Source organism: Rattus rattus, chromosome 3, assembly GCF_011064425.1.
Source record: "Rattus rattus isolate New Zealand chromosome 3, Rrattus_CSIRO_v1, whole genome shotgun sequence".
NCBI classification, from domain to species: domain Eukaryota; kingdom Metazoa; phylum Chordata; class Mammalia; order Rodentia; family Muridae; genus Rattus; species Rattus rattus.
In genome coordinates, this window is record NC_046156.1 from 78,382,542 (window position 1) to 78,665,810 (window position 283,269).

Genomic DNA, 283,269 nt, shown 5'->3' on the forward strand with positions numbered 1-283,269 from the left:
CTGCATGTATACAGCTCAACCTTGCTGATCTTCTTCTGCAAGCCTAACACTATCCAGAGGCTTCCCTGCCAAATTTCATGGCTGGATTAAGTTTCTACCCATTTAACAGCTTACAGTGACAGTCCCAGAAGGAATTTTGAGGACAAACATTTTTAAACCGTGATAGTCACCTTGCATGCATGTAGTTAAGTCTCTTCGGCTTTTGTTTTTGTCTTAACTGCACAGACCAAACTCGCCTTGACTACCTTTCTCATTCAGCTCCCAATCCTGGAAGAAGTGCTGTGCACCAGCGCACCTAGGGCTTCATGTATGTTCTCTAAAGTAGGTGTAATGGCAAAGCTTAGCTGACCCGGGAATTAACGGATCTACCTACCCTAGAAACAGTAGAGATCAAATTGTGTCAAAAAGCTCATCTTAGTTGTTCCACTCAGTGATTTTAAAACAATAATATGGAGTGGTGCGACCTAAGCTCAGGTATAGAACAGGCATCACTGTGACATCTCACACTCAACTACTCTAGTTCCTAATTCCCAGCTCCAGGCAAAAATGAGCTATCTTTGTCCCTATAGGTTTTCCGTTCTAGGACGTTTTCTACAACTATGCCTGTCTTAGTTACTATTCTATTACTTACTATGAAATGACAACATAACCAAGGTAAGTTACAAAACAAATAATTTAGTTGGGAGCTTGCTTACAGTTTTCAGAGAGTGAGTCCATGGCTCTCATGGCCAGAAGCATGTTGGCTGTCAGGCTGCTTGAACAGTAACTGAGAACTCACATCTATCCACAAGCAAGAGAGCAAGAGGCAGAGAAAGACAGGTAGAGGCACACACACGCACACAGAGCCTGACATGGGCTTTTAAAACTTAAAGCCCACTCCCAGTGATATACCTCCTCCAAGGCCATATCTAATTCATCAAACTTCCCCAACAAATATTGAAATACAGGAGCCTGCGGGAGCCATTTTCATTCAAACTACCACAATATGCTGTGCCTCTCAGCCTTCCCACTTAACCATGTCGGCGTGTCGGCCTGTGTGGTATACTTTATCCTTTCTTGCTGAGTAGCAATCCATCATGTTTCATACTTTCCTTTATCCATGTGAAAATTTGTTAGCCTTTCAGTTACATCTAATTTTTTCGGTGGAAATCTTGCTGTAAGACTTGAATTTTTGTTAGAGGGTACTTAGCATCAGGATTGCTGTTCAGTAACTTTATGTATAATTTCCACGTAGCTATGCTGTTTTATATCCTTGGGAGTAAAATATGAGGGTGCCATATTTTCTCACATCTTTATCATTTTAACAACTTTTTAAAATCTTTGAGCACATGTGTGTATGTGTGTATGGGGCTGTGTGTGCACACAAAAACAGCTGAGAATACGTGTTCCCATGGTGTATGTTCATGTATATGAGTGCATACTCACACTGCACATGCTGTGCCATACGTGCCATATGATATACATAGATGTCCTAAGACAACCTTAGATGTTCAACTCTACCTTTTTCTATTCCCACCTAACATCTTGGTGTAGATACATTGAGATGCCAGCCCTGTGCCTTTCTGTGGGTTCTGAACATCTAAATGCAGAACCTTATTCTTGCCCTGTACCTTAGCTCTCCTCAGCTCACAGCATCTTTTTATTTCAGGTAAGTGAAATGTTTTTATTTATTTACTAATTTTGAAAGGGGAGGATATTTTGTAGTATAGGCTAGCCTTGAATTCCTGATCTTCCTGTTGCAGTCCCCCCATGCAGGTGTATACTGCCAGCTAAAAGTGGCTTTAAGTGTGTGTGTGTGTGTGTGTGTGTGTGTGTGTGTGTGTGTTTGACAGTGACATTCCAAACAGTATTAGTATTTTAAACTATATAAAATGATGAAAAGAACATACATGATGCAGCACACCTGTGAAGGTAGAAGGAAAACGTACAAGAGTTGATTTTCTCCTTCCATCACATGGGTCCTGAGGCTTGAAGAGCTCGTCACCCTCTACAGCAAGCACCCTTACCAGCCAAGCCATCTCACCACCAACCTCCCTTTCAGTTTTAAAAATAGTTTTTGCAGAGTTGTGAAATCCAAAGTTCCTAAGAACTGTATTTTGGAAACTGAGATTAAGAGATAAACTTTCTGTTATTGGTGCTCCTTGGAGAACATACTGAGCAGCGCACTCTCCTCTGCTCATTCTCCTGTCCCATAGGCTGAACTGTAGGAAATCAACTAGCTGTGTCCCGTTCGTTCCTGCTGTGCTTACTGTTAGCTTTCAGCTTATGTTCAAGTACAATGACTTCTTTTGCAAAAGGTTCTGATGTTAGCTACAGTATGATCATCAAATGTTCTGAATGAACAAAAATGTCTGGCATTTGGCATGGTGAATCATGCCTTTTAATCTCAGTATTCTCGAGAGACTGAGGAAGAAAGATCATGAGTTCAAATCCAGCCTGGGCCACAACTTAAGGGTGAAGGCTTCATTCAGGCACCAGCGTTCTCCATCCTCAGTGAGTTGTCCTCAGGAGTGGCACCCAGCAGTCAGAGCAAACTTTGGTCTTCACAACATGCTAGGTGGTGTGGGATTTTCATGGGACCTGCTTGGCTAACAACTCAATTACATGCAACCTATTCCAGCCACTAGAAGCCTTGCCTGGTTATAAGACGTGGCTAGTTTTCTGGATAGGTATCACTTGCAAAAATTAAATCAAAATTAAATATATAATTTAAATGGACCTATAACTCTTTGTGAAATAGATGCAGTCTATTAAGTTTCCCAACACTCAAAAAGCAGAGGGGCAGATAATTTTAGTACAGAAGCCTATCAAAGAATAGTTTATGACAATATTGATCAAATTATTCCACAAAATAAAAACAAAGAACAGTGACCTGTTCATTTTATGAGTCCACAGTTACTTTGACACCCAAACCAAATAAAGGTTCAATAGAGACAAAGAATTAAGACCAATTTCCCTTATGAGTGTAGAGGTAAAAATACCCAATAAAAAACTTGCAAACCAGTTCCAAGAATATATCAAAAAGAAAGAAAAGAAAAAAAAGAAAAAGAAGAAAAGAAAAAAAAATATAGCAAAAAATCATCCACCATGAGCAAGTAGTCTTAATCACAAACATTCAGGGATAGTTCACTATATGAAAATCAGTAAATGTAGCCCACCATAAAAACAAACTAAAACAAAACCACACACACACACACACACACACACACACACACACACACTGTTATCTCATTAGTTGCAGAAAAGACCAGTGACAAAACCCAACACCCCATCGATATAAAAGTCATGGAGATATTAAGGGAACAATTGACAAACCTAAGCATAATAAAGGTCACTTACAGCAAGCCTGTATAACCAACATCGGAATAATGAAGAAAAGCTCAAAGCCATTCCACTAAAATCAGGAACAAGACTAGACTGTCCATTCTCTCCATATCAGTATAATATACTTGAAGTTTTAGCTAGAGGAATAAGACAATAAAAGAAGATCGAGATGATACAGATTGAAAAGGAAGAAGCCAAAGTATAGCTATTTGCAGATGATATGATAGTATAATTAAGTGACCCTAGAAGTTCCAAAAGAGAACTTCTACAGGTGATAAACACTTGCAGGAAAGTGGCTGGGTACAAGATTCACCAAAGAAAAAAATTAGTAGTCCTACTATATAGAAAGGGCAAATATCCTCAGAATGAAATCAGAGAAACAATACATTTCACATAATATAAAATGTTATGGCATATGTCTAACCAAGCAAGAAAAAGACATGTATGATTAAACAAAAGTCAAATCTTTGATGAAAGAAATTGAAAAATATCAGAAGATATAAAGTTCTTCCGTGCACATGGATTAGTAGAATCAACATAGTAAAAAAGGCTATCTTACCAAAAGCAGTCTACAGACTCAATGCAATTCCCATCAAAATTCCAACCAGTCTTTACAGAGCTTGAAAAGACAATTCTCAAATTCCGGAGGAAGACAAAAATCAGAGCATAGCTAAAACAATCCTGAAGAATAAAATTAATTGCTGGAGGTCCTATCATTCTCAAATTCAAGTTGTAGTACAGAGTTACAGTAATAAAACCTGCATGGTGCTGGCATGAAAATGGACACATTGTTCAATGGAATCAAAGTTTAGACCAGGGCATAAATTACCCAGCAATGGATGCCTGTTTTTTGGTAAGTCTTAAATGCACAATGGAAAAAAAGACAGCATCTTCAATAAATGGTGCCAGTCTAATTGGATGTCTCTGTGCAGAAGAAGATAAACAGGTGCATATTTACTGCCATGCACAAAATTTTAATCCAATGGATCAAACATCTCAAATTTGGATACACCGAACCTGGTAGAGGAGGGAGTAAAGAATAGCTTTGTACACATTGACACAGGAGCCAACTTTCTGAACACAGCACTGTTAGTTCAGGGACTAAGATCAACAATTAATAAATGGCACCTCATAAAACAAAACAGCATCTGTAAAGCAAAGGACACTGTTGATCTGACACAGGAGCAGCTCACAGAATGGGAGATGTTTACCAATTCCATTTCAGATTGAGCACTAATATCCAAAATATATAAAGAACTCGTAGGAAAACTTACATCCAAGCCTTGCTATCCCTTCTCTGGTGTACTAATGCAATTATGGGATCTGAGCCCTTTTATCTGAATTTGCCTCCCTAAAACCTCGCCAACATAGGTCCCATTCAGGGGTATGGGTTCAAAGCCTGGGCTACAGGTGAGCTCAATTTGACTCACAGCACTGAAGACATCGTCTCCTGCCTGGACTGTGAAGTTCAGGATTCTTGCCAGGTCAGTGTGGCACTAACAAAGTCTAGTGCCCCTGAAAACACAAGGTAAGTGATGTTGGCTGTATTGGGGAATCACCATGTGATCTGCCCCCCTCAAAAACAAAATAAAACAAAAAAACCAAAAAACAAACAAACAAAAAACCAGTGAGGGAGAGAGAATGTAGAGAGCAGTAGCCAGAAAAAGCACTGCGTGCGTGTACTCTAGAACAGGATATGACAAAGAAAAAACAAAAACCAAACTGAACAACAACTAAACAGATTAAACAGGGAAAAATGAAGGTCACATATTGATAATTAATCCCTGCAACACCTCTCCCTCTCACTCCAAGAAATCACTCACCTAGATAGAACAATTTTCTGATTGATGTTTTTCAAGGGGATATTTGTAGACAGAAGTTACATTGTAAACTGGGTTTTCCCAAAGTCTCTCTGTGGACTGGAACACTACTTTGTTTCTTAGCAAACAGTTGTTCTCATATAAATCATAGCTTCCCAGGCTTCTGATACCTCCCTGCAATATGTAGAAACAAATCTTTACTCCGTGTTAACCATTTCTATGCCATATATTCTCTTCTAAAAATTCTTTTGGTAAGCATACAGAATAGTGTATTTCTTTTTTTAAATTAATTCTTTTATTTATTTACATCACAAATGTTGCCTTCCCCAGGATAGCATATTTCTTGACAATGTGTTCTGACATGTACACCACTGTCTATTGTCCCTACTTCTCCATTGCTTTCAGATGCTCCTCATGCTGCCTCCCACTGGTCCCCTTTCTGCCCTCACCTAGATTCTTCTATTCCATTTTAGAGAAATTATCCTCACTAGTTTTTTTGTCCTTCCTTCTATCCATTCTGTCTTCCAGAGGATGGGGGGAAGACCATCAGGAGCAGTGGGACTATTGTCACAGGATCCTCCATAGATAACAATCATATTGTCACATATGTTCACGCATGAGATTGAGGAATGTGTCTTAATATTGGAAACTGACAAATCTGCAAGGCAGGCTGACAAGCAGGAGACCTAGAGTAGGCTCCATCTAAATGTCTCAGAACTAGGAGATATTGTGCTTTAATTTGTATCCAAAGACTAAGACAAGTCCAATACCCAGAAGGAACCAGTCTCAGCCTAAGTCAGCATCTTGCTCGAAGCTATAGGACAGAGGACACTCTATTACTCAGTGAAGGGTCAGCTGTTTCCTTTCATTCACAGCTTCACTGTAGGGGTGGGCACACTCATTATGGAGGCCACATGCTGTCTTCAATCTACTAAATTAAAGTTAGAGTCCCTTTGACAGCAAAGAAACACCTGATTGGGGCCACTTAGTGAAACTGTCAACACATATACTGGTTAGATTTTATCAGTGTGACATAAGCTTGTGTTTTCTACAAAGAGAGAGATAGAAATTGAAAAATTACTCCCAACAGATTGGACTGTTGGCAAGTCTGTGGAGGCATTTTCTTGATAAATAATTGATGTTAGGGGGTCACAGTGGGTGATGCCACCTTTGGGCTCGTATAACAATGCAAACTGAGTAAGCCATTAAGCAACATTCCTCCTTCGTAGTCTCTGCTTTAATTCCCTCTCTAGGTTCTTCAACCTCTTTACCCAACACAAGAAAGTCAAATCCAATAATTTTGCAATAGAAAGAGTAAATAGTCTGTAGAACTGGCTCAGTTTATCATGTGCCTGCTGCACAAGCATGTAAAAGTGTGTTGATATCCCCAGCATTCACATAAAATGCCAAGCATGGTGGTGCATCCCTGTAGCTTCAGAGCTAGGGTTTCAGAGACAGAAGACTCCCCAGGATACGGACAACCAGTCTATCTGGATCATTGAGCTCCAGATAATCCTGCCTCAAAAAGTAAGGTAGAGAGAGATTGAAGACATCAGACATTAACCTCTGATGCTCTGCACACATGTACACAATATGATTGTGCACCCTAAAACACATATGTACACATATACATATTCGACAATGGATAAAAAGAAGGAAAGAGGGCTGGAGAGGTGGCTGAAACAGCGGAAGTGTCTGCCTCCAAAGGCTAATAACTGAGGTTCAATTCCCCATTTCCATAGGAGATGGAGAGAACTGATTCCTGAATTGTCCTTTGACTACTCTACCTGACTCAGGGCATCTGTGCACCTCCAGGTAAGTAGACAAACAGCAGACAGAAAGAAAGAATAAAAATGTTGAAGTACTAGTAATAGCAGATACTCTTCTAACTGAAACTTTAAAATAAATTTACATACTTAAAATGCCAGCTGAAATGGAGGTTGCTATGGCGAAGAGCATAGTTGAATCCTGCTCTCTGCTCTCTATATTCATTGTCATGTGTATTGGATCTCTTCATCATGTGAATGGATTTCTCTTTCCTATATACCTATTTCTGAAAGTTGTTTTAGAGGACATTTTACGATTTTGACAACTTGACATTTATGTTCCAAGCAAATGTGCTAAGATTTCCAAACACTCATTCTTAAATTCTTAGGGAAAATAAGCCTAGTTACTTGAGAGCACAGAAAAGAGAGAGAGGTCACCTTGCTGAATCAATGCACACATCCTCACACAGACTTGCTTTATTCTGTCTGGCTTTGCAAGTTTTGGTAGAAAGTGATTCTCTACATAGACTGTATCAGTTTTTTTCTCATTGTTGAGCCTAAATGCATAGGTCTTCTGTGTATATTCTATAGCTTTCAGTTGAGTACTTGTATGGGACTCCTGAATGTGCAAAAGAATAGGTCTCTGATTTTTGTGTCTTCTCTTGGGGCTCTTATTTTTCTATTGACTTGTCTTGTTCAACTTTGCTATGGAGGCTTTTTATTGGTTATTTTATTTGTTAATTTTGTTATTTCTTAGAAGCCTGTTCTGTTTTTAATAAGAGATAGTAATGGAGATCTTGAGGTGGGAGGTGGAGAAGAACTGGGAAGAGTAGAGGAGGGAAAACTATATTCAGATTATACGCTGGAAGAAAAGAATCTATGTATAATTAAAAGAGGAATGTTTTTGCAATAGATTTGAGATATTCATGTCTAAAATTGAACAAATAACAGAAAAAAAGCATCAATGATATTTTAGTCACTAACACCAATAATGATAACTAACATAGGTCATGCATTTAAGGGTTTAAATGGCATGCTCCCTGTTTATGTTCACTAGGAATTAATTTTCTTTTCTCAGAAAATATAGCTCTTCTCTATTAAGAAACAAGATGAAATTAAAATATCTTTAAAAATGATAAAGTCTTAACTATAATTCTTAAAAAAGAATGGGAGAATTTTTGGCTCAGATTTTGAGGGTACAACTCACCATGGTGTAAAAGTCATGCTGCAAGCGTACGAGGTGGCTACTTAGATTGCATCCATTGTCAGTATTCTCTAGAGAAACAGAACTGATGGAATGAATAGAGTGGCTTACAGGCTGTGGTCCACCTATTCCAACAGAAAGTCTAAGAATCTTTTAGTTGTTTGATCCATGAAGCTGGATGCCTCAGCCGGTCTTCAGGATTTGGGAGAATCCTGAAGAAGTAGGCTCCTGCAACAGTGAAGGAATGAATTTACCAGTGAGTGAGAGCAAACAAGCAAAGGGCAAGAGCTTCTTTCTTCTATGTCCTTTCTATGGGCTGCAACCAGAAGGTACTGCCCAGATTTGGGCTGCATCTTCCAACCACTTATGATCTAATGAAGAAAAATCCCTCACAGTTGTAGCCAGCTTGGGTTTTAGTTAATTATGTTTGTTGACCACAAAAAGTAGCCATGACAGTTGGGAAGGAGTTGCAAGAGGGGAGGGAAGGAGTAGGAGGAGGGGAGGGAAAGTCACTTTTTATGCAATCTTACATCCTAGTCTATGATATGATGCTGTCCGCATTCAGGGTGAATTTTCCCCTCCTCAGTTAAACATTTCTGGAAACACCTATAGATATATCCTGGATTGTATTTCCTTGCTCTTTCTAAATCCTATCATGTTGACTGTTAAGATTAACCATCACATCAGTAAACTCATTCACAACAAATTCTTTTGTAATAGTGTTCACAAGCCCTGCACATCATAATTTGAAGGAACCTGACTCACCCAAGCCCTCTGGCCCAATCATGACTGGAAAAAAAAAAGATATTGTTGACCATTCCCATGTGTCTCTTCCTAGTAAAAATGTATTGAGGGGCAAAATTGCTGACTCGTTGCTTAACTGAAGTGAGTGAAACAAATCTGTTAATGTCACTATAACGATGAAGGATAAGCTCAAGTTCTTATTCTAAGTATTCCAGGCCATATTCCTTTTCTTGTAAATAAATAGAGATTGGGTTCAGTTGTTGGACTCTCCCATGGTGCTCTGACTGTCTTGAACGAAAGGACTGTCAGTCAATGGGTGGGTGGGGCAGTACCCTCATAAAAGCAGGGGGACCAAGGAGGGAACGGGAGGTTTGTGGAGGGGAAACTGGAAAGGGGAATAACATTTGAAATGCAAATAAATTAAATAACCAATAAAATAAAAAAATAAAAATTGTCAATGACTTAATGTCAACGTTGATTGTCTGGAATACTCCAAGGAAGCTTTGAGACAACTAAACAATTATTGCAGCAGCTGATTGTGTCAGCTCTAAAGGGTCATTCATTGTAGCACCTTGTGGAAGATTGTTTTTACTGCCATAATTTCCAATGAACTCAAGGTGATCTTGTAACAATTTTCATCTAGGCCAAATAGGGGAAAGTTTCCCCTTGTGGCCTAACTGGGGAGACTGCTATAATTGGTGCAAAATACATACCTCCATCTACATGTATTACGGTATGCTATGATTGGTCCAAATACCCTTTCTCTGGCTAGAGAAGCAAATTATACATGCTCACATAATGAGTTAGCTGAAAGACGTGTGTGTGTGTGTGTGTGTGTGTGTGTGTGTGTGTGTGTGTGTATTAAGTAGTCATAAGCCAAGCTGATAAACAGCAAGGTGGTTAGGTATTTAATGACTTAAAGAGTTGTGGTTTCATAGTTTGAGAAAGTTGCTGGAGCAGAAAGAAGGGTTGTAAGAGTAGAAAGATGTCAAGAGAAGGCAGAGAGCTGTGACTGAAGAATAAAAGGCTGGACAGACTTAAATAGTTAAAATCTTAATCACTGGGCAAGCTCCAGGAAGATGTCCAGGCCTTAAGGCTTGAGTTCAGACAACTTAAGCTTGGAAATCTAACACTGTCTGAGTTTAGCACCGGAAGAATCCCAACTGCTAGTCTTATAAAAAGCTACCACACTGGCTGGTGTTACAGACTGAGGAATTCTGCTACCTACATCTGCCCGGGAGCTATAGTACCTGCAAAACCCAAGTACTAGGGATTCATGACTTGCTAGGTCTTCACAAGAACTGTAGCACTAGAAGGTGCTAACTTCTGATGTTACACCCACATGTTTGCTGCCAATGTTCCTTGCTGTGATGTGCCAACGGATACCCAAACTGCCAGCAACAAACCAAGAGTATCATGCCTACCCACAGTTTTTATTCAGGGAGAACATATCTGCTAACTTACTGGTGGCAGTACGACTTCAGATTCTCACTGAAAATTCTACACTGGGTAATTCTAAGGATTGGTCTGTAGTGGGGGCACAGCTGAAGAAACACAAGACTGAAAGCAACAAAGCACCCAGAGGAGCCAGTGATAAGAGGAAGTCGAAACCACAAGTAGGGGTGAGGTAAACAGCGTCAGTCAGAGGGCAAGCTGTCGGTTAAAAATGGAAAAGTGAAACGGCATATGAACACCACACACACACACACACACACACACACACACACACACACACGTGCACACACACACATGCACGCATGCACAAACACACTCTCATAACTCATGTCAAATGTTGCTCAAGTTACGTTTAGAAAAATACTCAGTTGACTTAAAATGCTCCAATTCCCAAGCTTCCCCAAGGGTCTAAGGGTGATATTCAAGTTCAAATGTGTATCAGCTTTGTTATGTGGTAAACTTTTATGTTCCTGGATTTATTTATTTATTCATTTATTTATTTATTTATTTATTTATTTATTTATTTATTTATTTATTTATTTATTGTCCTCTCCTCTCCTTGGTATTTGTTCATACTCATTCTTTTTAAAAACAGACAATGATAAGAAATCTTCATTAGGATGATAATACCATCCTGAGTGAAGTAACCCAATCACAAAAAAACACACATGGTAAACACTCACTGATAAGCGAATATTAGCTCAAAAGCTCTAATTACTCAAGATACAATCTACAGACCACATGAAGTTCAAGAGGAAGGAAGGCCAAAGTGCAGATGCTTCAGTCCCTCTTAAAAGGGGGAACAAAAATATTCATAGGAGGAGATATGGAGACAAAGTTTGGAGCAGAAACTGAAGGAATAGCCATTCAGAGCCTGCCCCACCTAGGGATCCAGTCCACATACTACAACCACCCAAACCCAGATAATATTGCTGATGCCAAGGAATGTAGGCTGATAGGAGCCTGATATAGCTGTCTCCTGAGAGGCTCTGCCAGAGCATGATAAATACAGAAGCAGATGCTCGCAGGAAACCATTGAACTGAGAACAGGGTCCCTATTGGAGAAGTTAGAGAAATGATTGAAGGAGCTGAAGGAGCTTGCAACCCCATGAGAACAACAATGCCAACCAACCAGGGCTTCCAGGGACTAAACCACACCTAGAGAATATACATGGACAGACCCATGGCTCCAGCTGCATATGTAGCAGAGAATGCCTTGTTGGGCACCAATAGGAGGAGAAGCCAGGGTAGGGAATGTCAGGATGGGGAGGTGGGAAGGGGTGGGTGGTTGCAGAGGGGGAACACTCTCGTAAAAAAAGGGGGAGAAGGGATGGGATAGGGAATTTGTGGATGGGAAATCTGGAAATAAAAAAAGAACAATAAAAAAAAAAGAAAAATCCTTGTTAGTTACTTATGAGAGAAACCTGTATTTTCTAAGTAAAACAGCGTGACCAGCAAGGGGCAGTGCTTTGGAGGTCTCTCAGAGCATTGACATTTAGGTGCTGAGATTATTTCTCCTGATGCTGAAACACTATATTCAAGTAACCCTTTCAGTTCCTCAGAAGTACATTTTCTCATCTGTCTTGTCTTCTACTGTTTAGTTTTACTTTTAGATTTCACACTAAAATGCAAAAAGGAGTCCATGAATGTACTTGTGCACCTGTGTTTTCTGTGCTACTACACATGCTTATGAGCTGCAGAACTCCTCTTGACAATCAGTATGCCCAGAAGAAGCAGAGGAGACTGCTTCCTTAGAATTCAGAAAAGAATGTCCCTAACATCTGGCCTTTTACTTAGGAAAATGAAGAGCTCATGAGTTAGCTTTAACTTTTTTTCTTTACCTAGTAGAAAAACAAAGCATTAAAAAAAAAGATTTTGTCCAAATAACATGTTAAAAAGTAAAGAAAGAAAGAATGAAAGAAAAGAAAGATTTCCATACATGATGCTTCTCATGGGGTTGAACTACAAAACACACTGAAACATAGGGAAAGCATTACAGCCATAACCGTACTATCAGTGATAGTCTGTATGTATACAGTTGGTAATTGGTTACTAAGTATTCTATTACAGGTAGCAATATTTTGTAATGTTTGAATAAAGAGAATGATTTTTTGACTGAAAACTTGATTTTATTAGTATTACTTTGGATATTATTTTTTTTTGTCTTTATTAAATTGGGTATTTCTTATTTCCCTTTCGATTGTTATTCCCTTTCCCAGTTTCCGAGCCAACATCCCCCTAACCTCTCCCTCTCCCCTTCTCTGTGGGTGTTCCCGTCCCCATCCTCCCCCCAACACTGGAGGTTCAGTCTTGGCAGGACTAAGGGCTTCCCCTTCCACTGCTGCTCTTACTAGGCTATTCATTGCTACCTATGAGGTTGGAACCAAGGGTCAGTCCATGTACAGTCTTTGGGTAGTGGCTTAGTCCCTGTAAGCTCTGGTTGCTTGTCATTGTTGTTCATATGGGGTCTCAAGCCCCTTCAAGCACTTTCAGTCCTTTCTACGATTCCTTCAACGGGGGTCCCATTCTTAGTTCAGTGGTTTAATGATGGCATTCACCTATGTATTTGCTGTATTCTGGCTGTGTCTCTCAGGAGAGATCTACATCCGGTTCCTGTCAGCCTGCACTTCTTTCTTTCATCTATCTTATCTAGTTTGGTGGCTGTATATGTATGGGCCACATGTGTGGCAGGCTCCGAATGGGTGTTCCTTCTGCCTCTGTTCTAAACTTTGCCTCCCTATTCCCTGCCAAGGGTATTCTTGTTCTCCTTTTAAAGAAGGAGTGAAGCATTCACATTTTGGTCATCCTTCTTGAGTTTCATGTGTTCTGTGCATCTAGGGTAAGCATTTGGGCTAATAGGCACTTATCAATGAGTGCATACCATGTGTGTTTTGTTGAATATAGGCTTTTGTAGTAGAATCTGATGATTTTTTCAATTTCCTCTGATTCTGTAGTTATGTCTCCCTTTTCATTTCTGATTTTGTTAATTTGGACACACTCTCTGTGTCCTCAGGTTAGTCTAGCTAAGGCCAAAACGGCAACCAACAGATTAGGAAAAGATCTTTACCAAACTTACAACAGATAGAGGCTTATATCCAAAATATACAAAGAACTCACGAAGTTAGACAGCAGGGAGACAAATAACACTATTTGGTTGAAAATCGATTTTATTCGATATTAGAATGGCTACTTCAGCTTGCTTCTTCAGACCATTTGCTTGGAAAGTTGTTTTCCAGCCTTCCACTCTGAGGTAGTATCTGTCTTTGTCTTTGAGGTGTGTTTCCTGTAGGCAGCAGAATGCAGGGTCCTCATTGTGGATCCAGTTCGTTAATCTATGTCTTTTTATTGGGGAATTGAGACCATTGATGTTGAGAGATATTAAGGAATAGTGATTATTGCTTCCTGTTACATTCATATTTGGATGTGAGGTTATGTTTGTGTACTTTTCTTCTCTTTGTTTTGTTGCCAAGCCGATTAGTTTCTTGCTTTTTCTAGGGTGTAGCTTGCCTCCTTATGGTGGGCTTTACCATTTATTATCCTTTGTAGTGCTGGATTTGTAGAAAGATATTGTGTAAATTTGGTTTTGTCATGGAATATCTTGGTTTCTCCATCTATGTTAATTGAGAGTTTTGCTGGATACAGTAACCTGGGCTGGCATTTGTGTTCTCTTAGGGTCTGTATGACATCTGTCCAGGATCTTCTGGCTTTCATAGTCTCTGGTGAGAAGTCTGGTGTGATTCTGATAGGTCTGCCTTTATATGTTACCTGACCTTTTCCCCTTACTGCTTTTAATATTCTTTCTTTGTTTTGTGCATTTTGTGTTTTGACTATTATATAATGGGAAGAATTTCTTTTCTGGTCCAGTCTATTTGGAGTGCTGTACACTTCTTGTATGTTTATGGGCATCTCTTTCTTTAGGTTAGGGAAGTTTTCTTCTATGATTTTGTCAAAGATATTTACTGGTCCTTTGAGCAGGGAGTATTCACTCTCTTCTATACCTATTATCCTTAGGTTTGATCTTCTCATTGAGTCCTGGATTTCCTGTATGTTTTGGACCAGTAGCTTTTTCCGTTATACATTATCTTTAACAGTTGTGTCGATAATTTTTATGGAATCTTCTGCTCCTGAGATTCTCTCTTCTATCTCTTGTATTCTGTTGGTGATGCTTGTATCTATGGCTCTTGGTTTTCTATATCCAGGGTTGTTTCCATGTGTTCTTTCTTGATTGCTTCTATTTCCATTTTTAATTCTTTCAACTGTTTGATTGTGTTTTCCTGGAATTCTTTCAGGGATTTTTGTGATTCCTCTCTGTAGGCTTCTATTTGTTTATTTATGTTTTCCTGCATTTCTCTAAGGGAGTTCCTTATGTCTTTCTTAAAGTCCTCCATCATCATGATGAAATGTGATTTAAAATCTAGATCTTGCTTTTCTGGTGTGTTTGTATATTCAGTGTTTGCTTTGGTGGGAGAATTGGGCTCCAATGATGCCATGTAGTCTTGGTTTCTGTTGTTTGGGCTCCTGCACTTGCCTCTCACCATCAGGTTGTCTCTGGTGTTACCTTGTTCTGCTACTTCTGACAGTGGCTAGATCGTCCTATAGGCCTGTGTGTCAGGAGTGCTGTAGACCTGTTTTCCTGTTTTCTTTCAGCCAGTTATGGGAACAGAGTGTTCTGCTTTCAGGCGTGTAGTCTTCCCTGTCTTCAGATGTTCCTGTGCGTGTGTGTCCTGAGTCCACCAGCCAGGTTGCTTGGAGCAGAAAAGTTGGTATTACCTGTGTCTTGAGGCTGAATTTGCCCCTGGGCTGCTGTTTTTGAGCTTTCCATGAGGGCGGCAACCAGGAGAGCCTGCACTGCCTTTTCCCTGAGCCCCTGTGCACCGTGGTCCCAGATGGCGTTAGGTGTTTTCCTCTGGAGTCAGAAATGTGGGCAGAGTGGAGTCTCTCCTGGCTTCCCAGGTGTGTCTGCCCCTCTGAAGGTGTAGCTCTCCCTCCCTCGGGATTTGGGTGCAGGGAGCTGTTGATCAGCTCCCTTCAGGTCCAGGTGGTGTCTGGACTGCAAGGGGACCTGCCGCTTGAGTGCCCCTATCTTCCTGTTCCCATAGGCCCTATATAGTTTCCTCTTGGGCCAGGGATGTGGGCAGGGGTGGGCAGTATTGGTGGTCTCTCCAGCTCTGCAGTCTCAGGAGTGCCCACCTGTCGGGGCGGTGAGTTCTCTCTCCCATGGTGTTTGGGAGCAGGGAGCTGTGGCTGGATATTATTTTTAACTTTCACATTTTTAATTAAAATATAACCTCACTGCCTCTCCACTTCCCTTTCTTTCCTTTCACCACTTCTCTGACCCTCCGTTGAACTCCTTCCTTACTCTCAAACTGGTAGCTGTTATTCACACAGTAAGAATAAGAGAACAACACTTGTTACTGGTTATTAAATGGTTAAATAATGACTTTCTTTTTTCTTTTATTACATATATTTCTTTATTTACATTTCAAATGTTATCCCCTTTCCTCCTTTCCTATCAATAAGCCTCTATCCCCTCCCCCTCCCCCATACAAGTGTTCCCCCATCCACCCCCCTCACCACCCTCTGACATTCCCCTGCACTGTGGGGGTCCAACCTTGTCAGGACCAAGGGTTTCCCCTTCCATTGGTGCCCCAACAAGGCTAGTCTCTGCTACATATGCAGTTGGAGCCCTGAGTCAGTCCATGAATAGTCTTTGGATAATGGTTTAGCCCCTGGAAGCTCTGGTTGGTTGTTATTGTTGTTCTTATGGGGTTTCAAGCCCCTTCAGCTCTTTCAATCCTTCCTCTATTTCCCCCCAAAGTGGGTCATGTTTTCAGTTCAATGGTTTGCTGCTAGCACTTACCTCTATTTGACATGCTCTGGATGTGTCTCTCAGGAGAGATCTATATCTGGTCCCTTTCAGCATGCACTTTTTAGCTTCATCAATCTTGCCTAGTTTTAGTGGCTGGTAGATGTGGGACAGGCTCTGAAGGGCTGGAGAGATGACTCAGCCATTAAAGGCAGAGCTCACAAACAAAAATTATAACTTTCTATGAGTTTTAAGATTTTGATTTCAGCAGTGACAAGCATCACATTCACATATAAGCAAAGGGAAAAACAACTGCCTTCCTTTCAGGGTAAATAAAACAACAGCCCTTTTGGGTTCCCAACATCTTCCAGGTATGTTTATTTCCATAAGCCAGAGTTGTGCCATGTGGTCCTTTGTACCTGTAAGTAAATTAACCTGGGAAGCAGTTTGTCTTTACTTATTGTGGGCACAATGAACTGCACTTTTTTAGCAGGATAAAGAAAAAAGAGTAATGTCAGGGAGTGAATTCAAACTGTTCTCAGAGCACCAAAAGGAGAGGGCTCACCTCTTGCTCAAAAACCATTCATCAAGCTTCAGAAATGCTTAGACACTTGGACTTTTTTTTTTTACTGGATACTTTATGTATTTACATTTCAAATGCTATCCCCTTTTCCTTTCTCCCCTCCCCCACCCCTGCTTCTTTGAGGGTACTCTCTCTCCCATCCATCCACTCCCAACTCATTACTCTCACATTCCCCTGGGGGAATCGAACTTTCCCAGGACCAAGGACCTCTCCTCCTATTGATGCCAGACAATGCCATCCTCTGCTACTTATGCAGCTGGTGCCATGGTTCCCTCCATGTACACTTTTAAGTTGGTGGTTTAGTCCCTGGGATCTCTGCGGGTGGGGTTGGGGGTGGGTCTGGTTGATTGATATTGTTGTTCTTCCTATAGGATTGCAAACCCCTTCAACTTCTTCAGTCCTTTTTCTAACTCCTCCATTGTGGTCCCTGTTCTCAGCCCAATGGTTGGCTGTGAGCATTCGGCTCTGTATTTGACAGGCTCTGGAAGAGCCTCTCAGGAGACAACGATAACAGGCTCCTGTCAATAAGCACTTCTTGGCATCCACAAAAATGTCTGGGTTTGGTGTCTGTATATGGGATGGATCCCCAGGTGGGGCATTCTCTGAAGGGCCTTTCTTTCAGTCTCTGCTCCACACTTTGTCCCTGTATTTCCTTTAGAGAGGAGCCATTCTGGGTTAAAAATTTGGAGATGAGTGGGTGGCCCCATTCCCCAACCAGGAGCCTTGCCTAACCTCTGCATATGATCTCTGCAGGTTCTCCCTCCCCTTTGTTGGGCATTTCAGCTAATCTCATCCCCATTGGTTCCTGGGACCTCTTGCTTTTCTGGCATCTGGGACTTGCTGGTGGCTACCCCAGTTCCCCATCCCCCATTACTACAAACCTCTGTGTAAACTCCTGTATATCATCCCAGTCTCCTCCCACACCTGATCCTGTCTCCTCTTTCCCCTCCCACTCCTCTCTTTCTCCCAAGTCCCTCTGACCTTCTATCCCTGGAAGTATTTTGTTCCACCTTCTAAGAAGGACTGAAACATCCACATTTTGACTTCATTCTTTTTAAGTTTCATATGATCTGTGATTGCATCTTGAGCATTCTGAGCTTTTGGACATTTGGAATTTTATGAAAATCCCTTTTAGTACATTAACTGCAAGGAATCTGAAGGAGCTTAAGTGTTCTGGGCATGGGAAAATGAAAATTAATTGGTTACAGGACTGAAGTGGGTCAAGCATCTGCCCTCCACTGCTGCCATACTCATGAGGGAATGAATAACCAGTGTTAATAAAATGCAGATTGTGCTATAGAAAAGGCTAGACACAGACAGCAACCACAAAGCGAAAGACGCTTCTGCAGGGGTAGAAGGCATTCTGAGACTCCCAGGTATGAAAGCCAAACTGAGAGCAGACCACAGCTTCTTCAGTGAGTCTACCCTCAGTGCCTCAGCTAGGTGTCCACAGATGCTACAACAGCTGCAGGTCAAATGATGAAATTTGATTCTTTCTTCTACTTTCAAGTTTAAAAAATTTGAAGCTATAGAACAAATTGTGAGAAGAAATAGAATAGCATAATATCATATGTGTGAATTTATTAATATTTTCCCATTTATCATTATCAGATCTGTTGAAAATATTCTAAGTATCATGACCCTTATCCTACAATAATAACTCTATGTGGGTGTTTGTGTATGTCTGTGTTGGTCTCCCATTCCTACCTCAGTTGCTCCCATTACCTCTCAGTAATCGTCCCAGATTCACAAATCCAGCTTACCTTTAACGTATCTTCAATCTAGAATTTTCTTCAACTTTTTGGTATCACTGACTTTTTCAAAGAGAGTGGGTGTTTTATAGAATCCTACCTGCATGTTCTCAGTTCTTGGTTTGATTTAGTTATATATGTTATTTTGTTGATTATTTGATATTCTCACACAGGTAAACACTGTATTTTGTATCTTGTTCCTTTCAATCATTCATATCTCCTCCAACTCCTGCCAGGCCTCCTTCCCACCAGACCCTGTTCAAACTTCACTTCTGTTTTTCATTAACCATTGAATCTGATTAGTGTGTCTTTATGTTGATACATGTAGTGTCATCCCTTGGGGGTTGAACAACTCACAAGGGGCCACTTTCCTGAAGAAAACTGACTCTTCCCTACCTTGGAAGCCTCCAGCTGCAAAGGCTCCTCAGAAGAGGCAGGCCTTTGTGAGTTTCTCCTCATTTGTGCTGAACTTTGACTGGCTGGAATTTGTTTGGCGCTAATACATTATATCCTGGGAGACCATGAGTGCGGTGGTCCTCTCGTGTCCCAAAGCTACTATTTTGCAGCACTCCTACCCAGCCCTAGCCCTTTCGATTTTTTTTTCTTCTCAGGTATTTTTTCAGGGTTACTGAAAATGTGATGTTAGGTATCTTCATATGTTTCACGTCTGAATATGCATAATGCCAGTTTACGCCATCACTCATGGTATTAACTTTGATAACGTCTACAATATAAGTCTCTTCTTCTCCTGTAATTGTAAGCAATCTGTTGGTGAGCTACTCTGAGGTGGTGCAAATATTTTATTTCCTGAGAAACCTTCACCCATTGCTAACCATTTTCCTGGATCAGTTATTATTAAAGATGGTTGTAAATAATGATTTCTAACCCAATACTTTCCTCTAATGAAATGCCCCCCAGAAACCTAAACAAGAGGCATAGCTCTGAGATATAAGGGAGAATAGGAACATATTGTTCCTCAGGCATGCACAGTAAAGTAGTTAGGATAAGGCCATTGTGTCTGTTTCATCGTTCTTTCCTTCATCTTTGTTATTCCTTCTATCAATGCAGGTTCCCTCCAACCTAGTAGTCTGAGTTGTGGCTGCACACAAGAAACATTTAAGGTGCTTTAAGAACTGCTCATGTCTGGGTTCTACCTGTAGAGATAGATTTTATGTAATTTCTCTAAAATGAGGTTAAACATTGGGCCTTTCCAAACTGCCTGGATCATTCACAAATCTTCCTAAGATTGAACTGCTGGGAAACCAATGACCAGTTCAGTCTTTCCAATGTTTAGCATCACGTTACATTCTAAACTTGAATCTGGCATGATCTATCATGAAAATTGTCATTTTTATATCATAGATCATTTCCTCTGCTTGATCATCCTTCCTTCTGTTTTTGATCTTCCTTCTACCTAATCATCATTAGAGTTCTGTTATACATAAAACTTCACATCACTCAATGTATCTTCTACCCCTAACCTTGCAACTGTAGTTTAGGGGCCCCTGTGCACTCTTCCATGGATAGCACCTCACTGAATTCTTGTAGCAGTGACAACAATCGTCAGCTCATCCTACCTGGTGGACTTATCTTAATGAAGGCTTACACAACATTTGGCAAAATGAATGACTAATGAGTAGACAATTGTACACAAATTGCATTCCTTTGAGAAATACAGTTAATACCTTCAAGTGCTAAAATTCCACCACTCTTCGAACACCAGAAGCAGGTACTGCATGGCTGACCTTGGCTGATATAACAGGTGTGTGAGTGACAGATGCATGCTTGGCGTATATTAGGATATCATCAACTCTCTTTAAAAATTCCTGGCAGTGTTTAGTTATTCTGTCTTTATCCTTCAATGATTCACACAATGCCATTGCACGGAGTATAGCAGCTCTCTTTATCGGGCAGAACTCATTGCATTCTTGTGCTTCTTCTTCCCTGATTTATAATGTAAGTACTTGTAGGAACCTTGGTGCTACTGTTATTTAACTTTTAAATTTTACTCAAGAAGATTCTGAAGATAGAAATTTATGTGATTTCCTTATGTTTCTGCCTTTTGTTACTGTCAAATCTATGTATCATTTCCCCCATTCCATTAAAGAATTACCTTACTTTCCAAAATTTTATTACCCATGTGGTAAGGCTGTATGGCAGAGCGTCTCCATGCTAAGTTTTCTCAATAGATGGACGATCTTTCTGCAGAGCTCACTGCTCCCTTCTTTGGCAGTGGAGACAAAAGTGCCATTAGAATTCCTGTCTTTGGCTCTGAACATATATGTCTCCCTATGTAACTCCAGAGTGAATTTTTATGGCTTCCTCAAAAGAATCTCATATTTCTTCAGACCGTGGGAGGAGATTATCTTGAGAAGTAGAAAACCAAAATGCATTGCGTAATTGAAACACATTTTCTGTGGCAGCATTTGGCAGAGACGATGCTTTCTAAAGCACTATCTACATTTTCGAAGATGACTTCTCTAACTATGCCCGAAACACCTTGATTTTGGGTGGGCTTACAATATTAATTTTACAGGTGCTATTCCAGCTGAGAAGAAATAGAATCCCCATCTTCTGGGCATTAATTAGAAGCACTGTGTTCAGGAGCACCATGTTCTGGGAGAAGTTGTTTATTGTGGTGCGATTCTTTCCTGGGACTATTGCTTTCAATCATCTAAAGTGCAGCTTGCTTCAGAACTTTGATTCTTATAAGTTTTGAATTCCCCTTTATTGCGCCCTTTTTCTTTTCTTTCTTACACAGAATTTTCTTGCCATCAACAAAGGCGAAATGGCAGCATTTTTCATAGGAGAGTGAGCTGTCGTGATTTTCCTTTTCTTTATTCGTTTGTAATAGTAAGTGGAGAAGAAAAGAAACACAGAAAAAGAGACATGAAAACAAAGGCTGTAAAATTGATTTAAAGAATATATTTAATGGCAATCTGCTGCTCTTCCTGTGACCCATTTTGTATTAAAAATCTCCTTCAGTAAATAATCTTTCTGTTTGTGTGGCATACATGCTTGTGTACAGTATATGTTTATGCTTCCCACCTCAGTCTCTTCCATGCATCATTTCTATTTTGGTGTATGTTCACTTAAGTCTACTACATTTAGTGAGCCCATGTAGAATTAAAACCCACCTCCACTGTAGAATAAAGTTTGTGATTATAAATGTGAAAACAAAACAAAACAACAACAACAACAATAGCAAAAAACTCCAACAGACCTGTGGTTTGTGTGTTACACCAGTCTAACAGGGTCATACACTAACTGGCTATAGTTATAATGCATTAAGTATATTTTTATTAAAATAGTTTAGACAGGCAAAAAAAGTAAGAGCCAAATGGCAGTGTCTATGAAGCCCTGTCTTTTGGGCATGGTCAGGGTGCTCGTTAACTCCCATCTGTGGTGGCCTGCATAGACATTGCATAAGACTGAGCCATTAAACAGTTATAGACAGGGGAGGAGCTCACGGGGCTACACCCAGGGAATCTAATGGCAATCCAGGCCTCCTGCAGGAATGGAAATCATTATCTTCAGTGCTGGGGCTACTGGTGAGGAAGTTACTCATGCTTCGGTGGATAGTTTCACACAAATGCCATGGGAGAGACCCTAGTGAAACCCAATAGCTTATAAAACAAAGCCAGAAACAAAACAACAAGACATGAAAGGGCAGAAGTTTTGGCTGAAGGAAGGTAGGAGGTTGGTGGTGTGAGAGAAAGATAAGTCCCATTAGAAAGATGAATGTGACGAGACTGTATTATATACATGTATAAAGGTGTCCTCGAGTATATCAGAGTTTAAAACATATTCAGATTGTCAAGCAGTCTAGATCTCAGCACAGACTGCTGCAATGGCCATTACCTCTGCCTACTGCTAAAGATGAAGATGATTTTACAAAGTGATATCTCTTTTCTCCCCTCACACCTCTCTTCATTGCATTTTATGACTAATCTTGAAGTACTGATTGCTGTCTGGGCTATCTTTAGACATTAGACCTTCCTAGGAACAATGAAATGGTTACAGAATCTCAGTGTAGACAGGACATGCTCTAATGTGGATAAATAGACTGCATGCGGGCTTGCAACCACAATGCTCCAACCCCTCTACAAATATCCTACCTTATCTCCCAGGGTTAGAATGATGACTGTTTCTCTGCTGTCGTTGCCTCATGTAAACAGTATGTTTACAATATATACTTCAGTGTTCACTGTAGCTTTCAATGTAAGCCTAGAAAATGATTCCAGACGTTAACCAGTATCATCTTTACTTTGATTCAATCTGCCTGTGATTATAGACCGAAAATAAGAACCGAGACTTGAACGTGACCTGACTTTGAATTCTAACTAAGCACCTTTACTTTATTGCCTAGTATCTACTTTCAGGTTCCCTTACATTTTGAACCTCTTACCTCCTAAATTGGATTGGAATTTATTGTGGCTTTTAGCAGGTTATTCTCTCTAGAGATTTGTAGGAGGAAGTACACTAAAAGGTCTAACTTTGGCTTCCCTCCAGCCCTGGGGCTCCTTTGTTACATGACTCATAACTGTGTATGACTCAGTTTCTTCACTAAAAGCTGGTGGCAGTTGGAGGGCTCATAGAATTGGGCTTGCAGGAGAAGTGAATGAATAATCTATGTACTGTTCTTAGAATCACTGCACTGGTCCACGCATGGTATGCAGTTTGAGGTGAGACTTGTGATGAAAAAAAGATAAAATATTAAATATCTTGCAGGGATAGCATCAAGCTTAGCCTTCAACTAATCCTTTCTGGGAGTGTTCCACAATTTTTTTCCAGAAGTTATTTTTTATTGGATATTTTATGTATTTACATTTCAAATATTATGCCATTTCTCCTCTCTCCTCCCCCCCCCTGCTTCTATGAAGATGCCCCCACTCCCACCCACTCCTACCTCAATGCCCTGGCATTCCCCTACACAAGGGAAACAGGACCAAGGGCTTCTCCTCTTATTAATGCCAGACAATTGCATCCTCTGCTACATATGCAGCTGGAGCCATGGGTCCCTCCATAGGTACTCATTGCTTGGTGGTTTACTCCCTGGGAGCTCTGGTAGGGTCTGGTTGGTTGATATTGTTGTTCTTCCTATGGGGTTGCAAACCCCTTCAGTTCCTTCAGTTCCTTCAGTCCTTTCTCTAACTCTTCCACTGAGGTCCTTGTTATCAGACTTATGGTTAGCTGCAAGCATCCTCATCTGTATTGGTAAGGCTCTGGCAGAGCCTCTCAGGAGACATCTGTATCAGGCTCCTGTCAGCAAGTACTTCTTGGCATCAGCAATTGTGACTGGATTTGGTGGCTGCATATGGGATGGGTGCCCAGGTAGATCCGTCTCTGGATGACCTTTCCTTCAGTCTCTGCTCCACTTGTCTCTGCATTTCCTCTTGTGAGTATTTTGTTCTCTCTTCTAAGAAGGACTGAAACATCCACATTTTGGTCTTCCTTCTTCTTGAGCTTTGTATACTCTGCGAATTGTTTCTTGGATATTTTGAGGTTTTTAAAGGATGTCTAAATTCTGCCAAGCTGATAGTCTAGACAAACCATCAAAAGCACACAATCTCAAGTATTGTTTCTCTTTTGATCAAATTATGTCTCTTTTCCTGACTCAGTGCCATATCTGCACAGAACCCCTTGCTGATTATTAACTCATAGGTAATGTTGCTCTTGTTCCTGCTGATCTAAGAATGCGCACACATCACTGTGCTGTTGTGAGGTTGATGAGCAACTTTTTGAAGGGCAATGTAAGATCACCAGCACTCCTGAGGTAAAGTCTTGTTTTCCAGGTGTTATGCTAGTAGGAAAGAGAGACACAGATAGCTATGTAATGATATAGTCAAAGAAACCACTATTATGGTTAATGAATAAAAATGAACAGAGCAATCAATAGTACTTGGAAGACCCAAAGTGAAGAAACTAATATTTACCCAAGGATTAAAAAGTTGCTGAAGTTGACCATATGTGTTACCATGGACTCTTGGAGGAAGCTTCTGTTAAACTATTTGGACAGTGGGGTCAGGTTGGGAAAGCATAAGTTGTTGGACAAGAAGATAATGTGGAGTTAACTTCCTCTGCTTCAGGCCCAGTGAAGCAACAGCTTCAACTTGAGATAATTTCCAATGAGGATGTGGGAAGAGAAGCCTAGGTGAGGGTAAAGAAAGTTAGAGGTGACTCCAGGTCAAAGAGAAAGGCGACAAAGGGTGAGGAAACTAGAGGAATGAAGAAGCTCTGTATTAGCCACACTGCAGAGTAATTACAGGAAGGAAAAAGTGAAGGGGTTTGAATGTGGACTGGAGTATAGGAATAAGGTTACACAGAGGGTGTGTACTTAGTGGGAAAAGTCGTTAAGTCCCAAGATTTCAAAGGAGGCAAAGACAAGTAGACGTGCTAGCCCATTTGGTCCTTAGGTACCAGATGCTCTATTAAACAGATGAAGATTCACAGGAGAAGTAAGTCAGTATTAATTTTTTAAACCCCTTGCCTTAGCTAAATGTCAACACTGAGCACATAGATATCATCCTGGTGTTCCTTAAAGAATTGTACTTTTAACAGCAAATGGTGAAGGAGGTCAAATTTAGCAGAACAATGTTTGGTTATGGATTTTATAGCATTATAGAAATGTAACCTAAAAATTACCCATAGGACACATAGAGCCATTTAAGACTGTGCCATCAAGAATGATTTCTGCTCTCATCATTTTCCAAAAAGACAACTGTGTGTATTGACTGGTTTCTAAGAGAATTGGTTGCTCATTACACATTCTTGTCTTACTAATGAACACGTTTAGAGGTGCATCTTTATGGAAGCTAAGTAGGCCAGGCAGCTTAATGGCCTTAGAATAATTAGAGAATTTGGCATTATCAGGCCAGTGGGGTACCTGCCTTTCTGGTGAAGCTTCACAGATTTTTTTCTTTCTATTACCTCTCCTCTCTCTCTCATTAGTACCTGTTACCGAACAAAGCCAAGCTCTGCAGAATATCATTATAAAATATTTTTCAGAACACTCATGGTCTAGCTGATATAAACTATTATTAACTCAACCTCTAAAATTGTAGAAAGACAAATTATGGTAGGTGTTCACATTTGAGATAACTTAGTGCCATTCATGACAAGAATCTTAAAACTGTTTTTTTTTCCTAATTTGTAAGAAAACCTAATCCAGACAAGGTAAATGTTTTGAACTAGGGGAAAATTCTATTGGGAAAGTGCTTGCTTTACCAGCCCAAGGACTTGAGTTTGATTCTCTGAACTACATGCAAAGCTGGGCATGGTGGCACAGGCTTATAACTCCAGTCGTGGATAAATGGATACAGGAAGTAGAAATATCACTAGGTCTTGCTACTCAGCTCACCTAGCCCATCTGAGAGGAGCAACTCAGTGAAAACTTATCTGAATAAAAAGACAAAGAATAAGTGGATGGTGTTTGATGATGGACACTGGAATTGTTTCTACTTCCACATGTACACACATACATGTGCCCACACACAAACAAAAGCATGCACAAACACACAAGGACAAAATAAACTTCTAAATACATCCATCTGCTTTTCTGCATCGTTAACACACACTGTCTATAATCTGTAATGCCATCCTTTCCTCTGTGTCTATGACTTCAGAGTCTTTCTGTGCACCACACCGTAAGCAGCAAGGAATTATATTGGCTTGGAGAGAGAGAGAGAGAGAGAGAGAGAGAGAGAGAGAGAGAGAGAGAACCACCCCATTAAACTGGAAGCATCACAAAGTCAACCACTAAATCCAAACAATTCTTATGGATTTTGAATATATATGAAATAATGGTTGAAAATATGAGTGAAATTGTAATTTTTTTCTCAGTTGCCACAGAAATACTTGCAGAAACTTCCTCTGTGCTGTAGAAATGGTTGACTGTATCTCGCCCTGCACTATGGAACTGATAGACTGAGGGAGCTGAGTCAGACCCCAGAGAAGGCCTCCTGCCAGGTCTTCATTTCAAGAAGGTGAACGTAAAACGCAAAATAAACCTCTGAAACACAAGGGTTTATGCTTGGGAGCCATTGTTCTGTGTTCTGCATCTTCCTATCTTTTCATAAGTTGTTACATCACACATAGAATGGACATAATGCTGTTGTATGCTTGTTCAAGTTGTATGGAGTCTGGTTAAAAGAAGGAATGGAAATTTCCAGGTATAGTTCCTTGAAAACAGAACATGACAGCAAAATAAAAAAAATACCAAAACAACAAACAAACAATAACAAAAATAGGATAACATAGCCACCAGTTACTTCTCCCCAACTCCTCCTTTTCATGTTTATTAATGGAACTCGGGACGGCACAGGAAAGTATATAAATGCCATAAAGTGTTTATCAGGTAATGATATTTGTTTTGCTTTCCCTTAGAGTTTTAATGAATTGAAACCTTTGCACAGTTATCCTTACAATATGCACATGTAACTGATGACAAAGAAAATATAGAGAAAAGTTTTATTAAATAAATTAAATAAAAGTAATATGTGAGTGAAAAGTATAAAATTCTTGAATATCAGTCTCTTTCCTTTGACCAATCATATAGTCATGCCTCATAGAAAATATATTTGTCAAGGTTGTCTTTAAATAATGGGGGACCTGTCTTAATAAAAAATCAGCAGGATGCACTATTTTTCTAAAACCTAACAGAAATTACATTAAACATTCAAACCTTCAGTTCAGTCACTGGCTAGGCACGGGGTGGGAAAGGGAAAGTCAGTTGGCTTGATATTGGTTGCCAGGAAACACACAAAAGCACCAGGACAGAGAAAACAAACCACTCCATATTGCTGGGTAAGTGGCCTTTGGTTGCAAGAACTTCACTGAGTGAGAGGGACTTTGAAGCTGTGCACCTGTGTCATGAACACCCACAGATGAAAAACTGCAGCTGAAAAGGATGAAAGCAGTAAAGGTCAGTCAAAGAGATTAGAAAAGGATGCTTTGTAACTCAATTAAATGTGGACCGCAAGGGGTTTCCTTGTCTGTATGGAGTGGGGAAAGCCTGATACGCAGGGTTCTAATCAGTCCAAGTAAAACAGTATGAGCAGCCGAGCTGGCGGTCTTGAAAACGAACTATGGTTTAAAGTAAGTAAAGGTACTATCGTTTTCCTACCTTGGCTCAATGGTTTTGCCTCCTAATTATAGGGTTGGAAATTTCATTTTAAATTGTATTCTAAGTTGGACTCCATTTCAAAGGCACATGTTGAAGCAACAACAAGAAAAACAAACACAGAGTGTTGAAGGATGCTGAAGAGGGGTGAAGTTATTAGGAGCACCCTGGTGTTGCACTTTTATTGAACATGGCATGCCAGTCAGAGCCAGCACACGCTGAGAGCACAGAAGTGAAGACTGCAAGTGAAGACTATGGTACAGACCTCCTTGAGAACAAGCTCAGTGTGGAGGATTTTGTGAAGATACAGCAGGTCTTTGAGGTAAGTGTTAGGCTTACTGACCAGAGGATTTGGGCTGTTCTCAAAGGACATGAATACATACTTTTGATGAAATATACCATAATATAATGTCTGAGAGGTGGTTCAGTTAACAAAGTGTCAGACATATCAGTAGGAAGACCTGAGTTTGATCCCTGGCACCCAAGTGAAAATCTCAGTGCAGTGCTGAGGAAGTAGAGATAAGGAGATCTCTGGGGCTCACTGAGCGGCCCGGCAGCATAGTCAGTGAGTCAGCCAGTACCAGTGACAACCCCTGTCTCAAAATACATGGTGGAAGCCCCCTGAAGAATAATGTATGGCTGCATATGTAGCAGAAGGTGGCCTTGTTGGGCATCAATGGGAGGAGCATCCCTTGGTCCTGCCATGGCTCGATACCCCATTGTAGGGGAATGTCAGGGCAGGGAGAGGCGGGACGGGGTGAGTGGGTGGGCAGGGAAAACCCTCATAGAAGGAGGGAGGGTGGGATAAGGAGTTTATGGACGGGAAACCGGGAAAGGGGATAACAAAACTTACAAGCTGAGCAAGCTATGGAGGTCCAGCTATAAAATAGTTTTTGTCTCATTGTAACCTATCAGCTGAAATAAACCTTATCACAAAAAAAAAAAAGAAAGAAAGAAATGATCTATGGCCTTCACAGACTTGTGAATACATGTTTATCTACACACACACACACACACACACACACACACACACACACACACACACACACACACACAGCCACATACTTCAATACAGTTAATAGTCAAATCAAGGACTTGAAACATTATGGCTCAAGGTTAACATCAAGTACTTAGTACCATTCTCTTCAATTCATTTCTCTGAAACAAACATTATAAATTAATTTGAAGCTATTACATAAAATTATCACCACTACAATTATACAAAAGGTACAATTTATTATTGCACTTTTTAGAAATTAGTATTTTTTTTACCAGAAAGTTAAACTTATGAATGAGAAAAGCCAGATGACCAAAATAATCCCCTGGTAAATCACTGTTCTTGCACTTGAGAAAAAAGTAGAACTAGGAAAACACAATTATATGAGCCCAGTTTGTGAAAATTCATTTCTGCCTCCATCTGAACGACATATCCCCTTTAAAAGATGACATGGGCACCGTGGGGTCCTACAGTCCTACAAGTGGCCCACCTCTCCTGCCTCTTCTTTTCCCCTGGACGAAGGCAAGTCAAAGGGAAACTTGAGGGCTTTGTTTACATTCCACAGGAAAATCACAACTGGTCAATTTCCCTCTCCTTACCTTATATAATTAACTTGCAATTGTGCTACTATATAAAATGAGTAACATACTTCAAAGTGAAATTTAAGCTTCAAATGCATGCAGGAAGAGCACCGTTCAGTGCCATGGACTTTAGACAGACATAAACCTCTATCCCTTCTGCTTTATTATCCTTGCTAAGATGGGATCTCAGGGCTCCACAAGCTCTTCCATGGGATGCTTGGAGTGTCTGTATTAATTAAAGCAGACATATAATGCTTTGGAATTTAATCTTAAAATTAATAAAACATGAAATCTAGCAATTATACTGAACTATAATTGGCACACATTTTAACCTTTAGCTACCACAAAATAAAAAATAGATGTGGTAGCTAGAGAGTTGATTCTTCAGTAAAGAGTGCTTTGTAAAGCTTTACCCCAGCACCTGAGTTCAGGTACCTATTAGGCACTTCAAATCCTACCTGAAACTCTAGTTCTAAAAAGATTGATGCCTCTAACCTCTATGAGAACATAAACAGAGAGAAAGAGAGAGAGAGAGAGAGAGAGAGAGAGAGAGAGAGAGGAGAAAATTTTAAAAAATTTGCTTAACAAAACCATTTACTGTTAAAAACATACTTGACACTTCTTTGTATAACAATTCAGAATCTACAAATGAGTATCAATCATTTCTGTGTTAACAAAATCTTTCATATTTATTAACACCAGTCACACTGCATTTCATTCTTTTAAGCTTTCTATATTTGCTATTCATCTAACCCGATTTCTCTGAAAGATTCCAGTGTGTCTCATACCCACTGCCCTGGATGAATTCAGCATGTTTTGATAGTCGCTGCACACATTTTGACAATTTGACGACAATCAAGAAAATATAACAGCAGATTATGACAGCTTTGGCGCCAGAATAAACTGAAATGTGGCAGTTTTGTTCTGGTGCTGAGAACACAAACAATTTGAATAATGGCGCCTGTACAGGAGTTAAGGTGTTATAAAGTAGATGTGTTAATGAAATTGCTACTGAATGCTAGGGAACCATTTGAAACACAGGATAGTCGTGAGTGAACCAAAACTAAACTGCAACATCTAAGGGAAGTTTGAGTGCTTTTTTTGTGTAATGTTAAATTTTCAAAAGGCTGACAACTTGTTTTGGAATTGCACGATGAATAAATACAAAAACAAAAACAAAAACAAAAACAAAAACAAAAACAAAAACAAAAACTAAAGCTCAGAGACTGGAAAACAGGAGAGAACGAAATTCCAAAATTTCACAAACATCAGGAATCTATGACAGTTTTCCTTTAAAATTGAGAGATGCAGGTGTGGTTTCAGGAAAAGACCGGAAGTGCATGCATCTTTCACATGCTGAGCAGACAGTATGGAACCATATGATAGCTGATGCACAGGAAGGGCTTATCAGGAGCAGATAAGGGGAAATGTAGAGAAGGCGACATATAAGATGGCTTTGATGGAGTCCATCCCGTCTGTCACAGCGGTAGGTCCATGTAGCACAGAGAGATATGCTCCTTCAGCACAGCACTCTAAAGGCTGCCATGTGAAGTGCACTCATGGGAGAAACATCAGGCTCTGGAAACAGATTCATTTATTCTATACTATGTTTTGCTTGTGTAAAGACTGCGTATCTGAAACTGAAGAGCTGCCAGGCATTAACCAAGATCCAGCTCCTTAAAAACAGGCAATGGATCAATAAAAAATGAGATTGGAGATAATACTTAGAGGAGACCATTTGTCTGCAATCTTCAAGAACTTTGGCTAGGTCACCTGTACTACAGGGAAAATTAAAAAAGAAGCACATTAAAAATTAGCTTCCGGTTGTCCTGGGGGTTTACTTACACAAGAGCTTTTGAAGTGGGCCATAGAGTAAGGTCCCTGTGTCAAGCAAGACAAAACAAAACAAAACAAAGCAAAAAGCAAACCCATACAGAGGAAAAACGAACAAACAAACAAACACAAAGAGAAAGCCAGCAAGACAGTTTAACAAGGTAAGGCACTTGCCTGGAGAGTCATAGAGACCTGAATCATGGAAAGTTGTATACATACAATTCCAGTTGTCCACAATGTTGTCCTCTGACCTCCCCAGGTGTACTGTGGTACATGCCACCCACATGCACACACATAGATAGAAAAATGAATGGATGTATGTATGAATGAATGAATGAATGGACGGATGGATGGATGGATGAAAATGACACAGAAAAAAAGAAATATATAACAATTTGGTTTTTTATTAGTACTGAGAGTCTAGGGAGACTCATATGCATGAGGACATGAGTTTGATCCCCAGAACCTACAGAAAAATGGGGCACGGTGGCCATCACCTGTAATTCCAGTACTGGGGAGCAGGAGGCAGGGCTCCATGACCAGTCCAGCTGAATATGTTCAGAAAGAGACCTTGTATTAAAAAGTAAAGTGAGAGCAATTGAGGGAGACATTGAATATTAATCTCTGGTCTCCACATGCAGGTGCACATGGGGTGTAAGCACCTGAAAATTTAACACACACACACACACACACACACACACACACACACACACACACACACTGAGAGAGAGAGAGAGATTGTCTATGAATGACCATTAAATATTTAATTAATCTATAAGTAAAATATCCTATACATATTATTTAGTTGTAGTAATATCATTTATGAAGTGAAACATGATGCCTATTATCCAATAGTATAGACAAGATATAATTATCACTGTGTTTGAGATCTGCAAGTCAGACCAGCTGAGCAGCTTTGACACATACAGTGTATGCAAACTATTAATCCTCTGCCTCAGTTTTCTTTACTGCTAACATGGAGAAATAGGGGATTTGTTTTAATGAGTTAGGGTATAGGTACTTAGAGCAATGCTTGCCTCACAGGAAAAGTTCTCAATGAACATTATGCTTTATACATTTGATCAGCAGAGAGGGAACTACATAGCATTTCACATTGTCTTGATTCTAACTCATCTTATTTAAAGGAAATTCAGCTTTCCAATGACATTTGCCATTATTTTCCTCTATTCTTTTCATTTGCGGTAGGAAATGAGAGTTGTAAGAGCAAGTCTTCACAGAGAGTATAAAGGCATCATTTTCTCTTATCTCACATTCTATTTGCAGACAAATGGTTTTAATTGATGCCTTGATCTTTGTTGGAACAAAGAAGTGGACAGGGTTGAAGGATTAAAGGGGAATATATAGTTTCATTTTCTTTCCACTGATGGTGTCAAATGGCCACACATGAGCCAGAAGGGAGTAGAACTAGGATACTCATAGAACTGTAAAGTGCCTTCGCTCCAACTTTTCTGCAGAGCTTGAAATTTTTAGAGAAATGAAACACTCTCTGGATGCTTATATTATTTTGATGTCAACCATATTTTACATTTTCTTTGGAACTTCAAAAGCTAGACATTGTATAACAGAGAGTGGCTATGGCTGCTGATTCTATAGGAATGATGGGAGGTGGAGATTATGGCCGAGGGGAAATGAGATTTCTTTGAAAAGCCCAACAGAGGCTCTATGTATGTTGAGATTCTTTTGAGACATGGCTGCAAGGTATCCAGGCACTTCTTTTCCTTTCAGACTCTATAGTTCATAGTGTGACAGAAAGTTCCATCTCACCTTATGGCGGTTCCCTTTTCTGTTTGATTTGGAGCTACATTTTATTCAGCATACCTGGCTCTCTGGGTTCAGTTCTGAATTGCTTCTGTGAGTAGCCATGTTTCCTTCAGTCCCTGGCTCAGGATTGGCTCTGCACAACCTATTGTTGTCTAACATTTGCCCATGCCCTGCTGTATCTTTAGTTTTACTTCCTTTTCTTTTTTTAAAAATTTTTATTAGATATATTTCTTTACATACATTTCAAATGTTATTCCCCTTCCTAGTTTCCTGTCCATAAGCCCCCATCCCCCACCACCATACGGACGGGTATTCCCTCCATACATGTCCCTTAACGCCCCCCATATTTCCCTGCACTGGGGGTCCAACCTTGGCTGGACCAAGGGTTTGCACGTCCACTGGTGCCCCAACAAGGCTATTCTCTGCTACATATGCAGTTGGAGCCCTGGGTCGGTCCATGTATAGTCTTCCGGTAGTGGTTTAGTCCCTGGAAGTTCGGGTTGGTTGGCATTGTTGTTCTTATGGGGTTGCAACCTCCTTCCACTCTTTCAATACTTCCTCTAATTACCCCCAAGGAGGTCCTGTTCTCAGTTCAGTGGTTTGCTGCTAGCATTCACCTCTGTATTGGACACGCTCTGGATGTGTCTCTCAGGAGAGATCTATATCCGGTCCCTTTCAGCATGCATTTTTTTTTTTCTCAGAGCTGGGGACCGAACCCAGGGCCTTGCGCTTACTAGGCAAGTGCTCTTCCACTGAGCCAAATCCCCAACCCTCAGCATGCATTTTTTAACTTCATCAATCTTATTTAGTTTTGGTGGCTTTATATATATGGGCCACATGTGGGGCAGACTCAGAATGGCCGTTCCTTGAGTCACTGCTCTAAACTTTGCTTCCATATCGCCTACTATGGATATTTTTTCCCCTTTTAAGAAGGAGTGGGAGCATCCACATTTTGTCATCCTTCTTCTTGAGCTTCCTGTGGTCTGTGGATTGCATCTTGGGTAGTTTGAGCTTTTTGGTTAATATCCACTTATCAATGCGTGCATACCAAGTGTGTTTTTCTCTGATTGAGATAGCTCACTCAGGATATTTTCTAGTTCATTCCATTTGCCTATGAATTTCATGAAGCCATTGTTTTTGATAGCTGAGTAGTACTCCATTGTGTAGATGTACCACATTTTCTGTATCCATTCCTCTGTTGAAGGGCATCTGGGTGCATTCCAGCTTCTGACTATTATAAATAAAGCTGCTATGAACATAGTGGAGCATGGGTTCTTGTTGTATGTTGGAGAATCTTTTGGGTATATGCCCAGGAGAGGTATAGCTGGACCCTCAGGTAGTGGAATGTCCAATTTTCAGAGGAACCTCCAGAAAGATTTCCAGAGTGGTTGTACCAGTTTGCAATCCCACCAAGAATGGGGGAGTGTTCCTCTTTCTACACATCCTCGCCAGCATCTCCTGTCACATGAGTTTTTTACCTTTGCCATTCTGACTGGTGTGAGGTGGAATCTCAGGTTGTTTTGATTTGCATTTCCCTTATGACTAAAGATGTTGAACATTTCTTTAGGTGCATTTTGGCCATTCAATAATCCTCAGCTGAGAATGTTTTGTTTAGCTCTGTACTCCATTTTTAAATAGGGTTATTTGGCTCTCTGGAGTCTAACTTCTTGAGTTCTTTGTACATTTTGGATATTAGCCCTCTATCAGATGTAGGGTTGGTAAAGATCTTTTCCCAATCTGTTGGTTGCCATTTTGTCCTAATGACAGTGTCTTTTGCCTTACAGAAGCTTTGCAGTTTTATGAGGTCCCATTTATTGATTCTTGATCTTAGAGCATAAGTCATTGGTGTTTTGTTCAGGAAATTTTCCCCAGTGCCCATGTGTTTGAGACTGTTCCCCACTTTTTCTTCTATTAGTTTGAGCATATCTGGTTTGATGTGGAGGTACTTGATCCACTTGGACTTAATCTTTGTACAGAGTGATAAGAATGGATTGATTGCATTCTTCTACAGGCTGACCTCCAGTTGAACCAGCACCATTCATTGAAAATGCTATATTTCTTCCCTTGGTTGGTTTTAATTCCTTTGTCAAAGATCAAGTGACCATAGGTGTGTGGGTTCATTTCTGGGTCTTCAATTCTGTTCCACTGATCTATCTGCCTGTTTCTGTACCAATACCATGCAGTTTTTATGACTATTGCTCTGTAATACTGCTTGAAGTCAGGGATGGTGATTTCCCCCAGGATTTCTTTTATTTTTGAGTAAAGTTTTTGCTATCCTGGGTTTTTTGTTATTCCAAATGAATTTGCAAATTGCTTTTTCTATCTGTATAAAGAATTGAGTAGGAATTTTAATGGGGATTGAGTTCAATCTGTAGATTGCTTTTGTCAAAATGGCCATCTTTCCTACCAATCCATGAACATGGAAGATATTTCCATCTTCTGAGATCTTCCTCAATTTCTTTCTTCAAAGACTTGAAGTTCTTGTCATACAGATCGTTCACTCATTTGGTTAAAGTCACACCAAATTATTTTATATTATTTGAGACTGTTATGAAGGGTGTCATTTCTCTAATTTCTTTCTCAGCCTGTTTATCCTTTGAGTAGAGGAAAGCTACTGATTTGTTTGAGTTAATTTTATACCCCGACACTTTGCTGAAGTTGTTTATCAGGTTAAGTAGTTCTCTGGTGGAACTTTTGGGGTCACTTAAGTACAATATCATATCATCTGCAAATAGTGATATTTTGATTTCTTCCCTTCCAAATTGTATCCATTTGATTTCCTTTTGTTGTCTGATTGCTCTGGCTATATTGAATAAGTAGGGAGAGTGCGCAGCCTTATCTAGTCCCTGACTTTAGTGGGATTGCTTCAGGTTTCTCTCCATTTAGTTTGGTGTTAGCTACTGGTTTGCTATATATTGCTTTTACTATGTTTAGGTATGGGCCTTGAATTCCTGATCTTTCCAGAACTTTTATTATGAAGGGGTGTTGAATTTTGTCAAATGCTTTCTCAGCATCTAATGAAATGATCATGTGGTTCTTATCTTTGAGTTTGTTTATATAGAGGATTACACTGATTACTTTTCGTATATTAAGCCATTATTGCATCCCTGGGATGAAGCCTACTTGATCATGATGGATGATCATTTTGATGTGTTCTTGGACTCAGTTTGTGAGAATTTTATTGAGTATTTTTGCGTCAATATTCATAAGGGAATTTGGTCTGAAGTTCTCTTTCTTTGTTGGGTCTTTGTGTGGTTTTGGTATTAGAGTAATTGTGGCTTCATAGAAGGAATTCAGTAGTGCTCCATCTGTTTCTAGTTTGTGGAATAGTTTGGATAGTATTGGTATGAAGTCTTCTATGAAGGTCTGATAGAATTCTGCACTAAACCTGTCTGGTCCTGGGCTCATTTTGGTTGGCAGACTTTTAATAACTGCTACTATTTCTTTAGGAGTTGCAGGGTCGTTTAGATGGTTTATTTGTTCCTGATTTAACTTCGGTACCTGGTATCTGTCTAGAAAATTGTTCATTTCCTCCAGATTTTCCAGTTTTGTTCAATATAGGCTTTTGTAGTAGGATCTGATGATTTTATAATTTCTTCAGATTCTGTTGTTATGTCTCCCTTTTCATTTCTGATTTTCTTAATTTGGATACACTCTCTGTGACCTCTGGCTAATCTAGCTAAGGGTTTATCTATCTTGTTGATTTTCTCAAAGAACCAGCTCCTGGTTTTGTTAATTCTTTGTATAGTCCTTTTTATTTCTACTTGTTTGATTTCAGCCCTGAGTTTGATTATTTCCTGTTTTCTACTCCTCTCGGGTTTATTTATTTCTTTTTGTTCTAGAGCTTTTATGTGTGCTGTCAAGCTGCTGATATATGCTCTCTCCTGTTTCTTTTTGCAGGCACTCAGGGCTATGAGATTTCCTCTTAGTACCACTTTCATTGTGTCCCATACATTGGGAATGTTGTATCTTCATTTTCGTTAAGTTCTAAGAAGTCTTTAATTTCTTCCTTGACCAAGTTGTCATTGAGTAGAGCATTGTTCAACTTCCAGGTATATGTGGGCTTTCTGTCATTATTGTTGTTATTGAAAACCAGTCTTAGTGTGTGATGATATGATAAGATGCATCAGATTATTTCTATCTTACTGTATCAGTTGAGGCCTGTTTTGTGACCAATTATATGTTCAGTTTTCGAGAAGGTTCCGTGAGGTGCTGAGAAGAAGGTATATCCTTTTGATTTAGGATGGAATGTTCTATAAATATCTGTTAAATCCATTTGGTTCATTACTTCTGTTAGTTTCTCCATGTCTCTGTTTAATTTCTGTTTCCATGATCTGTCCATTGATAAGAGTGGGGTGTTGAAATCTCCTACTATTATTGTGTGAGGTGCAATGTGTGCTTTGAGCTTTAATGAGGTTTCTTTTATGTATGTAGGTGCCCTTGCATTTGGAGCATAGATATTTAGGATTGAGAGTTCATCTTGGTGGATTTTTCTTTTGATGAATACGAAGTGTCCTTCCTTATCATTTTTAATGAATTTTGGTTGAAAGTTAACTTTATTGGATACTAGGATGGCAACTTCAGCTTGTTTCTTCGGGCCATTTGCTTGGAAAGTTGTTTTCCAGTCATTTACTCTGAGGTAGTATCTGTTTTTATCTCTGAGGTGTGTTTTCTGCATGCAGAAAAATGCTGGGTCCTCTTTACATATCCAGTCTCTTATTCTATGTCTTTTCATTGGGGAATTGAGTCCATTGAGAGATATTAAGGAATAGTGATTGTTGCTTCCTGTTATTTTCATTGTTAGAGGTGGAATTATGTTTGTCTCTCTTTTGGTTTCATTGCAAGAAAATTATATTTTTGCTTTCTGTATGGTGTAGTTTCTCTCCTTGTTTTGGAGTTTTCCATCTATTATCCTTTGTAGGACTGGATTTGTAGCAAGGTATTGTGTAAATTTGATTTTGTCATAGAATATCTTGTTTTCTCCATCTATGTTAATTGAAAGTTTTACTGGATATAGTAACTTGGGCTGGCATTTGTGTTCTCTTAGGGTCTGTATGACATCTGCCCAGGATCTTCTCATTTTCACAGTCTCTGGTGAGAATTCTGGTGTAATTCTTATAGGTCTTCCTTTATTTGTCACTTGACCTTTTTCCTTTACTGCTTTTAATATTCTTTCTTTGTTTTGTGCATTTGGTGTTTTAACTATTATGTGACTGGAGGAATTTCTCTTCTGGTCCAATTTATTTGGAGTTCTGTAGGCTTCTTGTATGTTAATGGGCATCTCTTTCTTTAGGTTACGGAAGTTTTCTTCTGTAATTTTGTTGAATATATTTACTGGCCCTTTAAGTTGGGAGTCTTCACTTTCTTCTATACCTATTATCCTTAGGCTTGATCTTCTCGTTGTTTCCTGAATTTCCTGTATGTTTTGTGCTATGAGCTTTTTGCGTTTTACATTATCTTTGACAGTTGTGTTGATGTTTTCTCTGGTATTTTCTGCCCTTGAGATTCTCTCTTCTATCTCTGGTATTCTGTTGGTGATGCTTATATCTACAGCTCCTTGTCTCTTCCTTAGGTTTTCTATATCCTGAGTTGTCTCCCTTTGTGCTTTCTTTATTGTTTCTACTTCCATTTTCAATTTGTTCACCTGTTTGGTTGTGTTTTCCTATAATTCTTTCAGGAATTTTTGCGTTTCCTCTCTAAGAGCGCCTACCTGTTCACTTGTGTTTTCCTGCATTTCTTTAATGGAGTTCTTTATGTCTTTCTTAAATTCCTCCATCATTATCAAAAAATGTGATTTTAAATGTAAATCTTGCTTTTCTGGTGTGTTTGGATATATCTTATTTTCTTTGGTGGGAGAAATGGGCTCTGATGATGCCAAGTAGTCTTGGTTTCTGTTGCTTAGGTTCCTGTGCTTGCCTCTAGCCACTGGGTTTCCTCTGGTGATTTCTTGTCTTGCTGTTTCTGAGAGTGGCTTGACCCTGCTGTAGGCCTCTGTGTCAGCACTCCTGTTGAACTGTTTTCCTGTTTTCTTTCAGCCCTTTCTGAGAACAGGTGTGTTGGAGACTGTCTTTCAGTTCTAGACATGGGCAGGAATCAATGGGTCCTACCCGTGATTGCTCCTACGTCCTTGCACCCAGCAGGCACATTTGGCACTCTGTGATTCCCTCTTGTGTCTGGACTGTGGGCAAAGTGTAGTCTCCTCTGACTTCTCAGGAGTATCCACACTTCTGAGGGTCCAGTTCTCTCCCGCATGGGATTTGGATGCAGGGAGCTCTTTGGCCATTTCAGTTCAGTCCTGGGTGCAGATCAGAAATGCAGATACCAGTGGCTGTCTGTTCCTATATCCCTGTGTCCAGAGGCTATGTGCAGTTTCCCCTTGTACAAGGGAAGTGGGCACAGGTGTGCAGATGTGGCAGTCTGTCCTGTGGTCTCAGGACGTCTGCCTTTTTCTTCCTTTTCTTTGCATGTATTTGTGTATGTATTTTCGTGTTCAAGTGTGTGCAGGTGCACATTTGTGGACAGGTATGCATGTATTGTATATGTATGCATGTGGAGGTCAAGGCATAACCTTGGCTGTTATTCTTTAGTCAATATCATTTTTTAAAAAAAACCTCTTAAGATTGATTCTTTATGAATATCTTATCAGGTGCCTCAATCCCACTCATTTCCCCATCTTTCCATATCTGCCCTTCAACATTGCTATCTTTCCCCAGAGATAACAAAACCACAAAACAACATAACACAAAACCAAACCAATCCAAAAACTCTTGAAGTAGAGGCTGTGTTTTTTTCATGCAATAGACCCTTCTGTCCAAAGAGCTTTGCTTTCAAATGCTGATTGTAATGAGCCATTGATCTGGTTTGATGACCCAGGCTTCTGCCCTATGTTCAATAGTGGGTCTTTGCTGGGACTCCTCTTGGATATTCAGTTGTTGCCATGTGTCAGAACGATTCTGCAGCTTTGGATCCTTCACCATCTACAACAGTTCATAGTGGGTAGAGGTTTCATGGTCTAACTTGTTTCTTGATGGTCTCCCTGGTGCCATGCTGGCTTGCCTCTGAGTCTCAGGGATCTACCAGCCCGAGGCAACTTTCTTTTGAGATGGTGCTGTATAGAACTAGGTTCAAATAGGATGAAGTCTTAAGTCAGAAAACAAGCACATTAAGTTGAGGTTATTCAGGCCCTGTGCTCTTCTAACATAGATTCAATGCATAATCAGCAAATAAACTCCTGCGATGAAATCACAGGAGAGAAAGGCTGGAAGAATAAAAAGATAAGAAAAACCCATTACACTTTTTATTAGCTTTTCTTTTCTAAAGGCATCTCAATGGAGACTTGTGAGAAAGTAAACAGGAAAAGCTTAATCTGTAACTCTATTATGTAGTACAAAGTTCATTCAGTAGCCACAATCAATTGTTACCTGCTGAACAAAATCATCAGGCCAGAGTTTTCTTCCCGCAGCTCCCTCAGTGGAATCAAATGCTTATTTTTCATGGAAGCAAAAAAAAAAAAAATCAGCACATCTCTGCAGGTTCCCCTCCTCAGCACCAAGGTCATAAAGAGAAGAGATCCAATACTTTACAGCTGGCGCAATTGAAATTGGCAGAGGGAAGTCTTTGGGGGATTCATCTGACTTGTTAAGATGTATGGATAATGGTTGTAAATAATGTCATCATACAAAAAGTCATGGAAGTCAAGATAGGCATAGATCTGAATGAAAAAGTTGTTTTCCTGCAGGCACTGCCTTTGTGTCTGGGGAACAAATGTTTTAACCTGGTGCTGTGGTCAGGATGGAGCAGAGGAGGCAGCCATGGAGAATACTGTTATTTAGGAGGGAGTAAGGTGATGCTGGCCCTTGGTTTCCTTTGTTGTGTAACTTGGTACTAAGTGGACAGCCGAACGGGTACACTCTATTATAACTGTACAACAACAAGGAAGAAAATAGATAAAAAGAATGCTAACTCCTATGATTTTGATGTTCCACTTGTCATGTGTTCCCAAAGTTAGCATGTCCATAGTGACATATGAAACTATCAGCTCCAAAATAGCTAGAAAGAGAAGCCTGAGAACAGTCCCTGTTCAGTTCCCAAAACTCTACCTCACATTTGCTTAGGAACAAATACTGAAGGTTTCCCATGCTCATTCATTCATTCTATTAGAAAGGATTTAATCTATAACTCCATTAACAGAGCAAAGGGCAAAGGACCTTCAGAGGCCTTAGAGATGTGGCTCTAATAAGGCTGATATTTGAGGGAGTGATGTTCTCTGCTGAAAACTTCCTGGGCTGCTATTTTTCTTGATTTGTCCATTTTCCACATGTGCATAGGTCCCTAATTTGCTTGACACATATCCTAGATTGATACCCTTGCTTTTTAACACAGTGTATACTAGTTGGTAATTGTTAGGTGTGGCTGTATACACTAAATAAATGAAAACCTCATGGAATTAAAACATCAGTTCCATACAAATATTGACTATATTTTAAGTGCTCAGTATCCGTGTGGCTGACATATTGGATTGCAGTGAATATTGTTACCACCATGAAAAGTCCTGTGGGATAATGTTAATGGGGTCCCTTCTTCCTCATGTTTTCCAGTTTCCTTGATTCAACTTACCGTTTCCCCATTTCTGTATCTAAAGAGATACTTGTGATTCTCCAAAATCCCCAAGAATACAATAAATCACCCATGCTTTAGACTTTGTAAGTTATATTATTTCAGGGCTCTAGTGATAGAAAATATTTTTCTACACTCTGGTGTAATGACTGTTTTTCCATATTCCTTACCTGAGATAGGAAAAGAATAGCCATTCCCTTCAGGGGACTCATTTTCCTACCAGTACACAACCCTCTCTAACATGTAATACACAAACTACAAAAAGAATGTTTTTATTTTATTTACTTGAATATAATAGGGCTGTTATAGGACTCTCTGAATGCTGGTCATTTCATTTGCAATATTATTACTATTATCCTGTACAGAAGGATAATTGCATAGATAACTCTTGTTCATAATTCATATTTACATAACATAACTTTGGAAAGACTTTCTCTTTACACACTGGGTGAATTAGAACTTGACCTCTGATAGTTACTAGTACATTCTTTTCATCATTCCCCCCATGCCCTCCACTCTTCCCAGTTCCTTCCTACTTCCTCTCTGTTCCAGACACACCTCATTTCTGTCTCTCATTAGAAAAGAACATGGTTCTAAGACATAATGACCAAACATGACAAAATAAAATGTAACAAAATGAAGCAAAAATGATTAATTTGAAGCTGGACATAGAAAACTAACTGGAATAAAAGAATTCCAAGAGCAGACACAAGAGTCAGAGACCAACTTGTTCTCACTGTCAAGAGTGCCATAAAAATACTAAGTTAATAGCTGTACTGTAGCTCAGAGAATCTAGTGCAGACTCGTGTAGGTCTTTGCTTTACTGCTTAGTCTCTGTGAGGTCATCTGTACCTTTCTTAGATGATTCTAAGGTCTTTGTTCTCTTGGTGTCCTCCAGTCCCTCTCGCTCTTCAAATCTTTATTTCCACCTTCTCTTCTGCAGGATTCCCTGAGTTCTGAAGGGTAGGGTTATATGGAGACTTACATTTTAGACTCTAACTCTCTCTGCATAATGTCTGGCTGCAGCTCTCTGTATCTGTTCATATTTGCCATCAAAGGAAGTCTCTCTAATGATGAATGGGTAGGGCACTAATCACTGAATATAGCAGAATATCATTAGAAATAATTTTATTGATTTTTAAAAAGACAAGTAGTGTTTGCTTTTACCCAAGGTCTCTGAGAGGTCTAGTCTCTGGTTCTTGGTTATCAAAGAAGGGTCACTTGTCAGTTTTTTATTGTAGAGTGGGCCTTAGGTCAAACCAGACATTACATGGCTAGTCCTATAAGTTCTATGTCATCATTACCCCAGCATATTTTGTAGGAAGAACAGATTGTGAGTCAAAGGCTATGTAGCTGGGTTTATGTTTGAATGTTTCATTTTTGTTGCTTACAGAGTATCTTCCCACACCAAAGAGACTAGAACACAGGGGTGAGGGCTCTATGTAGGTACCTGCTCTACTTCTCCATGTTCAATGAATTGTGTGGGTATTTTTCTTGGCAGTAGGTCCTGATATCACTTTTCAGATAGGAACCCTTTTCCTTAGCAACAGGCTAAGTTGTTTGATTTCTATAGAACCACCTTGGCCAACAACTAAACTGAATGCAACTTGGCCTGACCATTAGAAGCCTAACCTGGCAACAAGGATGGCCTGTTAAAACTCCATATCCCCATTACTAGCAGCCCTCAGTATCACCTTCACAGATTCCAGGAGGCTTCCACTGCATTAAGCTTTCATACCACCTACCACAGGTTCCTCAATTCTCCTCATCTCTCCCTGCAGTCTCTTTATCACATCTCCTCTGCATCCTGATACCCTTTTCTGTCCCAAACCCTTTCAGTCGGACTGCAAAATCTATTCTACTTACCCCTCCAAGGGATACCTCTACACCCTCCTAAACCATTCCACTTTACCTAACCTCTCTGGATTTAAGATTGTACCTTTGTTATCATGTACTTATCAGGTAATATATACTTGTAAGTGAATAATAACATATTTATCTTTGGAATTTGGGTTACCTTACTTAGGATGATTATACTCTAGTTCTATCCATTTGCCTGCAAACTTCATGATGTCATTTTTAAGAGCTGAGTAATATGCCATTGTACAAATATATCGTGTTTTCGTTGTCCATTCAGTCTGTTGAAGGAAATCTAGGTTGGGACTTGAGGTAGAGAGATTACTAACTTTCTGTGACGCCACCTTATTGATTTTCATAGTGGTCCAAGTCTGTTTTTCCACCAACATGAGCTGTGACTTGTGTTATTCATCCTTTTTTTGGCCATTTTGACAGATGAAAGATGGAATCTCAAAGTAGTTTTGATTTACATTTCTTTGATTGCTAAAGATGTTGAACATTTTGTTATTTTTCTCAGCCTTTTTACATTCCTTTATTGAGATTTCTCTGTATACATCTGTGCTCCATTTTTTAATAAGATTATTTTTGTTCCCTGATATCTAGTTTTTTAAGTTCTTTATATATTCTGGATATTAGTTCTCTATTGGAAATGTAGAGTTGGTAAATCTTTTTCCATTCTAGATGTTGCTGCTTGTCCTATTGATGCTGTCTTTTGCCTTGCAGCAGCTTTTCAATTTCATCAAATCCCATATCTTTAGTGACTACACTAACAGTCTTCAATTCAGCAACTTTTCTCCTCTGACAATGTGTTCAAGGCTAGTCCCTGCTTTCTCTTCTAACAGTTTCACTGTATCTGGTTTTATGTTAAGGTCTTTGATCCACTTAGACTTGAGTTTTGTACAGGGTGCATTGTGTGTGTGTGTGTGTGTGTGTGTGTGTGTGTGTGTGTGTGTGTGTGTGTGTGTGTTGTGGTGCCAGGAAGTGTTTGTGAATCCCAAAAGACCACAAAGGAGCTTTTCTCCAGCATTAGAGCCTCTTTATTTTAAGCTCGGGCTGGGTTTCTTCTCCAAGCCAAACCTGACACAGCAGGACTGGAAGGCAGAGCAGCCTCAAACCCCCAGCAGGACAGAGATTTTATAGGGAATTTTATAAGGTTAATAAGGGGTGCATACTAGGGTTGGGGTCTGGGGCAAAACAACAATTTAGGAGAAGAAAGGACAATAGCCTAGCTGGTTTTCTGGCAGCTAAGGTTTGTAGGTTAGCAGAGGATACTTGCTGGAATTGGCGGCTGCTTTGTGTATTGGTGTATTCCCAGAGAGAATGCCTGCTAGTCTTGGAGACTTGGCTATTGAGATAGTTTGGGGGAAGAAAAGTTGGGAACAAGAATTTTATGCTTCATTGAGGATGGGGGTCAGAGAGGAAAGGGAGCAGCAGCAGGTTTTCTGCTACTGAATTGGAAATGAAACTTGGGGAATTGTAACTAGAGGTGCAGATGGAGAGGTCCAGATCCGCTATCAGCCTACTTGTTGCACAAAGAGGAGGAAAGGCCCTTGAATTTTAGCAGAAAGAGTCTACTGGGATTGTCATTTGAGACAAGGCAATTGGTGAGGGGAGGGTGATTAGAAGGGGGAAGATCTGTGACATCAGATAGGAAAGGGGCCAGCACAGGGCAGGAAAGGCTCTCATAGGTGGTCTGCTCCAGAGTTTGAGATGAGACTGGAGGCTTGGGTCTGGGGGAAAAAGATAGCTCTGTTTTCATTCATTTCACAGATACTCTGATTAGGGAAAATTCTATTACTTGTATAAAAATGACAAGCAAACTTTGGGAGAGATTAATATGAAGGAATCTCAACAAGGGTTGAAACACTATGTGTGAAGATTAGATTAAATATCTGGAGAATTGGGCAGAGCATCCCAGAATGGACTGCAGGGAAACTGGTAAAGGTGCTCAAAGCAAAAAACTGGCATTGCTAAAGGAAACTAAGAAGTAGGAGAATACTATAGAAATAAAGCAAGGAGAAGGACAAACGGGAAAAGAGTGTAAAGCTAGATGTGGTAGCATGTACAGGTTGTGGCAGTCTTGCTATGGTGAGATAGGAGGCAGAGTAAAGAGTCCCTGGAATCTCATAAACCAGCCGCCCTGGAGTGAACAGCAGTGAGCAGGAGACCCTACTTCAAACAAGGCAAAAAATGAAGACTGCCTATCTTTGATCTTCACACACATGCTGTATTACATACATGCTTGCACTCACATATACAATCTTTCAAACATATATCCTACATATAAAATCAAAAACAAAATATGCAAAAAAGTATCAACCCTGAAAAAACACATGCAATAAGCATTACATAGATGGTTATATTTAGGGTTAGTGTGTGTGTGTGTGTGTGTGTGTGTGTGTGTGTGTATTAATTTAAGAGATCATAAAGTTAAAAGAAACTAAGAAGGGCTATTTGTGAGGGACTAAATGGAGGAAAGGAAGGTGAGAAATTATGTAATTATATTATAATCTCAAAAATAAAAGAAAAAATTTTAAAAAAGAACTCTCAATACCATTTCCCTTACCTTGGCCACCGTCATTCACTGCATTACTCTCACTAACTATGCTTAATTCTGCTAATTATTCTTAATTCTTAGCATTTCACATGAATTTCTATCCACACGTGACTATTTACATATCACATGTAGCTTTATTTTATGTCTAATAAATGTATTTTTAAGGTAGAGCATCACATAAATAGTTTCAAATCAGGTAAAAAAACATCCAAAATCATTAGGAAGATGCTTTAAAGTTTTAGTTAGGAAGAAGTCCTGTTTTCAGTAACCAAGTACCCAAAGATGAAAGCGATGAGCTATATTCACTTTTAATAAAACTCAAAAAATAGGTGCAATCGCTTAGATTGAAAGTTGGCAAAAATTTTGGAAGAAAATACATATCTCTCTACCTACTTATGTATCATCTCTCGATTTCAAAAGCACAATTTTAGAACCAATGAGTATCTACTTATATAAGATATCATAAATAAATAGGTTATAAACAGAGAAAAAGCACACACCTCAGAATATTAATATATGACTTCTTATAAACTAGAATATTTATAATAACCTTAATCAATGAATACATAAATAAGTAAATTACACTATGCTCATATAACTTAGCTATAAAAAGATTGAGACAGATTTATATATTTGTTAATACTTACTAATCACTGAAAACCTGGAAATTGATGATTCACACAGAATCATAATATAAATTTTAAAAATGTATATACTAATGTATGTAGAGGTCTCATCTATGGAACTATTTGTAATGAAACAAGTGGAACAAATGGAGTAAATATAGAGAACAGTTTGTGATGCAGGCAAATGTGGACAACTTTTCATATATCATAATTCAATGAAAAGACGAATGCTAATAAAAAGTCAATGTATCATAGTTACTCAAGATTCTTTGATTCCACTACAAAATGCATTTGTATCTGCTGAATTGAAACTGTTGTGGTAATAGAAGCAGTGCCTTCTGTAGGTGCTTCATTCTTCTACTAGTCTTCATCAGCTTCATTCCCCTGAGTTTTAGCATTAAACAAAATACCCCAAGGACCAACATTACTGTCTTTATTTAACAGGTGAGGAAATAGAAATTCCAAGAAAAGGATTTATTATTGTTCATCTGAATTTTTGGTAGAGCCACACTATTGCTGCATGTGATCTGATAACCAGATATTAAATCTTTCTTTATAGTGAATACCTCTCATTATATCATTCTTCAAACTTATTTCTAATTTCATATATATATATATATATATATATAACATATAGGAACTGAAGAATGCTTAGATTGAGGATTTCACTCAGTGAAGATTATTGTGAAAGTAAATGCATGGGTGCGTTGTGATTTCTTATTGGATTAAAAGAAAACAAGGGTGGGATTTACCAGTAATCTTTTGTCACTGTGATAGAATATCACAGAATAGGAAGTGCAGAAAGGAGAGTTTATGTTGGCTCTCAGTTTCAGATATATCAACCAATGTGCACATAGCTTTGTGTTTCTGGACCTGTTGTGAGGTAGCGCATCATGGTAGAAGTTCATATATAGGAAAGTCAATACTTTACTGATTTCTAGAAAGCAATGCCTGTAATAGATGGGGCTAGAGGCAATACATTTCTTCCCAGGCATGATACAGTAATCTACTTTTTTCAACTAGGTCTCACCTCCTAATTTTCACTAACTCCCAATAATGCTTAAAAGTACATGACCATCAGTTGATAAATCTACAAATTAAGATGGAGCTCCCATGACCCAACCACTTTCTCAAAGCTCAATAGATAGCAGAGAAGCTCTATAACACATGAGCCTTCAGGGAACACTTCAAACTTAAACAAGAAAGTGCTTTTTACACTAGTCCTAGGTCTTCCAGAAGCCTTCTTCTCATAAGGTACATCCAAGGTGCCATCTGAAGCTAGGACATCATTCAGTTAGGTAGAATGGGAATTAAGTAATTTCTAAAAATAACACAAAGCTTTATTATATCTGGCTTGTATGGTGCATTGTATTACCTACTTTCAGGAGTGTGAGAATTCACCTACAAAAGCAAAAGGTAATAGATGATGAGGCTGGACCACAAGCCCCAGCCATATCAGAAATTACATATCCAAGTCAGAGTAACCGAGGTTTATTGTGAGGACCATGAGAATGTGTTAATTACGGAAAGCTCACAGCAAGATTGGTAATTCAAAACAGTTTTTAAGCCTATGTATATTTAGAATGTTGTGTTGATAAGAGTGTTATTGAAAGAAGGCAGAAAGACAATTAGAATTGGTCCAGTGGATTTACCATAGCAGAAAGGATCGGAGAGTTTAAAAATGACACTCATTAGTGTGATGCACAGAACTTGTAGACTGATTGGGCATGCTGAGTAAACTAGAGTTAGGGGTCATAGAAGAAGGACAGGTCAATCGTCCCCTCTGAATTTCTTTAAAATTTATCAAACACAAAGAAAACATTAGGAGGGCAAACTTAGTGAAATTGTCTTTCACTTAAACCCAATAATTAATATTTTGATATTGTATTTTCTTACTTTATATGTATTTTAATACATCATTTACTTAAAAGTAACTTTCTGGCACCATAAGTTAGCCTTAATTAGCTTAACATACATCTGCTAGAAACATACAAATTCTTCTACAGAACCATAATACCACTGTGCATTGAGAAAGTTTAACCTCATAAATTACAAACAAGACTGACATTAAAATATTCCTACTTCTCGATATTGTTTAATTTATACATTATGTTTTCAAAAGTCACAGATGCACTTCTAGGATCACACGTTTTGTTTATTTGCTCTATCTTGGTTTCCTTTAATCTTCAGGATTTCTTTCTTTTACCTCTGATGAAAAGGATATTTCAAAGAACTTTTGTCAGCAGGGTGTTTTAAACTAAAATCACGATTTGACATTTGCTTCTTCACTGTTAGATCTAGGCTCTCTAATGTTTGTCAATGATACAGCAGAGGATATATTGTCTCCCTCTTGTATGGCATAGTGAGTAATACCATTAAAAATGGCTAGTCTTAGTTGTTAACTGGATAAACACCCGGAGGATTAGTAAGCATCCTTTAGGGGTATGTGGGATAGCATTTCTAGAAACATGCTGATCAGAAAGACGCTGATCTAATGAATGAATCAATATCCTGATGGAGTTATAATGTAGTGGCATATACTATGATGATAATAGATACATGGTGGGCCTTAATTGGAAAAGCAAATCACTGGGTGTGTGTCCTTAGGGTTATACTTTGCTGTGATCCCTTTTCCCATATTTTTTTTTCTGCCTTCTTCATAGCCTGAGGTGATAAACCTCTGCCACACGGTCCCACCATCAAGTGTTTCTACAGATTGAACCTTCAGACACCAGGAGCCCAAACAAATCACGGCTCTTTGAAAATAGTTCTGTCATATTTTATGGTATAGCTAAACTAAATGTACATGTCAACCCGGTCTACTGTTGAGTATGCTGTAAACTGGATCCATGATTAAAGGGGTCCCATTTGAGTTATCCAGTACACAGGTCCTTGTTAGGTGATCCTTTCATAACATATTAGGAACATTTTTCAACAAAACTTCTTTCACTGCTCTGATTACTTCTTACTCTTATCTTTGGAAGAATGAGTGATCAGAAAATGATGTTTTACATGTTTCCAATTAATCCTTACTTATTCTTGGCATGGTATTTCTCTATAAGGCTACATTATCTCAGTCTTGTTCATTCCCACTCTTCTTTTCTTTTGAGTAGCACTCCAGGCTCATGGATTGATATTCCAAATTAATACCTTACTAGCGATAATTATTATTACTCTTTAATTTTTTTGAGACAAGGTAGCTTTTTGTAGCCTTGAATATCTTGGAATTTGCTCTGAAGACCAGGCTGGCCTTGAACTCAGAGATCCTGTGCCTCTGCCTCTCAAGTACTGGGATTAAAGGAGTGCACTACCACCACCCAGTATTACTCTTTTTAATGTTTAACTTGCCTCACACTTAACAGTGGGTCTCCTATGTGTCTGGGTCTATGACCTTTTAATATTTCCCATCAACCTTTTAGCACTCTTTTGTTTTTATTTTTCCAGAACCTGATACCATTACTGCCCATGACTTGGAGTTCACCAGTTTTTTCAAGATTCCATTCCCTTTATAGGAGAATAGTATTTAGACACTTAAATCTGAGAAACAGTGTCCTTACTACTAGTTCTGAAAACATTGTTTTTGTGCCTTTTTATGTGACAGAACTAGAATTTATCTATACTTATCCACATCAATATCTATACATCATTGACCAAAAGATTTTTTTTAAAAAAAGAGAATGATTTATAGTAACATCTCTAGTTCAATTCCAACCCCACAGAGTTAATTATGAACTTATAAATTAAGTGTGCAGATTTCTAGGACCATGCCTTTGTTTTTTACCATAGGCTAATTCCATCTGAATTGGTGAGCCCTTGAATCACTGCCTTCATATAGTAAGTGAAACTTGAAGCCAACTAAAGCCACTGAAGCAAGCGGAAGCTATGAATTTGAGTCAGCAGACTGGTCTCTCCTGTCCTGTTGCTCAGTCTCTGTGACTGTTCTCGGACAGATGGAAATTGCAAGTGATGTTACAAATGAATGCATCTGTTCTAAAATAATGCTTCTTATCTTCTGCTTCAAAGATGTTCACGGGTTTGACAGTGAACCCTGATACATATTCATAACCGGCATGGTTTGTAACCAAGGGAAATTGAGGCATGCACAACAGAAAGATGCATGAGAAAACAGCATGTTGATTTTAAATTTAATTATAGAGATAGAGAGAGAATACATTTTGATAGTGTATACTCATCCAACTGTGATGAAACATCAAAAACATCACACTGAGTATCTGACAAAAAGTATTAATCTGGTGAAATGCTTAATAATAAAACTAGTGGGTCTGAAGAAAACAAGATTTAGAGATCACTATTGAACTTCTCTTGCCCAAAAAGAACAGCATTGTTGAATTTCAATGATCTGTAGTAAAAGCAAAAACAAAATGTACAAACTAAGGAAAGTGCTTTGATCTCTATGACTGATGTTTACATAATGTCATCAACCTTCAATGCTACATGGGATTTTATGTGAAGGAAAACAATAGTGTAATGTTCTAGCCTTTGCTATATTTAGGAATTGAGGGAGAATGTGTTACTCATTATGACTGCCATACCTTGGCTTTCACTGAGATCAAAATATTTGAAGATCGTTTTAGCTTGTTTGCCTTATTCAAACTTAATGCTAAGGGTTTACAGTATTTGACAGAAAACGGATGCTCATAGTTAGTTGAATGAGTAAACGCACCTTTCCTTGATGTCCTGTATGGTATTCTTTCATCTAATCCTTTGAACTTTATTTCCAACTTTATTGATGGCAAATAGTCAACAAGGAATAAGAATAATGAATTTATTATCACATTATTCATTGCCATGCTTTGGCAGTGCAGAAAATATCTAGATTTTTGACCAAACTGGATTGTGCTTTCCTCATAGATTTAAGCTTACGTATGTGTACTCTTGTAATCAGAAATTTTTCCACCTGAAATAATGACTCTTAGACTTTTTTTAAATAAATAAATGCCTAAGACATAAGTTTGGACTTGTTCTCACTAGATCATAACTCGATTATCCCACTTAATCTAGTCTAAGTCTGCCATAAGTCTAGTTACCTCTTCCTCAGAGTTCGGAGTGGATCTGTTCCTGCAGCTGACTCTATTCCAGAGATCATCTCTCCTTACAAGAACCCCCAACCTCTATTTCCTGACTCAGCTAATAAGCCATCAGCTCTCTATTAACAGGTGATGGTTCCATACAGTATACAAGAGATTCTCATGACACATTTTTGTCTGTGTAGGTGCAAATTTATAAATAGGAGAAAAAAAGATGAAATGTTATGCAGTTACTTATTAAGCATTGCTATTATACTTAGGAATTATGTTTGTCAGAATTTGAAAAATGAGCTTAAATGCTTGCCTTGGGAATATATTGGCCTTGTCGAGAAAGTATTAAAATGCTTTTAGTTTTAAAATTATGCTTTAGCATTACCTGATGAGTATTAATAAGAACAAATCCCTACTTTGGTGATGGATTTCAGTATAGAAGACCTTATGTTTTTCTGATAAGAATATAAATTTATCTATTCATTTGAAGAGGAATTTTCCAAGGTATTTCAAAGGCTAAGAATGTACCAGTTCTGTCCCTGGAAGCTTGTCAAATCTACAACCTCCTCTCTGGGCCTCCCCCCTGCCCAGTTTAGAATTTGCTGACTTCTCCACTCTAGTGACTCTCTCCACCACCACCTCTGCCCCACATGGTCCGGAAACCCAAATAGGATACTTGTGGGTCCTCTTTTAGGCATCTCTTTAGCCATGTCACATCACACACACAAAGTTGTTTAATAAGGAACCATTACTTTCTCCTGAACACTTTCCTCCTACTTCAGAGTTTGCCAAATCCAAGACAGAGACTGTCCAGTTATCCCATACTCTCCTCTGGTGTTCAACAGAGCACTGCCAGCTTCTGCCTGATACTCACCAGTTATCTCAGTCCATCTCGAGACCCACTACCATTTCACACGGCTATGGGCAATTTTTCCAAGGTCTTTGACCAAATCTTTTTAGGCACCAAACAGTCACTGACAAAAAGACGTTTTGGAATAGAGACTATCACCCTAAATATTAGACAGAGAAAATCAATATTCCAACCATACGACAAATTTGCTCTTTCCTGAAAATTGTAAATACATGTGATGAAAAAAGAGTTGTATGAACAAAAAATTGCTTGAATAAAAAGAAAAACTCAGCCAACAAATTTGAAAAACAAAACATAAAAACAGGAAAACCAAAAAAAAATGTTTCTTCCAAAAAACCATAAACTCTACAGTATTGGTCCTTAACGAAAATGACATTCTAGAAAGAGGATTTAGAAAAAGTTATAACTATGTTAAAGCAACTCAAAATCTAATTTCCATATTATGAGCATAGGAAGAGAATATCATAGTGAAAATCTATAGAATAGACATATTGGTAGTCTCTAAGTCTAAGAAAGTGATACCCATACAAGTTTACCGAATACACCCAAGAACAGCACTTCAAATAGACAGAACCAGAGAAAGGTCAACTAACTTTTAATAACAGACTCATTAGTATAACACCTGATCATACAACAGAAACTTAAAAGTCAGAATGGCTAGAAGAATGTATTTCAAGTTATAAAAGACAATTACCATCAACTCAGACTACTCTAGTCAACGAAACTACCCAGTAAAGCCAAACAAGAAATAAAAACTCACTATGATAAACATAGATAAGAGAAATTTGTGACTTTCAAACCAGTTGTACAGAGGATACCAGAAGAGATACTTCAATGTGAAGAGAAGGATAAACACTCCCTAAAAGAATATGAATAAACAATGCCGGGCAGTTAATCAACAGCATTCTGAGAAAACACTGCATAATCAAGAAAGTGGGGGAATCAATACACATCTTTAAATAACAACTCTCTTATTGGTCTCATTTCCCTAACAAAGAGACATAAGCTAGAATATTGGACTAAAAAGCAAAACTCATTTGCTGCCTTTGAGAAACATATTACAACATTATCAAAAGATATCACTTTAGAGTAAAAGGATGGAAAAAGTTGCTTCAAGCAGATGGAACTAAGAAACAAGCAATTGTTGCTATTGTAACATCTTCACACATAGGTGGCTGCTGGCTACAAATCTTTGACATGTTTACTTAAACTGAAATACTCATAAAGTCACAAAAACTAGTGGGGAGCCATTGTCACTGTAACTCAAATGAAGGGGCATGAAACCCAGGTGATATGAAGGATAAAACAGATAAAAAAGAATTAAATGGAGAAGGTGATTGGAAAACTAGATAGTGGAGGTAATACATGGGAAGATTACTATTACTAAAATGATTTAAAGACACGACAAGGAAACCTACCACTATAGAATTATCCTAATATATGTTCATACATATATAAAAAGAGTTAAAATGGTGGTACCCTATAGCAGAGGACAATGCCTCTCCCAGATTCCTTAGATTATCAAATAAAATATCCCAGTGCTAGGTGTTGGATATCTTTTTATCAAGTTGCTGGTCAGCAGGGTCCTAAGACTCTCACATCGCTACAAGTTACTGATATTGTTTATTCTCCAGAACTTGATGATAAGACCGTATTACTGAGAACAACACATTCTTGCATAATAGAGCATGCAGAAATCAAATTGTTATCAACCTGGAAGCTTCAGAACCACTGGATAGCATTCAGTGCTGGGAGGTTCTCTGCATGCTACTGGGGGATAAAAAATTCAACTCTTTTACTGAGCTATGAACACTGTGAGCTACAATAATGAATGGTCTGGAAACATATCTTTACTGGTGCAATAAAGGACTGATGTTATGGAGGTAACCAAACAGTTTTGGATTAGATTTAAGGTCTGCCTCATAAGATGGAATTCTTGCTTGTATAGAGATCCTATGACTGTCTAGGTCATAGGCAAGAATCCAATACTATAATTATGATTGGTTGTAGAAATGAACTGACCCCTTCCCCAAATCCATGTTTCCCCCCTTTATCCAGAAATTGGGACATCTCATCTGTCCTTACCAAGGGAACTTTATTTTGTAGTAGATGGCAATTCATACAGAGACCAATGACTTACCAATGTCCCAGGAAGAAGAGACTTAGGCTCAGCTTTAAGTGGTACATCTATATCACCAGCATTTCAGAGGTCAGGGTTCATTGCATAATAAATCACAGAAGAATTTTCAGGGCCAGAGTAGACATCTGCAACAAAACTGTTTTTCCCGCATGGTAGGGCTCTTGTACGCATGAAGACACCGTGACTTCATACTCAACATGAAATTAACCAAAATTCTCAACATGGAAGGGGAAAGAGCTAATGAGGATCCAACCATAGCTGAGGTACTATTCCCAATGATGGATTCTTGTAGAAGAAAATTCAAGATTTAAAAAAGAATAACCTGTGTCCTCTGAGAGGAACATGTTCTAGCAAACTGTCCTAGATAGTACAGAGAGAACTCAGTGAGATTAAATACAAAAGCAAAGGAAGTAAGAAGGGAAAAGATGAGGGGAGAGGGAAGGGATAGCGGATTTTATCAAAACTCAGTATACACAAGTATGAAATTCCCAAATAATAAAAGATTATGCGTCTGTGTTAACATAATATGTAAGTTATTTGCCTCAGAAATTATGCTTCTTAGAAGATTGTCTTGAGAATTAAGCACTTAATTGATCATAGACATATTTGTAGGCTTGTTTATATAAACCAGTACATTGAACATGGTAGAAATGTTTATTAATAAAGACTCCTTGAGTTATCTGTGTCTCTATGCATTGTGGTGGAAGAGGTAAGTGTCCATTTTGCAGGTGTAGTTTCCAGATGTGAGTTAAGTGGGCACATGGAATTGAGAGACAATTATCTCTCTCTATTTGTACACTGTAGGGTGGCGTTTGGTAGATAATACATAGTAATTTTGATTCCTTCCTTGAAAAAAAGTTCAGAAAAATAATCATTACAGGAGAGTTTTGTTTTTAGACATTACTAGTTAAAAATACACAATCTTTCCCTAGGGCCAAAAAGGGATGTCAGGTTTCTTTAAAAGGGAATATTTTTTAACACTGAGGTTCAGAGCTCAGTTTTCATAAATATTAAAATAAAATGAACTTTATAATTTTCTATATTTGAAGGGTATTCAGAAGCGAGATTTTTCTAAAGTCTATAATGGACCAAGTGAGATAAGCAAATCCATGTGTTCTGGGTATTCTCAGAAAAGGAACTAGAGTCAGTACCTTGATGTTTTCTTAGGAAATTGACATGATAAATCATTTGCAATGTTATATTAAGCATAATAATGATATGTTTCTCAACTACATATATGTTTTATCTGAATAAATGAGATGTTCTGAGAGATGAGAACACTAAGATTTTAGTTCATGAAGGTGCTAAGAGGGGTAGAAAGACATGTTTTTAAGTACATCATGAAACAGTTTTATCCGAATGTCTCACTTTCAAACTAACACTTTCTCTTGTGAAGACAGCTTTATTAGAGTGACTCAATGCCAACTTAAAAATGTGAACTAAGTAATTAATACCATTTTATAATTAAATAAAATGCACCAAGTTCTTAACATTTTCACACACACACACACACACACACACACACACACACACACACACGTATAATATATGTTTGTGAATTTAGCTGGATGTGGCTGCATCTGCAACAATAGCAATTGATGTTTAGTATAACTGACAGGTTTTTGTTAGTAATTGACAGTTTTTAATACAGTTTATCTTACTAGAGTCTCAAACAAACTAAAGATAATATAACTTAACAAAATTACATAAAACATACCAAATTCAGTCAGACTCAAGATTCTAGTTAAACAGGTATATTGTGTATGTATTTGTGTTTGTGTGTGTGTGTGTGTGTATGTGAGAGAGAGAGAGAGAGAGAGAGAGAGAGAGAGAGAGAGAGAGAGAGAGAGAGAGAGAGAGAGAGAGAGAAATGGTGCTGTGTATGCTGAGTAAAATTTAGTAATTACAACAATTAAAGGATGGTAAATCTAAGCATTTACAGATTGAAGGGTTATTTAGGTTCTCTTTCATGGAGTTATTTCCTGCTAAAGATTCCATGCATCCAGAATGGGGACCTCCTCTCACTGTGTAGAGCATCAAAAGTAACTCAAAAGGCAGAAGACTTAGCTGCTCACAGTGAGATGTTGATCTTGTACAGTGATAGCCACAGCTTCTAGGAAAAGGTAAACTCTACATTTAACAAGCTAAGTGAGGGTAGTTTGCTATTTGTACTTCTGATGAGAAGCATCTGGAAGACTATGAATGATGTTTTAGCTAAGCTAGCCTCTGCAATAACAATGAAAAATAACCATGAAAGAGAGCTTCAGGCTATTTTGCGTTTCTTTTTTTTTTTTTTTTTTGAAGGGGGGAGCTTCTACATTTATTTTGATCTTCTGATAAATCTCTTAGTTACTCAATATGTAACTAGCTCCTCCTTACAGAGAAGATAACTTACTGTTAAATTAACAGTAATCTACACCTAAAATTCTCTCTCTCTCCCTCTCCCTCTCTTTCGGAAATTCTCGAATACAAGTCATGGATGTCAGAGACAAAAATCCTGTATGTTTAGACAACTAAATAGCTATCAATAATATTAAATAATATAATTATAGGCTCCTTAATCTTTTGAACATGGAATTATTGAAACACTTTATCAGATAATTTACATTTATTGAGTTTATATGTGTGCTACATTATCTCAGATGCTATGTATACACAATATTATATATGGAGCGTACACTAATTGCCAACTTATTCAAGCTGGCATGGATTTTATAAACACATATTCTTTTTTATTTTTATTTATTTATTTATCTATTTATTTTTCTTCCATTTTTATTAAATTGGGTATTTCTTATTTACATTTCAAATGTTATTCCCTTTCCCAGTTTCCTGTCCATCAGCCCCCTAAACCCTCTCCCTCCCCTTCTATATGGGTGTTCCCCTCCCCATCCACCCACCATTACTGCCCCCCCCAACAATCCCCTATACTGGGGGTCCAACCTTGGCAGTACCAAGGGCTTCCCCCTTCACGGATGCCCCAACAAGCTATTCACTGAATATGAAGTTGGAGCCCAGGGGCCGTCCATGTATAGTCTTTGGGTAGTGGTTTAGTCCCTGGAAGCTCTGGTTCGTTGGCATTGTTGTTCTTATGTGGTAACAAGCCTCTTCTGCTCCTTCATACCTTTCTCTAATTCCTCCAGCAGGGGTCCTGTTCTCAGTTAAGTGGTTTGCTGCTGGCATTCGCTTCTGTATTTGACATGTTCTGGCTGTGTCTCTCAGGAGAAATCTATATCCGGTTCCTGTCAGCATGCACTTCTTAGCTTCATCATCTTATCTAGTTTTGGTGGCTGTATATGTATGGGCCAAATGTGAGATAGGCTCTGAGTGGCCGTCCTTCAGTCTCTGCTCCAAACTTTGCCTTCCTATCTCCTCCTATGGATATTTTTTAAACATATATTCTTAAAATATAAGTTTTATGGAGCCATTATTAGGATTGGCAAGCAGAGATATTTTAAACAAAGTCATCCAAAAAGTGCTTTTATTGTAAACTTAAACCAAACAGGTAATTAGTGAACTGTTACTAATAGAACCACCAAGGACACCATACATACCTCTATCATTTTTTGTCAGGCTCATAAAGTTGAGTATTTCTCATCTCTTCTCTGAATGCATTTTGTCATTATCAATGTGCAGAAAATTTTTATACAGCTGTTTGTATTATTTCAGCAAACATAACTTCTTATTTATGCTAGATTTGTAATTCTGTATCTCTGGAGGTGCAAAATGAAATTGTTTTATTATTGTCAGAGTAGTTTCCTGTTCTTAACAATATAATACAGTCATTAATTGTAGAATACACTCTGAAAGGCTGTCCTTACTTACACTAGGAGTCCTGCCCAGCTACCAGAAAGTGGCTACTTCAGCATCCATATGCCCCCATTGCTAAGAATCTCAGCTAGAGATGCCCCCTTAGAACCTCTGAGGCCTTTCTTCATCCCAGGTCTCTGGTAGGTCTTAGATATTGCCACAGTTCACAAGCCAATCTCCCTTCTCTTTTCCCTGCTCTCCCTTAAATGTGATCCTCCCTGCTCTGCTCCCCTCCCTTTCCCTTCTTTTGACTCATTTCCCTCCATCCATTGACCTCCCAAATCTATTTTGTTTCCCATTCTAAGAAAGATTAAACCATCCTGCCTTGTGCTCTTTTTTTATTTAGCTTCTTTGAGTCTGTTGACTAGAGCATGGTTCTAATAAACCTGTACTTTATGGCCAATGTCAACTTATAAGTGAGTATATATCAAACATATTCATTTGGGTCTGGGTTACCTCACTCAGGGTGACATTTTCTAGCAACATTCATTTGCCTGAGAAATGCATGATGTCCTTGTTTTTAATGGCCAAATAGTATTCCATTGTGTAGATGTACCACATTTTCTGTATCTATTATTCAGTTGAGAGACATCTAGTTTGTTTCCAGTTTCTGGCTATTATGAATAAAGCTGCTATGAACATAGTTGAGCAAGTGTCCTTACGGGATAGTTGGCAATATGCCCAGGAGTGGTATAGCTGTGTCTTGAGGCAGAACTAGTCCCAATCTTCTGAGAAATGGCTAAATTAATTTCCAGAGCAATCGTACAAGTTTGCATTCCCATCAGCAGTGTAGGAATGTTCCCCTTGCTCCCCAACCTATCCAGCATGTGTTGCAGTTTTATTTTTAGCCATTCTGATGGGCATAGCATGCAATCTCCATATTGTTTTGATTTTCATTTCTATGATGATTAAGAATGTTGATCATTTGTTTAGGGGCTTCTTGGCCATTTGAGATTTCTCTGTTGAGAATTCTATTTAGCTCTGTATTCCATTTTTAATTTTTTGATTGTTAGTGTTTAACTTCTTGAATTTTTGTAAATTTTTGATGTTATCCCTCTGTCTGATATATGGTTAGTGAAGTTTTTTCCAATCTGTAGGCTGTTGTTGTGTCCAATGATGGTGTTCTTTGATTTACAGTAGCTGTTGAGTTTCATGAGGTCATATTTATTAATTCTAGTCCTTAATGCCTAAGCCATTGGTGTTCTGTTCAGGAAGTTGTCTCCTAAACAAACGAGTTTAAGGTTATTCCCCATTTTCTGTTCTATAGATTAAGTGTGTCTGGATTTATCTGAGGTCTTTGACCAACAAGGACTTGAGTTCAGTCTAGGATGATGAATATGGATCGATTTGCATTATTCTGCATGTGCATATCCAGTAAGAACAGAACCATTTGTTGATGATGCTCTCCCTTTTCCGTTTTATGCTTTTGGCTTCTTGTCAGAAACCAAGTGTCCATAGGTGTGTGGGTTTATTTCTGGGTCTTCAAATCAGTTCCATTGATCCACCTGTCTGTTGCTGTACCAATACCATGAAGCTTTTATTGCCATTGCTCTGTAGTATATCTTGAAGCCAGGGACAGTGATGCCTCTTTTATTTTTCAGGATTGTTTTAGCTATCTAAGTTTTTTGGTTTTCCATATGAGGTTGAGAATTTTTCTTTCCATGTCTGTGAAGAATTGTGTTGGAATTTTGTTGGGAAGTCCATTGAGTCTAGATTGCTTTTGGTAAGATGGCCATTTTCACTATGTTAATCCATGAGCATAGGGGACTTTTCCATCTTCTGATATCTTCCTCAATTTCTCTCTTCAGAGACTTGAAATTCTTGTGATATAGGCCTTTCACTTTCCTGGTTAAAGTTATACCAAGATATTTTATGTTATTTATGACTATTGTGGAGAGGATTGACTTCCTAACTTGTTTCTTAGCCCACTTGTTGTTTGTATAAAGGCTTCTGATTTCTTTGATTTAATTTTGTATCCAGCTACTTTCCTAAAGTTGTTTATCAGAGGTAATATTTCTCTCAGAAATTTTGGGGTTGCTTACATATACTAGCATATCATCAACAAATAGCAATAATTTGACTTCTTTCTTTCCATTTTTGTATCTCCTTGTTCTCCTTTGGTTGTCTTATTGCTTGGGCTAGAACTTCAAGTTCTAAATTGAAGATACATGGAGAGAGTGGCTGGCATTGTCTTGTTCCAGATTTTAAAGGACATGCTTTAAGTTTCTCTCCATTTCGTTTGATGTTGGGTGTTGGCTTTAATGAGTGTAAATATTCCTCTTGTGTCCGAGACCCTCCAAAACGTTTTCGATGGAGGGGTGTTGGATTTTGTCAAATGCTTTTTCAGCATCTATTGAGATGACCATCTATTTTTATTCTTTTAGTTTGTTTATGTGGTAGACTACATTTATGTTCTTTTTGTATACTGAACCATTCCTGTATCCATCGATGAAGCATATTTAATCATGGTAAATGATGTCTTTGATGTGCTTTTGGATTTGGTTTTTGAGCATTTTATTGACTATTTTTGCATCAATGTTCATAAGGGAAATTGGTCTGACATTTTCTTTCTTTGAGTCTTTGTGTGCTTTAGGTAAAAGGGTAACTATTGCCCTCATAGAATGAGTTTGGCAGTGTTCTTTCTGTTTCTATTTTGGAGAATATAGTTTGAGGAATATTGATATTAGCTCTTTTTTAAAAGTCTTGAAGAATTCTACACTTAAACCATCTGTACCATGGTTTTATTTTGTTTGGGAGAATTTTAGTGACTGCTTCTATTTCCTTAGGGCTTATGAGATTATTCAAATTTTTACCTCATCTTAAGTGAGCTTTGGTAATTGATATCTGTCTAGAAAATCATTCATTGTATTTAGATTTTTCAATTTTGTGGAGTATAGCCTTTTGAAGTAAAAGCTAATGGTTCTTTGAATTTCCTCAGTGTCTTTTATGTTTCCCTTTTCATTTCTGATTTTGTTAATTTGGGTATTGTCTCTCTGACTTTAAGTTAGTTTGGCTAAGAGATTGTCTATCCTGTTAATTTTTTTTTCAAATAACCAGCTCTTGTGGTTTTGTTTATTCTTTGTATTGTTCTCGTCATTTCTAATTGATTGATTTCAGCCCTGAGTTTGATTATTTCCTGTTGTCTATACCTCCTTGATATGTTTGCTTCTTTTTTTCTAGAGCTTTCATAAGTACTTTTAATTCATTAGTATGAGAACTCCAACTTCTTAATGAGATCATTTAGTGCAGTGGACTTTCCTTTTACCACTGCTTTCATAGGATCCCATCAATTGGGTATGCTGTGCTATCATTTTCATCTAGAATTCTAGAAATTCTTTAATTTTGTTTCTAGAAATTCTAGAATTCTAGAAAGTCTTTAATTTTATTTTTTATTTCTTCCTTGACCCAGTAGTCATTAAGTAGAGAGTTGTTAAGTTTCCATGAGTATGTAGACTTTCTGTTGTTTCTGTTTTTGTTGAAGGTCAGCTTTAATTCATGGTGATCTAATAAAATTGGGATTATTTCAATCTTCTTGTTTCTGTTTAGGTTTGCTTTGTGACAGATGATGAGGTATAGAAAAGAAGGTATTCTTTCATGTTTGGGTAAAATATTCTATAGATATCTCTTAGGGACACTTGAGTAATAACCTGTGTTAGTTTCATTATTTCTCTGTTTAGCTTTTGTCTCAGTGACATGTCCATTGGTGAGTGAGGTGTTGAGGTCTTCCACTATTACTATGTGGGATTCAATGTGTGATTTAAGCTTTAGTGATGTTTCTTTTACAAATGTGAATTCCCCTGTATTTTGGGCATAGATTTTTCAGAATTGAGACACCCTCTTTGTGGATTGTTCCTTGATGAGTATGAAATGTCCTTTTCTGTCTCTTTTGAGTACTTAAGGTTGAAGTCTTTCTATTAATCATTAGAATGTCTACTCTAACTTATTTCTTGGATCATTTGTTTGGTTAACCTTTTTCTAACCCTTAATACTGAGATAATGACTATCTTTGTTCCTGAGGTGTTTCCTGTATACAGAAGAATGATGGAGTCCATTTATACTGTTAGTCTGTATCTTTTTACTGGGGAATTGAGTCCATTGATATTGAGAGATATTAATGAGCAATGATTGTTACTTCCTGTTATTTTTATGTTGGTTGTGGCTGAGAGAGAAAGAGACAGGAGGGGGAGGGAGCGAGTGAGTCTTCTGTTAGTTTTAAGGGTGTGAAATTATTTTTTAAGTTTTCTTGAGTGTAGTTAAATTCATTGGGATGGAGTTTTCCTTCTAGTATCCTCTGTAGGACTTTGTTAGTGTAAAGGAATTGTTTGAATATAGTTTTGCTATGGAATATCTTGCTTTCTCCATGTATAGTGATTGAAAGTTTTACTGGGTATAGTAGTTGGGCTGAAATCTCTGATCTCATAGGGTCTGTGAGACCCCTGCCTAGGCCCTTCTAGCTTTTGTAACCTGATGAGAAATTGGGTATTATTCTTCTGGGCCTGCCTTTATATATTACTTGGCTCTTTCTCCTTACTTTATTTGTTCTGTATATTTAGTGTTTTGATTATTATGTGGTGGGAGGGTTTTCTTTTCTAATCCAATCTATTTGGTATTCTGTAAGTTTCTTTTACCTTTATAGGCATTTCTTTCTTTAGGTTAAGGAAATTTTCTTCTATTATTTTGTTGAAGATGTTTTCTGGGACTTTGAATTGGGAATCTTCTATTTCTAATATTTTTAGGATTGGTCTTTTCATAGTGTCCCAAATTTCCTGGATGTTTTTTGTTATGGTCTTTTTAGATTTTGCATTTTTCTTTGATTAATATATTGATTTCCTCTATCATATCTTCTAATCTTGAGATTCTTTCTTACATCTCCAGTATACTGTTGGTGATATTTATGTCTCTAGTTCTTGTTATCTTTCCTAGGTTTTCTATCTTCGGGATTGCCTCAGTTTTTGTTTTCTTTATTGTTTCCATTTTCCTTTTTAGGTCTTGGACAGTTTTATTCATATCCTTCACCTGCTTGTATTTTCTTGTCTTTTTTTTATATTTATTTGCTTTGTCTTTTAATGCTTCTACCTGTTTGAATGTATTTTCCTCAAGGGATTTATTCATGTCCTCTTTAAAAGGCCTTTTCATCTTTATAAGCTTGGGTTTAATATTCTTCTCTTATACTTCCATTTCTTTAGGATATGCAGGGTTAGTTGTAACAGGATAGCTGGGCTCTGTTGTTGCCATATTGCCCAAGGTCTGGTTGATTTTGTTCTTATTCTGTCCTTTAAGTCATCTGGTTTTCTCTGGTGTTGGCCTGATGATCCTAATGGTAGCAGGACTTCTTGGGCAGGTGGGGAGCTCTGGGCCAGACAATAGAGTCATGGAATCCAACTCTGTTGTATGTTCCTCAGGTAGATACTACTTGAAAGCTATGTTGCAGGTGGATCCTATTTTGCAGGCTGTGCCCCAGTTAGACGCAGGTGCGGTGGTGGGCAAATCTGACTCCAGGATTCCAAGCTGGCTATTTTTGTGGCCCCAGAAGCTTTCTCAGGGAGACAGGATGCTCTCAGGGTCCAGTAATGCTTTCCCAAGCAGAAGACCAAGACCAGACCTAGAGAGTGGGCTTCTGATTATTCTTATATATAGATGGGCCCAGAATCAAATGTCCATGAGGGAGGGGTACAGTGTGACAAACGACACAGACACATGGCAACAAAACACACGTTTGTTAAAGCATCTTTATTACACAGTACCTCATATACTAGGTGTTTCCTCACTCTTCAGCTCCATTTGTAGAAAGCCGATTCTTTCTTTACAAATCCCACTATTTATATTAAGTTGTATTATTCCTTGAAATGTGTGCATACTATGGATTTGCCTTCAACTCCAATTTGTTTGCATTGTCTGATTCATTTGATTGTATGATTCATTTTTTCTCGGCACTATAGTGGTTCTTCCAGGAATGGAAAAAATAGTAAAAATTGTGGGTCTCCAGATTCACAAACAAGATCACATGAGGTGACATTCCTGGAGGTTGACATTCAGCCTCCTTCTTGCTCTGACATTGTGACACAAGGAAGTGCTATCTTCTCCATCTCCTTAGAGCCACATTCTCTCTCTTTCTCTCTTACTCTCTCTCTCCCTTTTCCCATCTCCCTTTCTACTTCCCCTCTTTCCCAGTTCCCCTCCTGTGTAATTTACCCCCATCCTTTCTTTCAACTTTCTGTTCTTTCTTAACTCCCAACCTGCCTTCCTCATGATTTGCTGTTCAAAATGGTCTTGGAGTACAGTTGTGAAGTGTTACTAATGTTCTCATTCTCAAAATGATTAGAAAATTCCAAAACATGCTAATGACTTCATTCAGACATGAATCACAATGCTATTGGTTGTAAATTCAATTAGGAAGAGGTAACAATAATGTTAATTAAGGTGTTTTTCAATAGAAGTATACATCAAATAAAATTATGCATTGGCCCCTTTTGAAAATGGGGTGCCAAGTAGAAATCTGACCCCGTGTTTCCTCTGGGAGGCACGCTTTAGAATCTGCTAACTTTCCAGTTATAGACATTTTATGGATTATAACTACAGTTTCAGTGTCTCTTATAATATGGTGTTTACTGAAGTAGATTTCCTACCCTTGAATTAAAATTTCATTATGTTGTAGCTTTACTGGTTCTATCAAGCTTTTTCCAGGATTTACACATCCTTTACAAACCACTGTATTAGCTTTCTGTTTCTGCTTTAAAGAATTACTACAAAATTAGTTGCTTAAATATGAAATTTTATGATTTACAGCTTAAAATTCGAAGTCCAAAATGGGATTTCATTAGCTAATAAAATTGTTATCAGGAATGCTTTCCTTCTAAATCCTTACCTTGCCTTTTCTAGGTCCATGACTAATGCCCTACATCTCTGCAATCCTCTTTCTACCAACAAATATTCTCTAATTCTCTTTCCTTAACATTTGTAATTGAACATGTAGCTTCTAGCCCTATAAATTATTTATCTCTCCTGCTCATGTAAGTATAGTACCTCTCTAAAATAGAAGATTCTTTTCTTCCTTCACTGCAAGAATTGCTAAATAAAGCAAATTGGAGACAGCACAATGCTCGTCTCTTTGTGATGAGTTTTCTTTTGTCTTATTTTTCTATTCTCATTTATAGTCCCAAGATCCAAGCCAAACCATTTGTGTGCCCAGAGAAGTATTTGTACAGAAGATGACAGAGACTGTGGGTTGGGGCACAAAAGAAGAATATGGAGAACTCTTTGACAAAGTGGATGTGTCCCAGGATGGCTTCATTGACTGGGACAAGCTGACTTCATTTATACTGTTATCACTTTCTGAGAGAGATGAACGAGCAAAGGCAACAGTCATTCCCCAATGGAAGGACCTTGAATTCCTCCCAGGAAAACACAAGGACACCATTCAGAAAATAGTTTTCTTAAAAAGTTCAAGTCGTTACTTAACTATTAGCAAAGAAGGCTTACTAGGAATCTGGGGGGAGAACTTGAAGTTGCAAGAAACACTTCCTATCACATCAGATGCTATCAAACTCAAACACCTGTGGGTGACAGGTTTGGTTTCTCTGGAAAATGTTAACAAGGTACAAAATGTTTATAAATACACTTGATAGTTGTGAAACAGACTAGAAAATGATGGGGCAGAACCTCTGGCTAGTATCAAATACAACATCAGCAGTGACAGAGAGCCACATTCACCTTCGGTGCCTGAGAAATATTTGCTTTCCAAAGCTTTCTCTTGGGTGTCTTAACATGATATCGCAAACAGTGACTCATATATTTTTCACTTTGTATAATTAATTGACAGTGTTCTTAGAGGTGAAGGATGGTGGTGGATGTAGGATTAAAATATGAAAGAAAGGGTGCTCAAATGACTTTGGTAATTAAAATGCTTTGTTTTGGATTTATTTATTTATTTATTTATTTATTTATTTATTTTTGGCTAGAGTCCAGTGCTAGAATTTGTTCTGCTATGCATACATTTTTAACACTGATAAGGGCTCTCAGAGAACTATGTCTCATTGAGAAATTTGATGTGTATGCTTGCTTTGTATATCAACTTCACTATATCCACCACTAATATCCTTTGATTTTCTATTTGGCTACTCTAGATAGCAGTAGCTTTTACAAGCAAAGAGATTTGTTTCTATGATCTACTATCCAAAGAAGAGTTTCCTTGTCAATACAAACTCCAAGGCCTTCGAGGAGCTCCCATGTGCATGGATTATTGGTACGATCCTATTGATCCAAAAGACTCCATCCTTTCATTTGGGGATATAACCGGAAGGGTAAGTAAAAGGAAGATATGAGTGCGCAATAAGGATATCATCTTCAAACTGTAGCTCAAAGTAAAAATTCAAATGCCTTGAGTATAACTGTCTATGTTGTAAATTTTCAGGCTATTCTAATTGAACATGGAAGACATGGGTTCTAACACAATTCCACCATTTGCTTTGAAGTTTATACCTTCATTATGGTCTCCTGTTCTGTGTGTAGTTATATTTTTAATTTAAAAACTGAAAAAATGTAACATTATAAAATGTTTAATACATTTGATCCCAATCTTAGTAAATATTTACCATGAATGTATGAACTTACTTCTCACTGGCCTTTCAAATTAATTGTTTTGATTTGTGGGATTTCCACTATCAGAGAGATAAGAGAGTATTCATATTTTGTATCACTTAACAAAGGAATAGGGATATGAAAGACAGTAAAATTGAACCTGTGACACTGGATACAGTCATTTCTCCTCCTATCAAAGTGATCTTTAATGAAAGAAGTCATTACTTACTCAATGACACTGGAGTGTGCCAGACAGTGAAAAGGCTTGAGGAATCAATTCTCTTTCATGGCTGTGAAAGCTTCTATTCTTCCCGTTTTTAATGACAAGTCCTTATTAAAATAAAAGGTAATGCTTGGAAACCACTCTGTGAACTGTATGGTGGTTCTCCTACTGTCACTGATTATATACTTTAAGTAATACTGAAGAAAATCTTCCTCACTCATGAACCATTCCTTGTTAATCTTGGGGTACATAGAACTGTTGAACAACACTTACTCTGCCTGTGTTTGTTTCTCGTTTTATGACCCAAGGTTCAAGCAATTGCTTTCACAGCAGCAGTAATTTCCCTCTTTGAACGGCCTGCTAATGCATGTGATGATGAAGAAGCCACCATGACCATCGACTGGGCAGAGCTGGTCTCTGGATGTCACAAGTGTTGTCACGTGTTACAGCACACAACTCATCATGGAGACTGGGTCAGGCAAGGTACAGAGTTTGAATGGTAGCAGGAGGAAAGAGCCATTTTCACCTTCTACATTTATTTTTTTAATTAAAGTTTTACCCACAGAATGTTTAAATCTGGAAACCAATAATTGGTTCTCTGGAGGTTTTGGAATAGATTCACTTTATCCCCTGAGTGTTGGCTGGAATTACTTCGTTTTCTTCTAAAATGTATGTTTCATTCAATTAATTCAGGTGAACTATGCACTCAGAAGTCTTAGAAGACAAAAGATAATTGTCATAATATCTATTGAGCTTCAAGTTCACTCTGATACTAGCCTGTGTCAGTCATTCACACAGTGTCTAGTGAAAGAATTAAGGAATTCCTCAAAAGTGCTTCTTTGTGTGTGTGTGTATGCTGTGTGTGTGTGTGTGTGTGTGTGTTTATGAGAAATATTAGTGCTGCATTCACAATGTAATTTTCTTTCTACTTTGTTTTTAATTAATTTTACTGACACTCTGTTTCGTATATTTATTAATTGATTATTTTATTTATTTACATTTCAAATGTTGTCCCCCTTCCCAGTCTCCTCTCTGCAGCAACTGCCCCCCCAAGCCAATCCTCCTACACATTTGCCTCTAAGAGGATGCTCCCCACCCACCCACTCACTCCCACCTCACCCATCTTGCATTCCCCTATTCTGGGGCAATATGCCTCCACAGGACTAAGGGCATTGATGACAGGTAAGGCCATCCTCAGCTACATTGCAGCTGGAGGCATGGACCCATTCATGTGTACTCTGGTTGGCGGTATAGTCCTTGGGAGCTCTGAGTGGTCCAGTTAGTTGATACTGTTTTTCCTATGGGATTGCAATTCATTTCACTTCCTTTAGTCCTTCTTCTAACTCTTCCATTGCGGTCCCAGAACTCACTCAGATAGTTGGTTGTATCTGTATCTGTCTTAGTCAGATGCAGGAGGAGACTCTCCTATGACAACTACACTAGGATCTTGTCTGGGAGCACTTCTTGGCATCAGAAATAGTGTCAAGGTTTGGTGTCTGCAGATGGGACAGATCACAAGGTGGGGTAGTCTTTGGATGGCCTTTCCTTCAGTTTATGCTCTATTTTTGTCCTTATGTTTCCTTTAGACAAGAATAATTTTGGGTTAAAAATTTTGAGATGGGTGGGTAGCCCCATCTCTCTAATGGGGGTTATGCCTTTCTACTAGAAGTGGTCTCTTCAGGTTCTCTCTCCCCTCTGTTGAGAATTTTGTCTAATGTCATCCCCACTGAGTCCTGGGAACCTCTTGCTTCCCTGGTATCTAGGACTTTCTAGTGGTTTTACAGTTTCCCACGCCCAGTGCTACGTATTTCTATTCATTCCCCCTGACCCTTCACACATTTCTCCTGTCTCTTCCCATACCTCCTGTCTATTCCCTTCCCCCCCCTCTCTGTGTGTGTCTCTGTCTCTGTCTGTCTCTGTCTGTCTGTCTGTCTGTCTGTCTCTCTCTCTCTCTCTCTCTCTCTCTCTCTCTCTCTCTCTCTCTGGTCCCTCCCTCTACTTACCTCCCATGATATTTGGTTCCCTTTTCTAAGTAGGATTGAAGCATCCACACTTTGGTCTTCTTCTTCTTTAGTTTCATATGATCTCTGAGTTGTATCATTGGCATTCTGAGCTTTTGGCCTAATATTCACTTATTAGTGAGCACATACCATGTGTTTCTTTTGGGTCTGGGTTACCTCACTCAGGATGATATACTAGTTCCATCCATTTGCATACAAAATTCATGAAGTCATTGTTTCTAATACCTAAGTAGTACACCATTGTGTAAATGTACCATATTTCCTTTATCCATCCTTCCCCTGAGGGACATCTGGGTTGCTTCAAGCTTTGGGCTCTTATAAATAAGGTTGCTATGAACATAATGGAGCATGTGTCCTTGATATATATTGGAGCATCTTTTGGGTATATGCCCAGTAGTGGTATAGCTGGATCTTCAGGTAGAACTATTTCCAGTGTTCTCAGGAACAGCCAGATTGATTTTCAAAGTGATTGTACTAGCTTGCAATCCCACTAGCAATGAAGGAGTGTTCCTTTTTTTTCACATCCTCACCAGCATCTGGTATTGCCTGAGCTTTTGATCTTAGTCATTCTGACTGGTGTGACGTGAAATTTCAGAGTCGTTTTGATTTGCATGGCCTTGATGACTTAGGATATTGAACATTTCTTTAGGTCCTTCTCGGCCTTTTGAGATTCCCCAGTTGAGAATTCTTTGCTTAACTCTATACCCCATTTTTAATATGATTACTTGGTACTCTGGAGTCCACCTTCTTGAGTTATTTGTATATTTTGGTTGTTAGCCCTCTTTTGGTAAAGATCTTTTCCCAATCTGTTGGTTGTCACTTTGTCTGCACTGTTTGACAGTGTCCTTTGCCTTGCAGAAGCTTTTCTTTTCTTTTTTCTTTTTTGTTAGTATTTTTTTCTTTTATTGGGTATTTTCTTTATTTACATTTCAAATGTTATCCCTTTTCCTGGTTTCCCCTTAGTTACCCCTATCCATCCCCCTCCCCCTGCTTCTATGAGGGTGCTCACCCACCCACCCACCTACTCCCTCCTGCCTTCCTGCCCTGGCATTTCCCTACACTGTGGCATCTAGCCTTCACAGGACCAAGGGCCTCTCCTTCCCTTTCCCTATCCTTTGCTATACATGCAGCTGGAGCCATCAGTCACTTCATGTGTACTCTTTTGGTGCTTTAGTTCCTTGGAGCTGTAAAGTATCTGGTTGGTTGATATTGTTGTTCTTCCTATGGGGTTGCAAACTCCTTCAGCTCCTTCAATTCTTTCCCTAACTCATACATTGGGGACCCCATTCTCAATCTAATGTTTGACTGTGAGCATCTGCTTCTGTATTTGTCAGGCTATGGCAGAGTCTGTCAAGTGACAGATACATCAGGCTCCTGTCAGCATGCATTTCTTGTCATCTGCAATAGTGTCTGGATTTAGTGACTGTATGTGGGATGGATCCCCAGGCGGGGCAGTCTCTGGATGTCCTTTCTTTCAGTCTCTGTTCCAAAAGATGCTCCAACATATAACAAGGACACATGCTCCATTATGTTCATAGCAGCCTTATTTATAATTGCCAAAAGCTGGAAAGAACCCAGATGTCCTTCAACAGAGGAATGGACACAGAAAATGTGGTACATTTACACTACTCAGCTATTAAAAACAATAACTTCATGAAGAACACACATGATATGCTCTCACTGATAAGTAGATATTAGCCCAATTGTATCGGCATGCCCAAGTTACAGACGCTTTTCAATTTTATGAGATCCCATTTGTCAATTGTTGATCTTAGAGCCAGAGTCACTGGCCTTCTGTTGAGGAAATTTTCCCCTGTGGTGATGTGTTCAAGGCTCTTTCCCATTTTTCATTCTACTAGATTCAACATAACTTGTTTTATGTGGAGGTCCTGGATCCCCTTGGACTTGAGCTTTATACAAGGAGATGAAAATGGACCAATTTGCATTCTTCTTCATGCAGACTGACTGACAATTGAATTATCTATGCATATTTTACATTTTTGAAGATTTGTTTTATCAGAAAGATCACTCTAAATTCACATTTTTTTCCTTTGCTTCTTTCTTTAGAGGAAGTTTTATTATACAGCACAAGCTGATATTGGACATATGATTCTTCTTCCTCTGCCTCCAAATTATAAAGTTCTCTCTGTTTTTCTGTTTGTCCCCGTATTTGCCCTTCCTCTCTTCCCCCCTCTTCTTCCCTCCTTCCATAATTTTCCTCCTTCCTCTCTCCCTCTTGATATAATGTATGAGTTCTTCCTGTCTAGAATGCATGAGTAGCAGCTCTATGTAATAGGATTATTTTATAACTCAGTGTCTAGAGTGCTAGCATTTTCTTAAAGCGAAATCATTAATGAGTTACCAGTTTCCATAATATACTTTAATTCTAAAAAAAAAATGAACTTGATGATTAAAGAGCTAAGTGCACAATATCTGTACTGTAAAAATCTTAAGGATTATGGTGATTTTAATATGTTGAAATTACTACATTAGTGAAAATTTACTTTAAATAATAGAAATCACTACTACTTTGGAAGCTCCAAAAGATCCATGTTAGCTGACTCTGTTGACCTTCCTGTTGAGTTCTTATCTCCTCTGTATCTTTCAATCCTTCCCAACCTCTGCCACAAGACTCTCTGAGCTCTGTATAATGTTTGACTATGGCTCTTGGCATCTGTTTCACTCAGCTTCTGTGTGGTGCCTCTCAAAGGATTATTATGCTAGGTTCCTGTGAAAGCATAACAGAGTATCATTAATAGTGTCAGGGATTGGCACTTGCCCATGAGATGGGTCTCATGTTGGGAAGGTCACTTGTTAGCTATCCTGCAGTCTCTGTTCCTTCTTTGTCCTTATACTTCTGGTAGGCAGAACCTAGTCTCTACCACACGAAAGTAGCAGATATTCAGCTTAGTCTTCATGTGGGTACCCCAACAACTGAAGCAGGGTCTGGCCCTGACCCTGTTGCTTGCCTGTGGATCCTGTTGCTCTGAGTTGTCTTGTCTTGCCTATAGGATATAATCAGTCCTTTGGTGACCTGATGTGCATAGTGGGATAGTACCCATTGAGACCTCTGCCTTTTCAGAAGAAAAGGAGATTGAGGAATGGGTATGAGGGCTGGTTGAAGGGGGAGTCCTGGAAGAGTGAGGAGCTGTAATTGGGATGTACGGTGAATAAATTAATTGAAAACAAAAAGGGAATTAGAAAAACAGCAAAAAATAAGAATGAAATTTTATTTTTAAAAATTATTTATTATTAATGAAGGATAGAATACAAATAAGAACAAGAACAGAAATTAGCAATCTCATTGACGAGAAAATATAATGAAATTAATATTACTGGTCAACTTTTAACATAGTTTAAAAATGGATGGTTAAGGGCACTAACTGTTGGCTTTTTAGGCAGCTTTATGATTTTTAGATCTCATGCTGATCTGGTAATATGTGGCCCCAAATCAAGATCTATACAAGTGACAGTATAATTGTGATTTTTTTAAAAGTATAAATCATATATTTAGTACCATCCTCTAGTTTTATAGAATATTTTTTGGGAAAAATAAAACTGGATGTTATCTCCTATTGTGACAATCACAAAATTATTGTCAAACTTTGGTAAAAACAAAATAAGGATCAATGTACTGGACATGAACTGAAAGAAGCTATACAAACTACTTTTGAATTAAGTTCTATATGCCCACACATAAGTGGAAGAATAAATTATAGACACAAAGCAGTATATTTTGAAATCTACACTAGTGTATTTTTTGAAATTTAGTCTATTACTTATGTTCCAATACTTTATAGTAATATAGATAAACAAGGAGAAGTAGCATGAGCCTTTTGAAAAGGTTGAAATTATATCAAGTAAGAGTTTCTGCAGATGAATGATGTTCAAACATCTTCTTCCTATTTAAGATTTACTCCAAAATCTTCTTGGAAGGGGGAAAAAATATTCACAGGAGGAAATACAGAACCAAAGTGTGGAGCAGAGACTGAGGGAAAGATCATCCAGAGACAGCCCCACCCAGGGATCCATCCCACAGACAATATTGTGGTTGCCAAGAAGTGCATGATGACAGGAGCCTGATATAGCTGTCTCCTGAGAGCCTGTGCCAAAGCCTGACAAATACAGAGGCGGTGCTCAAAGACAACCATTGAACAGCGAACTGGGTCTATAATGGAGGAGTTAGAGAAAGGACTGAAGCAGCTGAAGGGGTTTTCAACCCCATAGGAAGAACAACAATGTCACTCAACCAGACCCCCCCCCCGCCCAGAGCTCCCAGGGACTAAACCACTAACTAAAAATTATACATGGAAGTGCCTATGGCTCCAGCCACATGTATAGCAGAGGATGGCTTTATTGGGCATCATTGAGAGGATAGGCCCTTCGCCTTGTGAAGGCTCAATGCCACCACATAGAAAGTAAGGGCAGCGAGATGGGTGTGGTGGGTGGATGGATAAGCCTCATAGAGGCAGGGGGAGGGGGAAAGGGATAGGGAAACTCCAGAGGAGAAATCAGGAAAGGGGATAACATTTGAAATGCAAATAAAGAAAATACCCAATTTAAAAAGAAGGGGGAAAAGAAGATCTACTCCAAATTCTTCCTCAATTTCATTTAGACCTTTTAAAATCAATGTTAATAACACAGGGACCTATACATGAGTCATTTGTCTTTTTGTTTGCTATTTGTGATTGTTCTTTAGGTTAGGGTAAATTTATTTCTCATCATATTTTTACCATATCATTCTCAGCTGTTAATAAAGGGTGTGGAAGTCAGAGGAGATTGTATCTATGACCTAACAAATCTTATGTAAGATTCTATCTCCCCAAATCAACTTGGAATGAGCTACAGGAAAATTTTATGCATCTGTATGTGCATGCACCTATGTGTATAATGATATATGTATTATATATTATAATATATATAATTATATATATGTATATATGTATATGGGTTCTCTAAAGAAATAGTATCGAAAGAATGTGTATACATAAATAATATATTGAGAGGGACATAATATGAATCTATATAAATGTCTATCCAATAATAGCTATTTTCACACTGAAGGGACTGAATATTGTTAGTGGACTGATACAGGAAGTCAAACGCTTCAACAGCTTCAGGCTAGTACAGAGGATTCCTAGAGAGATGGTGGTCTTTACACCAGGGTTCCCATGTCCCTGACAGATGGCAGTATAATGGCAGCAACAGATGAGACAAACTTGCCAACAGGTAGAGGAACTCACAGTGGCACATAGTGGCAAACAAAAACATGAAAAACAAGAAGGCTTTCCTGAAATTTTCTTTTTTATATATATATCTAGTTATCATCCATATTAAGGGTGGGTATTTCCCTTTCAATTCAGATAATAAAGAAAATTCCTCACAGGCCCACATAGTAATCAATCTTGGTTTAATGACTCATGGATTTGGCCATCGGCAAGTAGTCTAGGTTAGTTGATGATCAATACTAAGCATCAAATATCTATCTTATCTATCTATCTATCTATCTATCTATCTATCTATCTATCTATCTATCTATCATCTATCTGTCCATCTATCTATCATCTACCTAATTACCTATATTCTTATCTCTGTGTCTAAATATAGGTATGTGTATATTCAAATCCATCTACAGCTACTCAGGGAAATGAATCATGACCACCTGAGCTCCAGAGTGAACTTAAAGGTAGATTGGAAGCTTTCCGAGACTTTATCTCAAAATTAAATTGAAAAAAGAGGGATGGGTACATAGCAAAGTGGTAGGAGGAGTTACCTAACATGCATGAGGCTCTAGTTCATGCGGGTATGAGTACACACACACACAAGCACACACACACACACACACACACACACACACACACACACACTATCTCACAGTATAGACACAGAATTTATCTCATACACCTAGGCACAAAAATTTTTTCACACATATGAGTGTGCGTCCACACGCACACATGCACAGATAAATAATTTAAAAATTCTTTCCCTATTTAGTTTCTAAGTTTAAAATTCACCTGCCTCTGAACATGGAACTATTTGACTCTTAGCCAATAAAATACAGATCTTCTGAGATGTAGCAACTGGTACCAGCTTAACTATAACTTTCAGTGGTTTGAAGTTCAATTGTCCTAGTGTGAAGAATGGAGAAAGAGGGAAATGAAGTGAAAGCAAGGAAAAATAGACGATAAAGCAAATTGTAGATCAGCGAGGTTTCAGAGAACTATGATCTCTGATTCCCAAGACCGGCTCTTCTAGAGGCCGCCAAGTGATGGCTCCTTGGGTTTGATATCTGTTGCACTTCAGCAGCACCAATAGATCTTCTTCCAGTTCCTCAAGCGTATATTTGGCCCTCTTCTTCTGAGTGTAAGAGAATGTACACGTGAGGAAAGAAAAACAAATATTAGAATATATTTTTAGCAAATCTAAAGGTAAAATATCAGTTCTTATGAATGCCAGAGGAAACTTGGTTTCAGTTATAAGTGTCTTTACATATGCTTTCACTAGGACTTAAATTTCAGACTTATTAAAATTTTAAAAATGTTTTCATCTTGTGTAATTGGGTCTATATCATAGCTTAACAGGAAAAATAATTATACCCTGAAGTGACCGCAGAATGAATGGAGATATTTGGAGCAGTAGTAGAAAGACTGTGTTGAATCTCAGAGAATTTCCTTTTAAGGAATGGTCTTCTGTGGGGCATGTTTTTGAAGTTACTGTCTGGGATTGTTGCAATTGAAGAAATACTAGCCAGGTGTAGTAGAACATGTCTTTAATTCTAGAATCCATTTTCTGAAAGGGTATTGTAAGTCTGAGGTTATCCCGGGCTGTACAGAATGTTCAAGTTCATCTTGTGCCACAGAGCAAGATCTTGCCTGCAAACAAACAAACAAGCAAACAAACAAAAAGTGTTTGGGCTGTCAGTTAATGGTTTTTCTTGCCTAAAAGATGCAGGTTGGAAGAAATATTGGTAAAACAAAAAGGATGGCCTTTTATCACAGGAAAATATATTCTTCAACTTCGTTTGGTCACACACAGGAGATAGAAACAGCTTATGAAGATAACAATATCACTCATTGTTGCAGTAATTAATAGAGCTGGTGCGAAGAACTTAAACACAGACACCAGGTTGCTTTTCCTCAGGGAGTCTTTATAATTGATGGGGATTAATTCTCTGGCAAGAGAAGCTGGATCTAGGACTTGTGCTGCTCTGATTCCCAGAATGGAAATGATCCCTCCAGTTGAAGGAGGAGCTTGACCCTGCTGTCTTGCTGAGAGTCAGGCTGTGTTTAAGGCAGTTGAAATTAGCTATGAGATGGTGACCCTAAAGGAAGGATCCTCCTCCTGCAGCCTGCTTGTATTATACATACATGTCTGCCTGACATTCTGCACGTCAGAAAAATTGTGTGCTCTTTTAAAAATATACTTAGCAGTGTTGACGACTTTGTTTTAAAAACATATTTTGATTTTTAAGGGCCAAGTAGACATTTGTGTCTTTACTCTTTGATGTGACTGTTGCTTGGATGGAAAAGCTGATGGAATAGGATTCCAAGGTATAACAAGAAGCCGAATACCTCTTTTTAAAGAAAATCTTTAAATTGACAGAAAAAAAAACCAGTGTGCTTTCTCCCAGGACTAAGACTGAATGCCTAAACCCTGTAAGAATTATCTCTACTTATAAATGACCCAGGCTTCCCTACTAGTCCTGGATCTGTTCCAAGTGCTCCTGGTTACTTTAAATACATGTCACACATTATCACCTCACTTTTGGGTATTGCTTTCATTTTCAAATCTCTTCTCCCATTAACTAATCGTTTCATTTTGAGAGTAAATATGAGGACAAGAATCAATGAACAGCAAGTCCCTTTAATGCCTTTCTATTTTGTCTTTAATTTTTTAAAATATTTTTTAATTGAAATAAAATTGTATTTTAATTGAAATAAAATTGTAAATTTTTTTCTCCAGCTCCTTTTAGAACTCCCCCATTCCCTCTCACCCAAACTATACACATACATAGACACACACACACACACACACACACACACACACACACACACACACACAGAGAGAGAGAGAGAGAGAGAGAGAGAGAGAGAGAGAGAGAGAGAGAGAGAGAGAGAGAGAGAGATATGGAGGCAGAGGTAAAGAAATACAGAGAGGGCCTAAACATCAAAGAAAAAAAACTTTAATGTCCTTTTAAATCCATGTGTAGCAAAAAAGTAGAAGTGTCAAAAGTCATCTTACTGAACCAATATATTCAATTTGCCTTTATTCTTAAAATGTAAGAAAATTCAGTTATTTTTTTCTTCTAATCCTCAAACTTCTTGGAAACATGAAAACCTACACTCCTCTACAGCTTAATGTTCTAGAGAGATTGAAAATTTAATTTATAAATACTTTTAGCTTATTCACTTAACATCCCACTCATTGCTCCTCTCCAGGTTACCCTTTCACACAATCCTTCCCCCATCTCTCCCTCCCCTTCTCCTGCGAATGCCTGGGGTTCATTCTGTGTAATATTCCTCTATCCTGTCACTCTAAGTCCTTGGGAGGCTAGATGCTTCCTCTTCCACTGAGGTCAGACAAGGCGACCCGACTAGAAGAGCATATCCCACATACAGGAAACACCTTCTGGGATATCTTGGGCTCCAGGTGTTGAGGACCCACATGAAGATGAAGCTGTACTACTGCTAGATATGCACAGGGAAGCCTAGGTCCAGCTTATGTATATTCTTTGGTTGGTGGTTCTGTCTCTAGGAATCAAGGGTCCACGTTAGTTGACTCTGCTGGTCTTCCTGTGGAGTTCCTATCTTGATAGGGACTGCAATCCTTCCTCTTATTCTTCCTTAAGAGTCCCCAAGCTCCATCCACTGTTTGGCTGTGGGTGTCTAGCATAATTTATTATGCTATGTGATTTCCTTACTATAAGGAAATGAGGGAATCAGTTTTTCAAATAATTTAGTTTTAAAGAAGTGCCTCTTCTCGCATCTTTCACTCATGAATTATCAGGAGATCCACCATTCCACAGATGAAAAACAAGTTGTATCTTGATTTATATATAAACTATGAATTGTTGAAGCTCCAGTATTTAAGCTGGCAGACCCATAAATGTCAGCTGCTAAGCTGCAGATTCAAATTTCAGGACAATAATTTGAACACTAGAGCAGGATAAAGTACCGTGTTTTTCAAATCCCCCAAGACAAAGATGATAATTGGGCATAATAAAGACATTTTCTTGAAAGGAATATTTTGTTTTTATTCTATTATAATCATATTATGAAATTTCTGTGGAGTTGATGATATGGTTATTGTACAAGGTTTTATCCGTTAGATCATACAATATAGATTTTGAGTGCCAAACAATAGTAATCTTTAGTATTTTCTATAAACAAAAGAAATGTATTCAGTGAGTCCCTGAATGGTACTTTACACCTGGAGAATTTATACTTTGTTATATCCAGAATATTACCATCATACAGCAGGTGAAATATCCCCGAAATGAACTTTTCTCTAAGGAAACTCAAAGTGTTCACTTACAGCTTATTCCTTTAGACCTCCTTCTCTCGTCCTCTATCCCTGCTTTCTTCCCTCTCTCTGTCAGCATCTCTTTTTTCTTTTTTTTCTTTCTTTTGTTTTGTATTGTTTTGTTTTTTACCTTTATTAACTTGAGTATTTCCTATTTACATTTCGATTGTTATTCCCCTTCCCGGTTTCCAGGCCAACATCTCCCAAACCCCTCCCTCTCCCCTTCTATATGGGTTGCCCCTTCCCATCCTCCTCCAACTACCATCCTCCCCCCAACAATCACGTTCACTGGGGGTTCAGTCTTGGCAGGACCAAGGGCTTCCCCTACCACTGGTGCTCTTCATATGGGGTCTCAAGCCCTTTCAAGTTCTTCCAGTCCTTTCTCTGATTCCTTCAACGGGGGTCCCGTTCTCAGTTCAGTGGTTTGCTGCTGGCATTCGCCTATGTATTTGCTGTATTCTGGGTGTGTCTCTCAGCAGAGATCTACATCCGGTTCCTGTCGGCCTGCACTTCTTTGCTTCATCCATCTTATTTAATTGGGTGACTGTATGTGTATGGGCCACATGTGGGGCAGGCTCTGAATGGGTGTTCCTTCTGCCTCTGGTCTAAACTTTGCCTCCCTATTCCCTCCCAAGGATTTTCTTGTTCCCCTTTGAAAGAAGGAGTGAAGCATTCACATTTTGGTCATCCCTCTTGAGTTACATGTGTTCTGTGCATCTAGGGCAATTCAAGCATTTGGGCTAATAGCCTCTTATCAATGAGTGCATACCATGTGTGTTTTTCTGTGATTGGGTTACCTCACTCAGGATGATATTTTCCAGTTCCATCCATTTGCCTATGAATTTCATAAAGTCATTGTTTTTGATAGCTGAGTAATATTCCATTGTGTAGATGTACCACATTTTCTGTATCCATTCCTCTGTTGAAGGGCATCTGCGTTCTTTACAGATTTTGGCTATTATAAATAAGGCTGCTATGAACATAATGGAGCATGTGTCTTTGTTATATGTTGGGGCAACTTTTGGGTATATGCCCAAGAGAGGTATAGCTGGGTCCTCAGGCAGTTCAATGTCCAATTTTCTGAGGAACTTCCAGACTGATTTCCAGAATGGTTGTAACAGTTTTCAGTCCCACCAGCAATGGAGGAGTGTTCCTCTTTCTCCACATCCTTGCCAGCATTTGCTGTCACGTGAGTTTTTGATCTTAGCCATTCTCACTGGTGTAAGGTGAAATCTCAGGGTTGTTTTGATTTGCATTTCCCTTATGATTAAAGATGTAGAACGTTTCTTTACGTGTTTCTCAGCCATTCGGCATTCCTCAGCTGTGAATTCTTTGTTTAGCTCTGAACTCCATTTTTAATAGGGTTATTTGACTCCCTGCGGTCTAACTTCTGGAGTTCTTTGTATATTTTGGATATAAGCCCTCTTTCTGTTGTAGGATTGGTAAAGATCTTTTTCCAATCTGTTGGTTGCCATTTTGTCCTAACCACAGTGTCCTTTGCCTTACAGAAGCTTTGCAGTTTTACGAGATCCCATTTGTCGATTCTTGATCTTAGAGCATAAGCCATTGGTGTTTTGTTCAGGAAATTTTCTCCAGTGCCCTTGTGTTCGAGATGCTTCCCGACTTTTTCATCTATTAGTTTGAGTGTATCTGGATTGATGTGGAGGTCCTTGATCCACTTGGACTTAAGCTTTGTACAGGGTGATAAGCATGGATCGATCTGCATTCTTCTACATGTTGACCTTCAGTTGAACCAGCACCATTTGCTGAAAATGCTATCTTTTTTCCATTGGATGGATTTGGCTCCTTTGTCAAAATTCAATTGACCATAGGTGTGTGGGTTCGTTTCTGGGTCTTTGATTCTATTCCACTTCAAGAACTATATTGAATAAGTAGGGAGAGATTGGGCAGCCTTGTCTAGTCCCTGATTTTAGTGGGACTGCTTCAAGTTTCTCTCCATTTAGTTTAATGTTAGCAACTGGTTTGCTGTATATGGCTTTTACTATGTTTAGGTATGGGCCTTGAATTCCTATTCTTTCCAGGACTTTTATCATGAAGGGGTGTTGAATTTTGTCAAATGCTTTCTCAGCATCTAATGAAATGATCATGTGGTTTTATTCTTTCAGTTTGTTTATATAATGGATTACGTTGATGGTTTTCCGTATATTAAACCATCCCTGCATGCCTGGGATGAAGCCTACTTGATCATGGTGGATGATTGTTTTGATGTGCTCTTGGATTCGGTTTGCCAGAATTTTATTGAGTATTTTTGCGTCGATATTCATAAGGGAAATTGGTCTGAAATTCTCTTTCTTTGTTGGGTCTTTGTGTGGTTTAGGTATAAGAGTAATTGTGACTTCATAGAAGGAATTGGGTAGTGCTCCATCTGTTTCAATTTTGTGGAATAGTTTGGATAGTATTGATATGAGGTCTTCTATGAAGGTCTGATAGAATTCTGCACTAAACCCCTCTGGAGCTGGGCTTTTTTTGGTTGGGAGACGTTTAATGACTGCTTCTATTTCCTTAGGAGTTATGGGGTTGTTTAACTGGTTTATCTGTTCCTGATTTAACTTTGATACCTCGTATCTATCTAGGAAATTGTCCATTTCCTGTAGATTTTCAAATTTTGTTGAATATAGGCTTTTATAGTAAGATCTGATGATTTTTTGAATTTCCTCTGAATCTGTAGTTATGTCTCCCTTTTCATTTCTGATTTTGTTAATTTGGACACACTCTCTGTGTCCTCTCGTTAGTCTGGCTAAGGGTTTATCTATCTTGTTGATTTTCTCAAAGAACCAACTTTTGGTTCTGTTGATTCTTTCTGTGGTCCCTTTTGTTTCTACTTGGTTGATTTCAGCTCTGAGTTTGATTATTTCCTGCCTTCTACTCCTCCTAGGTGTATTTGCTTCTTTTTGTTCTAGAGCTTTTAGGTGTGCTGTCAAGCTGCTGACATATGCTCTTTCCTGTTTCTTTCTGCAGGCACTCAGCGCTATGAGTTTTCCTCTTAGCACAGCTTTCATTGTGTCTCATAAGTTTGGGTATGTGGTACCTTCATTTTCATTAAATTCTAAGAAGTCTTTAATTTCTTTCTTTATTTCTTCCTTGACCAGGTTATCGTTGAGTAGAGCATTGTTCATCTTCCACGTATATGTGGGCGTTCTTCCCTTATTGTTATTGAAGACCAGCTTTAGCCCATGGTGATCTGATAAAACGTATGGGATTATTTTTATCTTTCTATATCTGTTGAGGCCTGTTTTATGACCAATTATGTGGTCTATTTTGGAGAAAGTACCATGAGGTGGTGAGAAGAATGTATATCCTTTTGTTTTAGGATAGAATATTCTATAAATATATGTTAAGTCATTTTGGTTCCTGACTTCTCTTAGTTTGTCTATGTCTCTGTTTAATTTCTGTTTCCATGACCTGTCCATTGATGAGAGTGTGGTGCTGAAATCTCCTACTATTATTGTATGAGGTGCAATGTGTGTTTTGAGCTTTAGTAAGATTTCTTTTATGCATGTAGGTGTCCATGTATTTGGAGCATAGATATCTAGGATTGAGAGTTCATCTTGGTGGATCTTTCCTTTGGTGAATATGAAGTGTCCTTCCTTATATTTTTTGGTGACTTTTAGTTGAAAATCGATGTTATTCGATATCAGAATGGCTATTCCACCTCGCTTCTTCCGACCATTTGCTTGGAAAGTTGCTTTCCAGCCTTTCACTCTGAGGTAGTGTCTGTCTTTGTCTCTGAGGTGTGTTTCCTGTAGGCAGCAGAATGCAGGGTCCTCATTGTGGATCCAGTTTGTTAATCTATGTCTTTTTATTGGGGAGTTGAGACCATTGATGTTGAGAATAGTGATTATTGCTTCCTGTTACATTCATATTTGGATGTGAGGTTATGTTTGTGTACTTTTCTTCTCTTTGTTTTGTTGCCAAGACGATTAGTTTCTTGCTTTTTCTAGGGTATAGCTTGCCTCCTTATGTTGGGCTTTACCATTTATTATCCATTGTAGTGCTGGATTTGTAGAAAGATATTGTGTAAATTTGGTTTTGTCATGGAATATCTTGGTTTCCCCATCTATGTTAATTGAGAGTTTTGCAGGATACAGTAACCTGGGCTGGCATTTGTGTTCTCTTAGGGTCTGTGTGACATCTGTCCAGGATCTTCTGGCTTTCATAGTCTCTGGTGAGAAGTCTGGTGTGATTCTGATAGGTCTTCCTTTATATGTTACTTGACCTTTTCCTCTTACTGCTTTTAATATTCTTTCTTTGTTTTGTTCATTTGATGTTTTGACTGTTATGTGATGGGAGGAGTTTCTTTTCTGGTCCAATCTATTTGGAGTTCTGTAGGCTTCTTTTATGTTTATGGGTATCTCTTTCTTTAGGTTAGGGAAGTTTTCTTCTATGATTTTGTTGAAGATATTTACTGGTCCTTTGAGCTGAGAGTCTTCACTCTCTTCTATGCCTATTATCCTTAGGTTTGGTTTTCTCATTGAGTCCTGGATTTCCTGTATGTTTTGGACCAATTGCTTTTTCTGTTTTACATTATCTTTGACTGTTGTGTCGATGATTTCTATGGAATCTTCCGGTCCTGAGATTCTCTCTTCTATCTGTTTTATTCTGTTGGTGATGCTTGTATCTGTGGCTCCTTGTCTCTTCCTTTGGTTTTCTATGTCCAGGATTGTTTCCCTTTGTGCTTCCTTTATCACTTCTATTTCCATTTTTTATTCTTTCACCTGTTTGATTGTGTTTTTCTGGAATTCCTTCAGGGATTTTTGTGATTCCTCTCTATAGGCTTCTACTTGTTCATTTATCTTTTCCTGTGTTTCTCTAAGGGAGTTCTTTATGTCTTTCTTGAAGTCCTCCATCATAATGATCAAATATGATTTTAAATATAGATTTAAAAAGCAAGACATAGGTCTTGCCTTTCTGGTGTGTTTGGATATTCATTGTTTGCTTTGGTGGGAGAATTGGGCTCCGATGATGCCATGTAGTCTTGGTTTCTGTTGCTTGGGTTCCTGCACTTGCCTCTGCCATCAGATTGTCTCTGGTGTTACTTTGTTCAGCTATTTCTGACAGTGGCTAGAATGTCCTATAGGCCTGTGTGTCAGGAGTGCTGTAGACCTGTTTTCCTGTTTTCTTTCAAGCAGTTATGGGAACAGAGTGTTCTGCTTTCGGGCGCATAGTCTTTCCTGTCTACTGGTCTTCAGCTGTTCCTGTGGGCCTGTTTCCTGAGTCGACCAGGCAGGTCGCTTGGAGCAGAAAAGTTGGTCTTACCTGTAGTGCTGCATGTCAAGTTTGCTCCTGGGTGGTTGCTTTTGAGCTCTCCATGAGGGTGGCAACCAGGAGGGCCTGTGCTGCCTTTTCTGGGAGCCCCAGTGCACCGGGGTCCCAGATGGCATTAGGTGTTTTCCTCTGGAGTCAGAAATGTGGGAAATTCTGGCTTCCCAGGCATGTATGCCCCTCTGAAGGTTTAGCTCTCCCTCCCATGGGATTTGGGTGCAGAGAACTGTTGATCCAGTCCCTTCATGTCCAGATGGTGTCTGGAGCATGGGAGACCTGCAACTCCAGTTCCTCTATCTTCCGGTTCTCAGAGGCCGTATACAGTTTCCTCTTGGGCCAGGGATGTGGGCAGGGGTGGGTAGTATTTTTGGTGTCTCCTGCTCTGCAGTCTCAGGAGTGCCCACCTGTCTGGGCGGTGAGTGCTCTCTCCCAAGGCGTTTGGGAGCAGTGAGCTTCGGGCATGGACCAGCAAGGTTGGGGCTCCAGCTAAATATCTGAAGTGTCCGGTCCCAGAGGAATTTTGCCTCTGTGTGTCCTGAGACCACCAGGCAGGTCTCTTGGAGCAGAAAAGTTGGTCTTACCTGTGGTCCCGTGGCTCAAGTTTGCTCGTGGGTGGTTGCTTTTGAGCTCTCTGTGAGGGCAGCAACCAGGAGGGCTTGCGCCACTTTTTTTTTCCAGCATCTCTTTTTTCTATCACAAGAAGGAAGTATGTATACTGGATGATACGAAAGGCTGGAGATATTCAGGGAAGATATTGAACTGTGGTTCTCAATGAGAGTCAGTATCAACACAAAAGAGTAAGGGAAGGGAAGACTGAAGTTTGAGTGGGGATTTGTTTTCAGAGTGAAGCCACAGAGGACAGATATGTAGCAGGTAGTAGAAATAATCCCAGAAGTGGTCCTGACATGAATGGAGCTGTGTGTCTTAGTGGGAAGGGAGAACACAATAAAAGAGAAAAGTAGAGCTTACAGTCAGTTCAGTCTACATCTGTAATTAGCAACATGACCTGGAACAAACCAAGTTTGGGAAAGTCTCTCTCTTCATTAGCAAGCTTCAAATGACTTACACAATGAAGATTATGATAGACCAAGAACTCTGGGCATGCTGCCTGGGTACATGAGAAGGATCCAGGAAATTATCATTATTAGCCAACAGGGCAAGGGCAATTAACAATGGAGAATGAGCTAGGAAGAGACAAACATGGATGGTTTTCTTCAGTAACATTGATTTTGTTTTACAACTCTTCACAGTGAGTTAGTCTATGTACCAGAGAGGTTTCTCATTTTGAGATTCATTCATTCATTCATTCTCTCTCTCTCTCTCTCTCTCTCTCTCTCTCTCTCTCTCTCTCTCCCCCTCTCTCTATCATGGCTTCCCTTTTGTCTTGAAATTGTGTTCAATATCAATTCCGAAGACATTTAGTTCAACATCTGGTTAACGTTATTTGCAATAAAGAAGTAAAAACTAAAAAGCAGAATCTATTTTGTGTCTCGATTAACATAAATAATTAGTAAAAGAAACTTTGAATTGTCTAAAAATGCCAGACACAGTGGTATACATGTGGATTCCCAGCTTTTGTGAGTCTCAGATGCAATGGTGATGAGTTTGAGTCCAGACTGACTCATATAGGGAACTCCAGGACAACCTGGGGTATATATTTAAACCTTTACCCAAAATGAGTATGAAGAACCACAAGAGAAAGCAAATGTAGAGTTGTTTCTAATCCTACCTTGCACTCATAGGTTCATCCCCTTAGTTCCTCAGCTCTACCATATATGATTGTGGTGAGCAGGTTCTTAAACTCTTGATATATAAATATATGTTTTACATTTTTCTGGTGGAATCCATGGTTTTCATCAGATTCTAAATAAATATCTGGTCTCTGAGATTTAAGAAATGTTGTTTAGTTCTTTAGAGTTTGTAGTGATATCTATATTCTACAGAATCCTTTCCAGCATCTTGTTACTTTAAGTGTGGTCCTTAGTGGGGTAAGCAGTGCCATTGGGACTATGTGAGTGATGCCCAGTCTTAGGCTGGCACAGCAAGAATCCGCATTCCACTCTGATCTCCCAAGTGACTCTTCTGCATGTTACAACATGAGCAGTCCTAGTTGTCAAGGAGTCTGGTTCTGCAGACAGAATTTGTATTCTGGCTCTGCTAGAATCTAGCATCGAGTTTCGATCTGTGATATTCATGTTATACACCATTATTCTGATCACAAGGTTAATATCAGAACTCCAGACCCAAGTTTGAAATAATCACCTTCTGTTTTTAGCCTCATTATTAAGCTTGTGTTGGTGGGTTTTGTTTTTTCATCTGTAAAGTAAAAATGTTGGTTGAATTTCTGTGGGTTCAAAATTTTCCATCTCAGACATAGCTTAAGTGTGTGCTGTCATGCTGTTTCCCTTGGGGGATCTTAATTTTTGGATATATATATATATATATATATATATATATATATATATATATATGCGCATATGTGTCTCAGGGTGAAATATGTATATGGAGCTGTGGTTGCCTAAGTAGGTGAGAAGAAATTACCCCATGGATATGAGTTTTTGTGAGTCACTGGACATGAATAATGGGAACACAACTCAGGTACTCTGCAAGAACAGTAGGCACTGTTAACTGATAAGCCCCAACCTGAGGTGAGAGTTAAATTTTCTTTTGCTAATATCACACACCTGTCAATGCGCACAAGAAGTTCCTCATTTTTATTTTCTGCTTCTTTAAGTCATGCGTTTTGTCATACTTTTGTCATCAATAGAATGATTGTGAAATGTCTTCAAATCACTGAGTCCTACATGGATGTTTTTCTTTTAATGCATCCCTGTACAATTCTGTGTAGCAATACCACAGGATAAGATATTGTCTGATTATTTGGTTTACATTCTTCTAAGCTCGGAGTCACATGTCTAAGGTACAGAGCAGATCTAGTTGTTCAGTATGTTAATCATACAACAGGTGTTAACAAATACCCAGTAATTCTGAAGATTGGGTAACATCCTTTGAGAACCAATGTCTGTGGTACCAATGAGAATCAATGTAGGTGATACTCGAAATATTCTCAATCTCATTAAACATAAATTATGCATGTGCTATATTTAATTGTTAGGGAGATAGTTATGAAATATATTAAATTAGGCCATTCTGCTGTCAACATCAGCTCTTTAATGAATAAATTCCAGCTGCTTTTAGAAATAATTAACTCAATAGATCAGGTGAGATAGAAAGGACTGTTGCTAGCTGTGCTTCAGCTTCCTTGCCTGCAGCAATTATTTGGAAATTGTTTATGCATATTTATATAAGCACATGTTCTGAATAACTTATAAGTAACAGACATTATTTTTATAGCTCTGAAGGACATAATGTTCAGAGATTACACTGCCAGTAGACATGGTGTCTGGAGAAGGACACTTCTTGAATTATAGGTACTATCTTCCAACTGTGACCTCTCATAATAAAATGAACAAACAACTTTCCTCAGTTATCTTATACGAGGGCACCAACCGAAATTCTGAGGTTATAATTCCCTAATCACCTCCCAAGGGGGGCCCTACCTATTGCCATTACCTTGAAGAGTAGATTTCAATGTACCAATTTAAGGGGCTACAAATATGTAACCATAACAATACCTACTAAGGATTATGAAAACTGAATAGTCTTACTTTTTAAAAACATTTATTCTTATACTCATTTCTTTTTTAATTTTCCAATGGCTATTTAATGACTTTTAATTTTATATATAGAAACGGTATACCTAGATAGATGATAGATCAATGAAATAAGGTTTTTTCAAAGTAATTTACACATGATAACAATTTAATAGTATCAAAGTTTTTAGAATAAAATGTAATATACTTCTGCTTTATCGTTCTTAATGTTTGTTTCACTTTCAGAGGTAATTACAACTTATATTTTTAGTTTTAGCAGTTAGTTTTGTCAGTCAAAACTATAGGCCCATATGCTTCTTGAAAAATTGAGTGGGATATATTATCTCTTTAAAATGAAAGTGTGAATTTTAGATAACTTGCATTCTCTCCTTAGTCCTAGGAGTTGACAAAATTTGTTGTTTTGTTAATTACAATTTTTATGGTATTTATATACTTAAGCATTTCTTTGTGTGAGACTGTGTGAATGAGTGTATATGATCTCTGAGTGCATTGTGGCATGAGTGTGGAGGACAGTGGACAACATATGATAGTTCACCATTTGGGTTCTGGGCATTAGATTCAGGTCCTCAGGTGGAGACAATCACCTTGACCTGGCTTTAGCCCTCTGGCTAGCCCTCATGCTCTTTCCAACTTAGCTAGACAGTAAATAACCATCTTAAGGATAATCAGTAGTACAATGTTATAACCTTGCTTGAAGTGAAGCTTCATTAGAATGAAGACTCCTACAGTAATCAAGGACACATGATGCCTGTGTCAAAGATTACAAAACTGTAATATATATGTGTATACATACACACACACACACACACACACACACACACACACACACACATATGAAATTGACACATTTGCTACAAGTGTACCGAGGCTCATTGTGCCTGCATGTGGATATTGTAGAGAAGAAGAAACCCATATTTAAGAAATGTGAGGTTTTTTACAGAAGCACAGGACATATAATTCCTTTTGCTCCAGAGAACACTACTCTTGTTCTTCATGCCTACCATTTACTTCAAAGGGAGACACTATCTCTGCATTCCAAGGCTCTTTGTTGTGCGTGGGCCTTTGAAAAGATATTCTTGAATACATGGCAGCCAGTGCTCAGCTTAATTATTTGCACAGAAATGATGCTGATCCCCGGCAAATTGTCCTCCAAGTCGATGTCTAATGTCTACCTCACTCGATTCTACACAAGAAGCAGCAGGCAGAAAACATTTAAAAGTGATTATGTTTAACTTTCCATATGTATCCAAGTGACAGAATACTTTGGTGATGTAAGAATTTCATCTTGACAACAAGGCAGAAATCTTTCAATTTTGGACACAAGTAAATTATTTTTCTGAGCAAAAAACAAGACAGGGCTTTTATGCGAGTGGAGGGTGTCATGTTTTGTGTTGATCCAAAGCAGTTACTTGTGTTGGGTACCTTCTGATTGTGACAAGAATGGAAGCCCATTATGATACGAGGTAGCCAGCACATTATTTGTAAAGGATGGAGGATTTTGCTCCACAACCTCTGACAGAAAGTCTGCCATATTGACCTGAATATTAGCTTCTTTTGAGAATCATACCAAGTCTGAGTCCTGGCCCATCTATTCTTAAACAGTCTAGATTGTTCAAATTTTAAATAAACTATTATTTGACTATGAGCTAGAGCAAAGCACATCTTTGCTAGTTCTTGTTTGCCTAACTCAGGTCAGGAAGGAAAAGTACAAAAAATTGAGCAATGGTTCATTTTCTGTTTACATAATGCCCCATGAGTGTTGTTTATGCTTCGTGTGCTCCCCCAAACAAACAAAGAAACAAAACCCTTAAGGTTTCTAGAGTGGGAAGAAAGTCAAAATGGAGATACACTATTTTTTTTTTGTTATAAATTTTTTAGTGGTGGGATGGATGAATGAGCTGTTCCGAGAGCTAGGACATGTCAGCACACTCTGAGAATAAATTTTACTATTATATATATTTAAATATTTCTATTGTTAATATCTGATGAATAAACAACTGAAGATTATATTCTTATTTTTTTCAGTTACTTACAATGCTTCTTTAGATGCTTTCATTTCCAGTACAATGAGCAGTACAAATACTGTGGTGCTGGCATGGAGAGAAAAGTCAAAAAAACTCCTTAAAATGACATCTTTCAACATTGCCCAGGGCATTCATGCTTTTGATTACCACTCTCGGCTCAATTTAATTGGTATGTAAAATAAATCATAATAACTATGAGAGTCTCATAAATTGTCTAGGATTCATATTTGTATGCAGAGAAATACTGCACCTTGTTGCTTTATTGCCAGGGAGACCAACTTGAGCAGCCCAAATTTTATTGCCTGAGAATGTTTAATAATGATGCATATGATGTGCAATGCGTTTGAATTACACTGGGGTGAAAAATGAGAAAGCACCCCAATGCTTTAATGAGTCTTTTTTATTAGAATTGGTAGGGGTGGAAGATGATATAGGAAAAGAAGACAGTTTGTACAGCATCTGCTATTCTGCTGCCTTTCTAGCACTATCAAATACTGAACCCAAACAAATCAACCACTTTCATTATCAATACATATGAACACACACATACACACACATGGGCATACACAAATGCATGCCACATGCACATGTACATACATACCTATTTGTTACATTTAAATGCATGCACACATTCACATGAATACATGCACATACACTCACATACATCAGTATAACTGCCAATCCTAGATTCTCTTCAGAATATATTTTCTAACTTTTTTTGCAAATTTACAGGCTATCCTGGTTTTAATTTCTTATGGCAATATTGTTTTAATGCAAAAGGTATAAGAAACATAATGTTTTCCAGGTATTAACCTTCTAAATGAAATACTTCTTAAATATTCTGAAATTTGATGATTTGATTTATGAATGTGTAAGTCAAACATTATAAACTGACATGTAGATCTGTTCTTGAAAAAATTAACACAATGGCTATAGAGAACACATAAGGCCTATGGTACGGGTCATACAAATCTACATTTTGTAGCTACCATTTATAGGGAAAATACTGGTATTAGTTAAGAAAAGATACTTAAAAATCCCAATGATAACAGCAGATATAAAATACCTTAACATGAGCCTCATAAGCTGCAAGGACTTCCAAGAGTACTACCTCTATATCAGAGAAGGCAAGAGGTGCTTGGTAAGGACTCATATATCACCCATTTAACTCACTGGCTGACTAGTTATTCAGTCCTCCTATACTGATCTGTGTGGTACTTTCAGCAGTGCTGGAAAGCATAATGATTACAGCTGCATAGCCGGTTCAAGACTAAAAAACAACCAGAGACTATATTGCATTCTCCACAGTTTGGTCTTGAAATGATCCCTGAATATAAAGAAGCCATGGTCAGAGATATCTGATCCTACAACCAGGAAGAAAGTATTTGTGATGCTTGGTGGCTTGTGCACTCTTGAAGCACTGCTGAAAATAATTTGTTCCTAATATCTTTATTTATTGATTTGTGGCCCATGAACATTTAGTTCCTTCTTTGCCTCAAAATATCTCTTCTGTTGTCTAACTTACCTGTGTCCCAGAGATAGGGTACTTTGGTGTTAAGAGGAATGAATGTACCCAGGCAAGTTGAGTGTAGATTCCTAAATGAGACTATATTTTCCTATTCTAGCCTATGTATACACCCTTGATTCAAGGTCAACCCATATACTCCATTCAACTGAACTCACGACCAGTTGGGCAATACCAGGGTTTTTCTTCCGTTAAGATGGGGATATTAGGGTTCATCAGGGGGCATTCATCAACTTATAGACAGACATGTGACAAATTCATTTCAAAAAGATAATGGAAAACTCTTATTTTCTTTTAACTCTGACTAGCAACTGCTGGCATCAACAATAAAGTTTACCTTTGGAATCCCTATGTCCTGTCTAAACCGGTTGGTGTTCTATGGGGCCATTCAGCCAGTGTCATAGCAGTTCAATTCTTTGCTGAGAGAAAACAACTTTTCAGTTTTTCCAGGGATAAAGTAAGTAAATTACATATTTAATTGTTCCACCCGCATTTCACGTTCCTAAGGGAATCTCCGCTAGTCCTCAGATTTCTCTGAGAGATGTCAGGTGTTCACAAAAACTGGCTAAGTCTTGAGAACTCTAAATTTGGAATAGATAATGATTGACTGATGCTTCTTAAGAATTCTTGACAACTGGACAAAAAGTATTTCATTAAATCTTTGTTCAAATCATGTACTTATAAGTTTAATTTTTTAAATTTGATATCACAAGAAGAGCATTCAAAGTTCTCATTAATTCAACATGGAAAAAATAAAAATGGGAATGAGGAAATGTTGCATGGGTAAAATAGTGAGAAGGCAGAGTTGATTAACTATTATCACTTTAATATTAAAAGACTCATTAAATTATACATTTGAGCTAATTGAAATATATCAAGAATATGGTGAATTTCAATTAAATGTCTATGTGTTTGATGATTTTCCTGGGACACTTTTTGTCTGTATTTGGAGATATTAGGGATCTGACTTAGAGCCTTATACATGTTGAACACACACTCTACCATTAAGACACACTCTCATCTCGATGGGGCAGTCACAATATGGTGGACAATGATGCAATAATCATGTAATCTAGATTTAATTCAGAGCACATTAAGGAAACGTAATATCCAAAAGTTATCATTTATGTATTAAAAATTCTATTACATATAGCTATTACATAATTACAAACTTTAAAGTTTCAATCAAATCTTTTATAGATTTTTGACTAGATGGACGGCTTAGTGATTAAGAGCACTCACTGCTCTTATGAAGGACTCACCTTATATTTCTGGATGCCACATGGTTGGGTTCAAAGTCACCCACAACGCCAGTTTCAGATGACCAATGCCGTATTCTGACCTCCACTGGTTGCAGGCACAGGTGGTATACATAATACATACAGCGAACACACACACACACATACATACACATATGTGTGTCTCTGTGTGTCTATATGTGTGTATATTCAGCACCTGCATTATAGATATGTGTGTGTATGTGTGTTCAGCGTAAATATATATATATATATATGATAGAATTCAAGATACTTGGTTATAAAGAAAAAGTGGATAATAAGTGGAGATATTTTTTGTTCTATATTAGAGAAATGTATTTGTGTTATAGGAGAAACTATAATACTTAGAAATTAATATTCAACCCCTTATCCATAACATAATTAATATCTTGAAGTTAATTCTTGTAACTTATTTTTCCTATTATTTATCATGGAAATCTCTTTTCCCTTAAATGATACCAGTTACCTGTCAATTCTTGTTGATTCTATCAGCAATCTCTGTTCATCATTTTGCCTTTTCAACTCAGCTGACATTGTTCTAACTTTCAATTTTTTTTGTCTTTACTGGATGGGGTAGTGCACAGTTTCAATCCCAGCACTTGGGAGGCAGAGGCAGGTTGATCTTTATTCCATTCAATACCAGTCTCATTCACAGAGTGAATTCTAGGCAATCCAGGGATATACAGTGAGACTCAAAATAAAACAAAGGAAAAACGAAAGCCAAAAACTCACCTTTCCCACCAAATCCTACAAACTTTGCTTACCAAGTCGTCATATGTGCAGAAAAGTTTGACTCCACCATGCCTTTCATTCTATTAATAATAAAAACAACAAATAAAAATCCCAAAACAGGACCAAACAAAAATCTAGTTGGCAAGAAAACAAACAAACGAATGGATAAACTTCTGTCTCTCATCTTACCCTCCATTTAACTATTAACTCTGAAATTTTCAACCTTTCACACAAAACTCTCCTCCAACTGGTCTCCTGTTTCACTTCTTTCTCTTCTCATTTATGATTTCACACTTGACCTGCCTTGACTCCTGGTATTTACCATTTTGCAGTGTAGGCACTGGAAAATTTACACTCCCTTGTAGTTTCCTGTCCTCTGTGACAATCTGACAGAAGAGTGTTTGGAAGCCTTCAGATCTTTTGGAGTTGCTCATGTAGATGTGGGTGCTTCCTTCCGTGTACTCCAATTGTCCTTCATTGGAACATACCTTTGTGTTCATTAATTTGCTTAAGATGTTAGTGGTTTTTTATTCTGTATTATCAAGTATCTTCCACAACCCTGGGCACCCGGTAGTGTTTATTTTGTGACTACATTTTGCGAGATTTAAGTAAAAACTATTGCTTTGTATAAAGAGCAGCAAAAAACCTCACAATCCGGACTTTTAGGAAGTCCTCCTGGATTTACTTTTTTGAGGTATCTGAATACTTTGTTCTGTCTTCAATTATTGAAATTATCTGCCCTATATATCTATATTTTACCTTTAAATTTTGACTAAAAGATAATGGTTATTTGTTAAATTTATTTTCCTCTTTCCTAAAATCTAACACACATTAGCATTCTAATCACATGGTCCAAAGTAATCCAATGGTTCAATGTTAGTATTCTCGAAGTCAGAGACTGTATCTGGTCCTTAGATTGTGCCATGCTTGTACATGGTCCTCAATAAATTATAGTTAAGTGAATAAATCTGAACTAGTCATAAGTGAAACAAATATCAGATATTTCATCATTATGGAGCTCCATGAAAGGTTTTATAACCTTAAAGGCAAGTGAAAAAACATGTCTTATGAATCAGAATTGATCACATACAGCAGTGATCAATATTATGACTACCTGGCTTCTCTCCATAGCAGATTCGCCCTTCACTTTTCACTTTGGTTACTAAACTGTTGCATCATTATAAAGCTTGTCATGCTGTCGCTCACACTGGCTGAAATGCACTTCACTTTGATAAATGTATGGCAATCTGACTTATGTTTACAGCAAACAGCAGGATTTCTGCTTTGGCCTGAGTCTTTGCTTTAGCGCTAGAAAATAATTTTGGGTGTTTTATAGGGAAAACGTTCCAGGGAAAATGAAACATCATCTTGTTTTACAAAGGGCCTTTGATTAGATTGTACTATCATCAATCAGCTGCTAAATTAGAGGATTTGTGATCAAAGAAAGTCAGATCTAAACAACTTCTTGCAATGCAAGTTGCAGCCTTGGTTCTTTTAGGAAGTCTATGCTATGGTCACTTTCCAAGGGACAATAAAACAATTTATTCTTTTAAAACTTGATATCATAATGAATTATTATCCATTTGCCTGCACACTTCATGGTGACTTTACTTTTAAAGAGCTGACTAATGCTCCATTGTGTAAATATACTACATTTCTTATCCTTTTTCTTTTCAGTGACATCTAGCTTGTTGCCAGTTCTATTATGAATAGAGCAGCCATGAACATGAGTGAGCGAGTGTCCTTGTGGTAGGATGAAGCCCAAAAGAAGTATAGCTGGATTTTGAGTTAGATTGATTTCCATCTTCCTGAGCCCCTGCAGTATTGATGTTCATAGAGGCTGTATAAGCCTGTACTCCTACTAGCAAAGGAAGAATATTCCCCTCTGTTCCATGTCCTCCCCAGCATGAGCTGTTACTTGTGTAATGGATCTTAGCCATTACAAAAGACAAAAGATGAAATTCAAAGTAGTTTTTATTTGAATTTCTCAGTTGACCAAGGATGTTGAACATTTTAAAAAGTGTTTCTCAGTCCTTTTAATTTCTATATTCAGACTTTTCCTGTTTTATTTGAAAATAATCATTGTTTTAATTGAAACAATATTTTTCTCTCATACAATGCACCTTCACTACAGTTTCCCCTCCCTCTACTCCTTTGAGCTCCGCACAACCTCCCCTCTCCCCCAGATCTACTTTCAACAGAAAAAATCAGGCCTTCAAGAGACACAACCAAACAAAACAAAACGACATACAATAAGTAAGGTAAAAGTCCTCATATTGAGGCTGGACGAGGCAACGCAATAGGAAGAAAATAGTCCCCATCCTGGTGTATCAAGTGTCTGTAGTATTATGTACAGCCTCTCCCACTGATGCCAGACAAAGCAGACCTATTAAGGAATAGATTCCACATACAGGTAGCAGCTTTAGGGGTAGCCCTTGTTTGAGTTGTTGGAGGATCTACATGAACTTTGAGCTGTTTGTTTGATACTGTTGTTCTTTCTATGGGGTTGCAAACCTCTTTTAGGACCTACAGTCCTTTCTCTAACTCCTCCATTGCGGTCCCCATGTTCCCCCAGAGCTCCCAGGGACTAAATCACCAATCAAAGAGTACACATGGAGGGACCCAAGGCTCCAGCTTCATATGTAGCAGAGGCCTTATCTAGCATAAATGGGAGGGGAGGCCCTTGGTCCTGGGAAGCCTAGATGCCCCTGTGTCAGGAATGCTAGTGCAGTGAGGCAGGAGTGGCTGGGTGTGTGGGGAAGCACCCTCTAGAAGCAGGTGGAAGGGATGGGAGAGGGGGTTTGCAGAGGAGAAACAGGGAAAGGGAATAACATTTGAAATGTAAATAAATAAAATAACCAATAAAAAGTAAAAGACAAATTTAATTGAAAAATAGAGGAACTGTTCATATCTATAATTAACAATAACTATTTAGTCAATGGTTAAAAAAAAAGAAAAAGAAAGAAAGGAAATTGAGCTGCACATCAGCCACATATGTGCCAGGGCCTCAGTCTATCCCATGCATCTTCTTTGGTTGGTGGCTCAGTCTCTGAGAGCTCCCAAGGGTCCAACTTCCTGTAGAGTTCCTATACCATCCAGGGCCTTCACTCCTTCCCCCAACTCTTCTGTAAGAGTCTCCGACTTCCATCCAATGTTTGGCTATAGGTATTTGCATCTGTTTCAGTTAGCTGCTAGGTGAACCCCCTCAGAGGACAGTTATGCTAGGCTTCTATCTGCAAGCACGATAATATCATTAATAGTATCAGAGATTGGTGCTTGCCCATGCGATGGGTGTCAAATGGGGCTGGTTATTAGCTGGCCATTCCCTCAGTTTCTGCTCCATCTTTGTCCTACCTTTTCTTTTAGATAAGACAAGATTTTCTAATTTGGCGAAGCATAGGTTTTTAAAGTATGTCCTTATTACTCTCTGGGTTTGCTTAGTATTTATTATGTCTCTCTCTGATTTTTTTTTTAATTTGGATATTTTTCTCTGTTTTCTTTACTTAGCATGTGGAATGATTCATTGATCTTGTTTTTCTCAAAGAACCAACTCTTTGTTTCATTGTTCTGCTTATTTTTATTGATTTCTGTTCTGAGTTTGATTATTTCCTTCCATCTACTCCTTTTCAGACTACTTTCTTCTTTTTGTGCTAGAGATTTGAAGCAGACCAACAACTTTGTACTACGAGGTCTCTCCATTTATTTGTTTCAATGTAGGCACTTAGTGCCATGAACTTGCCTCCCCGAAACACTTTTTTCTGTTCCATAAGGTTGGGTATGTATTCATTTTCATTAACTTCTACTGAAAGTCTTAAATTTCTTTCTTTATTTCTGTTTGATTCATTTTTTCTTCCAGTGAATAGGGTTCAGTTTAGATGAGTTTGTAAGCAGATATGATCTGATAAGACACAAAGAAAGTCTTATTTAAGGTTCCTGTTGCTGCAGTGAGACACAATTACCAAAACACAAGTTGGGGAGGAAAGGGTTATTCGGCTTGCAATTCTCTATCTCTGTTCACACCCAAAGAAAATCATGACAGGAACACAAACAGGGCAGATCCTGGAGGCAGGAGCTGATGCAGGGACCTAGGAGGGATGCTGATCATTGGATTGTTTTACATGGCTTGTTCCGACTACTTTCTTATAGAACCCAGGACTACCGACCTTGGGATAGCACCACTCAGAATACCCTGGGTCCATCCCTAATGATCCCTAATGGATGAATGCCTTATAATTGAATCTCCTGGAAGCATTTCTTCAACTGAGACTTCCTTCTTTCTGAGGACTCTAGCTTGTGTCAAGTTGATACACAAAACCAACCAGTACAGGGGGTGAAACTTGCCTCATATCTGAGTATGTGGTTAGTTTTGGAGACAGTTTCATGTGATGCTGACAAAAAATCTATATTTTTTGTATTTGTGAAAATTGTTCTATCAATGTCTCTTAGGCCCATTTGTTTATAATGTTGGTTAGCTCTAGCATTTCTCTGTGAAGTGTTTATCTAGATGACCTATTGGTTATAGTGAATTATTGAAGTCTCCCATTATCATTGTGTGAGTGTCAATGTATGAATTAAGATGTAATAGTGTTTCTATAACATGAACATTCTTATGTTTGGACATAGATATTAAGAATTGAAATGGCATTTAGGTGAATTTTTCATTTGATGAGTATACATTGTCCTCCCCTATCATTTCTGATTAGTTTTATTTTGAAGTCTATTTTGTTAGATATTAAAGTGGCTACAGCATCTTGTTTCTGAGGTTCGTTTGGAATGTCTTTTACCAACATTTTAACCTGAGGCAATGTCTATCTTTTATGCTGAAGTGTGTTTCTTGAAAGTTGAAAAAGATGGATCTGGTTTTTGCATTCATTCTGTGCCTTTTTACTGGAGAATTGAGACCACTAATATTCAGAGGTATTAATGATCAATGATGGTCAGTTCCTGTTATTTTGTTGTTGATGATGTTGGTTTGCTTGTGGTTGTTGTTGGTTGTAGTGGACTCTGTGTGGTGTGTGTGTGTGTGTGTGTGTGTGTGTGTGTGTGTGTGTGTGTGTGTGTGTGTGTGTTTTCCTTTATTTGATTTGTAGGGCTGGGATTACTTATTCCATGCATTTCATGGTTGTAGTTAACCTCCTTTGGTTTTCCTTCTAGTACACTTTGCAAGTTTGGATTTATAGATAAATATTGCTTAAATTTGACTTTACCATGGAATGTCTCATTTTCTCCATTTATGGTGATTGAAATCCTTCTCTGTGTTTAGTATTCTGGGCTGGCATCTGTGGTCTCTTACAGTCTGTAGCATATCTATGTAGGCCTTTTTGTCTCTTAGAGTCTCCACCGAGAAGTCAGATGTGTAACTTTAAGAGTTCTACCCTTATGTGTTACTTGGTCTTCTACCTTGTGTCTTTTCATATTATTTTTGCAATTGTTGCTGACCTGTATGTTTAGTGTTTTGACTCTTTTTTGGTCCAATCTATTTGATATTCTGTGTGCTTCTTGTATGCAAAAACTCTGCTAATTAAGGTCCATGTCATCCACTGACCTGATAGCCTTCTGAGCTGGCACATAATGGAGGACTCCTTTCATTGACAAGACTTTCCCTTGTCTGAGGATGCCTCTGGAGTTCAAAGCTCCCCCATGCCTCTACCTGCAGAATGTCATGTAGCCTTTGTTATGATTACAAACTTCTTTTCTCCTGAAAAGAGTACATTCAGCTAGCACCTGAGATTCCTGAAATGTTCCCGCATGCTAATGAGGCATTTCTGTACCCTAAGCCTTCAGTCAATGACCTGTGCCCATCCTGGATATTTCTACCACTCACATTCCCTCAGATTATATAACCCTTGAATCATGTCAAGTAAAGTTGATCTGCCTCCCTGCAGCTGGTTCCTGTGTATCTTCTTCACCATACATACACACCCTAAAGTTATGAAAATATATCCTGTATTTATTTCTTCATTTTTGTAATCTTTGTACAATTAATTTTTTTCTATTTCTTGTTCTGGCTTCTTGAGTATTTCAAGAGGTCTTCTGAGCACACTCTTTGTTTTCTGTTAGTGAGATGAGAATAAAATTAGAAATCAGAGCTTATAGTTTTATGTTGTGTTTTATTTCTCTTTAAAATAATTTAACAAATTAAGAGAGAATAAAGATAACAGTTATGATAACATTTAAAAATGTATGTTAGAGAATGGGACTTAGTTGGAGAATAATGCTCTTATTTCTGAGGGGGTGGAAGTGGTAAATGATGTTTTAAAAATTAAATTTATTTCTTCCTTTATAATTTTATGTACAGATTTTCTTGGAACCAAATCTCCTTGCACCCACTATCCTCTTCTACTCACACCAAATCTCTTCTTTATTCTAACTTTCTCTCTGAATTTCAGAGGAGTGCGTGTGTGTGTGTGTGTGTGTGTGTGTGTGTGTGTCTGTCTGTCTGTCTGTCTGTCTGTCTGTCTAACCATGTTCATTATGGTTGTCTGAATGAACATGAGAGGGGTTATTTGCTTAAATGGGGATGGTAAACCAGTACCTACATTATTAAGGAACATGACATCTTGTCCCCTTCAACCTTGAACTGCTCCTCTGGGAGAAGAAACAATTGTTACCTGAGTTAAGGCTAAAATCTAAAGCTGATGTATTCCTTATAATTTTTTGTGCGACGATATCCTGTCCAATAAAATGTGGTTTAAGTGTTTATTATGATTATGATTTGTAGATTACCGCAAGACTTAATTTTAAGTGGAACTGTTATATAATTTTATGTCCCAAGCAGCCAGCACCTTCAGTTCCTGTCTTATTTTATGCTTAAGCCAAGCACTTTGGAGCGGACTTAGGAGAGCCAGGCTTCTGCACTGCACTGAAAGAGCTCTGCTGGCAAGTCACATCCTCACACGTCCTCTGTCTTTTTCTATTTCTTAAATATTGTTGTGAAGATAAGGAAACATCGCCATGTATAATAATTTGAGTCAGCTTTCTCTCCCTCCTTCACTTTTCTGCCATTATTAGGAAATTATGCATCTTTTAAGCCATGTACCTGAAATTGAATCTGATCTGATGCTGACTCAGCTTTCAAAAGTGCGTTGAAAACAGTCTCTGTCCATGCACACATTTCTTCATGTTCCTCCTTATTCATGCAGTTGCTTGTTTATAAAGGTAATGTTTGTAGTAAAAAATAATTGTTTATTGTAGTTGGGTTTGTGTCTGTATGAATAATGGCGATTCTGCCAACCTCCGGCAGGGAGTAGTGTTCTGCAGAAAAGTCTGGCTTCAAAGTGCTAGCCTACATCTTAATCCAATCCTCCTCACAATACACTTTCGAATGTGGTGACTTGGGAATATTTAGGGAACAGGATGAGCAATTTCACTATATTCTCCACACAACTGACACAGTTTCACAGTTTTCAATAGCGCTTTAACAGATAGGTAAAAAAATGGATGGATAATATTCATGCATGTAAAATGACACACCTGCGTTGGATTAAGCTAGGATCCAAGTCTCTAAAACCTCAATGTACTGGCTTCCATTTCTACCACATATAAATGCTGTGGAATTTATAATCTTCCTTATTAAATAGTTGAAAAATGACATAAAATGAGGTAAGGGAAATGTGTCATGTGAAAAGCTAAATTTTACTTTAATAAAAATTGAAAGATTGAGTTTTTTATTTCCAGGATTATAAAGGTGGAGATGAAATGAAGAGCCCCATGTAGACCTTGACCAAGTATGAGATCAAGAACATGACTAATATGAATTGTTGTAGTCATTATAAGTTGCTAGGCAACAGAATATATGCAGACATAGCACATGTGGGTAAGAATTTATAAAATTCACATAAATTTATTGAACCACTTGTTTAAAAGGAATTTTAGGAATTTATTTATTATGCTTAAAAAGAAAAACATAATTACAAACAATAAAATTACTATTAAATATATTCATATATTTCGAACAAGGTGATAAACATCTCTAGTTCTAGCACTTGTGAGATAGAAGCAGAAGGAAGGAGAGATTTCAGATCATTGGCAGGTACATTTCAAGTTTAAGGCAGTCATGGACTAAATGAGACTGTCTCAAATGAAATAAAACAACAATGTGAATATATATATATATATACACATATATATGTGAACATGTACATACTATACACATGTGTGTAGTGTGTACATGTTCAGGTATATGTTTAAATGCATATGCTGGTGTGTGTGTGTATGTGTATGTGCATGTATATATATAGGCTGAAAGCTAATGTCAGATATATTCTATAACTGTCCATCTTATTTAATTTGAAAAAGTCTCTACTGAGCTGGAAGGATACCAATTGCTTAGTTTGGTTGATCAGCTAGCTTCGGGAATCCTCCTCCTTCCAAGCCTCCATCATTAGGTTTGCAGTCATACCTTCTATGTCTATGCTGATGCATGGGTGTGAAGCATTCAAATGCTAGTTGCCCTTCATGTGCTATGTCTTTGTTTGATTCCTATTTCTGTGATAAACTCTATGATGTTTTGGGTAGGAGGAAGTTTACTTGGCTCTCATTTCTACTTTAATTGAAAGAATTCAGGGAAGGAATTCAACAGGAATACAGAGGCAGGAACTGAAGCAGAGACTGGGGAGAGCTGCCTACTGGCTTAGATTTTATTGTGAAACTCAAGACCACCTGCCCAAATGTGGCACAACCCACAGTAGTCTCAGCCACTCACCTGCAATCAATCAATCAATCAATCAATCAATCAATCAATTAAGCAATAAAAATGCACCATAGACTTGCCTACAGGTCAGTCGGATAGACACATTTTTCTCAACTGAAGTTTCCTCTTTCTATGTAATGAACTCTAGTCGGTGACAAGTTGTCAATCTAATCAGCATATCAGTGAGCCCTCTTGTAACTGAGTTATCTCTCTATTCCCTTACTTATATGACCTGTTGCTTAGTCCTATTTTAGAAGTTGACTTAAACCCAAAAGGAGGGGGGATTTATAATCCTCAAATAATGATTGTAACTTTGAGCAGCATGTTGTGTGAATGACTTGATGAGATGGGATACTTTTGTGTGAATAACAGGCTCTAGCCTAAGAAGAAAAGAGATGGAAACTCATTATCTGGGTTACAGCCAAGTCACACACACTAGTTATGAAGCAAAGACTGCTTGCTCACAGAAATTTGCATTCGCTGGACCATAAAGCTTCAGACTACAGTTCATGTAGGGACAAAAGCAAGGTCTAGTATTTTTTTAAAAATGCTTTCTGAGCCCATCTTCAAAGATTCTGACTTAATAGCTCAAGACAATGGATTAAAAGTAGGCAGTTTTTAGAAGATCTAAGTTGTCTTTGAAGTCAAATTTAAGACCCACAGTTTTATTTATTCATTTTAAATCTCCATTGAAGCTTTACCTTCTACTCTCCTCCCAGTCCCACTCTCACATTTGCATACTCCGGGGAGAAGGGGAGCTCCCATGGGTACCAACTTGCCCTGGTACATCAAGTCACAGCAGAACTAAGCACATCCTCTCAAACTGAGGCCAGATAAAGTAGCCCAGCTAGGAGAAGATGATCCAAAGGCAGGCCACAGAGTCTGAAAGGCCGATTCCAATTGTGGGAGCCCCAAATAAAGGTAAAGCTACACATCTACTAAAAATGTGCAAGGGCCTAGAAACAACCCATGCATCAGTTGCTGGTTTAATCTTTATGAATCCACAAGGGCCCAGGTTAATTGTCTCTGTAGATCTTCTTGTGATGTCTTTGACTCTGTTGGTTCCCTCAGTCCTCCTCCCAACTCTCCCATAAGTCTCCCTGAGTTCTGCCTATTGTTTGGTTGTGGGTCTCTGCATGTGTTTCCATTAACTGCATGAAGGTTCTCAGAAGACAGTATTGATAGGCTTCTGTCTAAAGCATAGCAGAATATCATTACGAGTGTCAGTGGTTGGCTCTCTCCCATGGCATGGGTCTCAATTTGGGCCAGTCATTAGCTAGTCGTTCACTCAATCTCTATTCCATCTTTATCCCTGCATATCTTGTACAGGATGCATTTTGGGTTGAAGGTTTTTTGGAGATATTGGTGACTCCTTATTTCCACTGGAAGTCCTTCCTGGCTATAGGAGGTAGCTACTTCAGGTTTGATATCTCCAGCTGCCAAGAATCTCAGCCAGGCCATCCTCAGACACTCCTGGAGCCTCCTGCATCCCAGGTCTCAGCTCTGTTCCAGAAATGCACCCCCACTTATTTCTGTTCTGTCTTCCAGCTCTTTTACCCTTTTCCCCTGTTCTTCCCACACCTGATCTCCACCCCTGTTACTCCCTCCCTAACATATCTCTCACCCAGTTCGCTCACTCTATCCACTCCATTCTGATTGAGATTCAAGCATCCACTCTTGAGTCCTCCCTGTTTTAGCTATTTTGTGTCTGTGGATTGCAGCATGGTTATCATGAACTTTATGGCTAATATCCACTTATAAGCATGAAAATAACATGTATGCATTTCTGGGAATGGGTCACCACTCTCAGGATATTCCATTCCATTTGCCTGAACGACTAACGACTTTGAACATTTCTTTAAGTGTTTATTGATCATTAGAGATTCCTTTGTGGAGAATTCTTGGTTTAATTCTATACTCCATTTTTAATTGTGTAATTTGGTTTGTTGCTGTCTAATTTCTTGAGTTCTTTCTATACTTTGGATGTTACGGTTGTTGAAAATCTTTTTCCATTAGGTAGACTGCCATTTTATCCTAGGCCTTACAGAAGATTTCAGGTTCATGAGGTCCCATTTATTGATTATTGATCTTACTGCCTGAGCTATTGCCGTTCTGTTCATGAAGTTGTCTCCTGTAATAATGTGTTCAAGGCAGTTCCTCACTTTCTCTTCTAGTAGATTTAGTATAACTAGTTTTCTATTGAAGTCCTTGATCTACTTGGACTTGAGTTTTGTACAGGGTGACAAATATGCATCTATTTGTGTTCTTCCATATACTAACATCCAGTCAAACCAGAACCATTTGTTAAAGACGTTACCTTTTTCATTGTATGGTTTTGACTTCTTTGTCAAGTATCATTTTTCCATAGATGTGTGTGTTTATTTCTCGGTCTTTAATTCTATTTCATTGACCAACTGGTCTGTTTTGATGTCAATACCACATGGTTGTTACTACTATTACAGCTTGAAATCAGAGATTTTGACACCTCTAGAAGTTCATTTATTGATTGCTTTAGCTATACTCGTTTTCTTGGGTTTTTTTGTTTGTTTTTGCTTTTTAGTTTGTTTGTTTTTTGTTATCAAGCTGAGACTTGTTCTTTTAAGATTAAGATGCATTTGTATAGAAAATAATAGTGCAGGGGAAATTACAGAATGTAAGGGAGTTCACATGCTATCAGGTGCTTACATGTTGCTGGCAGTTTATCTCTGTTGTTGCCGAATTTCCAGCAGAGAGGTAATATGAAAAAACTAAAAATGGAAGTAGACTTTGTGGAGCAAAACAAAATTACAGTATGTTGGGATGCATTATTATTTATTTATTTTACATCTCAATATCCCACTCTCCTCTCCTTCCAGTACCCTTCACATAGTTCCATTCTCTACTCCTCCCTTCCCTTCTCTGAGATGGGGAAGGCCTTGTGAGATGTTGGAACATCATTTTGTTATATGTCCAGGAGCGATGTAGCTGGGTCTTGAGGTAGAAATATTCCAAATGTTCTGAGAAACTGACAAATCGATTTCCAGAGTGGTTGTTCAGGTTTGCGCTTCTACCAGCCATGAAACAGTAGTCTGCTAGCTCCACATCCTTGCCAGCACGTGCTGTCCACTGACTTTTTGATTTTACCCATTCTGATAGGTGTAAGGTTGAACCTACGTCATTTTGATTTGCATTTCCATGAGGACAAAGGATGTTTCTTTAAGTGTTTCTTGGCCATTTGAAATTCCTTCTGTCAAGAACTCTCTGTTTAGCTTTATACCACATTTTAAAAACTGGGTTCTTTGGATCATTGGTGTCTAACTTCTTGAGTTCTTTATATATTTTGATTAGCTGTCAGATGTAGAGTTGGAGAAGATATTTTTCCCATTCTGTAGGCTGACATTTTCTCCTTTTGACAATATCCTTTGCCTTATAGAAACTTTTCAGTTTTATGAGGTCTTACTTACTCATTGTTGTTCTTAGTGTCTGAGCCCTTCGTGTTCTGTTCAGGAAGTTGTCTCCTCTATCAATGAGCTAAAGGATACTTCCCAAGTTTCTTCCATTAAATTTAGTATATCTGGCTTTATATTGAGGCCTTTGGGCTCGAGCTTTGGGTAGAGTGATGAATTTGGATCTATTCTACATGCAGGCATCCAGTTAGAGCAGCACCATTTGTTGAAGATGCTTTTCTTTTACCTATTTTATGGTTTTGATTTCTCTGTCAAAGATCAAGTGTTGGGAAGTGTGTGGATTCATTTTTGGGCCTTAGATTCCTTTTTCGTTTTCAATGTGTTTCCCTTCAATCTCCATTAGTTATCCTATTGCTCTGGCTAGAACTTCAAGTACTGTATTGAAGAGATAGGGAGAAAGTGGGGCAGCCTTATCTTGTCACTAATTTTTGTCACTAATTTTAGTGGAATAACTTTCAGTTTCTCTCAATTTAATTTGATGTCGGATATTAGCTTGGTGTATAATGGATTTATTGCATTTAGGTACCTGCCTTGTATCCCTGATCTTGCAAAAAAAATTTTAACATGAAGGGGTGTTGGATTTTGTCAAAGCCTTTCAACATCTAATGAAATGATCATGTGTTTTTTTTTTCTTTTATTTTTTTTTGAATTTTTCTTCTTCTTTTAATGTCTCTACCTGTTCAAATGTATTTTCCTTTATTTCTTAATTACTTTATTAATTTACTCATCAAAGAACTATATCATCTTTAAAAGATAGGATTGAAGGTCATCTTTTTGTGCTTCAGTTTCATTTGAATATCCAGGGCTTGCTGTAGCAGAACAGCTCAGCTCTGATTATGTCATATTGCCCAGGTTCTTGACGATTGTGTTTTTATGTTGTCCTTTGGGCATCTTGTTTTTCCTGGTGTTTTCTGCAAGACCCTGATGACTTGGGGTCCCACAAGTGTATTCAGGACCTAAGGCAAGGCTAGAGCCAGACAATGGAGGTCATGTAAATCCTATGCAATTTACTTCTGTGGTCTGTGTCCCAAGTGGACCAGACTGGGTGGGTTGTGTCCTATAGATTAGAATTCTGCAATATTCTGCATGGCTATCACAGGGCTAAAATCTAGATGTTGGCAAGGCTATGTCCCTTCTGAGGCTCTGGTGAAAACTCATTCCCTTCCTTATCAGCCCTTTTCTCTGCTTTTATTTTACTATTATTTATCATCATAGCCATCAACATTAGAAAAAAAGGCTTCACATTACATTGCTGGGTTTTTTTCTTTGCTTTCTCCTTCAATATTAAAAAAACATATTTATTCTAGTCTCTTCTAAACAATTCATTTAGTATTTCAATTTAAAGTTCTTAAAGATTATTTTTAATGGTTTATTTTATTTAATTATATATATAATTTCCTTGTATGAATTTATGTATGTTATGTATATTCTGGTGACCTCTGCGTAGGAGTCCCCAGTACTAAAGTTACAGGTAATTAAACGGCCAGTAGTGAATTCAACTGGGTCCTCTGGAAGAGCAACAATGCTCTTAACATTGACCCAACTCTCTATAGAGACATAAATCTTAAAATATTTTGTTGTTGTATTTTCCTCTATTAAAAATTGAAAATAATTTTTCATACACTATATTCTGATGATGGTACCCCATCTTTCAGCTCCTTCCTATCTCCCCAACCACCCAAACCAACACTCTTTCTTGCTCTCTCATTAGAAAACAAATAGATATCTAAAAAATGAAGAAAAATATTAAAATAAGATAAAATAAAAACAAACCAACCTGAATAGGATAAAACAAAAAAATGAACAGAAAAAGAATGTTCCCCTCACAAATAAGTACAAAAACACTTAATAACACAGAGACTAATACATTGGCAAACACAAAAATCCCATTAAAATACAAAATCAGCCAGAATATACAAGCAAAAGATTACCTCTCGGGTAAGACAAAACAAAAACAACAAACAAAGTAAAACAAAACAAAACAAAACCAAAAAACCTAGAAAGCAAAAACAACAAAAACAAACAAAAAACCCAAAAAACAAAAAACAAAATTTTAGATAAGGTACTATGAGCCAAACAAACAAACAAACAAACAAAAGACAAAATCAAAAACCAAACAAACAGAAAAAAATCCCTCCAAAAATACTACTCAGTTTATTTATTGTTGAGTCATCTAGTATTGTGCATCAGGTTTGGCCTTAAGAGTGCCAGCGAGACCATGTTGGAGAACACTGCTTTTTCATTTGTGAGTGGTTTGTTAGAGATAGTTTCTGCGTTTGGGAGGGAAAATTATGTGTACTTCTACTCTCAGCACTGGGAATTCATCAGGTCCAGACCTGTGCAGAACCTGTGCATACTTCCACAGCCTGTGTGTTCCTATATCAGTTCTGCTGTATCCAGAAGGCCTTGTTTCTTCAGTGTTCTTCATTCTCCTTGGCTCTTACAATTTTTCATCTCCTATTCTGCCCTATTATTAGAACTATGAGAAGAGGGAATTGATGGAGACATCCCATTTAGGAGTAAATGGTCCATGGTCTCTCAGTCACATTTTACATCTTTGTTTTCCATATTTACTATTATTTATTATTCAATCTACTGCAGGAGGAAACTTCTCTGTTGATGGCTGAGTGAGGCAGGGATCCACGAGTATAGCAAAATGTTCATTTGTTGCTACATTCCTTTAATAGACCACCGGTATTTTATTTTTCCTATAGGTCTGTCTCTGGCCTATCTATCTAATCTCAGGATCTTGACTACCCAAACGGTGTTAAGGATAAGTTCTATCTCATGGAGTAGGCTTTAAATCTAAGCATGTCTTGGTTGGTTACTCTTAACAATATTTGTGCCATTACTGCATAAGCACATCTTCATGTAATTCACCATTGTAGATCAGAGGATTTGTAGCTGGGTTGGTGTTGACCCATCTCCTTTGGTAGCATTCGTATTACCTCCCACTACTTTGAACACTAGCCAATAAAGGGTGAAGACTGTAGGTAGGCACCAGTTCAGCTTCTCAGTGTGCAACAAATGATTTATGTGTTGTCTTAAGCAATAGGGCCTTTTGCTACATACACTCTTAGTAATAACCAAAAACTGAGAACAAACTAGATGTACATCATGAATGAATGGATAAAGAAAATGTAGTACATTTACACTATAGAATATTACTCAACAATTGAAGAACTGAAATCATGAAATTTACAGATAAATGCATGTAACTTGAAAAATAAGATCATTCTGAATGAAGTAACCCAGACCTAAAGAGACAGATATGGTATGTATTTTGTTCTATGTAGATATGAATGTTAAGTTTTCAATAAGCAAGCTACAATCCCTATAACCACAGAGGTTATGTGTAAAGAAGGAACTATGATGGAGTGATTGAATTCCCGCAGTAAAGGGAAGTAAAATAGATAGTTTGGATTGATCGGGGGGATGGAACAGAATGATAAAACAGGGAGGAGAAGAGAAAATGTGTATTATAGAGGCAATGTGGTGAGATATATCTAAAACTAAGAGCCGTCTCAGAGGTTGTAAGGGAAACCCAACATGGTAGAAACTTCCTAAATATATACATGAAGGTGATGTCAACTGGGTCATCAAATATTAGGGAAGATGGAGCCCCAGATGAACATATTTTGTCAGCAAATGAAAGTTCTAGTTCTGGTACAGGGTCATAACTTTTTGAATTGCTGGCAAAAGGGTTTCCATGGGAACTGTCAATTAACCTAGGCTATTGTCAAGACTTTTGGTTACTTTCCAATCTTAAAATTCTTAACTGAACCATACTTGAAACAACTTTTGACTTGTAAGATGACATATTCATAGGTTCCTGGATTTATAAGTGGGAATTTTTAGGGAAGCTTTGCTTGACCTACTCCAAGCCTATCCTAAACTTATATTCTGGTCCCAGAGACTGGGAGAACACTCAATACTTTCACTAGAGAAACTTACATGTTTGAGGGTTAATTGAAACGCAAAACAGGAGTGTCCTAATAGAACTCACCGTCCTGTAGAGGCAACAACCAGGATCAAGAGAGAAATGGAAAGATACAGCATGAACCTGTTGTTGTTAACATGTTTATTTGATTTTTCCTTGTTATCACCTGTCATCCAGGTTTTGAGACTCTGGGATATTCAACACCAGCTGTCCATTCAAAGGATAGCTTGCTCTTTCCCCAAAAGTCAGGACTTCAGGTGCCTTTTCCACTTTGATGAAACCCACGGACGACTTTTTATCTCCTTCAATAATCAGCTTGCCTTGCTGGCCATGAAAAATGAAGCCAGCAAGAGGGTGAAGAGCCATTTGAAGGCAGTCAGTTGTGTCCTTTACAATTCGCTCCTGAAACAGGTAAAGACACTTTCTTCTCTGCTGCTCTCCCGACCACTCCCCACAGCCAGTGGTGCCTTTCCCCAGCTCGACTGCAAACAGAACCAAAGGCAGTAGCCTCCTGTTAGTAACAGAAATCTCCTTGATCCAGAGTAAGGATCACACCGATCAATGGCTACCACAAGGACAAATATTTAGACCGTAGTTAGGTATTATGTTGGTTTAGTAGAATGATGGATGTAGGTCCTTCCATCCTTTACTGAACAAGAGCAAAAAGAATAGACAGGCAAACATGTGGGAAAGACCACAGGACCCTACACAAAGAGCTGCAGGCAACTAAGGAATTCTGAGAGCGAGAGAAATAGTCTTCCCTAGAGAAGAGCATACATTTGGTTACCCAATATGAAATGGTCAGCCTCCAAACTATACATACTAGTTTTATTATATAGACTGAGCAGGTTATATTTAGTAACATATTCATATATATATATGCACATGTAACATATATGTATAAGTATATCTATATATAGTAACATATATGCATTCAAATATATGTATATTAAACATATATGCATGTAACAACAATTTTTGAAAACGGTCAGGAATTTGAAAGAGAGCAAGGAGACACTTTATGGGACTGTTTTGAGGAAGGAGACAGAAAGGAGATATGATGTAATTATATTTTAATCTCAAAAATACAAACTACAATGGTGAAACTAGTAAACAGCACACGGCAGGAGATGACTGGACTGCCTCGTGCTCTTCTGCAGTATACGTGTCCAGGTGGGTTCAAAGAAGAATTTCAGTTTCTGCCCGTCACAGCAACAGCACTGATAGAATTATAAGGAAATACACATTTGTGTTAAAGCCAACACAGCCCACAATGTAATCATACCCTGTCTTCTGTGGTCTCTAGTTCAGATTTTGATCCAAAATGCAGGTGAATCTGGTTATAAAATCCTTTTTAATGTTCACCACCACCTTGTATCCGAGTGGAAAGTTCTGAAATATGCATGAAATGTAATTAGCAGAGACCTAATTTTTTTCCCGGCATATTTTACACCAGTGGCTCAAAGTGGCAGCGTGGAATGTATTCATAAGAAAATGATTCAGTTAAATGGGATTCCACTTGGTATGCAGCACGGGTGTTGTTTGTCTCTCCACCACTTTAATGACATTGCAGCCTTTGCTTATGGGGTTGCTACCTGAATCTCAATGAAGCTTGCCTCTTCTGGGGCCTGATGCCTCACAGATCCTGGCCAGGCAAGCTGGTAGAGGGGTCAGCTGTGAGTCTGGTGGCAGAAGCAGGCACCATTGATGTTTAGCCTGCTGCCATCGTCCGCTCAGGCCCAGCATAGTGGGAATGATGTAGAAAGCAGACCTCCAGCTTGTGGCCAATTAAACAATAACTCCAAGCCTTTCTTGCTTTTCAAGGCTAGGGATGCTTCTGCACTGGCTCAGGAATGAGTAGTTCAGATTTTGTGCATGGGGTGGAAAGCATTTTGTTAGTAATGAGCATTGTGTCATGTCACCATTTCAAACACTCCGTTTTCTGGTTATTCTTGGAGATAAAAGTCCTTGACAAAACAATTCAGCGCAAATTCCATCTGCACAGAAACATTCCCCCGCACATGTTTTTACTGAACTTTATGAAGGCAACTGGTTAATTTGGCTCCCTGTAGCCACTGAGAGCTGGCTGCATTTGATTCCCAGAGAACATTCTGTTAATTGAGACCTGCAAAGTGAAAATGCTAGGTTTGCGTGTAGAACTTTAAGATCTAGTGTTGATTAGCTTTAAGATGAAGCTGCATTTGGTGAGGAATTCAACTTGCAGGACACAGAAAAGTACTGGAATCTTCCACTTGGGAGTTGAAAATCAGCCGAAGTTACACAGGCAGGCTACAGAGACAAAGGGAATGCACTTGTAAGAAGCTGTAGGAAGGAGAGTCAAGTGCATCTCTATTTGTTGCTACATTTAACATCAGCAATAACTGAAAAACATGAATGCATATCCAAGCACACAGATCTGTGTATTGCTTCAACCTCTTTTCTTAGCCACTAAGCTAAAGAAAAAATGCTTTGAGATTACATCATAGGAGTGCATCCCAGAGAAGTGCAGAGAAAACGGTTTCCACACAGTCCCATCAGTCAGTAGCAAGTTACTATTTTAGAATAGCTGAACAAGCAAATATGTCTATTTTTGGACATTTATCAGGTGTAGGGAATGAAGCAAAGATTAGTAAGCTGTCACCTTTATCTGCCAAGTCCCAATAGCTTAGGAAGACTGAATCGTACGATCAGACTGACTGTTAGGTAGATACTTATCACAAAATGGAAAAATAATAAAGAAAAAGATGAGAAAGAGTTAAGGGGCATTTCCAGTGTTCCTTGCAAGCTAGCATGGGAATCTCTAAGAAAGAGATAGTTCCAGCCAGGAAACGCAACAGGAGCACGAATAAAGTTTGGTGTGCACTGTGAATTCACCGGGACAGTTTTAGTTTGGGAGTTCTTGAGGAAACCTGGATTGGCTACACCTGTTACAAGGTTTGAAGGTCACATACAAATTCTGCTCAGCGATAATTCCACTTGGTCACAAATAAATAATGAACAGATTAAAGGTCAAAAAGAGTTCTCACGATATGATCTCATTCTTGGGAGATTCAAATCTTTGGGGAATCTGAGATGTCAAGAATATTATTCTTGCCAGTTTCTTTGCAAGTTTACAATAGATCTTTCTAGAGTCTACATGATGCATGATGAAATAATTGTTCTGGAAGTTAAGGGAATGTATGATCTTATATTTTGTTTTAACAGTTAATAGTTTAATTATGCAGTGTAGCAAATGCATGTGTTTTATTGTGTATAAATGAAAGCTACTTTGATTGCACAATGATTTATAAAACTGTGAAGAAATATCAAGATCAAAAGTTTCGAGAGCCATTGGGATAGAAAGTTGGGAGTTAGGATGGTGGGCAGAATACTGACCTGACTTTCCAAAATGTGTGCCTTAGAGGATTAGAAAATCATAATGCTGTCCTCTCCAGGGATGCCTTCTTAAGTCTGGCTGCTGATCTCTTCAAAGCAATTCCCTGACTGTTGTTCTATTTACTGGAAAAATTCTGCTTTGAGCAATCAGATGCTCTTACTAACTTCCTAGAATTCCTTAATCTTTTGTTTTAAACATGTCTCAGGGGATAGATGTTAAGAAGTCTGGGATGTAGCCATTGGGCCCTACTCTGTATCTCCTTTTGTCTCATCATTAAAACTTATCTTTTGTCTAGATTTGATGACAATCTTCTCTTCTATTGTGGTTTTAACATTCTGCCCACATTTCAATGTCGTCTTGTTCCAGCTGGGCTTCAGAGTGGAAGCCTCACCTTGGCCTCCAGTGAAAGCAGCCTGGCATCGTTCTGTGAATTTATTTATTTCTGTGTTGTTGTTTCTTTTCTTTTTTTCCAACTCCTGTTTAAGAGAAGGTGCTAAGCCACACAGAGTCTATTAAAAACACCGCAGGTCCTCACAGCCAGCCAGAGACCTGACGAGGAAGACCCTGGAAAGTCATTTTGAAAGAGTTAAAGCAACTGAAGTACTCAGTGGGCAGTTTTCCTAGTGTTTGCACAGATTTCTTAAAGGAGAGTTTTCTTAAAAAATCATAACAACAGGAAATTTTTAAAAAGTACGTATTTTAAATGTCATATGACATAGAGTGGGCAAGATTTCTGCTTCATGATTATGAATGACCCCCATCTTGATGATGAAAGTTCATGTCACTTTATGAAACATGACGTCAATTGTCTTTTACCTTTAATATATTTTATTCAACTTGGATCTTTAGGTGTCCTTGAATTTTGACATAAATATGTTTACTATTAGAATAAATAAGCCATATAAAACATCTGTAGACACTGCCTGCTAATTATAAGAGACTAAAACAATATAATGAAGCTCCACTAAGGAAGGAATGCCTCAGAGGATTTATCAACAAGATGTTTTTATTTTTTCTTTGTTTATTTTGATAGGGCCAGTTGAGACTTTATTTTGGAAAATACAGTTGAATTGGGTTTGGATGGAAGGCAGGGGCCATTGGGATATCTTACATAGGAAACTCCTCCCTAGGTTGGCCAGAGATTACAGTCCCACTAGGTTGACCAGAGTGTATGGCTGATCCTCTGGAGAGTCTTTTAGTCCCTGGATTCTGCCATACAGCTCTCTCCCCTGTGAGCCCTGAGCAGCTGCAGGAGCCCTGGCTGGCAATGACTTCAGTGGCCATTCAATTGGGCAGGATATCAGAAGATTCGGATACCAGATTCCATCGGAGGTTTCAATCTTCTTCATAATCATGGCCTTAGTGAGACTAAAAGTGCCGGAGTCCCTGAGAGAACTGAAGCTGGGCTGAAGGGAGGTCTAGGTGAAGCCAGGGCTGGTAAAGCTAGTGTGTCCCCCATAGGCTGAGCTCAACCCTCCTGAGTAGCCACTGGTGGTTTTCATATGGATACTCAAATTTTGTATCCCAGTCTCCACCCTGCTCTCCTCACCTTCCAGCAGCTTGCAGTAAGTGGTGATCTCGATGTTGATTTTCATCAACTCCTGGTACTCTAGCAGCTGCCTGACCATGACCTGCTTGGCCCGTTGCAGGGCAGCCTATAGCTCAGCCAACTTTGCATTGGCGTCCTTAACGGGTATCTCCCCACATTGTTAGGCATCAGCCATGGAAGTCTCCAGGGTTGCCTTCTGACCTTTGAGACTTTCAATCTTCATCAGCAGGCTGTTGGTGTTGCGGCTCATCTCGGAGATCTGTCTTTGTGAGGCACAGACCATCCTGGTGCTTCCCATATAGGGTCTGCAATTCCTCGTAGTTAATCTGGTACTCAGCTTCAGCCGGGATGAGGTTGGTGATGTCCTCATAATGGGCACAAACTTCAATAATGATGTTATCCATGTCCACGGAACGGCTATTGTCCAGGGATAACACCACAGACATGAAACTGCAGCTCACGGATCTCTTCTTCATGGATCTGCATCAGTAAGCCCTTTGGCCGCATTCCAGTTTCACTTTCTTTGTATATGCTTCACCAATTCCTTCTTGATGAGTGCTAATTAATTCTCCATCTCTTTATGCTTGTTGATCTCATCCTCATACTTATTCTTGAAGTCCTCCACCAGGCCCTTCATGTTGCCGAGCTCTGCCTCCAGTTTTAGCTTCCGCTGGCCCAGGGCTTCCAGCTGCCTGCGAAGGAAGCTGATACAGCTCTCAAACATGGAGTCCATGTTGCTCCTTGCTGTCTTCTGTTGTGGCAACAACAGCAACAAGACGTCTCTGCCATCTTGTTATGCTGCTCCAGAAAGCATACCTTGTCAGTGAAGGAGGCAAACTTATTGTTAAGGTATTTAATCTACTCCTTCTTCTGAGTGAACACAGCCTGGATGTTAGGGACCACCTCCAACTTCACAGGGCTCACTGCCCACCCGAACAAAGCTGGAAGAGCTGATGTGGGCACCAGGTGCACTTGTGTACGAGCAACTGCTGAAGGTCCGGGGTCAGAGGTGTATGTCTTGTAGGATTTCTCAGTCACCCTGGTGGACATGGTGAAGTGTGGTGTGAAGGCAGCAAGCTGAAGACTTCGGTTTGAGAGCCAGCTGAGCAGCTGCTTCTAGGCTGCCATCAACAAGTTTTAAAACCACTTTGTGCAAGAGACTATCTCACACAGTTGTGGCTGTGTGACTTACATCTTAAATTCAATAATATATTGGAATATTCTTTAGTACTAAGTAATATTATCTGTCTCTATGTCTTTGTCTCTGTGTCTGTCTATCTCTGTGTCTGTCTCTCTCTGTCTCTGTCTCTCTGTCTCTGCCTCCCTCCCTCTCTCTGTCTCTCTGTCTCTGCTTCCCTCCCTCTCTCTGTCTCTCTGTCTCTGCTTCCCTCCCTCTCTCTGTCTCTCTGTCTCTGCCCCGCCACCTGTGTTTGTGTATGTGTGTGTGTATTCCAAGACCAGAGGTTGTTCATCTGGTGTCTTCTTCGATATATTTACTGGGGCAGAACCTCTCAATGAACCTATAATACATCAATTTTATTAGTTGCAATAACCAGTCTGATCTGAGAGTTCTTTCTCCACTTCCAGAGCTCTGGGACTAAAGATGGGTCACCATGCACACATATCCTTTACATGGGTGCTAACCATGGTCCTCATACTTTGATATCTGACATTTCACCTGATAAATCATCTCCCCAGCACCTACCTCATAATATTTTTAAAAGGCATTGTAATATCTCTTGTTATCTTATTTTACCCATCCATTTTCTTTGACAGTTATTTTGCCCTTATGCTGTTTTTCTATATAAATATATTCATAGTCATGATTTTATTGCTTAGGGGAAATTCTTGGAAATGGATTTCTAGGTTAAAGGATGTCCATATTTTATAATTAGATACAGAGCCTGCCTCTTGAATTTTAGCATTGTCTGCCCTCCAGGAGCACACATATTGATCACATCTATGGTCATTTCAAGGCATCCCACTGACAGTGGTGGCTTCCTTCAGTGCTCCCAGCAGCCTTGTCTGTGTCCCTATAAGCTAGCATAGGACATGGGCTATGCAAATTTGCAGAGTTGGACTTATGACTTTATCTAGAATGGCACTGAGTTTGAGGATCGAGTCTCAACTGAAATAATTCATTAAATATAAAGCCACAGGCCCTGCTTTTCTTTTGCATGTCTTTTATTTTGGAGGGGATGGAGAAGGATTGAATTGTTTGAGATTACTAACAGTTTAAGTGTTACCTCTCTTGGTAATTACACAATTAAGGGCAAAAGTTAAGGTAGAATTGAGGAAATGCTATCTCTACCTTAGAAGACATACCACCTTCTTAGTATTTGTGTTCAGGGCCGAATCTGTAAGATTCCCTTTAAAAAGAACAGAGAAGAACACTAATCACACTATTCTTTTTTGATGCCTTATTGTTAGGCTCCGGGTGGCATGAATTTTTAATTAACATAAGATTTTGTCATTGGTCAGATCAAAACTGTAACTGATTATAAAGCAATCCTGAGGCTGCATGATAAAGGCTTACTGCCTACTGCAGCCTTACACATTGTACCAGGACACACACACACACACACACACACACACACACACACACAGAGGGGGGGGAAGAGAGAGAGAGAGAGAGAGAGAGAGAGAGAGAGAGAGAGAGAGAGAAAGAGAGAGATACACAAAGATACATACACAGGAATGCACATATCTATACGCACACACATGCACACACATGGTTGTATGCTCACCTGTACACATACTTATTGCATATTTGGAAGGCATAACATGCTCATAAAAGGACAAAATATAGCAAATATAGCATCCTTCAGGGTTATTTTATTCATTTTTATAATGTAAATGTTGCTCTTATTATAATGTATACAATATAAATATGTTTCTAAAAGCTTGATTATGAATCCAGAGGTGGGATTCTGGGAATGGCTGAGAGGGACAAGGTAGACTGCCTCAGGTTTTATTAATTGAAACAGAAAAGCCCTTCTTTGGGCCAGGCAAGGAGGTTGCCTGTTTTTGAAATGAAATATGTACAGAAATTTTCTGACCAGTAATTTCCCACCAACTCCACCTAGGAGGCACAAAGGAGTTTCTTCACTGGTTTCTTCACGGTCCTCCATGCCTAAGAGGCAAGGACACCTGGCAATTTTAAGCATCAATCAAATAAGTAACCAAAATCCCTGGGGACTGCTCTGCTGCTGCCCATAACCATGAAAAATAAGTAAGAACCTGGGTCCAGCCTGGAGCCTAACATCCTGTCAGCTCCCCCTCACTCACCCAAGAAGCAGAAGCAAAGGTCATAGACTGAGTCCTGCAGGAGTGACTTTTACCACCAGGTTCCAGAACTGCAAAGAGCCTCTTTCATGACCTCAGATGCAGGCTCCATAGTAGTACTGGGCCCTAGAAGAGAAGCCACAGCTCAGAGAGGCTGGTCACCATGCTGTGTCACATAAAGGGAACTGAAATTTTAATTAGACTCTCACAGAGGAACCCATTTTCTGCGTGTGTTGATCTCTCATTCCACCAGCCATTATTTTGAGATCAGTTTACTAAAATGGCTGGTTAGCCTCTCCAGCCATTGCCCTACCAAGTCCAACCCACTTTTTTTTCAAATTCTGGTTCTATGCAAGGACTGACCTTTCTGGGATTCCCAGTCCATATAGGGAAATGTATTGTTATGAACACATTTCTGGATAGAACTACAGGAGAGGTAGGATCCATGAATTATTTTATTCTTATACAAATGAACATACCACACACACACACACACACACACACACACACATACACGCACACATATACATGTGTTATATGTGTGCATATTATTCTATACATGTTGTTCCTTTAAATGACTATATACTATATATTTAATAATTCTAACTGTTCAAGAATATACCTTATAGTAAATGCTTTTGTTGTAGTGCAAAGTAGATCTCTTTGTCATACATGCTGTATCCAAATATCCCTGTATCCTGTCGACAGGTAGCTTCAACCAGTGGCTTCTTCCCCCCACCACATTACATAGGCTTTGTGTGCATTCTTGCTATGACTTGGAGGGTTCTTGCATTGATAGTTCTGTTGCCTGAAATTCTTGCCTCCCAGTTATCTGCATAAGTCATCCTCCATGCCAGTAAGGTCTTACCTCAATTTCAAACCCATCCCAAGTACTCTCTGCTATCATGTGAGCTACATTGCTCTCGGATTCTTAAGACTACCCAGCATCATTTAAATTCTTTTTCCTATCTTCCTTTATCAACCTTCTTCATTTACCTTTTGTTTCACCTCCCCACTTCCCTTGCTTTTTTCCTTCTCACAAAAAGTACTGAGTATATTTCATTATCTTGGGGAAGTATTAGATACTCAGCCTTGCACATTATGGGTGATAAATGAATTCAAAGAATTCATACAAATGAGCATATTACAAATTAACATGGGAAGAGGCAATGTTTGATAAACAAAATTTATAGATGGAGAATGACTGTCTTAAAATATTCAGATCCAGCAAGTATGCCAGTTCTTAGCACGCCAGCCTTCCCCTCGTTTCCCTACTTACTGAAATGTAACTTCTAGTGGTCTGATGCAAAATGAGAATGAGGGGAGTAACCTGCTTCTTGTGGATCATAAATAGCAGGGAATAAAGACATAAATTTATAAGCAGCAATTAAGTAAAATATCTCCATCGCCTGGTAGTCAATGGTTCTGCTGCTATCACTTTTGATTCCTGCTGTTTCTTAGACCCCTACTTGGGATGCATATGAAAGACGATTCACTTTGCCTGCTATTTGTGGAATTGCAAGAAGACAATTAGGTGATGTGGATATAGCTTCCAATTTCTTGCAATTGTCTGATTAACTGTGACAGCCTCAGATGAGAGGCACAGAGAGAGAGCCCATATATTCCTAGACACTTATTATCTCAGGTACATAAAATGGATTTTGTTCTTGTCAGAGCAGGTCTGTTCTGCACGTGAGGCCCATTTGCACTGGAATGCGGATATTAGGTGGGGCCACTTCTGTTCTGCAGGTGAAGGGCAAGTCAACATAGGCTGTGGCTTACTCCTCTGATAAAATACAACTGGGCTTAAACTGCATAATTAAAGAAATTTTCTGTCATCACAATGAAGCACAACAGTATGTCACCAGTATTTATTCTTTAGCTTTATTACGGACAACAATAACTAGCTAAAAATAAAGTCCCTAATGGCCTGTGGTTAAATTACTTTCCTAATCTGCCAATTGACATTAATCGTACTCTTCTGTTACTAAACATGAAATCTTCTCAGCTGCATTGTTAGTCGAATGCGCCAATGTTGCCCTAAAAGAGCAGATTTGAATTAAAGCAGTTGTGTGTTTGTGACATGGTTGGTTTCAACGCACTGCTTTCTTGCTGACAGCAGCAGAAGGCAGATCGCCACATAATGGAGTTAGGCTGACCCTCTGCTGTTGTCTCACTTGGTTCGGATTTCATGCAGCATTGCTGAAGGAGCAGAGAAAGGCGATGAAATCTGATGAGTAGTGTGACTAGTGTGCCTGATGACTAGTGTGCCTGAGCTCAAGCAGGGGGATGGGGAGGGAGGTTCAAAGCAGCGAGAGATGAACAGTACTGATGCCAGAACAAATGTCCACATAGGTGAAAGGGTAGCGGGGCTAATCTTTTGGCATGGATTTTAAAACTGAACTTTCATGTGTGTATCTGTTGGGGAATATTCACCTTTCAGTACCGAACAGCATAGCATGTAATAGCTACTTAAAATCCTATGTTCCTTCACAAGCATTAGCCTTTTTTAAAAAGGTCACCATCATACGTTTTCCTCCTGTTTAGAAAAAGCTGCATTTCTTTATGGAGTATAGAATCTAAACTCCTTAGATTTACATAACACTGTCTTCTGTACATCGTGTGGTGATTTTATGAAGTAATTTAAAACAGATGTGTTTACCTGTCAAAAACCTGGGTAAGACTTGACCTCTCAATAATCCATCATGGTTGTAAAAGAAGCTCCTGAAGCCCCATCCTAGTTGTGGAGATTTCGTTAAAAGTTGCTGATGGAGAGTGAGTCACACTCTTCAGGGCTGTGGGGACTGGAAAGTTGCCATCATTGCTCAATTAAATAACCTCCCTTGCTTATACAGGTAACTCTAAATATAGTACATGTCACACAGAGACATGTGTGCATGTCTCTCTCTCTCTCTCTCTCTCTCTCTCTCTCTCTCTCTTTCTCTCTCTGTGTGTCACACACACAAGAGATGCGCAAGACATGATGGGATGAAGACTTGCTTGAAGAAGGAGTTCATTAGGAGTAGAAAGGGGCTAAGAGATGTAACACAGAAAGAGGGTGAATAAGATCAAAGCATTTCATATATGTATAAAATGACAAAAGAATAAAACAACTAATAATTATGCAAGGTAATAATAGCCATGACATAATTTGAAATTTCAGTGTACATTGAAATCTAGTTTCTAAAATTATAATCATCCTCACTCATTGTGGTAGCAGAAAGTTATATATTGGGGTTGGGGGATTTAGCTCAGTGGTAGAGCGCTTGCCTAGGAAGCGCAAGGCCCTGGGTTCGGTCCCCAGCTCCAAAAAAAGAACCAAAAAAAAAAAAAAAAAAAAAAAAAAAAAGAAAGAAAGTTATATATTACTTTTCTTAAATTCATTTGAATATGAAGGAGAATTAGTCACATAACAGGCCAAACAAATACAGCTTAAAAGAGTAACATGGCTAACTTTTATAGCCTCTTTGAAGCAAAACCATATGTTAGAGTTATAAATCAGCAACTATTAGCTTCTTTAAGTCTTTTAACAATGTTTGGCATAGCTGTTTTAATTATCTCTGCATCACAGATGGGTAAAGTGAGCCTACACAGGTTAATTAATACGCCTGAACTCCATGCCCACCTTCTGACAATTAACTGGGGAAACAGTCAAACTTGAGCATTTGCTGGAGAATCTGGGTCATTATACAACAAAATCAAGTGGAAATAGTCGTGTACTCGGGATGATGAAGTATTGACACATTATGTCAAAAATACAAGTCATTCAGCTTTGAAGTTTCATCTTACTTTAATAATAATGTTTTTATGTCATTTAAAGAATCATTTAATCAGAATTATAATTTCAGAGGACAAGGCTTAAAAGCATGGTGATCCAAACTCTTTTTCTGGTTCTTCTGAGATAACTTTACCAATGTCTTGTCACTTCTTTCAAAGTCCCCTTTCTTTTCTACCTTGGGAATGACGTGATTAGCCAAGAAACTCTTTTTTTTTTTTTTTGAGTTAATTTTTGTTTAATGCACAATCATAAACCCTTCACTGTTGCCACATTTTCCATAACCCTCACATTGGTCATGGGGCACAGCACATTGATAAACTGTTTGTCTTGTCACTGAGGGTGTGTCCTCTGAGTGGCTCTCACTTTTTTTGCGCCTAGTCAATTAGCTGGGAAAGCCTCTTGAGGAGGCACTGCCGGGTTATTTGGGAACAGTTCTTCTTATTCTTTTTTTAATGTTATAATGGCACTTTTAATATTTTTCCATTTTTATTAAATTGGTACATTTACATTTACACTTCAAATGTTAATCCCTTTCCCAGTTTCCTGTCCATCAGCCCACTAACCCCTCCCCCTCCCCTTCTATAGGATGTTTCCCTCCCCAACCACCCCCCCCCTTAACCCCCAGTAATCCCCTACACTGGGGGTACAATCTAGGGCAGGACCAAGGGTTTCTCCTTCCACTGGTGCCCAACAAGAGGCAAGACACTCTTACATGGATGAGTAATAATAAGCTCTGCATGGTCGTCTTGCAGCCCTGCTTTGTTCTCTTTCTTCTGTTAGAGGTACCTTTAAAACAAAAGCCTTTGTAACAGTTTTTTTCTTTTTAAATATTAATGACTTTCCTCTCATTTTTTAATTCATGAATTTTTGACAATTGAATATATGTATGTAATTAATATACTCTGACTACTCTTAGCCCCACCCACTTTAGTCTGTATTATCCTCCTGGCATACTCTCTTCTGCCTGTATGTTACATGTGTCACATCTATTTGTTTTGTGACTCTTATTTTAACAAGAATTGTCTGTGTTATAGCAAGTTTGGAATTTTCCACTGGATCACACAGTTGGATACAAAACTTAATGCCAAAGTTTGTTAGGGAAAGGTTGGGCCTTCTGTAAACCCTTCCTCAATTCATAATTGACTATTGATAGAACCAGTCTTATGAATATCCTATCCAAACAATCACAGCTGCTGTTAAATCATGTTTTCAATGACTATGTTCTAGCTAATATCAACTCAACACAAACTAGAATCACGTGAGATGAGGGAACATAAATTGAAAAAAAAGTCTCCATAAGGCCAGACTATAGGCAAGCTTGTAGGTTATTTTATTAATTAATGATTGATATGTGAGGTTGTGGCAGTTTGAATGAGAATGGCCTCCATAGGCTCATGTGTTTGAATGCTCAGTCTCCAGTAGTGGAACTATTTAGGAATGATTAGGAAATATGGCCTTGTTGGAGGTGGTGTGTCACTGGGAGAGGGTGGAGTAGATTTTGAAGGTAAAGAAGCCCAGAAGCCCATGGTCCAGAGTGTCTCAAGTGTCTGTCTCTGTCTGTCTGTCTCTGTCTGTCTCTGTCTGTCTGTCTGTCTGTCTGTCTGTCTGTCTCTCTCTCTGCTGCTGCTGCTGCTGCTGCTGCTGCTGCTGCTATTCAGGATGTAAAGCTCTGAGTTACTGCTTTATCACCATGCTTGTCTGCTCCATGTCATGATCATTCACTAACCCCCTAAAACTATATAGAAGCCCGTATTTTTTTATGAGGTGCTTTGGTCATGGTAGTAATTATAGCACGGAACAGTAACTAAGACAAGGGCCATCCACTGTAGACACTGTTACTCCTAGGCTGATGGTTCTGAGGGTTATAAGAAATGAGGCTGAGAAAACCATGAAGAACAAGTAAACAGCAATCTAGCCTCAGTCCTCTGGATTCCTGCCTTCAACTCCTGCCCTGGCATCTCACTGTGACATACTTATAAGCTGTAAGGCAAAATGAACCCTTTCCTCCCCACACTACTTTTGGTCATAGTGCTTTACCATAACAATAGAAACCCTAAGACATCTACCCTTTTTTGTTCCTTCACATACTGTAAAATTGGTCTTCATTGAATTCCTTATTGCTTCTCAATAAGAAGTCCTCTTCTCTTCTAAGCAATATTTTAAATTTCATGGAGTTCTATAATGGAGTAAAAGTAGACCGCACTATGCCAGTGTCTTCATGAGTGGTAAAACTAATTATTAAATCTGGAAAACAAGAACTAACAAAAATTATTAGTAAAATTGTGGTCCAAAAGTGCTTTATAAGATTAGAAATAATCAGTAGGATAATTGGTGCAATGTGCTGCCGTGTCCATGTCTTTTATTAATGAGTGCTGAGACTAGAACTAAGGTCTTTGTGCTACTGTGGCAAGTTCTTTGTAGACTGAGTCATCTCTGTAGACCTTCCTTGCAGTGCTAAATACATAGATTTAGAGTCCTTGATAGCAGAAATCAGTCACTAACATCCTCCTACCACAGTCTAGTGGCTCAGCAAGTATCTGTACAATGCATGGATGTGTTTATGATCGTCACCAATTCCATCTTTTCTAATGTACATTAGATTCCCCCAACACATGTGATTATAACAATATAAACTGTTCTCAGTAAGTTTACATTTGAAGGATGAAGCTTACCCCATAACCAAAAGAGGAAATACTCGTTTTCTCAAAATCTATTTATTACCATAGATAAATTACTGTCTATGTTTTATGTGCTTACCAATTTTCTTTCATTAATTGGACCTTTACAGGCTCACTGGAGAGTGGTTTTAACAAAAAGGTGCCTCACGGGGTGTGCTCTTTGTTAGAGAGGACAGAAGCTGTTGGCTTGCTTCTATCAAACCCTCATATTATCATTTTTATCATATTTAGTCTTGTACCTCCTAGCATTTGGTTTATTGCTTTCCTCTTGAAGTGTATATGTGCATTTTTATTCAACCTGTGCTCTTTGTTTTTAGTGGCACACAAATAATTGTAACACCCACAGAAACACACACACAAATCTGAACAAAGAAAAAGAGAAGTTGTAATGGCATAAAACCACAACAGTTCCAGTAACTTGTTGAAATTAACTATTTCGATAATGACTAGAAAAATGCTTCTCTCTTTAATGCTATATGGAAGTAGATCGCAAATAAAAAGTTTCATTTTGTTTAGTAAATAATGCCACAGTACAATAACCATGAGGCTTGTCTTTCTAAACTAAGTGAGAATGATTTATATGTTTATGCAATGAGGTATTAAGCCAAGATGGCCTTTAGACATTTAGCTGAATGGTGGGTAAAGGAAACAGATGCCAACCTTCTCTGATAAAGAAGATCACGACTTCATTACTTCAGCTCAGCCCTAGAAATTGAAATGTTATCAGCTTAACAAACAGAAGGAAAATACCTTACCAAAATGGCCTTAACTGCTGGGGAATATCAGCAGTGAAAATGCCCAGTGTAGGTGTTTTTATTGAAATGAAAGTCATAGATCCTGAAACTATATTTAATTTCTCCACTATGTTATTTTCTCCCAGGTAATCAGCTCTGATGTAGGGTCTACTGTGTCCTTTTGGATGATAGAAACTGGGCAGAAAATCAAACAGTTTGCTGGTTGTCATGGCAATGCAGAGATCAGCACCATGGCCCTGGATGCAAATAAGACACGGCTTTTGACTGGCAGCACCGATGGGACTGTAAAGGTATGTCCATAGTGAAGCTTTTTCTACCCAGATATAAGGAGGCTACAACTGTGTGGGGAGACATAGCTAAAACTTGACTTGCTTTTGCCTTTTTGGCCTTGCAAGAAGAAAGACAAGACCAGGTGAGAGCTAAATAAACCAGACAATAAAGAAACTGTTAGATTGATGAATAAATGAAATGTTTCAGAATAAAATATTTGTAAAAAGACACAGCTAGGCATACTTATTCAGAAAAGGCTTTTCCAGTGCATGGCCACTTTGGAGAATAAGAGGCCAGAATAATTTTCACATGCTTCAGCCAATATTTCTCGTTTTCCATTTTTCCCTCTAAATTTATGAAACGAGGAATGGGACAATATAATAAAGGCTTGTAAACAGCAGTAATATACATTTTTTAAAAAATGAATACTTAAAAGTAAACACATTTAATAACCTGCATTTTTATTATAAGAAAGCAGTGAGGTAGTAAGATGGGATACTAAAACCGTAATCACATTTTTCCATCCTCAGCTAACAGTGTCTTTGTTTTTAGTTTTCTTATGTATAACTACCATTTATTTCTTCTGTGAGGAAGAATCTATTTTTCTCAGCATCATAATCCCACGTTCATGTAAAGCCAGATCTACACACCAGAAAGTATTCCTATCAGTGACACTTCTCAGTGCTGTGCCAGGAAGAGAACTGTGGTTGGAGATGGCTCGTGATACTGTGAAACAACATACAGTAGTTTCTTGAATAAACTTCCCAGAAAGCTTTGTGAATATGTACAGACTCTATCCAAAGTTAGCTGCAAAAGTTCAGGGAAAGACCTGGCTGATTATCATCAGCATGAACGGAGCTGAGGTAGCTTCCTCATGGACATCAATTAATAGAAAATGTCTGTGCAAGGCTACACCAATGATGTATATACTAGAGATTGTGGTATAGGGAAGCCAACTGTACCCAAGATATCAGGTACAATGTGAAAGTCTCTAATCCCCCTGGTCCTAAAAGATGAGATGAAATAAAATAATGCAAGCTGAAACTGGATTGTTAGACAGGCAAAAGGAATCAGCCAGTGACTCATTATCTAGTCCTGTAGTATGAAACCAAGGCAGATATAAAGCTTATGTAGAAATAAATCCCTTATGTAGAAGGAATTCATTACAGAGTCTAGGGTAAGGCAAACCTTGTAGATATCACAAAATAATCCTTGAAAAATAATTCATAGAACAAAGAATGGACGGATCTTTTCAGTATTTCCTTTCGGGAATTTTTTTAGTTGATCAGACAGAGTGAGAATCATGTACAGAGGAAAGCATGTGGCATGGATCTAGAGATTAGTCAACCTGGATTCTCTGTAGAAGCCTGCACATTGTAGAGATTATGTAGTGGCTTCAGAGATGGCTCAGCAGTAAGAATTGTTTCTGCTTTCAGAAAACCTGATTTCAATTCCCAGTACCCGCATTGTACAGTTTACAATGACCTGGGACTCTCTCCAGGGAATCTTCCTCTGGCCTCCAAGGGTATATGCACACATATGAACATATATAGAAAATGATACACATTTATATAAACTCATACTAAAATAAACCTTAAAATGTAGTTAGTAGCATAATTCCTGAATTTTAATGTATATTTTAAAATACTGTGTATTTTTATAACAATCACACAATACAATCTGAATTCTGGCAGCCTCTCTACTAGACACATTAATAAACGTTGAACATCTTTGAGCAATTTTTTGTGAAGAAATAAAAATGAATGACAGTTTGCAACCACATTTATAATTTACAATCTCAAATGAGAAGCTATGTGATCAAAGAATTAACATGATGTTCCATTTATAATGGTTTTCAAGGATCTGAAAGCAAATTAATCTTTGAAGTAGTGTCTACACAGAGTCTCTGTATGCAGCTCTTCCCCTGAGGATAAGAGTGTTGTTGGTTTCACATCCATTTTTCTGCCTAGAAGAGCTATTTTTGCTATACAACAGATTCCTGTACATGCTGGTCTGCAGTGTCTTGCTCGGTCCTGGACATTAGTTTATATAAATAATCAACATAAATACATAATGATGTTTATCTAGTTCTACAAAATTGTTAATTTGAACCAGACACTTTTAAAAGTCTCTCTCTCTCTCTCTCTCTCTCTGTCTGTCTCTCTCTCTCTCTCTGTCTCTCTCTCTCTCTCTCTCTCTCTGTCTCTCTCTCTCTCTCTCTCTCTCTCTCTCTCTGTCTCTCTCTCTCTCTCTCTCTCTGTCTCTCTCTGTCTCTCTCTCTCTCTCTCTCTCAAGATCAAGTTCATATATTACAATTGAGGGCACTGCAATTCAAAGAGTTAAAGCACCTTCATCAAAGAGAGGTTCTATAGCTGTGAGAGTTTTAGGCAAATGTAGAAATATGCAGACAAGTCATCTCTTTTGTATCCATAGAAGGTGTTGCTGAAGATGGAACAAGGACCTTCCACATTATAAGCATGTTCTTTAACTACTGAACAGTGTTTTCAGCATGATTTATTTCCTGGTGGTTAAATCAGATGATACAACTTAAGTTTGATTCAAAACTTTAGGGTTTATAAACAATGCTACAGGGTATGGCTGAAAGGTGCTGTTTTACAAGAAAGAGTGTATGTGTGACATAAGTTTTCAGATGTTGAACTTTGAAGTCAAAGAGTGTATTAATTTTAATTTTGATACATAGTGCCAATTTGACCTCTGCATGGTATTTGTCAAAATTGTTTCATTTTAGGGCTTTGTTCTAATTGCCAGTGACCTAGTAATTGACTCTATAAAAGTATATCTGTTGACCCCGCCAACACCCCACAGCTAGAGTACAGAGAGTAGAACCACTCCATTTTTACTCTTTAAGAACAGACATGTCAACTATGTCCCCATGAAGTTCAGTCAGCAAAACACGGTGTACCCAGCACATAGTGATTGTGCTTCAGGACCTGAATCTGATGTTTATTCCCTCAGCCATCCTGTTTCTCTGGTTTTATTATCAATTCTTCATTGCTTCATTAGATCACTAATTGCATCTCTAGTCCTAGTTGAGCAAGTTCAGCACATAGTGATTGTGCTTCAGGACCTGAATCTGATGTTTATTCCCTCAGCCATCTTTAGGAAGTAAGGCTTCTATATTGTAAAGGAAGACAAACAAATAGCCAGGATTTCAACGGGTTCTAAAATATTCAATACAACAGATACTGGAGGTCACTAAAAATAATATGGATGTATGGTCATATAGACATTTCCCCTCCCAGAAACAATCATGGTAGATTTTCCAGCAAGTACCAATTGGCTGTCCTTAATACACACAGTTCCTAAACTATTTACATAGCAAATAACTTAGAGTTTCTGGACTGAGAGCTCAGTCACAGTTGAGTGCTTTATAGTTGGGATGACAGTTGTAGGACAGATTGTGACCTGAGTCCCCTAATCCATCATGTGTTTTTAATAAATGTTCTTATGATCTCCCCTCATTGTGTTACACCAGTTTTCAAGAGTGACTCATAGAATGCAAAACATTTCACTATATTTACCCATTTATTTAAAAATATAGCAGATGATACAGATAAATTGTAGATTTGTCTAATTATAACATAACCAACTAGAATTATTTTTAATGCAGATTATGTTTCCCTTATAGCTTAGAGTTTAGTTCACGGGTTCTTTTTTTTTTTTTTTATTAACTTGAGTATTTCTTATTTACATTTCAAGTGTTATTCTCTTTCCCGGTTTCCGGGCAAACATCCCCCTAATCCCTCCCCCTCCCCTTCTTTATGGGTGTTCCCCTCCCCATCCTCCCCCCATTGCCGCCCTCCCCCCAACAATCACGTTCACTGGGGGTTCAGTCTTAACAGGACCCAGGGCTTCCCCTTCCACTGGTGCTCTTACTAGGATATTCATTGCTACCTATGAGGTCAGAGTCCAGGGTCAGTCCATGTATAGTCTTTAGGTAGTGGCTTAGTCCCTGGAAGCTCTGGTTGCTTGGCATTGTTGTTCATAAGGGGACTCGAGCTCTTTCAAGCTCTTCGAGCTCTTTCTCTGATTCCTTCAACGGGGGTCCCGTTCTCAGTTCAGTGGTTTGCTGCTGGCATTCGCCTATGTATTTGCTGTATTCTGGCTGTAGTTCACAGGTTCTTATCCTGGGGGTTATGACCCCTTTAAAGTGGTCAAATGACCCTTTCATGGGTTTGCCTGAGACCATCAGAAAGCACAGGTATTTACATTATGATTCATGATAGTAGCAAAATTACAATTATGTAGTACCAACAAAAATAATTTTACGTGGGCCATCACCACATGAGGAAATACATCCTTCTCCACAAGCATGTCCCCACCTCACCCACCACACCAGACCTCTAAACTTCCTGGGGTCTCCAGTCTCTTGAGGATTAGGTGCATCTTCTCTGGGTGAACCCAGACCTGAGAGTCCTCTATGTGTTGGAGGTCTCATCTCAGCTGGTGTATGCTGCCTGATTGGTGATCTAGTGTCTGAGAGATCCAGATTAATTGACACTGCTGGTCCTCCTACAGGGTTGCCCTCCTCCTTAGCTTCCTTCAGCTTTTCCCTAACTCTATGAGAGGGGTCAGCAGCTTCTGTTCATTTGTTGGGTGCACAGATCTGCATCTGACTCAGCTGCTTGTTGGGTCTTTTGGAGGGCAGTCATGGTAGGTCCCTTTATGTGAATTCCCCATAGCTTCAGTAATGGTGTCAGGTCTTGGGGCCTCCCCTTGAGCTGGAACCCACTTTTGGCCTGTTGTTGGACCTTCTTTTCCTCAGGTTCTTCCTCATTTCCATCCCTGCATTTCTTTCAGACAGGAAGAATTATGGTTCAGAGCTTTGGCCACGGAATAGCAACCCCATCCCTCATTGATGCTCTGTCTTTCTGCTGGAGGTAGATTCAATAAGTATCAACCAGAAATTTATTTTTTAGGTGACTTTAAATTGTATCAGCTTAATAAGATTAATTATCACAGGCCAATCCTTCAACTTAATACCCATTGTGTGTGTGTGTGTGTGTGTGTGTGTGTGCACATGTGTATGTGCACGCATGTGTGTGCGTAGTGCTAGTGATCAAACGTAAGATGCTCTACATGCTAAATGAGCACTATACCTAGCTTCCTCCCAGCACCAAAAATTATTCCACTATTGTCTTCTGTCTTAGTTTGGGTTATTGCTGTAACAACACACCATGAACAAGGCAAGTCTTATAAAGGACAACATTTAAATTGGTCTGGCTTATAGGTTTAGAGGGTCAGTCCATTATCATCAAGGAAGGAAGCATCACAGTGTGTAGGTAGGTAAGGTGTTGGAGAAGAAGCTGAGCGAGTTCTACATCTTGATCCATCCGCATCCAGCTGAAGACTAGCTTCCAGGAGGAAGGTCTCAAAGCTCACCCGGACAATGACATACTTCCTTCAACAAGGCCACACCTACTCCAACTAGGCAACTCCTAATAATGCCACTCCCTGGGCCAAATATATTCAAACCACCATCTCCTCAATGGTTCATGAACAATTCATAATTAAAAAATGCATTCAATTTACCTGTAAGCATTTCCAAAATCTTAGAAGTTCTGGTATTATTCAAAAGCCCAATTTCCAGTCTCTTATGAAGTTAGTCAGCAACTCAACTTTGAGCTGTGACTTAAGACAATCTATTAATTGTGAGCCCTGTACACACACACACACACACACACACACACACACACACACACACACACATACACACACAGCACTTCCAGTATATAATGACAAAATAAATCCCCATCCTAAAAGGAAAGAATGAAAATAAGACAAACAATGTAACAATGTTTGGGCCAAAGCAAGAATGAAATTCCCCCAACATGTCAAACACAAAATTCAGCAAGTCTATCGGGTGTTCATATGGACTCATCAGAGTCCCAACAACCATGGATAAACTCTGTCCCTCTCGTTTTGCAGCATTCATTGCAAATCACTCTCTTTTGGTAAGTTACACTCTGTGCATACAATTGTCTTCAGCAAATATTAGCTGGCTCTAGTAACTTTAAAACTCCTTTGTATCTGCTCTCTGCCTTTGATACCTCCCTGGCAAAAGAAAACAAAAACAAAAATAGAAAAAAGAAAACCAAAATCAAAAAATTATTGTGTTGGAAACTGTAGTGTTTCAGTGTGTCCTACAGTATACATTTTTGTTCACACATTTTACTTGCAAATATTCATTACAATGAGCCATTGGTTGGCTTCAAAGCCTCTGGCCTGGGCCACACTATTAATGCTGGATCCTCACTGGGACTTCTCTCAGACATACATTTGTTACCCTGTGTCATGGGGATCCCACAACTTTGGATCTGCAGGACAAACTCTTTAACACCAGCAGTTAACATATAGGGTAAGCTCTTGGAGTCGTATCAAAACCCTGTACCCGGATCTGGGTGATAGCTGACTAGGTAAGACCACTGGCTCTCCTGCACTCACTCACACCACCAGGTCAAGTTTTCTATCACTGTTCCAGCTATCCCACTCAATGCTGCAGATGGCAAGGAGTGGGGCCATCTCTTCTCTCCTGCTCTCAGGCTAGCTCATCTGCACTTACAAGGACCACCTCTACTGTATTGCCCAGGAGCACTCTCCTGATTGCTGACGCAGGTGAGAAGCAGAGACAGCTCTCCTGCTTTCATAACTCTGGGGGTCATATAGAATAGCAAAATCATTTTGATTTGCATTTCCCTCATGGCTTAAAGATGTTAAAATTCTCTTTCAGTGATTCTCAGCCATTAGAGATTCCTCTGCCAAGAATCCTCTGTTGCAATCAGTATTCCATTTTTAAATTGGTTTATTTGGCTTGTCAATGTCTAGTTTCTTGAGTTCTTTTCATATTTTGGATTTCAACACATTGTCAAATGTGGGTTGGTGAAAATCTTTTCCCATTCTAAGGGCTGCCATTTTGTCTTTTAGACAGTGTCCTTTGCCTTTCAGAATATTTTCAGTTTCATGAAGTCCCATCTATTAATTGTTAATCTTAGTGTTGGTGCAATTGGTGTTCTATTCAAGAAGTTGTCTCTTGTACCAATGTTTTCAGGGCTATTCCTCACTTTTTCTTCTCTCAGGCTTAATGTTTCTGTTCAAATCTTTGATCTACTTGGACTTGGATTTTTGCAGGGTGATAGACATGGATCTATATGTATTCTTCTACATGCAGACATCTAGCTAGGCTAGCCTCATTTGATGAAGATGCTTCCTTTTTTATTTCACTGTATAATTTTAGTTTCTTGTCAAAAATCAAGTATCCATAGGTGCATGGGTTTACTTCTGGGTTTTCCATTTGATTACATTTGAGAGTCTGTCTGTTTTAATGCAAAAACCATGTGGTTTTTATTACTGCTGCTATATAGGACAGCTTTAAATCAGGGATGGTCATACATCCAGAAGATCTTTTATTATACAGGATTGCTTTAGCTATCCTGGGTTTTTGTTTCTCCATATAAAGTTAAGTATTTGTTCTTTCACGATCTGTAAAGAATTGTGTTGGAATTTTGATGAGAACATATTGAATCTTTTGGTAAATGGCTAGTTTTACAATTATTCCTACTGATACATGAGCAATGGTAATCTTTTCATGTTCTTCAATTCTTATCTTCAAATACTTGAAGTTGTTATTATACAAGTCTTTCACTTGCTGGGTTAGAATTACCTCAGTATATTGTATATTATTTACAGCTATTGTGAAAGGTGTTGTTTTCTGATTTCTTTCTCAGCCTAATTGTCATTTATATATAGGAGGTTACTGATTTTTGAGTTAATATTATATCCTGTTACTTTGCTGAAGGTGTTTATCAGTTATAAGAGTTCCCCAGTAAGATTTGGGGCTGCTTATGTTTATTATCATTATCATCTGCAGATAGCAATACTTTGACTTCTTCCTTTCTTATTTGTATCCCCTTCTTCTCTTTTAGTTGTCTTATTGCTATAGCTAGCCCTTCAAGAAATATATGGAATAGATATAGGAGAGCCTGGACAGCCTTGACTTATTCTTATTTTTGTAGAATTGCTTTGAGTTTCTTTGCATTTCTCTTCATAATCACATCTAAATTTGATGTTGACAATAAGTTTGCTGCAATTTCCTTTATTATACTTAGGTATTTCCCTTGTGTCCCTGATCTCTCCAAGAGTGTTGTCAGGAAGGGTTGTTGAATTCAATCAAAGGCTTTTTTATCATGGTGTTTTGTCTATTTAAGTTTGTTTATATAGTATAATACATAGATTTTCATGTGTTTACCTATTCTAGCATTTCTGGGATGAAGCCTAATTGATCATGCTGGATGATCTTTTTGATGTTTTCTTAGATTTGGTTGCCAAGTATTTTTTTTTTTGAGTAATTGTGCATTTATGTTTATGAGGGAAATTGGTCTGTAATTCTCTTTCTGTTTAATCTTTATGTAGTTTGTGTATTAGGGTGACTGTGATCTCATAAAATGAGTTTAGCAATGTTCCTTCAGTTTCTATTTTCTGGAATATTTTGAGGAGGCTTGAAATTAGCTGTTGCTTTACGGTCTGGTAGAATTATGAATTCTGCACTAAAACCATTTGTCTTTTTTTTTTTATGACTTTCCATTTTCTTGGGGACTTTCGGTCTAGTACTTTCTGTGGGCCTGGATTTGTGGACACATGCTTAAATTTGACTTTGTCAAGAAACATCTTGTTTCTCGAACTACAGTGACTGAAAGTTTTGCTGATTGTAGTAATCTGGGATGGCATATGTAGTCTCTTAGAGTATGCAAGACTTCTGTCTAGACCCTATTGGCTCTTAGAGTCTCTATTGAGAAGGCACATATAATTTTAGTCAGTATAAGTTTATATGTATGTATTATTTGTCATTTTCCCTTGCAGATTTTAATACTTTTTCTTTGTTCGGTACGTGTACTGTCTTGATTATGTGGCACAGGAACTTTCTTTGTTGGTTCCAGCTTTTTGGTGTTCTGTACACTTCTTGTACCTTTAAAGGCATGTTCTTCTTTAGATTAGAAACATTTTTTTCCTATAATTTGGTCAAAAATATTTTCTGGCTCTTTGAGCTGGGGCCCTTCTCTTTCTATCCCCACTATTCTTTGGTTTTCCTTTTTTTTCTTCCTTTTTCTTTCTTTCTTTTTTTTCTTTCTTTTTTTTTAGATTTAACATATTCTCTGGTAGAGTTGGAGCTAGGAGTATGATAACATCATGGAAGGTAGGGTGAGAAGTAGAACCTAAGGGTTGGCATTTTTTGTCATCAAATGGGTCTCTCACCTGTTTTTCTGACTGGTATGGCTTCTGAATTTGCATTTTAAGAAGTTATAGACGTTGATGGTTGAGGTTTTGTCCTGACGTCCCTCTCCGTTTTTTCTCTTTCTTTCTTTTATTCTTTTGTTTTGTTTTGTTTGTTTTGCTTTGTTAGACAGTGTTACTCTGTGCAGCCTTGGCTACTCTGGAACATTCTTTGTAGACCAGGCTGGTTTTGAATTGGCACCTCTGCCCACGCAAGTGCTAGAACTACAGGAGTGTGCAATCATGCCTCTTTCTATGATTTTTATGGAGAAGGTTATTTGTCTCTTTAATGGCATTAATCTCCTAACAATTGCAGCTGCTGTCATTACTACTGCCTGCTCCGCACTGTTAAATTCTCTCAAACTCCTTTCTTCTTTGACCACTTTCATACTGCTTTGATCTACTTGCTCCTCTCTCATGGGTAAAGAAGAGAAGAACAAGAGCAGTATCCATGTCATAGACTGAATGTTATCTTTTGCCAAACATATTATGCTAGTATTTTTTTTATTGAAAATAGATTTTTTTCATATAATATAGTCTGATCATGGTTTTCCCTCCCTCTTCTATTTCCTATGCTTCTACTTTCCCACCCATTCAACTCCATAATTACTTTCTTTCTATTTTTAGAAAATAAACAACTATGCAAAGTAACAAACTAGAATTAAACAAACCAATAATACCACCAACAAAATAAACAAACCAAAACCAAAGGAAAAGCAGGAGAAGCACATACCTATGGAGATACACATGCCCATACTATGTGACTAATGAATGACTAGAAGGAAGCTAGTCATTGCTTTTAAAACTCGGCTCCACTGAGTACTTAGAACAATAAGTTTCAGATTCTTTGTCAGAGTATAACTTGAATGTCTTCTACTGCAGTTCCCCGTACAGTTTTTGTTTCCCTCTAATAGGTTTTGAGCTTTTAGACCACAGTTTTCTCAGCATTCTTATCCAGCCAATCTCTGGCAACAATAGATTGAGTTCTTAGGGCATTCTCAATATTAGGGTCATCACAGTATGAAACCTATCTCTTGGAACAATTTTTTTTAATATTAGCTACTTTTCATGTGGCTGTGATAAAATACCAGATACAGAAGCAACTTAAGGAAAGACTTGCTGTGGGTCTTGGTTTTATGTATAGTCCATCATGGTGGGGAAGGCTGAGGAAGATGGTCAAATTGGAATTGCAGTCAGGAAACAGAGCCTGATAATTGCTAATGTAATGTCCATATTCTATTCTCCTTTTGATTCAGTCTGGGATCTCAGCCCATGGAATGAGCTGCTCTCTTTCACAATGGGTCTTTTCATGAGTTAATTCTTTCTAAAAACACCTTCAGAGTCAACATGCAGAGATTTGTCTCTTAAGTGACTTTAAATCCCCCAAAATTGACAATTAAGATAAACTACTACAGAGTGTAACTGGCACATTTAACAACCTCTTCCTACTCCACTGTTTGTTTCAAACTAAATATATTTTTATGTTTCCATCTCAGCGTTGATTTTTTTATTTTTCTCTTAAAGGTATGGGACTTTAACGGATATTGTCACCATACTCTTAATGTTGGGCAAGATGGAGTTGTGGAAATTTCACAGATCCTGGTTCTTAAGAAGACCATCCTGGTTGTGGGCTGGGAGAGGTATGATATGTTCATATAAGATGTCAGAAGAGAAAAAATAAGTGTTTTTTATTAAAGTCAAAATATAAAAGGAAGTCCCATTGGTTCAAATCATTAACTTGTTGGTAGCTTAGGCAAATGAGTTGGAACTGAATCATTGCTTCATGAATAAAATATGACGTGATTGCCCAGCTTAGGTGACTAGAAGAAGCACTTGGAGCTTTCTCCTAGGTTTGAAAATGTGGTCCTTTATTTTAAAAATTTTCAATAAATATGTAATGTTATCTGCTGAGATTCCAAGTTTCTCCTATAGAGTAAATTGAGCAAACTCTTAGTATTGTAGGTTACCTCCCCCGATTGTACAGGATATCTTCGCTTTTTCCCTTCCACAAACCAATTCTTAAGGCCTGTAAACCATATGGTTATGTTCATCACAGCAGGAAATCTATTCCTTGGTAGAGGAGCAACCTGGTTTCTTGACACCTGTGCCAGCATCGTCTTCAGTTACTATGGAAATGCACCTCACATGGCACACTGTTTCTTCCACAGGAACACTTCTTCCATGACATTTTTAGGATAAACACTTTTCAAAATTAGGAAAAATTGCTTCCTTTTACTTTTATAGAGAAATCAAAGTAGCCAGGGTACTTTTGGGCATAAACACCAGGAAAATTAAGGGTGCTGTATTTTGATCATTTATCACTAACAATTTTGATAATTCAGAAACCATTACTGTAAGAGGTAACTTTCCTGTTATTGCTTGTTATATAATTCTAACGTCTGTAATCTGAAGCTAGAGTTCAGATGTTTCAATACCTAGAAAATCAGCAGTATATATTAGGTGGTTTTTTTTTCAACCATAGGAAAAACTTTTTTAAAAAAAAATCTTGAAGTGATTATATGTGGACAAACAGTCTTTCAAGGACAGTTTGATGATAAAAAAGTATAGTTCAGATCATTCCACTTGATATTAAGGAGCAATTCAATCATCTTTAGCTTAAAGGACTAGACTGGAAACGATCTTTATCCATTATCAACTTACAACTGCAGCAGGCTGAGGCTATCTCTAGCTAGGCTATGGTAATGAAAAAATAGTTCTTTAATTCCATGGCAGGGTGGAGATATGGTCCCACGTTATCCAATTTACAATCTGAATTTTAAAAAGGAATTAGAAAATTAATCAATGCAAGGCAGAATTGTCATATAACATTTCTTTATATTTTTGATAGTTATACTTAAAATTAGCACCAATGATAATATTTCTGATTGCTTGTAAGACAAAATTTAAACTATTTTATGTATCACTTTGATAAAAAGTGACCTAAGAAAACATTCTATATTCTGATATGTAAGTTACTGGAGGGTCAGTTAGTGCCTATGAACTGAGAGATGGGAAAAAGAAAATTAGTACTCTTGCCTTCCTCTCTGCTTTTTCCAATTTTCCCTGAATTGTCAGCCTTGAGTCCTTTATCTGGAGCTTGCATTAATGAATTATCAGTGATATTATGCAACACAGATGGGGTTTTACAAATTAGATTTCCTTATAGACATTTTGCTAGGATAGATTTTTCATAACCAGACAGGGCCATTTCTACTAGGAGGTTTTTAGCTCACAAAGCCACACAGCAACTACTTGGTAAAGCTGAGGAAGCATTGCCTGTGAAGCCAGCCAGTATGGTTCAGGGATCAGAGAAGGAAAGGAAAGATTGATAATCAGATTATTAAGCTTTCTCCTAAATCCAGACAGAGCCTATTAGGTTAAGCTGAGGCCTTAACTTCAGGTTATATCTAAATACAGAGACTAGTTTGACAATTATGCACAGGATAGAGTAGATGCTTTTATTGGATGGGGCACCTAAGTACAATGGATGTTTTAGTATATGTATGGTTCCACAAAGCAGTCGGTACTTTACATACATCATCTACTTTAATGCTTAACTTCATCTTGGTTGGCAGGCGATATCTTGAGCCAGAAACCTCAAATCTCTGCCTTAGCTCTAGGTTCACTCATATACTGATAAACTAGATATTCCTCCCTGAATTGCAGTATACAGCATGTTCTAACTGAACACATTGTTTAGCCTCCTCTCGTTGGCCACTTTTTTTCTCTCAGATTTTGAACTTTACTTCATGACCACAGGTGTAGACCCCCAACATTTTTATTGTATTTTTTCCTTTAAATTTACAACCCAGTAGTCGCTAAGGCCCTTCTATTTTATAGTCTGACTATTTGGAAATCTGGTCTTGTGAGCACCACAGCTGTATTATTTAGGGCATCATGTCTGCTTGGATGAATGCCATAGCACTTTAATTTGTCCTTTTCTGTCAACTACTCAAACCTTAAATAGAATCGCTAAACATCCTGTCTTTATTTTTTTACTACTAGAAATTCCTGTCCTATTTTTAAAATGTAGTTAATATTTATTTCTATTTTAAGATCTGTTCTAACAACTTCCCTACTAGGACACCCTTTAAAAATTATTATTATTATTTAGTTTTTTAGTTGGATATTTTCTTTATTTACATTTCAAATGTTATCTTCTTTCCTGGTCTCCCCTCTGGAAACCCACTATCCCACTCTATTTCTACTGTTTCTATAAAGGTGCTACCCCACCTATCTACCTACTCCCGCCCACCTCTGCCCTGGCATTCCCCTAAGGTGGGGTATATAGCTTTCACAGGACCAAGGGTCATTCCTCCCATTGATGCCCTATAAAGCCACCCTCTGCTACATATGAAGTTAGAGCCATGGATTGCTCCATGTGTACTCTTTGGTTGGTGGTTTAGTTCCCGGGAGCTCTAGAGGCTCTGGTTGGTTGATATAGTTGTTCTTCCTTTGGTTTGCAAACTCCTTCAGCCTCTTCAGTCCTTTATCTAACTCCTCCACTGTGCTCAGTAGAATGACTGACTACAAGCATCTACATCTGTATTGGTCAGGCTCTAGCAGAGTCTTTCAGGAGACAGCTATATCAGATTCCTGTTAGCATGCACTTCTTTTTTTTTTAATCTTCATTAACGTGAGTATTTCTTATTTACATTTCGATTGTTATTCCCTTTCCCAGTGTCCTGGCCAACATCCTCCTAACCCCTCCACCTCCCCTTCTATATGGGTGTTCCCCTCTCCATCCTCCCCACATTACCACCCTCCCCCCAACAATCACGTTCACTGGAGGTTCAGTCTTGGCAGGACCAAGGGCTTCCCCTTCCACTGGTGCTCTTACTACGCTATTCATTGCTACCTATGAGGTCAGAGCCCAGGGTCAGTCCATGTATAGTCTTTGGGCAGTGGCTTAGTCCCTGGAAGCTCTGGTTGCTTGGCATTGTTGTTCATATGGGGTCTCGAGCCCCTTCAAGCTCTTCCAGTTCTTTCTCTGATTCCTTCAACGGGCGTCTTGTTCTCAGTTCAGTGGTTTGCTGCTGGCATTCACCTCTGTATTTGCTGTATTCTGGCTGTGTCTCTCAGGAGAGATCTACATCCGGCTCCTGTCGGCCTGCACTTCTTTGCTTCATCCATCTTGTCTAATTGGGTGGCTGTATATGTATGGGCCACATGTGGGGCAGGCTCTGAATGGATATTCCTTCTGCCTCTGTTTTAATCTTTGCCTCTCTATACCCTGCCAAGGGTATTCTTGTTCCCCTTTTAAAGAAGGAGTGAAACATTCGCATTTTGGTCATCCCTCTTGAGTTTCATGTATTCTGTGCATCTAGGGCAATTCAAGCATTTGGGCTAATAGCCACGTATCAATGAGTGCATACCATGTGTGTTTTTCTGTGATTGGGTTACCTCACTCAGGATGATATTTTCCAGTTCCATCCATTTGCTTATGAATTTCATAAAGTCATTGTTTTTGATAGCTGAATAATATTCCATTGTGTAGATGTACCACATTTTCTGTATCCGTTCCTCTGTTGAAGGGCATCTGGGTTCTTTCCAGCTTCTGGCTATTATAAATAAGGCTGCTATAAACATAGTAGAACATGTATCTTTGTTGTATGTTGGAGCATCTTTTGGGTGTATGCCTAGGAGTGGTATAGCTGGGTCCTCAGGAAATACTCTGTCCAATTTTCTGAGGAACTGCCAGACTGATTTCCAGAGTGGTTGTACCAGCTTCCAATCCCACCAACAGTGGAGGAGTGTTCCTTTTTCTCCACATCCTCGCCATCATCTGCCGTCATCTTAGTTTTTGATCTTAGACATTCTGACTGGTGTGAGGTAGAATTTCTCAGTGTTGTTTGCATTTCTCTGATGACTAAAGTGTCAACGTCTAGTGCATTGGAGCCCCTGGGTAAAGTCGCAAATAACCAGGACACAGAGGAAGCAGAGCAAAGGCAGAAGCAACTGCATGCAGCTGCAAGCTTCATTAATCCTTATATAGACATGAATATGCATTACCTCAATTTCCCTTTTTGCAAGATACCATAAGATTGTTATTCCCATGATACCAGGAATAACTGAGACTAAACAAAGAAATAAGACTAAACAAAGTCTTCTTTTTAAAATATTTATACAACAAATCACCCCTGTTATTATTATCAAAATATACTTTCCATAACCAAGAGAGGATGAAAGCCACTTGCACAGAAACAGGACACAGTGAAACATAGTTTAAGGCCAAGTGAGAAAAACATTTTCTTCTCAAGGGCGCATTCCAACTTGTACTTGCACCTGTCTCCAGTTCTTACTTGATCCTGCCTGGGAGCTGCATCTCTACGTCTCCACAACTAAGGATGTTGAGCATTTATTTAGGTGCTTCTTGGCCTTTGATATTTCTCCATTGAGAAATCTTTGTTTAGCTCTATACCCCATTTTTTAATCAGGTTATTTGATTCTCTTGAGTCTAACCTCTTGAGTTCTTTGTATATATTGGATATTAGCCCTCTGTTGAATTTAGGATTGGTAAAGATCTTTTCCTAATCTGTTGGTTGCTTTTTTGTCCTATTGACAGTGTCCTTTACCTTACAGCTTTGCAATTTTATGAGGTCCCATTATTATTATTATTATTATTATTATTATTATTAGTAGTAGTAGTAGTAGTAGTAGTAGTAGTAGTAGTAGTAGCAATAGTATTGTTTTATTCACTTTATATCCCATTCAATGCCTGCCTCCTGATTACCTTCTCCCACACTCCTTCCCCATCCCCCTTTCCCTTCTTGAATCAGGATCAGGTGTAGGGAGTGATAGGAGGGACAGCTAGATGGCAATAAAATGACATTTGTTTTTACAACAAGAATAAAGGAAATACGTCTGGCCTTTGTGCACATTATTCTTTTGTGTTTTGTTCAACCTACAAATATTTATTCCTATGTTGCATGTATAGTGTTTCTTAATTATATCCATTTGATTAGCTATATATTTGAGTGTAAAGCTAAGTTGTACAGATATTCTTAACTTATATGTGATATTTCTGATATATAAGCCTAATCTGATATTCATAATATACTTAAAAGTATTTGTAAAATATTTACAAAAATGTTTATTGAATGAGTTAACATTCAATATTTATTGAATGACTTAATAAAATAACTTTTATTTGTCAGGTATAATTTTCATCTCAAAGACTTACTGGGGAATAAGTTCATCCTTTCTAACTCTTTTTGAACTCTGGCTGGTTGGTTCAACTCAGTTATTCTGTCTCAAACTTCTCTTCAAGTTGACTGATTCAGTTTGACCTCTCACAGTTTCTGACTGAATTTCTCTGCTTGACTTCATATTAACTTTGACAATATGTTCTAATCTTTTGTCTCCTCATTCTCTGGCTTGTTCTGTCTTTGCCTTCATTCTGGCTCTGTAAAATTGTCCTGGTAATACTGCCTCTTCGCTCTCCCTCTGGCTGTTCTCTCTGTTTCCCTTAAGTAGCTTTTCTGTTCTATCTTTCTCCAATTCTTTCTCTGTTCATCAATTAGATCTTACTTTCAAATATGGCTGTTTCCTACTACAAATTAATTTTACCTTCATTGTTTGGGATTAAAGGTATGTACTGAGGGCATCTCTGTATTCCAATCTGAGGGATTAAAAGGGTAACATTCCAACTAGATTACAAGACCAAGAATGTCTTTGGTTGTTATTTCTTGCCAGAGAAACCATGTTGCTGGATTAAAATTCCTCTAGAGTGGAGAGTTGAATAACACAAGGCATTGCTTGTAAGTGGCAACAACTATAGATATTTAAGTCTACTTAATCTTTCGAGCTAGAGACAAGTGTTATTTTCTTTTTTGTTTGGAGGAGAAAATTCAGGCTTAAAGAGGTTGACCGACTGTGCAGGTTTATAATTGGAGTATGCAGCTGAACTTATCTCATAGTCTACAATCTGTTCTTCACTTTTGAATGAACTATTGGTTAATAGAGCAATAAAAGTATCGTGAGGCACCCCCTACACACATAGACATACATTGCATTATAATTTCCATGATAAAGATGACTGAGAATGTTGTTTATTTCATGGAAAGCTAATGAAATAGGTTCAAACATATGACGAAACATAAAAATACTTGTCATTAATTTAACAGAATCCTGAAGATTCATTTAAATATATTCCCCCTTTCATCTTCATAATGTTTTATAAGCTATGCCTAGATGGTAATCACTGAGTTAGAATATAGAGCATGTTGATTGCAAAGAAGCATGATTCTTATTGTCAATATATCACATCTGATTTGGAAGTTTACAATATACAAGACAGGCAGTGGTAAAAATATTGTAAACACTGTCCCAAGTAAAGGGACTTAGATAGCTACTCAGGTTTAGTAGGAACACAATAATTCTTATCATTCTATCATAATGTAGAAACCCAAATGCAAAATTGATAGAAATAGATTTATAGTTATTTTAAGTAAAATATACTAAGAAAAATGAATTGATAGAAAGTTAGGTCAAAATTATTTTCTTGTATCCTTGGTCCTATTTGAGTGGTAAATTAAATGAGTAGGTAGCCAGTTAATTTTGTCTGTTCAGTTTAGAATGTGATATGTATAGCCATAGTAACTAATACTTACAATGGTTTAATATCTCAAAATGTCCTAAGTTTATGATCTTCTGTACTTACAGTCTATTAAAAATAGGACAGTTTCCCTTCTTCTGTTTGTGTAGAGGAGAAATCTGTGTTTTATATCTAGGTATAATTAAAAAATGAAAGTAGTATGTAGTTATGTTTTCATTATACAGCAGAACATTTAATATCTCTATGCATTATGAAATGGTAAAAGTGATATAACGATCACCTCACACATATATAAAGTTTTATTTATTAAGATTTTATTACTATAAAATTTTTATTCACATAAAAATGTAAAGATACCTTTCATAAATTTTAAAATAATTCTAAAAATATTATTGATAGCTCATTTTTTATAGAACTCTATAAAATATATGTTTAATAAATAGTTGTTTATATAGTTTGATCCCCCATTTCTCCCAAAGCACTATTCTCTAATTCCATGTGCACCTTCTATATATGATGTTAGAATAAATTAGTTTATTTCGAGTTTAATTTGTTCTTTAATTTTTTTGAAATGAAATGACCTTAAAGATTTGAAGTTTCTGAGGAATAAAACTGACCTAAGAAAAAAATATTAAGGTGTTAATAATTGCCTTTCCAAGGGATGATAATCTAATGAGCCTCAATTAATTCCCATTATTAGAATAAGAGTCAGAATTGATGAGTCTGACTCTGTGACTTATTTGAAATCTGTTATTTCGCAACTAAGGAGAGAATGCATATATTTGAAATTCAGAGATTTCCTATACCTGATTTTGTGATTTCAATGTCCAAAATTTGACCTCACAGACTTTCAAGAAGAAGGAAAAACAAGAAAAATCAAAACAAATTCTTTTGGAATGGATTTTTTCTGCTTCTGAGATACTCATTATTAATCTAAAAAGCCATGGGTGGATCAAAGGAGAAGTATTAATGAGGCTTAAAATAACTGGACCAATAGCACATGATAATCAATCCCTGAAGGACCAGATCATTGATAGTGTTCTTTTCATAATCAGCTTATTTTCTTTCCAATGTGGCATAATGACTCAGGGCATACTCTCAGGACCTATGAAAGAAGGAACAGAGCTGGTAAACCTTTTCAATGCCAAAGGACAAGTCTATCTGACTCCTAATGACCTGAAAACTAGATCTTTCTGAAACTTAATTTTGTTCTTGGCAAAGTCCAAACTCAAAAGAGAGTAGTCTTTGATGTGGAAAAGGTGGGAACTGAATGTGAATTCTTGGGATATTTTAAGGATCCCTGTAATTTCAAATCAAAATTTCAGGTTAGCTTTTAAGAGAAAGGTGCCAGGTAATTAGCTTTTCAGTATTTTGACATAAAAGGTCAAATATCAAAGGACTACTTTTTGTAGCATATTATGAAATGCATTCCATGCCTTGAGTGGTATGTACTGAATAAAACTATTTATCATTGAATAAGAGAATGTTGAGAAAAAGACATTCGACATTGAAATTTGGCTTACATAACAGATAGAAGATTGACCTGTGTTTCTCACACCCACTTCACACTCACCTTTTCCTTAAGCTACTAGTATATTTAGAAATATACATATTACGTTAGTAAGGTGAATTTTAGAACTTTGTATTTTATGATTATAACGTTTCTAAAGTGCAATTAATGATACTCATATTAAAATTATTATTTTTTTAAAATGGAGGAATAATTCTTAAAGTGTTTTTGGTGGATATTTTTATACATTGCCTGCTATGTATGAATTATCCTGGCATTGACGATGAAAGTGGAAAAGTTCCTACTTTGATAAGACTTTCTTCCTTCCTTCCTTCCTTCCTTCCTTCCTTCCTTCCTTCCTTCCTTTTTTCCTTCCTTCCTTTCTTCCTTCCTTGCTGCTTTGCTTCCTTCCTTCCTTCCTTTCTCTTCTTTCTTTCTTTCTTTCTTTCTTTCTTTCTTCCTTTCTTTCCTTCTTTCTTTCCTTAATGAGACAGAAAAACAAACCAATAACAAAAAGAGACAAACAAAAAAGTATAGAACACAATGTCACAAAGTGATGGATGTTACCAAAGAAAATGAGGCACAAGAAGGGATGAGAGACTCCAGGGAGAATCCTAAGGTGAAACAGTTATAGAAGCTCAAGAAATAAAGATCCCAATCCCTGTTTCTTTGTACTTATAACCTAACTTGGGATCTTTGACTTATACTCTTTTTTAAATTAATTATTATTTTATTTATTTACATCATACATGTTGCCCCATACTGGTCCCCTCTCCTAGAGATCATCACCCTATCCTTCTCCCCTTTGCCTTTGAGAGCCCCCCTCCAAGTATCCCCCTTCTCTGTGGCATCAGGAATCTATAGGATTAGGCATTTTCTCTCCTACTGGGACCAGACAAGGCAGTTAGTCCTCTGTTTGCCAAGGGCTTTGGACCAGCCTGTGTATGCTCTTTAGTTGGTGACTTAGTTTCTGGGAGTTCCCCAGGATCTTGGTTAATTGACACTGTTGGTCTTCCTATGGGATTGTCACCCTCTTCAGTTCCTCAGTCCTTCCCCTAACTCTTACATAGGGGTCTGGCCTCAGTACAATGGTTAGCTGAAGTATCTTCTCAGTCAGCTGCTGGTAGAGCCTCTTAGGGATTAGCCATGCTAGGCTCCTGTCTATAAGCACAGCATAGCATCAGTAACAGTGTCAGAGTTTGGTGCCTACCCCTTGAATGGTTCCAAAGTTGGGCCTGTCACTGGTCTGCAATCTCTTCAATGTTTGTTCTATTTTTGTCCCTGCGTTTGTTTTAATACAGAAATAATTTGGGGTCAAAAATTTTGAAGATAGGTTGGAGTCCCCATCCCTCCACTGGGAGCCCTGGCATGTAGACAAATGCAAACTGATCCATATTCATTACTTTGTACAAAGCTCAAATCTTAGCAGATTAAGAACTTCAACATAAAACTAGACACACTGAAAATAATATCTGAGATACATAGTGTCAATCTAATTAGTGAAAGTGAGTAATTCAAGAATTCAGAAAGAAATTATTTCTTATAGTAATAACTATTCCAATGAGAAATATAGTTCTTTATGCTAGATCTTATAGAAGCTTCGTGGAATATGAATGGCTTCAGAAGATGGCGCATGACATACATAAATATAGGGCTCCCATAGAAAAATAGAACATACATCCAGAAATGTCTGAAGCGCTTAGAGAACACAAAGAATACAGTTTAGGCAAGGCAATGTGCTTTGTAGTAACCTAGTTCTGAATAGGCCTAACATTTATAAACATTCCTATAAGACAGTAAATTTGAAACCTTCTAATCTATTTGTACAATTCAGGTGAACATAATATTTAATGGTATTATACAATCTCTATTTTAATAAAATAACATTTTCTAATGTACAAAGAATATGTACTTTATTGTATGTCAAGATTTCAGTGAGAATTATATATTGTTAGCAGGCAATGGTAGAAGAATTGAGAGAAATTATTCCTTAGAAGGAGATTAAATCCATATATCATTGAATATTGAAAACATGTATACACATTTGAATTTTGTCATTTAGGAAATGAAATTCCAGGAAATATTTTTAAGCAAGGTGTCAGCTCAGTCTTTCATTGTTCTGTCTCTTCTCTTTATTGTGTTTCCTTTTCCATGACCTACATGTTTGTTGTTGTGTACAGTGAATATCAGCCCTCAAGTGGACCTCTGTGATTTGTCTGCTAGACTTCCACGGCAGTTAGTCAGTGCTGCTTTAGCACTTACCGAGTTTCACTTATTCTTTTATTTGTTTTGGGTCCTTTGTTCTAAATGTTTAAGGAATCCTGTAGAGAAGCATTATTTGCTTAAGAATAAGAGTGTAGGTTGGCGATTTGGCTCAGTGGTAGAGCGCTTGCCTAGCAAAGTCCTGGGTTCAATCCCCAGCCCCGAAAAAAAGAAAAGAAAAAAAAAGAGTGTATTGGGGTTGGAGATTTAGCTCAGTGCTAGAGCGCAAGCGAAGGCCCTGGGCTCGGTCCTCAGCTCTAAAAAAAAAAAAAAAAAGGATATATTAAAAGCTCCAGAATATACAGGTAAGTCTAGTATAGGATGAAAAAATTCATCTTGAAAGAGTAGACTTAACAACAATGAGATAGGGGCCTTTTAAAATTGTTGACCAGTGAGGTGGAGAACTCTACTAGGAAACTTTGAGTGGCTGTTTAAAGTGGAAGTGAAAACAATGACTATGATGACATCATGGGTAGATAATGTTAAAACATGTAAGTATTTGTGACGAGAGAAAGAAATGGCATGTTGGAAGCTGTGATCCTGGCCTGTGAACCAAATTACAAAAAATCAGAATAGAGTATGGAAAGAAGTTGGCAAAATTGGCTTTTTTGTGTGTTAAGATATTTTAGCAATGGAAGAATTGTATGTATAGAACTACCAACTGGCAAATGAAAACCATCCAGTCCTGGTAAGTATGGATGAAGTTCAGACAAAGGCCGATTGTATGGAAGTAATATTGGAATCCATGCTGGTACACGGAATTTCTGAACCGAGAGAAGGAGAACAATGGCGATAAAGGATGCTTAGCTCAAAGGGTGAGAAAAAGAAGGGCAAAAAATGAAGGCTCGGGAATGGATACTAAAGAGAGCAGGCAGAGAAGCAAGAACTGTGTTCTGTACTATCTGCAGAGTGACCCACAATACCCATTCTCTTTGTTTGGAATAAGCAGCAAAGAATAGATAATTGATAGACAGAAAGGTAGCAAAACATTGTCCAATCCAGTGCTCAAAACATCTAGCGCAAGTGGACCGGAGAGTTTGAAGCAATCAGCTGGAGTTCTTCTCAATTTACCATTTTCTCCATGGGTAAGCTTCTCATGACTGAATCCAGTCCAAATGTGGGGATTTTATATAATGGTATAAAAATAGAAATATCTGCTTGAAATGATTTACTGTCTACCTGTTTTCACTCTTGGGCTAGTTTCCGGTCATTTTCCCACCCCCTCCTTTTCACAGAGTTGGCAGGAGAATGGCCCATCCAGAGACAAAGGATACTTTCAGACAAAGATTCTGGGGTCTGGAAGTTGAGAGGGTGGATCCTGTTTCCAGAGCCAGCTCCTCAGCAAATTCAAACAATATATGGCAATTTACCGATGTGATTTATTTTAGATACTGAAAGCAAGAGTTTCTAGGAGGAGAAGAAAACTTCTTGCTCACAAATAAACACTAATATTGGTATGGTAGTCACCTGGGTGAAGAAGCACAGTGTCAGAAAGATAAGGAAGAGTAGCAGTAAAGACTCAAGCTAGGTCATTTGAACGGAGATTAGCCATAGAAGGAAGGTGAGAGTTGTATATGGGTTGGTCACCAGAGAAGAGATAAAGCAGTGCTCACTCTCCCATAAACTACTATCTATATTCCTTCGTTCCCTCCAAGGTCAGATTGTCCACTCATCTCCATCCTGGTCTACGCTCAAGTCAGTAGTACTACATGGTTGGCTGTTCTAAAGTTGTTATTTCTGTATTTTCCAGGTGCCATACTTACTGGGGATGGGACTTTTCAAACACTTTTCACAAATGATAGCTCTTAGAGAAACAGTGGACTGTAGGATAATAGACTCCATGGCTACCATAATTCTGGAAAATACTCTAAGGAATGATTACACATTACACACCCAACAAAGAAGCTCTGATGAAAGAAATCATTTCAGTACCAGATGATATTTGTTCATAGACCTAGCCTGGTTTTTATTATTACTGCCATAGAACTCTTAAATGGTTTCATATGAGGAAATTTTTGTTTTGGGGTCTTGGAAATAGATAATTAATCGGATAAATGGATGTATCCTTGGTTTCAGTAGATACAAAAGGATAATTGACTTCCCACATTAAGCATTTATAATTTATTAGAGATTCAGTGGGAGAGTTTTAAAGAAACTTCAGTGGGAAGCTTACTTTATTATGGATGACAAGTGGCAATAAAATTCTGGGTGGTAGTATTTTAGACTTTTCAAATTGCGCCATTGAAGTGGATAATGGCTACCTAATGTCAGTACTGATTTTAGATTTGCAGCTAAATTCTATATCATTTTTACAGAGCGGTTACTGTATTTCGCCCTCACAACTTTAATCAGTTTTTCATCCGGTCTGAAGAGTGGAAAGGGGGAGTCCATCACCAAGACGACATCTTGTGTGCTGCATTTTTACCCCCGCAAACTCTTGCTACAGGTAAATTGAGCTTTCACAGGACAATGGTTTAGAGACTGTTTGGTTGAATTTGGGTAAATTTTGAGAAAAGACTTTTCTCAACTGAAAATAAATGAATGGATTTCCCAAGGAAGCATTCTTATAGCTCCTTTAATTTCTTACTTCAATTGCAGTTAAGACTATCAGTCTCTGTGCTGTATCAGTAGTTTCACACCCTGGTCCTGCTTCTTATCTGCTCTATGATATTGTGGTGATGTTGTGGCATAATTTAAATTTTAAACCATAGTTCTTTCTACCTAAGAAATTTTTGGGTTTTAATGAAGAGATAGCCAGTGTAATATTTTAACATAGTACTTAATATATAATAAACTCATTAGCGAACACTAACTTCTGATTGTATTGTTCATTTTTTAAACTTAAAACTTAAAACTTAAAAGTTTTATAACTTTTAAGTAAGAATCACACTTTGGGGTTATGCAAATGCTTCTAAATTGGAACATCTTAACTGCCTTCCATATCTACCTCAAATGGCATGTTAACTTTTCGTACGTATGTAATGGAACAAATTACCTCTTTGGCATAGCGTAACTCATGACTTTGTATAGGAAGAACTATAGGACTGAAGAAAACATTTCACAAAGAATTTGGATGAAAGAAATGCAAAGAACTCTCATGCACACACAAATAGTGTAGGAACAGAAGTCTAAGGGTAATTTATACTGTCTCAATCTGTGCCTAGTGCTTAGCACCACTCTAAATACTTATAATTCTTCAAATAACCCCATAAGGTAAGTATGACTCTTAACCCAGTTTTATTGATGAAGGAATTTGGGAATCAAGCTGAGTTAAATATCACATGTAAGGTTACATAGCAGATAATTGTCAGAAGCTGGATTTGGACTCAGCTTGTTTAACTTCAGTGCCTTTATTCTGAATGATTTATTATAGTAAAATAAGAGAGATAAGTGGATCATATCCACCAACTCTGTGGGTTACTTTATAAATATTGAAATTTCACAGTTAATAAAGTACCAGGTATCATTATAATTTATGTCTCCAAAAATAGAGACTACCTACTATTTATCAGATTTTACATAATACACATTTGTAACGGCTTCCTTTTGTTTCTATTGGCCCACCTTTCATATAATTATCTGGTAATTTCTGTTCTTTGCCTTGGATCCTACAGGGAGCTATGATGGAGAGATTGTTCTGTGGAATAACAATACAGAAAATGCACACCATGTTCTTCACCCTGGTTACCAGAGACAGCTAGCATCCATGCGAGGTGAATACAAGTTTGAAACTGAATTCTTGTGTTTTGTTGGAGCGCAGTAGGCCTGGATGTTTATGTATGCACCTGATTCTGTGTACACCTATCCTATAGATGACAGGCTGAAAACTCTAAGGCTTAGTGATAGTATAGTCTTATCACAGTGATTAAGAAGAACACCAAGACTGATTTGGCTTTGAAAATTATCCACGGACCTCCAGTTTGTCTTTATGCCATGTCAGTATTTCTGTATTACTGACACCAGGGAGCAGGAGTCTCATTTTCATCTAATTTAGATTTAGCCAATAAAACTTCCAGAATTGCCTTTGAGTGATCTTATGTATCCTTTAGTAGGAAAATGGGAACTATGTTCACTTGATTGACTCTTCACCTTCAGTCTGGGGCTTATATTAAATATTATGCCACCTGCATATCATAAATTATTCCTTACTTTAGAAACCTGAAAGGAGCATTAGACAGGAGTTTATTATATTTTATCGGCTTTAGCAGAGGGCATGAATATTTTATACTTAAGTGTTTCCACAATTGTCTTTCATATTTTATTTTAGCTTGTTTCGAAACTAAGGCTTTTCCTCTAGATTAACTTTAGATAATGGTTATGACATTTCCTATGGTCGAGCTATTTCCTATTGTCTCAATGAGGTAATCTCACAGAGAATAAATTTAAAGTACCTGCCTTTGGGATGCATTGTGTGTGTGTGTGTGTGTGTGTGTGTGTGTGTGTGTAGCTGAAGAGTGATTTATCGGGAGTATAAAAACCAATTTAAAAATGTAAGATTTTGAGGGATTATCTGACTGCAGATACAAGGCTTTGAGTCGCCTTATGTACAAAGAACTAGCCATTAATATTTATCTCAGTATTCCGAGGATCTGGTATAATTCTACGTCTTTCTCTCCCCTTGACTTCAAGGGAGTACTATGTATTTTTAGAGCATTCTACCTATGGCCATCATTACATGCACAGAGAAAGAAGACATAACAAACAATACTTATTTGGGTTATTTTTCTGTTAGTGCAATAAAACTCCAAGGACAGAGACAAATTATAGAAGGAGTTTATGTACATTTATGGTTCTGGAGGACAAAAGTACAGAAGTGCAGAGTGGAGGTCTGTGATGGGAACATGAATCCGAGCACTCATGTTTTAAATTGCAAACACGAAATGGAAAGTGAACTGGGAATGCATGTGGCTTTTCAACCTCAAAGTCTGCCTCCAGTGACATACTTAATCCAGCAAGGCCACACTATACCCAAATAGCATTATCAAGTGGGAATCAAGTATTTAAACATCAGAGAGTGTGGATAGCATTTTCATTCAAATCACAATAACAAATTTTTAAAAGATATTAAGGATATTATTGTAATTCTCCTCATCTCGCTTCCTATTCCTTCTTCACCTCTTCTTCCTCCTCCTCCTCCTGTGTGTGTATGTGTGTGTGTGTGTGTGTGTGTGTGTGTGTGTGTGTGTTTGTTACATGTATGTGTATTCAAGTACACATGTATGCATAAAGTAGAGGGGAACATCGGTTGCTATTCCTCATGTACCTTCTACTTTGATTTGGTGTTTTGTCTTGTTTTTTTTTGAGAATGTCTCTCACTGGACTGGAATTTCTTAAGTAGACTAGGCTGATGGTTGTGAACTCTGGGGATCCATCCATCTTTAACTCATCACCAGCTTTAGGATACAAGTACACATTACATTGCCCCTTTACAGATGGGACTCTGGTGCTCCTAACTGTGTGGCAAACTTATTACCAGCAAACTTACCACCCTACACTGGACATTACCATATTTTTCATTTTGAAAGTTTGGTTTTTTCCTTTTTTTCTTTTGTTGTCTTTTTAGTTTACATTTTAAATGTTATCCCCTTTCCCAGTTTCTCCTCCAGAAACCTGCTATCCCACCAGCATTCTGCTTCTATGAGATTTCTTTGTAGGGATTTTACAAAACTCTCTGCAAACTATCAATAGACTTTGACATAAACATTTTAAGTTTTCATCTGTGGTCGGAAGATAATATAAGTATATAATTAAACTACCATTAGTTATGTCCTTTATTATGGAATGTCCTTTCCAGAGTAACACGCTGATAAATAGAATCATCAAAAATATGATTTAAGTATACATATGTTTATTCACTTGATTTTCATGTTCGTTAATTACTTGAAAGATTAGCATTAACTAGGATTTCATGCCACGAGAAACACATTTATCTTGAACATATAGGGCTGTCTATGACATGAACTAGGGTTATGGTGTGAAGTTCTAATTAATTCATAATAGGAAGTGTGCCTAGCATATGCAAAGCAAAAATGGAAGCAAACAACCTTTCCAGTGCAGGGCGTAGAAGCCTCTTGGCTGATGCAATTTTGATTTGAGACTTGATGGGGAGTAGTGGTTATCTCTCCTGAGGCTGGGATGGAGAAGTCTGTTGTTCAAGCATGCTGATTTGAATAGAAGACAGATCTTTTTACCAAGAGCCCTTGATTTTTCTTCTTCACAGACCTAGAAGCCAAAAAGCTTAATGCTGGCAGAAGCCGTGCAACTCACTGTGTGGCAGACCAGGCCAACCAGGCTGCCCTAAATGTCAAGATTGACACAGAAGGTAATAATGCTATTATGAGACTTTGCTTCCTTGAAGCAAGGAAAACCAATGCAGCCACAGGTAACATATGTGTTTCTATTTTTGCCCTTCTGTATTTGATAAAGAAAGCAATAAAGGAAGTTCAATTTATTTTATTAACTAGGTCCTGTAGTATTTGACTTTGCATAGCTATCAAGCCTGCCCTGGTTTATGAAAGGTCATGGACACTTGACCCGGAAGCTCAGATGGTGAGGGTGGTAAATAGATCGGCCAAATGATTTATCTGTTGTCTATGTTGAGAGGAGAGTGAAGAAAATTGCAACAACCATTTCATATGGTAAACAAATTTTATCAGTGTTTATGTCATAGTGTTGACAGGTGTTTGGAAAGGGCAGGAGGCATACTTAGATACAGACTGCAAATACATGAGTAAATGTACCTACAGGTCTACATGTATCAAAGGAATAATATCTGTGACTGCACTGAAGAGGGACTTCACTGAGGAAGCTGGAGATATGACTCAGGGGGGAGGTTTGAACTGATTGCCTATCCCATCACAAGGGCTGTGTGGCTCATATTTTCATGTGAATATTGTTTGGAGATATTCAAAGTATTATTGTCACTTGATTTAAATTTCATATAATAGTTCAGAGTCCCATTTACATATTTTTTATGAAAAGAGACACTAACATTGGTGCTACCCAGAGGTAACTATGGGGTAACTGTTAGTTTATAGAGAAAATAGCAATATTTGAATGCAGCTTACATCTTGCTCTACAAAATATAATCTCAAATTTCCATGTAAATTATATTTTGAGAGTTAATTTTTGTGTGCATAGCCTGAGATCCAGACATGAGCATTATATGATTGGAAAAGTAATGGACATATCTGAGCTATAGTTTGTATAATCACTTTTCCACATTGAATTTGCAAATGGAAAACCTGCGTGATATTTATATAAAAATTTCACCATCAATAAATTTATACCTCTATTTGTTTCAAAACCCTTATGTAACATTTAAAATGAATTTGAAACAGATTATAAAACTATCATTCTTTAAATTACACTAATCCACACAATTAAAATTAAAATTACTCCCAATTCCTCATAACTAATTCTTTTTAATGTTAGATTTCTAGAATGATTCTTCTGAAGTAATTTGCCATCCCTTCCACCTTAACTATACAGTTTATCACCAACACAAATACAAGACAAATGGAAAGAAATCTATAGAATTACCTGATAATAAATTTTCCACAGAGGAATGTTTTCAAAGAGCACTTTAAGTAAATGGAAAATGTAAATAGTTCTAGATATTAACAGGAAAAGGGTTCCATATGGGCATACAATAAATATCTGAATAAAAACTTTAAAATGATCTCATAAGTAGAATCCATTGTTTGCTGCTCAATAGAAAAATCTATATTTGTGCTGTCTTAAGGGCATATTTGCATCTAGACCCCTGTATGAAGGTTGTTCCATCTTGTATACATGTCCAGTGGAAACTTATCATGGAAAGTAAGTTTCATATTTTCAGAATAGTGTCATAATGTTTACGTTAGTATTTTATAAATTTATTCAAAAAATAAATTAATGTTATTTAACTTAATTGCAAACAATATCAATGTGGCAAATAAGCAAACAAAAACCAAACTTAGTGGAATAGTTTCTATAAATTATTAATAGTCTCCACATATTCTGCTTAATGTTGAAAAATGGTTATCATACAATAAGCACTGTTTTATAATTTAGAAAATCAGATGGTGGTCTGGATAGACTTCAGTGATACTGTCCTCTCTACTCTCATATGCTCTCACCAGGGAAGCCATTGGAAGAAGCCACTTTGGGATTTCTGGGTGTATTTACTTAATTAAGTTTCCCCTATGTAACAGGAGGTGCTAATCTGGTGTCATGTGGAGCATCTGGTTATGTCAGGTTCTGGGATACATTTAAGAAAGTACTTCTGGCTGAATTTTTGGCTCATGCAGGAGTTGGATCCATTATTATGTCTACTGATAAACTGAATCAATACCTTGCCACCGGAGATCCTGATGGATGCTTGAAAATCTGGAACATAGAGGTAAATGGAAAATATTATCACAGTATTGTCACTATTTTATTTTTAGCAAGAAAAGTCATAAAACGTATCTTGTGTTGTGAGTTACATCTTGTCCGTTTTGTAGAGGATGAAAAAAGTGCTTCATTCTGAGTGTTTTAAAGGAATAATTTGAAGCAGAAACTTTTTAACAGTAATACACACACACACACACACACACACACACACAGAGGGGGGAGTTAGACATAAACAGTCGGACACATCTTAAAGGAAACAAATTCTAAATGGCATGTAGTGTGCTAGTCCTTCAGCTACTTCTAACCAGCCCGAGTCAGTTGTTTTAAAAATAACTGATGACTTGCAATTATCTCTAATACACCTCCCCCATTTCCACATCAGGCTTTTAAAACAGTAGAAATTATTATAATTTATTTAAAAGGAAATAGCATTTGAAATGTAAATAAAAATACTCAGTTTAATAAAAGTGGAAAAAATTTATTTAATATTTGGATTCCTAAAAGTTGGGGCATTTCTTTTCATTCAGGAGTATTGTACTAATTCCACTGAGAGCAAAGTCACCCAGACTCCAACTTTGCTCAGATCACTTCAGCCTCACGAGGACCGGATAAGCTCCTTGGAGATGTGTGAGTCTGGTGGTCATTTGCTTATTATTTCCTCCTCTGCAGACTGCAGTGTCTGTGTGACTGGACTTTCCAATGCTCCTGCCTTGATCTTTGGTCAGGTATGCAGTTTTTCTTTGCTATTGTCGAATTCACTTGACATTTAGTATAAATTTGGCCTTATTTCCAAGAATGTCTCCTCTGCTCTTTAAAGCATATGAACTGATGGGCATTTCTGTAGCTGTAACTCTGTAATCACTTTCCCTGGTTACTCCTAGCTGCAACAAGCTTCATGAAGGGAAAGGCACATGAGACATGGAAAGACGTTGGCCACTGATGGTATAATATATGTATTGTAGGATTTTCTAATAGAAAAATCCAGCATCTCATCCCTAGTACTGCAATAGCTCATCAGCTTCAGGTTCCCTCCCCACCACCCTGCAATTATCTCCTGTGGATCACACAGACCATTCCTGCTCACCTTCCTCTCACCATGAGTCACTATATCACAGTCCCTAATGCCAAAAGGTATCCCCTTGTCAACCATAGCCCACTCCAGCCAGCAAGGCAGGTAGGCACCCTGCCAACCTTTTCCCCTCTCTGTGTGTTTCTCTAGACTCAATGCCTCAGGTAGTCCCTAATACTGCAGCAGATCACTAGCTGCAACTTCTCTTCCCCTTGCTTACATCTCCTGTGATCTCACAGACCATCGTCTCCTAATCTCCCTCCCTATAGCCCATCTTCTCTATAGCCCATCCTCCAGCAGACATTACCTGTGAATACACCAACCGAGCAGGCCAGTAAAAGAGGCAAAATACAGCCACCACATGCTCAAAACTCCAGCAAGAAAACAAAAAGTTCAAAGAATAATAAAGACAAACCCAGACATCAACTAGATCTCTAATCATTCCAAACCGAGATGCCTAGATACATGCATAAAAGCACAATAATGACCAGGGTGGCATATCTCCCAGCTAGTTCATGATAACAGACCCTGAATAATCTAACATATCAAGCACAAGAAAAAGCACAAGAAAAAGATGTTAAAGCCAACAATATGAAGATGATAGACATGTTTAAGTAGGGAACAAATAAATTCCTAAAAGAAATCAAGAAAAACATAAAAACTATTAATGGACATAAATAAGTCCTTTAATGAAAGAATAAAAAAGATTCGCCTGAAGGAATGAATAAAATAATTCAAGACCTGAAAATGGACATAGGAGCAATAATAGTAATAATAATAATAATAATAATAATAATAATAATAATAATAATAATATAATAAATCACAAACGGGGAGAATTCTGGAAATGAAAAATTTAGGATTTCAAACAGGAATTGTAGAGACCAGCTTCATCACAGAATATCACAGATGGAAGAGAGAATGTCATGGACTGAAGATATAATAGAAGAAATTAATATGTCAGTCCAAAAAAGTTTAAATCTAAAAATTTCTTGACATAAAGCATCCATGAAGTCTGGGACACTATAAAAAAGAACAAACCTAAAAAGAACAGAAATAGAAGGAGAGGAATCAAACTCTAAAGTCTAGAAAATATTTTCAACAAAATCTTGGGAGAAAATTTTCTTAATCTGAAGGAGGACATGCCTATCAAGATAAAAGAAGCATAGAGATCATCAAATAGATTGGAGCAGAAAAGGAAGTTCCCTTGCCACATAGTAATGTAAACACAAAAACCATAGAGGACTAAGAAAGAATATTAAAAGCTGCAAAGGAAAAAGGACTGAGTAACTTACAAAGACAGACATATTACAATTACACCTGACTTCTTAATGGAGACTCTAAAAGCCTGAAGGGTCTGGACTGATGGATTGCCCATGCTAAGAGATGATAGATCCCAGCCCAGACTGTTGAGCAGTACTTTCAATCACCTCTCTACTGAATGAAAAGTGGATCAAAGACAGAAATTTTAAAAAGTTTAAGGGCTTTTTAGGATTCAGTGAAAATGAATACAGAACACACATAAACTTAGGGAATACAATGAAAGTGGTGATAAAAGGAAAGTTTGTAGCATAGCACTAAGTGCCTACATAAAAATGGTGGGTAAATAAATCTTATACTAACAACTTGACAGCACACCAGGAAGCTCTAGAATACGTGTTCTCAGCCTCTGGGTCATGCCAATTGTATTACCGATGGTCTTAGGACCTGAGACACTGCTCAGTCCGCAAAATTACAGTAATGAAGTGTAGTGGCTTGTGTTCTCATGTTAATTATGGCACCCCCAAACTTGTTTGCAGGCTAAAGGAAGCCTGTCCCCAGTTGATTTTTGACCAGTCAATAAAATTATCTGCAGCTAATGGCTGGGCAAGGAGATAGAGAAGGGACTTTTAGGATTCTGGGAAGGGACCAAGGAGGGAGGAAGAGGGGATTTTGCCATGATGAGGGTATAGGGGATGGACCACACCAGAAAGATATAAGAAGGAGATACAACTGACATGTAGGTACAGGCCCCAGGAGGGCAGCCCATCAGGGTCCAGGGCAGCAAAGATGAAATGTAGATTTAGTAAGTCTCAACTTAAGAATATCAAAGGGCAGTGTGTGTTAGACACTTAGAGTTATGTAGTAGCCCAGCCCTTGGGCTGCATAAAGCATATTAAAAACAAAGCTGCCTGTGGGCCTTTCATTCTCGAATCCAAAACATTTGGGCGAGTAGCAAAGAGCATGTGTGTACCAGCTGGGGAGGTTAGAGCGGGTTAATGTCCTACTGCTTCAATGAAGTAGCAACAAAAATAAATATATTGTTTGGGATTCCTAAGACTATCTGAAATACATGTCTTCTAATGGTTATAACCTACAAGTTGAGTCCCACTGCCCTAGAACAAGAGGAAGCAAGCACACCCAGGAGGAGTAGACAGCAAAAAATAATTGTTCTGAAGGCTGAAATCAATAAAATAAAACAAAGAACAATACAAAGAATCAATGAATCAGAAAGTAGGTTCTTTGAGAAAATCATCAAAATAGAAAAATCCTTATACAACCAACTAAAAGATGTAAAGAAACATCAAAATTTAAAAAAAAATTAGGAATGAAAATAGGGACATAACAACAGATATCAAGGAAATCCAGAGAATAATAAGGACATATGTTAAAAACCTGCACTTTTCAAAGATTCAAAATCTGTAAGAAATAAGAAATTTTCTCAGTAAGTACCTCTTAATAAATTTCAGTCGAGATTAGATAGACGATGTAAATATATCTATAACTCCTAATGAAATGGAAATATTCATTAAATTCTCACAACCAAAAGAAGCTCAGAGCCAGATGGTTTTAGTATTTCAAAGAAGAGTTATTGATAATACTGCTTATATTATGCTCCAAAATAGAAACAGAAGGAACATTGCCCCATTCATTTTATGAGGCCACAATTATCTTGATACCTAAACCACAGGAAGACTCAACAAAGAAAGAGAATTGCAGACTATGTTTCCTTAGGAACATAGAGGCAAAAATACTCAATAAAATACTTTAAACTGAATCCCAGAACACATCAAAATGATCATGCATCATGATCAAGTAGGCTTCATCTCAGAAATACAGGGATGCTTTAATATATGAAAATCAGAAAATGCAATCCACCATATAAACAAACTGGAGAAAAAAAACATATGATCATTTCATTAGATACAGAAAAGTTCTTAAAAAAAACTCAACACCACATCACTCTGAAAAATCCTGAGGCGATAAGGGATTTATCATTGCCTTAAAATAATAAAGGCAATTTAGTGCAAGCTTACAGCCAACATCAAATTAAATAAAGAGAAACTCAATGCAATTCCAGTAAATTTTGGAACAAGACCAGTTATCTAGTGGCTAAATATCTATTCAATATAGTGCTTCAAATTTTAGCTGAAGCAGTAAGACAACTGAAGGAGATCAAGGAAATACAAAATGGAAAGAAATAAGGCAATGCATTATTATTTGCAGGTACAATCGCAGCATACATAAGTGACTCTAAAAAATAAACCTGGTATGTCCTAGAGTTGAGAAACACTTTTGAAGTGGTAGGATACAAGATTAACTAAAAAAATTAATATCCCTATTTATAAATCACTAATTTACTGAGAAAGAAATGAAAACAATACTTCAAAACTTTTCTTTTTTTTTTTTTTTTTTTTTCCGGGGCTGGGGACCGAACCCAGGACCTTGCGCTTCCTAGGCAAGCGCTCTACCACTGAGCCAAATCCCCAACCCCAAAAAAAACTTTTCATAATAGCTTCAAATCCTCAAAAAATGTAAAATATCTTGCAGTAACCCTAACTAAGCATGTGAAAGTCTTGTATAAAAAAATCATTGAAGAAAGAAATTGAAGATTTTGGAAGATGGAAAGATCTCCCATACTCATGGATCAGTAGGAGTAAAAGTAAAAAATGGCGGTCCTACCAAAGAAATCTGCAGAGTCTATGCAATCTCCCTCAAAGTTTCAACACAGTTCTGTATAGACTTGTAAAGAACAATTCTTAATTTTATATGGAAAACAACAACAACAACAATAATGATAATAATAATAAACCCAGGAGTGCTAAAACAATGCTACATATCCCTGATTTCAAGCCGTAATTCAAATCTATAAAACTTCATGTTATTGGCACAAAAACAGAAATATTGACTAATGGAATCAAACCTGCACACCAATGGGTATTATGTTTTTCAAAAAGAAGCAAGAAATACACTGGAAAAAAGACAGTACCTTGAACAAATGGTTTTCCAATTACTGGATGCCTGCATGTAGAAGACTGCAAACAGATCTATATTTATCACCCTGCATAAAATTTCAAGTGGAACAAAGATCCCACATAAAACCATATACATGGAACCTGATAGAAGAGAAAGCAGGGAATAGCCTTGAGTGCATTGCCATAGGAGTGTAGTTTCTGAATGAAACACTGATCAACAATTAATAAGTGGAACCTCATAAAACTGAAAAACTTTTGTAAGCAAAACATACCATGTGACAAAGCGTCAGCTTGCATAATGGGAAAAGATTTTTAACAACTTCATTTCCAATAGATGTCTAATATCTAAAATATATAAAGAGCTCACAAAACTAGATATCAATGAATGCAAATAATCCAATTAAAAATGGAGTACAGATCTAAATATAGAATTTTCAATAGAACACTTTCAAGTGGCTGAGAAACACTTAAAGAAATGCTTAAGATTCTTAAGCTCAAAAAATAAAAGAAATAATTAAAGAAAAATTCCTTAGCCATTAGAAAATGCAAATCAAAGTTAGGTTGGGATTCTATCCTATACCTGTTAGAATGCCTAAGATCCAAAACACAAGTGACATCTGTTGGTTGGGATATGTGAGGAAGAGAATGCTCCTCCCTTGCTGGTAGTAGTGCAAACTCAAGATCAAGCTATGCTACTTCTGGCCATATATCAAAAGGATGCTCTATCCTACCACAAGGTCCCTTGATTAATTATGTTCATTGCAGATTTATTCATAATAGCCAAAAGCTAGAAGCACCCTAGATGTCTTTCAACAAAAGAATGGAAAATCAAAATGTGGTGCATTTACACAGTTTAAATTACACATTTATACAACTGCTTAAAAAATTATAGTATGACCTAAAGACTATACATGGACTGACCCTGGACTCTGACCTCATAGGTAGCAATGAATATCCTAGTAAGAGCACCAGTGGAAGGGGAAGCCCTGGGTCCTGCTAAGACTGAACCCCCAGTGAATGTGATTGTTGGGGGGAGGGCAATGGGGGAGGGTGGGGAGGGAACACCCATAAGGAAGGGGAGGGGAAGGGATGTTTGCCCGAAACTGGGAAAGGGAATAACACTAAAATGTATATATAAGAAATATTCAAGTTAATAAAAAAAAAATCTGATTGATAAAAAAAAAAAAAAGAGGCCAGAAAAAAAAATTATAGTATGAAAATTTTAGGCAAATGGATGTAACTAGAAAAAAATCAACCTGAATGAGGCCCAGAATCAAAAGGATAAATATGGTATATATTAACTTATAAATGAATATTAACCATTAAGTAAATAAATAATCAAGTTACAATCTACAGACCCAGAGTGGTTAGGTAAAGAGGAGAGCTGGAGATGGGGCACTTGAACATCCCTGGGAAAGGAAAATAGAATGGACATTTTTGGATTGACTTGGGGCAAGTGGGGGCTAGATCTGGAATGATCAAGTGGTGGGGAGGGATAGAGGGAGAAAGTGTGGGAAGAGACAGGTAGAATTGGGGAAAGCAATGGAGTGTATGTGGAACACTTTCTGGAATCTCTGAGGGTGACTCTAGTGAGATCTCCTACTAATGGAGGATATAGAGTCTAAACTAGTCATCTCTTGTAGACAGGCAAAGTTTCCAGCAGTAGGATTGGGTTGCATTCTGTTGAGTTATTGCCCAAGGTGGCTAGGTGGAGCTGATAAGAAGACAGAAAGTCATTCTCTGAATATCGAAAGAGGAGTCACATTTCCCAGGACAATATTCACACAGCTCATTGAGTGTAGAAAAGTCAAGCTGATGCATTCACTTATAATCTTTCCTACCTGGAAGATGTGATGGTACAATGTAAGTCAGAACTTGTAGGAGAGGCCAACCAATGTTTGTTTTAATTTGAGTCCTATAAGAGGAAACCCATGTTCTGTACTGTCTGGATGGCCAAGAGCCAGAGACCAGTTAGCCCAGTAATATAGGCTAGAGCTGAACACAGCTGGCAAAACAAGATCAGTGAAATATTTCTTAATGATTTTCTGCTATATTCATAGATTAGTGCCTTGTAGAGTTGTCATCAAAGAGGCTCCCTCTACCAGCAGATGGGAGCCAGTGCAAAGACCCAGAGGCAGGCATTATGTAAACAGAGAGCCTAAAGTGGAGTTCTCCATTGAATCCCTCCTCTAGGGTGGTTGGGGGAACCCCCTAGAAAAGGAGAAGTAAAGACTGTACAAGTAAGAAGGGATGGAGGACACCATGAGAATATGGCCCACCGAATTAATAAAACAGGGCTCACATGGGCTCATAGAGACTGAAGCAGCTAGGTCGGGCCTACAGAGGTTTCTATTGGGTCCTCTCCAAATGTGCTATGGCTCTTACCTTGGTGTTTTCAGTGGACTCCTAATGTCCTATCAATGGCTGCAGTTGTATCTCTGACTCTACTGCCTGTTATAGGCACTCCTATCTTCCTATTAGGTTGCCTTCGTCAACTTTTTCCTTGTCTTATTGCATCCTCTTTTGTCCAGTTTGGGGGTCATCTCTTGGTGACCTGCTGTTTTCTGAAGGGGAAAGGAGGAGATATGGCTCTGAGGAATAGAAAAGTGGTGGGATGTGAAGTGGCTGAGAGGAGTAGACAGAGGGAAAACTGTGGTCAAGATGTGTTATATGAGAAAAGAATCTATTTTCAACATATAAAAAATATGTTTAACATCCTTATTCACTAGGGAAATACAAATTTGAATTAATTTGAGATTTCATCTTATACACATCAGAATAGCCAACATCAGCAAAACAATTGGCAAGTCATGTTGTCAAGGTTGTGGAGTAATGAGAATACTCATCCATTGCTTATAGGATCCATGTCTACCAACCTTTGGCATATATACAAGGACTCTACATCCTACTACAGAGATACTTGTTCAACCATCTTCATTGTTAGTCTATTCATAACCAAAAATTGGAAGCACACTACATGTATATTATTAAATAATTGGAAAAAGAAAATGTGGTACATTTAGACAATGGAATATTACTCAGCTGTTAAAAAAAACAAAAATTTCAGGTAAATGGATGGAGCTAGACAAAATAGTCCTGAGTGAGGTAACTCAAAAACCCAAAAGATAACTGATATGTATTCACTTTTATAGGGATATAAGGTTCTATGTATTTAATAATCAGACAAGAGGCTATATACCTTACAGAGATTCTGTATAGAGTAAATGACTAGGGGAGAGCAAAGAAAGTAGGTGGCCTAGATAGTTATGGATGGATTGGTGTGGGAGACTAGAACATAAAGGTCAAATGGGGAGGAGGAAATGGAAGATGTGGGTAAAGGAAGGTGTACAAAGAGAGCCAGATAAAACCCAGGACCTGTTAGGGGTCATATGTGACCCAATTATAATAGAAGGATCTTAGATAATGGTCCCACTATGCATCTCTTGCCACCAAGTGAAGCTTCCATCACAAGGAATGAGTTATGTCTGATTGATTTGTTGGCCCAAAGAATCCCATGGTACACCCCAAACAACTCAGGTTATTGTCAGAACTATGGGTTGCTCTCCATAAACTAATGGCAAGGCCTTATTGTCGAAGACAACACTCACGTATCTCATTGAGAAGTTGATGCCTACCTAAAGCCTTCACAATTATTGTGTAGTGTTCATGGAACTGGAAGGCACTCTGCACACAACCAAGCTATTCACAAACTTCTGTCTGTACCCGTGACAAGTCTACAAATTACAACGGTAGGTATTATCACAAAGCTTTTTGGAGTATTCAACCAAGATTTATTGGATTTAAGGCCCACTCCATGTGATGAAAGTCATACCTGAAACTTCTCAAGTAGCCCAAAATTTGAGATTAGCTAGGCCATAGGCCTAGGGGAAAACTAAATACTACTTTCTGACTAAAGAATACACAAAATGACTCCTAATAGCATTTCACTAAATTTATAAATCAGTGTCTTTCTTAGCTATAATCATTGAAGCTTTTAACTGCAGTTGATAGGAACAAATACTGATATTCACAACTGGTCAATGTGTAGAGAGTAAGAGACCTTGGAACACTCAATCGTAAATGGAATGTCTCCATCAAGTTCCTCCCCTTAGTACTCAAGGAACCCTTTAGAAGAGGAGGCAGAAAGATTGTAAGAGCCAGAGGGGATGGATGACACCAAGGAAAAGTGCTTTCCAGACACAACAGGGCTGATGCATGTGTGAACTCAGACACTGGCGGCATGCATAGGCCCTGCACAAGTGTAAGGTAGAAGGGATCCCAGTTCTGAGAGGGAAAATAGATACAAACCACCATTCCCAACCCAGAAGTTATCTCTAAGTGATAACTGGATGCAATGAATCTAGTCCTTTCTCTCAAAGGAATCTCACTGGGGATATAAGCCACACTTCAGGGCAATTTCTATGCCCAGCATGTGGTGGCTAGTAGGTGGCCAACACAAATTGAACTCCGTTTTATTTTCAAAGTTTTATTGTCTCACATCCTTTGGGATTTTTTAAAACTCACTGGTCATTTTATTATACATTATGATTACAAATTTTGATTTTATCAGTTTTCTGTGGATGCGCTTATATCTTAGAATTTGTTTCTTGCGCAAGACCTCTTCTCGATCTTGTGTTATTGTGATGTGTTTGTTTCTGTCATGGTTGTTGTTGTTGCTATATGCCTATTTGTATTGTACTGACACACACACACACACACACACACTCACACTTAGAGAGAAAGAAAGAGAGAGGAAGAGGGAGAGGGAGGGAGAGGGAGATGGGAAATTTGTGTGTGTGATGTTTGGGAAAATCTCAGAATATTTGGGGGAAGGGAAACTGTAATTAGAATATTTTACACAAAAAATTTTGTTTTAAACAAAGAGCCAATGTCATCCTCCAAGAATTTTTGCATTTGTGACTATTTTATGTTACTCATGTGATATGCAAAACTTGGTACATTATTTTAAAAAGCAGTTTATTGAATACAAATAACATGGCATAGGTTTGTCTTAGGCCTGTATCATTTCATGGCAGAGGCCTCAGCCTGATGGAGATATACGCAAGAGAGAGAGAGAGAGAGAGAGAGAGAGAGAGAGAGAGAGAGAGAGAGAGAGAGACTCATGCAGAGGGCAAGGAAAGGCCACTCATACTTGGTGACACATAATTCAGGTATCAGAGAACGGTCTTAATTCTTTTCAGAGGGCAGTTTCTCAATAGCCTATAACCTTCTTCTTACACTGCCCTAATGAGGACCAAACATCCAATACAAAACTCTTTGGATAACATAATCATCCCCCTCTGTAGCCTCTGACTCATCTCCTGCCTCTAGGTTCTTACTCCATTTGAGTTCTTGTTCTGACTTCAGTGATGAGGGGCAATAAGGAAATGCAAACCAAATAAACTCCTCTCCAACTTGCTACTGGGTCATGGTGTTTTATCATAACAATAGAAACACTAAGAAGCTACTCTGAAATGTTTACGTTGTAAACATTTCAGATAAGGTAGACCTATTTTTATGGACGTAAAAAAGCTCACGGGGATGTCTGTGTTTATATTTAATATAGTGTGCGAGATACAAAATATGTGAATGGTAGCCATGGCTGTATAAATCATGGTAGGCAAAGCACATGAAAACTGCTGTAGTCATTTTCCTGGGGAAATTTAATAACTAGATTTGTTTCTGAGACTTTGTTTCAAAAAGTTGGGTCCAAAGAAAGCAATAGAAAATTTAATTGTAAAATATTTGACAGAAGCTTTTTTATTATTTTTATTTTCTTTTGCTTCAGGGATTAAAAACACAAATGATAATAACTGTTGAGGCTCATAATACGTTCACTGGATACTTTGTTTCTTTTTTATGATATAGCTCATGTTCTTCCTTTACAGAATGCACACACACACACACACACACACACACACACACACACACAATCTCTCTTACACAACTGTAGTATATATCATCTATTTACAAAACTGGGCTTGCCCATTTTTGTTTGTGAATATAGTAAGTTAATTTACTAATCTTGTACATGGTAAATTCATGTAAATGTCTGATGAAACAAATTTTATGAGAATAAAGATTTCCATTTTTAGGCAAGCCATTGGAATATTGAAAACTACTTTTCTCTTCCGAAGAGAGATACTAATTTAGTAGAAAGTAAGATTCCAGAGGAAAACACGGAAATAAAGCCTTTATTCTCTGAAGAGGAGTCAAGCTTAGACTCAGCAGAAGAGAGTCTACTGACGGGGGAAAGCAGAGACAATTCAACACACGCGTAAGTACTCACTCATTATCTGGAGGTGGAGTCTAGATTACACTTGGACTCAGTTTTCCCTAACCCCTGTGGTGCTGTGTGGCTGTTCACTGAAAGCCTCCAACTTTCTCTTAAGGTTTGGAGATTGCTGAATGTTTGTATACGGTGTGGCTAGGGTTGTTTATGTATTTTATTTTTGCCTCCATTTAATTCTTAATTTTTCCCCTCCCTTAATATTGATACTCTCTGTCTCTCCATCTATCTCTTTCTCCCCACCCACTGTCTCCTTCTATCTGCCAGGGATGCCCTGACAAGCCCTTGTCATGCAAGCCATATTGTTCTTGAAATCCTTCTGACTCAGTCTCCTGATTGCAGTCTCTGGATTGCAGGCATTCATTTCTAGTCTGTGTTTTCTAATCATTCTTTTCTAAATATTTTTTAAATGTTTAATTATTATATAACTACTTTATTTCCCCCTCCCTTTTCTTCATTGCTTCATCTCTAATTAATGGCCTCTTTTTCTGCTAATTCATATTACACTTCTATTTCTACACTATCCTCAAACTAATTATGAGAAATAGTCCCTTCATTTAATAACAGTCTGTCTCTAATCTGTCTGTCTGGTCTGTCTTTCTAGCAATGTCCTATTTTTACTGTCAGGTAGATTCCTATTTATTGATTTACCAGTCATTTTTCAGTCACTTGTCTACCGTAATTCTTTGATTTGTCATCCCATCTTCCTGTTATCCATCACTCACTATCATCTCAGAATGTCTGTTGCACATTCTACCATATTTGGTAAACAATACGGGAATTTGAACAAAAGAAGTTCCAAGAGCTTAACTCTAATTCTATATCACTCTCCTTATGGTTCTAACCCTGCTGGGTTGAGCAGATTTATCATTACTCTACATTGCTCATCAAAACCCCATTACTATTGTCTACTTACTCTTGAAGGCAAAGGAGTTTTAGTAGTTTTTTAGGTTTATTTCCTGTATTCTTAACTCATGCTTTCGCAATTTCACATTCTATTATAAATTATCATACAAGGAAAGATGATTCTTTCTATTCTTTCTCCTGTAAAATTGCAACTGTTTATCATATATATTTGGTTTATAAAATTTCAAGGAAAAGTTTCTCTATATTCTTCAGCCTATCCGACATGCTGTCTTATATTTGTACTAAACAGTTGTTACCATTGATAGATAAACAATACTGTGTTGTTCATTAAACTTCATAGAGTAAAGCTCATTTGTTATGTTATACAATTCTGTGGGTCTTTCCTTCTCCATTCTCAGCTGCAAAATCCTCTGCATTGTGTTGAACTCTGGTTAATACATTTCTTAGTACTGTGCCCTGACCACAATGTAACCAGATTTGGGGATGCCACATTTCTGGAATTAAAGAACTTTTTTCCTATCTATTTGAGGTCATTGAAAGTCTCATCTTTTGTTTTTTTCTTTCAGACTTGGTTCTTACATATTTTCTGCTCCTCTTACTTATCCACCATTCCTGTCACTGAATTTAGGCACCTCTAGTATTGTGTTCTCTTTGTAACATTGCCTGTTCCATAATGACATGCCATTGAGCGTTGCATAGGGATGGACTCTTACAGGCTTGTTTCCTTTACAAAGTGATACACATTTAAAGTTATTCAACATGGAAAACTTGAGAGTTCATTTTTCTTTACCCCTACATAATATGAATGGACAATTAATTCATGTATCATCAAATAATGTCTTTGTTTCATAATTTGGCAATTATATAAAATACAATTATATGTAGAATTATGTAGAATATGATTATAAATAATAACCCCCCTATTTGTACAAGTCTATTTTTTATCTTTAGTTGATATCATTGATCTAGCTCTCTGTGTTTTTCATCAACATAATTCTGTATTGGTTCCTGCAATTGTATAGTAAGTTTTGAAAATAGTGTTTGTTTGCAGTATTCTTCTTTTGTTTCTACATATTTTCTTGGCTGTTCTGGGTCTTAGAACTTTTCATAAAAACTTCAGTTAGTTTGTCAGCACCCATAAAACAAATTTCTAGAATCATTATTATGGTTGTTACTGAAGATACAGGTCATCTTGGGACAAACCAGTGACAGACAGACTGTTTTCTGAGGAGACACACATACATATCCATTGGTCCTCAGAAAGTGAACCCCACTACAAACTAAAGTAATGATAGAACCAAAATCCAAAGTGATGAGTGTTGTTTGGAATTACTAATGGAAGTACAGGTGAGAGTTAACATAGAGAAAAAAAGTTGTCTCAAAAAAGTAGCTGTATCTTTAAAAAGCCTGTGCCAACACAGATGATAACTTATGGAAGCTGCAAGCAGCCAGCTGACCAGATGGAAGATATATCTCTGTTCAATTGACTGGTCACATGGCCGTTGTTTACTTCTATTATAGAGCTGGGGAGGTGGTTTGCAGAATCTTGCAAATTTTCACTTTCTAGGATGTGACCTTTTGTTTCCCTGGAATCTCTTAGGCCCTGCCCCTTTCCAGTGGAGGGAATATTTCAATTCAGAGGAAACTGTTATACAACAGTATCTTTCTATTGGTATAGGACTTTTAAAAAAATTCTTTCCTTGGTGTTTTAGTTTTCTTAATATAGGTATCTTCTTTTGTATTTTGTTTTTTTTTTTTTTTATTAACTTGAGTATTTCTTATGTACATTTGGCAAACATCCCCCCAGTTCCCTCCCCCCCCCTTCCTTTGTGGGTGTTCCTCCCCACCCTCCCCCATTGCCTCCCCCCCGCAGTCTAGTTCACTGGGGTTCAGTCTTACAGGACCCAGGGCTTCTCCTTCCACTGGTGCTCTTACTAGGATATTCATTGCTACCTATGAGGTCAGAGTCCAGGGTCAGTCCATGTATAGTCTTTAGGTAGTGGCTTAGTCCCTGGAAGCTCTGGTTGCTTGGCATTGTTGTACATATGGAGTCTCAAGCCCCTTCAAGCTCTTCCAGTTCATTCTCTGATTCCTTCAACGGGGGTCCCGTTCTCAGTTCAGTGGTTTGCTGCTGGCATTCGCCTCTGTATTTGCTGTATTCTGGCTGTGTCTCTCAGGTTCGATCTACATCGGCTCCTGTTGGTCTGCACTTCTTTGCTTCATCCATCTTGTCTAATTGGGTGGCTCTATATGTATGGGCCACATGTGGGGCAGGCTCTGAATGGGTGTTCCTTCAGTCTCTGTTTTAATCTTTGCCTCTCTCTTCCCTGCCAAGGGTATTCTTGTTCCCCTTTTAAAGAAGGAGTGAAGCCTTCACATTTTGATCATCCGTCTTGAGTTTCATTTGTTCTAGGCCACTAGGGTAATTCAAGCATTTGGGCTAATAGCCACTTATCAGTGAGTGCATACCATGTATGTCTTTCTGTGATTAGGTTAGCTCACTCAGAATGATATTTTCCAGTTCAACCATTTGCCTACAATTTCATAAAGTCGTTGTTTTTGATAGCTGAGTAATATTCCATTGTGTAGATGTACCACATTTTCTGTATCCATTCCTCTGTTGAAGGGCATCTGGGTTCTTTCCAGCTTCTGGCTATTATAAATAAGGCTGCGATGAACATAGTGGAGCACGTGTCTTTTTTATATGTTGGGGCATCTTTTGGGTATATGCCCAAGAGAGGTATAGCTGGATCCTCAGGCAGTTCAATGTCCAATTTTCTGAGAAACCTCCAGACTGATTTCCAGAATGGTTGTACCAGTCTGCAACCCACCAACAATGGAGGTGTTCCTCTTTCTCCGCATCCTCGCCAGCATTTGCTGTCACCTGAGTTTTGATCTTAGCCATTCTCACTGGTGTGAGGTGAAATCTCAGGGTTGTTTTGATTGCATTTCCCTGATGACTAAGATGTTGAACATTTCTTTAGGTGTTTCTCAGCCATTCGGCATTCCTCAGCTGTGAATTCTTTGTTTAGCTCTGAACCCCATTTTTTTTAATAGGGTTATTTGTCTCCCCTCTTGGTCTAACTTTTTGAGTTCTTTGTATATTTTGGATATAAGGCCTCTATCTGTTGTAGGATTGGTAAAGATCTTTTCCCAATCTGTTGGTTGCCGTTTTGTCCTGACCACAGTGTCCTTTGCCTTACAGAAGCTTTGTAGTTTTATGAGATCCCATTTGTCGATTCTTGATCTTAGAGCATAAGCCATTGGTGTTTTGTTCAGGAAATTTTTTCCAGTGCCCATGTGTTCCAGATGCTTCCTAGTTTTTCTTCTATTAGTTTGAGTGTGTCTGGTTTGATGTGGAGGTCCTTGATCCACTTGGACTTAAGCTTTGTACAGGGTGATAAGCATGGATCGATCTGCATTCTTCTACATGTTGACCTCCAGTTGAACCAGCACCATTTGCTGAAAATGCTATCTTTTTTTCCATTGGATGGTTTTGGCTCCTTTGTCAAAATCAAGTGACCATAGGTGTGTGGGTTCATTTCTGGGTCTTCAATTCTATTCCATTGGTCTATCTGTCTGTCTCTGTACCAATACCATGCAGTTTTTATCACAATTGCTCTGTAATACTGGAGTTCAGGGATAGCGATTCCCCAAGTCCTTTTTTATTGTTGAGCATAGTTTTAGCTATCCTGGGTTTTTTGTTATTCCAGATGAATTTGCAAATTGTTCTGTCTAACTCTTTGAAGAATTGGATTGGTATTTTGATGGGGATTGCATTGAATCTGTAGATACGCTTTTGGCAGAATGGCCATTTTTACTATATTAATCCTGCCAATCCATGAGCATGGGAGATCTTTCCATCTTCTGAGGTCTTCTTCAATTTCTTTCTTCAGAGTCTTGAAGTTCTTGTTGTACAAATCTTTTACTTGCTTGGTTAAAGTCACACGAGGTACTTTATATTATTTGTGTCTATTATGAAGGGTGTCGTTTCCCTAATTTCTTTCTCGGCTTGTTTCTCTTTTGTGTAGAGGAAGGCTACTGATTTATTTGAGTTAATTTTATACCCAACCACTTTGCTGAAGTTGTTTATCAGCTTTAGTAGTTCTCTGGTGGAACTTTTGGGATCACTTAAATATACTATCATATCATCTGCAAATAGTGATATTTTGACTTCTTCTTTTCTGATCTGTATCCCTTGACCTCCTTTTGTTGTCTGATTGCTCTGGCTAGAACTTCAAGAACTATATTGAATAAGTAGGGAGAGAGTGGGCAGCCTTGTCTAGTCCCTGATTTTAGTGGGATTGCTTCAAGTTTCTCTCCATTTAGTTTAATGTTAGCCACTGGTTTTTGCTGTATATGGCTTTTTACTATGTTTAGGTATGGGCCTTGGATTCCTATTCTTTCCAGGACTTTTTTATCATGAAGGGGTGTTGAATTTTTGTCAAATGCTTTCTCAGCATCTAATGAAATGATCATGTGGTTTTGTTCTTTCAGTTTGTTTATATAATGGATCACGTTGATGGTTTCCGTATATTAAACCATCCCTGCATGCCTGGGATGAAGCCTACTTGATCATGGTGGATGATTGTTTTGATGTGCTCTTGGATTCGGTTTGCCAGAATTTTGTTGAGTATTTTTAAATCGATGTTCATAAGGGGGAAATTGGTCTGAAGTTCTCTTTCTTTGTTGGGTCTTTGTGTGGTTTAGGTATAAAATGTAATTGTGGCTTCATAGAAGGAGTTGGTAGTGCTCCATCTGTTTCAATTTTGTGGAATAGTTTGGATAATATTGGTATGAGGGTCTTCTATGAAGGTCTGATAAATTCTGCACTAAACCCGTCTGGACCTGGGCTCTTTTTTTGGTTGGGAGACCTTTAATGACTGCTTCTATTTCCTTAGGAGTTATGGGGTTGTTTAACTGGTTTATCTGTTCCTGATTTAACTTCGGTACCTGGTATCTGTCTAGGAAATTGTCCATTTCCTGCAGATTTTCAAGTTTTGTTGAGTATAGGCTTTTATAGTAAGATCTGATGATATTTTGAATTTCCTCTGAATCTGTAGTTATGTCTCCCTTTTCATTTCTGATTTTGTTAATTTGGACACACTCTCTGTGTCCTCTCGTTAGTCTGGCTAAGGGTTTATCTATCTTGTTGATTTTCTCAAAGAACCAACTTTTGGTTCTGTTGATTCTTTCTATGGTCCTTTTTGTTTCTACTTGGTTGATTTCAGCTCTGAGTTTGATTATTTCCTGCCTTCTACTCCTCCTGGGTGTATTTGCTTCTTTTTGTTCTAGAGCTTTTAGGTGTGCTGTCAAGCTGCTGACATATGCTCTTTCCTGTTTCTTTCTGCAGGCACTCAAGCGCTATGAGTTTTTCCTCTTAGCACAGCTTTCATTGTGTCCCATAAGTTTGGGTATGTTGTACCTTCATTTTCATTAAATTCTAAAAAGTTTTTAATTTCTTTCTTTATTTCTTCCTTGACCAGGTTATCATTTAGTAGAGCATTGTTCAATTTCCACGTATATGTGGGCATTCTTCCCTTATTGTTATTGAAGACCAGCTTTAGGCCGTGGTGGTCCGATAGCACGCATGGGATTATTTCTATCCTTCTGTACCTGTTGAGGCCCGTTTTTTGACCAATTATATGGTCAATTTTGGAGAAAGTACCATGAGGAGCTGAGAAGAAGGTATATCCTTTTGCATTAGGGTAGAATGTTCTATAAATATCCGTTAAGTCCATTTGGCTCATGACTTCTCTTAGTCTGTCTCGTCTCTGTTTAATTTCTGTTTCCATGATCTGTCCATTGATGAGGTGGGGTGTTGAAGTCTCCTACTATTATTGTGTGAGGTGCAATGTGTGTTTTTGAGCTTTAGTAAGGTTTCTTTTACGTATGTAGGTGCCCTTGTATTTGGGGCATAGATATTTAGGATTGAGAGTTCATCTTGGTGGATTTTTCCTTTGATAAATATAAAGTGTCCTTCCTTATCTTTTTTGATGACTTTTAGTTGAAAATTGACTTTATTTGATATTAGAATGGCTACTCCAGCTTGCTTCTTCCGACCATTTGCCTGGAAAGTTGTTTTCCAGCCTTTCACTCTGAGGTAGTGTCTGTCTTTGTCTCTGAGGTGTGTTTCCTGTAGGCAGCAGAATGCAGGGTCCTCGTTGCCTATCCAGTTTGTTAATCTATGTCTTTTTATTGGGGAGTTGAGGCCATTGATGTTGAGAGATATTAAGGAATAGTGATTATTGCTTCCTGTTATATTCATACGTGGATGTGTTATGTTTGTGTGCTTTTCTTCTCTTTGTTTTGTTGCCAAAACGATTAGTTTCTTGCCTCTTCTTGGGTATAGCTTGCCTCCTTATGTTGGGCTTTACCATTTATTATCCTTTGTAGTGCTGGATTTGTAGAAAGATATTGTGTAAATTTGGTTTTGTCATGGAATATCTTGGTTTCTCCATCTATGTTAATTGAGAGTTTTGCAGGATACAGTAGCCTGGGCTGGCATTTGTGTTCTCTTAGGGTCTGTATGACATCAGTCCAGGATCTTCTGGCCTTCATAGTTTCTGGCGAAAAGTCTGGTGTAATTCTGATAGGTCTGCCTTTATATGTTACTTGACCTTTTCCTTACTGCTTTTAATATTCTTTCTTTATTTTGTGCGTTTGGTGTTTTGACTATTATGTGACGGGAGGTGTTTCTTTTCTGGTCCAATCTATTTGGAGTTCTGTGGGCTTCTTGTATGCCTATGGGTATCTCTTTTTTTAGGTTAGGGAAGTTTTCTTCTATGATTTTGTTGAAGATATGTACTGGTCCTTTGAGCTGGGAGTCTTCACTCTCTTCTATACCTATTATCCTTAGGTTTGATCTTCTCATTGAGTCCTGGATTTCCTGTATGTTTTGGACCAGTAGCTTTTTCCACTTTACATTATCTTTGACAGTTGAGTCAATGATTTCTATGGAATCTTCTGCTCCTGAGATTCTCTCTTCCATCTCTTGTATTCTGTTGGTAAAGCTTGTATCTACAGCTCCTTGTCTCTTCTTTTGGTTTTCTATATCCAGGGTTGTTTCCATGTGTTCTTTCTTGATTGCTTCTATTTCCATTTTAATTCCTTCCACTGTTTGATTGTGTTTTCCTTTAATTCTTTCAGGGATTTTTGTGTCTCCTCTCTATGGGCTTCTACTTGTTTATTTATGTTTTCCTGGAATTCTTTCATGCATTTTTGCGATTCCTCTCTGTAGGCTTCTACTTGTTCTCTAAGGGAGTTCATCATGTCTTTCTTGAAGTTCTCCAGCATCATGATCAAATATGATTTTGGATCTAGATCTTGCTTTTCTGGTGTGTTTGGATATTCCATGTTTGTTTTTGATGGGAGAATTGGGCTCGATGGTGCCATGTAGTCTTAGTTTCTGTTGCTTGGGTTCCTCCTTGCCTCTGCCATCAAATTATCTCTAGTGTTACTTTGTTCTGCTATTTCTGACAGTGGCTAAACTGTCCTATAGGCCTGTGTGTCAGGAGTGCTGTAGACCTGTTTTCCTCTCTTTCCAGTCAGTTATGGGGACAGAGTGTTTCTGCTTTTCAGGCGTGTAGTTTTTCCTTTCTACAGGTCTTCAGCTGTTCCTGTGGACCTGTGCCTTGAGTTCACCAGGCAGGTCACTTGCAGCAGAAAAGTTGGTCTTACCTGTGGCCCCAGGGCTCAAGTTCGCTCTCAGGGGTTCTGCCCACAGGCTCTCCGGTGGCAGCGACCAGGAAGATCTCATAAGCCTCTTCCGGGAGCCTCCGTGCACCAGGGTTCCAGATGGCCTCGTGTTTTCCTCTGGAATCAGCAATGTGTGCAGAGAGCAGTCTCTTCTGGTTTCGCAGGCGTGTCTGCCTCTCTGAAGGTTTAGCTCTCCCTCCCACAGGATTTGGGTGCAGAGAACTGTTTATCCGGTCTGTTTCCTTCAGGTTCCGGCGGTGTCTCAGGCAGGGCTCCTGCTGCTCCTGGGCCCTCCCCCACAGGAACCCAGAGGCCTTGTACAGTTTCCTCTTGGGTCAGGGATGTGGGCAGGGGTGGGCAGTGTTGGTGGTCTCTTCCGCTCTGCAGCCTCAGGAGTTCCCACCTGACCAGGCGGTAAGGTATCTCTCCCACGGGTTCTGGGCGCTATTAGTATTTTAGATCGGGAGAGCGCGCGTCTGAAATCCAGTCACGACACAAGACCGGACGCCGCCTAGAGCTATAATGCAACAGTTGTCCCGATTCGACTAGGCAAGTCACTTGCAGCAGATAAGTTAGTCTTACCTGTGGCCCCCTGAGGCTCAAGTTAAGCGGGGTTCTGCCCACGGGCTCTCCCGCAGTGGCAGCGACCAGGAAGATCTCGCCCGCCTCTTCCGGGAGCCTCTGTACCAGGGTTCAGATGGCCTCGGTGTTTTCCTCTGGAATCAGCAATGTGTGCGGAGAGCAGTCTCTTCTGGTTTCGCAGGCGTGTCTGCCTCTCTGAAGGTTTAGCTCTCCCTCCCACGGGATTTGGGTGCAGAGAACTGTTTATCCGGTCTGTTTCCTTCAGGTTCCGGCGGTGTCTCAGGCAGGGCTCCTGCTGCTCCTGGGCCCTCCCCCACAGGAACCCAGAGGCCTTGTACAGTTTCCTCTTGGGTCAGGGATGTGGGCAGGGGTGGGCAGTGTTGGTGGTCTCTTCCGCTCTGCAGCCTCAGGAGTGCCCACCCGACCAGGCAGTAAGGTATCTCCTCTTTTGTATTTTGTTATATTATACTTAAGTATTTCAATATTTATGTTAATAAAAATGGTGTACTTTGAATTGTAATTGTTTATGGATAATATATAATGATTTTTGATAAAAATTTATACTAAGTCTTACTATAATATTTATTATATCCCATATTAATAATTGAACCAATAATTAATTAAAATAAAATTATAAAAATATATATAATATATAAATTAAATATATAATATTATATTTATATAGTATTAGTATTTCCAAAAGTGTTTTTGACTTTTGATTTCTCCATAGATAATATTTTTTCTTTTTTAAAAAAATTTTTATTAGATATATTTCTTTACTTACATTTCAAACGTTATTCCTCTTCCCGGTTTCCTTTCCATAAGACCCCATTCCCTTCCCTCCCCCTCCACCATACTGGTATTCCCCCTATACATCCCCTTTATTGCCCCCCATATCCCCCTGCACTAGTGGTACAACCTTGGCAGGACCAAGGGCTTCCCCTTCCCCTGGTGCCCCAACAAGGCTACTCTCTGCTACATATGTAGTTGGAGCCCTGGGTCAGTCCATGTATAGTCTTTCAGTAGTGGCTTAGTCCCTGGAAGCTCTGGTTGGTTGGCATTGTTATGTTTATGTGGTTGCAAGCTCCTTCAACTCTTTCAATACTTTCTCTAATTTCTCCCAAGGGGGTCCTGTTCTCAGTTTTGGTACTTTGCTGCTAGCACTGATCTCTGGATATGTCTCTCAGGAGAGATCTATATCCAGTCCCTTTCAGCATGCATTTTTTAGCTTCATCAATCTTATCTAGTTTTGGTGGCTGTATATATATATGTGTGTGTATATATATATATATATATATATATATATATATATATATATATATATATATATGGGCCACATGTGGGCCAGGCTCTGAATGGCTGTTCCTTGAGTTGCTCTAACCTTTACTTGCATATACCCCTCTTATGGATATTTATTTCTCCTTTTAAGAAGGAGTGGGAACATCTGCATTTTGGTTATCCTTCTTCTTGAGCTTCCTGTGGTCTGTGGATTGCATCTTGGGTAATTTGAGCTTTTTGGCTAATATCCACTTATCAATGAGTACATAACAAGTGTGTTTTTCTCTTATTGAGTAACCTCACTCAGGATGGTATTTTCTAGTTCATTCTATTTGCCTATGAATTTCATGAAGTCATTGTTTTTGATAGCTGAGTAGTACTCCATTGTGTAGATGTACTACGTTTTTTGAATCTATTCCTCTGTTGAAGGGCATCTGGGTTCTTTCCAGCTTCTGGCTATTACAAATAAGGCTGCTATGAACATAGTGGAGCACGTGTCTTTGTTGTATGTTGGAGCATCTTTTGGGTATATGCCCAGGAGAGGTATAGCTGGGTCCTCAGGTAGTGGAATGTCCAATTTTCTGAGGAACATCCAGACTAATTTCCAGAATTGTTGTCCCAGTTTGCAATCCCACCAACAATGGGGGAGTGTTACTCTTTCTCCACATCCTCGCCAGCATCTGCTGTCACCTGAATATTTTATCTTAGTCATTCTGACTGGTGTGAGGTGGAATCTCAGGGTTGTTTTGATTTGCATTTCCCTGATGACTAAGGATGTTGAACATTTCTTTAGGTGCTTTTTGGCCATTCGACATTCCTCAGCAAATCTATTATTATACCTTTTATTGCAATCTTTGCCTATTTTTCCCTTCTTTATTTTCTTTTTATATTAGCTACAACTTCTAATCTGATGTTGAAGGGTGAATGGATGCTATAAATTGATTTCTAAGTGGTAAACAAACTTTTCACATTTGAATAAGTCCCACTTGACTACAATACATAATTTCTCTTTATATATGGTAATTGCATTAACTTAACAATATTATGGTAATGGTTTTGAAAGTATGTTCATGAAAGAGACTGGTCTGTAGGTTTTCTGTGGCTGATTTTGGTATGAGAACTGTATTGCTGCCTATGCTCCTTTGTTCCTATTTTCTGGAATAAAATTGTTACTGTTGTGACTTACATGTTTTTTCATAATTTACTGGTGACACTCTCTGGAAGGTTATTACTGATTCATTAAGGAGCCACTACATAAAGCACTTCCTCCATAGTACATGTGGAATTAGAAAACAAAGTTTGGTGGAGATTTGAATTTACTGCTGAAGGAATGAAAATTCATTCCCTAGTTATTCCCAATATGGAAAGAAATTGTGCTTGAAATGATAAGAAAATTACTCCATAAAATACCTAGCATGCTTCAAATGAGTGCTAATGTTAGTCTTTCATGTTGACCTATAGAATATCATACCAGCACAAACTTTCTTCCCCTCTTCCCTGCCATTGATCTGTTCTTCATTTGTTGTGGTTAAGAAGTGAAAACATAAAGGAGATGGCAAATAGTAGAATTACAGTTCTTCATACACAGGAAAAGCTTGAGATTTTAAACTACAAATACACAGAGTTAGGGGTTTTGGGGGGCAACCCCCAAGAGATTGTAGTTTGAATGTTTCAAATTAATGCACCCATTGGTTGTCTCCTGAAGTAATGTATACAAAGTGTTCTTAGATTAGAGCCTGTGCACAGCTCTGCTTGAGTTAACTTCTGTTTGCCCAAAGGTAAATCCTAATACAACCTTACAGTGCCATCTGCTCTACTACGTTCCACCTCTTCCTCTACTGGGGATCTCTAACCTATAAGATGTTGCCTAGGTACCTGTTTATATCCTAATGAGATACCAACACATCAAAGTTATTTTGGCATTTATACTTTCAGTTGTTTGACTGGTCAACATGAATTGAAACTCAAATAAGGGAATCTGAAGTAAGCTTCACTGTGTGGAAGTATGCATGAATGCACAGTCAGTCTCTTTTGATAATATTAATATGTGTCTGTTCCTTCCCAAGTGTGGTAGTGAGTACAACATTACAGGATGAGGTTTGAAGCTACCCTCTTGGTACAGTGGGTTAGCACAAGGAATATAATACACATTACTTTGGAACTGGGGGAGATAGACATTTTCTTAAAACTCCTAATTAATAATTTTGCTTTTAGATGTTTTCTTCTACTGACATAAAGACAAAAGAAAAATGTTCTCTTTTTAACATCCTGTTGTACTAAATTGAACTTTGGTATTTATTCTTCCATGTCTTTGAATCATAGCTCCCCAGAATGTCAAGTAGCAATTTATTCTCAGGCAAAGGACATTTCCAATTTAGAAATAGAACATTGCCAATATGTGCAAGCATAGAACGCAGAGAATTGAAACACTTTACTTAGTGTAGGGTGGTGATCCCTACCAACAGTATTTGTTAACTAAGGGCAACACAGAAAAATAATCATGCTTCTCTTTTTTCCAAATACATAAAAGAATCAAAGTAAATATTATATATTCCAACCAACATGCTAGTTTTCTATTTTTTATATATATTTTATTTTATTTATAAGAGACAGAGAGTGAGATAGAGAGAGAGAAACAGAGGCAAAGAAAGGCAAAGGGAGAGACTGGAGACACAGGAGAGAGACTGCGAAATAGAGTTTAGACTTCAATGGCTAAGGTGATACCATCTTGTCCTAGCTCTATTTTGTGTGTGCCTAAGTACTCCCACTAACAAAATCCACCCTACCAACACTTTTAGGACTGTCTTATCTCTGACCATTAGGTTAAAACATAAAATTAAAATAACTAAGAGAAAGCATAAATCAGAAAAAAATGTCAAGTGGTTTCTGAAAAATACTATAGAGCTGTTCTTCTGAAGCTCCTTAACACTGATACAATTATATTTTATTTTAATTGCTATATCCTTAAGCTTGAACACTAAGAGACTCTGAGGCATGAACCTGCTCTTGGTTGCCAGCTAATAAAAAAGATTCAGATATTTTTAGTTTCCTTAATTAGCATGGTTGTCAATAACTATCTTGTATAGATTATTTCATGACAGGTGGCAAGTCCTCTTTGCAGCTGAAACATCTTGTGACCCTAATATTCCTTTCTTCATGACAAATTGGGTTACTATCTTTAAAAATTCAGTGTTCCAAACTTTTTATCATTTACTGGATTCCTATCTCATTTTTTCCATATCTTGTCCCTTCTAGACACCTCGTTTTATGAGAAATAGTGCTGGTATGTTGTAAATTTACAGATCAACCTTCAAATTGAAGGTTTTCCCCATCTTAGTTGTTTTTCCCACACTGAGTATGTATTTGAAGGCATAGACAGTTTCAGAATAGGGAGGTAGTTTTCTCTAGTATGCAGAGAATACTTTTAAGAGACAAAATTACACAATAGCAACTGCTTATGCTCTTTAAAGTTCTGCTTATTCTAAATAGTTGACATATAATAACACTGAGATTGTTATCATGAGACAGCATATAATAATGCCATTTAGGGATTATGTAGTAATTGAAAGAAAATGGTTACAAATCCATCCTCACAATTGATTTGTTAATTGTGTCCCTTAATTCTCCCAGGAATGTGACCAGGACCATCACAGCAAATTTATCTGCTGTAAATGTCAGTTGAACTTTTCCCTCATGCTTTGCAGCATTTATAAATATTTTTATTCCTGGCAAATATTTCTGTAGCATATTTCCTTTTTTTATTCATGATTAATCAATGACTTAATCAATGATTAAACACGGGCAGAGGACTAGGCTAGTTCCTCTACTTGTACAATAATGCAAAAGAAAAACAAATATATATGAGAACATGAAGAGACTTTAGTAAACTTTCTACCTGTCTAGAGCATAACTGCAGATGTTAGTGGATTTAGCTGAGAGGATTGTGGTGAGAAAGATGAAGAGGGTCAGAAAAGACCTAACTAAAGAATAAGAGAGAAACCTGGAGAAAAATTAAAGCTAAGTCTTATTTTCATGTAAATGCCCCCAGTTCTTTTCTCAGAAATAGGTACTTTGGTACCTATTTTATTCCAATTTATACATGAACATCGGGTTTCCATGGCAATAAAACTATGTCATGAAATCATGTGTGAGAAGTAGGTAGGTAGTGGTTAAGTTGTCTTAAATGCAAACCTTGGAAAGATGAAGGTGAATAGAGAATTTGCAGGACTAACAGGATGTCTTCATGTTCAGTTAGCAACTGAAACAGAAATAGATCGTTCCTCTCTTGAATTTTGAAAGAAGAAATTACCATTTGCATTAGTCACTTTTCTGTTATTGTGGTAAAAACACCATGACCAAGAAATTTTATACAAGGAAGTTTATTGGTTTCTTTCCTAGCTTACAGGGTCAGAATGAGAAGAGTACATCACCAAGTAGAAAGGCATGGCTGCTGAAACAGCTGAGAGCTCAAATCTCCAAAAACAAGCAATAAACAGAGAACAAACTGAAGACAGAAGGAAGACTTTAAACCTCAAAGTCCACCCCCAATGACTTACTTTCTCTACTAACTCCACAACTCCTAAACCTACCCAATGTCCAAATAGCATCACCAACTGGGTATCAAGTATTTACATGCCAAAGTATGTGGGGTTGATCTCATTCAAACCACCACACTATTTGAAATGAAAAGCAGCAAAGGAACAACGAAAGACATACAATAAGAATCAGGAACCATTATGGACATAAATGTTTTTCTTAAGTGATAGCAATATTTTGGGAGCTTATACTCTGTTTCAGTAATGCTGACTATTGCTGTGATGAACACCATAAATGAAAGAAAGTTGAAGGGGAAGGTGTTTACTAGCCACGCTTTACCATATCACAGTCTACTTCTGAAGAAAGTCAGAGAAGTTGCTCAAACATGGCAGGAACCCTGAGGCCCGAGCTGGTGCAGAGGTCATGGAGGAATGCTGCTTACTGGCATATATTCTCAAATTATTTTAACTAGGAAAATGAAACATTTAGACAAAGTAACCCCCAGGATATATTTTCAGTATAAGAGCAGCACATTTTTAACCAAGCAAAAAATTTGAAGTACAAGTAAGTAAAAAGAAAAAGATGAAATACATGAAGCAAAAATCATTGCTAAGATTCAGGCACTTGCTTGGCAAACTTCGTTCTAGGCATACTTATGAAAGTTAACACAAGTAAATGTTGTAAAAATGTGACAAACCTTCCTACCCCACCACTCCAAAGTAGTTAGCCAAAATTTTTAAAAAAAACATTGAAGAAAGATTCTTGGATGCACATTAAATTAATTACATGCTGCTCAATTCTTGAGCAAAATATTAAGAATAAAATATTAAATGCTTCTAGTAATATAATTAATTACTTTATGCCTTTCTGTCTTTAATATTGAGAGACCAGACCATCTCCATCTTGGGTTCAAACTTCATCTTATAGAACCTAAGGCTGATCTCGAGTTAACCACCAAGCCTGCACCTAAGATTAGTCTCCAGGTCAACTATCAATCAGGAGGAAAGCAGAAATTACGGTGGTATTTAAAGATATGTACTTATGAAAGTTTATAGCACCAGCACCTGCTAATCATTTTAAAGCACAAAAATTCCATAGTAGCCCCCCCACTTATATATGTGCCTAGCTGGAAACCTCCTTGATTGTTTGCTTGCCTCTATAAATGCTTACTTGAAACTGGGTTCGAAGCTTCACCCTCCTGTCCTGCTGCATCAGAATCAGTTCCTTGGTGGTCTTTAGGGGCCTATGAAACAGGTACATCAATATATTCACTGTCCTCGTTGTCTTATGTTTTATTATTACATACAACTGTTTTCAAAATTATTTGAAATGCAAATAGGAATGCAAGTACACACACAGAGAGAGACATAGAGACAGAGAGAGACAGACAGAGAGACAGACAGAGACAGAGACAGAAGAGAGACAGAGAGAGAGAGGAGAGACAAAGAAGAAGAAGAAGAAGAAGAAGAAGAAGAAGAAGAAGAAGAAGAAGAAGAAGAAGAAGAAGAAGAAGAGAGAGAGAAATCATTAAAATCCACATGAAAGGTGGCCATGGCTCTGTGCATTTGCAAGGTCAATGCTCATACCACAAAATTGGAGGCAGAGACAAGAGAATTGCTGAAAGTGCTCATGGGTCAGCTTTTCTGTTGTGGTAATTTGAATAGGCTTGGCTCAGGGTACGGCACTATTAGGAGGGATGGACTTGATAGACTAGGTGTGGTTTTGTTGGAGGAAGTGTTTCACTGTGAGAACTGGGCTTTGAGACCCTTCTCCAAGCTGCCTGGAAAATAATCTTCTCCTAACAGATTAAGATGTAAAACTCTTGACTCCTCCAGTACTCTGAGTTCTTGGACACTGCCATGCTTCCTGCTATGATGATAATGGATTGAATCTTCGAACATGTAAACCAGCTCCAATTAAATGCCTTATAAGAGTTACCTTGGAGATGGTGTCTCTTCCCAGCAATGGAAATCTTAACTAAGACATCTGTGTAGGCAGCAGTGAACTGCAAAAAGACCCTGTGTCAACAAGGTCATATGGCTAAAACTCCTGATTACTTTTCTACAACTTGTTTGAAAAATTAGTTTCTGTCTTGCTTCTGATTCAAGAGAAGACACTGATATTGCCATTAAACTGCTCCCCGAATATATTGCTTAAAAATGTGTTCAGTAATATTTTGGAAATTTTATACACATATGCATGTATTTTGGTTTTATTTACCCTGATACAGCTCTATAACTCTTCTCAGATCCACTCTCTGTCCAAACTATCCCTCCTAATTTCAAACCCTCCATTCTTTCTACATTTTTAATAACCAGTGAGATTAACTTGTGCTGCTTATATACTGAGAAATGTGTTGCCCTGTATTGGAGCATAGCAAGGCCACGCCCGTATAGGAAACTGACTCTCCAGCCTCCAGCCCCCATTCACAGTTTATAGCCTCTCAGTCGGAGTGTGGGTTCCCGAGTCCCTCACCAGGCCACACTGGAATGCTGTCTGTCTTGATCTTGTGCAGGAAGTTACAACTGCTGCATTTACTTGTTATCTTATATGTATATGCACATGGGCCTCATTGCATGTCTGGAATCAAAGGACAACATCCTATAATTGGTTCTATCCTTTCATCATGCGGATTCCAGGGATTCAACACAGACCCCCAAGGCTGGTGGCAAGTACCTTCACACACTGAGCTATCTCGTTGCTCCCCCTTGATATCTCTTTTGGTTTCTTCCTTTCTTCCTTCCTTTTCTTCCTTCCTTCCTTCCTTTCTTTCTTTCTTTCTTCCTTCCTTCCTTCCTTCCTTCCTTCCTTCCTTCCTTCCTTCCTTCCTTCCTTCCTTTCTTTCTTTCTTTCTTTCTTTCTTTCTTTCTTTCTTTCTTTCTTTCTTTCTTTCTTTCTTTTGTGGTTTTGAGGGAGAGGTTGATTTTGAAATAGAACCTCCCTATGTAGTCCTAGCTCACCTCCATCCTATTATGTAGACCAGGCTGCTCTCATACTCACAGAGATCAGGCTACCTTCATACTAACAGAGATCAGACTACCCTCATACACACAGAAATCATGTTCCCTTTGCTACCTATGCACTAGGACTAGAGGTGTATCCAGCCATGCCCCCCCTTCAAGATATCTTACTCATTGTTTTAAATTGGTTTTTTTTTGTAACTATAAAAATTTTTCTATGTGGATTATGTCCTAGTAATTCAAAAGGGAATTTGAAAGAAATCTTAGTGGCCTATTAGCCTGGCCGGCCCAATAACAGCTTTAACCAGTACATTCGGCCTATCTTTGACGAATTCCTGTGAGATGCGCCCATGCAGCATCTTACAGGCAAGCTTTGGTACTTAATCACTATTATGGACAAGACACATCTATCTATTCATATGGCTCCCATTAATCAATGTTCATTATTATACTACAGAAATAGCAAGCAATTCAATTCCCTCTTTGACTCTCTGTCACATTTCTCCCTTTATCCATCATTTTAAAAATTAATTTAGAGGGAGAGATTAATTATAAGAAATTAGGATAAAGTCAGATGAAAAATAAAATAGAAATTTACATTAACTTCCCAGTGATTTTGATAAAGCAGGAGCCACTCTTCAACATTAGTGCTTCTTGTATCCTTAACAATAATAATGCTCTATAATTATTAATAAGGATTTGATATTTAAAATTGTATGTGCTATTGATTTCCTAATTATTTTGCAAGTCAGTATCAAGTGGCAAACTAAATTAGAAAATTGATAGATATAAGGAACAAAACATATATAAAAATCACCAAGTTCTGTTTTAAGCTAGAAATTATCTGACATAAAACTCTTGAAGAACTGATATCCAGTTTTTGCCAACAATCAATGATGATAATTATCCTATGCTCAGATATGAAATTTAAAACCTATTAATTTTTAAAATTGAAGTCTTCCAATCCCGAAAACAGTAAGCTATCATTTTGGTAGTTATATTTCCTAATGTCCTGTCTGATTATTCTGATTGCTACTAAGAATACTAGAACTTGCTAGAAAGTAGTGTTGGAACTTCCTTTTTAGAATAAAATCATGTCATGTGGCTCAATAAAATAATAGTAGCCCACATTTATTGAGCTTTTATCATATTCCAGGAACTGTTTAAGATTGTTTTTCACTTAACTCATTTATTCTCACTATATTCCCAAGAGACAGACATTACTTTTATTCTCATTTTACATCTGGGAAGTCAGGAAAAGAGGATCAAATAACAATAACCACCCAAAGGATTCAGACAGACATTCTAGCTATAAAGGTAAAAAATTCATATTATGTTATGCTGCTTGCCTAGCATGTACCAGATTAGCATGATGAAGAATTACTTTCCAACTCACTGACTATTTTATGAAGTACCTGCTGTAGCAAAGCTTCTACCATTTAATTTCTTTTTTATAGGACTCCGGAGTTCTTGTCACAATTATCATATTTCCTGTCTACATCCAGAGCCGAGAGAAATTGATATTAGGTCTAACGCAGCCAGAGTATCCCTTCCCACACTACCATGTAAACTAGTTTTGAAGAAAAAAATATTTAAGCCTTTTATTGCATTCTTTGGCCTTTCTTTTCCTTCGTCTCTCATACAATGCACCTAGATCCAAGTTTCTCCTCCCACCCACTCCTTCAAGTTCCCTTCCAACCTCCATTCACCCTCAGATCCACTCCTCTATTTCCCTTCAGAAAGGAGCAGGTAATAGTGGTGCATGGCCATTCTTAGTTGATGGAAGATTTGTCTGGTTAATTCCAATAATGAATGAGACTCTGACATGTTAACTAGTTAAGAGATCCCTGAGCAGTGGGTATCCTCCAACTTCATGGACAAGTGGTATTCAGCACCCTGAGATTGAGCTATAACAGTTCTTCTCAGAACTGTCCTTAGATATCTCAGATTGCACATATGCTCCACTACTTCATTATTTTTATCTTTGTATCTCCTCTTAGGAATATTCACCTCTTCTCAGTTCCCAGTAGATTTTCACGGCAACCACTCTTCTGAAAGTCAGGTATCTGGGGAAAGCAAAAAATAGGTTCTTGGCCTTAGGGTATATAGATGGTTTTACAATCTAGCTTTACACAGAAATGCTCCTTTGCCTTCAAGGATTATTAACTTAATTCTGTCCTATATGCAGGCATTTGAGTAAGTAAATTCCTGGAAGGTTCTTTTACTTTCTGCCTACTTCTTTAATTTTTACATGAGACAATTTGTGTTTTAACAAACATATTTAATTTAAACTATATTGAATTATACTGCAAAAAGCCAATGGTCAAATAGGGATAAGAGGTTATTATACTTTGGGAAAAGTCATAGTATGATGTGGGACCTCCCTATTTCTGAAGCTTATGCACTCAAATTATGTCTATGACACTTTTCTAGTGAAATTGTAGTAATTCAATAGTAGTAAAGTTTAGCACCATTGCAGACTGCCTTCCCTATCCTCACTACAATAGTCTTACTTTGCAGACTTCTTTACAGTCTTAAAATGCTCAGTTTAAAGCCACTACCCAAAGACTATACATGGACTAACCCTGGACTCTGACCTCATAGGTAGCAATGAATATCCTAGTAAGAGCACCAGTGGAAGGGGAAGCCCTGGGTCCTGCTAAGACTGAACCCCCAGTGAACTAGACTGTTGGGAAGAGGGCAGCAATGGGGGGAGGGTTGGGAGGGGAACACCCATAAGGAAGGGGAGGGGGGAGGGGGATGTTTGCCCGGAAACCGGGAAAGGGAATAACACTCGAAATGTATATAAGAAATACTCAAGTTAATAATAATAAAAAATAAATTAAAAAATGCTCAGTTTAATCAGTGAAGATCAGAAGTGTTTAAATAACATGCTAGGTTTAAAAATATTTAATTTAATATTTTTCCTTATGTTTGTGACTATATGTGAGTTTGTGCTCATGAATGCAGGTGCCTGTGAAGGTCCAAGGTGTTTGTTTTTTCTTTTCTTTCTTTCTTTCTTTTTTTTTTTTTTTTCGGAGCTGGGGACCGAACTCAGGGCTTTGCGCATGCTAGGCAAGTACTCTACCACTGAGCTAAATCCCCAACCCCAAGGTGTTTGTTTTTTCTGTAGCTGGAATTACAACCAATTGTTTGCCATCCTACTTTGGTACTGGAAATCAAACTAGAGTCCCCTACAAAAGAAATATGTGCTCTTAATAGATTCTTAGCAGAATCATCTATGCAGTCCTGATAGTATGCTAATTTTATAGGCAATATTTTATTTTGAGGGAAATCAATCCAGCAATACTGGGAGAGAATTTCACATATACCCAAAGTTTTTTTTTTTTTTTTTTTTCAGAAAGAAAACTGTTAATCCTGAGAAATGTCAAAAAAGAAAAAAGAAAAAAATTAGCTTCATGATTTTGGGTGAAATTTGAAGGAAGCTCAGTTGAATATTAAATACTGGCCAAGAGATGGACTTTGGTCAGAATCCTTTCCCAGACATTACCTAACGGTCTCAAGCCACATGTTGCAGAAGCTTAACAAACCTATAGGCCACCATCTTTTCCCATAAAACTTTGTTATTTTCCAAGAACGATAATTCCAAGCATTCAAGGAATTTATCTGGTTTCTGAGCAGAAGGAACTTATTTATATATTAATTTTGGGTGTTACACAATCCTCTCTTAGAAAATTTTTGATTCCAAATGTATCTTTCATAGAGTCATGGACACTCAAGAACATTATTCAACTTTTCTCCTCACCTCATCTAAATGGATACTTTAAAGGAAAGTTAAATAACAATGAATAGAGTAAGTTTGCTATTAAAAAAGCTTGCTATTAGTGTGAACTTGATAATATAATATTAACTAGGTGATGAAGGTTAATATCATGAATTAGTGGCAATGCAATGTAGCTCTGATAGTAATCGAGACAGCAATTTCACCTTCTTTGCATTGTTGCCAGTGATCAGCAAATTTAGTGTAATCACATGAAAAACATCATACAGGTCCAACTTAAGGGATAATGTTAAAAGTATGACAAGTGCTCCTTGAAACAGCCAAGGTGGCAAAAACCAAGAAAAGTATCAGTAAGTCTCATAGGCTAGAGAAGACTCAGAATTCAAACACTTAAACAGAAATTTGACATAACAGGGAAAGGACACTAAGAAAAACAACAATCACATGAATAACACTAATAAAATTTAGGGTTTAGTTAATAATCAGGCACTAATATTGATTTTAAAATAAATAATTTCTTAAAATTAATGTTTGTTGATAAGTGTATATGTATGATTTTAAAAGTTCATGCATAACATTTGCTTACAGCAGTCACTGGGGGATAGGAGGCGTCAGATTGCCTCGAACCAGAGTTATAGATGATAAAGTGAGAACAGGATCACTCCAAGGAATGGTTGAGAGGAAAGTTTTTATTGTAGATATGAAGGAGAGGCACCTGGAAGAGTGTAAAGCAGGGAGCATAAGTAGTACACTGTGTACGAGCAATGAAAGGACCGTGAAAGGCCACGAAAGGAACAGAGGAGGGAGAGCGAGAAAGGACGAGTCAGGGGCAAGAGAGGGTGTGGCAAGAGAGGGTGTGGCAAGAGAGGGTGTGGCAAGAGAGGGTGTGGCAAGAGAGGGTGTGGCAAGAGAGGGTGTGGCAAGAGAGGATAATGAGAAGACAAAAAGGTCTTGTATCTGGTATGGCAGGGGTATAAAGTAATGAGAACCTGGGGGAAAGGAAGTCCATGAGCAGGGGAACTTTAGGGAAGGGGGCAGGATGGGTAGAGCTGAGAAGAGCCACAGGTAGTTGTGATTCTGAGAAATCTTGCAGGACAATATCTATTTTGGTATACTAATAGGCACCACTGATAGACATTTTTCTTGAGTTTGTTTGTTTGGTTGGTTGTTTGTTTGTTTTTGGACTTAGAAGTAGTGAGTTGGCATGTGAGTGCTGGAAACTGAACACTGGCATTCTTCCTGAGCTCTCCAGCTCCTAATATTGCTTTCTTAAAATGTAATAAATATCAATGTAAGATTTCCAAAACAAGAAAAAGTATGAGTGAGAGTTGTCCCAGAATCCTGGACCATGATTATGACTTCTTGTAAATCTAAAAGTGCTTTCAGAGTGAATTGTTTATGAATGAATAGAAATACAAGTCAATAAGTTCTCAAATTGTGTAAATTGAATGTTAATAAATAAAAATGACACACAGATTGACTTATATTAATATTTTAAGCTGAGTTTGTGAGATACTGTAAAAATAGAATTGAGGAAAAGAAAAGATAATAAATTAACCTTTATTGAATAATAGTATTAGACACATATGAGGTTTTTATTTGTTAAGAATTGCCTCATGATTTCATTGTTACGAATTCTGCAACAGATTGGAAATAAATGTTAATAAATTGGAGAGTGGTGATCACAAAAGGTCAGCATGTAGAAGAATGCAAATCAGTCCATTCTTATCACCCTGTACAAAGCTCAAGTCTAAGTGGATCAAGGACCTCCACATGAAACCAGATACACTCAACCTAATGGAAGAAAAAGTGGGAAAGAGCCTTGAACACATGAGCACAGGGGACATTTTTCAGAACAGAACACCAATGGCTTATGCTCTAAGATCAAGAATCAACAAATGGGACTTCATAAAATTGCAAAACTTCTGTAAGGCAAAGGACACTATCAATAGGATAAAATGGCAACCAACAGATTGGGAAAGAGTTTTACCAGTCCTATATCTGATAGAGGGCTAAAGAAATGTTCAACATCCTTAGTTATCAGGGAAATCCAAATCAAAACAACCCTGAAATTGCACCTCACACCAATCAAAATGGCTAAGATCAAAAACTCAGGTGACAACAGTTGCTAGCAAGTATGTGGAGAAAGAAGAACACTCCTCCATTGATTGTGGGATTGCAAGCTGGTACATCCACTCTGGAAATCAGTCTGGGGCCTCCTCAGAAAATTGGACATTGTACTACCTAAGGAACCAACTATACCACTTCTGGGCATATACCCCAAAGAAGTTCCAACATATAACAAGGACACATGCTCCACTATGTTCATAGTGGCCTCTTTTATAATAGCCAGAAGCTGGAAAGAATCGATGTCTTTCAACAGAGGAATGGATACAGAAAATGTGGTACATTTATACAATGGAGTATTACTCAGCTATTAAAAACAATGACTTCATGAGACTCATAAACAAATGGATGGAACTAGAATGTATCATGATGAATGAGGTAACCCAATCACCAAAAACCACACATGGTATGCACTCATTGATAAGTAGATAGTAGCCCAAAAGCTTGGAGTACCCATGATAGAAATCACAGACCACGTGAAGCTCAAGAAGAAGGAAGATAGAAATGAGGATGCTTCAGTCCTTCTTAGAAGAGGGAGCAAAATTTCACAGGAGGAAATACACAGAAAAAGTTTGGAGCAGAGACTGAAGAAAAAGCCATCCAGAGACTGCTCCACCTGGGGATCCACCCCATATATAGCCACCAAACCCAGACAATATTTCTGATGCCAAGAAGTGTAAGCTTACAGGAGTCTGATACAGCTATCTCCTAAGAGACTCTGCCAGAGCATGACAAATACAGAGGCACATGCTCATGGCCAAACATTGAACTGAGAACATTGTCCCCAATGGAGGATTTAGAGAAAGGATTGAAGGAGCTGAAGGAGTTTGCAACCATATAACAATAACAATACCAACCAACCAGAGCTCCCAGGGACTAAACCACCATCTAAAGAGTACACATGGATAGACCCATGGCTCCAACTGCATATGTAGCAGAGGATAGCCTTGTTGTGCATCAATGGGATGAGAAGCCCTTTGTCCTGACGTGGATTGATGCCCCAATGTAGGGGAATGTCAGGGTATGAAGGAAGGAAGGGGTGGGTGGGTAGGCGAACACCCTTATAGAAGCATGGGGAGGGGAGATAGGTTTGGGGGTTTATGGACAGGAAACTGGGGAAAAGGATAACATTTGAAAATCCAAAGAGAGAGAGAAAGAGAAAAGAGAAGAGAGAGAGAGAGAATAAATAAAAAAAGAAAGACCAGGCGATATGGGAAAAGGATTCAGAACATGGGAAGCCTGAAAGTTCCCATCGTTCCACATTCCACATGACTTGACCAAATTGGGTATTTTCAGGTCTGGTGCTCCTTGTGACTTTTGTAAACAGAAGTTTTATCTGTTAAGATAGATATCTTTGATAGTGAGTCTTTAATATCTAAGATCTTTTTTTCTTCTCTGGCAGGTTCTGTACAGGTATAAAACATTTCCCTCATGTATTAGTCAAAGTTCTTTAAAGGAATAAAATTGATTTGTGTGTGTTTGTGCATGTGTGCATGTGTGCGTGTGCATGTGTGTGTGTGCGTGCGTGCGTGCGTGCGTGTGTGTGTGTGTGTGTGTGTGTGTGATTTATTAGAGTAGCTTACAAACTACGGTCTGAATAGTCCAACAATAACTGTCTCCCTGAGGAAAGGCCAAGAATCCAGTAAAGATCATAAGACTGGATGTCCTAGCAGTTTCAATCTGATGATGGAGTCCTATAGATTTTCTAGAGAGCTTCTGATCTTCAGTCAGCACTGAGAATCCAAAGATATAGGTCTAAGACCAGTAAAGAAATGCTTTATGAACAGGATAGACAGATTTGCAATTGAAATTTGGGGCAAAGAGAGAAACTACAAATGCCTCCTTCTTCCGTGTCTTTTATGTAGGCTATTGTCAGAGGGTATGGTCTAGATTTATGGTAGGTTTTCCCACACCAAATGGTCCAATACATAAAATCCTTCAAAGATGTGCCAGTTGCTTGAGTTTTAGTTGATTACAGATGTAGTCAAGGTGACAACCAAGATTAGGCACCTTAGCTCCCCATGTTTCTTTGACAGGAGATTTTATGTGCATTCTAGCTCATCTAAACTTTTCTTACAGATTCATACAGAAGCTTAAGATTACTCATCCTTTTTGGCTTTGGCGTACAATGAAAAAAGAACCATGGTTTAAGATGTTGACAGATGGCAATGTTCCCTTTCTGTGGGTCATGCTACCTAACAACAAGGAAAGGAAAATGTGAATTTATTTCTGTGGAAGTTTCTTTTGTAACATTTTCCCCTGACATTGCAGCTGACAGTTTTTTTTTTCTGGACTATATACTTTTGTATTTTCCCTACTATGCTATCACTTGGGTAGCTGGCATTTTATTTAAAGGTATGGCTTCAATAGTTTAAGCTAGTATTATTATCGTGACTTACAAACACAGAAATAAACATGCTTTTCTTGTAAAAATAAGATATATATTACCATTATCTGAAAGTATTTGTTCATTCTTATAGCTATTATTATATTTTATCATGAATTATTTTCTTCCAGTACAAGATCATCAGAAGAAATGAATTTCAGTCTAAAATGTAAGAGGAGAAATATCTTTAAGAACAAAACACATAAACCTTACTATGGTGAAATTATACAAAAATCAACCAGTAAGTAATTACTATCGATGCACTATAGAATGACATTTTAGAAAATAATGTGAATAGGACAAAGAGCTATTTTATTTAGAAGGAATATTTAATTTTTATAATAAATAAAATGCATGGTTCTGTTATCTTCATTTGGTGAAAGAGGAGGGAAAGAATTGGGCCTATGAAATAACATGTAATGTTTATGGCATACATAACGTAGTTGTAAAGTCTAAGCCATTTAAGCCAGAAAACCTGTACAAGGTACTTCCAATTGTTCCAAAAATAAGGGTAGTGCCAGAAATGAAATACTTTCCACTAAGTGAAGAAACAAACAAACAAAACAAAACAAACAGACAAAAAACTAAGGGGTAAATGGAAGATGATTCAATGGGTACAGCACCTAGCATTTGCAAAACTGATCACATGAATTACATTTTGCCTCATTGTGTTTGTGGGAAAGGACGCAGACAGGGCAAAACGAAGGTTGCTGTTAAGCAGGAGAAACACACACACACACACACACACACACACACACACACACACGCGCGCGCACGCGCACGCACACGCGCACGCGCACGCACACACACACGTATATGTATCCCTATCTATCTATCTATCTATCTATCTATCTATCTATCTATCTATCTATCTATCTATCTATCACTTCCTCCAACAAGGTTACACCGCCTCCAATAAAACCACACCTAATAATGCCATTTCCCATGGGCCAAGCATATTTAAACCACCACAAAGGCCCTGTTTCAAAATGATGATGATCATGCTTATGTTGATAATTCAAACATGGAATCGTTACATTAAATTAGTCAGCTTCTTATTAGTGCAAATGAAGATTATTCCTGAAGCTATAAAATTGAATGAAACTGCATACTAGAATATTTTCTTAAACTCATATTTGATAGCTGAATTTTCATGAGGTAGATAAAGAATTTAAGATTTTTGGTGAACCTGCTCTCAAAATGTACATGGTGAGATGTGGACAATGTCCATTCCATAAGTTTATTTTGGCCTGGGATCTATGACATAGTATATATAAAATACTTTAACCAGTACCAGTTGTTTTAACCCAGAACAGGGCTTCATAAGTTCAGCATACTTGTAGTTTGTAAATAGTGTAGAAGTCACCAATTGTTTTAACTCTGGAAAATTATTGATGAGGAACATGAGGTGTTAAAGTGTTAATGAACCCATACAAATGGTGACAATTGCTAGGCTTTGCATCTTGATTCTCAAAGAATGACCACTGGTTTAGTACCATCAGCATTATGGAAAGCATTACAAATGTAAATTCTAGTACCACCATCCTCTTTTTCTTTCATATTTAAAAAAAATCAGAAACCAGGAGTGGGACATGGCAACCCATGGTTTAATATGCTCTCTGAGTGACAATTCTGTTGTGTGATAAAATAGAAAGCCAGACTTAACATACTTTGGAGACCAAGTAATCATGGTAGGAAATCAATTTCTGCCTCCACAGACTAAGAGCCATGGAGCATAAAACTGTATCTTGAATTAGCATTTATTAATTTTGATTTTATTACTCACTTGTCACATGAGAGAATAACCTTTTTCCAGTTTGTTCAAAACTCCACTTTTAACACGTGGCTTACACAGGTCCTTTACCTTTTCACAGACAGAATAAACAAGACACTGATCAGGATTATATTGTAGTGGAATGAAAAAAGTACCTGCCAATTCAAAATTTTAGATATTTTTGTTCAAGAAACACTGAAAAATATATTCCGTTTTACAAAGAATATAATTTTCTTGAGGATAAAAGAGATATTGAAGCCTGTCCAAAACTATAGAGCACCTATTTTCAAAGAAATATTGTAGAAAATACACAAGATGCAAAACAAATGAAAAGGAAGCCTGAGTTCCTCTTTGTCCCTTTGACCGGAAAGGACCCCGTGGGTTTATTTTGAGATCCGGTAGGGGATGTAGTGATCACTGCAGCTGTGCCCGCTGGGTAATAGGAAGGTTACGATTTCAAAAGTGAATTTGGGAATGCATTGGCTCATTTCAAAGACTGAATGACATTGTCCTTTCTCTCTCTTCCTTCTCTTAAATTTTCTGTTTGAAGGCACATTTGGGTCCTTAAGCCTTAGAAACCTGGAAGAGCTGCCGGAAGTGAAGAAGCCTGCATTTCTTCTAGACCCCGACAAATACTTTAAGGAAGAGCCCGAAGAGGATGAATCCCAAATTCCAGAGCTTCCTTTGCTCTCTGAGAGTAAGTCCTCAGCCTGCCTACCATCGCCTTTCTTTCTTCATACAACTCAACTAAGGGAAAAGGAAATAAGAGGAAACTAGCATGAAGATAACACGTCTGCCTTGCAGGTTGCAGTGAAACAAAGAGTGCTGTGGTTGTCGAAATTCACAGCTCTGTGCTCTCAGAAAGAGGAGCTAATGCGCTGCAGTACGTGAAACGCATATTTCTATCGTGCCACTGTTCTGAAAGCAGACTGCCTTGGATTCCATGAATCTGCGTAAATAAGCTTCATTTTCAAAAACTGATACCAGAGGCAGAAACATCATGAGATTCTAAAGATTTAGAGAAGAGTCTCTGGCAATCTGGCTCTGTTCTTCCGATGACTCTATAAATAGAGGCTACTTAAAGTGTATTATGTCAGAGGCTCCAGCTGCAGTGTGGGGCTAATAAGAGAGGACAAGAAAGCTTAACTTGAAAAATGCAAGTGAATGATCTCTGAGGATTTAGAAAGAACATGTGCACAAGTGTGCTCTATTTTTCAGACTATCGTAGCCTTTGCGATTTGAAAGCATTTGACAAGTAAGATCTGTGCAAACATCTTTCCTACAAAGGAAGCCTTGTGGGAATTCTGGCAACACAACCTGAAAATGGGGGAGGCACAGAGAAAGCATATGGGCACTGTAGGGAATCTCATTTAAAATAATTGATGGAAATGGAGTGTTTTCAACCTGTAATACTGAAAGCAGACAGAGCTCCATGGCAGTCATCTGAGACCCGCAGTCTACACTTTTCCATTGTCTGACATAGGGTTCAACACCATTATTGAACAGTACCCTTGAAGGAGGGAGTTGATTTCTTATATTCACACCAAGTGACATTTAAACTCCTTCTTTCTGTTTAGTCCTCTGTGGAAAAACTGAACAACTGGTCGTATATTATATTATTTCAAACTTCAGTTTTCATCTAGAACAACTGTCATTTCTTATCACTACACTTCCCAGACTCCTAATACTAACTTGCTAGAACTTTCTCTTTTCTGAATTTGTAATTATTTGCTTATTTCCTTTAGTTTTTGTCTTCTCGTTACTCTTAGAAGTACTTATCTATGAACTTGAGGCTTTTACGTGTATGGAATAGGCCTTCAAATCTGCCGCCATGTCATTTTTCATAAGAATGACTAAACTTTAACAACGAATAAGTGTGCTGGGAAGGCAGGTTCCAAGATAAAATATTTGCTATTAACTAGATTTTGAATCTCCAGAATCCATATGAATGGATGGGGGTGCATGGTTTAAGACTGTAATCCTAGCTTGCAAGAGTTAGGAGACTCAGCAAGAGGGGCTCATCAGTGCAAGCTGGCTAGCTAGTATTGCCTGTAAGGTGATCTGTGAGTTCATCAAGAGACCGTGCTGAGGAAGACACTACCTTCTAGCACCTTTGGGCCTCATATGCAGATACACATTCATGCACGTACACCAACACACATGTGCCTACACACATGCACATAAAGTCTCACTATAAACACATTAAAAACAAAACAAATACAGGGAGTGTTTATCTTCTTGCATGAACCACAGACCCAGAGAATCTGGGAGTATCTAGTAAAAAATTAGAATCAGAGTCAGGATAAAGCACAGGGATGAGCATCTGAGCACGCCAAGGTGGAACAAGAAGACGAATTCAGGCGACAGAAACACGACATAGAATACATAAAAGGCACAGGGCAAGCAGTGGGAGAGAGGGGCAACCAGAAGCACAAACCTACCTCTGCCTTGAGAGTCCCTGCAAATGGAGGAGCTACTTCTGTTCTACAGTATGAGGAAAGTATAATAGGTTTTTCCTTATGCACAGGGAGTCTGTACTTTGGGTGGCCATAGGGTTGGTTTGATATCCGCATGGAAATACTGAAAACATATGCAATATTAAGAAATGTATGAAGAACAATTAATTCTCTGAAAGTGTAAAGCATATATATATATATATATATATTCTTCAAATTTTCTTCTTCAGCTTTTCTTCTTTTGCCCTATAAAATATTTTCATGCTCTGGTTAGATGGCTCTCCAGGTATACGTATCTGCCATAGAGACCTGATTACCTGAGTTTAATTCCTAGAGTTCTCCTTGGATGGAGAGAAGAAATTTCTGAAATTGGCTCAGTTCTCATGGCAGCCATGTGCTAGTTCTCTGCCTCGGTCTCACACTGATCAGAATGTGCAAAGGCACTGGGGAAGAGCTGGAGTCCCTCCAGCTGAAATTTAGGAAACACTTCAGAATAAGAGTCCTATCTGAGCAGAGATTCGATGGACGTGGAGGATCTCAAATTTTGAGAAAGAAGAAGTAGAATTCAAGACAGAAAATAACGTGAGAAAACACTACGGATGAAGAGGAGACAAATAAAAATAAATACAAAATGGGCACAGTGGGCAGTTTCAGCTGTCGAAGCAGAGTGGGACATACAAGTAGAGGTGAAGTGGAACAGTGGTGTTAGAATGTGATGGGTTAAGATATGCCACCTAGAAATCAAGACCAGTTCTAGAGGACATTGGCGAAACATGCTTCTGCATAACTTCCTGTAGATTACTCACAGCAGATATGAGTACTACATGTATCTAGCCCATTCCAGATACTGAGTGACTTCTCTCTATGTACATAGTATTTCCTAAGGTAGAGATTGAATGTGTTTGCATCAGTGGTAGATGTTGGAGACATAGAGAAAATATGAGGAGTTTCAGCCTATAAATGTTGCAGTTCAGAAGGCAAAGATACCCCGGCAGTCAGAAGCCAGGCAGTCAGAATACCACAAAATCACACTTCCCAACAAATCTTACAGAAGAGTTTTATTGGGAGGGGGAAAACCCAGGAGGGTGCCTGCCTCTGCTCAAGTCAGAAGACATCAAGGAAAAGAGCAGTAGGACCGGACCTACATAGTATTTCTTAGTGGATGAAGCTTTTCAGGGTGGAGCTTTCCAGTTCCGGTGGGATTTCAATTCCTGAGTTGGGGTTGCTCAAGGATTGTTTTTTCCTGTTCTCAGATAGGTGTGTTTTTGTGGCAAGCTCAGGGATTGGTGGGTTTTCCTGTTTAGGGATTGGTGGGATATATTATTTTTTCTTGTAGGACAAGTCCTTGCCACTCTCTCACCTCATGGCTGGGAATGACAGTTACAGTCACTAGAAAATGATCATTAGGACCATTAGGGAAGTCTTGGGGGTTGGGGCCTGGCTGATGGAACTCCTGTGGCAGAGCCTGATCCTGCCTTGAGGGTTTACAAAGTTTACAAAGTATACAAAGTTTATAAATGGAGTTCATGCATGGAATCCTTTCTCTGCCCCTTGAGCCAGCTTGAATAAGCTAACATTCTTTCCTGTTTTTGTTTCTTATTGATTAACATTAGGGGTCTGGAAGGGGAGCAACTTTATCATTAGAGTACTTCCTGATGATTAGGAGTGCTGAGTTCCTTGGGGAAAGTTTGATCTTCACCATCAGGATATATTCAGGTGTTGTCAGCCATCAGTGGTTAGGGGCTGGTAAACCTGTAGTAGCAAATGATTACAAGGCTAGTTAGAAATTCTTTGGTTCTGTTGTTGAAGGAAACTGGACAAAAAGTATATGAGGCAGGGTGTGGTTAGTAGGATTAAGAAAAGAAGGAGGAAGGGGCTTCAAAAGGGTAGTATCCAATTTCTTAGATTTTTTTTTTTTTGGAGATCTGTCTGGGTTATTAGATCTTATCTTTTACTATAACAGATTGGTTAACATAGAAGCGACATTTCCCCCAAGCAAGATAAATAACACCTCTCTCTGCTGTCAATTTATCTAATCCTCTTGGAGATTTTATAACACTATGGCAGCCAGTAAGTCTGTTTGGCCTTGAAGGGTAAGCATGGTCTGAGCTGCCCATTTGGGAGCCGGGATGAGTTGAGAGAAAAAGCAATGGTAAAAAGCTAAGGAAGTAGTCAGTCTTTGTGTATTACTGGTGATGGCAGCAGTTATGCCCAGGACTGCTAGAAAGGGTATCATGCTGTGCCCCTAAAATCCAGTGACAGAATTTGGCAAGGGTTCCTTGCTGGGTCCTACCCCTAGTTTTGGGGAAAGAAACACCAGGGCACAGACCACCTATGAGGTAGAAAAATGTAAACTTAAGTGCAACAGATAATCAAGGCATTATGAATATTTGGGAATAGGAGTTGAGGTATTATTATTACAGTTTGCAGACTCCAGTGTGTCCACAAAGTGTGTTCCTGAGGAATTAAAGCAATCTGTGATACCAAAGAGAAAGAGAGAGAGAGAGAGAGAGAGAGAGAGAGAGAGAGAGAGAGAGAGAGAGAGAGATGTGGGAGGGATAAGGGTGGTAGAGATATGTGGGTTAGAGCAATTGATAAAATAAAAGAATCTAGTAAAATAATGGACAAGACCAAAACTATTGTGTGTGAGGTAAGCCAGGAGGGACATACAGCCAATATTTTGCAAAGTAGTCAGGTCTAACATTATTCAATGGCTGACATGCAGAGGTTAAGGTCCAAAACAAGAGATGGAATGACAGGGAAGTGGAGGTAAATATCATCTAAAAGGAGTGACATTAGGGCTATGAGGACCTTTAAAGAGCTTTGGACGGCTTCTTTTAACGTGTCTATACTTAGGGGTTGAGAGAGTAGGATGTGTATGTACCTTCTATATTTTGATTGTACCTTTTGAACAGCTTTGAGGAATGCTGTATTAAAGTTTCCTAATGACCCCACCTCCCATCTGGGTTGCCATGTGTCATTAATTAGCATATAAAAGATTTTTTCTCATTTGTTTGTGCAGTGACAGAAGTTGCCATCACTGAAAATCAAGCATGCCAGGTTTTGTCATTTGAACTATACTGAGGCCAAGCTGCTTGTGGTAACACAGTGAAGCTCTAAAAAAATCTTAGTTGTTGGTGGAAGAGAGAATGGATTGCAAAATGAACTATACTGGAGGGGGTTTCTACAAGCTCTAAGTGGGCACTGAAAGAAAAGGAAGACCAGGAGGGCATAGAGAAACTCTAAGACTTCCAGGATAGAATTGAGAAGCAGGAGAGACAAGGTCGTAGAGGCTGAGAAGGGCTAAGGAAACTGGATTTAGCTGGAAGCTCCTAGAGGGAGGAGGAAAGGAGGCGGAGAGTCCAATAGAGGGAAAGGAGCGAGTGTCTTAATAACTAGAGAACTGGCCACATGTTGGTGATCCAGAGTGTATAACAGGCTCCAGGAGCCAGTAAGAGAGGAGAAAGGAGCAGTTAGCTCACTTGGAGGGAAGAAGCTGCTGGGGAGGTAGGTTCTAGTATTTGGAACTGAATTCAATAGGTTCTAGAAACAAATTATATATATATAGCATCTACTAATGCTATGTGAAGAGAGATCTCTGGAATCGGGTGGTGTTTGGAGATCCTTGTGTGTTAGGAGATGGTGTAAGTGGTAAAAAGAAAAGACAATGATTGGTGACTCTAAGGTCAGCTTCTTTGATTCTCATATAAGAAGCTCACCTGTAGCAAGGGCTTGCAGACAAAGTGCCTATCCTTGGGTAGTATGGTTTGATTTTTCAATAAGTATGTGATGGGCACAAAGAAAGATCTCATTTGGTGACCCAGGACCCCAAGAATATATCCATTCTTTTCAGTAACATATATAGCAAAGGGATAAGTTAAGTCTGGAAGATGTAAGGTTGGAGCCTGGAAGGCTAAAATGGCTTGGTAATGGTGCAAGAATGGGCTTATGTGATATGCTGAGTGTCTCCTTATATAGGGAGCAGGCAAGAAGATATAAAAAAGGAATAAGGCATGTAAGAAATCAGCTATCCCTAGGAAAGATAGAATTTATCCTTGGTAGTAGGGACTGTCAGTAATTTTATTTTTTACCTAGGATAATGGCCTTGTGTGCTAGAGTGATAGCTAATCGCATATAAATAATTTGAGGAGTGGATAACTGAACGTTAGAGGGTGAGACCCAATATCTCTGGCTGTACAGAAAATTTAATAAGGCAGAGGTATCTTTCTTGCTAATTTGCAGGAACAGAGTACAAAGGATCATCTAATTATTGTATAGGCTTGGATTTAGGAGGAGACAAAGAGAGTAAGTCAGAGGTCAGAACCTGGACAAATAAATGAGGGCTGTCCTGGAACATCTGGGGAGGGTGTTCAATGTGAGTTGGATAGAAATGTGAGTACTGTGAGTGTCTATGCCAGTCTAAGTAAAGTCAAGAATATTTTGTCATGACTGTAGATCCAGAGGAATAGAAAAAAGGCATCCTTGAGGCCCTGGACAGAGAAACTGCAGGTCTTTGAGGGCTAGAAGCGAGGAAAGTAAAGAGGTTGGGTACTACAGGGTGAAGAGGAACGACTACTGAACCAAACAACAGGTTCCATTGTTTTGTTTTATTTTTAACTGAGAATTATTAAGGGATATTAAGGGGGTGAAAAAATAAGGTCCAGAAGATTCTTCCTAGTGGGTCAAAGATATGAGGCTTAAGTTCCCTGAAGCTTTGAAGAGAAAGTTGGTATTGTGCTTGGATGATATATTTGGTATGGCTTCGTGAAGCTGGTAAAATCTGAAGATAAGGAATTGGGAAGGAGAGTTGAGTCCCTAAAACTCCACCAGGACTGAGTAGGTGTTTCCAAAGTCCAGAAGGAAAAAAAAAGACTTTCCTCATACTGTGATAACCATCATAGGCTCCCTGTTGGATATCAAGTGGTCAGGCGGAGGGAGCCCACACCCCTTATTCCATCCATGGCCAGACCAAAGAGGTCAACTGAATGGCAATCTGGGCTTGATGTCCTCATGCTACAAGGGGTATGGGGGCAGTCAACACCCAACCCTGGTCATGGTCCAGAGGATTTATGAGGATTCAGTATCAGTGACCCTTCTGAACACATTTGAAACAGGGATGTGATAGTTCTTGGCTTTTGTGAAGCCAGGGAGCCTAGGCCCTTACCAACATTAGATATTTTTGTTTTCAAGCTTTTTCATCTTTCCCAGAATACACCTTGAAAGCTACAGCTAAGACTTCTATATGAAGTCAGGGATCCTTTCTCTAGACATGTTAAGTTTGGCCCTAATGTTTGGACACTCTGCAAGAAGTATCTTGTGAGGAGTTGTTTTTCATATTGGGATCCAGATTGATATTTTCTATTTGTCTTGGATGATCTCTTAGATATTTCATAATATACTACTTTAGTGGTGGCCTCACAAAGACTAGTTTTTCCTTTGTGAATGGTCATCAGTGGGAGATAGATTCTGAGCTAGGGATGTAAGCTTGTGTCCAATTCCAGTCTCAGCATTCAGATCCTATCTGGCTTAGGTTTGCATGTAGCCCATGCATGAAGCCACAATCACTGTGAGTTCATCCGTGTATTGTAGGGTTTTGTGTGTGTGTGTGCGTGTGTGTGTGTATGTGTGTGTGTGTGTGTGTGTGTGTGTGTGTGTGTGTGTGTGTGTGTGTGTGTGTGTATGTCTTCTTTTTTCACTGGCTCTTATAATTTTTCCATCTCCTTTCCCACAGAGTTTCCTGGGTTTCCTTCTGAAAACTGAAGGATTTAATAGAGATATTTCATTTAGGACTGACTATTTCAAGGTCTCTCACTCTCAACACACTGACCAGTTGTGGGTCTCTATATTTCTTCCCATCTATTGCAGAAGAATTTAATACTCTGTAGGTGTGGGACCAAGGAAAATGGAGCTTAAAATGAGTTTGACTAAAGTCTTGTGCAATAGCCAACTTTTTTTCAGAGCACCAGACAATTAATACTCTGAGGGATAAGACGGATCACATGAATGGCGTTCTCGTGACTTCAAGTTGCATATAATCTTAAAGACAACTTGCACATTGCAGAAACATGTATTTCCAGATGCATAGAAACAAATAGCCAGTTGTAATGAACAATCTGAATTAAACTCATTCTTATCTGCTACTCCTGGGAGGAGCATAAAAACACATTACAAGATCAATTCCATGTTTTTGAAGAAACTGATGCTTCAAGACTCTTTGTCTTGTTTTTCTTGAAGTTTTCTCATAAACACTCAGAATTGTCTTCAGATGACTTCATTGTTGGACCATGTTCTGAAACAGAAGGGTGTTTCTCTGATGATGGTGGAGGAAGCCACAGATCTATGAGTATAGCAGAATGTTGTTAGGAGACATTGTATGCCTACATTCCTTTAGTATACCATAGCATTCAGTGTTTTCTAGGTCAATGGCTTATCTAGTTACAGGTTCTTGGCCATCTCATGAGTTTCAGGCATTGTCAGCGAGGGGGCCTGAGGGTACTTGGAAGAGAATGGGGGACAAGAGACACGAAGAAGGATGCCAAGACAAGAGTCTGATCAAGGCGACAATTTTATTTTTCCCCAAGGCTGAATTTATACCATAACAGGGGTAACAGAGGGAGGGGGGAAGTAAGAAACATTTACCCATGCCAAGGACACAATATTCATGTGGTCAGGGAATCGGCTGATGTTGACAGGTTGTCAGAAAGGTCACAGGTTTGTCATATCTTTTAGACAGCAGGATGTTGGTTTTTCAGAAAGGTTGCAGGTCATGTCATTGGGTATCTTAACGTCACACATTATCATATGATTATTCATCTTGACCACCACATTTGTATTAGTCTTCTGCAGCTGGCTGGGGATTTTCCATGAACCCAGTCATACTTAATTCTAACCATAATAATAACATCAACAATGGAGGGCTTCAAGGGAATCGCTCCCAACAAGGCATGGATTCCTTCTCATGGGACGTCCCATGAGATAAGTGCTTGCTTACTCACACTTCTCATTGCAAATGCTATTACATTACCAGAAATATACTTATGTTGTTTGTAGGAAGGAAATAGAAATTATAGTGACTGAGGAGCAATACGGCCAAACACACATAATTTAGAATTAATTTAAGGTTCAGCTTTGTTTTTTTTATCTAATTTTAAATGAAATATATAGATATTACAGCCCAGTGGGTCTTTGGAGATGGAACTCTGGAGAAAATATGAAGGGGGTTTTGGGCTCATAGTCATTACCCACTGTAAATTATATAGTAATAATTTTTAAAAAGAATTTTCATTTATAAAGGGAATAGAACATAGAAACAATAACGGAGATTATTTGGAAATTGTACCATAAAAGGCTCTTGCCAGGTATCATCAGTGTTCTAAACTTTTACTTCAGAACATAGGATACTTTTGAATAACTCTAATCCCCAGGCAGCTTTTCTGCTTTGGGTTTGGCTTTTAATATCTTTTTGTATTCTCTCTCCTTTTCAATGTGAGACATCTTGTGCTTCCTCTCTTTAGCTTCTAAGTTGTTTCCAGTGGGCTCTCAAACAGCTTGAAATGCCCCTTTCATATGCCTTATTCATAGTGCTTAAACTAGCACAGAGTTAGGCTTCCCAGTAAACTCATAGAACCATTCACACGAATTCCATGAACCTGTAAAACTTCAAGTGAAGAGAATATGCTATATTAGGGACACTTCAGGCAAAGTGGGTTTTGTTATTATTGTTTCAGTCTGTCGAGACAAATTACAATAATTATAGAGATGATTTTATTTCAGCTATTGTTACAGGGAGGATTCTGATGAAGGAAGGAAAACTCAGAGAATAAGGAGGCCTGTGCTTTTTTGCACAAATGAAGTCATTTGTGAGTCTTTGAAAACAATGAAGACGGACAGAGAAAGTGGTATCTGAGTAATGTGAGAGCAGTTGGGCTCTTTTGTGATTAATTGTTTCTGGAGGACAAAAGATGGGATTTCTTAACCATTTCTGCATTGTAGAAGCTCAGTCTCAGGTAAAAGTGAGCATTATCAATGTTGCCCTGTCTTGTTGGTGCTGAATCAGTATCAATTACTACTGGACAAGCCAGAGGAGACCAAAAGCCTTCTGGACATGGTGAAGCAAGATCTCAGAAACAATCTTTCAATAATCCTTGTTGGTATAGCTTCTGCAACACTTGCTGAACTACATGTTGCAAGGCAGTAGTTTCAGATGATTGAAGCTCTTAGACTCTAGCATTGTCTGAACTGTTGGGATTTAGTTCTTAGTGTTGTCATTGGGTGGTGTGAGGACAGTGGTAAACAGTAATTGGGAAAGTTAGTTGGTAGAGTTGAAGCTTAACATCGAAGAAAGAACTGAGCATTAGTAATGGTGATTTGTACAGGGAAATCAGCTCTAAAGTAATTTAGATGCAGCTACCCAAGTTGCTATCTCCAAGGAGGGAAGGAAGTCATGTAAATCTCTACCTAAAGGAAAGTAGCATATCCTCCAGTAACCTCATGCTCTGGTCTGCTTTCTGATATTGCGATAAATATTTAATGACATTCAACATAGAGAGAAAATATTTTAGCATATGGGGTCAGTGGTTTCACTTCATGACTATTTACTTAGCTTTAATACTCTGGGCCTAACGCTAGGGACTACATCAAGGCTGGGAGCATGTGGCATAAGAAGGTCACCTTACTTAGCCAGACACAATAAGAAAGTCCAGGAGGGACAAGAGACACAATCTCTGCTTGTAACACCAGTTACTGATTACCTAATTTTCTTCCATTAGACATTATTTCATAAAGGTTCCATCTCCCAACAGGGCTATAGGCTGGTGAAAAGGAACCATTAATGAGTGGGTCTTCAGGTTATACTGTCACCCACCAGCAAATTCAGAAAAAGACAAAATAAACTAACATCAGTAAGCTTAGCCTGAATTTGATGATCTGCAAGGGTTGTTTGTGACAAAATATAATTTTCCACAGAAGCACAAGATTCTTCTCTATGGCCCTTATAGTATGGATGAAAAGTATATATGTAGTTTTTATTCAAAACCTAGTTTTATATATTGGTACTTCACAGTATTGTATATCTTCATTTAATAAGGTAAGTCCAACACTAAATTCACAAACACATACATTCAGAGGTATGTAAATTCTTTGAATATATGAAAAAGATTTTCTGGGGCTGGTGAAAGGGCTCAGTAGGAAAAGGCACCTGAAGCTCACTTAGCCTGATGACAAAAGTTCGATTTCTGGAACCCACATGGTAGAACCAGACAACGGACTCCCATAATTTGTCCTCTGACCTTCATTTGCACACTGTGGAGTGCATGCACCTGCCCATACAAACACACAATGTGCACACACAAACAAATAAAAATATTTTGAAAACATAAACAGATAATGGCCTCTATGAGTGTTATTAGTAATCATATGAAAGTTGCCACTCTACCACTTTTTGCTGCCAGCCTGTTGTATTATTTTTATTGAAAACACAGTCTTATTTCATATAATACATCCTGATCCTGACCAAGATGCTCAAGGAATTCTCATGCCCATTACCCACACTGTAGTTAAATAAAGTGTGTAGTTAGAATAGTGTGCAGGATTTAAAATGTGACTGAGAATCTTGGCGAGGGAGGTTTTCAGAAGCCTAAACACCCACAGGTTATCCACAGCTTGTTGTTACGTGCTGTTTACAGAGTGTCTTCCATGTTTTAGGTAATCTTTGAGAATGCTGCTATTGTTGTCAGCCTGAGGACGTTGTCAATTAGTGGGAGGAAGAAGGCTAGAGGTCAGGAGATGAATCAACTCTGTCATTTGTAAGCCAGGGCATCATGTTATTTCAGTGAAAATGTTTTTCAGTACTTCACAACCAGCATATACTTTATTTTTATCACTTTAAAAATACTTTGTGGTTCTCATTATAGAAATGGTTGTCAGGCAGCCAACTATGAAATGAAGTCATGAGTGGGCTAATGCCATGTTTTTCCATGTAGGAAAGAGTAAATGCGAATGGTTACAGATAACAATAGATTTCTATTTTGAGATTTATTCATACGTGTATGGATATGACTTTCCTCATTGGTGTATTTAGAAGGTAGAAGGAGGCACTGAATGTTTTGGAGATGGTGTGCCAGGCAGTTGTAGGCTGTAGATCATGGGTGCTATGAATTGAATTCAGGTCCTAGGAAAATGCAGCAAGAGCTCCTAAGTGCTAAACCATCTCGCCAGCCCATAGACACCATTTTTAATTTTGATATTTTATTGCATGTTTTCTTCCCTCTTCTCTCTCTCTCTGTGTGTGTGTGTGTGTGTGTGTGTGTGTGTGTGTGTGTGTGTGTGTGTGGGTAGAGACAGAGACAGAGAAACATGTACATACCATGATACGTGTAAAGGTTAGAAGGCAACTTGTAGTTTGTTCTTTCCTTCTATGAGGCATATCCCCGTGGTCAGACTTAGGCTGTTATGCTTGTTGTCAAGTGCCTTTACCTCAACAGGCCCTAGATATTGATTTTTCAGTGCAGACATTATGGTTAAACACATGAATATATGATTATGCATACCATGAAAACTACACTTTTATCATTATTTCTGGTCTCCAATCTCCACAATGTAAGGCTCTCAGAGTATGAGGAGTGATCAGCACCACTGATGAGTGACTTTTTTTTCCTGCTGCTGCTCCTTTCTTAGACTCCACATTGTGACATTTTAGTCTCCTGTAACTTTTGCAGTCTCAGCTCTCAGCTATTTGGCTATGTTCTTTAAACTTTGTAGCCTGCAGACTGAATGTTCTCTCTCTGTTTCTATGAAAATGGCCTTTGTTTGCCAGAATAATTTTCCCTCATTTTTCTTGCTGTTATACAAAAGATGGAAAGAGAAACATATTTAATCTTATAGCCATGTTTGTACTACTAGTAAGGAGTGTTTGTTAATGTTTAGTTATTTTGTTGTTTTGTTTTGTGCTTTTTTTATGTACTATGTTTTTAATATTTGTGGGGGGGAGTATATAATGGTGTAGGTATGTGTGTTATGTGTATGCATATGTGTACATGCATGGGTATGTCCATGTCTATGTCCATGTTTGTCTCTGTCTCTATGTTTGTGAGTGTGTGTGTGTGTGTGTGTGTGTGTGTGTTTGTATTAGGGAGCACATGTTGAGCATGTGAAAGTCAGAGGACAAATCCAATGTTGGTTCCCTCCCTCTACCTTGTCAAGAAATACACAAAAACTGTCTTCTCTTACTTCCTGCTTTACTGTAAGAATAGTAGAATTATAGGCATGCATCATTGCATTTGGTTTTACAGGCATTCTGTGGAGCCAAGCTCTAGTCTTCATGTTTGTGAAGCAAGACCTTTATCCGTGGAGTCATCTTCCTAGCCCAAAGTATCACTCCATTATAAAGCAGTTTAGCATTCCCTTTTTCCTTTTTCAGTATTCTTCCCCTTGGTATTTAACATGCTCACCCCAGGTTATTTTTCTCTATTTTATTTCTGTTCTATTGTACTGAGTTATCCCATCACCTGGAAAACAGTTTTCGTTTCTCTACAATTGGAAACCCTTTGTTTGTTCTAGTTTATATTTCTGTTCTTCTTTGTCAATATTTTCTTGTCCCTATCTGCTTGATAAATAACTAAAATCCTGTATGTTTTTCAACACTGTATCAAATGGTACCTAAAGCTTTACCCTAATTTTTTACATGCTCTTACAAATTCTTTATTTATTTATTCACTTTTGTTCCCTATTTTCTGTTAGCATCATATTCTATTGTTTATTATATTTATGACATAATAAGTTGGAGTAAAGCTTCTGCTTTTTTAAAAATGATTTATTTATTTATGTATACGAATACACCAGTGCTGTCTTCAGACACACCAGAAGAGGATCAGATGGTTGTGAGTCACCATGTGGTTGATGGGATTTGAACTCAGGAGCTCTGGAAATGTAGTCAGTGCTGTAAACCATTGAGCCACCTCTCTAGTCCAAGCTTTTACTTTTAAAAACTTCAAAGAAAAGCCATGTTAGTGTCCCATAGCCTTAGTACAATTTATATAATATACTGTCAGTACATATTTGTTGAATGATAGAGCTATACAAGAGGCCAAAATTATTTCCTAGAACATGTGGCACAATTTTCTCTCACTTCTGCTGTGCAGTCTCACCAGCCATAGGAATAATTTGTCTCTTTCTTTTTTGGTTCTGTTTTGAAGCTACAGATCCCTGCAGATTAGAGTGTTTTGTAAGGATGTGATTGCAGATGTATGCGTTTAGTCATTCAGACAGTCAAACTGTGTGTTGATTATTTTAAGTGTCTTATTTCAATACAGAATAATTTGTTCTGGGCTTTTTTTCACAAGGCCTTGATAGCTCTTAAGTAGATTAAAAAAACAAAAACAGAAAACATCAGCTTATTTAGTCCTCACCTTTAAGTCACCAACCTCTGTCATCATGCACGTAAAGGAGTAGTACAAGCTCCCCCCCCTCTGTGTGTGAGTGTGTGTGTGTGTGCGTGTGTGTGCATATATGTATTCATGCTGTGTGTGTATGTGTATATACAAGCTGTGTGTGGGGTAGTATGTGGGTGTATGAGTGCATATGTGTGTAAAAGGTGTGTATGTATGTGACTATACATGTCTATTCGTGTATGCATGCATGTATGTGTACAAGCTCTGTGTGTGTGTGTCTGTGTGTGTGTGTGTGTGTGTGTGTGTGTGTTTGAGCAGGGATAGTCCATCAAATTTAAATAAAACAAACAATAGAAGGTTAGAAAAATAATCTCTCCAGTACATTTTTGGTTCTAGAAGCATCAATTTTTGGGCAAAGAAAGAAAGAAGAAAGAACTTGAGAGATTTCTCTCTGCTCTTTCCTTTAGCTGTGTCTCTTAATAAATGTAATTTTCCTGTCATTTTCTTCATCATTTTGTAGCTTTGAAAGCTGTATTTGATGAGAAAAGCCTATTCCCCAAAGAACTTCTCTATCGTGAAAGACAAGACAAGGCATTGTGTCAAGAAACAAATGGTGAAACAAAGATAAAGCGAAACAAGAAGCGATTATGATGAAGTAACAAGCATTCTGCTGTGACACATAGCACTCCTAAGGATGCAGAGAACCCGGGTTCCCGCTATCTCTGTTACTTTAAGTATGAACTTCAAGAAACTTTGTCTTCAGACTCTGTGTTTGTGCTGAGCTCACTCACACTTCTCAGCCTTGTTTAATCCAAGAAGGAACATAAAAATGATTGGTCTAAAGAACAACAATGCCAATTGGTATTTTCTATTTCAGAAGAAAGTATATTACCTAATCGTCCCTATAATTGCCCTGGTAGACAATAGATGTGATTTATTATAAAATATTTATTAAAACACGAAAAAAACTAACCAAGTGATAAAAATTCATTAAAATTGTTTATTGTAATGCTTCCTCCCTTTACAATTTGGTTTTCCACAACAATTTTGATACTGATATTTGGATATTGACAATAGCAGCCTATCTTATTCTTTTAAAATATACTTTTTATTTTAGCTGTACATATTTATGGTGTTTTATGTTTAAATTTGTTACACTCTAAAACTAGTTGGGATTATCAACATTTATGATTAATTAAATATTTTCAGGTATTTTACATTTGATTAACATGTGATCATTGCACAAATGGATGTATCTGTAGTGTGGTTAATATTTTAACACATGTATCTAATATGTAGTAGTCAAACCAGAATAATTGCTATTTCCTAGTAATCATTTTAGATTTATGCTCACTATTTTATGCCCTTAGTGGGAATTGGTGAGAGTGATAAGCTTCTGTACTTGAAAGTTGTACTGACTGGTTTTGTGTGTTAACTTGACAGAAGCTGGAGTTACCACAGAGAGTAGTTTCCCTTTAGGAAATGCTTCATGCGAAATGTAAGGCATTTTCTCAAGTAGTGATCAATGGTGGGAGGACTCATTGTAGGTGATGCCATCCCTGGGCTGGAATTTCTAGGTTCTATAGAAAAGCAAGCTGAGCAAACCAGAGGAAGCAACCCAGTAAGGAAGCCTCCAGGTCCTGTGTCCAGGTTCCTACCCTGTGTGAGTTCCAGTCCTGACTTCCTTTGGTGATGAACAGCAATATGGAAATGTAAGCTAAATAAATCTTTTCCTCTCCAACTTGCTTCTTGATCATAGTGTTTTCTGCAGGAATAGATACCCTGGTTAAGACAAAAGTCCAGTACCATACCACAGCCAAGCAGGTAACAGCCCTGAAAGAGAAGCAAAATGCCTGGTCCTTTGTAAAAACATCACTGTCCAAAAGAGCCCACTAGGCAACATTTAGTTCGGAAACCTCCTGACTCTCCTTGTGCAATGTTATCTTTATATACATCATCTTCCAGGAGACCAATATTATTGTGTTGTTCTTTGTTGTGTCCTTCATAAAAATTTAATAACTTCATTTCCATGGGTTCAGTTTATTTGTATATGTTCATATTTTAAAGAGGCCTTTAAAATAGTTGGACTTTAAAACTCTTGCAATAACACATTAGTAAATTATTAATCTATAGTGGATAATTTTGATCCACAACCGAAGCATTCAATCTATTTAAATCTCATAAGCATTCCTTTCAATTTATCTATTTTAATGTTGAAATGTGACATATTATTCCATTATGAGATTGTCTACTGATAAAATGTCAGTGTTAGGATTATAATTCTGGTCTGTTTTCTTCTCAGATTAAGGCATTTGTGACTTATGATTCTTTTTATTACTTTACAGGATATATTTAATGATATGGGCGTTAATAATAGATTTGCAAGCATCATTAGAGCAAACATTTTGGCTTAGGAATGGGAAGATGTATAACAGTTTGCTCAGGACAGAATTATTTTCTATTTGTGTTTATGTGAATAGTGAGTCAAATATAACTCTTATGTACATGGCTTTGCCTTCTCATTGGTTTGCAATCAAATATGGCAAGGGTCTCTCTCTCTCTCTCTCTCTGTGTGTGTGTGTGTGTGTGTGTGTGTATGTGTTGAGGTGGAAAGTATTCTTTATAGAAAATATATTATATGCAGTGGAATCTTTCTATGTAACACAAAGCAGCAGCTTGCCCTCCAATGATCCAAAAAACATTATATGTTTATACAAAGCACATACACATGTCTTGTATGCTATCTATGTCTATCATTTTTATTATATGTCTGTCTGTCTGTCTGTCTGTATGTATGTATGTATGTTATGTATAGCTATTTATCTGTCTTTTATATTGACCAAGAATATATATGGATATGTGTGGTAAATAGTAACTATTTAAGAAACTGAAAAGGGAGACAGGGATAGAGTAAGACTTTGTACTATACAGACACATTTATGTAAATTTGAAAACATTTCAATGCCAATTTTTAAATCTTAAAATATTGCTTTGATACAAAGGATTCTTTGAGATGTTCAAACAGAAACAAACTATACTGAATGGAATGCTTGATTGGATAACCCATCATTTCAAAGTCAGAACAATGATTTATGAGCCATAGGTTGATGATAGTACAGTAAACAGAAATCAGAAACACATTCCCAGAAATGCAAAGGATTATTCAAATGTAAAAGAGAAATAATAAAGATTCCAACCCCTATGTGATGGCCCTTTTCTCCACATACATTCTTCTCTCCACTCATGAGAGCCTGCATCCATCTAGCCATCAGTCCAGTTATAGAAGTTAGTCCAGTCGTTATCCCCCTCCCATTCTGCCCTCTGACAGTTCCTCCACCCCATCTCCAAGATGTTTTAACCCCCTATATGAGCTGTTTTTGAAGAGATTAATATAATATATTCTGAACCATATAGAGTGAGTTTCTCTGTGTAGATATTATGTTGACATAGCACTGAATAGATGCTTTATAGATTAGCCCAAATGCTCGAATTACCTTAAATGCACAGAACACATGAAACTCAAGAAGGATGACCAAAATGCGGATGCTTCACTCCCCTTGGGAACAAGAATACCCTTGGCAGGGGATAGGGAGGCAAAGTTTAGAACAGAGACTGAAGGAACACCCATTCAGAGCCTGCCCCTCATGTGGCTTATACATATACAGCCACCAAACTAGGTAAGATGGATGAAGCAAAGAAGTGCAGGCTGACAGGAACTGGACGTAGATCTCTCCTGAGAGACACAGCCACAATACAGCAAATACATAGGCAAATGCCAGCAGCAAACCACTGAATTGAGAATAGGACCACCGCTGAAGGAATCAGAGAAAGGACTGAAAGAACTTGAAGGAGCTTGAGACCCCATATGAACAACAATGCCAACCAACCAGAGCTTCCAGGGACCAAGCCACTACCCAAAGACTATACATGGGCTGACCCTGGGCTCCAACTGCATAGGTAGAATGAATAGCCTAGTAAGAGCACCAGTGGAAGGGGAAGCCCTTGGTCCTGCCAAGACTGAACCCCCAGTGAACGTGATTGTTGTGGGGAGGGCGGTAATGGGGGGGGAAGAATGGGGAGGGGAACACCCATATAGAAGGAGAGGGGGAGGGGTTAGGGGGATGTTGGCCTGGAAACCGGGAAAAGGAATAACAATTGTAATGTAAATAAATAGTAATGTAAATAAATACCCAAGTTAATAAAGATGGAGAAAAAAAAGAAATGTAAATAAGAAATACCCAATTTAATAAAGATGAAAAAAGAGAACTATAATTCTATCTCTCATGTACTTCAAGCTCTGCTTTGTAAAAAGAAGTATGAGGAGCAGTCTCAAAGTACATTTGATGAATTCAATAGATGCTTTAAACCTCTTTTAATGTAACTACTTCTAATAATTCGGCAAAATATGCACAAAAGGGCATAGAATAACACTTAGCTATTACTTCTTACTCTTTGTTCATCCAAGTAGCAGGGTCTTTCCTGTCAAATGCTAATATACTGAAGAATTAGAAACTGTTCCTAAAATTAACATTTAGATACAATTATTTAAAAATCATTTTTGACAGTGAGAGGAATATGTCACATTAAAATGTGTTATAATTTCAATAGTTGTTTGTAATATGTGCATCTACTTTAGCTATTATGCAACATTTTTCTCTTTAGAATATGTTCTTCTCACTCACAAAATATGGACTATACTAATGGAATGAAAGCTTCCTGAGATTAATCTGTGCTCAAGTGGAAAAATTAACTTTTATATTTTTTTTATTGATGAGAACATTTTTCTTTGAGTATTTAAAGTTTAGAATTTAGTATATTTTATTTGAAAAATAAATGATAAAATACTAAGAAAAGGGATGAGATTATAACTCTAACTCCTTCATACTGACAGTGCCAAAATTTATACAAAAGCATTTAAGGTCTCTCATTTTTCTTTGACTCTTTAGGGCAAAATATATTGTAAAAAACTGATTCGTGAAAATATTTAGATGGTGTGCAGTAATATTTTATTGACAGTAATACTTTGTTGGCTACTAAAATGCCTTAAAATTAGAAACAAAAATTTATGGGTTTTTTTTCGTACTCCAGAAGAAAGAGAACAATGCATATTTGTGTTTGAACTATTCTAATTTAAAATCTCTACAGAAAAATCATATTGCATGCTCTAAATAAGACAGAATGGGTTTCCACACCTTTACAAAGAAGGAAAAGTACTGTCTGATTCTTGGATAAATCACATTATGATCTAAGTAATATGCCAAAACAATAAGGTAGTAGCTAAGAGTGCTAGTGATATATGGGTGCTGGTGTCACCACATGGGTGAAAAGCATTGAATACTAATCTTAAACATTCTTATCGGTATCATATGTGTAAAACAATTTGGAAGATAGTCTTCATGTATTGAATAGATCCAGTCTGGAAAGTAATTATGACATCATTAAATATAAAATAATACTTAAAGTTAGAAAATATAATGCTGAAAGGAACTCTAAGATTTTAAAAAGAAACATTTGGGAATTCCACTATAATGAAGAGTCCTGGTTGATGGACTAAGATGTAGGTCAGTGGGGGAAATATTTGTTAGTATGAAATATATCCTGGATTTAATCTATAGTGCTGAAACAAGTAAAACCAAGCTGGGTAGGTGGTGTTCACTTCTCATGGTCACAATACTTCATGTCTGTCACTAGGTCATGGCACTGAAAATATTAACAAGGTTTAAGTCTGACATAAATATGTAAGATGATATATTCCTTTAAGGTACTCATTTTAAGGTGCATATGGAAAATTTTATTTCCTTCTCATGAGGTTAACAGAAATACTATTACATTTGGTGATCAATAGTCACATTTGCTTCAATGAAACTTCACTAAATATTTCATATCTCAGAGGCCATATGGATGATATATGTGTTTAATACCTTCCTACCCTGAGATGATTGAATTGAACTACAAAAATGAGATAAAACCCATTGAATTATGCATCTACTTGTTATTGATGGGTGACTTGCAGAGAAAGTTGTGTAGAATGTTAAAATTGCATGTAAGTAACCTCAATGTTTTCTTTCAAGTTACCTGGGATCAATAGTGTTTTTTTTTTTACATATATAATTTGGTAAATCAATAAGGTTAATCTGGTTTTCTCATAAAATATAAGTATATATTTTCAACATCTATTCTTTTTCCAAAAAATTAGAATGGAACTCACAGACACAGGAAATGTCTCTGATGTTTGCAAAGTGCAAGAAGATGAATTGTGGCAGTCGCACAGTGGATTTGATTCAGCTTGTTCAAAGTGTTCATAAGCACTTTGAAGAATTTATGATGGGTTGAATGTTTAATCTGACTTCATGTCCTATTAGAGTTCAGCACAGTTATTATATCTGTCACGTTTTCCAATCATTTATACTTTTAAAGGAAATGAAATAATAGACAAAATAATAATAATTAAAAAATTTTCTCACATTCCTCTTTTCACTTACATTTCATCATTTGTCATTAACTTGATCGCATGACAGCATAGAGCACACCTGCTCTAGTTGTGGAAGAATTAATCATTCAGTGTTTAAAATAAATACAGTTGACCTTCACCAATAAGCTGCTTCTATAAGAGATTTTTCCAGTAAGCACATTTTAACTACAGCATTGAAGTAAATAGTCCGAAGTTAATTTTAGGTAAGTTCCTTAAAAGTAAAAAATAGATATTTAGTAACATGGACTATGCTTATTGTAACATAGAACTGGCACTTTGACTAACTTTGGTGTAAGAATAATTTGATGTTTCTTTTTAAAAATAAAACATTACTTTCATTCTTAAAATTTATTGTTGAAAGGTCAAATTCTTACAGAACTATCCACCGTGTTGTTTATCTGTCAGTTCTTTGAGCTTTCTGGTAAGATATTATTCAAAACCAAATGAACTAAGTGAAGTTTAAACCCAGTTATTTGTTTGATGTTATAACTTCCTGGACAAGTTATGGTAGAAATGACTACTAACAGAGTAAATTTTCATTATGAGAAATATCAGTACAAGTATTAGCATAAGACCAAGACTATTACCAGGGAGAGTTCTGTCCTTCCCAATAATATTTATCATCCCATTGTTGGACAAATACATAAAAGTATATCTAATGAATTCCAACTTGTTTTAAAAATACTGATAACATTTAAATAATTTACACAGCTGTAAACAGATATTTTGGTCAGGAATATTTTGAGAAATTTAATATATATGCATTTACATTCATAAAATAGTATATATATTCATAAAAAGTTCAAAGACAATATATATGTGTATATAGATGTATATGTGTAAATTTATGTATATGTATCAGAGGATAGTACGTAAAAAATATTTATGTGTAAAACTTCTCTCATGAATTCTTTTTACTTTTGTACTTTTAAAACCTAGTATATTGATTTAATCCTTAATAAAGCATCTGTTTGACAATTTACATCTACATTCATGTCTTACTAACACTTCATTTTCTACTAGGTGCTTTGGAGTACATTTTGAGATTTTGTCCTTTGAGAAATCTATATTAATTCAAATAGTTCTTTTCTACTTATATTAAAAATCTGAAACACCAAAATAACACCTTATAGGTTACTTTTTCAAGGCTATTTGATTATTCTTTATCTTTACGCTTACTAATGCTTCTTAGTAACTCTTAGCATATAACTCTAGGAAAATATCTCAGGTCTTCAAGTTAACATCACTATTCTAAAGACTTGAAGTGTGTTTTCATTGAAAGGCCACTTCCTAGCAGTCAATTAATATTTATTGTTATAAAATAGAATTACCATTGCTGTAATTTATGAGAACTCAACATTACTATTCTATGAAACATTCAAAACTGTTTTCACTGAAAGTATAATCAGGTAGGTGACTTTCTTGTAATTGCTTTAGTGGCCAATAGATAACTGGGGTAGTCTTGTGAATAGTTACGGATTTCTATTGCTCTTTTCCCCCCAGTTTTTAATTGTTTAGTCAGAGTGTTAGACAATTTCCTTTATTGTTTTTATTTTACCGTTTAAATTTGAGTATCGTTTTGTTTCCCTTTCATATTTCTTTATTTTCCTTTCTTTCCTTTAGAAAACTATGAAGTGAGAGTTGGTACATTTTGCTCTAAGATTCACAGAATATAGAAGAGCTGTGGTTGGGGTAACCAGACTGCCCACTGACTTAGAGTGCACTGCCTTGACTGTCTGGCTGCTCTTGGCCTATAAATTTTTGAAGTAACCTGAACACAAGTTTCCCTTGAGTCAGAGTCTCAGCCGATAAATAAGTCAAGCAAAAAGAGAGATGAAGACTCATAAAGCAACTTAGACAATTCTTGCCACTGACCATGTGCCGAGAGTAGAGCTTTACTGTTGGTGTTAGGGACCTCAAGGTATATATTATGCTAGATTTTGAAGGACCTTAATACTCGTAGTATGTAGGCTTCTTCTATTACATAATACATATCAACAAATGTCACTAAATAATGTCTCCCTGTGATGGTATTTTATATAGAATATTCTGTTTGTCTCTCTGTTTGCATGCGCAAACACACACACATATGTGTGTCTATGAAATATTCATATATATGTTTGTGTGCACATGTGCACTCACACACTTATATCTGTACATATAGGCACAATACTTTAACAGATGAACGCGCTACTGTTAAGTTCTATGATAAAATCTGTTTTAAAAACTGATACATTTTAAATTAATACACAGAAGTCAAGATGAAAAAGACAATATTGTGGAGTTTTCTACTATTTCTCTCTGGAAGTCAAACTTCAAGAACTATGGATCTAAAGAATGCTGACTTTGCAGTGGATCTTTATAAAGCTATTTCTTTATCCAACAAGAACAATGTTGTATTTTCACCTCTTGGAACCACTGTGCTTCTTGGGATGGTCCAGTTAGGTGCGAAAGGAAAAGCACAGCAGCAGATCATGCAAACTTTAAGGATGCAGAAAACCTCAACAGGTGAGCGTCTTGCATGTAACTCTCTCTAGACACAGTCGCTTACGTTTTAGATACCAGGGAGAAGCTCAGCTCATAGAACTTTAAGAAGTGAAAATAAACAGAGACAGCACCAAATTATAATCAAAGAGATAATTGTTATGTATGTATTTTATTCATTTATAATTATTTCTTCCTAAAATATGTAGCAAAAATACTTTATTAAGAAATGAAGGTTTATACAGAAATAAAATTCTCTATATGTGTGTTTCTCTCTGAAAAAATTCTCTCTGTGTGTTTTTCTCTGAACTGTTTGTGTATTTCCACTTACTGGTTTTTAATATCAAGGAATTGATTCAAAATATAATGTTAACATTGCATTTTATTTATTCATGTGAAAAGGGCATTAATTAGTCAACCTTTCTTCAGTAGCTGTTTCTCATACTTCCCTCACAAAAGTAATGCACTACTTCACCAAGAGACCACAGGACCGTTAACATGGAATTTATTAGCTTATTAGTTTTACAAAATGGGGCAAGGGAGCACTTAAAGGATACATCAAAGGTTTGCTAATGTGGGCAGTTCTGTTGGAATCTCCTAATACCCTGTGTGGGCAACTGACATCCTATTAGACACATCTCGCTGGTCATACAGCTCATATTTTCTCTTCACAGTGGTCTGAGTTTTAAGCATTTATGTTCCTATCCCAGACCACATCCTGAATATCAGAAGAGACATCTAGATTTTTGATTTGAGAGTTTAGATAGTACAACCACAGTTAATTGCAGTACATTTTCCTCAGCATCATTTATCTGCATTTAGGAATTTGTTTTCCTCAAAGTATTGGCGAGGCATAAGTTGCTCCATTTGAAATTATATGAAGTTTGGATAGAAGGAGTACTGCTAAGAAACTAAATGACTTTCCTTTGTGAGTAATGTATAAGGAAGCTACTGTAGTCATCTTGATTAATCCCAGCAAGTCCAGTACTCCACTCCCACATTAGATCCCATGGTTCTTCATGAAAAAATAATATATTGTTTATGAGTGCATGCAAAACGGACTCTATGTTAAGGTATCAAAATAGGCCTCTGAAATTAAATTCCCGGAGTGATACATCTTAGATGGGAACATAAATGTCTTAAGAATGGTGAGATATGAACGTAAACATCACAGTAATATTAATGAGGTATTACCAAACATGAATGCAGTCTATCCAACACCTCTATACATGTGCAAGACATTCAATTTAATGTCTGTAATCACTCTATAAGATACAGAGGTGGATGCTAGCAGCCAACCATTGGACTGAGCACAGAGATGCCAAATGAAGCATTAGAAAAAAGACTGAAGGAGCTGAAGAGTGTACAAACCCATAGGAAGAACAACAATATCAATCAACCAGAATGCCCAGAGCTCCCAGGCACTAAACCACCATCCAAAGAGTACACATGGGCAGACCCATGGCTCTAACCACATATGTAGCAGAGGATGGCCTTATAGAACGTCAATGGGAGGAGTTCTTGGTTCTGGAAAGGTTCGATGCTCCAGTGTAGGTGAATGCCAGGGTGGGGAGGCAGGAAAGGGTGGGTGGGTAGGGAGCATCCTCATAGAAGTAAGGGGAGGGGGCATGGGATAAGGGGTTTCCAGAAGGGAACCAGGGAAAGGGGATAAATTTGAAATGTAAATAAATACAATATCCAATTAAAATAAAATTTAAAAAGATACATATACTTCTGTTGGACAGATGAGTAAAACAAAGCAAAGGGAGATGACTATTTTGGCAATAATATTTCCCAAATCAATGAAGTGAGTCTTATAAGGGAAATTTTGTATTTTCTTTGTAAGAATATAGATGGATGGCAAAACAATGAGCAGAATCTACCAAGCATTTCTGCAGTTCACTTTCTAAGTGACAAAGAGACATGAAAAGATGTTAAGTACTGAAGGAAAAGAAAGTTAGAAGGCAAAATAGTGAAAGAGAAGTTGGACTTTTAAGAGAGAGAAAAGAAGAACTAAAAGAAGATACACAGCCAAGAGGTGAGGAATAACGAGCGATCAAATGATAAGGAGACAGAGACGAGGCCACACACAGTTTTACTTGAGAAGAACAAGGTGATGTCAGAGTAGAGCATGGGCTGAGACAGCCAGAAGTCAGTGCCTGCAGTCAGGTGGGAACTGGAACAAGGGAGAAGAAAACACAAATCTTTTCATGTGTGTGTGTGTGTGTGTGTGTGTGTGTGTGTGTGTGTGTGTGTGTGTGTATTTACATGAGTGTACATGTATGTGCATGTAGAGGTTAGAGGTTGAGGTCAAATGTCTTCTTTAGTTTTGCTCTACCTTATTTTGTGATTTAATTTATTTTAATTTATTTTTTTGAGATAGGACTTCTCAAAAATCATGGAGCTATACTATTTCACGGCAACACCAGATTTTACATGGAATTTGAGGTCAGAATCAGGTCCTCTGTTAATCAAACATTTTATTGAGCCATCTCCTCAGGCCCCATTTTTATTTTTAAAAGCAATATTGTGTTGGAACATAATATATCTTGATCATGGCATATTTCAGCATCTTCTTAGAGTTAATTCTGGAGATGAATCTTACCAACTTTCCTAAGTGTTGGTCCTCCCATCAGTACCTCAATAATTTTACTTTTTATAAAATATTTATTCTTCAAAATTATATGTATGTATGTGTAGTTTGCATGACTGTATGAGCCTGAAGATACAAGAGGAAGATATCAAATCCCTGGAGATGAAGATAGAGATTGTTATAAAGCATCCAATGCTTGCTGGGAAGATAACTCAAGTTTTAAGAAAGAATAGCAAATGTTCTTAATCACTGAGCCTTCTTTCTATTTCTACCTCCATCATCACTGATTTTCAAATTATGCTATCCGTTGAATCTTCTGTCTTAATTTGTTTTCTGCTACCAATGTGTGGTCTTTGCTGTATTGTTCCTTGTTAATGGCTGGTTTAGTCAACAGTTCTTGAAAGATAGATAAAACTGCTAGTATCCTTGCACAACTGAGACTCCCAATGTGTTCAGTGCTAAAATATTACTCATGCTTCAATGTGTATGGCAAAAACTTACATTATTCTTGTGCTGAATATCTGATAATGCCTCCGAAAAAAGTTATTGATTAGTTAAAGGCTGCACTGGAAATGTTTCTATTTACACAGTGAGGCATGAGAGGAAAATCTAAGGGTGGATACAGCTCAGTGTTAGACCACCTGTGCAGCATGCTTAAGGCGGCAGATTTAATTCCCAGCACTACAAATATATTAAAAAAATACTTGCCATGACTTTTGGCCCAAGCTCTGTAACAAAAACTCTTCGTAATTTGCCCAAGTCATGTTACTTATGTTACTTTTCAATTTTTCTCACATTTATGAATTTCATATTCTTTAATATAAGATATGAGGTTTGGATTAGGGGATTTGAGTGGATCATTTGGCTGAATCAATCTATAATTCTTAGTCTCTCTCTCTCTCTCTCTCTCTCTGTGTGTGTGTGTGTGTGTGTGTGTGTGTGTGTGTGTGTGTGTGTGTGTGTGTGTACATTTCAGTGCACGTGCCTGTGGAGGACAGTGGAGTAATAAGGCATAGTGTGAATCCCTAACATAGGTGCTGAGACCTGAACTTTAGTCCTCTGGAAGAGGAGTATGAGCTCTTAACTGCTGAACATCTTTTCAGTTTCCTACACTCCCTTTTATGAGATAGTCTATGACTGGCAAGGAATTTGGTACTAAGATGTTTGAACAGTGAGTCCCCAGGATCCATTTGTTTCTGTCCCCATTGTGCTGAGATCATAATTATATGTCAGGATGCCTAGCATTGTTCCTTTGTTCCTTCGTTCCTTCGTTCCTTCGTTCCTTCCTTTCTTCGTTCCTTCCTTCATTCCTTCGTTCCTTCCTTTCCTCCTTCTTTTTTTCTTTTCTTTTTTTGATATTTGAGTTTGGGATCAAGTCAGGACCTCACAATTCAGTGGCAAGGAAGTTATAGACTGAGCCACTTCTCTAGTCTATTAGGTTTACTAGGTCTCTTTGAATCACATACATACATAGCTGACCTTTGGCTTCTTGACATCAGGAGAAGAGAATTAGTGCAGTGACAAATTTTGGGGTTTTGGTTCCTTTGGAAAAAAACAAAAATATAGGATATGTTTTCATTTTAATTTCAGGTGTGGGATATGGGGCTGCTTCAGATTGTCTGCAGCAGCTGACTGTAATGTACCTCATGCTCTAAAAGGGGCATGATTTTGCCAGCTGCAGATAGTTTCTGTGAATGTGTAACATTTGGAATTCTGGGGACTTTTCAAAGGGTATAAATGCTAGGGACCCCCAGAGGCAAGGTGGTGGTGTGGGTGTTGGTGTGGGGTTGGTGTTGGTTGTTGATTGGTTGCTGCTGGTTGTAGTTGGGCACAAAGAATAAACAACAGGAAGAAGTTAGATATCCTGACAGGAAGGGCAAACTTTCCCAAGGAACTTGATGCCCCTAATTAGGAAGGATTAGTCTAAGGATAACATTTCCCACTTTGCCTCTATTCATTTGTCTCTCCTGTCTAGTGGTAGGTGGAAGGAAAAGGGTGGAAGAAAGAAGAACCCACAAAGTAGCCAAAGATAACTAAAAAACAGTGCTAGAATTTTACAGCAATTTCTAGAAGGCCGGTTCAATCCAACTGATTCATCCCGTCATCAGGATTCCAAGGTTCTATTTTAAGAAATTAAATGTTTTTCTCATTGCTGATCAGCAGCGGCCTTGCATATGCATTCTCTTTGATCTGTGTTAAATGAGGTCATTAACCTGTAAATATAATCCAGTTTATAAGACCAGTAATTTTATATCCTCCTCCAATTGTGTGATACTTGGTGATAGTGTTCCATTGATTTAGGTGCTCAGTAATTTATCAAAGGTCATCTCTTTGTCACGGGTCTTAGACCTTAAGTACTTGACATTATTCTATTTGCTCTGATAAATGATGTACAGCTATTTTTTTCTCTTCCTCCCTGTTTTCCCCACCATTCCTTTAAAGGTGTCCATAAATTATAAATGCCAGAAAATTACTTTAGAATTCTTTTACTTTGTCTTTGTCATTAATTCTCTTGCATAAGCTCTCATGCTTTTATTTCGAAAGTCCTCTCTGTAGTCATCCAGCTGCTGAAATATGCCATTTAAAGCTCCCAATAGCAATGAATAAAAGCATCTGGAATCTTTGCATAACTAAGCAAATTAGTTTCACATTTTCCATGTCTTTGTATAAGAAAGCCCAGGGTTGTGAGGAATCATGGAGGTCCTCCAGTCTAATCATAGGAAAGGCGTTGTTGAATTTAAAATCTTGTCTGTCTTTGCCTCTGTGCCAGTGGATAGCAAATCCAAAGTTTCAAAGGTAATGCAATAGTTCGAGCATGGCTTTCTGTATAGATGTGCACCCTGTGCAATGTATTCAAGAATCCAGACCATGGAGGTGTCAGGGACCAAAGCATAGCTTCCAGCTTAGCAAGATGCAAAGCATGTGAAGGCAGCTCTCCCCTGTCAGCTCATTAATCATGCAAAGACTGCGTTTTCTCGGTTTATAATTAAAGGATGTGTATACTCTCGTGCTTTATCTCCCTTACATACTTACATACTTTTAGTAATACTTGTATTATGGGGAGTGTGTGTGTGTGTGTGTGTGTGTGTGTGTGTGTGTGTGTGTGTACATTCCTCTCACTGTTTTCACATGGCTGTGCTTGTACTTGTGAGGTCAGATGTCTATGTCAGGTGACTTGCTCTATTGCTCTCAACCACCTCCTCACTTCTCTCAATAATTCTATTCAATGAATATCTCTTAATGGTAAATGATGTTTGTTTGGTTTAATGGATATTAATAAAATATTTTCAACTTAAAGTTTAAAAACTGGCATTTCAGGTTTTTGTTGTTGTTGTTTTGTTTTGTTTTTCTGAAAATGTAATGAATCCCAGAAATAACTTGTTATTTGAAACTATTTCTGACTTGATGACTCAGTTCTAGGATTAAGTCAGAAGAACATAAAATGTTTGTAACATTTGAAAATGACTTGCATATTTCCCATTATAAATATGGAAGGAACCATCAGAGTAGACAAGTCTTAGAGCCATGTGCAGTACTGTGAAAAGAACCACTCGCCAGTAAATAGTCAGCTGGTGGTAATGACTTAAATTGACTCTACCCAGTAGCCATAATTGGAAAGGGTTAAAGGCTTTTATTGTTTCTGCAGATAGACAAAATACATAAATTCCTCCACCTGAACAAGCAGGCACTTCAGATTTTTATATAAATCTAGAGATGATTATAGGGCTTATCTCGTAAACCTGGAAACCTGAACAGAAGCAGTTCTTTAGTGAAGAGCAACGGTTTCTTGAAGTTGAAAGTAACATTGAAAACTGTTCATCGGTGTAATACCTCCTCCAATACTCTTTACTGTTTTCCTTGCAAAGAAAAGAGTCTTAAATGGAAATTTCATGCGATGAAATGATCGAAATGCCATTAGAAAGTGGGACTTTCCTTCAGCCTGCATAAATTCATAGTTTTGTTTCTGAAAAAATTAAATTTTGTCCAGTATAAACATTGATTTTCTGCAAAATCCATATTCTATGGGAGGTAAATGTGCAAAATCCTTATAGTGACTTTCCGTGGTTAGCTATGTCTCAGCATGAGAAATTGGCGATATAAATCAGAACACGTGTCAAAGCCAAGAAGCTATTGTTTTTGTGTTGCTCGATATGTGAGTATGTGCTATAATTATTTTGTAGGAGAGGAATTCTCTGTGCTGAAGTCACTTTTTTCAGCCATCTCGAAGAAGAAACAGGGATTTACATTTAATCTTGCCAGTGCCCTCTACCTTCAAGAAGGATTCATTGTGAAGGAATCGTATCTCCATAGCAACAAGGAGTTTTTTCAGAGTGCTACAAAACTGGTGGATTTTCTAGATGCAAAGACTTCTGCACAGGCAATAAGCACCTGGGTAGAAAGCAAAACAGATGGTAAAGTTTTCCATTTTCATAAAACTGTTATTTGCTGTTGGATTCATTGCTTTTAATATCTTAAAGTAAAGAGTGGCTGAATGTTTTCCCATTGCACTGCGGATCAAAGAAATGGAATCTTCTGTTTCACCTCACTGTCATTTAAATTAACACTACACTATACAACCCAGGGAAACTCTGGATTGCTTTGAAAAGTATATTGATTGCCGCACTAATTTCCAGACACCTTTCTTTTCTTAACGATAGAATTTCAGCAATAATATTTGTTCAAGCATTGATTTTTTTTCAGGTATGGAAACAGGAAACTTATCTTTGTCCAGCAATATATTAGATATGTCAATTGCAAATGTCGTATTCCCAAGTATATTGTTAATATTTTATCTGATCATGTTAATGTTTAAAAATAATGCTAGCAATCTTATCATAAATATAGTAATCTAACCTTTAAACCTAATGTGGCAAAAATTACAAAGTTGTTAAATAAAGGCTAAGGTCAGTTTAAAGTTGAGATCAAAGTTTAAAACATTATAACCTTAGATTTGCTTTAAAATTAGGAAAGTATTAAAATATTTTGGTTGTTAGAAACTTTAATAACAATGCATGTAACATGTAAGCATTACTGGACTTTAATAGGTTTTTATTATGATTGTGCTGAAGAAATTTGTAATTTTATGAGTTGCTACTTAACTATTCATGGGCAGGCTCACAAACAGGTATCCACTGAGATTGTGATGTGGTGGTAAGCAAGAGAATTTATAGAGATGTGAAAATGGAAATAACAGCATTATGGACAAAGAATTGCTTACTGCACAGGAAAATAAGAGGAGAATTAATTTTTTTTTTTTGAGGATCAAAATCAGACAATGCACTGGTCACTGGTTACAGCTACAAAAGTAGGAAGTTTGGCTGTTTCACTGATCTACTGAATTTGGTCGTTCTCATGGGCAAACTATCCCTTAGGTCTGAATAATACTGACACATGCAGAAAGACACATCATAGTTCTCTTCTTGTCTGAACAACAGTTTATGGATATAATCTCAGCAGAGAGTTTATTATTAGCTCTGTTCACTTTTTCTGAGAACACTCTCATTTTTGATTTCCTGGTGTTTCTGTTTACGCCTATTTCTTAGTGAAGTACTCAGCAGTATTGCCCTTTGCTCTTACAGTTGCCAAAACTAGATGACATAATACACTGGTAAAAGCAGTTCTGTGCAAGACTTTTTTACTTTAGTCAATTTTAGCAAGTTCCATCGAATCTCTACTTACGTTTTTTCCCCTACTTTGTTCTCCATCCTCTTTATAGGAAAAATTAAAAATATGTTCTCAGAGGAAGACTTTGGCCCCTTGACTCGTCTGGTCTTGGTAAACGCCATTTATTTTAAAGGGGATTGGAAACAAAAATTCAGAAAAGAAGACACAGAAATGACAGATTTTAGTAAGAAAGATGGCTCAACAGTCAAGATTCCAATGATGAAGGCTCTGTTGAGAGCAAAATATGGTAATATGAGAAACTATATATTTTAAATAATGGGCCTGAAAAATGACAAATAAATTTAATGAATTTCCTCTGTTGTAGGTTATTTTTCTGAGTCATCCATGACATATCAAGTTTTGGAATTGCCTTACAAGGCTGATGAGTTTAGTTTAGTCATCGTTCTTCCCACAGAAGATGTGAACATAGAAGAAGTGGAAAAACAAGTTACTGCTCGTCATGTCCAGAAATGGTTCTCTGAGCTGCATGAAGAGGAAGTGGAAATCAGCCTCCCTCGGTGGGTGGATCATGTTCTGTGTTATTGATTTTTCGATTACAACTAGAATTCTCTGATCAGTTTTAGATAATTACCACTCCATTGAAGTTATGAGGAATTATAATCAGAGGATGCAATGGTTATACAGACTAATATGCTTATGAGAGATAAAAGAAATTTCATTTAATGGGGTACCAAAATAGCACAGTTTATATTCTATCCTGTGTTGGGATTTCTTCATATATTTTCATATACCAGTTTATTAATTGAAAATCTCAGTCATACACTATATTTTGGACATAGTCTCTGATCACTATTTCTCCTTGCTCCTCCCAGATCTAATCTCCACTCTCTAATATCCTTGAATACATTCTCTTCTCATAATTTCCCTTTGCTTTTCCCAGGTCTGATCGCTACTATGAACTAAATTATGAATTCAAAATTCTGAAGTACATTAGCACAAATTAACCTTTCTTTTTTCAAAAATATGTTTTATCCATGATCAGGAAAGAACATTATATAGACTAAGTAAATAGTTTTGTGTTGACTGATGACTCTGTTTCAGCCATCTTTGTCCATTCTCTGAAGAGTCTCTATGTGCAGTCCATGTTCATTGTGAAGTGACTTTGTAGCCCAGGCTAGAATCAAATTTGTGATCCCCTTGCCTCTGTTCTGCAGGCACTTCAGGTTTATAGCACCTTGTTAAAAAGCATTATTTGATGCTGTGTTTCTTTTATATCCAAATAATTCTCCATAGTAATTTGTAAACTGGTATGTGAAGATCTGTTTAATTGGAACAATTTAGTCAATTTCATCAGATTTCCAGAACTACCATGGGATAGAAGCAAAGAACAAACTAGTTAATATAAACAGCAGAAAGTCACTCTCTTGTAAGTTTTGGATTAAAACTATAAACTCAAGTCTATAAAAGTAACACAGACCAGAAGAGTGTCTGGACCCTGCCCTTGTCTCTTTTTACCTTGTATTATAGTCCAGCAATCCTTGGAGTTAGCAGCGCTAAGTCAGCCTCTGCACAACATGAGCTATTCTACATCCTGTATTGTTGGAAAATTAAATGCCTCTTTTGTAATATAGTTTGATCAATGTCAAGCAACCAGGATACTGTTTATATACAAGAGGCAGCAGGAAGGAGGGAACATGAGACTGATCCAGATTATGCCTCTAGTTTGTAGAACTTCCTCTTCCATTCTTTGAGATAGAATGAGTTAAGAGTGAAAGCCTGTAAGATTGACAGTAGATGAAATGTACTAGCGTGAGAGTTAGCTTTTGTTGTCTATAAAATACCAAAACTAATATTAAATATTGTCTTACATTTGGGTACTAGTAAGAATTCATAATATTTTGTCTACATGTAATATGAAAACTTGTTCCTATATTAGAAACTAAACTTTATTAGGTTCGAATGTATAACATATACCTACAGTGTCAGATTCTTATATATATAAAGCATCATGAAAATGCGTTTATGTTACGTGTATAGATAAAAGTGAGCATATCATACATGTAAATACAGGAGTATGGTAGTAAATCTTACTAATACAGAACTTTACTTTAATATAGGATTACATATATGTTCATATATTGTGTCTGTGTGATTTGTCTGGGCCTATGTATGTACATGTTTTTGGGTAGAGGTTAGAAGACATTTACATATATGTGCATATATTGTATCTATGTGATATGTCTGGGCCTACGTATGTACATGTTTGTGTGTAAAGCTTAGAAAGCTAGGTCAAGTGTCACTTCTCTCTTTGCATCTTGTTGTTTGAATATGTGTATGCCAAGATAGCTATTTTGCTATTTTGTGTCTGTGTCTTATTTTGCCATAGGAATCCTAGGATTATAAACACATCCTATTGCATGGTAGTCTTTATGTGTGTCCCATGAATCCAAATCTGTGTTCTTGTGCTGGTGAAGCAAGCCCTTTATTCCATGAAACATCTCCCAGTTTTTGAATTTACATTTCAATACTATAGATTTGGTTTGGTTACTTTCATTTTTAAATAATCCAGGGTTAGCTAAAGTCTACTATATACTCAATGGGACTTCAGATAATAGGACAAGGACTCAGAGGGAGTCATCAAGAGGTTTTAATTCTTCCGCATTTAATGAGAATACTCAGCATACAGGAGAGGGGACTAATGAGACAAAATCACAGCAGTGACTGAAAAGCATGACTGGGCTCATCTGAGCACAGAAATTCAGATTTTTCTTTCATTTTCTGTAGCTTTTACCTGTGAGAGGCCTAGTTCAACTCAGAGCTTACACATGGGAGCAAATTCCATGTGTAAAGCAAACAAACCATGTTTCATACACTAAATATTTTATTTTGTCGTTATTTAATTTATTATTCTTCTAACCAGCATTTTGTTATTTACTCTTTTATTTTAGCCATTCCTTTGATAATTTTAGTTTAGGTGAAGGTAGATGGGAGATGAAACATGACTGTGTTGAATAATGACTCCCACTGTGTATATTGATCAAGATCATGGTTGGAATTATATTTTGATTAGAACACAGAGTCAGCATGTTAGCTTTGACCCAGATAGACCTGAGTTTAAATCCCTACTCTTATACTTATCATGACCTTGAGCTTGGAAATCAACTTTCTTACAATTGCTTTCTTGTATGTCAATGATAATGATAATGCTGACTTCCTAGGAATTTTGTAAATATTAAAAACTGTGGTCTATATTAAGTGCCTAACCATGGAAGTGCTCCTTCATCCCCCTTATTCATGGCTGCAATAATTATGGATAATTAGGTATTGGCCTTAGATGATGCTTTCATCAAATGGATGAATGCATTTCTATTGCTGTAGGTTTCACTGGACTATTCTATGAGCCGGGCTATTATTTAAATGACTTTCTAGTGATAATTATACATTATCAGACAGTGTAATAAGTCTTCAGTATTCTTGTCATTATCCTGAAATTGCTGGGCCATTAATCTAAAAATAGTAGCTATATTGGAACATATAGTTTCCACCTTTACTGCTATTCAGGGAATACTTGTAAAACAATCATACTTAATTTTTTCCCAGGAAGAAATTACTAAGAAGTTGAATATAGTAGCATAAAGTGAGCTATTTTCACTAGCAATAGACTTTTAGCCTTCATGTTCCCCACAATCCCAGTTACTCAGAACTTGGAACATCTAGCATATTCCAAAATACATACTATATTGTGAGAAAATAGTTTTAGCTTACTCCCATGGGTAATTCATTACTTTGAAGAATTACAGTGAAGAAATTTAATTAATACTCATCAATTAAATTTGTGATTGAATTAGATTGATTTATCATCAAATTTGTAGCCACTGACTTTACTTAAATGTTAGATCCAGGGTTCTCCTGACAAATGCCTGTCAGGGTACAGAGATAACTCTTGAGGTAGGAGTTCTGGAAAATGTCACTGATGTAGGAAACACACATTTTCCATTTGAAGGTTCCATGTGCATCCTTTTACAAAGAGTATTTTATTTTGTGGTTATTTAATGTCCTATTTATCCAACCTACATTTTGTCACTTTTTTACTTTTAGCTATTCTTTCATAGTTTTAGTTTAGGTGAAGGTAGATGGGAGTGGAAACACGATTGTGTTGCATAATGACTCCCACTGTGTATGTTGATCAAAATCATGGTTTGGAATTATATTTTGATTAGAAGACAGAGTCAGCACGTTAGCTTTGACCCAAATGGACCTGAGTTTAAATCATTGCTCTTGTATTTATCTTGACCCGGAGCTTGGAAATAACTCTCCAACAAGTTTCTGTTCTCTGTTTTAAAAAAGCACATAATATCTTTTAAAACTTAGAAAAAAATCTCTAAGCATCTATGAAATAAAAATATATTAGTTCTTCCCCCCCCCCTTTCTATTCTATGGTACGTGGAGTAGAGCCAATTTAAACTTAGCCCTCACTAGCTTATAAATAAATGAGACTCAGATGATGGTTCTTTTATTTAGCTTTGAGGATTACTCAGGGGGCAGGTAACCCCTAATTTACTCTTCTAACTGCTGGCCAGGCTACCTTCACAGCGGTGTGCCCCAGATACCTGCTGTTTCTCCTGGCCTCATGTGCATAGTCTATCTTCCAGTATTGTGGCTTCCTTCTCCTAGTCCTCCTAGTCCTTCTTGTCCTCCTCCTCCTTCCCCCCCTTTCCCATCTCTCCCACCCCCCTCTCTCTTTTTCATTCTTTCCTCTCTCTTCTTCACCCCCAATTAGGTAACTCAAAACCCACCTGCCTCTATCCCCTCCAGTAACTGGCTGCAGTTAATTTTTTAACCAATAGTTTTACAAAGGAACAAGGTTTGCATAACAAAAGCTTACAAAAGGGTACCGAATTTAGCATTACAATACATAGCAACAAAACAAACCTCAGATTCAGTACCCTGAGATTCAGTTATTTTGGAACCATGGAAGATCTATAACCAAGAAAATCTACGAGAATTTCTGCTTAGTTTCTTTTTTATAAATGAGGAATTCAGGTTAACTGGATGCTCGAGTCCTAATTTATGGCCTGATATTAAAAGCACTATTGAGCTCACTCTCCTGGCCTGATAAGTCTTATCCATTTTTCGTGGTTCCCTTCCTAGTTTGATGCACATAAAATTTCCACATTAAGACATTAGAAGAAAATCACAGCAAATGAGAGAATGAATAGGAAGGATCCTGAGTTATAAATGCCTCTCTTGCAAGAAGCTTCCTTCTAGATTGACTGCGGGGTTCTTGTTCACAGTGTTGTGGTATCTGCCGGGACACATCTCTGTTAGAACATCTTGAGTACGGAAAATTGGAGAAGAAAACTTCATAATAAGGTGTTAAACAAGGAAATTTAGATAGAATTGTTTTGTTGGGTAATTGTTATTTTAAAATCATCCCACTGAGCATTCGTATCAACAATATATTTAGGAAGCAAGTTTTTAGCAATGTGCAACCAATGAATGGAACTGGGTAAAAATGCCCTGAGATGTAAGAAAATGAATCTGGGCTGGTGAAAGCTAAAGATTCACAATATAAGTTTGCCAAGTCACCCATGTCAGAAAAATTTTTCCTAGAAAATGTGCACAGTGTTTTAGTAATTTTTTCTACATCTTTTTTGAAACAGATTTAAAATAGAACAAAAATTAGACTTCAAAGAAGCATTATTTTCTTTAAACGTAACTGAGATATTTAGTGGTGGCTGTGACCTTTCTGGAATAACAGGTATGCTACTGATGAATAATTTTTATAATAATAATTGTCATGTTGACTTGTTTTCTTGGAATTCTATTAGCAGACTGATCTTAACATGGTAGAGCCCTCAGTCCCAGTAAGCCTCTGAATACAGAATAAATGTCATAATAAGATTGAACTTATTATTATGTATGTATCTACCAGGTAAAAGGTTTTTTTCTCCATGAAAATCAGAAAGCATTTCATAAGCTACATAAACATTCTCACCATATTATAATAAAACTATACAAATAGAAGCATTCTATGTCCTTGTATTCTGCCCCATTTGTATTCCTTTAATAATGGAAATAACAACATGGCATTTCTCATTTAAGGAGGACAAATAAAACACAGATGAACAACGAGTTTTCAGGGGTAATTTGGTAATATTAAGACATATGAAGCTACATGAGGGCCTTCAGGATAGCAAATAGAGGTGGATTGTTTATGCTAACATGCAGCTAGGTACCTGCACCCTTTTCAGTTCCTTACCTCCACAGGTATGCCAGATAATCATTTAATTCTTCTGTCCTTGACAAAAATTAATAAGTGAAAAATAAATAACTAAATAAAGAGAAATAAGTAGTGGCACATACATCACATACACTTTTCAATTTTCAGTCTTCTCTGTTCTACACAGGGCATAGTGTTATAAGCCTGCCAGCCTGTTATGTGTCACCATGTAACACAGTAGGAAGTCTTTTGGACTCTTATGAACATATCTAGACTTTGAAGAAGTATTCATCAGTTTACTCACTCACCAATCTTTTAGGAACAGGGTTGGAATCGAGAAGGTCTCTGAGTGAAGGAAGTGTAGTATCTACAAAGGGGTCATACAAGTTCTTTATCTCCTTCATACATGACACAGCTACTTGTTTCCCCAGAGTCAACTGCTATAGTACCAATAGTAAGAGTAACATTAGCACTTAAAATAAAATGCTATTTTAGAGTCCCCTAAACCACAGCCACTTGCACAACCAGTAATAACCAAACACTTCAGGTGTCATTCTTTCCCTAACTGATAAGCCTTATAGGCAAGGTGTATAAGCCCATGTAGCTCAGCCTAATGATCCAGGAGATATTTGGAATAGTTCCACTGCTAATCATGGTGAAAATTTTCATTCCTGCCTAACCTGCACAGACCAGATCACTAACTTTCTGCTTTATGTCTTATTTCAGGGAACTATTGGGAATTTGTTTAGATGACTCACCCAGAGTGGCTATCTTGTATTTTGAAAATCCATACTGGAACTGTGGCTTCACCCTTTCTCCATATTAAAGCTTTCTGCTACTGAGCACCCTCATGCCCACTGATTGGTTTGAGTGCCACCTACACACCAAACAGTTTCTGTGGCATGCATTTAACGGACCTAGAGAAGCTAGATACATATAGTCCTTCAAAGCCGACTTGCTATGATGCTAACTTTGCAGACCACTCTGCCAGAAGCCTTTCATGTCAGTTCTGCCAGTGGGCAAGAGAGGACCCTTCAGCACTCATGCATAGCAGAGGAAATACTGCAAGACACTGTCTTATACTAAAACATTTATTGGGGGTTTTTAAATGCACAGCTCTGAAATGACTTCTCTCTGACAGAAGGCCTTTTAGACTTTTATGACTTAACTAGTCTTGAAGGAAAGTAAATTTTGTTTTAAGATGAGATCAGACCTGAATATAGAATTTAAAAGGCAAGTTGACTTTGAAGTTGATCTGTCATTATTTCTCTAGATCATGGTAAAAAGGGAAACCTCCATTTTCCATCAAATCTTCCTTATAGTGGTGTATCTAATTTGAGGGTTACATCTTTCATGTCTGGGAAAACTTTTGGGTGACTTTGTCTCCAGAAAACTGACTAAATTGGAGAGAGTTCATTTGTTCAATGACTCTTCCTGTATATTTGAACATGTATTTGTTTGTAGACCTAATAGCAAAGGCTTTGATTTTAACTGTCAAAGAATCCTTCGTGTTCCCACCAGACTCATCTGAACTCTATGTCTCCAGAGCCATGCAGAAAGTTTTCTTTGAGATAAATGAAGACGGAAGTGAAGCTGCAGCATCCACAGGTAAAACAAATGAGCTCTTGAGAGACAAGGAGGAAAGGTGGTGAGCAGCGTGCAGGCTGGGATGCTCTGCCCTTTCCAGACTCTCTTTTTCTCTTGTTTCTGTATAGACAATGGAAGAAGATGGTGCATGTATCTGTCTTTGTAGATCCATCTCTTCCTTCAAACACAATGCCAAAGGAAAAGATTTGATTGGCAACTGAGCTTCAAATGTTGCTATTTTGTCATCCGCAGGTTGCAAATACTTCTAAATAACACATAGGATCTTGGGAGAAAATCAGAATTCCACTATCTTCCTGGTTAAGAGTGCTCAGGATCTCTGTCCTCTTTAATATTATCCTTAATTAAATTGACTTAGTGATCAGCTTTCTAATTTCATTGTTATTATATCAGTGATAGTTCAAATACTTAGCTGTGTATTAGAGTCACCTGGGAAATTTTTTTAAGCAAATCTATGCCCAGACAGTGTTTTAAAATAATTGAATCTGTGTTTCTGTAGAGGAGATACAAGCTCTAAAATTTTCTTGTTTTCCTAAGTGATCCCAATACACATACAAGCAGAACAAGCACTGAATTATGACTTGCACCATGCCCTTAATACTGCATGGGCAACACATAGACTGGCTGCAGGAGCTTTGCATAAGAACTTATCAATATGCAGAATTTCGCATCTCTTTCCAGACCTATACGGTCAGACCCTAGTGCTCTGAACTCAATAGGTAGCTTGTGAGCACATTCAACATTAAGAAAAACCTCTCTACAGCACTTCATTAAATAAATAGTATTTTGAATAACAGATTTGTCATGTGAAAGTAATACTTGCAAAGGCAACTGATGGGAAGCTTTGAAATCAACCAGAAATAATAACAAAAAGAATTAGTGGTTCCTTCATAAGTCTGTTTTAACTTCCCCATATCACTTGGATTTTAATTAATGCTTTAAAATGTGAGTCATTTAAAGGGCATTATTGAAAAGTACTATCAATTATATCTACTTACTAATTTCCTTATTAATTCATAGTGCTGCATAGTACCATGGATTTGACCTTTAGGTGGGATACACTGGGCTATCTTTACCATTCTGTTATTTCTTGAAGGAAATTGCATTACTATGTTCCAGAAACACAGATTTCAGGGCATGGACTCTATCAATCCTTATATAAGCCCGAACTAAGTATTCAGATGAGGTTAATTGCTTATGAGCACATCTGATTGTACACGATACTGAATGAATTTTCATCAGTTACTGAAGAGTCGTCTAATTATATTAGTGAAGGAAAAGCCCCAGAGATGTAAACTTGCTTGCCTGGGGTCATGCTGTTAATTGACTGAGTTTGAACTGATATCAGGTTCCTGGTTTTAAACTCAAAGTCATTTGACTATTGCACACCGCCTTTCATTGTATAGCTAGAATTCTCCATCTCACTGGGAGATGGCAATAGAAGTCTGCAACTGTCCTGATGACTCATGCCCCAGAATAGCCTGAGAATCTGACTTTGAAGAATGTGCCCTGGGGTTGTTCAAAAACAAGGAGGAACAAAAAATATTCACTGAAAGTGTGAATGGAAGTAAAATTGACCTTATATTTCTAATTATCTCAGCAGTTCAGACGTGAACTTAAATTCATTAGTAATTTGTGTGGAATTGCCATGATTATTCCGTTCAGAAGATTATCATTCATTTCATTTCAGCAAGATTATATTTCATTGTTCTTCCATTTTGAGTCTACATATTGATTTTAGCTTTCCTTGGGTCTCAACAAAATTTTACGGGACCATTGAGACTAAGATTCAGTTTATCGCGAGACTAGAAATGCGTCCCGGAAACCGGAATCACATTGGAATGACTTGGAAATTGCCATTCTCAGGTCTTGCTCTAATTCACTGAGTCAGAACTAAGTTGGAGAGAACCTGAGATGGGTGTAAAAATGTTTGATCTAGAAAACCCTGACTGAATTTTCCCACATTATTGAGAACCTCTACATAAGCTGAAATACTTTGGCTTACCATAATAAGTAATTGTAAGGAAGCAACGACATGCATCTAGTTTTATAGTAACAATAAATATATTAAAACCTCCAGGCTCACAGAATAATCATGGCAGTGTAGGTATAAAATAAGTAGTTTCAAACTCAGATGAGACTCTCACAGCCTAATGGACAGCAATGAATTGCAAACATGTCTGGAAAGGAATTAAAAAGTAAAGCATTTTAAGAACAGACCATGTAATACAAAGAGTGGACAGAAAATTACTTCTGAGAATATGACATTTTTCATAGCTTTCACTAAATTGAATGTACTATTTGGTGTTCTTCCTCATTGAACATAAATGTGGAATCAGGATGAATTTGTTAATGGCTGAATATTTAATCCAGTGCATGGTGGTTTAAAATTAATTACAAATTTCTTTATGTTTAAGACACATTATATCGAATTGCTTTTGCCTATGAAATTTTAATATATTTCCTTCATGTATCTCTTCTGTGTAAACATCTAAATGGCTGCTATCTTTTTTTCTAGGCATAAACATCCCTGCAATCATGAGTTTGACTCAAACTCAATTTCTAGCAAATCATCCATTTCTGTTTATTATGAAGCACATCCAAACAGGTACCTTCTTTTGAAATTATTTTGCAAGTCGTAGTTAAATTAAGCTGTTGATTGTTATACACATATATAACATATTTTCTTCCAATAGGCATTTGCTAAATTCATTTTTGTACATCAAATATGCTATTATAAGATCTGATGAGAGTCTGAAATAAAGTAGTGGAAACATGGCTTCTGGCACAGCTCTTCCATGTATTAAGATAACATCACCAAGAACAGTTAGATTATAACTGATTAATAAGGGTTTAGAACCTCAGAGACAGAAAGTCTTGCTTGCCTAGCACCATGCGATTAAAAATTGAGCTTAGCTAGCCTTGATGCCACAATGAAAGTGGATATTGAGAATTGTGGAGTTGTGAGAAGAATGACTCATGGAGTTTCTGAGAATGAGAGTAAGGTCAAACATTACTTTCCCTCCCCAAACAGGATTCAAAGAGGTAGAAAATGGGATACAGAAGTCATGTATGGCATGGCCATTTGACACAATGTCAGAATATAGATATCCAGGTAGTCATGATAGATTGTCAACACTGGCTCTTATGAAAAGATCTGGCAGAGTGTGAAAGCCCTGGGGAAGCCGTCTTTAGTGCATCCTTAGGATTGCAACAATAGTGTCCTGTGAGAGTCACAAAACATGGGGGAGCAGAGAGTTCTTTATTCAGCCAGAGCATGGCAAAGAAGCCTTGGAAAAAAATCAAGAGCCCTACACATCGAGATATGGATTCAGAGCTCCACTCATATTCCAGCTCAATTAACAAGTCAATTCATGCTGCTCAACTATCCTAAGTTACATTTACCTATTTCATACTTTAAAATGTGAGTACTTAAAAACAGACAAGGCTTATAATATCTTACTTAGTACTAAGTTGGATTCATTAAAAATAAATCGACAAACATAAATAGTAATAATTGAAAAGATTCTGTAAACTTGGTTGAAGGAAAAGAGGAATAGTTAATCTGAGAGTGAATTTGATACACTATCCTTAGTGTAGGAATATACTAGTATTTTTTCTTTTCTAACTCTAGAATGCTAATGCCAGTAGGCCTTTTCAAAAAATATTTAGTGTTAGAGTTTTGGAACAGATTTAAAAATATTGAGATTGTATTAAAATAATTTCAGTTCCAGTAGTGAATGCTTCAGGATTAAAATATATTCTGAGCATGCTGTTTGATATATACATCTTAAATCATTGAGCAATCATCATTTTTATAATTAGTGTAGAATTATTGAGTGTGGAAAACAGAAAAATGAGTTAGTTTATATTGGACATAAGCATAAGTAAATGATCATTATGTTTGATTTTATTTTCTAAATTGATGATTTGTTCTGAGGCCATGTAATTTCATCCTGAATTACAGCAGTGAAATTTTAAATTCTAAATAATCCATCTATTCATTCATTTGTGATAATGTTTAGCGATTAGACCCTTAGCGACAATTCCTATGATCATTATTGTAATGAAGCTTTCTGAAGTATGGTTATTCCTTCGAAATGTTGCCCTCCTTCATTTACTTGTAGGTCTAATTATTATATAAAGCTCAGAATATGGCCGAAGAGATTATTTCTTGACAACAGCAGTTGGTGTTCTTATAGAGGGACTGGGTTCAGTTCCTGGAATATGCACAAGATAGTGGCTCACAATTGTCTTTAAATCCAATTGCATGCACAGTCACACACTCGTTTTCTGGCTTATACACACACACACACACACACACACACACTGATGAATGCACACATAAACACACAACAGAGTGAATAGTCATACATTCAGGCAAATACTAATGCACATAAAGAAAAAATTTTAAAAGATCTTTTAAAATTGTGAAAGGTGATTTTTCTCAAAGCAGTGAACTTTTTATTTTTCTCTCCCATAAACGAACTCCACATAGCAATGAGATGTTGACAGATCAGGAAGTGGCTTTAAGATTTACAGAAAGTATATTTAGTTGACATTTTTGAAGTATGAAGACAGATTACTTTAGGTTTGTATAACCAATATTTACCTGGATTTAAATTTTTATTTTTATCAAAGACTTCTCTTGCAAAAACTCTGTATGTTATTTGGATTTTCACTCTAAGGGGTTGTACATTGTAGTGTATTTATCTGCAGCTGTTAAAGGTACAAGAGATAAGTAACTCACTTGTTTTCCTAAGCTGAGGGAGTATACCAGCTCTACAGATTTTCAGATGAAAATGATTAAAGTTTGTACATGAAGTATGCCATTTGAGAAAGCAGCGAGTTACAGTTTTCAAGTCAACAGTAGTCTACACACAAAAATATTTCATTTAGAATTCTGGTCTTGAACTAAGGAAGAATCATCTTCAACAGTATTAATAATTAAATCTTGGCATCTAGCCATATGGTAATGATATAGATTTTAATACTAGGAGTTACGAATTGCTTCCATTTAATGGCCAGCTGAAGTAAACATTTTACTTAGCTATGTGGACACATATATAAGAAAGAGAGAAAACACAAATGGAATTGATTCTTGTTCCTCTTCATCTGTGCTCTTTTGTTCAAGGGACATTTCACTAACTCCCAGAACTCAGTAATGACCAGAAGGGTGGGTGTGTAAAAACTCCATTCAAAGTACAGTTCTCCATGATGAAATAGGGAGATGGAAAATGCTGGGATCAAGATTGTTTGTGAAATTTAGACAGGTCAGCGTTTACATTTTAAATGATGTTTTTACCTACCAAAATGACTTGAATCACTTCCAGTTTCTGGGAAGTATTTTATGCTAGAGCACTGAACTCACCGATGCTTCTTACTAGAGGTAAATGCATCAGCTATCCTGGGAAATGTACATCCTCATCTATCAGAAAACTGGGTGTTTCTTTTCTTTCTTGTTTTGAACATAATTTTGGGATTTTAAAGAAAAATAAAAGGAAAAACATCAGTTGAAGATTGTATCTGTATCCATGTTACTGGTTCCCTTAAGATCACTCATATATCCCCCTTTTGAGATTATAATACAATTACCATATTTCTTCTTTCCCTTCCTCTCTGTAATCCCTCTTGTATATTCAGCGGCCTATACATCCCTTTCCACTCTCTTCAAATTCCTGTGCCACTTGATTGAATGGTAAGGAGTTAACTAAGCACAGGACTCTCCTGCTGTTGTTTCAAATATATCTAACTGCTTTAATTAGCTTAAGTTAAACAAAATTTATTTTGCCACTTTCAAAATTAACCTTCATCACACCTGCAATAAAGAGGTTTATGGCAGCTTCTCATTGACCCTCTGCCAATTCCCTTTCCCAGGTGAAATACAAGGTGAATAGGCTTGATGCATCATTAATTCCTGGTCTGTCCTCTTGTTCTTTGTTCCACATCACTGCCAAACATAGAATGCCTGGAATCAGGTGCCTGCATTTGTGTTCGATGCTATATCATTTCGGTGAGCGCTTGAAAGTACTAGCAATATGAAAATATTGTCTTTAGCAGTGACGTAGGCTTTGATGCAGCAGTAAAGGAAGTCTGGGGAACTGCACTTTTAACCCCGAGGCTCATATTCTGTGCATAAAAAAGATGACTGCCAATTCTTCAGACTTGAAGCTGTGCTGTGCTCATCACCATTTTATTATGCTGTGATTGCCTGGCTGGGCTCTATGTTTAGAAAAGCTCTCATGGAAAACAAGACTAAAGCAATTTCCATGACAAAAACTGTTGTAGGATTTTACTTAACTTCTCATACGACCAAAGTGATTAATAATGGTCAAAGTGTTTTAGGCAAAGCAGAGGGTCTTGATATCAGACTTTAGGTATAGAGAATGAGCAAAGGGTTGTTAATCATGAACAACATAATTATTTTCTTTTCTTCCAGAAATTTCTAAAGTATTTTTCTTTTTTCTAGAATCAATTTTGTTTATGGGAAAGGTGACAGATCCGGACATCCAAACAGTGAAAGGAAGAGATTTAGATTCACTGTGAATAAAAATGATGGTCTTGGAACACAAGACAGACCTTGGAAAATGATTGATGGATGAGATGTCATCATTTTGAAAATTTTCTAACATTTCTGATTAAAATTGTACCTATAAAATAAATAAAGAATATATAGATCCCTTTCTTTTTGGCTTTTCTAAAGGACTCTAATATATAAAACATAATCTACATTGTTCAAAAATTCCAAACTAATTTGATCTCAGATGTATTTGGTAGGGGCTGATAGTTCAGTTGGTAAAGTGTTTCCCTTGCAAGCATGAAGATCTAGGTTCAATTCCCAGGACCCAGGTACAAAGAGAGAATCTGAACAGAAAGGAAGATGACCAGTGAGAGAGTGAACACAAGCAAAGGGCAATGACATAAAAGCATGGAAAGGTCACAAAACCCATCCTTTTGTATAATGCTAAAAGTTCTGAGAAGCTTTAGTCCTGATCTCATTTGCTTGTATGTTGCTGTGATAATACACTGTGCTACAGGATACAGCTACTCATTGAGGGAAATAAAGGCAGGAACCAGGAGGCAGGAACATAAACCACAAAGGAGCACTGCTTCCGCAGCAAGCCTCCTTAACAGCCCAGGACGACCAGCACTGCTCACTGGGAGGCAGTCTCTGCTATAGCAAGTAGCAATCTAGAACCTGTCTCAGAAACCTGACTGAAGCGATTCTTCACCTGAGATCCTTACCTTTTGGGCGTGTGAAGTTAATAATGAAACTATATAGGTCAGTCTTAGACTCTCAGATCTAATATCTGAACCTTAAAAGAAACTTTGCTAAATTGCAATAAAACTTCAGGGTCATCAGAGGTTTTACCAGTTTTATGATAATGATGGAAAAAATCTTTTTGGGTGTTTGTCATCACTATTTTTGATGGAGAACTTGATAATAGCTACCCACATTGAACCCTAATTATATTTCAGGCAATGAAATAGGTAATCTATGTATATTATGCTAACTATAGTAAAAATCTTAGGAAATACTATTACCTTGCTTCCTAGTAGAACCTATGACTCAATGAAATTCTAGAAATCAGTCAATGGCATGAAAATATTAGTATAATGGATAAATGTGGATTCATAAATATCTTATCTAGAAAACTAACTCTTTGTAGAAAGAGAAAAGCAATTTCTCCCTGATCTAGTTAGTTTTTACTTGGGACTTCTTTACCTCTAACAATAGTAGAATAATAAGAGAAAATAAACATACATAAACATATAATTTATGCACATAGGAGAAACCTATGGAGAAATAAATATATTTCAAGTTTATGGTTTGAATAATAACTTACACACAGCATCTTTGAGAAAGAACAATAAAGTTTGGTGGAAATTGTAAAACACAGAGTCTTGTGTCTACACGAGCTAGCGTTATGTAGGAAGGTAGGTGAATAGTACATAAGTACTTACTGGTAAAGTGTGTTATCCAGATATCTGTGATGCCTTTACCAGTTTGGATGTGTTTAAAACTTTCTTCTGTAATCAATAATTGTCCTCCTGATAGCAAGAGGACAAGGGTTACTCTATAAATGTATTTTGTTCTTTAAGGTAAATGAAGTGGAAGTAGAGAGCTTTTCTTGTGTTTGCTTCTGAATTGCCTTTAGATAAAAGTAATCCTCAGGACAATTTTGATACTCAGCATGAGGAGCTGCACTGAGATTCCAGAGCCCACATGAAAAGCATAGGGTATTACTGTGTGGTAGCCCTAACACTGTGGAGGATGGATATGCGATCTTCACTGGGGCTTGATGGCCATCAGCCTAGCTCAGAATCCATGAGAAATCTCGACTCAATGGAATAAATGGAAGAGCGATAGAGTAGGACATCTGTTATCCCTTTCGAAATCTTGGGTGCCTATAGGTGCATGCACATCCATGTGGACATATATCTTACAAATATATACATATAAAACTCATGTATATACATGTACATCATCACATGCATAAGCATCTGAAATTAAAAAAAAGAATCACTTTGTTCTTTCACGAAGGTAGAGTTCAGTTGAGAATAAAATTCTTTTCATTAAGATAGGGTTTTTTTTTTATGTTGCCTGTATTACTGGAGTCTTAATCCTCTTCCAGGTTTTACATTTCAGTCTGGTCTGGGACTTCATTTATTAATTTCACAAATATTAATGGAGCTCCCACAAGAGTCCAGACACTGTTCTGGGCACAAAACTAACAAAGTTTTTGACCTCAAAGAACAAAGGTGGTTGCTGGGAGACGACAGGGGCAAATACAATAAGAAGCTGACTCCAACTGGTAAAATGAATGACTTTAATAAAAACAATTAAGGAATGAGAGAAGCTTTAATAATTGAGGTGCTGTAATTAGGTGAAGCTAATTTTAAGTTCAAGAACATGGTTTTGAAAACAAAGTATACTTGCTTTTCTTCATTAAAATTTGCTAAATGCTTGCCTTTAATTCTCTACTCTTGAGCCTAACTATGTTGTATGGAAGATTGATTATTTTCTTGTTTAATTTCATTCTCTTTATTGGTGTGCTATTTGCTTTAAAAGAAGAGAATTTTAGCTGCTAAGGAAAAGAGACAACTTTAAGTTGTGGGTTCAAGCTGCATAGTCCCTCTTTGACTCTGACCTAGAAGCACTGTTGGCAATTTACTTCCCAGATTAGCTCTTTCAATCTTTCCTTCCAATTGAAGTGAATTCAGTAGTTAAGGTAGTCCTACATCATGATACAATATCTGAAATATATACCTTTCATTAAATACATGAATTGGAGGTAAGTTTCAGTGTTGTAAAACATGGAAAAGCATGTCACCTCTATGGTAAATATCATTAAAATAATTCTCTGTATAAACATCTACTATACAATACATTTTTCTTTAAATCATGTATTGTTTCCCTCTTTAAGACAAAATATTCCTTCAGCTGTGAGTACTCCAGTGGACATTCTCAAATTGACTTCCATTGAGGCATCTGAGTGATATTAGGCATCAGGAAGCAGGAAGCCAAATAAGGAATAATTAATTTTAGGGGATAATTTTATAAAATTATCCTGAACTAGATAAACAACTAGAAACCCATACAGATACAGAAAAAACTCAAGGTGGGTATCATTAGCATTCTTTATTTTAAACTTGCTAAGATAAGTCCTCACTGTGTGGCCCCTGAGTATGGACATTTACGCTAAAAGAATGGGCTAGCTTGCAACTGGTGCCCCACATTTGGAGAAGACGTAGGTCTGCCTTAATCTATTTGCTTTCCCATAGCACTATTCTCTTGTATACCTCTTTTCCCTCACACCACCCTAGGTGCATGTGTGATCATCTCTAAATCTTCAGTATAAGAGGTAAAAAAAAATCTATTCTCTTCTGCTTCTTATGTCTCAGGTGACCCTCCTGACAGCATGCTATTGAGAAGACATTTTTCACTCTTTAACATTATGTTTCTTGGCTTGTCACCTCAATTCTCTGGGGCTTCAGTGTCTAACCTGTACAGAAAAGTGTTAGAAATTCTATTTTAAAAAATCTTTACTCCCAACTCAAACTCCTCACAAAAGCCTCATATTTGAACTAATTCCCTTGTGTTATTATTATTATCAACACTGTTTTTTTTCTGAATAAAACAGCAACAACAGCAAAAACAAAACAAAACAAAACAAAAAAAAACAAAAACAAAAAACCACCAAATATAAAAGTCAAAACCATAACTTCCTAGAGTATTCCCCTCACTGGAATTTTGCTTCATTATATTCTGACCATTCATAACATTTTCCTTAGGGATCTGATATTTATTAGCAAAGTCTTTGTGATGTGAGAGATCGAAGCCAGGGCATTGTGCACGTTTGTGTACCCTACCCATGAGCTATGTATCCAGATCATTGTTTGATATTTATTTTTTTTCCATTCATTTGGCAGGGATATCTAACTAGTATGTTTTTTATGTCTGGAATTTACCCATGCTGATGGTCAGTAGTCACTTTGCCTTATTTCACTTCCCCTTGCATTTAACCCACAGAACCTTGTAATTGGTTCTTTTTTTTTTTTTATTATTAACTTGAGTATTTCTTATGTACATTTCGAGTGATATTCCCTTTCCCGGTTTCCGGGCAAACATCCCCTTCCCCCTTCCTTATGGGTGTTCCTCCCCCACCCTCCCCCATTGCCGCCCTCCCCCCTGACAGTCTAGTTCACTGGGGGTTCAGTCTTAGTGGACCCAGGGCTTCCCCTTCCACTGGTGCTCTTACTTTTTTTTAGGATATTCACTGCTACCTATGAGGTCAGAGTCCAGGGTCAGTCCATGTATAGTCTTTAGGTAGTGGCTTAGTCCCTGGAAGCTCTGGTTGCTTGGCATTGTTGTACATATGGGGTCTCAAGCCCCTTCAAGCTCTTTCAGCCCTTTCTCTGATTCCTTCAATGGGGTTCCCGTTCTCAGTTCAGTGGTTTGCTGCTGGCATTCGCCTCTGTATTTGCTGTATTCTGGCTATTGTAATTGGTTCTTAACAGTATAGAGGCAAGTAAGTACTGTGTGAGCCCAGAAGATGAGGAAACAAATAGACAGCTTCAGTGCTAACTTCTGCGTCATCTTGATGTTAATGCTCAGAGGGAGCCTGTAAGTCATATTTAGAAGATGCCAGATCTGATCCAGTTCCTTACAGGACACTGATGTGGATTGCTTTCATACTGATTGCATTTTGATGCTAATCCTGCCCCTGTCCAGGAGTGGATCACTACTCAGGTGATTCCACATTAATCTGCTCCCCATTTTAACAGGTCAAATAAAGGCTAGAGCCTGTGATTTGGAAGTGGAAGGGAAAGATGGGGCTGGAAGTTTTAGAGAAGAGAGAGGAAGAAGAAGTAGACACAAAGAGAGGAAGACGGTAGGAGAGGCGGTGGAAGACGGAGCAGAACCATGTGGTCTGGAGTAGCAAGGGATCTCATAGCTAGGGAATGGAGTAGTGTAGTGTTATATTTGCCCAATCTAGGCATGCAGCTTTTAAATATTATACCAGTTGTGTGATCTTTGCCTGGGCATATTAGAGTTGGAGATTTACCAATACAAATCTGGCTGGTATTAACAGTTAAGGATGTCTGGTGTTTTCCATTTGCAATGATTTAGGTGGGCAAGAGAGAGCACAGCGGGCGTGGTCATTGGCGGTCTGCGGACCAGCCACAGGAGTGTTGGTGTCTCCAGGCATTCACAGGAAGGATAGGTTTGAGTGGCTCAGCAAGCCAGCTGTAGAAACCAGGCCCAGAGAGCTGTTTTCAGCATTGGGCAAGGAGGTACAGGTGGCTACTGATTCCAGAACATAGCCTGAGCTAGCATGGATTATTAAAATTACAAGAAACAGGACACTTCTACTGCAAGGCTAACATCAAACAGGAAGAGCTAGATCAAACTATAGTATGAGCAGAATTCCATTCTCGTTGCTCTTTAAGGGATTCTATGTCTCAATTGCTAGTGTTCATTTTTGTGCTTTTATAAGGGTGTTTCATGTTGGCCAGGAAATCACAACCATCAATAGACATGGCAGGCCAGAAAGAAAGGGAAATAGCTCAGATCTGAAAATATTGGTGAAGATTTGCCTATGAAAACTTAATAGACCACATAAATATGTTCCTAGTATCCATCTAGAAACTATATTTCATATCCTTTAGAGATAAACTGTAGAGTTAGATTTTTGAAGTGAAATAGGAATTTAGAACTGGTATTGTATATTAGCTATACTGGTTAAAAAACAAGGTTGCCCATGCTTCGTTCTCTGTTGGACTCTATTATTAGATATAAAATTAAGGGAGATTATAAGAATCTCTTATGGCAGAGAGCACAGAATGTAACAGACATGGTCACTGAGTATGAATCATATTGACCCTGTGGTCTGTGTTACCATACTGAGGTCTTCCTTAAGAGCAACGAATACAGGGCCTGGTTCCAGGTCCCTGGGTTTAGATAGAATTTGGTGTGTTTGTGCTTCTCTGACATTTGAAACAAGGTGAAATAACATGCTGGATTTTTTTTTCAATCTCACTAATTATGTGAGTATGTTCACTATTCATCTCCATGACAATACTGTCTTTTCTCCAAAGAGAAGAAAAAACATAGAAAACAGAATGGACACACGGTTTTCCTGGTTGAGAATAATTTTTGCAATTAAAAAAAGCAAACTTCACTGAGAGAGAGAGAGAGAGAGACAGAGAGAGAGAGAGAGAGAGAGAGAGAGAGAGAGAGAGAGAGAGAGAGAGAGAGAGAGAGAGAGAGAGAGAGAGAGAGAGAGAGAGAGAGAGAGAGAGAGAGAGAGACAGAGAGAGAGAGAGAGAGAGGGAGAGAGAGAGAGAGAGACAGAGAGGGAGAGAGACAGACAGAGAGAGAGAGAGAGAGAGAGAGAGAGAGAGAGAGAGAGAGAACACAGCAGCGCATGTTAACAGCACTGTTTTGAATTACAAAACCCATGCCTTCTTGTAAGAGATGATGACATGATATTTGTCTTAAGGTTTCCATTGCTGAGAAGAAACACTATAACCAAGGCTAATTTTGTAAAGGAAAATATCTAATTCTGGCTAGCTTACAAGCTCAGAGGTTCAGCCTTTTATCATCATTGAAGGAAGCATGGCAGCATATAGGCTGGAATGGTATGGGAGGAGCTGGGTGTTCTACATCTTGTTCTGAAGGCAAACAGAAAACTCTTTACCAAGGCAACTAGAAGGAGGGTATTAAAGCCCAACTTACAGTGATACACTTCCTTCAACAAGGCCGCAACTACTCCAACAAAGCCATACCTCCCAATAGTGCCACTCCTTGGGTTAAGCATATTCAGACCTCTTCAACCTTGTCTTGCTAATAATGGGCATTTATAGAAATAGAAACAGATTCTCCTTTGGATCATAGATATGTCATATTTGAATCATTTGATTTTTCCATGATTTGTGTCACATTATTTCTATTCTTATATTCACGAAGATGTTCAGAAGAAAATTTATATGAATGTTCTCTACATTGTAAATAGTACTAGTATATTTTAGAGACACTTACTATTTCTGAGTATCTCACACAATCTTTGCAAGTCTTTTATACTTTTAAAACTGAGAAAGTTGAATTTTGAAGCATTAAGATGATTTTTCTCAAGGACCACATTTAGTGAGCAGTAAATATTGTATTTGAAATATAAATCATTGGTTCTAACTTATGACCTAATGGTTAATAAATCGATGTTAAAGGTAGACGGGCTGATTTGAGACCATTTTGAGGGGGTATATTTCCTTATGGTAGGGAGTACGTGGTAGAGGAAGTATAGTGGTGAACAATAATGTGGATGGTCAGATTGCATCTTCCATGAAAAAATGGCTTTCCAAATCTCTCCTTATTCAGCTTGGAAGCCCAGCTCATGGAATGGTGCAGTCTACATTCTCTGCTCAGAAAAGATTTTTCTGTCATGGAATATCTTGGTTTCTCCATCTATGTTAATTGAGAGTTTTGCTGGATACAGTAACCTGGACTGGCATTTGTGTTCTCTTAGGGTCTGTATGACATCTGTCCAGGATCTTCTGGCTTTCATAGTCTCTGGTGAGAAGTCTGCATAATTCTGATAGGTCTGCCTTTATATGTTACTTGACCTTTTTCCCTTCCTGCTTTTAATATTCTTTCTTTGTTTTGTGCATTTGGTGTTTTGACTATTATGTGACAGGAAGAGTTTCTTTTCAGGTCCAATCTATTTGGATTTCTGTAGGCTTCTTGTATGCCTATGGGCATCTCTTTCTTTAGGTTAGGGAAGTTTTCTTCTATGATTTTGATGAAGATATTTACTGGTCCTTTGAACTGGGAGTCTTCACTTTCTTCTATACCTATTATCCTTAGGTTTGATCTTCTCATTGTGTCCTGGATTTCCTGTATGTTTTGGACTAGTAGCTTTTTCCATTTTACATTATCTTTAACAGTTGTGTCAATAATTTCTATGGAGTCTTCTGCTCCTGAGATTCTCTCTTCCATCTCTTGTATTCTGTTGGTGATGCTTGTATCTACAGCTCCTTGTCTCTTCCTTTGGTTTTCTATATCCAGGGTTGTCTCCCTTTGTGCTTTCTATATTGCTTCTATTTCCATTTTTAATTCCTTCAACTGTTTCATTGTGTTTTCCTGTAATTCTTTCAGGGATTTTTGTGATTTCTCTCTATAGGTTTCTACTTGTTTATTTATGTTTTCCTGCGTTTCTCTAAGGGAGTTCTTTATGTCTTTCTTGAAGTCCTCCAGCATCATGATCAAATGTGATTTTAAATCTGGATCTTGCTTTTCTGGTGTGTTTGGATATTCAGTGTTTGCTTTGGTGGGAGAATTGGCCTCTGATGATGCCATGTAGTCTTGGTTTCTGTTGCTTGGGTTCCTGTGCTTTGCCTCCATGTGTCCTGAGTCCATCAGGTGGACCTCAGTTGGAGCAGAAAAGTTGGTCTTACCTGTGGTCTTGGGGCTGAAGTTGCTCCTGGGGGGGCTGCATTTCAGCTCTCCATGAGGGCAGCAACCAGACGGTCCTGCCCCACCTTTTCTTGGGTCCCTGTGCACAGGGGTCCCAGATGGCGTTAGGTGTTTTCCTCTAGAGACAGAAATGTCGGCAGTGTATAGTCTCTTCTGCCTTCCCAGGCGTGTCTAGAAAAGATTTTTTTCTGGAAATGCTTTTACTGACATATACAGTGGTATGGTCCTTAGCGATTCTGAGTCTAGTGAACTTGACACTTAAGATTAAAATCACATGACCCTTCATTTGTTCTTAGTGGTTCTCACACCTTGATTGCATCAGAATAACCTAATGGGCTTGTTAAAACACAAGTGGCTCAGCCTCAATCCCTATAGTACTCAATTGGTCGGTCTGAGTCGGAGTTTATTCGTTTATGCATTTAGAAAATATAAGCTGTCATACAATGCAACCTGATGAGTTTTCCCTTCACTCTATCCTCTATTCCCAACTCCAAGATAGTTTTCCGTTTCCTAAATCCCTTCTCCTGTCACATTTTGAGAAGAGAATAGGCCTTCAAGAGACAGCAACCCAACAGGACAAAATAAGATAAGATAAGACAAGGCAAAAGCCCTCATATTGATGCTGGAAAGCAACCCAATAAGAGGAGTCCTAAGAGCAAGTGAAAGATATATACCTCTTCCACAATTAGGAGTCTCACAAAAAACACCAAGCTAAGGACAAAAGCATTTATGTAGAGAGCCTGGTGCACACCCATGGAGGCTCAGAGCTTGTTTCTTCAGTCTCTGTGAACCCATATGAACCTTGCTTAGACCATTTGTTGGGCCATGTTCTCCTGGGGTTCTCCATCCCCCCTGACTTCTAGTCTTTCCTCCCTTCTTCTTCTGGGTTCTTCAATACATGAGCTGAGGGACCCATCTGAGATCTACAGTTTAGACTCTTACTGCATGATGACAGGCGGTCGATCTCTGTACCAGCTCCTATTTACTGAATGAAGCCTCTCCGATGATTGGACAAGGAACTAATCTATGAGTACATCAGAATATCATAAGGAACCTTTTATTTTTGCTTGCCATGTTTGCTTATTTCCAGTCTGGCCATCCAATCAATGCTGGGCATCAAGTGATAACACACATTGGTTGACAACAAGTTCTGTACCACTATTGCCCCAGCACATCTTGCAGGCAGGCCAAATTTTAAGCGTCAAGTTTTGTCAATGGGTTGGTGTCCAGGTTTTTCTTTCTGTAGCTTGCAGAGTACCTCCGCATGTCAAAGAGATTAGAAATAGGGGTGAAAGATCCATACAGGCACCAGTTATGCCTTTCTATGTTCAATGATCTGTGTGGATATTGTTCTTATCAATGTGCCATATTGGTTTTTAGAGAACAGCTTTATGCTCTAGCATCAGCCTGGTTTATGTATGGATTTTCAGGGAACCTTCTTGATCAGCAACTCAACTTAATGTAACCCAGTCCCAATACTGGAAGACTTGCCAGACTATAAATATGACCAGTTTAGACTGTGTATCCTCCATTACTAGATGCCATCATTAGGGTTACCCTCAGAGATTCTGGGAAATTTCCACTGTACTAGGTTCCCATACTGTTCTTAAAATTGTTCTTTCACCTGTCTCCCTATACTCTCTCTCTCCCTCTCTTTCTCCCTCTCCCTCTCCCTCTTCTTCTCTCTCTCTCTCTCTCTCTCTCTCTCCACCTCCCCCTTTCCTCTGCCTCCATCTCATACACTCCCTCCTGTGCCTAATGTAACCCATTTCAGCTGCAAAATCTATTCTATTTCCATTCCTCAGTTAAAACCATTCCTATCCCCTAGAGTCGTTCTCTTTACCTAATCTCTCTGGGAATAAAAATATAAAATGTATTTACTTATAAGTGATATTAGCTGTTAAAATAATTATAATCAAGCATTTATATTCCTACAAGTTTATAGGAAATGCTGATGTAACTGACTGGCTGTCATACTTTCATATTCACTGAACAGGACTTTACCTATTATCTTTTAAGATTTTTTATACTTGATGTTTTAAGTATAAATTAGAAAAGAAGCTATCATGTTCAATTAACAAAGAGAACAATAGGAAAGATTATGTTAAGAATCAAAAGAAAAATGATGTATAATTTACAAAGACAACTTTAACATTTAGTAAATGAAGAATAAAAACAAGATTCTAGGGTTCTAGATACTAACCACAGCCTTTCATAGATGCACTGTTCATTTCTAGCTGTCATTCATCACTGTCTGACCTTAATTGCCCATGTTCAGTGACTATTTAAAACTACCCCTTGCCTGGGGATTTTTTTCTTCTTTCTTATAAAAAAATGTCTATAGAACTTCTAGAAGCAATGTTTACTCTGAGACCAAATTCATATATCTCTTTCGCTAAACAACCCATCAAGCTAGTCTTAAAACACTTTTCCCATGTCATGATAGTACTTTGTGTGAGATTCTTATCTTGGAGCACACTTAAGACATATTTTATTTTTTTAAAACCTGATTTACAATGAAGATTTATTCATCTTCCTGTTACCCCAGCACATCTTCTAGGCAGGACACTTGTAGGTTGAAGGTTTTTGGCTTGGTTGGTGTCCCACTTTCTTCATTGGAAATCTTGCCTGGTTACAGAAGATGGCCAGTTCAGAATACATATCCGCCATTATTAGGAATCTTCATTAAAATAAACCTTACAGGTTTTAGGGAGTTTGTATTATGTTTATACATAAAGCCTGAAATGTCCCCAATTCCAGTTGACTTCCTCCACCCACTGACCCGATCTCTCCTATTTCCATCCTCACACATCCCCAGTTCACCCACAAAATCTATTCTATTTTCCCTTTCCAAGATGATCTCTACCCATATCCTGCTCCACCCAACGTCTCCTTGAGCCCCTTGTTATTTAGCCTCTCTGGGTCTGTGAATACTTGGATGATGGTGAGTACATGTCATGTCAGATACTGAATTACCATCTTAGTTAGGGCATCCATTGCTCTGAAGAGACACCATGACCAAGGCAACTTTTAATTGGGGCTGACTTACAGTATCAGAAGTTCAGTCCATTATCATAATACCAGGAAGCATGACAGTCTTCCAGAAGACATAGTTTTGGAGAAGAAGCTGATATTTCTACATCTTGATCCAAAGCCAGCCAGGAGAGGACTGTCTTCCATACTGGGCAAAACTTGAGCACTAGGAGTCTTCAAAGCCCACATACACAATGACACAGTTCTGACAACAAGGCATACCTATTCTAACCAGGCCACATCTCCTAATAGTGCCAATTTCCATAGGCCACACATATTCAAATAACCCCAATTACCTCACTCAGCATTATTTTTTCTAATTCTATCCATTTGCCTATAAATTTCATGATACCATTATTTTTATCAATTGAGTAATACTATATCATGCAAATATACCATATTTTCTTTATCTAGTCCTTGAGCAATATCTAGCCTTTTTTCAGTGTCTGGCTATTATGACTAAAGATGCTATACACATAGTTGGGCAAGTATCCTTGTTCTAGGATGGAACATCCTGTGGGTATATATGTAGCAGTAAATATTAATAGAATCTCTACAATCTTGGTGCTCTAGCTGCCTCCAGTGGGTCACAGGACATCGGCAGGGTATTTTCATCTCAGTCAGCAAAGCATCTCACCTGCTAAGCTCCCAATCTTCACCCCACACTGCCTGCCGCTGTCTGAACCTGTCAGCAGTTGCCCTCTTGCAACTCTCTTGCTGCTGCAGACACTGCTCACATTCTCAGCATCTGCTCCCTGTGGTTATAGTCACAACTTCCAGTTACTCATTAAAATCAAAACTCAATAACCTTGTAATTTAGCAATCAGCTTTATATCTTAAATTCTCAATCCACAACATCCACATAATAAACACAACCAATTGATAGTGATATAAACTGCCCATCTGGATAAGACAAATTTTCTTATAAAAATCTATCCCTTAAGAAATATTCGTAACTACCTGTGGCCATTTAAAGCCACATGGATCTGGGTCATTCTTCTCTGCCTCCATCTTGGCTCTCCTCCCTCTGGGCTTTTCTCCCCTTTCCAAAACTGTCCCTGCCTTACTTTTTACTGTCCAATCACAGGCCTTGTCTTATCTTGTGCCTGCCCTCCTTTAATTTCTGAAAAATGATACAGCTAGGTCTTGAGATAAACTGACTACTAATTTCCTGAGGATAAGCCATATTGACTTCCAATGTGGCTGTACAAATTTTCACTCCCACCTCAATGAAGGACTATTCCTCTCGCTCTACATCCTCATCAGCATGAGCTGTCACTTGTATTTTTCATCCAAGCCATTCTGACAGTTGTAAGATGGAATCTCAAAGTAGTTTTGATTTGTAATTCTCTGATGGTTAAGGTTGTTGAACACTTTTTTAAGTGTTTATCATCCATTTGAGATTATACTGTCAATAATTCTCTGTTTAGATATGTACTCCATTATTAGATTAGATTATTTGGTTTGTTGATGTCTTTATATATCTTAGGTATCACTCAGATATAGATTTGGTGAAGATCTTTTCCCATTCTGTCACCTACAATTTGTCCAATTGTTGGCTGTGTCCTTTGTGGTACAGATGCTTTTCAGTTTCACTAGGTCAAATTTATTAGTCATAGGTCTTAGTGCCTACAGTACAGGAATTCTCTTTAGGAAGTTGTCTCCTCTGCTAATGAGTTCAAGGTTATTCCCCATTTTCTCTTCTATCAGGTGCTAAGGTCTTTGAGCCACCTTGACTTGAGTTTTGTTCAGGACACAGATTATTTTCTTATACAATATAATCTGGGTACAGTTTAACCCCCCTCCATTCCTCCCAGTTCCTTACTAACTCCTCTTCCTTTACACTCTGAAATACATATTTTTAAGTCTGTGAGATACGCAGGGATAAGGACAGAGATAAGAAAAACTATCATTTTGAGGTCTCTTTTACTATTGATTGATTTTGGAATCACATTTTCAGATTATTTGAGTGATTTTTCTTTGAGTTCAGAAATAATATTTTTATAGATATTATATTGGCATTCTGATTTTTGGTATTTGCCTAACAAGGGAATTAGGGGCCTTTCTATTTCTAGTGAAATGATTTCCAGGACAGCCTAATCTTTGTCAGATCAAACATAGAAAATCCACCTACATAAAAAAAATAATAATAGGAAAAGGGTAAAATATCACTGGCATGTGAATGGTTAAAGCTAGTAAGAAGTCCTGGAGACAATTGAACAAAATTCTATTTTCTTCAGATTTTTTAAGTAAATGTTTGCTTATTTATCTTTATGCTCATTTTCTCACCCTGTGTCTACAATGGTATCTCTTGCTGGAAGAAAAGGAAAACCTAGAACTCAGAGATATGCTAGAATGTATTTTCTGTCAGTGAACTCCACAATGGTTTCCTGTGACACAGGACCCTTTTGGAAAATGATTTCTCTCCCTATTTACTGTGAATGCCCACAATGGAGAGATGAACAATCATCATATTAGCAATAAACACTGCATTTGTCATGGAATGAAATCTCTTAAGTGGTAGACACTATTTAAATCACTGTACACTGGTTGTGGTTGTTTGAACATTCTTGGTCCAGGAAATGGCACTATTAGGAGGTGTGGCCTTGTTGGAATAGGTGTGGCCTTCTTGGAGAAAGTGTATCATTGTGGGGGTGGGCTGTAAGATATCTTCCCCCTAAACATGTGGGAGCTAGTCTTCAACTAGCAGCCTTAAGATAACAATTAGAACTATTAGCTCTCACTTCACCATGCCTGCTTAGACACTGCCATGATCCTGCCTTGATGATAGTGGATTGAACGTATGAACCTATAAGGCAGCCCCAATTATATATTTTCTTTCTAAGAGTTCTTGGTCATAGTGTCTCTTCATAAAAATGAAAACCCTAACTAAGACACACAAATACTCAAAATATTAACCAATATATAGTTTTCACTAGTGATTCATATACATCTATGCTTTGATTTTCGTCAGGTTTCATTAAATCATTAGGTTAGGATTAAAATATACCAAGGCATATGGATTGAATCTTTTTTTAAAAATTTTTATTATATATTTCTTTATGTACATTTCAAAGGTTATTCCCCTTCCTAGTTCCCTGTCCGTAAGCCCCCATTCTCTCCCCTTCCCTCCCACATAGGGGTATTTCCTTATACATCCCCCTTATTGCCCTCCCCCATATTCCCCTATACTGGGGGTCCAATCTTGGCAAGATCAAGGGCTTTCCCTTCCACTGGTGCCCCAACAAGGCTATTCTCTGCTACATATGCAGTTGGAGCCCTGGATCAGTCCATGTATAGGCTTTCGGTAGTGGTTTAGTCACTGGAAGCTCTGGTTGGTTGGCATTGTTGTGTTTATGAGACTGCAAGCTTCTTCAACTCTTTCAATCCTTCCTCTAATTCCCTCAAGGGGGTCCTATTCTCAGTTCGGTGGCTTGCAGCTAGCATTCGCCTATGTATTTGCTGTATTCTGGCTGTGTCTCTCAGGAGAGATTTATATCTGGTCCCTTTCTGCATGCATTTTTTAACTTCATCAATCTTTTTTTTTTTTATTAACTTGAATATTTCTTATATACATTTCGAAAGTGTTATTCCCTTTCCCGGTTTCCGGCAAACATCCCCCCCCCCTCCCTTCCTTATGGGTGTTCCTCCCCACCCTCCCCCTATTGCCGCCCTCCCCCAACTGTCTAGTTCACTGGGGGTTCAGTCTTAGCAGGACCCAGGGCTGGTGGCTGTATGTATAAGGGTCACATATGTGTCAGGCTCTGAATGGCCATTCCTTGAGTCGCTGCTCAAAACTTTTCTCCCATATCCCCTACTAAGAATATTTTTTCCCCTTTTAAGAAGGAGTGGGAACATCTGCATTTTGGTCTTCCTTCTTCTTGAGCTTCCTGTGGTCTGTAGATTGCATCTTGGGTAATTTAAACATTTTGGCTAATATCCACTTATCAATGAGTACATACCAAGTGTGTTTTTCTGTGATTGAGTAACCTCACTCAGGATGGTAATTTCTAGTTCATTTCATTTGCCTATGAATTTCATGAAGTCATTGTTTTTGATAGCTGAGTAGTACTCTGTTGTGTAGATGTACCACATATTTTGAGTCCATTCCTCTGTTGAAGGGCATCTGGGTTCTTTCCAGCTTCTGGCTATTATAAATAAGGCTGGTATGAACATAGTGGAACATGTGTCTTTGTTGTATGTTGGAACATCTTTTGGGTACATGCCCAAGAGAGGTATAGCTGGGTCTTCAGGTAGTGAAATGTCCAAATTTCTGAAGAACTTCCAGACTGATTTCCAGAGTGGTTGCACCAGTTTGCAATCCCACCAACAATGGAGGAGTGTTCCTCCTCCACATCCTTGCCAGCATCTGCTTTCACCTGAATTTTTCATCGTAGTCATTCTAACTAAGGTGTGAGGTGGAATCTCAGTGTTGTTTTGATTTGCATTTCCCTGATGGCTAAGGATGTTGAACATTTCTTTAGTTGCTTTTGGGCCATTTGACAATCCTTAGCTGAGAATGTTCTGTTTAGCTCTGTACCCCATTTTTAAATAAGGGTGATTTGGCTCTCTGGAATCTAACTTCTTGAGTTCTTTGTATATTTTGGATATTAGCCTTCTATCAGATGTACGATTGGTAAAGATCTTTTCCCAATCTGTTGGTTGCTGTTTTGTTGTAATGACAGTGTCTTTTGCTTTATTAAAGCTTTACAGTTTTATGAGGTCCCACTTGTCAATTCTTGATCCTAAAGCATAAGCCATTGGTGTTTTGTTCAGGAAATTTCCCCCAGTGCCCATGTGTTTGAGACTCTTCCCCACTTTTTCTTCTATTAGTTTGAGTGTATCTGGTTTGATGTGGAGGTCCTTGATCCACTTGGACTTAAGCTTTGTACATGGTGATAAGAATGGATTGATTTGCATACTTCTACATGCTGACCTCCAGTTGAACCAGCACCATTTGTTGAAAATGCTATCTTTCTTCCATTGGATGGTTTTAGCTCCTTTGTCAAAGATCAAGTGGGGTATAGGTGTGTGGGTTCATTTTTGGGTCTTCAATTCTGATCTATCTGCCTGTCTCTGTACAAATATCATACAGTTTTTATGACTATTGTTCTGTAATATTGCTTGAAGTCAGGGATGGTGATTCCCCCAGAAGTTCTTTTATTGTTAAGTATAGTTTTTGTTATCCTGGGTTTTTTTTTATTCTAAATTTCTCTTTCTATCTCTATAAAGAATTGAGTAGGAATTTTGATGGGGATTGCATTGAATCTGTAGATTGCTTTTGGCAAAATTGCCATCTTTAACATATTAATCCTGCCAATCCATGACCGTGGAAGATTTTTCCATCTACTGCGATCTTCCTCAATTTCTTTCTTCAAAGATTTGAAGTTTTTGTCATACAGATCTTTCACTTGCTTGGTTCAAGTCACGCCAAGATATTTTATGTTATTTGGGACTATTGTGAAGGGTGTCATTTCCTTAATTTCGTTCTCAGCCTGTTTATCCTTTGAGTAGAGGAAGGCTACTGATTTGTGTGAGTTAATTTTATACCCTGTCACTTTGCTGAAGTTGTGTTTCAGGTTAAGTAGTTCTTTGGTGGAACTTTTGGGGTCGCTTAAGTACACTATCATATTATCTGCATATAATGATATTTTGATTTCTTCCCTTCAATTTGTATCCCTTTGACTTCCTTTTGCTGTACGATTGCTCTGGCTAGGACTTCAAGTACTATATTGAATAAGTAGGGAGAATGTGGACAGCCTTGTCTAGTCCCTGATTTTAGTGAGATTGCTTCAAGTTTCTCTCCACTTAGTTTGTTGTTAGCTACTGGTTTGCTATATATGGCTTTACTATGTTTAGATATGGGCCTTGATCTCCTTATCTTTCCAAGACTTTTATCAGGAAGAGGTGTGGAATTTTGTCAAATGCTTTAATGACCATGTGGTTCTTAATTTTGAGTTCATTTATATAGTGGATTACATTGAGCGATTTTCATATATTAAACCATACCTTCATCCCTGGGATGAAGCCTACTTGGTCATGATGGATGATTGTTTTGATGTGTTCTTGGATTCAGTTTGTAAGAATTTTATAGACTATTTTTGCATCAATATTCATAAGGGAGATTGGTCTGAAGTTCTCTTTCTTTGTTGGGTCTTTGTATGGTATTTGTATAAGAGTAATTGTGGCTTCATAGAAGGAATTTGGTAGTGCTCTGTCTGTTTCAATCATGTGGAATAATTTGGACAGTATTAATATGAGGTCTTCTATGAAGGTCTGATAGAATTCTGCACTGAACCCATCTGAACCTGGGCTCTTTTGGGTTGGGAGACTTTTAATAACTGATTCTATTTCTTTAGGAGTTACGCAGTTGTTTAGATGATTTGTTTGTTCCTGACTTACTTTGGTACCTGGAATCTGTCTAGAAAATTGTCCATTTCCTCCAGATTTTCCAGTTTTGTTGAGTATAGGCTTTTGTAGTAGGATTTGATGATTTTTTAATTTCTTCAGATTCTGTTGTTATCTACCCCTTTTCATTTCTGCTTTTTAATTTGGAAATACTCTCTGTGATCTCTGGTGAGTCTGGCTAAGGGTTTATCTATCTTGCTGATTTTCTCAAAGAACCAGATCCTGCTTTTGTTGATTCTTTGTATAGTACTTTTTGTTTCTTCTTGGTTGATTTCAGCTCTCAGTTTGATTATTTCCTGCTTTCTACTGCTCTTGGGTTTATTTGTTCTAGAGCTTTATGCTCTGTCCTATTTTTCTGTTTTTTGTTTGTTTGTTTGTTTGTTTTTGTTTTTGTTTTTGTTTTTGTTTTTGCAGGCACTCAGAGATATGAGTTTTCCTCTTAGTTCCACTTTCATTGTGTCCCATCTGTTTGGGAATGTTGTATCTTTATTTTCATTGAATTCTAAGAAGTCTTTAATTTTTTTCTTTCTTTCTTCCTGGACCAAGTTGTCATTGAGTATAGCATTGTTCAACTTCCATGTATATGTGGGCTTTCTGTCATTATTGTTGTTAATGAAGACCAGTCTTAGTGCGTGGTGGTGATCTGATAGGATGCATTGGATTATTTCTACCTTCCTGTATCTGTTGAGGCCTGTTTTGTGACCGATTATATGGTCAATTTAGAGAAGTTCTCATGAAGTGCTGAGAAGAAGTTATATCCTTTTGTTTTAGAATGGAATCTTCTATAAACATCTGTTAAATCCAATTGGTTCATAACTTCTGTTAGTTTCTCTATGTCTCTGTTTAATTTGTGTTTCCATGATCTGTCCAGTGATAAGAGTGGGGTTTTGAAATCTCCTACTATTATCGTGTGAGGTGCAATGTGTGCTTTGAGCTATACTAAGGATTCTTTTATGAATCTAGTTGCCCTTGCATTTGGAGCATAGATATTTAGGACTGAGAGTTCATCTTAGTGGATTTTTCTTTTGATGAATATGAACTGTCCTTCCTTATCTTTTTTAATGACTCTTGGTTGAAAGTCAATTTTATTTGATATTAGAATGGCAACTCCAGCTTGTTTCTTCAGGCAATTTGCTTGGAAAATTTTTTCCAACTATTTACTCTGAGGAAGTGTCTGTCTTTGTCTCTGAGCTGTGTTTCCTGCATGCAGCAAAATGCTGGGTCTGCTTTACATATCCAGTCTGTTAGTCTATGTCTTTTTACTGGGGAATTGAGTTCGTTGATGTTGAGAGATATTAAGGAATAGTGATTTTTTGCTTCCTGTTATTTTCGTTGTTAGAGGTGGGATTATGTTTGTTTGTCTTTCTTTTGATATCATTGCAAGGAAATTATATCTTTGCTTTCTGTATGGTGGAGTTTCTCTCCTCGTATTGGAGTTTTCCATCTATTATTCTTTGTAGGGGTGGATTTGTAGAAAGATATTGCATAAATTTGGTTTTGTCATGGAATATCTTGGTATCTCCATCTATGTTAATTGAAAGTTTTGCTGGATATAGTAACTTGGGCTGGCATTTGTGTTCTCTTAGGGTCTGTATGACATCTGTCCAGGATCTTCTGGCTTTCATAGTCTCAGGTGAGAAGTCTGGTGTAATTCTTATAGGTCTGCCTTTATATGTCACTTGACCTCATTCCCTTACTGCTTTTAATGTTCTGTGTGTGTGTGTGTGTGTGTGTGTGTGTGTGTGTGTGTGTGTGCATTTGCTGTTTTAACTATTACGTGATGGGAGGAATTTCTTTTCTGGTCCAATCTATTTGGAGGTTTGTAGGCTTCTTGTATGTTTATGGGCATCTCTTTCTTTAGGATAGGGAAGATTTCTTCCATAATTTCTTTGAATATATTTACTGGCCCCTTAAGTTTGGAGTCTTAATTTTCTTCTGTACCTATTATCCTTAGGTTTGATCTTCTCATTGTGTCCTGGATTTCCTGTATGTTTTGAGCTAGGAGCATTTTGCATTTTACATTATCTTTGACAGTTGTGTCGATGTTTTCTATGGTACCTTCTGCCCCTGAGATTCTCTCTTCTATCTCTTGTATTCTGTTGGTGATGCTTGTGTCTATGGCTCCTCGTCTCTTCCTTCAGTTTTCTATATCCAAGGTTGTCTCCCTTTGTGCTTTCTTTATTGTTTCTATTTCCATTTTCAATTCCTTCACCTGTTTGGTTGTGTTTTCCTGTAATTCTTTCAGTGATTTTTTGTGTTTCCTCTCTAAGGGCTTCTACCTGTTTACTTGTGCTTTCCTGCATTTCTCTAAGGGAGTTCTTTATGTCTTTCTTAATGTCCTCTATCATTATCAAAAAATGTGATTTCACTTCTAAATCTTGCTTTTCTGCGGTGTTTGGATAGCCAGTATTTTCTTTGGTGGGAGAACTGGGCTCTGATGATGCCAAGTGGTCTTGGTTTCTGTTGGTTAGGTTCCTGTGCTTGCCTCTAGCCATTGGGTTGTCTCAGGTGTTTGCTTGTCTTGCTGTTTTTGGGAGTGACTTGGCTCTGCTATAGGCCTCTGTGTCAGCACTCCTGTAGAACTGTTTTCCTGTTTTCTTTCAGCCTTTCCTGAGAACAGGTGCTCTGCTCTCAGCTGTGGTGGTGCTCCTGGAGACTGTCTTTCAGCTCTAGGTGCAGGCAGGCTTCACAGGCCACTGCCCATGATTGCTCCTGTAGGTCCCTGCACCCAGCGGGCTCAGTTGGCACTCTGTGATTCCCTCTTGGGTCTGTTCCTATATCCCTCTGTCCAGAAGGCACTATGCAGTGTCCCCTTGGCCAGAGATGCGGGCAGAGGTGTGCAGAGATGGCAGTCTGTCCTGCAGCCTCAGGATGTCCGCACTCCTTGGTGATCTGCTCTCTTCCCCACAGGATTTGGGTGCAGGGAACCGTGGGATGGTGTCAGTTCCAGGTTGAATCTTTTATACTCCTAATTTCAAGTCTTGAACATATGCTTCCTAGTTGCTAGCTCCATATTGGAAGACGACGAAACATTTCTGTTGGGCCAAGCTATCTTATTTATGTGAGTATATGTGGACCCTTGAAGATGATACAGATTTCTATTTCTTGTTCTAGATTTCTGCTTAGAGTCTCCCACTATGTGATGAATGCTGGCACACACTTCTCTCACCATGTACTCTCCCTTGTATTCCTCACCATGAGGAGCAGAAATAAACTAATCTTCCTTTATGTTGTTTATGCTGTGTTTATGCAGGTAACCTAATGGATTTAAGAAAAATCATTTGCTAATTTATTAATTTTACCTAATAATAATTAATATTTAAAGTAGTCCATTATATAGACTACTACGTATAATTGTTTAAAATGTAAATGGTATTAAAGTATTTCATATTAATATATTTAAAATAGAAATATGATTTTCCTGTGAGAATATTTGATATAGGATGAATCATATAAAAATGTATTTGGCTCACTTAAAATAAACAAGGAAAATGATTTTGATCCATAGTAATTTTTTATGTTTGGTTACTACACCTATATAACTTGATAATGTCCATCAACACTTGAAAAAAATTTGATATGGAATTTCTTGAGGAAACTTGATAAGCTATAGAGTCAAACTATGTGATAATTGTTAAAGTTGATTTCTTAATTTACCTTTTAGGCTCTCATAAGTGACCAGTGACATAAATAATGCATAGTAACAGGCAATGCAAAAGCAAATACAAGGCTATCTCCTACTGAAGAAAATTGAAGTGATATGAAAAAGTCAAAGACATTCTACTTTTTTGTGTGGTCTTTTTTAACTTTAAAAATGGCATTTAAGAAAAGTTCTGTGTTTGTCATATATTACTGCTACATTAAAATTAATTAGCATAAATATGTTTTGCATTAGTTTTATTTCCTAGTATAAAAAGGGATTTGGCATTCACAATATTTTTCTACCTTTAGAAATTTTGCTATTAATAGAAATATCATCTATTTGGTATTTCTGGTTTATACAAATTTTATAAAAGAAGAAAAAGACAGACTGTCAAGTACAGAAAAAAGTCCATGAAACCAAAACATTGCACAACTGTTTTGGATGTTTATACAAACTTCAATGACTTAAGATAAACATTATTTTAAGATATGTAAAAGTAAAGGAAAGAATGGAAAGTAACAATCTGCAAAACCAGGATTATCTGATCCTAGAGAAGAGGCAATGCATAGCTCTGAACTTTAGGTAACTGTTACAAGTACTGTGGCAATAGACCATTTTTCTTATACCAAAAAAGAAAGCAGACTATGAATAAAATATATGTGACTACAGACAGATAGAAACAACTAAAATATAGCCATAGGGAAGGTCTCAGACATTCAATGTACAAGTTTTTTAAGATTCTTTTCACATATGAGTACATATGGACATAGAGTTTGTTTTTAGAGAATATTTGTTCAACAAAGGGGAAAATTATTTGATTTTCCTACTGTTTATAGAGGTCTTTATAGGGGAAACTAGAAATCCATCTATGTTTGGTCAAGATTTTGGCCTGCAAAAAACTCATCCATGTTATATAAGAAAAGTGGAATTCGAGTATACAGAGAAATTGGTTAAAAAAGGAGAAAGTACACAGCTTCTACAGACCTCACCCCTAGAATAAGCAACACAATGAATCCCCAGAAAGTTGTTAAATATTATTTTTCTTTGCAAAATACTATGGATTTTTCTTCACTTCTTTTGGGGGACTTGGCAAAATTGATTTGTATTTGAAGATAGTCTTTGTAGCTGCTTCACATATATATGGATTGTTAGAACCCATTTTACAAGCCAATAGCAGAGAATGGCTAGCATCTTTCAATGCAAACACCAAGGGACTGGGATTAGAACCTTTCATATCAGAGGGAAAATTCTTAAGATGTAGGATATTACAGGAAAGGGAAATAACACTGTAATTTAGGAGAGAATAATTTCAGGGGTGTTCTAGAAGAAAGGGGTTGAAACACAGCAAACAAGCCATTTAAGACAGGAAACAACTCAAATTAGTGCAGGAAGTCCCAGAAACAGACAGGAATCACTTAGCCCCTGTCTCTCAAAGAGTAGTGATTACTAAGTCACTCTCAGACAAGCTGAGATACCTGGAAAGGCAGAATGGAAGAAGCGGAGACAAGCCCAGCAGCCCAGAAGAAAGAACTCAGCTAAGTTGCCTGGGATAGGCTTAGACTTCAGCTGTCTGGAAAGTACATTCTCCAGATTTTTTGAATTGCCTACAACTTGTACAATGAGCTCCAGATGCCAAGCTTTTGTGAACAGTCACCTGTGCTGGGGAAGACTTTGGGTAATACAGCTGTCTTTGGGGTCTTTCTGCTCCGGTACGTAACCTCTCATCTGTTTTCTGAAATTTCAACAATAAAACTCACTGGTTCTTCAGGTTGGAAGTTTGTACTATCTGTACTTTGGTCTATTGTTAGCCACCTATTTGGAATGAGTAGACATTTGTTCATATCTACCTAGTGTTTAATAGTATAACACAACAGATACTTAAAGTTAATGTTAGTTTTCAGAAAAGTAGTTGTTGAGCTGTGTAAACACTGCTATTGAACAGAAATGACATTTGTAAATACATCCCCAAATAGTTGTCATTGAATAAGTTATTTATCCTAATAGATCTCAGTCCAAAAAGATTTATCATCTAATTACCATAGCTTTAGAAACTACAATAAATAGCCTTTATATATCATTGTAGATAACAAACTTCCTTGATATAAGCCTTCTAAATATTTTTTTTTTCTAAACAATTGCTGCCTTCAAATGATTATGGCAGAAATGTCCCCCTTGGACACCAGATTCTGGCCAAATTAATTCAAACAAGTATATAAATGTATACTAAAACAATTTAACAGAATGATTGTGGAAGTGTTTATGCATGAAATGGATACAATCTACAGATACAATAGCATTGGGAAACTTGTTGAAACCCTGTTTCTTAAATGCTGTATCACCCATATGAAAGAAGTCTAAATCCCAGTCCTCACTAAAAGACTGTAAGAAGGGAATGTGTACCATTTGGTCTGACATGCAGCAAAGGCCTTTCCTATACTATCCAAAATATGGACTTAATTTGAGAGGAATGGTATTTGCTAGCCTTAAGTCCTGTCTAAAGGATGTTGAGAAACATCATTCTTGAGTTGTGCTTTTTCATCATTCATTCATTTTCCATCTTTGGTTTACGGGGGTTGGGATTATAAGATACCAGGTTTGCTAGTATCTTAAAGTATTTTTGAGCACCTGTTTTTGTATAAATAACTTAATTGCAAGTGGAGAATCATTTGTGTATTTTTACTCTTCAGATTAAAAAGATAGATCTTAATCAGACATATTTTAGCTAGGTCAACCTAGCATATATTGCCAAAGTAGATTTTTATACATAATCTATGTGAAACATTTATAGATCTCTGGGAATGCAAGAGAATTTGGTCCCATATTACAAAGCTTTCAGCTTTGTTTTGGCAAGTTCTTACTAGAAGCTGGATAGTTAAGCTATGCATAGTTAAGTAGTTTATATGCCTCTTGAGCTTGGGTAATTTTGAAGTGGTAATTCTGGTTTCCTTGGAGACTCAGTTGTGTCAAGTGAGCTTTCTCTGGAAACTGTCTTATGAGATTTTTTTTTTTGCTGAAGCAGACTCATGGGAGGATGTTTTGCTGAGGACAAGGGGTGGTGGTGGTTGTTGTTGTTTCTGTTTTTTCTTGAAGCAGCCTAGCAAAAGAGCATGTGATGTTTTGCTAGAGTGGATGCTTGAGGGAACACGTGATACTTAGAAAGTGAATAAATTTAACCCAGCAAACAGTGGCCGATGCTGTGTGGTATTGGTTTGCCTTGCCACTTTTTGCTGATCATTGTCCGTTGTGATTTTGTAGAAAGATACACCAAGTAATTTCTGGTGGTATTCCATCAGCTTCTTCCCACTTCCTTAGCTTCACACCCATTGGCAGAGCCTCATGGTTTCTTCTGGACCAAACTGCCATTGCTGTTTCAAGGATGGTGTTTTGAGTGGATCAAGTCACCACTACTAATTCATGTAAACTGGTCCACATTCTCCTTTATCTTATTAACTTTTTCTTTCTACTACCTCTGGTGGGTGGTAGGCTAGAAGAGAGGTTAAAGCATTTAAGTGCACTTATTAATGTAGGTTTTGAAAAATATAAGCCTACAAAGTCTGTTTTTATAATGCTTTGGGTATGTGCAATGAGACCCCACACCAACTTCAACACTTGCTTAGTGTGCTTTCTGAACTCCATTGCTGTTGTGTGTTTTCTACTGAAGAGTATACTGCAAGATTCAGAGAAAGAATCATGAAGCTGTGTGCTTATAAGGACACAGATGAAGTTTGGACTTGGAAGTTCAATGGACATGCTGCTAGATACAGTAGTTTACATCAGAGAAGCAAGGGTAGAAGACAAGAGTGTGCCATTGTGGGGATGAAGACCTGCTTCTCTTAACCTTCCACATTGTTGGAGAAACTCAGTGAATGCAAAGAATTCTCATAGACCCACAGTTAGCAGCTGTTTTGAAAGTTCGCTTATTTAGAAAATTAGAGGCCATTATTCCCTTTCAATTTGTGGTATACCTTATAAATTTTAAGGACATACACATGGTGCATGAGCCTTCATTTTCACTCTTGCCTAGTGACTTTCAAATATAATAAGTCAACATTTTAGATTCTTAGGAGTGTCAAGAAAAAAGCGAATACTTTATTAAAATGCAAGGCCTTATCTTAACTCTAAATTGTTTGTTTTGAAGAAGAGGTTGGAGAAATAGTGATAAAAGAAAATTCTTTAACTTACAACCAGACAGCTTAAGCTCGAATGAAAACAGACAAAGAAGGTAGTTTATGCCTCCCAGAAGCTTATACCTACATTTAAACCTGTCTTATTTGATTTTCAAGAACCAGGGGATGTAAATTTAAGAAATGCCTTCTAAAAGAGAATAAAGGAGACAAGCTTCACTATGAGGCCTGGGGAAACAACTGAAATACATCTATTCTAGGATTCTGTTCTCGCAGACTTACCTGGAATCGTGATAGACACTATCTATTTACTGGGCTATAATTTCTTAATGAAGATCCACCAAATAGTACTATGAAGATTCACCTTGTATTTTTGGAGAATATATTAGGTTAAAGAGATATGGGTTGAAATGTTTATTTCTTTAGTCATTTTTCTGTTCTTGCTAAATTGAGATAGAAAAACGCCTTTGAGCCTTCTTGCGTTGGAGTGCCTAGACCTTGTAGGGCACACCTACAACTGTAGCTGTAATTTTTGTGAATAAAATATTTCTTTCATGCTATTCCGGTCACAGAATAATGATCATTCAATGAGATATCTTTGTGTGTGTGTGTGTGTGTGTGTGTGTGTGTGTGTGTGTGTTTGTGTCCTAACTTGTACAAACAGCTTCATGTGTTGCAAAAGGAAGAGTTATGGGTGTCAACAGGATAATAAAACTAAATTTCTGTCATCTGACAGATTACTTCCAGAGTGGTCACTATCTTTGGTTTGCATTAAATTTCTCCATTCATGTAGCTTTATGAGATCTAATATTAAAGCAGATGTCAGTACATTAATAATGTGAACATTATTCACTGCTGATCTAATGAACTGCCACATTTTCTGGCAAGTAAAAATGTGGAAATTAGGCTAAGCATTTGCAGTGTACTCTGTTTTCAAGCTTTATGTTCTATTTAGTTATTTGGAGAAGCTCATTGTTCTAAAGCTTAACATTTCCATTGATCAACTTCTATAGCTCACCTATATGCCCTAGTTTTAGAAGTTACAAGCATTTTCTGTTCCTGTTTTGAACATCAACTGTGCAGCTAGCCTTGAACTAAAGCTTTCCTTTCTTGGAAGTGGAAAAATGTGTTTGACTTCAAAGTACTGAGAGAATAGCAGATGTAGTTGGCTTGTCATAGAACAGAAATTCTTATACAAGAGTTGTTCCTGGTCATTAAGCAACTAGAGCTCCATGCTGACTATGTTAAAAATTCAAACAAAGGAAATGGAATTCAATGGTCTATTAATGTCAGTACTAGTTAGGTAAAGAATAAGCTACTACTCTTTAAAAAGTAGATCTCAGATACAGTAGTTTAATACAATTTGTGATTCCTTGGGAAATGTCTTTACTTGCATAATCGAAACGATAAGGGCTAGCAATTTCCTTCCAAAACTAACGAGGCAGATTTTACACTTTTCACTTTCACATACATTCTCTTGAAGACAACTAAGTCAGAGAGCAGAAATAAATAAGTGCAAAGAAGTCTGAAAAATGTAGTTATTCTGAGTAACCTCATAACTACTGTGAACTCTGTTATTTTGGTAGAATACCATAATTGACTTGAATCAGCAACAGAAGTGTCCTTCACAGATTTATTCAGAACATTAAAAATTTCTTCACAGTTCTGTGAACAATGTATGAGCAGCTCCAATATGATGCTGCAGTTATAGGACTGAAAAGGAAGATGCTTTCCATTGGTCAAGGGCGGATTGGTTCTCTTTAGGATTGGTATGGCTCCCTGTGAGTTGGATAGAGAGAGTATCTATAGTTGCTTAGAATAACCTCAGAGAATAATGCCTTGGGAAAAGAGAATTGGAGACACGGGAGGAAATTGCCTAAGGATACAACAGAGGTCCTAAAACAAGCTAGTGACAGAACAGAGCAAGACCAGCTCAGCACTGACTATATCAGTAACTGTAATGTTTTATATAGTTCTTTTACTTTTTTTTTTACATCATAAGTGTTTTGTTGATTCTCTGGGAATTTCACATCATGAACTCTGATTCACTCACTTCCCAATCCTTTTATGTCTGCTGGCCCTGCCCCAACCTTTATGACGTCTCTGCACACACACACACACACACACACACACACACACACACACACACACACACACAGTAAAATATAAATAAGAATAAAACATCCAATTTGGGTTATCTATATACTCAGTGGGCTTCCTCTCCCATACCCCTGCCATAAATTGTGGAGAGTCACACTTCAACATCCCCATAACAGTTCTTAAGGGTTCTCTTCATTTGCTTCCTGTTTAGGATGTTAGTTTCTTTGGGGAGGGTGGAGATGGAGGGAGTAGGGAATGTCGCAGAAGTCTTCCATGTCCCTTACTCTTAACTGTGAGTCTATAGTCATCTGTATCCCAGCAACAATAACATTCTTGTTCTTCACAGTCATCAGATCACAGCTCACAGTTCTGCACAAGGTGTCTGAAGATAACACAGACTACAAATACAGTTTATACCTGGGAATAGGACCATGGTCTTCAGATAAGGCCCTTGGAGGCAGTTGGGTCCATGGACATCAACATGATCTGACCTGGCAGCACGGGTCACTCATACCAGTATGCAGTGTTAGCACAGTTCACGGAAGCCAACATGGCTTCAACGGCAACCCAGGCCACAGATGTCCACATGTACTTCAGTGGTAACACAGCCATGGACATCAACACAGACTCCAGCTACAGTGGGACCATGGCCTCAGACAACATAGCCTAACAACATCAACAGGAAGCCCCTCAGACCACAGACATCCACAGGGCCTTCCCTGGCAACATAGTCTACAAACATAAATAGAGCCCTCAGGCAGGGGCATGCAGAGACTAATGGCAGCCACTTCTGCTGTGCCCATCCAGCAATAGGCTTATATACAGTTTTTGCAATCAATATTGTACCCAAGTCTGCCTCTTCAACTGGAAAACACCACCACTACTCTCCCCCATCCCCCAACAACAACGATTTATGAAATATTTTGAGGTCTTTTGCATGTTAAAATATTTTAACATTAATGGCAGGAAAAGTCTTCAGAGCATTTATATCTGAAATATTTTTTTAACCAGTTGCTTTTCCCCTAGCATCCTTACTTGGTTGTTAGAGAAACTTAAAATATATAACAAAGGTAATAAACATGACTATGAAGGGTGTGTGTGTGTGTGTGTGTGTGTGTGTGTGTGTGTGTGTGTGTGTGTGTATTACGTATCTGTGTGTAGCTACACATTTCAAACTTTGGAAACAATTCCTGCTACTGGAATCTTCCACTTCTGTGATGATCATCTGGCGCCACCCAGCAGACCAAAGGAGCACTGACTGCTTTGTGCTCACTTGTGAAAGGAGTTGAAGGTGGGGGAAAGAATTGGTTGACTTTGCAGAGCTAGATTTTAGTAACAGCCCTTTATCTATTCCCTGGGTCTGTAGGTAAGCCAGCCATCCAGAGATACTAGGAGAAAGATGATTTTTTTTTAAAAAAATTAACTTGCTATTTTTTCAACTGTCAATTTCTACACATGAAAATTTCTGTGCTGTAAGATTTCCATTTCTTTTTCTTATTTACAGAGACAGCAAGTATTGAGCTTTGCCTAGTGCCTCCTCCTCTCCCGATTTTGCAACTGATCTCAGAGAAATGAGAATGCTCACTAGTTACCATGATATATGACCTATAAAATTTTCTCCTTGATTTATCCATGTTGATCACCCAGGGTTGTTCAAAATGGGGATTATATTTAGATGCCTGACTTAGACTTCTCGACCACTTTCATCAGTATATATAACTTCCAATATCGTGAGTTCTCTGGAAAATATCTCTTACATTATAAGCATCGCTGGAAGGAGGACAAAGCTGCTCACTGATCCTGTGAAAACCAGAAGTAGATTACGTTCATCATTTCATTTAATAGATAAATGCCTCTCACAGAGCATGAACACAGATGGGACTGCTCATTAAAATATGAGACTGATAGCTAATTATCTCTGACATGTCATGTATGTTATATTAAAATAAAACAGAAAAAGTGTAATAGCCCTCTGGGAAGAACAGGAATACATGGGTTGCTTAAGAACCCGCTGCATTCTTCTCACAACATAAGTGTCAGGATTTTAGATGGTGAGTGGCACCACTCTACTGGGAAAACCTCCTGTAATGATGACTTTCAGGTCTGGAGCATATATTTAGTTTAAAGTAAAGCTACCTGTAAAAATACACTGATGTATTCTTCCTCAGTATTTCTCTCTCTTTTTTTTAATTTTCAGTTTTCAATTTAACACAGTCAATTATTGAATTTGGGAGTAAATTTCATTCACCAGAAGCCTTATTGTATCTGATGAGTATCTCTGCATTCCTTAGCTTGCTTGGAAGTAATGCTTTTTTTTTAAATTCCTGTTTCTCATTTGTTTGTATAATGCACTTTTCTGGATACCATGTCATTTCCTCACAAATCATTTCTGTTCTCTGCTGCAGTGCTGTCTTCTAGTGTCTTCTGTGATGTTAGAATCATATCTATTTCTCTATAATTTTTCCTTTGGTTTATGATAGTTCTCTTCTAACATTCATGTGATTTCAAACATCATAACCATGTGTAGCATGTCCTGTTTCTGCAAATTCTATTGTACACTTGAAATTCCCAACAGTTCCTTACAGATATTGCAAAAGAGTCCCAAAGTGGACTTCATGGCTTTTCCTCAACCACATGACTTTCTGCCTTCAGATTGCTTGATGAAAGATGTTTATCAGGTTTCCTATCAATAGTTATTGAAAATTTTAACCCTTAATTAATGCTACCCCCACCTATATGAAGCAAACCCATATATGAATAGTATATTCATAGTTTCTTACCATAAACTACATACAAAACTCTTATCAAAAGTTAAAAGTCAATAAGACTTCAGGATCTAGTAAAGAGTATGCATGATTCCATCTGTAGAAAAGAGATGTAAACATAGCTGTTAAACAATAAACACATTTGATCAGCTCATACCAATGTAGCCATCTTGTAACCATTCAAGGTGCTATTGAAGGGTCTTTTCTACAGTTTCCACTACTGACTAGATTGTCCAACTCTTCAGAAAATCTTATTCTCTTTTGTGTTTGTTGTAGGCCAACACTTCAAGACAAAATTAATTTGCATTTGGGTAGTAATCATCTGCTTTTCATGACATAAAATGGTGAAAAGAAAAAAATTCCACTAAGAAATCCTGACACATCTACACATTTCTGAAGCATAAATAAAGCACGATTTTTGAGAGCGTGCAATCAATTTCCCATTGTAGAGATTCATTATCATCTTGCTTGACTGAGCAGTTCAGTGGCTAAACAAGAATTAGAGCTCATTCATATTTTTTCTCCATATAGCTAGACAAAAAGGATCAGTAAAAGTGGGAATACTACAGATGATGCATTTTCTTCTTGACTTTCAGGAGACTCTCAGATTGATGAGCTCCACTGTTGTCTCTGTCCTCTCTACTTGATTTTATCTTGTGTGCAATCTGTGATATTCTGAGTGTAGGATAATTTTTATAAGGAAGCCCATTTAATCTATCTCTGCTATATATATATTTGCTAGGGAGCTTGTTTAGTATTTCAAAAATCACCTAAACTTTACCCCTTCTCAAAGGCTGCTGACTTGGCAGGGCATTTTTTTCCTTTTGAAAGGCAATGCTGTTTCAAAGGAAAGTTCTAAGGATGATTTGTTTTTTCTTAGTCTTATAACTTCTGTCATCGTCTGCATTTCTCTTACCATAAAAGGCTCCCTCCTGACTTTTCCTTTTATTTATTGACTATTGTGAGAACAATGTTTTTTAGCGGGGATGCAGAAAATTTTGAACCTTATGACTTTTGCTGGTCAACACAACTCTATTTTGACAAGTTACATTTGGGAGTGAAATATTGATATATAATACTGGACAATGTTTCAAGAAAGTTAAAGCAAAGAAATAACACATACACATATGACAATTTTTTTCTACAAAGTAGGAAAACAACTGATTATGTTTGTGCATATCGAGAAACTTCAGGATTATTCTTATGTTTAGAAGGACATGGTGGGATATCAACACACTGTGCAGTAGCTGTTTTGGTAACATTTATGCCAGGTGTTGCTTCCCCTTATTAAAATTTAGGAGTTCACGTGGTGACTACCGATAAATATAAAGGGAGCCTTGGAAGAAAACTAACATGCAGTGGAAAGGAATTCTTAATCAACTTATCAAGAATAATCAAATTGTTTATGTTTATAAATGGAACAATGAGTTTATTGATTAGCAAAGGAAAAAAAAAAAGGCAAAGAAAGTCATGCATGCCATGTGAACAAGAACATCCATTTCCTTCCAGGTCTTTATTCTCCAATATTAGCAAAACAAAACATGATGGTGATAATTTCTTTAGGTACTGAAAGGGGGGTGGGAGGAACAATAAACTTCTCTCTTTTTCTTTCTCTTACACTTGTAAACCGAAACAAATACTCTCTTTTTTATAGTATTTAAATAAAATGCCCAGAAGTAATTTAATTTTGTTGCATCTCAAAATCCAATAAGTTTTGTCCTTTAGAATAAAAGAGCAGGGACTTGTTAATGGAATTTTTATAATTAAAATATCTATTGTGAGAGAGATTGCTCAGTAGGGAAGAGTACATGCTACATGACTATCTATAACTCCAGCCCCAAATGATCTGACACATTTCTCTTGCCTGTGTGAACCTACACACACACACACACACACACACACACACACACACACACACACACGTAAACACAGCTATTTTATACAATAATACATATATATATATATGTACACACATCTTATATATTGTACATACATACATACATACACACATACATAGAATTGAAATTCATTTAACAACAGTGGACCAATAATGCTTCTACTTAACATCACTGGTTAACAAATAAAAACCCCAGTGCCAGGGATGATTACTTCTTTTGGAGTTGTTGGCCTGTGATTCTTAGACTTCCAAATAGTTGTCACCACCACAGAACTTGATTCTAATGGTCTATTGCTGAAAACACCATATACCTGAATTCTAGAGCAAGGAGAAGTCAAGCTGGTACTGGTCTGGAGGTTTCATCCCTACTAACTAGCTTTACAGTTCTAGATGGTGCTATGAATAATATATGAGGAGGAAAAAAATCACCAAGTTTACCCAACTATGAATCCTACAAACTATAATTATGACTTATTGAGCAAGTCTTGTCGTTGGGTGCAATAGTGACCTCAAAATCATGGTAAATAGCAGTCACATTCTGATTTGATTTGAGTCCTGATTTGATGTGAAAACCATACCTGGAAACATTATCAGGCCAAGAACCTAGAATTTGACAAGCCATAGGCTCTGGGACTGGGAAGGGGGCAAGAATCTGCTCCTATTAATTTGCTAAATAAACATACTATCATTATATCCATACATTAGTGTATCTTTTGACCCAAATCAGAGAAGCTTCTGTTTGCAATAGATACTGATTAAGACAGAGACACATAATTTCTCTAAGTATAAAAAATAAAGAGACTATACAGTGTTCAACTCTAAATGAAACATATACATTATAGTAACCTTTCCCAAGGGTCAGGGATCATTGTTGCAAATAGGGCAGAAATAGTTTATGGGATAATAACAGTGGATAACTATAAGGAAACAGTGTCTCTAGACGCAGCAGGACAGATGCAGATATGAATATACACAGCAGGCAAAAGACCAGTCTAGACCCAAGTTAGACTAAATCCCAGCATTGAGAGGGGAATTGGACATAAAAGTTTCATCCCTAGTCTTGGATATTTTGATGTTTGTTAGATGCAAGACGAGTAGGAATCAAGTATACCTAAGAGTGTTCTGGTAAGTCATACACTTCAGTGGAAGGCCACACAACTAAATGATATTTGGGTAGTAAAAATTTGTCTTAATAGTTTAACAAAATAAAAGTTGAGCAATCAGGGAAGGGAAGACAAGTATGGCGATGGGGTGTAGTGATCAAACACATTGTACAAAATTCTCAAAACTTAATAAAAATATTAAAAACCTTCATAAAGAAGCAGGTGAACTTGCTCAGCAGGTAAAGTCATTTACTATGGTGCCTACTTACACGACTTTTATTCCTTTTTTTTAATAAGTAACTTCTTTTAGGTTTATTTATTTTATGTATGTGAGTACACTGTCACTGTCTTCAGAGACACCAGAAGAGGGCATCAGATCCCATTACAGATGGTTGTGAGCCACCATGTGGGTGCTGGGAATTGAACTCAGGACCTCTGGAAGAGCAGTCGGTGCTCTTAAACACTGAGTCATTTCTCCAGCCCTATGCCTTTATTTATTTATTTATTTATTTATTTATTTATTTATTTATGTATTTATGTATTTATATTTATTTATTCATTAATATTTATTATCATTATTTTTATTGGATATTTTTAATTTACATTTCAAATGTTATTCCCTTTCCCAATTTCCCATCCATAAGCCCCCTGCCTACATTGTAGAAGCAGGTAACTGACTCCTAAAAATTACATATACAATGTGCCATGTACACAGTCTTACACACACACACACACACACACACACACACACACACACACACAGAGAGAGAGAGAGAGAGAGAGAGAGACAGAGAGAAAGAGAGAGAGAGAAAGAGAGAGAGATAGAAAAGTAGATAAATAAATAAATGCAAAATAAACTTTGAAAATATTTAAACATAAACCTTTAAAGACCATTACTGGTTATGTTTATTTCTCAATGCTATTGCCATTTGCTTTTTCTTGGTGATAAAGTTAGATATGTATAACATACCAAGACACAGTTGATTTTTAATGATTTTTATCAGTATGATTCTTTTCTATTTCTCCTCTGTAATAGAATAATTGTTCTAGCTTTTCTGACTCTAGTATTTTCCTTTGCTCCACTCAATCTATAATACTATTATCAAAACAGTCTTTTTTTTGTCCCTTTCTTTATACTAATGCTCTTGGCCTCATGCACTTATGGTGGCTACATGGGCTACATTTTAGCAATTGTATTTTATTCTATTAAACACATACTTCAGAATGAGCATTGCTCTCCATAGCTTTGTATTACAGTGGCCTTGAACCAAACCCAGACTTATAACCAGGTAGACTTCAACTCCATTTCAACTTCATGTATATTCACCAAGAGAAAAATGGGAGCAGATGACAGGAAACCAAAGAAGAGTGTCCTACAGAAAGCAACTCACTACCAGTGAGTGGAGAGCAGATAAGAAGTAGATAGACCAGAGGACAAATGAAGCCAAGATCAGCACAACTGAAGTGATTCATCCGCAACAGTGTTTGGAATGAATCAGAATGTGTCTTGTTAAGGAGGCATTTTTCTGGAGGGAATGGTGTACTCTCAAATCATACTAGGACAATAATCTTCTTTCTAAAATGACCCCAAGTGAAACGAAATGCAAAACAAGCAAGTTGATACTTTAAAAAGTATATTTTTCTTAGCTGAGATTTGGGTCAAAACATCAAAGGAAAACTGTGCTGCGGTGACCACACAGCAGTTTCCTTGCATGACTGTTTAGACAACCTTTCAAACCAAAACAGCTCACAAGGGTCCTGTCTCCACTCTATATTCTTGAATTTAGTCCTTCATGTCTGTAACTTAGAAACAAAAAAAGCAAAGTGAACTGAGATAAAAGTAAAAGTACACGCACTTAGAATAACTGTTTTATTTGTGCATTCTAGCTGGATTGAGCTGTCTCCTCAGTGGCCTCAGAAAAGGCTCATATACCTACATTTTATAATTATGTGGGTGGATGATCTTAAGTTAACCCCCTGAAATTGACATGATACAATTAACTTACAACTGAATAAAACCTCTATTGTGTATACATGACACTTTTTCTTTTTCCATTATTTTGCTGACGGATACATAGGCTGGTTCTATAATTAGGATATCTTGATCCTTCAGGCATACATAACACTTGGGGTGATAAAGCTAGCTCATAGTAGCTCTATTTTTAGCTGTTTCCCAGAGGATGAATGCTTCAGAATGAGAGAGATAATTTTAACATAACTCTATTTCTTCCAGGTTTGATGACTGAGAAATATCCGATTTAAAACTAGGTGATTATCATGCTAGATTCCTGTGTTTTGTCATGTCTTTGTGGTCCCCTCATTCTGACTTGCACTTGCTGGTAAGACTTGCAGGTCCGAGAAATTGCCAGCATACTAAGTCAGAACCTGCAGGCTGGATGCTTGATGTAGATACTTTTAAGTCAGCAGCACTGCTGAAGCACGGTTAACCTGACTATGTAAGCAGGAAAAACCTCTGTGGAGATAGCTCCCCGGATATATCATATTTTCCGGGGCTTTCTATGATGCCTTTAGAAGGATCCAGTGGTGCTGTACTTGAATGCATCAGCCTTTGTCTCCATAGAGATGGACTATCAATAGATCAAGTTTTTTACTCAGGAAAGAGCAAGGGAGTTTGAAAGCTGAAAGGGCAAAAAAGCATCTTTTCCAAACCAATCATTGCTTTCTCTTTAATCTTCTTAAACTGGACAACTTTAGGGGAAAATGCACAACTATGCTCTTTGAAAGGATTATTGAATCCTACACTGCATCTATGTCTATGAAGTTCATGTCTGATGTAAGTAGAAGCAAATTAGCACTTAGAGTAAGAATTGTCGAACAGTATCTAGTGGGAATAAAACATTTTTAAAGGCTTCAGGGAGAAATGGTGCATAGTGATTAAATATGTAAGGAAGAGGGAGAAAGAAAAAAGGTGAATATGGAGAAACATTTTCAAGTGTTAAGTTACAGGGCAACTCCACCTCATGGATTTCTGTTGAATTTCACTTCTGTTGAGAAACAAAGTTATTGTACTAATCAGTCACGTCAAAAGTGCTTAGTGTTGACCACTTTGGACGTGGTGAAGGAAAATACGATCTGATGTAATATGTCCTGGTATGGCAAGAGAACTACAGAAATGCATTTCCTCTTTTGAATGTATTTTACATATTTTATACCTATCTATCTCTTTATTTGCATTTATATAAACTTAGCCAAAGGGGTCAATAAATATCATTTACAAGCAACTTTCCAATGTCCTCCAGGCAGTAGTTGGTTTTCTGCATGATAAAAGAATATTGCTCCTTTTGCTCCTGAGTCATGTTCATAATTGGTTGTGACCTGTAATCCAATAGTTCAATAAAACCATAAGTGAGATAATTGCATTTCACTTCCACCTTCTCCATTAACTCAGTGTGCTATTATGGGAAATAATTTAATATATCTACTTCAGTTTCCTCCTTAGTGAAATACAGAAAGCCACATTAGATTTTCATTTTTAAAATTTCACTCTAGAATCAATAATTCACTGAGTCATTAACTGGAAATAATCACGAATATACCAAGAAAACGTTCATTAATATTCTACAATATAATAACAAGAGTTTAGAAATCAAATCAACCTGATACTTTCTGAAAAATGAAGCCAAGTAAGCGATGCAAAAAAAGCAAACAAGTTTGTGATAAATTCAATTAAAATGGACAAAGTAAATGTCAGTGGAGATCTGTTTAGTTGAGTCTAAGAAATGATTGGATATACTTCATAAATCATTTAAGACAAGCCTAAAGCTATTAAATAAATAAAGGCCAAGCACAGTATTTTACAATACATGTTAAGGTTTTCTTTTATACAGGATTGGTTTGGTGGGACATCAATGCACACAGACAAAGAGACTATCATTCATATTTCCATATTAAGAATTTAAAATTCAGATCTATTTTGTTGAAATGGAAGTTACAGTATGTAATCTCATATTACTTGAATATATTACAAGGCTGCAAGAAGGGAGTAAATGGGGTTTGATTTCATATTAAAGTACCTAAAACATTGGATGGCTACTATAACATTCATTTCTTCTATTTGATTTTATTCCATGACTTTAAATTCTATCTGTCTGTAACAATTCATTAACACATTTATATTTACAACTCTGCTTCCCTCTGTAACCTCCAGGTTGGTGTAGTGAAGAATCCCCTGACATCACCTCAAATTTCACATGTTGAATGAGTTACTGGCACAAATATTCACACAGAATCTAGAATCCAGTTTTAATTATTCTACTTCAAAGAAAGGTAATCACTCCCATTTCCCGTTCTTTCTTCTTTTTGATTAAAAACCAGTATTGTCAGTTAGAACCTCTCATCCCAGATTCAGGCCATATTTCTGCCTTTTTTGCAATCAGATATGTTTTAATGATTAAGATTTTTTCTATTGGAACTTAGCTTGAAACAGTAGTGCAGATTCAGGTCATATCCATGACAGAACTGGGCCAGCTACTGGTGGGAACACTTTTGAAATGTTTAACAATTACTTTTAAAGTTAAAAATAAATTTATCATTTTGCCAAAAATTCTATCTTTTTTACTCAATTTAAAATCGTTACTCTCAATAAAAAGAATTATTAACCTAAAGACTGTGAGATAAGTAAATATTACAGTGGTTTTATTTATAATAGATAAATATTGGAATAACCATCAGCTAACAATGAGTATAAACATAAATCATGTCACAGATCAAATAGCATAATCCTAGAAACAAAAAGAAAAAAGCTGAAGTTACACAGATATTCTAATCTTAAAACTAGTACTCTAAATGAAGAAGAGTTGTGAAGTAATATAAAAACTGTATCTTTTATCCATTAGTAAATCTATTTAAGTTTGTTATTTTATTTATGTATTTACTTTTTTTTAATCTATTTTCTTATTTATGTGGTGTGTGTTTTGTGGAGGGGAAGCAGGCCATTGTGTACATGAGGAAGTGAGAAGTCAACTTACAGAAGTTTCTTCTCTCCTTCTACCCTGTGGGTTGCAGGGATCAAATTCAGGTCATCAGAATTAGGGCCCAGAGCTTTTATCTGTGAACCAGCTATCTTACCAGCCCTCTAGTACTATCTCTCTTTCCCCCTTTCTTTCTTTGTCTCTCTCCTCTCCCCATGTGTATCTGCCTGCCATCTATCTATCTATCTATCTATCTATCTATCTATCTATCTATCTACTGTCTGTCTGTCTGTCTGTCTATCTATCTACTATCTATCAACTTAAGGTTTATTTTGTATTATAGCTCAGGGCTGTCTAATAATAGTAGAGAAGTTGTGATAAGCAAGAGCAGAAAGAAGCTTGCTAGATTATGCCAAGAGTCAAGAAGTAGACACTCTAGAAGGATTTTGATCAGCTAGCTTTTCCCTTTTTATTCATTCAAAGACCACAGGTCATTGAATGGTACTGCCTCCATTTATAGTAGGTACTCCTACCACAATTATTTTAATCTGGATAATATTCCACTTATGTTTCCTCTTTAGTGATTTTACAACATGGTGTGTTAATAATTGTTATTAACCATCACAGCTATGATCAAAATTTTGGTTTCAGTGTATGCTTATGTGTGCTTATGGGTATGCATGGTCTGATGTATACATGGGATGAAGGCCAATAGTTAATAATGTGTTGTGTGTCTTCCTTATTTTTTCTCCATATTATTTTGAGATAGAGTTTTGTAGTAAGGCTAGAATTCATTGATTTGGTTTTCTGGCTGGCCAGTGAGCTTCAGGGACTCTGCTTCCTGAGTAATGAGATTTTAGGTACATGCTGCCAATCCTGGATTTTTATATGAGTATCAGTAATCAGAGTTAGTTTATCATGCTTGCATAGCAAGCACTTTAGCAACATCTCTTTAACACCTGTAACACTTATCTATCCATCTATTTACTTATTTTTTGTCTGTTTGTTTTAGACAGCACCTTATGTTACCCAGGTTGGCTTTAAACTTGCCTGAACTGAGGGTGAACACTTCCTTTTCGTAGCTCCACTTAGTTTTCTATTTTCCAATGCCTGGTTTTTTCTCCTTTATCAGTGTTGGAGATCAGAAGGAAGTGCAATTAAGTGTTTGTTGATTTCAATGAGATATGTAGAGAGTTAAATATAAAAGCATATTCTTTCTTAACTTTCAACTCATCAAGCATTCAGTGGTCAAGCAGAGGTCAATCTCAGATGGATTCTTAGGCAAACATGGCAGTGGTCTAGGAATTTGTTTGACCAAGGATAATTCAGTGATTCTTTCCTGGTGTTTTCTCCTTTTGGGTTTCTTATGACTTTGTGTTCTAGAGGATTGCTTAAACCAAGGGTTGAAATCAATTAAGTAGAAACAAAACCAAATAATACAAAGGGTCAACGAAAGGGGTTGATTCTTTTAGAAAGTCAGCAAGACAGAACCTCCCTAACCACACCCACTAAAGCATGAAGAAAGAGTATTTAAATTAACAAAACCAGAAACATAGAGGGGGGCAAAAATGAGGAAATTCAAAGAATCATTAGGTCATAATTTTAAAACCAATACTCCACAAATTGGAAAAATCTAAAAGAAATGGATAATTTTTCAATGGACACAACTTATCAAAGTTAAATAAAGATCAGATAAGTAGACCTGTAACCCTTATGGGGATAGAAGCAACCATCCAAATTCACCCTGGGGCATGGGGGAGGAAGAAAGCCAAGAGCTTAGCTCAGAATTACTCTAGACTTTCAAAGAAGAGCTAATGTTAATACTACTCAAATCATTTCACAACAGAAGGAACATATTCATTTTATGAGGCCAGAGTCACCCTAATAACCAAACAACATGAAGATTCAACAAAAAGAATTACAGACCAAGTTGTCTTCCAAATATTGGTGCCAAATTACTCCTTAAAATATTCACAAACTGAATCCAAGCATACATAAAATAGATCATCCATCTTAATTCACCACCAGAGATGAAGGGATGGTTCAACATATGAAAATCTGTCAGTGTAATCCAATATATCAAGACACTAAAAAAGAAAAACCACTTGACAAGGAAAAGATTTGTACAACAAGAACTTCAAGACTCTGAAGAAAGAAATTAAAGAAGACCTCAGAAGATGGAAAGATCTCCCATGCTCATGGATTGGCAGGATTAATATAGTAAAAATGGCCATTTTACCAAAAGCAATCTACAGATTCAATGCAATCCCCATCAAAATACCAATCCAATTCTTCAAAGAGTTAGACAGAACAATTTGCAAATTCATCTGGAATAACAAAAAACCCAGGAAAGCTAAAACTATCCTCAACAATAAAAGGAGTTCAGGGGGAATCACTATCCCTGAATTCAAGCAGTATTACAGAGCAATAGTGATAAAAACTGCATGGTATTGGTACAGAGACAGACAGATAGACCAATGGAACAGAAATGAAGACCCAGAAATGAACCCACACACCTATGGGCACTTGATTTTTGACAAAGGAGCCAAAACCATCCAATGGAAAAAAGATAGCATTTTCAGCAAATGGTGCTGGTTCAACTGGAGGTCAACATGTAGAAGAATGCAGATCGATCCATGCTTATCAACCTGTACAAAGCTTAAGTCCAAGTGGATCAAGGACCTCCACATCAAACCAGATACACTCAAACTAATAGAAGAAAAACTAGGGAAGCATCTGAAACACATGGGCACTGGAAAAAATTTCCTGAACAAAACACCAAAGGCTTATGCTCTAAGATGAAGAATTGACAAATCGGATCTCATAAAACTGCAAAGCTTCTATAAGGCAAAGGACACTGTGGTTAGACAAAAGCGGCAACCAACAGATTGGGAAAAAGATCTTTTACCAATCCTACAGATAGAGGCCTATATCCAAAATATACAAAGAACTCGAAGTTAGACCAAAGAGGAAACAAATAACCTATTAAAAATGGGGGTTCAGAGCTAAACAAAGAATTCACAGCTGAGGAATGCCAAATGGTTGAGAAACACCCAAAGAAATGTTCAACATCTTTAGTCATAAGAAATGCAAATCAAAAAACAACCCTGAGATTTCACCCTCACACCAGTGAGAATGGCTAAGATCAAAAACTCAGGTGACAGCAGATGCTGGCGAGGTTATGGAGAAAGAGGAACACTCTCCATTGTTGGTGGGATTGGCAGACTGGTACAACCATTCTGGAAATCAGTCTGAGGTTTCCTTTGAAAATTGGACATTGAACTGCCTGAGGATCCAGCTATACCTCTCTTGGGCATATACCCAAAAGATGCCCCAACATATAAAAAAAAAGACATCGTGCTCCACTATGTTCATCGTAGCCTTATTTATAATAGTTGAAGCTGGAAAAGAACCCAGATGCCCTTCAACAGAGGAATGATACAGAAAATGTGGTACATCTACACAATGGAATATTACTCAGCTATCAAAAACAATGACTTTATGAAATTCATAGGCAAATGGTTGAACTGGAAAAATATCATCCTGAGTGAGGTAACCCAATTCACAGAAAAAACACACAGGTATGCACTCATTGATAAGTGGCTATTAGCCCAAATGCTTGAATTACCCTAGATGCCTAGAACAAATGAAACTCAAGACGGATGATCAAAATGTGAATGCTTCACTCCTTCTTTAAAAGGGGAACAAGAATACCCTTGGCAGGGAATAGAGAGGCAAGATTAAAACAGACACAGAAGGAATACCCATTCAGAGCCTGCCCCACATGTGGCCCATACATATACAGCCACCCAATTAGACAAGATGGATGAAGCAAAGAAGTGCAGGTCGACAGGAGCCGGATGTAGATCGCTCCTGAGAGACACAGCCAGAATACAGCAAATACAGAGGCGTATGCCAGCAGCAAACCACTGATTTGAGAATGGACCCCGTTAAGGAATCAGAAAGAACTGGAAGGAAAGCAGAAGGGCTGAGACCCC

At 37.7% G+C, this 283,269-nt stretch overlaps 2 protein-coding genes and 1 pseudogene across 2 annotated transcripts; 2 read left to right on the plus strand and 1 right to left on the minus strand.

The window, feature by feature from the left end:
- The first annotated feature begins 27,764 nt into the window (after nucleotides 1-27,764).
- Nucleotides 27,765-209,939, plus strand: Wdr49 (WD repeat domain 49). Its single transcript, XM_032896953.1, has 18 exons — nucleotides 27,765-27,896; nucleotides 65,438-65,878; nucleotides 66,407-66,583; nucleotides 67,392-67,566; nucleotides 89,609-89,776; nucleotides 91,441-91,589; nucleotides 109,397-109,630; nucleotides 124,766-124,930; nucleotides 135,723-135,838; nucleotides 148,843-148,973; nucleotides 150,142-150,240; nucleotides 152,748-152,909; nucleotides 154,723-154,910; nucleotides 155,431-155,628; nucleotides 166,303-166,484; nucleotides 192,804-192,913; nucleotides 194,997-195,143; nucleotides 209,809-209,939. The coding sequence occupies exons 1-18, from the start codon at nucleotides 27,765-27,767 to the stop codon at nucleotides 209,937-209,939; spliced, it is 3,105 nt and encodes a 1,034-aa protein (XP_032752844.1).
- On the minus strand, nucleotides 113,880-115,194 carry LOC116895171 (annotated as a pseudogene).
- Nucleotides 209,940-218,017: 8,078 nt separating the features above from the next.
- Serpini2 (serpin family I member 2) lies at nucleotides 218,018-240,959 on the plus strand. The gene is made up of 8 exons (XM_032896726.1): nucleotides 218,018-218,268; nucleotides 225,019-225,249; nucleotides 226,554-226,748; nucleotides 226,827-227,019; nucleotides 232,126-232,223; nucleotides 234,207-234,293; nucleotides 236,809-236,898; nucleotides 240,760-240,959. Exons 1-8 carry the CDS (start codon nucleotides 218,022-218,024, stop codon nucleotides 240,834-240,836), a joined length of 1,218 nt encoding a protein of 405 aa, XP_032752617.1. The 5' UTR covers nucleotides 218,018-218,021; the 3' UTR covers nucleotides 240,837-240,959.
- The last annotated feature ends 42,310 nt before the right edge of the window (nucleotides 240,960-283,269 follow it).

Coding starts and splice junctions, on each gene's coding strand:
- Wdr49 (XM_032896953.1), top strand. CDS start 27,765: ATGGCATGCCAGTCAGAGCCAGCACACGCTGAGAGCACAGAAGTGAAG. Junction 166,485..192,803: donor AGAGACAATTCAACACACGC/GTAAGTACTCAC, acceptor ATTTTCTTCCAG/TACAAGATCATCAGAAGAAA. Junction 195,144..209,808: donor GCTTCCTTTGCTCTCTGAGA/GTAAGTCCTCAG, acceptor ATCATTTTGTAG/CTTTGAAAGCTGTATTTGAT.
- Serpini2 (XM_032896726.1), top strand. CDS start 218,022: ATGAAAAAGACAATATTGTGGAGTTTTCTACTATTTCTCTCTGGAAGT. Junction 227,020..232,125: donor GTGGAAATCAGCCTCCCTCG/GTGGGTGGATCA, acceptor TTTTTGAAACAG/ATTTAAAATAGAACAAAAAT. Junction 232,224..234,206: donor TGACCTTTCTGGAATAACAG/GTATGCTACTGA, acceptor TGTTCCCACCAG/ACTCATCTGAACTCTATGTC.